General features: G+C 43.0%; 1 long non-coding RNA gene and 1 pseudogene across 1 annotated transcript; both read right to left on the bottom strand.

The window, feature by feature from the left end:
• Positions 1 to 39,690: 39,690 nt before the first annotated feature.
• Positions 39,691 to 144,630, bottom strand: LOC141164058 (DNA-directed RNA polymerase III subunit RPC2-like; annotated as a pseudogene).
• Positions 144,631 to 145,248: 618 nt separating this feature from the next.
• LOC141164170 (uncharacterized) lies at positions 145,249 to 149,162 on the bottom strand. The gene is made up of 3 exons (XR_012250858.1): positions 149,082 to 149,162; positions 145,891 to 145,989; positions 145,249 to 145,665 (listed from the first exon to the last, which is right to left on the bottom strand). It is a non-coding gene; the product is annotated as an uncharacterized lncRNA (long non-coding RNA).
• Positions 149,163 to 234,502: the final 85,340 nt, after the last annotated feature.

The raw sequence follows: 234,502 nt of genomic DNA, 5'->3' as shown, positions 1-234,502 counted from the left end.
GCCAGGCCGCAAGTTGTTTATGCTACTGTGAGCAGCCAGTGTGGCCTATATGTGCTACCATGGGGTGCAGAGTCTCCATACTTGTTTCGAAAACAACTGGGACGTCATTGGTGGTTAATTGTAAAAGGAGCTGCCAGCAGCAGATCTTGATGATTTGCCCAAGTGCATTCAGCACGGCAGAACATACCTCAGACGACCATTAATAACCTCACTGATAGCACGTGAATAAATTGAGAGGTTCTGAATTTTTTTTTTCATTATTTGCAGATCATTAAGATGTCTATCCATCCTGGAGGTTTGCCAATTCTCCGGTGTTACGTCCATGTCTGAACCCTCTCTTACAACCACTGCTTTTGCCCCCAGGCAGTGCTACGCTTGCACTGCTGATGGCATTGGGGGATGCAGGTGCGGTTTTGTTTTAGATTAGGCTGGCTGGAACTTGTGGTCCCACCCAGGCAGGATGTCTATGTCTTGCTATTTAAACCCCCCCCGTCAGCCACTTCTTGGTGCCAGTTATAGTTTGTTACTACCTTGGTCTGGTGCTTTGCCTGGCCCTTGTATCATGAAACTTCTGGGCCTTGATTCTGGCGTACAACACCTTGAAATGGCATTAAATATTTGCTCAATTCTGAACTGGGCAAAAAAAAGTGCAACTTTTGCAATTTTTGACATGGTAGGTCAATCCTTCTTCCGGGGAAGCATACTGGTAATTTGTGTCTTGTATTGGTATCCTAAGTAGGGTGTGCAGCACTTTCAAACTCTTTTCTATAGAGCTTGCAAGCGCTGCTCTGAGACTTGCAAGATAGGAGAGCGCACAGTTCTGGCCCCTGCACAGGCCTTGGATAACTTGTCCCCATCTACATATGATGGTCACAACAATACACGTCCACCAGCTCACTTACATCCATCAGTGTCTGAGTCGCCCCTGGCCTATGGAGGTCTTTATCCCATACATAGTGACTCCGCTCAATGTTTCTATATTCATGACCTGTCTCCCTTAAAGGGGTTATGCACTATTATATTTTATTTTCCAAATAACCCGTCCATTCCTTTGCACCACTACCCATGTCTCCACCTAAGTCTCCTTTGCTTCCTTTTCTGGCAGTGATTGGCATGTGACCTCTGCAGCCAATCAGCGGCCACTGATTGGCTGCAGCAGTGAAATTCTGGGAGCGGCAGAGGTGGGGTATCTATTTTTAGGACCAAGTGCAGGCTGCATGTGCCGTCTGAGCTGGGAGGGAGCAGGAGTCTCATATGTAAATGTTTTTTTTTTTTTTTTATTTTATTTTAAAACTACCTTGGGCCCATTTTTTAAATAATTAAAAATAGTGGACAGCCCCTTTAAGTGAACAAGTGAACCATACACGAGCCCCTACAATTTTTTTTTTTAATTACGGTCCCTTTCATCTGAACTGCGTCCTGTTATTCTCTGGGGGTAGCTGAATTTACTGTAGAGGTTACTTAGCCCCACCGTGTATTATGCTGCTTAACCAGACCAGATTGTGTGCACACTGTGAGTCTACACATCCCTGCGGAGATTTGCTCCTGGGCATTCACAAATAATGTACCATAACTGGGACCGTCACCTCCTTCTCGGGGAGGTCATGCAAACTGCTGGGACATAAACAACGCTGCTCAGCGAGAGGGATCCCTATATATTACATCACTATTATGTCCGATAATAGCCCTAAAGTATAGATTAACAAAGCAAATATATTCTCTCACATGGATGGGATTAGCTTTTTTTTTAATATACATCTTCTTTAATACGACGTAGCATCTCTATTTACATATTAGGTTTGAGGGTCCATTTAATGGGAGATCAGGGGTCTTCAAGGCCTCTTTAGCAAATCAATGCAGTTGAAGTACAGGAGGCAATCAACTGATCATGCATGATCTCCTCCATTGGACGTTAAAGAAGCAGCCAAATACTCTCTTTCTTGGACTCACTCTGTATGAGACTGCCTTGGGTTGCTGAATCAAGGAAAAATCACAAATATGTTAAATTGCCTGGAGTCCAAGTAGTGTGGTTCATTTGTCAACACGTATTGAACTTTGAAACGTCTTCATCAGGACAAACCCAAGATCAATGCGTTTCGAAGATTGAACCGTCTTTATCAGGACAAACCCAAGATCAATGCGTATCGAAGTTTGAAACTTCTTCATCAGGACAAACCCAAGATCAATGCGTTTCGAAATTTGAAACGTCTTCATCAGGACAAACCCAAGATCAATGCGTTTCGAAATTTGAAACGTCTTCATCAGCACAAACCCAAGATCAATGCGTTTCGAAGTTTGAACCGTCTTCATGAGGACAAACCCAAGATCAATGCGTTTCGAAGTTTGAAACTTCTTCATCAGGACTAACCACGATCAAGTGTTTTCGAAGTTTGAAACGTCTTCATCAAGACAAACCACGATCAATGCGTTTCAAAAATTGAAACGTCTTCATAAGGACAAACCCATGATCAATGCGTTTCGAAGTTTGAAACGTTTTCAGCAGGACAAACCCACAATCAATTTATTTCAAAGTTTGAAACTTCTTCATCAGGACAAACGCACGATTAACGCGTTTCGAAGTTTGAAACTTCTTCACCAGGATAAACCAAGATTGAGGTTTTTCCTGATGAAGAAGTTTCAAACTTTGAAACGCGCTGACAAACTGCATTACTTGGATTCCTGTCTTCTCATCATCTTGCAACAGCAGTGCAGGTTAAACTATTTGTTTCCGATATTTCTTTGATTTCTCCTCTTCTCCTTGAAAGAGCCGTAAGCCTCTTCAATGGTTGTATGTACACAACTCGACCAGGTGAGCAAGATAGTGCAATTTTATTCATACATTTTACCCAGATAAGACCCTATTGCGCTTTTTGTCATTCTCTGTTTTTTTAATTGGGTTGCTGAAAGGTTCTGTTGTCCTGATAGGTGGCAATCTCAAAAGGTTATGTTATAGAGCATATCTTCCGACAAAAATTCTTTTTGGTCATCCGCACTCTTCCTGGCAGTCACTCGCACCTCCATGCAGACAGGCTTCTAAACTATGAAAAATGACCTGTTATCAGTAATCTAATGTTCACATCATTTTTAGTTTGTTTTTTTTAGCTTGTTTCCTACTCTTATACCAGACTTTGAAATGATAAAATTCTAGCTATATGTAACCACCACTAGGGAGAGCGGATTGAAAACACAAGTCCCATTGAACTAAGTGATAAATCTGTTTTCAGTGCGTGAAATATTGTCAGTTAAAGAGGACCTGTCGGCTCTTGTGACATGTCTTGGTAAATGCTTGTGTTCTCTACTAAATTTTGGAGCATTTTTCCCTTTTTTTCCAAATCTATGACTAAGTTGACAGATGTTCAATCAGCGCTCACAGTGGCAGACTGTAGAAAGTCACATCCCCTTTGAAGGCATGATTTTCTAGGAAGAGTAACAGAGGAACAAAGTTATAAGAAAAAGCCAATATGAGAAGGGACAGATAAGCTTCTGATAAGATTGGAGATTGGACCAGACTACATCAGACTCCCAACAGACAAGGTCACCAAGCTGGAGGCAAAACTCCAACCCCAGCACTCGTCTGATCTCCGATGGTCTTTGCTTCCTTCCCAGCAGCGATGACATGCTGTACATACCAATGACCGCAGGAGGCAATCACTAACCTCTCCGGTGATGCTAGCACGTTGGACAAGAGACCGCTGAAGCCAGTGATTGGCTGCAGTGGTTACATGGATGTACGTGATGTCATCACTTCAGGGAAGCACACAATGAACAGCAAGAACCACTGGAATGTGGGCAATTACATTTCACATGATTGAATAAAAAATTAATTTTACATTTTCCTATTTCATCAAATTTCACGCTTTTAGAAAATTTTTCTAAAAAAAAAAACCCAAATAATCACATCAATGTGCGGCTCCTATTTCAGGAGACTTCAGAATAAACAGTCATGTGTGTGGATAAGAAATAACACAATTTCTTCCGCTATATCCTAGATTTTCAGACGTTTTCTCCCCTGTAGGGTCTCCTTGTCTCTGAGCTAGTGGGTAGAGATGTGCTGCTAAGATGTCTTAGTTTTATAGCACACAAAGACGCGGGAGATTCTTACTCTCATATCTCTAAGCAGAGCATGTTCGGAAGCAGTAGCAGCAGCATGGAGGACATTTATACAGAAGTACTGAGCAGTGTAGCTGTGAACTCAGCTTTGGGTATACATTCCACTCCTATTAGAAAACTGCCACATGGTCTGTTTGTGTCCGTTCTTCTCGCTCCCAGTAAGAAGCTGCTAAGATGTCTTCCTTTGATAGCACACACAGACACAAGAAATTCCAGTTTCCTGTCTCTTAGTAGAACATGTTCAGAAGCAGCAGCAGCATGGAGGACATCATATCGCAGTACTGAGAAGTGTAGCTGTGAACTCAGCTTTGGGTTTACATACAACGCCTATAAGAAAACTGTCACATGATCTGTTTGTCTCTGCTTCTCAACCCCAGTGTGAAGCTATAATGTAATCCCTCAGTGAGCTATCAATAATAATAATAATCTTTTTATTTATATGGCGCCAACATATTCCGCAGCGCTTTACAATTCAGACAATTTACAGACATTATCGGTGCTGTCCTCATTGGGGCTCACAATCTAGATTCCCTATCAGTATGTCTTTGGAGTGTGGGAGGAAAACGGAGAACCCGGAGGAAACCCACACAAACACGGGGAGAACATACCAACTCCTTGCAGATGTTGTCCTTGGTGGGATTTGAAACCAGGACCCCAGTGCTGCAAGGCTGCAGGGCTAACCACTGAGCCACCGTGCTACCATCAATGTGGTTGACCAAACTTAATTTTAACTGTTTTTTCATAGAAGCAAGAAATGGCTCATAAATGGAGAAAGAAGCACAACACTCTGATAAGATATATTACAAACTTTCTTATATTGATTTGTACTATTGATTTGTGCAAAGTAGAGCATGCTCTCTAAAGTAGAGCAGGTTCAGAATTTGTAGCAGCATGGAGAACATTATACAGAAGTACTGAGCAGTGTAGCTGTGAAATCAGCTTTGGGTTTACATACAACTCCTACTAGAAAATTGCCACATGTCTGTTTGTGTCTGAGATTCTCATCCCCAGTAGGAAGCCGTAATCTGATCCCTCAGTGAGCTATCAATGCATTCTACTTTGACCAAACTTTATTTAAACTGTTTTTTTTCACAGAAGGAAGAAATGGCTCATAAGTAGAGAAAGAAGCACAATTCTCTAAGATGTATTACAAAGTTTCTTATATTGATTTATGCAAAGTTTGTTGAAACAACAGTGGCCAATGATCCTGTAATATGGAGGTCGAAAATCTTAAAAACTGGAAGTTTGTGGTTGAACTGTAACCCCAAAGCCGATCATGATAGAGCCATAGCGGCTGCCAACGTCCAATTGCAGGGTTATGGGGTCAGATCCAGCTGTCACAATATTGCAACAAGTCATTGCTGTTAATATTGAATAGCTCTAGGCTTCTCTTCTGAAATCCATCAGGCCGCTATTCATCAAAGGACAGAGATTTACTCCACAGGAGAATCACCGGCCGGGGACTCGCCTCCAACTCCCACTGAGACAATCTAGCAAGTTCAGAGGAATATGAAGAGCATGTTAGGCAAGTGCTGCAGACACGTATGGCCGACTGTGCACCGGTCCTGGGAAAAGTGATCACACAGTCGCTAGGGGGAGATGAGAAGACTCTGTGCCTATTGTTACACTTCATACTCCACCACCAAAGAGCGTGGGGGGGAAACACTACACGAGGGTCCGTGACATTGCCTTGTGTCCCTGATTGAGATCTTTAGAATATGATATTATACTGCTCTTATGGAGGAAGCAAATCTACAAGAAAAGGATCCCATCGTTTATGAAAAATTTTGGTCAGCGACAGTCTTTTGCATCTAGTGACCTCTACAGGTTATAAGGTGATATTGCATTCCATCCTTTTTAGTGGGTATTATAATTGCCACCCTAAAAAGATAATTATTGGGCACCGCAACAATGCAGACTTGGACGAGATGCACTATAAAATTGGAATTGTAAAATCAACGGGAATATAGAGCTACAGTAAAACCAGAATTACAGTTCCATGAAACGTCCACCTTACTCTTATCTTTATAGGGGTTCAGATCCTTCTATTTACATGAAGAGCTCCTGAGGAGATAATTTGCATATTCCCACTGCATTTTGGGGTAAGTGAAGAGTCTCCGCGAGCTCAAAGAACACTGGATTTTGGCTGTTGGAGCTGAAAAGAGGACATCGGTAAACCAGGGGAGGAGTCCTGAGGAGATAATTTGCATATTCCCACTGCATTTTGGGGTAAGTGAAGAGTCTCCGCGAGCTCAAAGAACACTGGAGTTTGGCTGTTGGAGCTGAAAAGAGGACATCGGTAAACCAGGGGAGGAGTCCTGAGGAGATAATTTGCATATTCCCACTGCATTTTGGGGTAAGTGAAGAGTCTCCGCGAGCTCAAAGAACACTGGAGTTTGGCTGTTGGAGCTGAAAAGAGGACATCGGTAAACCAGGGGAGGAGTCCTGAGGAGATAATTTGCATATTCCCACTGCATTTTGGGGTAAGTGAAGAGTCTCCGCGAGCTCAAAGAACACTGGAGTTTGGCTGTTGGAGCTGAAAAGAGGACATCGGTAAACCGCGCGCCGGTAGGCGCGCGCATTTTGAAGCTTTTTTCTTAAGCTTTTTTCACTGTTTTCAGAACATTAACAATAAGAACATGGAAGAGTCCAGGAGCCATTTGGTGAGCTGCATATCCTGCTACATGTTCACAGACTTGCCAGTGGAAAAGCCAAACTTCACATGCCAGAAATGCAAGCTTGTGTCCCTGTTGGAGGAAAAGTTGCGAAATCTAGAAGAGAGGTTAACTACCTTGAAAATCATTAAGGAAGGTGAAGAGTTCTTAGACAGAGCAGAATTATCTCTTCATGATTCAGAAAGAGAAGAAATTCGAACTGCACCTGACGAAACAGAGGAATGGAAGCATGTGACCCACAGAAGCAGGAGGATCGAGAGGCAGTCAGCACCCATACTGCTCAGGAACCAGTACCAGGCTCTCACGCAGGAGAACCATGAAGAAATACAGCAAAATAAGACTTTGCCAGCAATGAATAACCTTGTAAGCCCTCAGAATCCTCCTGGATGGAGAAAGAAGAATGTTGTGAAGAAAAAACGGAGAGTGGTGGTCATGGGGGATTCCCTGTTAAGAGGAACAGAGGCCGCTATCTGCAGACCAGACATAACCTCAAGAGAAATGTGCTGTCTTCCAGGAGCAAAAATTAAAGATGTGTCTGACAGGATATCAAGACTCTTCAGACCTACAGATCACTACCCATTCCTGCTAATACATGTGGGGACAAATGACAGTGCAAGAAAGGACCTGGAAACCATCTGCAGTGACTTTGAAGACTTAGGCAAGAAAGTGAAAGAATTGGGAGCGCAGGTGGTCTTCTCATCCATCCTCCCAGTGGATGGCCATGGAACAATGAGGTGGAATAAGATTCTACAGGTGAACAACTGGCTACGTCGATGGTGCCGTCAACAAGGATTTGGATTTCTGGATCACGGAATTAATTACCTATACGATGGACTACTTGCTAGAGATGGGGTGCACCTTACGAAGACTGGAAAACATGTATTTGGAAGTCGCCTTGCTACACTCATCAGAAGAGCTTTAAACTAGAACAATGTGGGAAGGGAAGCAAAAGGCCAGAAAAAGCCATACAGCTGACAAATACTATTGAGATCTCTGCTACTGGAAGTGGAAAGGAAGAACAAAGACAAAACAATTTAAATAATAAAAATATGGGAGGAAGAGAAACCAATCACAAACTAAAATGTTTTTATACAAATGCACAAAGCATGGGCAACAAACAAGGAGAATTGGAACTACTAATGCAGGAAAAGGAATATGATGTCATTGGAATCACTGAAACTTGGTGGGACGATACACATGATTGGAATAAAAGGCTAAAAGGATACAACTTATTTGCAAGAAACAGACTTGATAAACGAGGAGGAGGTGTTGCATTGTATGTTAGAAAAGCGTATATCTGCACAGAGATTGAAGCTTCAGAGACTGGGAGTTCTGTGGAAACTGTTTGGGTAAGAATACAAGGAGAGAACAACGGAAAGGACACCATTGTAGGCATTTACTACAGGCCACCTGGGCAAGCTGAAGATATGGATGAACTCTTTATGTATCAAATGACCAAGTTCTCCAAAAAATATGACGTAGTGGTCATGGGAGATTTCAACTATCCAGACATTTGTTGGGAATCTCTCTCAAGTAAAACTAACAGGTCAAGCAAATTCTTATCCTCTCTTGCTGACAACTTTATCTTCCAAAAGGTAGGGGAGAAAACAAGGGGATCTGCTACTTTGGATCTAATCCTTATAAACAGGGAGGAAATGGTTGAGGAGGTAAAGGTGGCTGGGACCCTAGGAGGCAGCGATCATGCTATTATAGAATTTTGGATAACTAGAGGAGGAAGACATGTGAAGACTCAGACTTCAAGGTTAGATTTTAGAAAGGCAGATTTTAAGAGACTCAGAAAGAGAATAGGAGGGATCCAATGGCTGGATGTCCTTAAGGACAAAAATGTCCAGGAAGGATGGGAAATATTTAAAAATGAGATTCTCAAAGCACAATCGTTAACAATCCCGAAAAGTAGGAAGAATGGGAAGCATTTAAGGAAACCAGGATGGATGAACACAGAACTTAAACACATGCTAAAAAGAAAGAAAGAAATGTTTATTAAATGGAAAGAGGGAGGCATATCTAAAGAAGATTATAATGCAGTCTGCAGATCCTGCAGGGCACGTATCAGGTTAGCTAAAGCTGACAATGAATTAAGGCTTGCAAGAGATGTCAAAAGCAATAAAAAAGGATTTTGGGGGTATGTCAAAAGTAAAAGAAAAGTCAAAGATGCTATAGGATTTTTACAGGATGAAAATGGAGAAATGGTAAGAGAGGATGTTGAGAAGGCCGAACTTTTTAATTCCTATTTTGCATCTGTTTTCTCTCAGAAAGAAAATGTAACATCAACTGATCTTCACTGTCCTTTTAAAGGAATAGAGGAATCCAAGTTATCTGTAAACAGAAAGATTGTGAGGGAATATTTAGCTAACATAAATGAGTTCAAGTCTCCAGGTCCAGATGAATTACACCCCAGAGTACTGAAGGAGATCGTAGAAGAAATTTTAGAACCACTCTCCATAATCTTTGAAAATTCTTGGAGAACAGGAGAAGTCCCAGAAGACTGGAGAAGAGCAAATGTTGTTCCTATCTTCAAAAAGGGGAAGAAGGTGGACCCAGGGAACTATAGGCCGGTGAGTCTGACTTCTATACCAGGAAAGATATTTGAACAAATTATTAAACAACATGTATGTAAGTACATGGATAAGAATGAAGTGATTAACCAGAGTCAGCATGGGTTTGTAACTAACAAGTCATGTCAAACTAACTTAATTTCCTTCTATGACAGAATCACTGACTGGGTGGATCAGGGAAATGCTGTAGATATAGTATATCTTGACTTCAGCAAAGCATTTGACAAAGTATCTCACACCATCCTTATTGAAAAAATGACCAAGTATGCAATGGACCAGGCAACTGTTAGGTGGATTCATAACTGGCTTAGTGATCGGACTCAAAGGGTGGTTGTAAATGGCTTCACATCCAGCTGGATGAATGTCTCAAGTGGGATACCACAGGGCTCTGTCCTGGGACCTGTATTGTTCAACATCTTCATCAATGATTTAGATGAAGGAATTGAGGGTAAACTGATTAAATTTGCTGATGACACAAAGCTAGGAGGGATAGCTAATACTAGAGAAGAGAGAGAGAGGATTCAAAAAGACCTAAATAAACTGGAGCAGTGGGCAGCAACCAACAGAATGGTTTTTAACAGGGAAAAATGCAAAGTACTACATCTGGGCAATAAAAATGAAAAAAGCATATACAGAATGGGAGGAATAGAGCTAAGCAACAGTACATGTGAAAAAGACTTAGGTATACTAATAGATCATAGACTGAACATGAGTCAACAGTGTGATGCAGCAGCAAAAAAGGCAAATACAATTCTGGGATGTATTAACAGAAGCATACAGTCTAGATCACGTGAAGTCATTATCGGTCTTTACTCCTCTTTGGTCAGACCTCATCTGGAATACTGTGTACAGTTTTGGGCACCACATTTTAAAAAAGACATAGACAAACTGGAGCAAGTTCAGAGAAGAGCGACCAGAATGGTGACTGGTCTGCAAACCATGTCCTATGAGGAACGGTTGCAGGATTTGGGAATGTTTAGCTTGCAAAAAAGAAGACTGAGAGGAGACTTAATAGCTGTCTACAAATATGTCAAGGGCTGTCACATTGTAGAAGGATCATCTTTATTCTCATTTGCACAAGGAAAGACTAGAAGCAATGGGATGAAACTAAATGGGAGGAGACACAGATTAGATATTAGAAAAAACTTTTTGACAGTTAGGGTGATTAATGAGTGGAACAGGCTGCCACGAGAGGTGGTGAGTTCCCCTTCAATGGACGTCTTCAAACAGAGGCTGGACAGACATCTGTCTGAGATGATCTAGTGAATCCTGCTTTGAGCAGGGGGTTGGACCAGATGACCCAGGAGGTCCCTTCCAACTCTACCATTCTATGATTCTATGATTCTATGATTCTAATTCTCTTTCAGAGTTGAAAGTGATAAAAGTGTGGCTCCTGCCGTCACCACTAGATGGAGCTAAATGCATATGCTTACTTTAGTGGTGGCTGCAGGCAATCACTTTGATTGTGTGATGGGAAGCAGCTCAGCGCAGGGGCTATCGCACCTTAGTCCTCAATAGTTGTACTACTGGGTTGAGACTTGACGTCTCTATGCAGAGGTCGCATCTTTGGATACACTTTCAGCTGAAGTGTATTGCGGAGCAGAGACCCGTCAGGTCCGTGCGCTGCAGTACACGCTGCCGGCCAATCAGAGGCCAGCAGCTGACGTCGGCGTGCATGCAATTGGGGGTGCATGGCAGTGACGTCATGCGCTCCCATTGCTTGTATGTTGAAGTCAGCTGCCGGCCTCCGAAGAGAACACCGCATGGCGGAGGAGAGAGGGAAGGGGAGCAGAATTGTTCATTTTTTTCTATGCATTAAAGAACAGTGGCAGAATAGGGGAACATGTATACCAGAATGGAGGATATATATACCAGGATGGGGCAGGGAAGGAAACATATATACCAGGATAGAGGATATATACAGTACAGACCAAAAGTTTGGACACACCTTCTCATTTAAAGATTTTTCTGTATTTTCATGACTATGAAAATTGTACATTCACACTGAAGGCATCAAAACTATGAATTAACACATGTGGAATTATATACTTAACAAAAAAAGTGTGAAACAACTGAAAATATGTCTTATATTCTAGGTTCTTCAAAGTAGCCACCTTTTGCTTTGATGACTGCTTTGCACACTCTTGGCATTCTCTTGATGAGCTTCAAGAGGTAGTCACCGGAAATGGTTTTCACTTCACAGGTGTGCCCTGTCAGGTTTAATAAGTGGGAGTTCTTGCCTTATAAATGGGGTTCGGATCATCAGCTGTGTTGTGCAGAAGTCTGGTGGATACACAGCTGATAGTCCTACTAAATAGACTGTTAGAATTTGTATTATGGCAAGAAAAAAGCAGCTAAGTAAAGAAAAATGAGTGGCCATCATTACTTTAAGAAATGAAGGTCAGTCAATGCAAAAAATTGGTAAAACTTTGAAAGTGTCCCCAAGTGCAGATGCAAAAACCATCAAGCGCTGCAAGAAACTGGCTCACATGAGGACTGCCCCAGGAAAGGAAGACCAAGAGTCACCTCTGCTTCTGAGGATAAGTTTATCCGAGTCACCAGCCTCAGAAATCGCAGGTTAACAGCAGCTCAGATTAGAGACCAGGTCAATGCCACACAGAGTTCTAGCAGCAGACACATCTCTTCAACAACTGTTAAGAGGAGACTTTGTGCAGCAGGCCTTCATGGTAAAATAGCTGCTAGGAAACCACTGCTAAGGACAGGCAACAAGCAGAAGAGACTTATTTGGGCTAAAGAACACAAGGAATGGACATTAGACCAGTGGAAATCTGTGCTTTGGTCTGATGAGTCTAAATTTGAGATCTTTGGTTCCAACCACCGTGTCTTTGTGCGATGCAGAAAAGGTGAACGGATGGACTCTACATGTCTGGTTCCCACCGAGAAGCATGGAGGAGGAGGTGTGATGGTGTGGGGGTGCTTTGCTGGTGACACTGTTGGGGATTTATTCAAAATTGAAGGCATACTGAACCAGCATGGCTACAACAGCATCTTGCAGCGGCATGCTATTCCATCCGGTTTGCGTTTAGTTGGACCATCATTTATTTTTCAACAGGACAATGACCCCAAACACACCTCCAGGCTGTGTAAGGGCTATTTGACCAAGAAGGAGAATGATGGGGTGCTACGCCAGATGACCTGGCCTCCACAGTCACCAGACCTGAACCCAATCGAGATGATTTGGGGTGAGCTGGACCGCAGAGTGAAGGCAAAAGGGCCAACAAGTGCTAAGCATCTCTGGGAACTCCTTCAAGATTGTTGGAAGACCATTTCCATTGACAACCTCTTGAAGCTCATCAAGAGAATGCCAAGAGTGTGCAAAGCAGTCATCAAAGCAAAAGGTGGCTACTTTGAAGAACCTAGAATATAAGACATATTTTCAGTTGTTTCACACTTTTTTGTTAAGTATATAATTCCACATGTGTTAATTCATAGTTTTGATGCCTTCAGTGTGAATGTACAATTTTCATAGTCATGAAAATACAGAAAAATCTTGAAATGAGAAGGTGTGTCCAAACTTTTGGTCTGTACTGTATATATATATATACACACCTGGATGGGGCCTGGATGAGGGGCATACTTACCAGGAAGGAGAGCATATACACACATTATATATATTTATACATTATACACACAGTGATGAGCAAAAAGGGTAACAATGTTCTGAACTTTTGCCTTTCGGGCTCCATATCTCACCATTCATTACGGCTTGGAACGTTAGACTACCATCATTTTAAAGACAATCATCTTGGCTATCTCATACATAAATTTGACTTGCAACTATTTAGCATATGATTAGTTATGCAGATTCTTGTCATGTCACTGCAATGTTACGGTTTTGCACCTAAAAATCTAAATTGTAATTTTTATTAGCATTTTGTAAATCCACCTTTGGCTTTCAGCACTGGCTAAATCCTTCTGGGCATGCTGTCCATCGGATTCAAGCATGACTGATCCCAGGTCTCTTCTACACGTTCCCAAACTTGGTCTGTACTGGTTGACTCACTTGGGTATGTATACAGCTTTTTCTTCAACTCTACCCACAAGTGTTCGATTGGGTTGAGGTCTGGGGACTGTGTGGCCAATCCAGCACCTCTACTTCATTGTCATTGAACCATTTCTTCACCAATCTCGACTTATGCTTCGGGTCGTTGGAACACGGTCGTCCTTTTCATACCCATAGTACTTGTAGCTTGTCTTGTAGGATACTCACATATAGCTCAGCATTGAGACCACCATCGATCCTGGTCAAGTATCCAACGCATTTGACTGTGAAACAAACCCATATCATCGGGCTTCCTCCACCGAACTTGACCGTTCCTTCAGTTTCTCGGACCCTTAGCCCCTATTTTTCTTGTTTCTTCCAGACCCATTTGCCCCCATCAGAGCCGAGTCTCTTGACTTTCATCTCATCGCTCCAAATCACCCATTTCCAATCTTCTACTGTTCTCCTTTCGTACTTTTTTTTCATACTCAAGCTGGCACTTCTTATGACGATATTGAAGTCTAGGCTTCTTTACTTTTTCTCGGGACACCATTCCAGACTTATGTAACATGCGTTGCATGGTGGTTGTATGGACGTCTATGATCTCACTATTACGAAGCATACGAGTCACTTCCATTGCCATGTTTGTGGCGCCAGAACTGATAGACCTTGTGATGAGCCGACTTGTTGACTCCGATATTTTGCCTGGACGTCCACCTCTTGGCTTTTGAATGGATAGACGGACTTCAGTTCTTATTCTTCTATCTGTCATGACTTTCACATGATGCAGTTTGGCGATTTTCTTGGTCGAGAGATCGCTATCGATGAGCTGGATGTTGAGGTTTCTCTTTTCTTGAGAAATCTTCATGGATGCTCCTCAATTCGAACCAGTGACCTTGGGAATCAACCTGATAACACACTGCACTATTAGGGAATGTGAGAACAGGTTGTAATTTGTAGAATACAGGAAGAAAGAGATTTTTCCACCTCCAGGAGCAAAACAGTAACAATGCAGTGACATGACAAGAATCTGCATAACTAATCATATGCTAAATAGTTGTAAGTCAAATTTATGTATGAGATAGCCAAGAGGATTGTCTATAAAATGATGGTAGTCTCACGTTGGAAGCCGTAGTGGATGGTGAGATATGGAGCCTGAAAGGAAAAAGTTCAGAACATTGTTACCCTTTTGCTCGTCACTGTGTATCAGTATGGGGGACTTATATAACAGGATGAGGGATATATATATACCAGGATGGAGGGGGAGGGCGCTCCAAATCTTACATTGGGGCCCATCGTACTCTAGTTATGCCACTGCGAATCACTGTACTTTAGTAAAAGTGGATGGGGCTGAGCTGTAGAGGGCATGGACACGCGGGGTCCGACAGATTCATTGCTCATAGCTGGAGTAGAATTCAGATTGTGGCACACGGGCAACCCAAAAAATAGGGCAGAATAATTATCCCTCCTCTCGACATGCAGCGTAAATGTACAGCAGATGTCGGGTGTGCATGTACGGGAGCCGGCTACTAAATAAAAATAATAAAAATGATAGCTATGCATGCAAAGAAAGATGAAAAACAAGCCCTCAAATGGCCCCATCAATTAAAATAATAAATACATTTATTATAAAATAAAAAAATGACACAAATCAATTATGTTGGGTGTGCATGTATGGAGCTGGCTAATAAAAGTGACAACTATCAATGCCAAAAAAAAAAGACCTTCATTTTTTTTTTCAATTGATGTAGGCGTTTGATTAGAAAAAGGCAATATATATTTTTTTTTTTACAAAGTTCAGATTTTTTTTGCTGTGATCACACTGGTCATTTTTTTATTGTACATCTATTTCAAAATCGATTTTTTTATTGCTTGAATCAGGGTGTCCTGCAATACCAAAAATGCCCATGAACAAAAGGTGGCACTATTTCTAGGTAGAAAAAACCCCCAAACTTTGTATTGTGTCGAGAGGAGAGAGCCGGTGTATGAGCTGCCATCTCTCCACTCACTGGCCCGAAACGGGAGATAGGGGACCACTGTTTTGGAGACAGGGTGACATTTTTGGCATATCCTTTGGATCTCTTTTGAGGCATTCCCTTTAACTGAGTGCAAGATACTTCCTGTATACAAATGTGAAGTGTCGCAACTGGCACAGAAACATGGCTAAAAAAAGAGCGCCACACCTGTCTGCTGGTTGTGTGAGGTATTGCACCTATTCTTTTATTGGAGCTGCAATACAGACACAAACTTACAGCAGGCGTGGCGCCATTTCTTGAATATGGCAGCAATTTTTTTCTAATTTAAAATTTCAAGTAAATCCCACGCATTTTAGGAGGAGCCATTGTTCCTGGCGGTAAAGCAGTCATTGCTCATTTTCTCCCATTTAACCAGTAAAGTGCACATATCGGGCATTCTTCGCTGTTTGATCACAAACTTCCACTTTGACGGATCCTAATTAAACTTGAAACGCTGCAATAAATCTCTTTAATGATCGCTGCCTTTCCCAGGAATCGTCCCAAAACCCTCCTGAGAGGGAGAAGCTGCAGCTTTAAATTGGGCGACTGATTTAGGGTTTTGTTTTCAGAGCCTTGTAAAGTGAACTGCGAGCCACATGTGGTACAACCTGATAAGTCCGCTGTGCGGGGGGATAAGGGGGCAATCGCGGCTGTAAAGAACTTTCTACATTTACAACTAATGCATGGATGCGGCTTTAATAAATCCCCCCATTATAGACACATTCTCGCCCGACACCTGGAGACGTTACGTTCCTTTCACCACTAATGTATATTCTTGGTCTATAGGGAGTCATTATTATTATTCTGTGTCCCAAAGGGAGCCATTTGTGTCTCAAAAATGGGCAATTGCTTAACTAGCAATTTCCTGATCTCAAGGCTACGTTCACACGTTGCGTTTTTTTTCTTTCTGCAGGCAAAACCTGCTCTCTTAGCAGTAAAGAAGATGCTTATAAAAATCTGCGTTTTTCAGGATCCCAAAGATCAGCTTTGCCTCCAACCACAGAAGCATGAACACAGGTCACCAATGCAAGACATATGTGAAACCATTAAAGCATTTTTGGAAAAAGGGCAATTAGATCAAATTAGTAGAAAAAGATTTTTATGTCTGAAAAAATAGTGACTATTCTGAACAAAAAAAATTCATGAAAAAATACACAATTATAAATGTATCAGCGGAGAAAGGTGAACTGGTCTGGAATAGTTTACCTAAGACACTGGCAAAGAATTGAGTTTGTAGGACAAGGTTTACTTTCCACTTTCGTCAGCCACAGGCATTGTTCAATTTCACACCTTGGTTGGCCAATGTTTAGTTCGCTCACATCACTAATTTAAATAAACTGTACTAATCCTAACTGCCATGAACACCAAGACATTATGGTTTAAACTTGGGAAAATCACAAAAATAAATTGGTTTCACAGCTGTACCTGCATTTTTTCAATAAAAATGCAGCAAAACCTGATACCTGCGCTTTTTTCAATTACCCATTGCTTTCTATGGGTGATAAAACGCTGCAGAAACGCTGAAAGAGAGATGCTGAAGTTTGCACTGTAAAATGCAGCTTACAATTTGCATAAAAAACGCAACGTGTGGACATAGCATAATGACTCCTATAGCAACTGGAGCTATCCATTAATATAGCAGGCGAGATTCCGAAATGCTTTTCAGAGTGTCCTTTTTACAGAAAACAGGCTGCACTTGATCCATATCTGGGAGCTTCGGGAAACATCATCTGCTTAGGAAAAGCATTTTTGCACACAACTCGATAAAGCCACATGCTAATTAGCCAAAAAGTGCATTGGGGCGTGTCAAAACATTCCGAATGCACTGGCACAAACCCCCAGTGTGTGGCACCCCAAAGGGTCTGGTTGCCACAGTGTTAGTAATACCATGTCTGAGAGCAAAACAGGAGTTTCCTGGTCCGGAGCACTTTACATGCAACACCTCCTGCCCCAGACCAGAAAGGGGAGGATCCTGCCCTATATAACTGGATCTGGAGGCGGGGTAAGTCAGTCTAAGTCGCAGTCTAGTGTGTGGAGTCAAGTAGGACACGAAGGAGTAAAGAACCAGGGACTGGAGTTGGAGTTAGCTCGTCCTGGATAGTATCCACAGAGGACCGGACGCCGGAGTCCGAGGCTGTGGGGATTGCATACCCAGAAGCAGATACCGCAGGGCAGGAGATTGCAGGTCTCCTGGCCCATCAGAAGCCCGGAGGCTCAGCCACACGAAAGTACCCATACCGCCACAGAGGAGCGAGGAATACACAAGGTCCGAGTCGCCAGCCATACGGGTGAGCGCAGCACGTTACACTCAGGGACGTGGGCTACAACATGACTATAAGCGGGATAGCCAAAGAGTATAGTCAGAACGGCAGGCCTACAACTCCACCTGGCCAGGAGGACTCTAGGATTGTTCCCAGACTGATCAGGCCCTCATCACTAGCCGGTACTCCCGTTGGGGCCCATATAATTGCCAACAGTAAAGACCCTGGGACTGCACTGCAAAGACTCCGTGTTGTCATTACTGATACCTTGCACTACTACCACCATCATCCATACGCGCTGCCCTGAAGCTCCACTCTTCCTGTGGGGAGTTACATCACCTTGCTGCACATACCACCAGCTTCAGTGGACTGCTCCGCAGCGGAGGTTCCCAATAACCACATTCCACAGATGGCGTAGTCGGACTATACATAACAGATATACATAAACTACCCTTAGATTGACCACCTGGGTCACGGACCGGGTCAACGCCACGGTGACTACAACCCCCAGCATCTACAGGCCCGGCTCCGGGTATCCCACGGCCCAGGGGGCACGTCAACTTTGGCATAGTCGGCAGGATTGCGTGCCTGCTACCACCAGGTACTGCGCACCTTCACAGACTGTGTCGCATACCGTGGTGAAGATTTCCCGCCATTTGTCGCCGTTTTCCCGCCATTGTCCGCCATTTTCGAGTCTCCGCGCGGTAAGAAGAGGGGCGTGATCGCTGGAAAAGCGCGAAGTCCAAAGCCCCGCCTCATGCACGGACACAGCGCCAGGTCCCGGAAGGAGCCACAGCGAACGCTGACGTCAGACGCGTGCGACGCCAGGTCCTCGACAGAGACCATCGCATGCGGAACTGCGGCCTACGGAAGAAAAGAGAAGGAAGGTAGGCCACGGTTCACTAGGGGGGAGGAAGGCACCCGATATGGAGGGAACTTCAACCACCGGCGCGGCCGCTGCCGCTGTAATGCCATTCTCCATGCCATATATACCGGGGGCGGCGTGGTTGCCCCAGTACTCAGGAGAGTCGCACACCCTGAGTGACTTCAAGGAGAGACTAAGCAGTTTATTTAAAGTATACCCCCTGTCCGAGGAGCAGAAAGTGAGCATCCTCATAGGCCAGTTGATTGGTGCAGCCCAGAGAGAAGTAAAATCCTGGTCAGCCAGAGAAAAGGGGACTGTAAAAGAGATACTGGCCCGCCTAAAGGACACTTTTGACACCCATACTACGGCAGAGATAAAGATGAAGTTTTATGGGTGCAAACAACGGGCACAGGACAGTGTACGGGACTATGCTTTAAACTTGCAGGAGGCGCTGAGGGCCATCAAACAGGTAGACCCCGACAGTGTGCGTGATGAAAACAGACTGTTAAAGGAACAATTTATTGAGGGTTTACTGTCCTGTGCCCACCGAACCCAGCTGCGCATAATGGCTCTGCAAAACCCTGACTTGGACTTTGCTCAGTTTAAGGACAGGGCCATCCGGGTGCTACGAGAACCAGCACCAGGTGGCACTACAGCTCACCGGCGCCCAGCTATCACCTACCACCAGGAGGTGGCACCCTTTTCCCCGGAGCCTGTAGGAGCTGATGCACAGACTCTGGACAATGCCCCGTCTACAGACCTGCACCATCAGGTCCAAGAGTTAACTAAAAGTGTAGCTGCGCTAACCAAAACTGTGCAGTCCTTGCAGGTGTATCCCAAAGGAAAGATCCAGCTGGCTTCCAGTCCGGAGGACGTCCTGTGGCGCCAACAGAAGAGGATTCCACCATCCAAAGGGAGGAACAGCGACCGCTACGACCAGGACGGACAACCCATCTGCCGTAGCTGCAACCAGCCAGGACATTATGCAAGGTACTGTCATTTAAACGAGCAAAACCTGGGGCAGAGGGCCAACCCCCAGGTGTAAGACCACCAGGCACATCAAGCTGGCGAGACAAATTTGTGGGAGGACGACCGGTTCTACCTGTCGTGCTGGACGGCTTTCCAATGAGCGCGTTGCTGGACATTGGATCCCAGGTGACCACCATCCCCTACATTCTTTTCAACCGGTACTGGACTGATTCGGACATTACCCGCCGTCCAGACAAACATTTGAGTATTTATGCTAGTAATGGTCAACCCGTACCTCAGGTGGGGTTCAAAGAAGTGACCATAAAGGTTAGCAAAGTCGAACTGCCAGCACAAGGACTGATTATTGTCGACATTGATCGCCGAGAAAGTCATCCCATGATAACCCTAGGCACAAATGTCATTGAAAATTGTCTTGCAGAAATAATTGTCTTGTTACAGCAGGTTGCGGAGACCGCCAGTTCCAGCCAGCAGTGGGTTCTACAAAGAGAGATCAGAGCCCTGATGAAAAGACAACAGGTAGAACTGTCTGGTGGTGAAATTGGCAGTGTCAGAATGAGTGACCCGTTCCCTATTTCCATGCCCCCAAGAAGTGAAATGCTGATATGGTGCCGGGCAGCAATCGGTCTCAGGGGTAGAGATTACCAGGCCCTGGTAGAGCCCGTCTACTCCGACAGTAGGCCCACCATTTTGACAGCCAGGGGGGTGGTTGATGTTCGCCAAGGGAGGGTGCCCGTCCGCATCCTGAAAATTGGGGAAAAAGAAGTCCATTTGCCCCGGTATGCTACCCTGGCCAAACTATTCACCGTCAGTCACAATTCTATAAAGACAGTGGAACCCTTGCCTCCATCCAAACAGGCGGAGGATAATGGCTCCAAGGGACAGATGGAGGACTGGTGTCAGAAGCTGCATGTGGGCACTGATTCCACCCCTCAACACCAAAAACAAGGAGTATACCGGGTGGCCCAAGAGTATGAAAGGGTCTTCAGTAAGCACCCACTCGACTTCGGGCAGGTAAAGGGGTTTCAACACCATATCCCCATGAGAGACCATCCACCCATTAAAGAAAGGTACCGGCCTGTACCGCCAGCACACTACCAAAATGCCAAAGGGATGTTGCGAGAGATGAAGGAGGCTGGGGTAATAAGAGACAGTTGTAGCCCCTGGGCAGCTCCATTAGTTCTTGTAAAGAAAAAGGATGGCACAATGAGAATGTGTGTAGACTACAGGCAAATTAACAGCATAACACATAAAGATGCATACCCATTACCCAGGATTGAGGAGTCACTAGCTGCATTAAGATCTGCTAATTATTTCTCTACTTTGGATCTTACTAGTGGGTATTGGTAGGTTCTTGTAGCAGAGGCGGATAAGGAAAAGACCGCATTCACAACCCCGATGGGCCTCAGCGAGTTCAACTGCATGCCATTCGGGCTCTGCAACGCCCCAGGAACCTTCCAGTGGTTGATGGAGTGCTGTCTAGGGCATTAGAATTTCGAGACAGTCCTGCTGTACCTGGATGACGTCATAGTATACTCCAAGGCATATGAGGATCATCTGAAGCACCTGGCGGAAGTGTTTGAAGCCCTGGCTGGCTTTGGCCTGAAGGTGAAGCCGTCTAAGTGCCACCTGCTGAAGCCCAAAGTACAGTACTTAGGACATGTGGTAAGCGCTGACAGTGTAGCACCAGACCCCGATAAGATCACCGTAATTAAGGACTGGCCGAGACCTTCCACCATCAAAGAAGTGCGGCAGTTCCTCGGGTTGGTAGGCTACTACCGAAGGTTTATACCTTGCTTCACCAAGATGGCGGCACCCATGCAGGACCTCCTGATAGGCCAGTCCAGGAAGGCCAAGAACCAGAAACCACCATTCAAATGGGGCAAGCTGGAAGATGAGTCCGTCACCAGGTTGAAGATGACCCTAACAGGAGACAAAGTCCTGGCCTACCCTGATTATGGCCAACCCTTCATCCTTCACATGGACGCGAGCAACGTGGGACTAGGAGCGGTGCTGTCCCAGATCCAGCAAGGCAGAGAAAGGGTGATAGCCTATGCCAGCAGGAAGCTCCAGCCCACAGAAAGAAACCCAGAGAACTACAGCTCCTTCAAGTTGGAGTTCCTTGCCATCGTCTGGGCTGTGACTGAGTGCTTCAAACATTATCTCGCCTCTTCCAAATTCACTGTGTACACGGATTATAACCCGCTGACACACCTGGACACTGCAAAGCTTGGTGCCCTGGAACAAAGATGGATGGCCCGACTGTCTAATTACGAATTCACCATCAAGTACCGGGCTGGGCACAAGAATGCAAACGCAGATGCGCTGTCCAGAATGCCTAACTTGCCAGATGGGGGAAAAGACCCAGAGGAGCTGGAAGAGCTAGAAATCCCCGCGTTCCACCCCTATGGGATAAAGCAGTGCTCCCATTGTGTGAAGAACAAGTGCTCTGCCAACAGAGAAGCCACGTTCAATCCATTGCCCCACCATGGATGGGCAGAAACACAAGACAGTGACCTGGCTGTTCGCCTAGTCAAAGAGTTGCTGACACAAGCTGACTCATACCCTGATTCAGATGCTCCAGAAGAGACCAAACAGCTGTGGAAAGAAAAGAGCAAGCAGTTCATCTATGAAGAGAAGCAGTGTCGAAGAACTGGCAACTCCCGGACACATGAGCTGGTCTGGCAGGTGGTAGTCCCGAGACGAGATGCGTCTATGGTCTTGGAAGCGTACCACGATGGAGCGGGACATTTTGGTTGGAAGAAGCTGGAAGTCCTGCTACGTAAACGGTTCTATTGGGTTGGCATGAGGAAAGCAGTCGAGAGGTGGTGTCGAGAATACGGACCGTGCAACCTGAGAAGAAAAGACCGTGACAGCCAGAGGGCTCCCCTGCAGCCCATCATCACCAAGCAGCCACTGGAACTGGTAGCCCTGGACCATGTGAAGCTATCCCCGAGCAGGTCAGGCTATGTCTACGCTCCCACCATCGTAGACCACTACTCCCGGTTCCTGGTAGTAGTGCCAGTCAAGGACCAAACGGCTCAGACAGCAGCCAGAGCTTTCCAACAGCACTTCTGCCGCCCGCATGGTTACCCAGAGCGTGTGCTAACTGACCAAGGTCCGGCCTTTGAGGCAGAAGTATTCCAGGAATTCTGCAACCTGCACGGCTGCAAGAAGATCCGTACAACGCCTTATCATCCCCAGACCAACGGGATGTGTGAAAAGATCAGGTGGTGATAGACCTACTGAAGACGTTACCCCTGGAGGAACGCAGCCTGTGGCCAGAAAAGTTGCCGGACCTGGTGGATCTCTACAATCACATCCCAGTGAATTCCACCAACTGCACACCTGCTTACCTGATGAGAGCGAGACCTGGTAAGCTGCCCATCGATCTGGATATGGAAGTTCTGACACCAGAGGACGCCTCACCGGATGCGGATTGGGACACTGAGTGGCAACAGCAATACGGTAAGGTACAGGAAAGTGTTGAAAGTAGTCTGTCCCAAGCAAGAAAAAGGCAAGAAAGGACTTACAATCAACATGCACCTGCTGCCCCCTTGTCACCGGGACAGCAAGTCCTAAAGAGAAAAAGGCGGCTCCATAAATTGGATGACCAGTGGGAAAAAGAGCCGTACACCATTCTACCATCAAGTCATGATAACACCAAGGTGTACCTCATAAGTAAGGATGGAGGAGAAATGACAGCAACAGTTTCCAGAGACCACCTGAAGAAATGTCCCGAGCAGCTACAGCATGCTGAAGAATGCCAAGATATCCCTCAACCCGCAGAGGAAGTGGAAGAAATGGTCAGCACAGTACTCGGAGAATTTCCCCAGTCATGGACGCAAGTGAATAATGCCATTGTTGTGCCAGTTCTTACATTTCTCCAACCAGCCCCTCAGGGAGCTGTAGAAGTCCCAGTAGAGTTGGAAGAACCATTTGCCCCGGAGACAGAAGATTCCACATCAGCAGACCAGGAGAATCTACCCTCTGCTAGTAGCGAACCTGTCGTACCCACGGTAAGCCAACGGATCCATAGGAAGCTGCCCAACCTACCAGAGACACCTCCAAACACCTATAGGGTGGTGAACATTGAACCCACCACACCAGGGATAGACACAAAGGACCAGGGTAGAGCACTGACAGATAGTGTACTCCGTAGATCCACCAGAAGTACAAGAGGTCAGCCCCCTGCCCGTTGGAGAATTTAAAAATGTAAAGTTTAAAGTAAGTGTATGCTGTATATAGTTAACCGTAAGGGTATGCCAGAGACAATGCTATTTTGAAATGTTTTATATGAGTGCATTTAACCTGTTTATCCAGTTACCCGAAAAGGGTCCAAAGACTTTTAGGTTATGGACAGTGAATAAGAACTTTCACTTATAAATAGTTACACCTGTAAAAGTGCCCCTTATTGAAAGACCACTGTACAAAAACCCGTTGGAGGTGGCCAAAGACGTGGTCCAACACCTGGATCATCTATGTCCTGCAGCCACCCCAGGGCCTCCGTGGAGGGTTTGGGAAGGGTCCCTCAAGAAGTGCACCTTGTTTCAGTGAAATGGACACCTGGTTGCAGACTATGCTGTTACCTATAAGGACTGTAATGCTTGTAAATATTCTAATGTATTGTTATTGCTATTGTATATTGTTATCTGTTACATTTTTGCAAAATATGCTCAGTCCCGGAGTACTGAAATTTACTAGGGGGGAATGTGGCACCCCAGAGGGTCTGGTTGCCACATTGGTAGTAATACCATGTCTGGGAGCAAAGCAGGAGTTTCCTGGTCAGGAACACATTACAAGCAACAACTCCTGCCCCAGACCAGAAAGGGGAGGATCCTGCCCTTTATAACTGGATCTGGAGGCAAGGTTAGGTAGTCTGAGTCTAGAGTTCAGTGTGTGGAGTCAAGTAGGACACTAAGGAGTAAAGAGCCAGGGACTGGAGCTGGAGATAGCTCGTCCTGGATAGTATGCACAGAGGACCGGACGCCGGAGTCCGAGGCTGTGGGGATTGCATACCCAGCAGCAGATACCGCAGGGCAGGAGATTGCAGGTCTCCTGGCCCAACAGAAGCCCGGAGGCTCAGCCACACGAAAGGACCAGTACCGCCACAGAGGAGCGAGGAATACACAAGGTCCGAGTCGCCAGCCATACGAGTGAGCGCAGCACGTTACACTCAGGGACGTGGGCTACAACACGACTATAAACAGGATAGTCAAAGAGTACAGTCAGAACGGCAGGCCTACAACTCCACCTGGCCAGGAGGACTCTAGGATTGTTCCCAGACTGATCAGGCCCTCATCACTAGCCGGTACTCCCATTGGGGCCCATATAATTGCCAACAGTAAAGACCCTGGGACTGCACTGCAAAGACTCCGTGTTGTCATTACTGATACCTTGCACTACTACCACCATCATCCATACGTGCTGCCCTGAAGCTCCACTCTTCCTGTGGGGAGTTACATCACCTTGCTGCACATACCACCAGCTTCAGTGGACTGCTCCGCAGCGGCGGTTCCCAATAACTGCATTCCACAGGTGGCGTAGTCGGACTATACATAACAGATATACATAAACTACCCTTAGATTGACCACCTGGGTCACGGACCGGGTCACCGCCACGTTGACTACAACCTCCAGCATCTACAGGCCCGGCTCCAGGTATCCCACGGCCCAGGGGGCACGTCAAGTGCACTTTCAGGCTAATTTACATGTGACTTTAAAACTTGATTGGTCAGCGCTGGCACATCGTCTCACTACCAAACAGGTTTAATTTTTATTGTTGCACTAGCACCTGTACGGCCATTGACGACTCATCTGATATAGAGGACATGAGCTACTGGCAGCAGTAGTAACACATGCTGTAGTTTTGATGAGAGACGGCGCTGGACCCCGGGAAGAAATTGATTGTAAGTGGTTTTCCCCAGTCTATTTTCCTTCAGCCGCACTGATATCAGAACGTACTCCATTGGAGTACAGATGATGGCAGTGATGGGTCAGCTTAGCCCTCATCTAACTAACTCTGCAGATAACTTGCTGCAGATTGTTCTGAAAAGCAAAATATGCAGAAGAGGACACAAGTGATAACACCTTCACTGCCATCATCTGTACTCCAGATTCCCGGATTTAAATAGTCTGATATTAATGCAGCTGAATGCTGGCAAACACACCGGGGTAAAGCAGGTATTTGGAAGCCACTTTAATGCTTGTTTTTTTTTTTCTACGGGGATGAAAATAAATCACCTACAAGTTTACAAAGTTTCATAACTTTCCGTGTTTGACAAAATTATATTTTTTAATATATATATATATATATATATATATATATATATATACTGTATATATCAATTATAGCAGATAATCAGGTTTAATATACATGTAAGAATGATATGAAAAAAGCAAGAGCGAGAAAAAAAACAAAACAAAAACATTTACTTGCACTGGGTGCCACACTATTGAAAATTCTGAGCTGCAATACCAGATGCCGCCCATGGAGATTTTTTCCGATCTCCTTCTGGCAGATGGATTGTAATCAGGTTTTAATGCAAGCAACGTAGAAGTGCAACATGCAATAAAATTTGCCCTATAGTCCAAGTCTTAAAATAAGCCATTTTTGGAATAAAGCTCGTTCTTGGTTCCTACGAGTCCAGATTCTCGCTGATGTGGACAGTATGACATACAAATGCCCAACACTGCCCCCTCGTGGAAACAAATGGCATTTTTATTCGAAAAGCAGCGAAAAACTTGACATCTATTTGTTCCCATTTCCCTTTCTTTAGGCGTTTCCTACCCACGCTGACAGTCCAAGCGATGCGGACAATGGAAGGCCATTTTGATAGGAGTCCAATTCGGATGCATGCAATTTTTCAGTCCGACAGCAGGTTAACGCCATACGATGGCTTCATAAATCACTATGACCCATGAGTAGGATTATCTGGGAATATTCTGACAGTCTGAATCTGACTTGACGTTGATATTTGTAACACTGTTTATTCAATTTAGGCTGGGGCTACTCGGCGACTTGGGGCATGACAGACATTACACTAAGTTCGCTCGGTGCCGCAGATACAAGTCAGCGCTATACAAGTGAATGGGGTCACAATGCTCGGCCTATACAAGTCGTAAAAAGTCCAATGGAGTGATTATTTTTGTGGCTTGCTTGTTGCAGTCGCGGATGTATAGGTTTCACAATGAGACCCCATTCACTCGTATAGCGCACCGATGTAGTAGTGGCACCGAGTGAACCTAGACTGTGTAATAATTATAGCGGCCAAAGTCGCCATGTAGCGCTATCCTTCATACATTGCCAGGGGGAATACATAAAATGTCACAGGGTAGAGTACTAAGAAAATATATATCATAATTGTTATCAACTAAGCAGACATGTTAGGAGAGCTGACAGGTCCGCATAATATATTCCAGGAGGAATAACTGAGGAATGGTGCAGAGCAGATGCTGTGCAATGGTTACTTCATAGCCTTTCATATATACAGTGCTGGCCAAAAGTATTGGCACCCCTGCAATTCTGTCAGATAATACTCAGTTTCTTCCTGAAAATGATTGCGATCACAAATACTTTGCTATTATTATCTTCATTTAATTTGTCTTCAATGAAAAAAATGCAAAAAGAATTGTCCTAAAGCCAAATTGGATATAATTCCACACCAAACCTAAAAAAGGGGGTGGACAAAAGTATTGGCACCCTTTGAAAAATCATGTGATGCTTCTCTAATTCGTGTAATTAACAGCACCTGTAACTTACCTGTGGCACCTAACAGGTGTTGGCAATAACTAAATCACACTTGCAGCCAGTTATCATGGATTAAAGTTGACTCAACCTCTGTCCTGTGTCCTTGTGTGTACCACATTGAGCATGGAGAAAAGAAAGAAGACCAAAGAGCTGTCTGAGAACTTGAGAAACCAAATTGTGAGGAAGCATGAGCAATCTCAAGGCTACAAGTCCATCTCCAAAGACCTGAATGTTCCTGTGTCTTCCGTGCGCAGTGTCATCAAGAAGTTTAAAGCCCATGGCACTGTGGCTAACCTCCCTAGATGTGGACGGAAAAGAAAAATTGACGAGAGATTTCAACGCAAGATTGTGCGGATGGTGGATAAAGAACCTCGACTAACATCCAAACAAGTTCAAGCTGCCCTGCAGTCCGAGGGTACAACAGTGTCAACCCGTACTATCCGTCGGCGTCTGAATGAAAAGGGACTGTATTGTAGGATACCCAAGAAGACCCCACTTCTTACCCGGAGACATAAAAAAGCCAGGCTGAAGTTTGCCAAAACTTACCTGAGAAAGCCTAAAACGTTTTGGAAGAATGTTCTCTGGTCAGATGAGACAAAAGTAGAGCTTTTTGGGAAAAAGCATCAACATTGAGTGTACAGGAAAAAAAAAGAGGCATTCAAAGAAAAGAACACGGTCCCTACAGTCAAACATGGCGGAGGTTCCCTGATGTTTTGGGGTTGCTTTGCTGCCTCTGGCACTGGACTGCTTGACCATGTGCATGGCATTATGAAGACTGAAGACCAACAAATTTTGCAGCATAATGTAGGGCCCAGTGTGAGAAAGCTGGGTCTCCCTCAGAGGTCATGGGTCTTCCAGCAGGACAATGACCCAAAACACACTTCCAAAAGCACTATAAAATGGTTTGAGAGAAAGCACTGGAGACTTCTAAGGTGGCCAGCAATGAGTCCAGACCTGAATCCCATAGAACACCTGTGGAGAGATCTCAAAATGGCAGTTTGGAGAAGGCACCCTTCAAATATCAGGGACCTGGAGCAGTTTGCCAAAGAAGAATGGTCTACAATTCCAGCAGAGCATTGTAAGAAACTCATTGATGGTTACCGGAAGCGGTTGTTCGCAGTTATTTTGGCTAAAGGTTGTGCAACCAAGTATTAGGCTGAGGGTGCCAATACTTTTGTCCGGCCCTTTTTTGGAGTTTTGTGTGAAATGATCAATGATTTGATTTTTGCTTCATTCTCTTTTGTGTTTTTTCCTTGCAAGCAAATTAAATGAAGAGAATAATGTTATGTTCTGCTACCAAAGCTAAGGAAAGAGAGGAGATCTGTCCCTACTATAAGACTCAGCTGAATCCCTACGATGTAACAGGGAACCTGATCCTGCGATCAGACCTGCTAAAGTCCTAATCTAGTCTGTACGGAGACCTATAGATTTGGGGAGGGAATCCCTACAAGTACTAAGGACTGGGAGGAATATGGGACACCTCCTAACAGAAATAGCAGCAGACAGACGAACAAACAAAATAGATAGAACCTAGAGGTCCGTAGACCAAGCAAACTAACAGAGTTAGATACAGAGCACAGGCTAGCTAGAAAGTAGATATACAATGAAGTCCAGCAAAGCCAGAAGGGCGGAGCAGGATTAAATAGGCCAACAAGGTCATGTGACCAGCAAAGGAAAAAAAACCTAACAGCAAGGTTCTAACAGTACCCCCCCTTCTAAGAGGATCCTCCGGATCCCCTAGGACCAGGCTTATCAGGAAATCTCCTGTGAAACGCTCTGATAAGTCTGGACGCGGAAACATCATCTGACCTCACCCAAGAGTTATCCTCGGGTCCGAAACCTTTCCAGGCCACAAGATACTGCAAACTACCTCTATACCGTCTAGAGTCAAGGATGCGAGAAATTTCATATTCCCCGTCCTCCACCACCGGAGGAACAGAGGCAGAGGCGTCACCATCCGACACAACAGCTTTTTTTAACAGAGAGACATGAAAGACCGGATTAATTCTCCAGGAGGTAGGAACCTCCAACCTAACAGCAGATTGGTTGACAACCTGAAGCACCTTAAAGGGCCCTACAAACTTGGGACCCAATTTCTTAGAAGGAATCCTCAACCGCAGATTCCTAGAGGACAACCAAACCATGTCACCAACAGCGAACAAAACCTCCTGTCGTTTCCTATCAAAGTAGTCTTTAGATTTTCTGTTGGCCTCCTGAAGATTACCACGCACATCCGTCCAAACTCTTTCCAAATCACCGGAAAAATTCTCCTCCTCAGGCACGGCAGATCCCAACTTGGAGAACGACCCAAACGACGGATGTCTCCCAGAACAACAAAAAAAAGGCGAACAACCAGCAGAAGAAGATGTATGATTGTTCAGAGCAAATTCGGCAAGTGGCAGAAACTCAGACCACCCCTCTTGATTGTCTGCCACAAAACAACGCAAGAACTGCTCAACATCCTGGTTTTTCCTTTCTGTCTGGCCATTAGATTCAGGATGATATCCGGACGAAAACGACAAATGAATTCCCAACCTGTCACAAAAGGCACGCCAAAAACGAGCCACGAACTGAGGACCCCTATCAGAAACAATGTCAGTAGGAACGCCATGAAGTCTGACAATTTCCTTGACAAAGGCCTTAGCGAGAGTTTTAGCGCAGGGCAGTTTGACGAAGGGAACCAAGTGACACATCTTGCTAAAACGGTCCACGACCACCCAGATGACAGTAAAACCCTCAGAGGGGGGAAGGTCAGTTATAAAGTCCATAGCCAAATGTGTCCAAGGAGCACTGGGGACCTCCAAAGGACAAAGCAACCCCGCAGCAGGAGTATGTGAGGACTTAGATCTAGCACATATAGTACATTGGCGCACCCACTTAATGACTTCCTTCTGCCATCCAGGCCACCAAAAACTGCGACCCACCAGTCTCTTGGTCTCAGAGATTCCGGGATGACCTGCCAACCGAGATTCGTGACACTCAACAAACAAATCTCTCCTAAAGGTCCCAGGCACAAACAACCTCCCATGAGGAGTGTTAGATGGGGCATTCTCCTGAGCTTTAAGAATCTCATCTTCCAAAACGGAGTCTAAAGCAGCTATCACAACACCTTCTTGTAAAATGTTTTCCTCTTTCTCAGCACCGACTATGGGAGAAAAACTGCGAGACAAGGCATCCGCCTTAACATTCTTAGTACCAGGGATGTAAGTAACGGAGAAATTAAACCGCGAGAAAAACAGTGCCCACCTAGCCTGACGGGCATTCAGGCGCTTGGCAGCGTCAAGATATATCAGATTTTTATGATCCGTAAGAACCTGAACGGGAAATTCCGCACCTTCCAAGAAGTGGCGCCAGTGTTCAAATGCGAGTTTAATAGCCAATAATTCCCGATTACCAATATCGTAATTCAATTCAGTCTCCGAAAATTTTTTTGAAAAAAAATGCACAGGGATGTAATCCATCCCCGTTATCCTGAGACAATACTGCGCCAACCCCCACAGAGGAAGCATCAACCTCAACCAAAAACGGCCTAGTAACATCAGGCTGCATAAGGATGGGAGCAGAGGTGAACCTCTCCTTGAGATACACAAAAGCTTCAATGGCCTCAGAAGACCACTGAACCGCATCAGCACCTTTCCTGGTGAGATCAGTCAGAGGTTTGACAATACTAGAAAAATTTTTTATGAATTTTCTATAGTAATTGGCGAAACCCAAAAACCTCTGTATTGATTTCAAACCAATAGGCCTAGGCCATTCCTGCACAGCCTGAACCTTAACCGGATCCATCTCAAAACCTTTGCTGGAGATAATGTAGCCCAAAAAACTAATTCTCTGTACAGCGAACTCACATTTCTCCAGCTTAGCAAAAAGCGAATTGTCCATTAATAACTGTAATACCTCACGCACGCTCCGCCAATGAGACTCCAGATCTGGCGAATAAATCAAAATGTCATCCAAATACACAACCACATTTTTACCGATCAAAGGTCTAAGGATGTCATTAATCAGATTCTGAAAAAATGCAGGAGCATTAGTAAGACCAAAAGGCATAACCAGATTCTCAAAATGACCCACAGGAGTGTTAAAAGCAGTCTTCCATTCATCACCCTCCTTCATGCGCAACAGATTGTATGCCCCCTTAAGGTCAATTTTAGAGAACCACTTGGCCCCCAATAACTGGTTAAACAGATCAGGAATCAATGGCAGTGGGTAAGGATTGCGTACCGTAATTTTGTTAATCTCACGAAAATCCAGACAAGGACGTAAACCGCCGTCCTTTTTTTTTACAAAAAAAAATCCAACCGCCACAGGAGACTTAGAGGGCCTAATGTGACCGGCGGCCAAACTTGTCTGTATGTATTCCTCCAAAGCCTTCCTCTCAGGAATAGTAAGGTTAAATAAACGACTTTTAGGAAGAGTCGCTCCAGGGACAAATTCAATAGAACAATCATAGTCTCTATGGGGAGGCAAAACCTGCGATTCTTTCTCAGAAAAAACTCTCCAAAAATCCTGAATAGGAACAGGCAATTCTCCCCTATCCAAAGCTGCAATACGCCCGTTACAACACTTGTCATAACATTTATGGCTCCAGGATTTAATTTCACTGGTAGACCAATCCAGTACAGGATTGTGAAATTTTAACCAGGGCAAACCCAATATTACTGGAGAAGGCAAGTTATTCAACACTACCAAATCCAATTTCTCATGGTGAACACCATTAATAGTGAGAGGAAATTCACTGACCTTGAGAGTAATATTCTTCAAAGGGGAGCCATCCACAGAAACCACAGCAATGGGGGATGATAAAGGTTCAGGTTTTAAATTGAGTTTTTCCACGAATCCCCCATCAATAACATTCAGTGTAGACCCGCAATCAACAAACACCCGAAATTCCATTAATTTTTCCTGAGCAATCGTGGAAGCAGCTAAAAATATACCCTTGGAATTTAAACAGGCAATACGGGCGTGACTGACCATTTTTTTTTCTTTCTTCATACGAAGCTCACAGCCTTTAATCAAATGACCAGATTTTCCACAATAGAAACACAAGCCTTCTGAAAAACGACGGTGTTTTTCTTGAGAGCGAGGTGCCACCGATCCAATCTCCATCGGTTCACCACTGTTAGTACACACATTATCATAACCAGAAACTGACATAGCAGAGGATTTGCTCTCATTAACCCTAGCACGCAGTCTTCTGTCCACCCGTATAGCTAATTGCATAGCCTGTTGCAAATCCTCAGGTGTAGGATAAGCAATTAGCAGGTCTTTAACCTTTTCACTGAGCCCAGCAAGAAATAGACTTTTCAGAGCAGAATCGTTCCACCCTGTTTGAGTGGACCAACGACGAAAATGTGTACAATATTTTTCCATATTACCTGATCCTTGTTTTAAACGTCTCAACTCAGTCTCAGCTGATGCCACACGGTCAGGATCATCATATAATAGTCCTAAAGCAGAAAAAAAACTATCCACTGATCTGAAGCATGTATCACTAGGTTGCAAAGAAAAGGCCCACTCCTGAGGCTCTTTGCGCAAAAGTGACATTATGAACCCTACGCGCTGGGATTCATCCCCAGAGGACTTGGGTCTCAAACGAAAATACAATAAGCAAGCATTTTTAAATGAAAAAAATTCTCGATGTTCACCAAAAAATAAATCCGGCAAACATACCTTAGGCTCCAAGAAATATGCTCCAGGACAGTTACTCACGTGCTGACGGAGCTCGGCCACTTCCAGAGAGAGTCCCTGCAGGTGTTTAGCCAAATCCTGAACCGACACCATGATGGAACAAAAAAAAATCTTTCCTTAGAGAATTTACAGGCTGGACTTACTGTTATGTTCTGCTACCAAAGCTAAGGAAAGAGAGGAGATCTGTCCCTACTATAAGACTCAGCTGAATCCCTACGATGTAACAGGGAACCTGATCCTGCGATCAGACCTGCTAAAGTCCTAATCTAGTCTGTACGGAGACCTATAGATTTGGGGAGGGAATCCCTACAAGTACTAAGGACTGGGAGGAATATGGGACACCTCCTAACAGAAATAGCAGCAGACAGACGAACAAACAAAATAGATAGAACCTAGAGGTCCGTAGACCAAGCAAACTAACAGAGTTAGATACAGAGCACAGGCTAGCTAGAAAGTAGATATACAATGAAGTCCAGCAAAGCCAGAAGGGCGGAGCAGGATTAAATAGGCCAACAAGGTCATGTGACCAGCAAAGGAAAAAAAACCTAACAGCAAGGTTCTAACAAATAATACCAAAGAATTTGTAATTGCAATCATTTTCAGGAAGAAACTGAGTATTATCTGACAGAATTGCAGGGGTGCCAATACTTTTGGCCAGCACTGTACATACACATAATTATATACACATATATACACTGCTCAAAAAAATAAAGGGAACACTCCAATAACACATCCTAGATCTGAATGAGTGAAATATTCTCATTGAATACTTTGTTCTGTACAAAGATGAATGTGCTGACACCAAAATCACACAAAAATCATCAATAGAAATCAAATTAATTAACCAATGGAGGCCTGGATTTGGAGTCATCCCCAAAATTAAAGTGGAAAAACACACTACCGGCTGATCCAACTTTGATGTAATGTCCTTAAAACAAGTCAAAATGAGGCTCAGTATTGTGTGTGGCCTCCACGTGCCTGTATGACCTCCCTACAACGCCTGGGCATGCTCCTGATTAGGTTGCGGATGGTCTCCTGTGGGATCTCCTCCCAGACCTGGAATAAAGCATCCGCCCACTCCTGGACAGTCTGTGGTGCAACGTGACGTTGGTGGATGGAGCGAGACATGATGTCCCAGATGTGCTCCATCGGATTCAGGTGTGGGGAACGGGCGGGCCAGTCCATAGCTTCAATGCCTTCTTCTTGCAGGAACTGCTGACACACTCCAGCCACATGAGGTCTGGCATTGTTCTGCATTAGGAGGAACCCAGGGCCAACCGCACCAGCATATGGTCTCACAAGGGGTCTGAGGATATCATCTCGGTACCTAATGGCAGTCAGATTACCTCTGGGGAGCACATGGAGGGCTGTGCGGCCCTTCAAAGAAATGCCACCCCACACCATTACTGACCCACTGCCAAACCGGTCAGGCTGAAGGATGTTGCAGGCAGCAGATCGCTCTCCACGGCATCTCTAGACTCTATCACTTCTGTCACATGTGCTCAGTGTGAACCTGCTTTCATCTGTGAAGAGCACAGGGCGCCAGTGGCGACTTTGCCAATCCTGGTGCTCTGTGGCAAATGTCAAGCGTCCTGCACGGTGTTGGGCTGTGAGCACAACCCCCATCTGTGGACGTCGGGCCCTCATACTACCCTCATGGAGTCGGTTTCTAACCGTTTGTGCAGACATGCACATTTGTGGCCTGCTGGAGGTCATTTTGCAGGGCTCTGGCAGTGCTCCTCCTGTTCCTCCTTGCACAAAGGCGGAGGTAGCGGTCCTGCTGCTGGTTTATTGCCCTCCTATGGCCCCCCCCACGTCTACTGGTGTACTGGCCTGTCTCCTGGTAGCGCCTCCAGCCTCTGGACACTACACTGACAGACACAGCAAACCTTCTTGCCACAGCTCGCACTGATGTGCCATCCTGGATGAGCTGCACTACCTGAGCAACTTCTGTGGGTTGTAGAGTCCGTCTCATGCTACCACGAGTGTGAAAGCACAACCAACATTCAAAAGTGACCAAAACATCAGCCAGAAAACATTGGTACTGAGATGTGGTCTGTGGTCCCCACCTGCAGAACCACTTCTTTACTGAGGGTGTCTTGATAATTGCCAATAATTTCCATCTACTGTCTATTCCATTTGCACAACAGCATGCGAAATTGATTGTCAATCAGTGTTGCTTCCTAAGTGGACAGTTTGATTTCACAGAAGTTTGATTTACTTGGAGTTAAATTCTGTTGTTTAAGTGTTCCCTTTATTTTTTTGAGCAGTGTGTGTATATATATATATCCACACAAACATATACACACACATATATACACACACACATATATATATATATATATATGTATATATATATATATATATATATATACACATATACACACACACACATACAGTACAGACCAAAAGTTTGGACACACCTTCTCATTTAAAGATTTTTCTGTATTTTCATGACTTTGAAAATTGTACATTCACACTGAAGGCGTCAAAACTATGAATTAACACATGTGAAATTATATACTTAACAAAAAAGTGTGAAACAACTGAAAATATGTCTTATATTCTAGGTTCTTCAAAGTAGCCACCTTTTGCTTTGATGACTGCTTTGCACACTCTTGGCATTCTCTTGATGAGCTTCAAGACGTAGTCACCGGAAATGGTCTTCCAACAATCTTGAAGGAGTTACCAGAGATGATTAGCACTTGTTGGCCCTTTTGCCTTCACTCTGCGGTCTAGCTCACCCCAAACCATCTTGATTGGGTTCAGGTCTGGTGACTGTGGAGGCCAGGTCATCTGGCGTAGCACCCCATCACTCTCCTTCTTGGTCAAATAGCCCTTACACAGCCTGGAGGTGTGTTTGGGGTCATTGTCCTGTTGAAAAATAAATGATGGTCCAAATAAACGCAAACCGGATGGAATAGCATGCCGCTGCAAGATGCTGTGGTAGCCATGCTGGTTCAGTATACCTTCAATTTTGAATAAATCTCCAACAGTGTCACCAGCAAAGCACCCCCACACCATCACACCTCCTCCTCCATGCTTCACGGTGGGAACCAGGCATGTAGAGTCCATCCGTTCACCTTTTCTGAGTCGCACAAAGACACGGTGGTTGGAACCAAAGATCTCAAATTTGGACTCATTAGACCAGTGGAAATCTGTGCTTTGGTCTGATGTCCATTCCTTGTGTTCTTTAGCCCAAACAAGTCTCTTCTGCTTGTTGCCTGTCCTTAGCAGTGGTTTCCTAGCAGCTATTTTACCATGAAGGCCTGCTGCAAAAAGTCTCCTCTTAACAGTTGTTGAAGAGATGTGTCTGCAGCTAGAACTCTGTGTGGCATTGACCTGGTCTCTAATCTGAGCTGCTGTTAACCTGCGATCTCTGAGGCTGGTGACTCAGATAAACTTATCCTCAGAAGCAGAGGTGACTCTTGGTCTTCCTTTCCTGGGGCGGTCCTCATGTGAGCCAGTTTCTTTGTAGCACTTAATGGTTTTTGCAACTGCACTTGGAGACACTTTCAAAGTTTTCCCAATTTTTCGGACTGACTGACCTTCATTTCTTAAAGTAATGATGGCCACTCGTTTTTCTTTACTTAGCTGCTTTTTTCTTGCCATAATACAAATTCTAACAGTCTATTCTGTAGGACTATCAGCTGTGTATCCACCAGACTTCTGCACAACACAACTGATGGTCCCAACCCCATTTATAAGGCAAGAAATCCCACTTATTAAACCTGACAGGGCACACCTGTGAAGTGAAAACCACTTCCGGTGACTACCTCTTGAAGCTCATCAAGAGAATGCCAAGAGTGTGCAAAGCAGTCATCAAAGCAAAAGGTGGCCACTTTGAAGAACCTAGAATATAAGACATATTTTCAGTTGTTTCACACTTTTTTGTTAAGTATATAATTCCACATGTGTTAATTCATAGTTTTGATGCCTTCAGTGTGAATGTACAATTTTCATAGTCATGAAAATACAGAAAAATCTTTAAATGAGAAGGTGTGTCCAAACTTTTGGTCTGTACTGCACATATTATCTACTACATAATTGTCTTATCCCGTCTGTCTCTCTGTCTTGGAAATCCCGCGTCAGTCATTGGTCTGGCAGCGGCCAATCAGCGCCGCGGGATTTCTGAAAAAAGACAGCGCCCGTTAGCGGCTCATCTGCGGGACGGAGATGCAGCCGGGAGATGACCGGCGCGAGGCACTCATCTCCCGGCCGGTAGCAGCAGAAGGACCCCGACCGCCGGACCCATCTGCGGGACGGAGATGCAGCCGGGAGATGAGCGGCGCGAGGCACTCATCTCCCGGCCGGTAGCAGCGGAAGGACCGCCGGCGTCGCTGACCTCCATGCGGAAGGGAGGACCGGGGAGCGGCGCTGCCGGTCGGGATACTTCTGCTGCGAGCGCCCGCTCATGTCCCGGGTTCTCGCTGCGGAAGTACCCGCACAGGCTGCGCCGCTCCCCGGTCCTCACCAAGACGATTCGATGATTGGTCGCGGTCTTCGGACCCGACCAATCACTGATCTTACCGCAAAAGTTAAACACTACTGCGCTGATTGGTCGCGGACCCTGCCCGCGACCAACCACCGATTTGGGCGCTAAATTTAAATATCGGCCGCGACCAATCACCGATCTTGGCTCCACATTTAAACAACGCTGTGCTGATTGGTCGCCGACGCTGGGCACGACCAATCACCGATTTTGGCGCCACATTTAAATAGCGTCCGCGAGCAATCAGCACAGCTGTGTTTAAATGTGGAGCCAAGATCGGTGATTGGTCGCGGCCGATATTTAAATTTGGCGCCCAAATCGGTGATTGGTCGCGGGCAGGGTCCGCGACCAATCAGCGCAGTAGTGTTTAACTTTTGCGGTAAGATCAGTGATTGGTCGCGGGCCAAGACCGCGACCAATCACCGATTTGTGCGGCACATTTAAATAGCGGCCGCGACCAATTGGTTGTCAGCGCCGCTCCCCGGTCCTCCCTTCACACCCTAGCCGCATGGATGTCAGCGGCGCTGCCTGTGCGGATACTTCCGCTGCCAGAACCTGGGACATGAGAGGGCGCTCGCAGCAGAAGTATTCCGACCCGCAGCTCCGCTCCCCGGTCCTCCCTTCACACCCTAGCCGCATGGATGTCAGCGGCGCCGCCTGTGCGGATACTTCTGCTGCGAGAACCCGGGACATGAGCGGGCGCTCGCAGCAGAAGTATCCAGACCTGCAGCGCCGCTCCCCGGTCCTCCCTTGACACGCTAGCCGCAGATGTCCCCACAGTATCCGCATGGTGTTACAAAGGTCCGGACATTTGTGTTAAAAATCGCTGATTGGTCGCCGACGCTATTTAAATGTGGCGCCAAAATCGGTGATTGGTCGTGCCCAGCGTCGGCGACCAATCAGCGATTTTTAACACAAATGTCCGGACCTTTGTAACACCATGCGGATACTGTGGGGACATCAGCGGCTAGGGTCTGAAGGGAGGACAGGAGAGCGGCGCTGCGGGTCGGGATACTTCTGCTGCGAGCGCCCGCTCATGTCCCGGGTTCTCGCAGTGGAACTATCCGCACAGGCAGCGGCGCTGACATACATGCGGCTAGGGTGTGAAGGGAGGACCGGGGAGCGGCGCTGACATCCAATTGGTCGCGGCCGCTATTTAAATGTGCCGCACAAATCGGTGATTGGTCGCGGTCTTGGCCCGCGACCAATCACTGATCTTGCCGCAAAAGTTAAACACTACTGTGCTGATTGGTCGCGGACGCTATTTAAATGTGGCGCCAAAATCGGTGATTGGTCGCGCCCAGCGTCGGCGACCAATCAGCACAGCGGTGTTTAAATGTGGAGCCAAGATCGGTGATTGGTCGCGGCCGATATTTAAATTTGGTGCCCAAATCGGTGATTGGTCGCGGGCAGCGCCAGCTACCAATCAGCGATTTTTAACACAAATGTCCGGACCTTTGTAACACCATGCGGATACTGTGGGGACATCAGCGGCTAGGGTGTGAAGTGAGGACCGGGGAGCGGCGCTGCGGGTCGGGGTACTTCTGCTGCTAGCAGTCGCTCATCTCCCGGCTTCTCGCATCGGAAGTAGCCGCACAGGCAGCGGCGCTCCCCGGTCCTCACTAATACGATTCCGCTCCCCGCTCCTCACCAATACGATTCGCTGATTGGTCACGCTCTCCGCCCGCGACCAATCAGTGATCTTGGCGCCAAATTTAAACACCGCTCTGCTGATTGGTCGCGGCCACCAGACGCGACCAATCAGCGATTTTGGCGCCAAATTTAAACGCCGCTCTGCTAATTGGTCGCAGATGCCGGCCGCGACTAATCAGCAGTATTGGCGCCAAATTTAAACCCCGCTCTGCTGATTAGTTGCGGTTGCCGGCCGCGACCAATCAGCAGTATTGGCGCCAAATTTAAACACCGCTCTGCTGATCGGCTGGCCACCGCGACCAATCAGCGATTTTGGCGCCAAATTTAAACACCGCTCTGCTGGTCGCGGTTGCCGGCCGCGAGTAATCAGCATTGTTGGCGCCAAATTGCCAGCCGCGACTAATCAGCATTATTGCCGCCAAATTTAAACACCGCTCTGCTGAATGGTCACGTTCTCTGGCCGCGACCAATCAGCATTATTGGGGCAAAATTTAAACCCCGCTCTGCTGATTGGTCACGGCCGGCGGTCGGGACTAATCAGCGATATAGTTGCTAAATTTCAAGACCGCTTTGCTGATTGGTCACGGTTGCCGGCCAAAACCAATCGGCCCGAGGTCTGTAGGATAATGGTCACTCGTTGTATCTTGACAGCTTTAGCCTGGGTATGATATTCATCGACTGTAGTTCTTGGAACAAGAGTTTGCAGGCATAGGGGATCCTTAGAGAAGATACGTGGCAGGAGGACTTACAGTAATGGCACCTGATGAGATATATACACAGTGATCAGGAAACAAGTCACAAAAATCAGTGATGAGGAATGTGTGATTGAGGTTGGAGGGGGATAACGATGGCGGAGTCGGGTAACAGTAATTGGCATGGCTCGCTTGTGTTGACCGCACACTGACACATATTTGGCCGCCCTCACAGACTGCCGACACCAGACTATCCCTCCAGGACATCACCATAATTATTAAATTGGTGGCAATAGTGATATTGATATGAGTGGTGAGAGTGACTGGTGAGTAATTTGCACACTAATGCCCCCTTGGACCGACAGCTCTCTCCCGATTCCCCATACACAGGAACGCAAGCTGGCCGAGCGCTCCTGTGCTCTCTGAGAGAGCCGCCACCAGACATCTCAGGCGACGGCTTCTCTCTTCAATAACAAAAGGATTGGCAGTCCCAAATCAGACATGCCAGATCCTTCTGTCCCCCCAACTTCAATCGGGGGACAGTCAGGAGGCCTCTATACTCAATAGTCTAATGTGTATCGAGTACTTTAGTGATCACTGGCGTGTGTGATTGTTACGGTGGCCGGAGCCTACGGCGGCGGCGGCCAGAGCACCCGGCGGCAGCTGCGGCCAAAACTATGGTGGCTGCAGTGGTGCCTAGAGTATCAATAGCTGTAGTAGTAGAGGGCACTTGGGGGTGAGAATAACAATGGGGGGGATAATTAGAATTATGATGGGCATGACAATGATAATAATAATAGCAGAAGACATATTTACGCTCTGTATTCACAAGTTCCAACTTGGTCACCGACCACTTTCCTTAAGTTCGTAGAAATTTAACAGGACCCACTTTTTATATGTGAACTGTACAGGAAAATAAACTCTAGATCTCCTGCATCATCTGTAGGGGTTGATAGACTGGAGTCCTCCACAACCCTCAAACTGATGACTAGGAGGAAGGGGCTTGTGCCTAAAACATGGTCCAAAAGTGTAAATACTTTCTTGCAGGACAATCTTTTTAGATACAGACACTTACCAGCCGGAATAACCAAGTAATCCACACTGTCCGCAAACATCGACCTCAAAGGCATCGCTGGAAATCATCAGCCTCTCCAGTAGCAGCATACTGGCCCCGTAACCGATTAAGCAGTCACGTTCCATTTCTGCAAGGCGCAATCCACCATCACGGGATCGCCCTTCAGTAGGCTGCCTGGGGAAACGGCAGAAAACTGTAATCAGAGGTGTACTTTACAGAGACATTGCATAGTGTGAGTATATGCGAATTCTATATCTGTGCAATTAATGTGCTACACTATTCACTGATATCACTCACGCTCGTACTGACGACAATCGTGTTCTCCCCAATGTCACTAGCAACACTCACACTGATGTAGCAAACACTGATAACACACTCATGACACTCCTTTCCACATCACTCACAATGACGTGACGCGGTCTGACAAACGTCACATAACTCGCACCCACTCCAGTAACTCCTGCTGACACGGATGTCATGCTCATGATAATATATTGGAATAGCTATTTGCACTTAGGACCCCCCGCGCACAAAAAAAACCTTCAGATGCAAAAGAACTTTGCACAAATATCACTAACATAATTCATACTGTGACAACATATACATATAGTACCGACAAGATTGAGTAACGTCCCTAAGAGTATGTGCACAAAGCCTCTTTTTCAGGCGGATTCCGCCTGACAAAGGGCTCAATAAATGTTAAAAATTGTGAACAAAAGCACAGCAATGTCAAAATAACTTGCTGTACATACTTAGAAAACCATGAAGCAATATATAGATACACATACACACATACTGTATTTTTAGGACTTTAAGGCGCACTTTTTAGCAAGAAAAAAATCTTGCTAAAAAGTGTGCGGCTCATACTCCTATGATTGAGGAGAATATAAAACTGAGGGCACGTTCACACAAAGTTTTAGTATTCCACTCCAAAATGTAAAAAATGCTTTTTACATTCACTTCACAGTGATTTTAAATAGGAACACATTATTATGCACATTTTTTTCCACGTTTTAAAAAAAATAAAAAGATTTCGGTGTAAAATTAAAAAAAGTCACAATTTTTAGGTATTGTTTGGTAAAACAAAAAAACAAATCTGTGATGGTATTTGCTTTGGAATACCTCCACTGTCATAGCCGACAGCAGCACACAGGAGACATGGTCACAGCTTTCATTGACAGCGGCTCTGTCCGGAGCCTTTTCTGCACATGTCTGGAACAGATGCTGTCAGGTCACCTCTCCCGACACGGAGGACCGTGCACTCAAATCAAGGCTGAGGGATTGGATTTCAATAAACACGCCTGTCTAGTAGAATCTGGGCAGGATCCCAAGATCAGCTATAGCAGTAATCCACTTACAAGATATGTAGCCTAATCAGTGTACAATTAATAGTCATGTCTTTTTTTTTCTTTAATATACTTTGTGTAGTATTTTTCAGACAAATTGTAATTTTTTCTCTCACTGTTTTGAGGTACATATAAATTCTTTTGTTTTAGTGACGCAAATATTGAAAAAAATGATTTTTGGTTTAGGTTGTTTGTTTTTTTCTTACATGTACAGTATATAATAAAATATATTTTATGTGAAAAAAAATCTGATTTTTTCTTGTTGTGGAGACTTTTTACTTTATTACTTTTTTTTGCGAGTATATATATTTTTTGATAAGCTTGTTCCCCAAAAGATCAAAGATGTGTGGAGAATTTTTTTTTTCCACTGTAACTGGGGCATTCATAGGAGAAACAGTTACAGAGGAAAAAAAGCCCCGTCCCGCCCCCTGAAGTTCCAAATGTCACGGACACAGCTGATCTGTGTCTGTAAGGACCCAGGAGCTCTGATACACCTGCATACACCTAGCGATCATGTGATCACCAAGCCATAAACTAAGTAATGTTCATTGAGTGCTAAGAAGCTGGTAAAATAGAAGACAGAAGTGGTAGTAAACTGCTTCTGTCTACTTGCCAGGGTCCCCAGCTGCGTCTAACAGCCAGACACTCAACATGCTCCTGCTAGATTACAGGAGATTTAATCCTCTGCCAGAAATCTACAATATTGTGGATTTGAGCCCAGGGCCAGCACTTGGTCAGTAGGAGGATACCAACATGGCCGTTGGACCAGGGTCCTGCAAATCTTTTTGCTACCTTACCTTGTGAGAACAGCTCTGGGTCCTCTTGCTCGGGCATGCATCTTATCCAACACCATGTGCTTCAGCTTCTGGTAGTACACAGGGCCAAAGTAAATATAAGCCTCTAGAGGTTCTCTACAAAAGGAGTACAAATACATACAGCAAAGTCTTAATTACAATGTAACAAAGAAAATGACGGCACTTCCACTACAAGAAATAGGTGTGAACAGGTGCCTACTAAGAGGAGCTACCTCCATGTACAATAAACAAACAAAGTACCACACTGTAACGCTGAGTATGTAAATATGAAGTATGAAATATGAATAGCATTACTGCTATAGAAAATTGAAATAAATAAGAAATTTTAGCGCATGTAAATATGAAGTATGAATAGCATTACTGCTGTAGAATATAGAAATAAATAAGAAATCTTAGCACATAAATTTGCCAATTCATGTGTACCTGACAGCCGCGGTAAGGCGTTACCGCGGCTGTCAGGTACACATGAATTGGCCAATTTATGCGCTAAGATTTCTTATTTATTTCTATATTCTACAGCAGTAATGCTGTTCATACTTCATACTTCATATTTACATGCGCTAAAATTTCTTATTTATTTCAATTTTCTATAGCAGTAATGCTATTCATATTTACATACTCAGCGTTACAGTATGCTACTTTGTTTATTTTTCATTACAATGTAAAACATCCACCAACATTTTGAAGCCTCTATAAAAATATATTTTTTTCAATTCCTCTGTTATTCCTCCTGGAAATTTATGGCAACTGGGTGTTACGATTTGCCTTGTCAATAGAGTGTTTGTCTATATAATCTGAAATTTTTCAATCATCGGTTCACAGTGTATAGGGAGTATTTGTGTCTAGTGGTCAATTTATTAATCATTTCCAGGAGGAACAAAAGAGGAACAGCACAAATAATAGTTTAATCGCAACCAGAATCTATGGAGAAGAGGAGATGGGTATATCAGAATCTTGCCTAGCGAAGCAAATGGCAAAACTTTTGTCAAGTCTTTGGCATCTTTAAGAAACCAGTTATTGCAAGTTCTTACCCAGTTATCCCAGATGTTACAAAATCCTTTCCCAGGTAATTATAACCATATCGAATGAGAACTTCACATACATCCTTTACTTTGCTGCCCCCAAAAGCTGTTCCATACTGAAATCTTCCATCGAGGACCCCGGCCTTTTCGGCTAATAGTTCAATCAATTTCCCGACCTGGGTAGAGACATGCAGAGAAATGTTTCAGGGAATTCTGGGTAATAGAAATTGCCATTAACAAAAAAGTGACATCCTTCAGCTTCAGGTCCACAGCCATGTGTATCCATGCCTACACCACGTTCTCTACCCTACTAAGAAGAAAAGGTTGGCAAATGGAAAAAAAAAAGTAACATAGAATTGCCGATTCAGACTACACAGAGGGTTTGGTTGTAGTCTGTTGCCATGGATACTCATAGAACTCTACATCAGAAGTATAAACAAAACGATAGAAGATATTTAACCAAGACCAATTACAAAGTTTCTTCATTTTTTAATTTAGACGCACTCGAGCAGTAAACAGAAATATAACCTTTACATATCCCTTATAAAAGAGAAATATAAAAAGTAATAGAGGGACAGTTGACAGATGCAGTTTAGTAGATGCACCAATTACATTTTTAATTATTTTATTTTATCATTTTATAGAAGTCTTAAAATCCTAAGGGTTAAAGATCACAGCTGTGTAATAAGCACACTAATTGACATTTCTTCAGTCTGACGGTTATCTCCTAATAATTGCGATCCAGAGACCCCCGCAATCTTATACACCGTGACAAATAACATTGCTCTGGATTACTGCTCATACTTCTTACAGGGACTTGATGTCACTCCCTGATCACAAAGTCTCCAAAGTCAACGGTACTAACAGCCGGGGGTTTATTAGTTTCACGTTAACAGGATTCTGCCCCCAATAAGCAGCCTCATGGGCTAGGAAACTACCCATTGCCTGCCAGACTCCGTAGAACATTCCTGAAAAAAATTTGGGACTTTAAAGGGGTTGTCCCATCTGTTACATTTATGGTACGGACATGTCAGAAATATCCGATAGATGCTTGGCCCTATTCGATCTTCTGTTAGAACAGTCATAAAGTTAAAAAATAATGATAAAATTCAGACAAAATGCAGTCACCAATCAGGAGAGTTTAATGAAGACACACCCACTAAATATGTTTTCATAGGGCTCCCTCTTGTGGTGGAAATATATAAAGAAAATATACAACGTCCCAATCTCTAGGTTTTGTTTTTTTTCTCAGTTGCCAGTGTCATCTGTGGTGTGTGTGAGGGGAGTCTGGGTACGGATTCATTTCAAAAGCTAGGCCAGCCCCCCCTCTCTCACAGATGCACAGACAAAGAAGGGGGCTGGCTAAGCTATTGCAATAAGTAGTCAACCAGCCATGAATAATGCATTTTCTGATGCTGGTGCATGAGCAGCTGAAAAATGCGCCAAGTTTATTGGCCTATTAGTAGAGTTGGCGCATCTTACTCCAAACTGAGATCAAAATTGGCATACCACTCACGTATTTCATATTAACTAGTTCAGGTCCAGGCCATTTCCCCACATTTGTGACCAAGCACATTTTCGAATTTTATCGTTCATGCGGTTTTAGTGGCACTAAAAAATTCTCTCTTTTGGATATTCAAATAGTTTTTGCCTTTTTTTCACAATATAGGGCTTAATTTTTGTCATTTTTTTCGGCTAACAAGGGAAAATGCAAAGAGAAATAGGAAATGTGTGTTTTTTTTTTTTTTACAACATAAGACCAATAAAAAACCCTTTAAATTGCATTCCTTGTCTCATAGAAATTATTGTTATATATTGGACCTTTTTTTTTTTTTAGCTGGGGGCAGGGATTTTAGCAGCGATTCGGATAGGCAGTGTCTTTTTTTTGGGGATATTTATACATCGGGTGAAATAAGTCTTGAACCCTAAACCAATTTTCTAAGTAAATATATTTCTAAAGGTGCTATTGACAGGAAATTCTCACCAGATGTTGGTAAACTATCCAATCCACACAGGCAAATAAATCAAATCATAGATGTCCATAAATTAAGGTATGTGTCATAATGAGAAATGACACAGGGAAAAAGTATTGAACACACTTACTGAAATTTATTACTTTGTACAAAATCCTTTGTTGGTGATGATAGATTCAAGACGCCTCCTGTATGGAGAAACTAGTCGCAGGTATTGCTCAGGTGTGATTTTGGCCCATTCTTCCACACAAACACTCTTCAAATCCTGAAGGTCCCATGGGCTCTTTCTATAAACTCTGAGCTTTAGTTCCTTCCATAAATTTTCTATTGGATTCAGGTCCGGTGATCGGCTCGGCCATTGTAGCAGCTTTATTTTCTTTGAAACCAATTGAGAGTTTCCTTGGCTGTATGTTTGGGATCATTGTCTTGCTGAATTGTCCACCCTCGTTTTCATCATCCTGGTAGATGGCAGCAGATTTTTAGCAAGAATGTCTCAGTACATTCGTCCATTTATCTTTCCTGAAATCATATGAAGTTTGCCAGTGACATATGCTGAAAACAGCCCCACACCATGAGGTTCCCACCTCAAAACTTCACTGTTGGTAAGGTGTTTTTGGGGTGATATGCAGTGCCTTTTGGCTTCCAAACATGGTTTGCAGTAAGGCATCCAAAAAATTCAATTTTGGTCTCATCTGACCAGACTATATTTTCCCAGTATTTCATAAGCTTGTATAAATTGTGTTGAGCAAACTTTAAACACACTTGAACATGCTTTTTGTACAGCAATTGAGTCTTGCAAGGTGAGCGTGCATACAGGCCATGGAGGTTGAGGGCATTACTTATTGTTTTCTTTGAAACAATAATACCTTCTGATTCAAGGTCCTTCTGTAGCTCTCCATAGGTGATCCTTGTCTCCTGGACAATTCTTCTGATAATTATTTTCACTCCTATGTTTAAAATCTTGCGTGAAGCTCCTTGTCGTGGCTGGTTTATGGTGAAATGATGTTCTTTCAACTTTCAGATTATGGCCTCAACAGTTCTCACTGCAACCTTCAGAAATTCTTCTGTACCAATGCCATCAGTATGTTTTCCAGCAATAAGGTTGCGAAGATCTTGAGACAGCTCACTGGTTTTACCCATCGTAAGAGGTTTCTTGTGTGGCACCTTGGTAATGAAACACCTATTTATAAGCCATCTGTTGAACCAGCTGATATGTTTCACTGAGTGGTAGGTTAGCTTTCTAATTACTGATAGATTTCAGCAGGTGTCATGAATTTCCATGGCTTATTGCACCTCTCTCCATGTGTTCAATAATTGATACCCTGTGTCATTTCTCATTATTACACATAACTCAATTTATGGACATCTATGATTTGATTTCTTTGCCTGTGTGGATTGGATGGGTTGTTACCAATAGCGGGTGAGAATTTCATGTCAGCAGCGCCTTTATAAATATATTTATTTAGAAAAATGGTGACATGTTCAATACTTATTTCACCAGCTTCATGTTTCTTGTTTTATTGATTTTCATTAAATTTACAAACTGTGTCCCCCATGAAGTCTTTAAAGACCGCTAGGGAGCATTTTAATGTATTAAAATACCGCATTTTTAAAAAATGTTACCAGAGGGTAAGGTATTAGTTGTGACTATCCTGTTTACTCCAGTGTTTTTTGTGTGGACCAGAAGTAACTTCTCAATGTAAGCCTGTGAGACTTAGAACGAGGCTCTCAAAGACTTATATTAGGAGCTAAATTAACAGTTTGTCAGTGATTTCCCAAAAGTCTGACCTGCGGTCACAAAATGGCGGAGAAAGACCGGAGCAGCACTAGAAACAATAGAAGACGGTGAAGATTATTTTACGCCACACACGGAATATGTATTACTGATACCCAAGTTGTGGTGAAATTTAAAAAAAACGCTGGAATGGAACTTTCATACATTCTGTTGATTGCCGATTTCCCCTGTAACTGGGGCTGGTATATTAGACCCAGTAAATGGAAAATTCAGTCACCTGCCTTTCTTTTTAGGACCCAGCAGCTCCTGTTTTCTTCTCATACTCAGCAATCACATGATACCTGGGTCCGGAGGAGGAAGCACTGTCAGTGGTTACAAATCTGTATACACCAGCGCTCGTTCAGCATTGAGGGCAGACATGGTAATAAACCTTGTTTGCCTTTTGTTTGGGGGGTTGTATCAAACAACAAGCTCATTGCCCCCACAGCTTCATAATGTCTTGCAAGCTACTTACTCTACCTTGACATTTTAGAATGTCAGTGCAGAGTAAAGTATGGACTGTTCAGACATTTATAGTCTATGGGAGGGTCAAACGTAGTTAAAAAAAAAAAAATCTGAATTACCTGAAGAAACAGCAGCACAATTCACATGTACACCAATTTGTACAAACTAATTTCTGCACCATTATATAAAACTCCAAGGAAAAAAAAGTCCATAAGAAATATCAATACGGTAACACTTATGGTCATACGAGATGGGAAGCCATGAGGATTCATGATGATATCAGGGCAGCTACCCGTTTCGCAAAATGGCATATCTTCCTGCTGAACTATTAATCCACATACACCTGCAGAAAAAAAATATTATAAAAATGAAAAAAATACATGTTACAATAAGCCCCTTTGTAACACCACTAGGCCTGATCTTTTAAACACCTATGCCTGCAATGATGACAAGAGGGCATCCTCTACGTCTAGCAGAAGAAAAGCTTTAATCATCACAGTTGAAGATTCTTTACTGTGCAAGCAGAGAGGCAAAGGATGCTTTACTGTACGAGTAGTGAGATTCCCTACCACATGATATTGTAATGGTTGATTCATTAAAAAAGTTGAGGGAGGGCCTGGATGATAAAACATTACAGGTTATGGGTACTAAATTCTGTGATGGGGAGTTGATCAAGAGAACTAGTGTGATTGTCGTATGTGGAGTCAGAAAGGAATTTCCCCCCTAATATGGGGCAATTGGCATTTGCCTCATGGAGTGTCTGCCTTCCTATGGACCAACATGGTAGGGTATAGGGTGAACTCGATCGACTTTTGTCTTGTTTTAACTTTAAAACTATGAAACTATGGTAATTGAAGTTTGATTGTACAACTAGAGCCTTAAAAAGGTGTTGTCCACTACTTGGAAAACCCTTTCTCAATCAATATGTTTACCCCAAGTAAAATAGCAGCTATGCTCCTCTCCGATGCCAGTGGTGTTGGAACTGGCTTCCTCTGAATGTCAGTTATGTCTGAAGGAGGGGAGAGTGAAGCAGCCACTTATTGGCTGCAGGGATCTCATGACAATGTCACGGAAGCCTCGGGAGATCCAATGCCGACACTGCTGGAACAGCTATTATTTTACATACAGATTGAGAAGGGGTTGTCCGAATAATGGACAACCCCTTAAAAGGGTACAGATGGATGAAGCCATGATATAGACACTAAATTGTGGGTCATTTTACAAGTTTAAGCGCACAGATAAATCTCTCTATTTAGAGCTTTTTGAGTATATTTCAAAGTTGCACCAAAACCTCTGCCCCATAAAATGATTCCAACGATTTTACCAATACAGTGCAAGAGTATAATAGACTAGATGGTGGCCCGATTCTAATGCATCGGGTATTCTAGAATATGCATGCGGCCGACCGGGCGCGACTAAGCAGTGAAGCAGTGTTTAAATGGGTTGTGCACTACTTTTAATTAACTTCACAATGTATCCCCTCGGTGCCCCTAATGAATTTTGTCATTACGTCATGTTGTCAATCCAGCTTGTGACAACATCGCTGACGACGCACAGCCAGTACGTAATTCTCCCGCCTGCAGCCGGATCTTGCTTCCGTTTACATCACGACTATTTGCGGCTGCAGCCAGGGATCTGCTGTTCCGCGCACCACAGTGAATGACGAGCTGTGGGCGGGGTTATCCCTCATCGTGTCACATCCAGCATCCACAGCGCGGTCTGTCAATGTGGTTTGTATGGCTCCGTCATTCCTCTAATCCTGGTTTGTACGGCTTTCTCATCTTAGCTTGTATAGCCCCCTTATCCTGGTTTTGTATGACCTACTCATTCCCCCATCTCTACAGCACAGTTAAAAAACTAAACGCTAATCCTCCCCTTGTTTCCTTTCTCTGCTCCAGCGCTGTCTGTCCTGTTTTCAGCAGCTCTTCGCAGGATCGGAGGCGCAGCACGCGCTCTCAGATACTGCTGTGATTAGCTGCTGTCTGTAGATTCGCTGCTTTCCACACCGGGACTAAGTGCGTGGAGAGGCACAAATCTGCATTCACTTTAGTAGCACATGCTGCAGATGTCGCTATGAAGATATAACAATAATACAATGAATACACAGAATTTTCGGTGTAAAATAATACTTTATTATTAACTATTATTGGTTATAGAACTTAATACAACTGAACAAAATTATTAAACAGATGATCGAAATATATAAACTATTCCATGAATATCTAACAATATTTTAAAATAAATCATCGGACAAAAGAAGTACGACCCTTGAACATATTTCTTAACAATATCAATCCTAAAATATTTTTGTACACGACATTTTTGGTGAATACTTTTGGACTATCTGTAAGCAACTTTCCTTGTAAATGGGTATCCAAAACATGCACCTTGACATTGGATCTCATTTTAACTCTTGAAAATGCAACATAGAGTTGTCCATGACCAAAAACGGGCTCCCGTAAATATATGCCAACACGGTGTAGAGTTTGACCTTGTGACTTGTTTATTGTCATGGCAAATGCTGGTTTTACTGGAAACTGTCGACGTCAAAGCCTAAATGGAAGACCGGTGTCTGAAGGACATAAATCAATGCGTGGAATGAACACTTCATCTCCTTTTGCAGATCCAGTGATCACTGTTGCTTGAATTATGTGGGAATGGAGTCCAGTAACAATAAGGCGAGTTCCATTACATAGACCATTTCTTGTATTTAGATTCCGCAGCAACATGACGATTGCGCCAACTTTAAGTTGTAGTCTGTGGGATGGCATTCCTGATGGCGTAACACTATTTAAAAATTCAACTGGATAATGCTCTCGTTCATCTTCATTGTCTACATCCACCAAATCATCACTTTTGTACAATTTATACTCTCCAGGCATTCTATCCATCACACGGGAATTTAGCAGAGCTACGTCATCATTCTTGGGACAGAGAATTGCATAGGAAGAGGCCCTCTCAACACTGCTTTGGTCGTTCACATCTATTTCAACGCGTTGTCCAAAAACATCACTTACGATGCAGTCAGTGCACAACATGTCTTCTGGTATTTCAATAATGTCTTCTGCAAGGTTATATTCATTGCTAAGTTCACCATTACCAAGTTTAAGAAGCCAGTTGCTGTACTCTGGGTCAGAAGATCGCATGTTGTTAATTAGTTGGCGTTTATTAAACTCTTTCCAAAGGTCAGACATTTTTATGGTGGACTCGATAATATTTGTTCTTGTTCCATTTGGTACAACTGGAAGGCATTGCCTAAAATCTCCGCCAAGGACAAAAACTTTACCTCCAAAAGTAATTTCATTTTTTTCTGCAATATTTGTAGTCATAACTTCACGCAGAAGTCTGTCAATTAAGCTCAAAGCATATTTGGGCACCATGGTGCACTCATCAAGTATCAAAAGATTTGCACTGTTTAACTGTTTTCCTGCAAATGTGTCTTGTTTGATTCTGGAAACGGAGATTTCATTGACTGGAACTGGTATCCCAAAGAGTGAATGCATAGTGCGACCTCCTCGTAAAAGGTTTGCTGCAATACCTGTTGTAGCCATGGCAATACGACTTTTCCCAACCCTCTAACGTGATGCATTAAATTTTCATAGAGGTATGTTTTACCGCTGCCTCCAGGACCATCAATAAAGAAACATTTTGGCGTTGGATCGGCTTGGTTTTCTACAGCGCTCACAATAGTGTCATATGCAATCCGTTGTTGTTGATTTAAGGAGTTTTTCTTCTCTGTTGCCAACAATAATTCAGAAGCTTCGTCATACTCTTGAATTTGTGGAACTTGACTTACCGGCTGTGGCAAATTAAAGTGTGAAAACGTTTTTCCATGCAGTAGGAGGACATTTTGGACATATTGCATGGCATAAGATTCGCAATTTTGACAATTTCCACTTTTGTTGTGAAGACGTAAGCAGTAATCTTCAATTATATGTTCTTTGAAATTTGTCCAAAGTTGAGCCGGATTTGTAGGCGGTCCAAAGACACAAATGTAGGCAAACAATTCACGAAGTTTCTTAGGCATATGTAGGGTAACTGCGTCTTCTAAAGTAAGTGTCCACATAGTATCATCCAATAGAAGTCCTAAAGCCAAAGCTGCAGCTTTAAATGTATCGTGCAATACTCCATTAACTGTTTTCAAATCTTCGTAACTTCTAGCTCCTTTGACATGCAGTAGTAACAGCCGAAGGCAATATCTTTCTTGATCCTTGACACTAACAGTATACATGCGTCCAATTATTCTGCTAAGTCCTCGTTGTCTTGGCTTCCAAGTTTTATTCCAAACGTAATGCTCTGGAATCTCTCGATACAAGTACTGCCTTGCGTTTTCGTCACGTTGGTTCAGAAAAAACCATTCCATTAATGTTGACGTTGTGCTTAAATTTTTTGAGACATTTTCGACTTAAGCATTTTCAAAGAAATAAAGCTGCTGTTGATTTGGTAAATGAATAGCTAAACGTATAATGGCATGGGACTGTGAATGCATTGGAAACGCAAATATTCTCCAAGCAGCTTCTGGAGCACTGACATATCTTGAGTCAACAAACCGTGATGATTCATCGTGATTTACTGTTTTCTGTTGTATTTCGACGTTAGCTTTGTCATGCCCCTTGTAGATGTACTTGAAAAGATATTTAACACTTTTTATTGAAGCACAGATTTCAACATTGATGTGACAGTTGTAGCGTTTTAATAAGTACGGGTTGTATGGAACTATCCTTGAGTTATTTATAATCTTTTTGTTGTGTACAATGTTATCAATCAGTTGTCGCCGGTAGGATGGGTAGCCATCCAAATCTTTAACAGTGTGCTGTTTCAACTGCTTTGGAAACCCTTTCGCACACTTTCCATTTTCCATGCATGGACTTTTTGGATTTGCTACACCGCATGGGCCATGAACCATATTACAGATTACAATATTATACAATTCAGGATACTTTTCTTGGTTAGGAATTTCAGCCCACACTATGTTGTCAATTTCGTCCTCCTTGCGAAACTTGGAATCCGCGTCTAAAATAATTAGTATATGCGCATGTGGGAGACCTTGTTTCTGAAACTCTATGATGTGTACCATTGCTACGACTGTTCCAAAAAGCCCATTTTTGATGTCTTCAAAAAGGCTGTTGAGTTTTAGTCGAAATACGCGTGCAACTAAGTCTGGCCTGTGTTCAACTTGCTGCCAGGGTTGTAGATTTTCGGTAATTTCCGGCCATTTAGGATTACAGGTCATTGTTAAAAAAATGTCAGGTCTTCCATACTTTGTTACTATTGCCATTGCATCTTGATAACGCTGTTGCATGTTGCGGGGGCTACCTTCAAACGACGACGGGAGAATTACTGTTTTTCCAATTGGAATTCCTTTTTGAATGGATTGTTTTTGCAAATGTTCTTGAAGAACGCAGTAGTCTTCAACTTTAAGTTGTTTTTGGTTCATTCGTATGAAATTGAGCCGATTAGCTTCAATTTTAACGTATGCGTCGACTAAGTACTGTTGTGTCAGTTTCCCACCGTTTAAAATAGGATTGAAGTAATTTCGCACAGACAGAAGAAAACTGTAGTACTGTAGTTGTGAAATTCTTCTTGAAGTTCCTTGCTGGTGTAGGTTTTCATGCCACCCTTGATCACCGCTTGGAAAGAATAGCGGATACAGAAGAGCATCAAGGTTGCTGTGCAAAATGCTAATTCGTTGTGTTTCAGGAACAAAAGGGTTGGTTTGGTCTGGCTTAAGATGGACTAATATATCCCATTGAAAAGGAGGCTCTCCATCATCGTTTTGAAAAACAACTGCGACCTCACTTACACGTGGTTTGTTGTAGCATCGGGGATCTTGTTGACGTTCTTGTTTAATGGCCATGATAATAGAAGGCATTTCCGTCCCATTTTGTATAGCTCTCTGTTCCTCCTCAGCTTCGACGTCTTTTAGCATGCGATATGCGGCAGCAAATGGGCTGATTGTTTGTAAATGTACGGCAATTAGGTTCATCAGTTCTGCATTACACTTTTCATTTTCTTTTAGGTTCATCCTTTGTTCTGTAGCCTCATTTGGATCAAAGATGTATAAGGCTGAGTTCACACGATGCGTTTTTCATGCGTTTCCGCGGCGTTTTTGCAGCTGCGTAAACGCCGCGGAAACGCATGAAAAACGCATGGTAGAAGGGCAGCAATGTTCCCCAATGGAAATCCGCATGTGCTGTGCCCATGATGCGGATTTTTCCGCAGCGTAAACGCTGCGGTCAAAAATCCGCAGCATGTCAATTAATTTTGCGGAAACGCTGCTCTTTTGCCGCCATTGACTTGCATTAGACCACATGGAATCCGCATCACTGTATATGTTGATGCGCTTTTCATGCGGTCTAATGTGCGGATGGTACCCGGGTGTGGATGAGAGGACTCTCATCCAGACCCAGGTACCATTAAAAAAAAAAAGAATAAAATAAAAAATATATATATTCTCACCTTCTGACGGCCCGCGCTGCGTCCTGCCGGCTTCCCGCGCACTTCGCGGTTGAATGAAGGACCTTCGCTGACGTCAGAGTCATGTGACGGGTCACGTGACGCTGACGTCGGAAGGTCCTACAGTCTTCACTGCCGGCAGCCGGGACCAATGAAGCAGGACACCGGGGGCCATCAGAGGGTAACGTATAGATTTATTTTTTATTTTTTGACATCACACACTATATAAATCCATGCCGGCTGCATGGATTTATATAGTGTGAAGTTGACAAGCACTTTCCAAGTGATGCTAAAATCGCTTGGGAAGCACTTGTCAACCCGCAGGCGGAAATGAAAGTGAAGACCGCTTCATTTCCGCATGTCCCTGGCAGGAAACCGCATGTACAATCCGCATGCGTTTTTTCCTGCCAGAGAGATGCAGAAACGCTCAGGAAAAAATCCTGAGCATTTCTGCATCGTGTGCACATACCCTAATTGTGCAAATGTTGGTGGTTGTCCTAGTTCTGGGTGAAGTGTTCCAGTGCGGTGGTAGATCTGGCCATGAATTTTAAAACAATACGGTCCGAATCCAGGGGGCTGTGCAATGTTAGCACCAAATGAAGCAAACGCATGAGAACTGTTGATACTTCTGATATTTTCCATAAAATTTCTACTGTGTTCATGCGTTCCTTTCATCAACTGCTCAAGCAAATCTGAGTAGTGATATCTTGGTAGCATAACTTTTCCTTTTTGGCAGCATTGAGTAAACTGATTGTCAGATGGTTTTTCCTCAATGAAATTCAGAGAGTCGCTCTTAGAACAAACTACATTCATATTCCCATAGTAGTGTTGAATAATTATAGTTTCATTGTCTGGTGCAAGTTGTTGAATGTTCTGCTGGGTTTGCCTTAGTTGCTAGAGCATTCGTTTTTGATAAATTTGGCGATCGTGTTGTTCTCGGTTTGTCCTGGATTCTGGAGATTCACTCAGCCGACATTGTCTATGGGATTCCGCATCGTGTTCCTGTCTAGCCGCAATGTGTTGTGGTGTTTCCCGTTCCCGACGTTGTCTGTGAGATTCCGCATCCTGGGCTTGTCTGGCGGCAGTGTGTTGTGGTGTCTTCTGTTTCTGACGTTGTCTGTGAGATTCCGTATCCTGGGCTTGTCTGGCGCCAGTGTGTTGTGGTGTCTCTTGTTCCCGACGTTGTCTGTGAGATTCCGCATCCTGGGCTTGTCTGGCGACAGTGTGTTGTGGTGTCTCCTGTTCCCGACGTTTTCTGTGAGATTCCGCATCCTGGGCTTGTCTGCCGGCAGTGTGTTTTGGTGTCTCCTGGTCCCGAAGTTTTCTGTGAGCTTCCGCATCCTGGGCTTGTCTAGCGGCAGTGTGTCGTGGTGTCTCCTGTTGCCGAATGTTTCTGTGAGCTTCCGCATCCTGGGCTTGTCTGGCAGCAGTGTGTTGCGGTGTCTCCTGTTCTCGGCGTTTTTTTTTGAGATTCCGCATCCTGGGCTTGTCTGGCGGCAGTGTGTTGAGGTGTCTCCTGTTCACGGCGTTTTTGGTGAGCTTCCGTATCCTTGGCTTGTCTGGCGGCAGTGTGTTGCGGTGTCTCCCGTTTCCGACATTTTCTGTGAGATTCCGCATCCTAGGCTTGTCTGGCGGCAGTATGTTGTGGTGTCTGTTGCTCTCGACGTTGTCGTTTTCTTGCTGCTTCTGCTGCTTTTCTGTCTTCCTCCATGGCGTATTTTCGCTTACGACCCTTTATAAAACAGGAAGCGTAAAGAAGTATCTCTTCAGCGCGCTGACACTGGCAGAACGTGTTCAGTAACCCTGACTGAAGTCCCTCGCACAGTGTGACAGAAGTCCCTCGCACAGTGTGACTGAAGTAAGTCCCTCGCACAGTGTGACAGAAGTCCCTCGCACAGTGTGACAGAAGTCCCTCGCACAGTGTGACAGAAGTCCCTCGCACAGTGTGACTGAAGTCCCTCGCACAGTGTGACAGAAGTCCCTCGCACAGTGTGACAGAAGTCCCTCACACAGTGTGACAGAAGTCCCTCGCACAGTGTGACAGAAGTCCCTGGCACAGTCTGACTGAAGTCCCTCGAACAGTGTGACTGAGAAAACCTGCTCAGTACGTTATGAGCAGTTTGTGAGTCACATGACCACATGGGCGGAGTTAGCCCTGCTATCTCCCGAAGGTGGAGTAGCTATTTGAACTCTTGCGGTAATTGGCGGAAGAGCGTGTTTAAATTTGGCGCGAAAATCTGTGATTGCTCGTGGGCGGCGTCCGCGACCAATCATAGAAGCGGGTTTTAAATGTCGCACGCCGTGTTACTAAGGAGCGGACAGCGTGTTTGAATTTAGCGTTAAAATCTCTGATTGGTCGCGGCAGGAGAGCGCGACCAATCAGCGAATTGTATTAGTGAGGACCGGGGAGCGGCTGCCTGTGCGGCTACTTCCGCTGCGAGAAGCCGGGAGATGATCCGCTCCCCGGTCCTCCCTTGGCACCCTAGCCGCTGATCTCCCGACAGTAGCCGCATGGTGTTACTAAGGACCGCACATTTGTGTCCAAAATCACTGATTGGTCGCGGGCAGAGTCCTCGACCAATCAGCACAGCAGTGTATAAATGTGGCGCCAAGATCACTGATTGGTCGCGTGCAGCGTCCGCGACCAATCAGCACAACAGTGTTTAAATGAGGCACCAAAATGGCTGATTGGTCGCAGGCAGCGTCTGCGACCAATCAGCACAGCAGTGTTTAAATGTGTCGGCAAGATCGGTGATTGGTCGCGGCCGCTATTTAAATGTGGCGCCCAAATCGGTGATTGGTCGCGGGCAGCGTCAGCAACCAATCAGCACAGCGGTGTTTATATGTGGCGCCAAGATCGCTGATTGGTGGCGGGCAGCGTCAGCGACCAATCAGCACAGCAGTGTTTAAATGTGGCGCCCAAATCGGTGATTGGTCGCGGGCAGTGTCTGCGACCAATCAGCACAGCAGTGCTTAAATGTGGCGCCAAGATCGGTGATTGGTCACGGGCAGTGTCAGCGACCAATCAGCACAGCAGTGTTTAAATGTGCCGGCAAGATCGGTGATTGGTCGCGGCCGCTATTTAAATGTGGCGCCCAAATCGGTGATTGGTCGCAGCCAGCGTCTGCTACCAATCAGCACAGCAGTGTTTAAATTTGTCGGCAAGATCGCTGATTGGTCGCAGACGCTGCCCGCGACCAATCACCGATTTGGGTGCCACATTTAAATAGCGGCCGCGAACAATCAGCACAGCGGTGTTTAAATGTGGCGCCAAGATCGCTGATTGGTGGCGGGCAGAGTCCGCAACCAATCAGCACAGCAGTGTTTAAATGTGTCGGCAAGATCGCTGATTGGTCGCGGCCGCTATTTAAATGTGGCGCCCAAATCGGTGATTGGTCGCGGGCAGCGTCAGCGACCAAGCAGCACAGCAGTGTTTAAATTTGTCGGCAAGATTGCTGATTGGTCGCGGGCAGCGTCTGCAACCAATCAGCACAAAGGTGTTTAAATGTGGTGCCAATATGGCTGATTGGTGGCGGGCAGCGTCTGCGACCAATCAGCACAGCAGTGTTTAAATGTGTCGGCAAGATCGGTGATTGGTTGCGGCCGCTATTTAAATGTGGCGCTCAAATCGGTGATTGGTCGCGGGCAGCGTCTGTGACCAATCAGCACAGCAGTGTTTAAATTTGTCGGCAAGATCGCTGATTGGTCACGGGCAGCGTCCGCGACCAATCAGCACAGCAGTGTTTAAATGTGGCGCCAAGATCGGTGATTGGTTGCGGGCAGCATCAGCGACCAATCAGCACAGCGGTGTTTAACTTTTGCGCCAAGATCACTGACTGGTCGCGGCCGGAGATGGCGACCAATCATCGAATCGTATTGGTGAGGACCGGGGAGCGGAATCGTATTGGTGAGGACCGGGGAGCGCCGCTGCCTGTGCGGCTACTTCTGCTGTGAGAAGCCGGGAGATGAGCGACTGCTCGCAGCAGAAGTATCCCGACCCGCAGCGCCGCTCCCCAGTCCTCCCTTGACACCCTAGCCGCTGATGTCCCCACAGTATTCGCATGGTGTTACTAAGGTCCGGACATTTGTGTTAAAAATCGCTGAATGGTCACTGGCGCTGCCCGCGACAAATCCCCGATTTGGGCGCCAAATTTAAATATCGGCCGTGACCAATCACCGATCTTGGCTTCACATTTAAACACCGCTGTGCTGATTGGTCACCGACGCTGGGCGCGACCAATCACCGATTTTGGCGCCACATTTAAATAGCGTCCGCGACCAATCAGCACAGTAGTGTTTAACTTTTGCGGCAAGATCAGTGATTGGTCGCGGGCCAAGACCGCGACCAATCACCGATTTGTGCGGCACATTTAAATAGCGGCTGCGACCAATTGGATGTCAGCGCCGTTCCCCGGTCCTCCCTTCACACCCTAGCCGCATGAATGTCAGCGCCGCTCCCCGGTCCTCCCTTGACACCCTAGCCGCTGATGTCCCCACAGTATCCGCATGGTGTTACAAAGGTCCGGACATTTGTGTTAAAAATCGCTGATTGGTCGCCGACGCTGGGCGCGACCAATCACCGATTTTGGCGCCACATTTAAATAGCGTCGGCGACCAATCAGCGGTTTTTAACACAAATGTCCGGACCTTTGTAACACCATGCGGATACTGTGGGGACATCAGCGGCTAGGGTGTGAAGGGAGGACCGGGGAGCGGCGCTGCGGTTCGGGATACTTCTGCTGCGAGCACCCACTCATGTCCCGGGTTCTCGCAGCGGAAGTATCCGCACAGGCAGCGCCGCTGACATCCATGCGGCCAGGGTGTGAAGGGAGGACCGGGCAGCGGCGCTGACATCCAATCTTGGCCCGCGACCAATCACTGATCTTGCCGCAAAAGTTAAACACTACTGTGCTGATTGGTTGTGGACGCTGCCCGTGACCAATCAGCACAGCGGTGTTTAAATGTGGAGCCAAGATCGGTGATTGGTCGCGGCCGATATTTAAATTTGGCGCCCAAATTGGTGATTGGTCGCGGACCCAGCACAGTAGTGTTTAACTTTTGCAGTAAGATCAGTGATTGGTCGGGTCCGAAGACCGCGACCAATCATCGAATCGTCTTGGTGAGGACCGGGGAGCGGCGCTGCCTGTGCGGGTACTTCCGCTGCGAGAACCCGGGACATGAGCGGGCGCTCGCAGCAGAAGTATCCCGACCCGCAGCGCCGCTCCCCGGTCCTCCCTTCCGCATGGAGGTCAGCGACGCCGGCGGTCCTTCCGCTGCTGCCGGCCGGGAGATGAGCGCCTCGCGCCGGTCATCTCCCGGCTGCATCTCCGTCCCGCAGATGGGTCCGGCGGTCGAGGTCCTTCTGCTGTTACCGGCCGGGAGATGAGCGCCTTGCGGCGCTCATCTCCCGACTGCATCGCTGCTGAGCTCCGTCCCGCAGATGAGCCACTAACGGCCACCATCTTTTTTCAGAAATCTCGCGGCGCTGATTGGCCGCTGCCGGACCAATGAGCGACGCGGGATTTCCAGGACAGACAGAAAGACAGACAGATAGACAGACAGACAGATAGACAGACAGACGGACAGACAGACGGGATAAGACGATTATATATATAGATATGGCAAACACCTATAACATTTTAGGACCCTCTTATACTTCGTTAACAACCATCCTATGCTTTATTTTTAACTTTTTTTTATAGCACTCTGATTTTTGACATTATTTTATTTTCTTAAGATGTTGGGGATTTATTCAAAACTAGATGGTGGCCCAATTCTAACGCATTGGGTATTCTAGAATATGTATGCGGCCGACAGGGCGCAATCAGCAAAACGGTGTTTAAATTTGGCGGCAATATCGGTGATTGGTCACGGGTGGCGGCCGCGACCAATAAGCGAACTGTGTTAGTGAGGACCGGAGAGCTTGTTTAAATTTGGCGATAAAATCGTCCAATCAGCAGAGCGTTGTTTAAATTTGGCGGCAATCTCGCTGATTGGTCTCGGCCGGCGGCCGGGACCAATGAGCAGAGCGGTGTTTAAATTTGGCGCCAAAATCACTGATTGGTAGCGGTCGCTGGTGGCCGCGACCAATCAGCACAGCGGTGTTTACATTTGGCGACAATCTCGCTGATTGGTCGCGGTCGACCGGCGGCCGCGACCAATCAGCAGAGCGGCGTTTAAATTTGCAGTCTATATCGCTGATTGGTCGCGGCCGGCCACCGCGACCAATCAGCAGAGCGGCGTTTAAATTTGCCGCCCTTCTCGCTGATTGGTCGCGGCCGGCCACCGCGACCAATCAGCAGAGCGGCGTTTAAATTTGCCGCCCATCTCGCTGATTGGTCGCGGCCGGCCACCGCGACCAATCAGCAGAGCGGCGTTTAAATTTGCCGCCCATCTCGCTGATTGGTCGCGGTCAGCCACTGCGACCAATCAGCAGAGCGCTGTTTAAATTTTCCGCCAATCTCGCTGATTGGTCGCGGTGGCCGGCCGCGATTAATCAGCAGAGCGGCGTTTAAATTTGCCGCCCATCTCGCTCATTGGTCGCGGCCGGCCACCGCGACCAATCAGCAGAGCGGCGTTTAAATTTGCCGGCCATCTCGCTGATTGGTCGCGGTGACCGGCTGCGACCAATCAGCAGAGCGGCGTTTAAATTTGCCGGTCATCTCGCTGATTGGTCGCGGTAGCCGGCCGCGACCAATCAGCACAGCGGCGTTTAAATTTGCCGCCCATCTCGTTCATTGGTCGCGGCCGGCCACCGCGACCAATCAGCAGAGTGGCGTTTAAATTTGCCGGCGATATCGCTGATTGGTCGCGGTGGCCGGCCGCGATTGATCAGCAGAGCGCCATTTAAATTTGCCAGACATCTCACTGATTGGTCGCGGTGGCCAGCCACGATTAATCAGCAGAGCGGCGTTTAAATTTGTCGCCCATCTCGCTGATTGGTCGTGGTGGCCGGCCGCGATTAATCAGCAGAGCGGCATTTAAATTTGCCGGACATCTCGCTGATTGGTCGCGGCCGGCCACCGCGACCAATTAGCAGAGCAGCATTTAAATTTCCCGGACATCTCGCTGATTGGTCGCGGCCGGCCACCGCGACCAATCAGCAGAGCGGCGTTTAAATTTGCCGCCCTTCTCGCTGATTGGTCGCGGCCGGCCACCGCGACCAATCAGCAGAGCGGCGTTTAAATTTGCCGCCCATCTCGCTGATTGGTCGCGGCCGGCCACCGCGACCAATCAGCAGAGCGGCGTTTAAATTTGCCGCCCATCTCGCTGATTGGTCGCGGTCAGCCACTGCGACCAATCAGCAGAGCGCTGTTTAAATTTTCCGCCAATCTCGCTGATTGGTCGCGGTGGCCGGCCGCGATTAATCAGCAGAGCGGCGTTTAAATTTGCCGCCCATCTCGCTCATTGGTCGCGGCCGGCCACCGCGACCAATCAGCAGAGCGGCGTTTAAATTTGCCGGCCATCTCGCTGATTGGTCGCGGTGACCGGCTGCGACCAATCAGCAGAGCGGCGTTTAAATTTGCCGGTCATCTCGCTGATTGGTCGCGGTAGCCGGCCGCGACCAATCAGCACAGCGGCGTTTAAATTTGCCGCCCATCTCGTTCATTGGTCGCGGCCGGCCACCGCGACCAATCAGCAGAGTGGCGTTTAAATTTGCCGGCGATATCGCTGATTGGTCGCGGTGGCCGGCCGCGATTGATCAGCAGAGCGCCATTTAAATTTGCCAGACATCTCACTGATTGGTCGCGGTGGCCAGCCACGATTAATCAGCAGAGCGGCGTTTAAATTTGTCGCCCATCTCGCTGATTGGTCGTGGTGGCCGGCCGCGATTAATCAGCAGAGCGGCATTTAAATTTGCCGGACATCTCGCTGATTGGTCGCGGCCGGCCACCGCGACCAATTAGCAGAGCGGCATTTAAATTTGCCGGACATCTCGCTGATTGGTCGCGGCCGGCCACCGCGACCAATCAGCAGAGCGGCGTTTAAATTTGCCGCCCTTCTCGCTGATTGGTCGCGGCCGGCCACCGCGACCAATCAGCAGAGCGGCGTTTAAATTTGCCGCCCATCTCGCTGATTGGTCGCGGCCGGCCACCGCGACCAATCAGCAGAGCGGCGTTTAAATTTGCCGCCCATCTCGCTGATTGGTCGCGGTCAGCCACTGCGACCAATCAGCAGAGCGCTGTTTAAATTTTCCGCCAATCTCGCTGATTGGTCGCGGCCGGCCGCGATTAATCAGCAGAGCGGCGTTTAAATTTGCCGGCCATCTCGCTGATTGGTCGCGGTGACCGGCTGCGACCAATCAGCAGAGCGGCGTTTAAATTTGCCGGTCATCTCGCTGATTGGTCGCGGTAGCCGGCCGCGACCAATCAGCACAGCGGCGTTTAAATTTGCCGCCCATCTCGTTCATTGGTCGCGGCCGGCCACCGCGACCAATCAGCAGAGCGCTGTTTAAATTTGGCGCCAATCTCGCAGATTGGACGCGTCTGGCGTCCGTGACCAATCAGCACAGCAGTGTTTAAATGTGCCATCAAAATTGGTGATTGGTCGCGGCCGCTATTTAAATGTGGCGCCCAAATCAGTGATTGGTCGCGGGCAGCAGCCACGACCAATCAGCAGAGCGGTGTTTAACTTTAGCGCCAAGATCACTGATTGGTCGCGTGCGGAGAGCGCAACCAATCAGCGAATCGTATTGGTGAGGAGCGGGGAGCGGAATCGTATTAGTGAGGACCGGGGAGTGCCGCTGCCTGTACCGCTTCTTCCGCTGCGAGAAGCCGGGACATGAGCGACTGCTCGCAGCAGAAGTATCCCGACCCGCAGCGCCGCTCCCCGGTCCTCCCTTCACACCCTAGCCGCTGATGTCCCCACAGTATCTGCATGGTGTTACAAAGATATATACAACACTGAATGTAGCAGTATAAGACACTGACCATATTCAGACCCGCAAATCAGCAGGCCGATCAATAATCGTGTACTTATTATATGGACCAATGTGGAATGGCAGACCATTCGGTAAGACACATGAATAAAGAGAACCACCGAATGATAGGTCCAATCGAACAAAAGTAATTAATTAAATACCTTTATTAGAGTTATGGTTAAAGTGAAACTACATGCACAAGGAAAGCCGCATTACAGTGACCATACAATGTTGTTATATTGCAATGTGTGCTGGACTATAGAATATGCTGGTGAATACCAGGGTAGGTAAATACAAAACAGATGATCAGTTATACTATAGATGGAAAAAAGAGGAGCAAAATAGGCTTGGATCACCAAATAAACAACTCCAGGTAGCATATGAATGGCCAAATCATGTATACATATTTAACAATATGGAGAGGAAAATTCCTATGTACTCCATATCAATGACCATTCATGTGCCCCATACACATCTATGTAATAATCAAGGTAATCAAAATACTGACTCAGATCATAAAAGAGTTAAGAGTATATACCTGCACACTAGTCCAGCGTATGTAAATGGCACCAAGCGGCGTAACCCCGACGCGCGTTTCGGACACACGTCCTTCGTCAGGGGGTAGCGTCCATATGAACCAGCGTGTATAAGAATACTGATATGACCAATCAACAAGCACCGGATAGCCTACGTAATCAAGGCCACCCGCAATCATTATCTAAATCGGGGCGGGCGCGTGCAGCTGTGTGTCAGCCGATGTATACAAGCAGCGTTCTACATTCACGCATGCGCCGGCCGGAGGGACCGGAAGTCGCGGGCATCGCGTCATGCATCAGCCGACGTCGGGAACACACATGACCCGGGTCACCTGATGCATAGAGACACGTGACCGCAGCCCCACGGAGCACAGACAGCGCATGCGTGTAACGCCTACCCGTAGCCATGGGCACCAATCTGTCCTCCATATTGTATCTGCAACGGGAGATCAAGAAGGCAGGACGAAGAAAGGAGCGAGAGGAGAGTGGAAGCACCACAAAAGTAGAATTCACACCAGGGGAATAAAGGTTAATATGTGAAAATGTATAATGTGGATAAGTGCAATACTAAATAAAGTGAACCATGCATATTCATATAAATATAATATTATATTGAATCCATATGTAGGCAATATTTGAAGAAATGTGTATAAAAAAGAGAAAATTATAAATACATATTATTATTAGTATAGTGAACATATGGTGTGCAATTATATAAGAGACCTGAAGTGGCCATATAAAAATTATTATGATGTGTATATAAAAGGTACTACAAAGTATATATATACATATATATATATATATATATATATATCTACATATACATATATACCCATATCGTAAAGTGCACTCGTGCAGTGATGTAAATAAAGAGGATAAAAAACGGATAAAAGACAGTCGTATGTTTAGAGATAATATTCAGGGGAGATGGTATAACCCCATAAGGAGAGCATAGGTTTGACCAGATATATACAGAAGAGAGCATTTTATAGATTGTATAGATAGATAAGAGAGCCCATACAGAACTCGCATATATTAATATATGCACCAATATGCCATATCACTATGCATATATGTATGTATACAGAATATAAAATATGTATACAGAATATAAAGGGAAAAACGGAAAAGGAAAATAAATCATACTGATATATGTCATCTATGAACCTATATATATGTATACAGATTATATGTGTTTCCCTGGCCATATAGTATATTGGTTAAAGCAGGTCAGTAGTAAATGAATATAGAATATATATAAAATGCTCTCTTCTGTATATATCTGGTCCAACCTATGCTCTCCTTATGGGGTTATACCATCTCCCCTGAATATTATTTCTAAACATACGACTGTCTTTTATCCGTTTTTCATCCTTTTTATCCGCTTTATTTACATCACTGCACGAGTGCACTTTACGATATGGGTATATATGTATATGTAGATATATATATATATATGTATATATATACTTTGTAGTACCTTTTATATACACATCATAATAATTTTTATATGGCCACTTCAGGTCTCTTATATAATTGCACACCATATGTTCACTATACTAATAATAATATGTATTTATAATTTTCTCTTTTTTATACACATTTCTTCAAATATTGCCTACATATGGATTCAATATAATATTATATTTATATGAATATGCATGGTTCACTTTATTTAGTATTGCACTTATCCACATTATACATTTTCACATATTAACCTTTATTCCCCTGGTGTGTATTCTCCTTTTCTGGTGCTTTCACTCTCCTCTCGCTCCTTTCTTCGTCCTGCCTTCTTGATCTCCCGTTGCAGATACGATATGGAGGACAGATTGGTGCCCATGGCTACGGGTAGGCGTTACATGCATGCGCTGTCTGTGCTCCGTGGGGCTGCGGTCACGTGTCTCTATGCATCAGGTGACCCGGGTCATGTGTGTTCCCGACGTCGGCTGATGCATGACGCGATGCCCGCGACTTCCGGTCCCTCCGGCCGGCACATGCGTGAATGTAGAACGCTGCTTGTATACATCGGCTGACACACAGCTGCACGCGCCCGCCCCGATTTAGATAATGATTGCGGGTGGCCTTGATTACGTAGGCTATCCGGTGCTTGTTGATTGGTCATATCAGTATTCTTATACACGCTGGTTCATATGGACGCTACCCCCTGACGAAGGACGTGTGTCCGAAACACGCGTCGGGGTTACGCCGCTTGGTGCCGTTTACATACGCTGGACTAGTGTGCAGGTATATACTCTTAACTCTTTTATGATCTGAGTCAGTATTTTGATTACCTTGATTATTACATAGATGTGTATGGGGCACATGAATGGTCATTGATATGGAGTACATAGGAATTTTCCTCTCCATATTGTTAAATATGTATACATGATTTGGCCATTCATATGCTACCTGGAGTTGTTTATTTGGTGATCCAAGCCTATTTTGCTCCTCTTTTTTCCATCTATAGTATAACTGATCATCTGTTTTGTATTTACCTACCCTGGTATTCACCAGCATATTCTATAGTCCAGCACACATTGCAATATAACAACATTGTATGGTCACTGTAATGCGGCTTTCCTTGTGCATGTAGTTTCACTTTAACCATAACTCTAATAAAGGTATTTAATTAATTACTTTTGTTCGATTGGACCTATCATTCGGTGGTTCTCTTTATTCATGGTGTTACAAAGGTCCGGACATTTGTGTTAAAAATCGCTGATTGGTCGCGGGCGCTGCCCGCGACCAATCACCGATTTGGGCGCCAAATTTAAATATCGGCCGCGACCAATCACCGATCTTGGCCGCTCATCTCCTGGCTGCATCTCCGTCCCGCAGATGAGTCCGGCGGTCGAGGTCCTTCTGCTGGTACCGGCCGGGAGATGAGCGCCTCGCGGCGCCCATCTCCCGGCTGCATCGCTGCTGAGCTCCATCCCGCAGTTGAGCCGCTAACGGCCGCCATCTTTTTTCAGAAATCCCGCGGCGCTGATTGGCCGCTGCCGGACCAATGAGCGACGCGGGATTTCCTGGACAGACAGACAGACAGACAGAGAGACAGACAGACAGATGGGATAAGACGATTATATAGATAGATTGAAGGCATACTGAACCAGCATGGCTACCACAGCATCTTGCAGCGGCATGCTATTCCATCCGGTTTGCGTTTAGTTGGACCATCATTTATTTTTCAACAGGACAATGACCCCAAACACACCTCCAGGCTGTGTAAGGGCTATTTGACCAAGAAGGAGAGTGATTGGGTGCTACGCCAGATGACCTGGCCTCCACAGTCACCAGACCTGAACCCAATCGAGATGGTTTGGGGTGAGCTGGACCGCAGAGTGAAGGCAAAAGGGCCAACAAATGCTAAGCATCTCTGGGAACTCCTTCAAGATTTCCAGTGACTGCCTCTTGAAGCTCATCAAGACAATGCCAAGAGTGTGCAAAGCAGTCATCAAAGCAAAAGGTGGCTACTTTGAAGAACCTAGAATATAAGACATATTTTCAGTTGTTTGTTAAGTATATAATTCCACATGTGTTAATTCATAGTTTTGATGCCTTCAGTGTGAATGTACAATTTTCATAGTCATCAAAATACAGAAAAATCTTTAAATGAGAAGGTGTGTCCAAACTTTTGGTCTGTACTGCATATATGCGCAAATAGAATATCTCTCCCTCTCTCTATATAGAGTTATATATATATATATATATATATATATATATATATATATATATATATATCTTAGTATGGATGTTGATTATATATAATAAACACAGACACATACCTATACATTTTCTAAAATAAAATTATATACCAAGTCAGCAATATATAATTAAATCTGTGTATTGCATCCAATATGTTATTTTACTTCTATTTACATTAGTTTGAACACAATATAAAAAAAAACCAACAACGTTAAATCATGTTTTCAGGATACACCAGAAATGGACCAAGGATAATTTTTATTAAAATTTGCTATCAATATTAATAATTGATATTTATTTATAACTCGCTTTAAATTGTAAAATATTATAATGTATATTTCTTTTTAATTAAAGGGTAATAATATAATTCGATATAAGCTATTATTCACCAATATATTTCATTAACCTGCCACAAAAATAGCTAAAGAGACACCATGTAGTGTAAAATAAGTGGAGAAAAAAAAAACCCACAAACACTTTTTTTCCGCTTCCTAGTTAAACAGAGAAGTGAACTGATCTTCGGCTTCTACTTAAAACTTATGAAGGAGACAATACATCTGCAGCGCAGCGTTCCCAGAAGCCCCTGAGAGGCGCGGAGTAATACATTTGCATAGCGGTAAGAACACAAAGGAGCTGATTAATTGAAATCCTCACAATGCTCCGGCCCTGTTATAAAGCAACCGCAGGAACTTGACAAAACACACATACTGCACAAATAAAAATAATGCTATGCTTAGTGGAGAACTGTAATTTTATTCTGTGCCATAAATGGGGAGGGAGAGAAAGTCAGCAGCGCTCGCTGAACAATGTGCTGGGAGGTCGGGGGGTCACTCATTGAGCGCGAGGAAGGAAGGAGAGGGGGGATCTAAATATTTGCTTACCTCCAAATGAGCATTTAATACGGAATTCATAGATGGGACGGGGGACACGGACTAAGACCCTAGAGGATGAAAAGGAGCCTCATTTGCGGCTACTACTTGCCAATTAGTTGGTCATTTTAAATGGGAATGTACTTACAGGAGGGACGACTTCTTTATGAGAGAACTCGCCCAACACTGTGCGCTTTCATCGCTATTGTGCAAGAGGCAGACACTTGTCCGGGGGGGAAGAACACAAGCGCCATTGTTTATCCCCCTTGTATTTCCTCACAAACTACTTTTATATCATCCTTTTATTGTGATTGCAAAATGAGCTGGCAACCTGAAGCACTTCAGCTGATGCAAAACTACAAATCCCAGCATGCCCTGACAGCCACAGGTTGTTCACGCCCTGCATTATAATGACTAGCAGCTTGTTAGAAACAATAATAGTGATCAACCTGCGGCACTACAGCTGTTACTCGACCCTGCATTCTTATGACCAGCATAGACTCAATAAAGTAGGGGTGAGCAACCTGCGCCACTACAGCTGTTACTCAACCCTGCATTATAATGACCAGCATAGACTCAATAAAGTAGGGGTGAGCAACCTGCGGCACTACAGCTGTTACTCACCCCTGAATTATAATGACCAGCAGCAGGTTAGATACAATAATAGTGATCAACCTGCGGCACTACAGCTGTTACTCACCCCTGAATTATAATGACCAGCAGCAGATTAGATACAAAAATAGTGATCAACCTGCAGCACTACAGTGCTTACTCACCCCTGCATTATAATGAGCAGCATAGACTCAAAGTGGGGGTGAGCAACCTGCGCCACTACAGCTGGTGTGAACAACCACAGTTTCTCATGAGCTTAAAGAGCTCCTGTCACTTTCAAGAAAAATTGAGTCACATACCTTGTAAAAATCCTTGATCTCCCCTGATTCTGCGGCTTTTTTCCATTTTGCGCTGTCGCTCCATTGCAGAGATATTCACACTAGTTTCTCCACTAGAGCAGTATGTGAAATCTCAGCTTTCAGTCCAACTGGGCGTTTCTTCCGAGTCTTTTCTGGGGGCGTGTGCTTTCACCTCCCAGTCTGACAGGGAGTGACAAAAGTGCTTGCCCCCAAAGAAAACTCCCAGTTGGACTGAAAGCTGAGATTTCACATAGTGCGCTCCAGAACAAACAAATGTGAATATCTCTGCAATGGAGTGACACAGCACAAAACGGATGAAAGCGACAGAATGAGGGGAGCTCAGGGATTCTTACAAGGTTTTTAACTTTTTTTGCTCAAGTGACAGGTCCTCTTTTAAATGCCACAGGTTGCTTGCTCCTATATTATAGCTAACAAGCTGCTGATCTAGATAATACAGAGGAGATCAACTTCTCACTGTCAGGGCATGCTGAGAGTTGTAGTTTCACAACAACTGTAGTGCTGCAGGTTGCTCACTCCTGCATTACCTATCTAACCATTTGCTGGTTGCTATAAATCAGGGTTGAGCAACCTGCGGTACTACAGCTGTTGGAGAGCAAACACCCAGCAGGTAGGCTCACCCCTGCATTACACTGATCAGTGGTGGGGTTTATACAAGATAGCATTGGTGGGACTTTTAGTCCAAAGACAGATGAGGCCCTTGTGTATTGTTCAAGTGTGATTTACATATTTAAAGAAATATTCCAGTTTTCTGAGAGTAACGTTATAACGTTAAAAATGTATCTTTATTGGTCAGTTTATTTAGCTTCTGTAGTAATTTGGTTTTCAAGATCCCCTTGCACAATATTTTCAGTGTTCACTTGCTTACAATATGAAACGTTAGCCAACTTTCTAAATTATCTTCATTAAAAACTTTCTATCATTTTACTTTTGCAGAGTATTCAAGTTCTTTATCTAGCTGAGTGCTCTGGAAAAATGTTACTAATCAGTCAAGAGATCCTGTTCCTGGTTCTGACGGCTCTTTTTGCTTTTCCGCCCCTTCTCTCAGTGTTAAGAGATTAGTGTTGAGCGAATTTGTTCGGTATTTCAAATTCGGGTTCCTGTTTGGGGTTCCAGCTTGTTCGCGCCAAAAAAATAGGCTCCGCCCACGAACATCCCTGATTTGCCAGATAACTCTGCCTAACAAATTAGCTCAACACTATTAGAGATAACAACAGGGAGTGAAGGGGGAGTCTATAGAGATCTGAATAGTATGGAAAGGAGGAAAGTACCTCAAGAAGGCCAAAAGAAAAGATGCTAAATAGAAGGTAACATGAAGAGGGAATTGCAGGATAGAAGCTGTGATGAGCGCAAGTGCTCGCTACTCAAGTTTGCATCGGGTGCTCGGGTACGCACAGAGGTTAGCAGGTGCTCGAGCGACATATTCGAGTCCCTGCCCAGCATGTTTTGCGGCTGTTAGAAAGCCAAAAAACACGCGATGACTGCCCGTGTATGTCAAGCAATCCCCGCATATTTTTTGGCTGTCTAATAGCAGCGAAACATGCGGGGTGGGGACTCGAACATGTCACGCAAGCTCCAGTGAACCTCGGTGCATACCCGATGAAAACTGGAGTAGCGAGCACTTCCGCTCATCACTAGTCAAGATACATGAGCTATTTCAGCACCTTGGATACACGCAGTTGACACATCCAGCCTACATTACTGGGAAACGCACTCCTACAAAATAAAAGTCAGAAACAGCACAATGCATAGCAGGCACCCGAAAGTGAATCAAAAAACAAAGATTGTAGATTTAAACTTAGTGCAATGGTATTAACTAAAGACAGCTACTAACATAAGTGAAAATAATTTTTTCAATTTCAAAAGGTGCCCATAGTTTTTAACACCTTCACCACACTAGACTACCAGGGAATGAAAAATGAACCCCTCACTAATGTAGTTACTGGGGATTTTAGCAATAACCACTTTCATGTCATAGGCCACCAGGGATAATTTCATTAAATCCAGCACTTCTCTAGACCACCAGGGAAGTTGATATTCATATATTTAGCACTCTAGACTTCAGGGATATTCATATATTTAGCACTCTAGACTTCAGGGATATTCATATATTTAGCACTCTAGACTTCAGGGATATTCATATATTTAGCACTCTAGACTTCAGGGATATTCGATAAAGTATTTGCATGAAGTCACTCTACTCTTTTTTTTTTTTTCTTTTGTTTTCAGTTGGTATTTTTGGGTGAAATGGTGACAACCTTAAACATACCATGTCCAGAAAGGAAAAAACAGGTAGTATGTAATAACTCTCTTCCAATTCTGGTTCAGAATTACAGCTTCAAGGGGTCATCCACTACTTAAATATGGATGGCCTATCCTTAGGATGGGTTATTAATGTCAGATCCTTGGGGATCTGACACCTGCCACCCCCACCAATCAGCCACTTGCAGTTTGGAACAGCCAGGGCCGGTAAAGTAAACACCCGGGCAAGTGTCGGGGCCCTGAGCAGACAGGGGGGCCCACTCACTGTCGGGCACCCCGCAGCACTATGGGACCCGTGAGTGGAGGAGAGCGGTGTCAGCGCCCGCTCCCCCCCCAGGGCCCCAGCAGCCAGCACAATACTTACCCCTCCCCGTGCCTCCGCAGCAGCTCCGGTGTCTTCCGTGACGTCACAGGTCAGAGGGAGCGGTGACGTCTTTACACCGCGCTGTCTCCTGAGCCGTCACAGCGCAGAGCGGGAAGATGCCGGCGACGCTAGAGTCCAGAACAGCAGCAGCAGGTGAGGAGAAGTGGTGAGTATTTGATTATTTTTATTTTTTTTAATGTATAGAGGCATGGGGCATTATAAGAGAGGGGAGAGGTGACAACCTGCATGGGGCATTATATGGGGAGGGGGGTGTGACATCCTGCATAGGGCATTAATAGGGAGGGGGGGTGACATCCTGCATGGGGCATTATAAGGGGGGTGACATCCTGCATGGGGCATTATAAGGGGTGTGTGACATCTTGCAAGGTACATTGTAAGGGAGGGGGGGTGACATCCTGCATGGGGCATTATGTGGGGGGAACAGCCTGAATGAGGCATTATGTGGGGGCACAGCCTGCATGGAGCGTTATATGGGGGCCAGTATTCTGTATGGAGCATTATATGGGGGTCAGTATCCTGTATGGAGCGTTATATGGAGGTCAGTATCCTGTGTGGAGCGTTATATGGGGGTCAGTATCCTGTAAGGAGCGTTATATGGGGACCAGTATCCTGTATGGAGCGTTATATGGGGGGCCAGTATCCTGTGTGGAGCGTTATATGGGGGACCAGTATCCTGTATGGAGCGTTATATGGGGGGACAGTATCCTGAATGGAGCATTTTATGGGGGCCAGTATTCTGTATGCATCATTTTATGGGGTCCATTATTCTGTATGGAGCGTTATATGGTGCTCATTATTCTGTATGGAGCATTATATGGGGGCCAGTATTCTGTATGGAGCGATTCGCCGGTGTCTGAGCTATTGTGGAATTTACAATAGATATCGCTCATGTAATGTAAGAAGTGAAATATTCGGCATTGTAATAGATAGATATTATCTATATCTACCTATCTATCTCTGCGGTATATGTGCATCATGAATTGTGGTATGTGTTAAAAGGGCCCACTGAGACTCTTTCACCCAGGGCCCACAAAAACCTGGAGCCGGCCCTGGGAACAGCATAACTCTGTACACTGCCTAGTGGCTGCTCTCAGGTACTGCAGCTCAGCTCCTATTTAAGTAAATGGAACAAGAGACCAGTGGGTGGGCCTGGTGTTGGAGACCCTCAGATCTAAAAATTGACTTATCCTAAAGGTACAGTCAGATGGGCGTATTAATTGGACAGAGATCGGACCGCAATGCATGAACTGGCCATGGATTTCGTGACCCGAGCAGGACCGCTGCATAGAAATATATGATGTCAAGCTCGGGTTGGTAGAGTCACCGACCGCTCAGAGCATTCTGGTCTGATCTCAGTCCGATTTATATGGTCGTCTGGCTGCACCCAAAGCATAGGCCACCCAAAGTAGTGGACAGCCCCATTATTGTATACCAGCCCCATAGGCCTCATTTATTAAACCTTTTCAAAATATAACTAGGTAAGGTCTGTTTCACTGCACATTTTTATTAATTTCTAGCAGCTACACATTTTTATTTGTGAAAAATAATAAAATATTCTGCTGTAACACTGATGAATTTTTAAGCAAGTACAGTCATGGCCGAAAGTGTTGGCACCCTTAAGATTGTTCCAGAAAATAAAGGATTTCTCCCAGAAAATTATTGCAATTACACATATTTTGTTATAGGCACGTTTATTTCCTTTGTGTGTATTGGAACAATACAAAAAAAAAAAGAGGGAAAAAAAGCAAATTGGACATACTTTCACCCAAAACCCCAAAAATGGGCCAGACAAAATTGTTGCCACCTTTCCAAAGTTGTGGGTAAACAACTTTGTTTCAAGCATGTGCTGCTAATTCAAACTCACCTGTGGCAAGTAACAGGTGTGAGCAATATGAAAATCACACCTGAAACCAGATACAAGAGGGGAGAAGTTGACTCAATTTTTGCATTGCGTGTCTGTGCGTGCCACACTAAGCATGGAGAACAGAAAGAGGAGAAGAGAACTGTCTGAGGACTTGAGAACAAAAATTGTTGAACAATATCAGGGTTACAAGTCCACCTCCAGAGATCTTGATGTTCCTTTGTCCATGGTGCGCAACATAAGTCAAGAAGTTTACAACCCATGGCACTGTAGCTAATCTCCCTGGACGTGGACGGCAAAGAAAAATTGATGAAAGGTTGCAATGCAGGATAGTCCGGATGGTGGATAAGCAGCTCCAATCAAGTTCCAAAGAAATTCAAGCTGTCCTGCAGGCTCAGGATGCATCAGTGTCAGTGTGAACTATCCGTCAGTATCCGAATGAAATTAAACAATATGGCAGGAGATCCAAAAGGACCCCACTGCTGACAGAGACATAAAAAAATCTAGCCTGCAGTTTGCCAAAATGTACATGAATAAGCCAAAATCCTTCTGGGAAAGGTGTATTGTGGACAGATGAGACCAAGAGAGAGCTTTATTGGTAAAGCACATCATTCTACTGTTTACCGAAAACAGAATGAGGCCTAGAAAGAAAAAAACACAGTACCTACAGTCAAATATGATGGAGGTTCAAAGATGTTTGGGGTTCTTTTGCTCTCTGTTGCACTGGGTGCATTGACTGTGTGCAAGGCATCATGAGATCTGAAGATTACCACAGTATTTTGGGTTGCAATGTAGTGCTCAGTGTCAGAAAGCTGGGTTTGCACCCCATGTCATGGGTCTTCCAGCAGGACAATGACCCAAAACATACTTAAAGAAGCCCCAAGAAATAGATGGAAACAAAGCGCTGGAGAGTTCTGAAGTGACAGCAATGAGTCCGGATCTAAATCCCATTGATCACCTGTGGAGAGATCTTAAAATTGTTGTTGAGAGAAGACGCCTTCACATATGAGAGACTTGGAGCAGTTTGCAAAAGAAGAGTCGATGTAAGAAGCTGATGGTTATAGGAAGCGATTGATTGCAGTTATTTATTCCAAAGGGTGTGCAACCAAATATTAAGTTGAGGGTGTCAACACTTTTGTCCGGCCCAATTTTGGGGTTTTGTGTGAAATTATGTCCAATTTGCCTTTTTCTCTGTTTTTTGTGTTGTTCTGATAAACACAAAGGAAATAAACATGTGTATAACAAAACATCTGTAATTGTAATAATTTTCTGGGAGAAACACTTCATTTTCTGGAACAATTTCAAGGGTGCCAACACTTTTGGCCATGACTGTATATGTGGTTTTTTTTAACATATGTTGCATCCAATTTTTTCTTCTTGTGTTTTTTTTAAGGATTAAATTAAAAACAAAACAAAACAAAACAAGCCATGATATAAAAAACAAAGATGAAAAAAAAAAACAATGAATGGAGACAATTTGACACTTGATAAATAAAGCTTATGGGTGTTGTATATCTTAAGAGAGTTTTTTTTTTCTTACTTAGGTCCATGTGTTTGAGGGAAAAAAAAAACCTTCTACCCAGTTTGGCTTTTACAGGCTTGTTTGTTTTCTGGCGCATTCAACTTTGTAGTAAAAAATCAGCTCAGAGATGAGAAAAGAGTTCCAAACCATTAGAAGGAGCTCACTGATAGATTCTCAGTTAACTCATTCTGCAGCCAGCAAAAGAAAGTGCACAGAGGCTATAGAAGGAAAGAAGTGCAAAATTTTAGACATAAAAAAAAAAAAGTCCTCAAAGTTTACCAAACCTTTCTAAAGGGGACATACATCAAAATCCCTTGAACACGACTCCAGCAATACTATATTTACTTTGCTGTTCTATGTTGGATTTGTAAAACTGATCGTTACAAATCCAATCTACATTGTGAATACATTTTACTACAAAGCAGAAGAGATAGAAGGAGAATTAAAACACAATGGAGCACAAAGTATCAGCTTTAAGCAGGCGAGGCTTACAACAAAGTATTACTGCAAGGAGAAAAGGGATAAAGGGGGGCGCTGATGCCTTCAAATCAACACCTCGACGGTCTTACAAAAAGGAGAAATCTTCGCACTTGGAAAACCCGACAAGGAATCTGTTTCTTCAACACTAAAAATTTCTTTCTTTGATATTTTCTCTATCGTAGAAGCCCGGAGAAGGGTAAAAAAAAATATATAGAAAAGGGCTGGTTCTTTGATGTTAAGAAATCAATATATGATCGGTCTTTAAGAGCATTTCTCAGTCTATCATGTGAAAACGGATGAGCACCTCCAACAAAAAGGGTTTGCAGATCAGAGGACTAAAGCAGTGATGCCGGGGAGTATTAGATGGGTGGGGAGGGCGAGGAGAGAGCGCAGGGACGGCGGGAGGAAAAGTTTTCCAAAAAGTGTTTTTCTAATGGTTACATGTTAAGATAGTGGTTGTCCATCATCCCATTTACCATGTTGTAATATTGGTTATAAATATTTATATATATACTAGATGGTGGCCCGATTCTAACGCATCAGGTATTCTAGAATATGTATGCGGCCGACCGGGTGCAATCAGCAGAGCGTTGTTTAAATTTGGCGCCAATCTCACTGATTGGTCGCGGCTGGTGTCCGCGACCAATCAGCACAGCAGTGTTTAAATTTGGCGCCAATGTCGCTGATTGTTCGCGGCTGGAGTCTGCGACCAATCAGCAGAACGTTGTTTAAATTTGGCGCCAAGCTCGCTGATTGGTCGCGGCTGGCGTCCGCGACCAATCAGCACAGCAGTGTTTAAATGTGGCGCCAAGATCGGTGATTGGTCGTGGCCGCTATTTAAATGTGCCGCCCAAATCGGTGATTGGTCGCCGACGCTGCCTGCGACCAATCACCGATTTGGGCACCACATTTAAATAGCGTCCGCGACCAATCAGCACAGCGGTGTTTAAATGTGTCTGCAAGATCGGTGATTGGTCACAGGTGCTATTTAAATGTGGCGCCCAAATCGGTGATTGGTCACGGGCAGCGTCCGCGACCAATCATCACAGCAGTGCTTAAATGTGGCGCCCAAATCGTTGATTGGTCGCGAGCAGCAGCCGCGACCAATCAGCACAGCGGTGTTTAACTTTTGGGCCAAGATCAGTGATTGGTCGCGGCGAGAGATCGCGACCAATCATCGAATCGTATTGGTGAGGACCGGGGAGCGGAATAGTATTGGTGAGGACCGGGGAGCGCCGCTGCCTGTGCGGCTACTTCCGCTGCGAGAACCTGGGACATGAGCGGGCGTTCGCAGCAGAAGTATCCCGCCCCGCAGCGCTGCTCCCCGGTCCTCCCTTAACACCCTAGCCGTATGGATGTCAGCGCCGCTGCCTGTGCGGCTACTTCCGCTGCGAGAACCTGGGACATGAGCGGGCGCTCGCAGCAGAAGTATCCCGACCCACAGCGCCGCTCCCCGGTCCTCCCTTGACACCCTAGCCGCATGGAGGTCAGCGTCGCCGGCGGTCAGGAGATGAGTGCCTCGCGCCGGTCATCTCCAGGCTGCATCGCCGCTGAGCTCCGTCCCGCAGATGAGCCGCTAACGGCCGCCATCTTTTCTCAGAAATCCCGCGGCGCTGATTGGCCGCTGCCGGACCAATGAGCGACACGGGATTTCCAGGACAGACAGACAGAAAGACAGACGAGATAAGATGATTATATGTATATATATATATATATATATATATATATATATATTAGAAATATATTTTTACAAACATACGCAGTCATCTGTTTATCTATCCACTTAAAAGGGGCTGTCCGGAACTATTATTCTTTTTTAAGATGGACTTAAGTACTAAGAGGCAGGTAGTTGCCATCTACCTGCCTGCTGTGCCTGGCGCCAATCTTCACCAGCACAGACCGCACCTGCTGGGGATTAAGAGGCTTCCACTGACGTCACGTTGACAGAGCAGCGTCTTCTCTTCCGCTCTGCTGTGTTGACAGGGCGTGATTGCCGACGTCATACTGATTGACAGCCGGCTCCCCATTGCCTAACTGCGGGGAGCCCACTGTCAATCAGCACGACGTCGACAGTCACGCCCCAGCGACAGAGCAGCTCTGTTGACATGGAGCGGCTGAATTTCTGGCAGGAGCAGTTGGTGACCACTCTGTACCACCGCCGAGTAGAATGGGCAGGTAGTTAGCTAGTACCTGCCTGTTAGTTTTTAGGCCCATATTAAAATGTAAATAAAAAAAATAGTCTTGGATAAACCTTTTAACACAGTATGCTCATTGCCTATAAGAGTAGGAGGTTGGGGTGCAGAGATATTTGGACCTTTGCTCTTGGGGTCCAAATATTCGTCTGCCAAATAAAAGATGACACGACCATGAGCTGCACATGATGGTTGGAGGGTCCCAGCACCATTCCTGCTTTGAATTCTAGGAAAATCGAGCTAAACCTATATTATAAATATATAACACGTCACCAATTTTCTAAGTAAAACTAGTTCTAAAGGTGCTATTGACATGAAATTCTCACCAGATCTCGGTAACAACCCATCCAATCCACACAGGCAAAGAAATCAACACATAGTTGTCCATAAATTGTTATGTGTAATAATGAGAAATGACACAGGGAAAAAGTATTGAACACGCTTACTGAAATTTATTGGATATTTTGTACAAAAGTGATGACAGCTTCAAGACGCCTCCTGTATGGAGAAACTAGTCGCATGCATTGCTCAGGTGTGATTTTGGCCCATTCTTCCACACAAACCCTCTTCACATCGTGAAGGTCTCGTGGGTTCCTTCTATGAACTCTGAGCTTTAGTTCCTTCCATAAATTTTCTATTGGATTCAGGTCCAGTGATCGGCTCGGCCATTCTAGCAGCTTTAATTTTCTCTGTCTGAAACCAGTTGAAAGTTTCCTTGGCTGTGTGTTTGGGATCATTGTCTTGTGGAAATGTCCACCCTCGTTTCATCTTCAACATCCTGGTAGATGATAGCAGATTTTTATCAAGAATGTCTCAGTATATTTGTCCATTCATCCTTCCTTCAAATCATATGAAGTTTGCCAGTGTCGTATGCTGAAAAACAGCCCCACACCATACTGTTGGTATGGTGTTTTTGGGGTGATATGCAGTGCCTTTTTGACCTCTAAACATGGTGTATTATGGCATCCCAAGAGTTTCAGTTTTGGTCTCATCTGACCAGACAATATTCTCCCAGTATTTCACAGGGTTCACTAAATGTTGTTGAGCAAACTTTAAACGCGCTTGAACATGCTTTTTATTCAGGACTGGAGTCTTGCGCAGTGACGTGCATACAGGCCATGGAGGTTGAGTGCATTACTTTTTTATTAAACAATTGTACCTACTTATTCCAGGCCTTTCTGTAGCTCTCCACAGGTGGTCCTTGGCTCTTGGACAATACTTCTAGTAATTTTCCACTCCTTTGTCTGAAATCTTGCGAGGAGCACCTGGTCATGGCCGGTTTATGGTAAAATTATGTTCTTTCCACTTCCGGATTAAGGCCCAACAGTGCTCACTGGAGCCTTCAGTAGTTTAGAAATTCTTCTGTAACCTATGCAATCAGTATGTTTTGCAACAATAAGGTTGCGAAGGTCTTGAGACAGCTCCCTGGTTTTACCCATCCTGAGAGGTTTCTTGTGTGGCATCTTTTTATAGGCCATCAGTTGAACCAGCTGATATTATTGTTCACCAACTGACAGGATTGCTTTCTAATTATTGATACGTTTCAGCTAATGTCATGACTTTCCATGGTTTATTGCGCCTCTCTTTCTTCATGTGTTTAATACTTTTTCCCTGCATCATTTCTCATTATAACTAGAGATGAGCGTTGTTCTACTCGAACTGTTCGCCAATCTCAAATTCGAGCTGTTTTGGGCGGTGTTCGAGCCGGTCGGCGAACACGAACAATTTGAGAAAAATTCGGCTGTTCGAGGTTATGTTCGATAACTGTTCGTGCACCAAAATCATAACTGGATTTTTTCTCAGTAATGATGAAAATTAATGTTAATACGCAGTTTGAGTGTACAGCGGGGCGGGGGGAGGGGCAGGGGATGGATCTCTGCAGGAACAATGAAGATCTCCATTTTTTTTTCTCTTTCCCGCATTTGCAGTGGGGAGGTGCAATCTGTCAGCCTATCAGCAGCGCACACACGGAGCGAAGTGCTTTTTTTCACACAAGCAAGGGCATGTGTGATTGGCAGTGTATGTCACATGTCCTTGCCCTATAAGACCAAGCCATTTTCCCCGTCGCCACCATTTTCTCACTGCTGCAGCTGCGTGCTAGACGGCACCGCTGTTGCTGTGTGCGCTATACCTTGTTAATTTCAAGCCAATTTTCGCACAAATATACAGATAGCTTGGGAGTAGGGAATAGTTGTGATTGCAGTCCTTTTAAGGACTAGGTTACAGCATTTCCTACGACTTTTATCAGGCAGGTCTGTGCTCTTAAATAGATAGATTGTGGGAGTAAAGACTAATTGTAATTGGAGTCCTTTTCAGGACTAGGTTACATCAGTTCCTATCAGTTTTTGCCAGGCAGGTCTGTGCCAGTGCTGTGCAAGTTTTTTTCACAGCATTTGGCTGAATCTAGCAAAGCTAATCCTTTTTGGCCTATTGCAGAGTGTGTTAGTCAGTGGAGTAGCCTATCTGTGTTGCAAGATATACCACCTGTGTATAGAATACCAATTTTTTTACTGCACCTAGTGAAGTAAAATCTTTTGGGCATAGCATCATTCTATTAGTCCATCTATACTGACCTCCATCAGGTTGCAAACTGAATATAATTTTTTTCTGCATCTAGCTCTGAAAAAATATTTGGGCTTCTAGCAGTGTGTGGGACTTGGTCTATTAGTCCATCTATACTGACCTCCATCAGGTTGCAAATTAAAAATAATTTTTTTCTTCATTTAGCTCTGAAAAAATATTTGGGCTTCTAGCAGTGTGTGGGACTTGTTCTATTAGTCCTTCTATACTGACCTCCAGCAGGTTGCAAATTGAATATAATTTTTTTCTGCATCTAGCTCTGAAAAAATATTTGGGCTTCTAGCGGTGTGTGGGACTTGGTCTATTAGTCCATCTATACTGACCTCCATCAGGTTGTAAATTAAAAATAATTTTTTTCTTCATTTATCTCTGAAAAAATATTTGGGCTTCTAGCAGCGTGTGGGACTTGTTCTATTAGTCCATCTATACTGACCTCCAACAGGTTGCAAATTAAAAATAATTTTTTTCTGCATCTAGCTCTGAAAAAATATTTGGGCTTCTAGCAGTGTGTGGGACTTGGTCTATTAGTCCATCTATACTGACCTCCATCAGGTTGCAAATTAAAAATAATTTTTTTCTGCATCTAGCTCTGAAAAAATATTTGGGCTTCTAGCAGTGTGTGGGACTTGGTCTATTAGTCCATCTATACTGACCTCCATCAGGTTGCAAATTGAATAAAAAAAATTTCTGCATCTAGCTCTGAAAAAATATTTGGGCTTCTAGCGGTGTGTGGGACTTGGTCTATTAGTCCATCTATACTGACCTCCATCAGGTTGCAAATTAAAAATAATTTTTTTCTGCATCTAGCTCTGAAAAAATATTTGGGCTTCTAGCAGTGTGTGGGACTTGGTCTATTAGTCCATCTATACTGACCTCCATCAGGTTGCAAATTAAAAATAATTTTTTTCTTCATTTAGCTCTGAAAAAATATTTGGGCTTCTAGCAGTGTGTGGGACTTGTTCTATTAGTCCTTCTATACTGACCTCCAGCAGGGTGCAAATTGAATATAATTTTTTTCTGCATCTAGCTCTGAAAAAATATTTGGGCTTCTAGCGGTGTGTGGGACTTGGTCTATTAGTCCATCTATACTGACCTCCATCAGGTTGCAAATTAAAAATAATTTTTTTCTGCATCTAGCTCTGAAAAAATATTTGGGCTTCTAGCAGTGTGTGGGACTTGTTCTATTAGTCCTTCTATACTGACCTCCAGCAGGGTGCAAATTGAATATAATTTTTTTCTGCATCTAGCTCTGAAAAAATATTTGGGCTTCTAGCGGTGTGTGGGACTTGGTCTATTAGTCGATCTATACTGACCTCCATCAGGTTGCAAATTCAAAATAATTTTTATCTGCATTTAGCTCTGAAAAAATATTTGGCCTTCTAGCGGTGTGTGGGACTTGGTCTATTAGTCCATCTATACTGACCTCCATCAGGTTGCAAATTAAAAATAATTTTTTTCTGCATCTAACCCAGCCAATAGTTTTGGCCTAATACCACAGTTTGGCCACTCAGCTCTGCTCGGTTACCATCCATTGTTTTTTTGTGCAAACAACTCCAGAGTTGTGAATTAGTTAACCACCAAAATGAGTGGAAAAAGGCCTGCTGCTGGTGGAAAGGGGAATAGGCGTGTTGGGAAGGGGAAAAAAGGTTGTGTCCGTGGGGTAGGTGCAGAAGAAAGACCATCTTCCAGCCAAACTAAAATGTCTACTTCTTTTAGCGGACAATGTGATAAGATCCCTTTCTTACGGCCACGCCAATCGCTACAAATTCCAGATGAGGCACAAAAACAGCAGGTGCTTCAACGGATATCAAGTGCTCCTTTAAGTGGGCTCTCCTCCACATCAACTTCAACATCACAAATACTCCAGTCCTCAAAGGTGTCACCCAAATCGCACTTGCTTCCTCACAGCTCCCAAATCTCCAGCTGCCCGTCTGAGTATGAGGTAGAACAGATGGTTGAGTCTGCAGAGCTGTTTACTCATACTATAGCCTGGGAATCAGAGGTCGACTCCAGCGCTTCTGTGAATCCAGACGAGGAAATGATCTGCACTGATGCCCAGAATCTTTATGAGTCGGATCCAGGACCAGACGCAGAAGGTTCTGACCATAATGTAGACCCTCATTCCCAAACTGTAACTCCTGTTGGTGGAGACAATGAGGAAGACGATGATAAGACTCAAATACCTGATTGGAGCGACAACTTTAGTTTTTTGTCAGGGCAGGAACAGGTTGGCTCTGAGGACGACGGGTGTGATAACGCACAGGGTGATGATGATGAGGTCGGAGATCCCACTTACTGTCAACCCACAGTCAGCCAAGAGATGAGGTCAGCAGAGGAGGTGGAGGAAGATGCTAGTGACGACGAGGTCAGGTTGCGCCTTCCTGGACAGAGACGTAGTACTGGAAGCACGTCAACAACTGCATCCTCAAACACAACTCTGCCTCTCACCACAAGTCGTGGTGGCTCTTCAGGTCGCATGGGTGCTAAGCCTTGCATAGCCTGGGCATTTTTTCAGATCGATAAAGATGACCCAACTCGTGTTATCTGTAACATTTGTCAGCAAAAGCTAAGTAGAGGCCAAAAAATACATAGTTTGAGTACTTCATGCATGAACCGGCACATGGACATGAAGCATAAGTTGCAGTTGGAAGCTCAGTGTGCTACAATGCGGTCTAGCCGGCCGGGCCAACCACCGTCTGCCATATCTTGTGCATCCGCGGCCTCTTCATCCTCTGTGACTGGGGGGACAGCAGTCACACCTGTTTTGGGGCGCAGACCTGCCACCTCTTTACCCGCAACAGCCAGCGTGATTGGCAGGTCATCATTTTCTTTGGAGGTGGTAACACCAGCTGGTCTTGAGCGCTGTCCGACATCGATAGCACCACCTTTGGATCAAGGCAACCTAACATGTCCGCCTGCATCTTCCTCACAGACCGGCAGTTTGCCGGGGACACCCTTATCAACCCCGTCTAAGCACAATAGCCAGCCCTCGGTCCCTCAGATGTGGACAAGTAAAAGACCATTTCCTCCTAGCCATGAGAAAGCTAAGAGGTTGAATTTCACCATCTGCAAGCTCTTGGCTACAGAAATGCTGCCTTTCCGCCTGGTGGACACAGAGGATTTTCGAGACCTTATGTCCGTCGCAGTGCCCCAGTACCAGATGCCCAGTCGGCACTACTTCTCAAAGAAAGGTGTGCCTGCGCTCCACCAGCATGTCGCACACAACATCACCGCTTCTTTGAGAAACTCTGTGTGTGACAGGGTGCATTTCACCACAGACACTTGGACGAGTAGGCATGGACAGGGGCGTTACATGTCGCTGACTGGGCACTGGGTAACTATGGTGACAGCAGGACAAGGGGCTGCTGTCCAAGTCTTGCCGTCCCCACGAGTTGTGCGTCAATCCTCTTTATGTCATTTTTCCTCCACTGCTTCTGCCTCCTCAACCTCCTCTCGGTCTTCCACCTGCACCCAAAGCCTGTCTGGTCATGCCACAAGCTTTCTAACTGCGCAGAAGGGATCCTGCACACCTCCTTACTATGCTGGCAGTAGGGCTCAACGTCATCAGGCGGTTTTTACATTGAAATGTCTGGGAAATGTGAGTCACACAGCTGAGGAGTTGTGGTCAGCTCTGGAGAACCAATTTCATGAATGGTTGTCTCCACTGGACCTGAAACCAGGGAAGGCCGTGTGCGACAATGCTGCAAACCTGGGTGCGGCCCTTCGCCGGGGCAATGTCACACACGTGCCTTGTATGGCTCACGTGTTGAACCTGGTTGTCCAGCAATTTTTAGCCCACTATCCCAGACTAGATGGCCTTCTGCAGAGGGCACGGTCGCTGTGTGCTCACTTCCGCCGTTCGCATCCCGCAGCTCAGCGACTTACATCTCTACAGAAGTCGTTGGGCCTGCCACTTCACCGGCTAAAATGCGATGTGCCTACCCGGTGGAATTCAACTCTGCACATGTTGCAGCGACTGTGGCAGCACCGACAAGCCCTGGTGCAATACGTTCTGACGTATAGCCTGGGCCAACGAGATTCAGAGGTGGGGCAAATCACGCTGGAGGAGTGGTCTCAGATCAGGGACCTATGCACCCTTCTGCACAGTTTTGAAATGGCGACGAAGATGTTTAGTGCTGACGATGCCATTATCAGCATGACTATTCCGGTGATTTACATGCTGGAGCACATGTTAAACAGAATTCGGAGTCAGGTGGTGGCACAAGAGGAGGTGGAGGAAGTAGAGGAGGAGGAGTTGTATGCGGAAGGGCTAACATCTGCAAGGTCCAGATGGTCGGCAGCACCAAGGCGGCAGGCATGTGAGGGTGGGGGAGATGATTTTACCAGGGCGCATGGTAGCAGCCAAACTAGTGAGGAAGGTGCAGGAGCCCAGGAAGAAGTGGAGGACGAACTGATGGAAGACTCATCAGATGAGGGAGACCTTGATCACATTTCTGTTGTGCGAGGTTGGGGGGAGAGGACAGAGGAAGGAAGCATGATTGCTACCTCGCCACCAACACAACAGGGACTTGGTGCTCCTGGATGCGCAACACACATGAGTGCCTTCTTGCTGCACTACCTGCAACATGACCCTCGAATTGTGAGAATTAGAAATAATCCTGACTACTGGGTTGCCACACTGTTAGATCCCCGGTACAAAAGTAAATTTGCAGAAATTATTCCTGCCATAGAAAGGGATGCACGCATGCAGGAGTATCAGCAGAGACTGTTGCAGAATCTTACATGTGCTTTTCCACAAAATACCAGTGGTGCACGTAGTGAATCTCACAGTTCCAACTTGCCAACCGTGGGACCGTCAAGTGTTCAGCACTCAAACCGTAACAGAACCACAGTATCTGCTGGTAACATAAATTTTGCGGAATCATTTCACCACTTTTTTAGCCCATCCTTTGCAAGGCCACAGGAGACAAGAAGTCTGACACATAGTCAACGCCTAGAGACGATGGTACAGGAGTATCTCCAAGTAAACATTGAAGCCACGACTGTGTCACTGGACCCTTGCTCTTTTTGGGCTTCCAATCTGGATAAATGGCCGGAGCTAGCCACTTACGCCTTGGAGATCTTGTCATGCCCCGCAGCCAGCGTTCTGTCTGAACGTGTGTTCAGCGCTGCTGGTGGTGTGCTGACAGATAAGCGCACGCGGCTCTCCACTGATAATGTAGACAGACTCACGTTCATAAAGATGAACAAATCATGGATCCGAAACGACTTTTCTACCCCTGTGTCATCCTGGGGAGAGTAAAAGCTTGATGATTGGTTAAAATCACCCTACCAACCGTTTTAAGCTTTCAAATTACTAATCATGTTTATCTGTATCTTGACTGGAAAATAATTTGGGCTTTGTAGCAGTGTGCAGCACTGATCCTATTAGGCCATCTATAATAAGCTTCACCAGATTTAAAATTAAAAATAATTTTTAGCTGCATCTAGCCCGGAAAATAATTTTGGGGCTCCGAGATGCGCAAGACACATAAGTGCCTTCTTGCTGCACTACCTGCAGCATGACCCTCATATTGTCAGAATTCGAAGTAATCATGACTACTGGGTTGCCACACTCTTAGATCCCCCAAACTTTTCGATCAACCTTTTCATTTTAATAAAGACCAAAAAAATGGTCATTTTTGAAATTATAAGCATTAGCAGGTTGTTAGAAACTGAAATCAAACAGTTTTCAACTCAAAACTTTATTCTAGGTGATGTTACATTTTCACATAGGACCCCTTGTTCGAAAGGAGCTTCTGAACTCTCTCGTCCATTGAATTTGTCAGGTTTTGGATGGTTTCTGCTTCAATTGTTTTGCATGAGGACAGAATACCCTCCCAGAGCTGTTGCTTAGATGTGAACTGCCTCCCGCCATCATAGACACTCCTTTTAATGATGCTCCAAAGGTTCTGAATGGGGTAGAGGTCAGGGGAGCATGGGGGTCACACCATAAGTTTGTCCCCTTTTATGCCCATATCAGCCAGAGATGCAGATGTTTTATGTGCAGCATGAGATGGTGCATTATCATGCAGAAAAATGATCTTGCTGTGAAATACACGGTTCTTCTTCTTGAACCATGGCAGGAAGTGCTGTTTGAGAAAATCCACATACATTATGTTCATCTTTAGCGCCTTCAGGGATCCTAAAGGGGCCGACAATCTCTCTCCCCATGATTCCAGCCCAAAACATTACTCCACCTCCTCCTTGTTGGCGCTGTAGCCGTGTTTGCGTGGGGTGTCCATCAACCAGCCATCCTCCACTCCATTCATCTGGACCATCGAGCGCTGCACGGCACTCATCCGTGAACAAAACAGTTTTGAAATCAGTCTTCATGTAATGTTTGGCCCACTGGAGCCGTTTCTGCTTGTGTGAAGTGGATAGAGGAGGTCGACAGGATGGCATATGCACAGCTGCAAACCTCTGAAGGACCCTGCATCTTGTTGTTCGGGGGACGTTGGAGGCACAAGCAGCTTCAAAAACTTGTCTGCTGCTATGACAAGGCTTTTTTGCCGCTGCTGTTTCAACCTGACGTAATTGCCTGTAGGAAAGAGTCCTCAATTTGCCCTTATCAGCACGCACACGTGTGTACTGTGAATCAGCTACATACTTCTTGATTGCCAAGACACTTCATCCTGATCATCGCACAATGTTGATTGTAGTCATGCCTTGACCTAAACACTCCACAATTTGTTGCTTCTCAGCAGCCGACACATCCTTTTTCTTTCCCATTTTGGCAGAAAATGTAGGCTGCTTAATAATGTGAGAGAGCCTTCTTAAGTAGTCTTGCCTTTCATTGGACACACCTGCCAAACTAATTAGCACAGGTGTCTGCAATTGCTTACAGTGATATAAAGAGCCCTGACACACATCACCATCAATGAGTTTAACTGACAAACAAACAAATTCTTCCCTTATCACTCCTAAACACTTTTTGCATAATAATTTGGAACGCGGTGTACATGTGCTTTTCCACAAAACACCAGTGGTTCACGTAGTGAATCTTACAGTTCTAACTTGCCAACCGTGGTCTGTATGGAATTGTTCAATAAAGGGCCCAAAATTAAGATAACATAGATGGGAGAGGTCTCTATGAATAGGAATTCCTAAGTATTTGATACCCTGTGAGGGCCAGGCAAAGGGAAAGTTGGACTGGATGGAATCCTATATGGATTTAGGGAGGGAGACATCGAGGGCCTCAGACTTCGCTGCATTGATTTTAAAATTTTACCATGTAACAAAGTGATCTATTTCAGCCATAACAGCAGGGATGGATATATGTGATTGAGTGATATATACTAGGACATCATCAGCAAATAGAGAGCACTTGTACTCGGTGCCTCCCACCTCAATCCACCTAATATTGGGGTTATGGCGAATTGATGAGAGCAGGTGCTCCGTCACTAGGATGTATAAGAGAGGGGACAGAGGACATCCCTGCCTTGTCCCATTGGTGATTGTGAAAGGTGATGAAAATGTTCTGACGCACCCCCTGGGCCTTGGGACACCCGGAGCCGGACCCTTTTTGGTGGATGCTGGTGGTTGTAGTCTTCGTGGCGGCGATCCGGTTCCGTGGCTCAGGGCGGTCAAACCAGTGGCGGAACTATTTATGTGGTTTTGATGTTTAAATGTCCGACTACGCCACCCGTGGATTGCGGTCAGAGTGAACCGCCGCTACAGGGCAGACCGCTAAGGCTGGTGTTGTGGGTGCAGCAGAGCGTAGCATAACTCCCCACGGGAGGAGTATAGCCTCAGGGCAGTGTATGCGGAGGATGGGGGTGATGGTGCAGGGCAGCAGCAGTAACGACACGGAGTCAGTGATGCAGTTCAGGGCCTTTACTCACAGTTCTTATTATCCAGACCACGTCTGCAGGTAACGGCTGCCCACGTCGTACTGTGCTCACCAGGTGAGGGGCTCAGACAACTCCCAGATAACTTTGGAGCGCTTCACAGGATCCCCTTTGTGTGTCCTTTGTCTGGCCTTTCTTACCAACACTTCTGTCCGGCTGCCTCGGGCCTCCTCTTGGTAAACTTGGCGCCAGTTTCCCTGACCCTATGTGGTGCCTTCCTAGCGGGTGGAGCAAGGGGTTGCGCCACATAAAATGTCAGAGCCTCCGGTTTCTAGCTGAGGGTCGTTTCCTGCCTCCACTAGTTCGGGGACCGGTCTCCCCCTTTGGCCTGACCCCTCCACGCAGGTGGATTCGGGCGTGCGGTGGCGACTCGCCCGTCCGCACCCCTGGGATCCCTTCATTCCTCGTTCCTGGAGCCTTCTCCGCTCCTCTTCCTTCCTTCTCCCTCTTGCAGGCCTGGGCCTCTGTTACTAGGCCCGCCTCCGGAGCAGAGCTCATGCAGAGCCCCTGCTCCCTGCCACTTCTGCTCAGACTTCTCTGCACTGAACTAAGATGGTGCCCACCTTTTATACTCCCTTCTCAATGCACCCAGGAACTGCTTCCTCCCTGCTCCTGCACTGCAGGGTTCCCCTTCCTCAGTGTTCCCTCCCCCCACTCCAGCCAGGGACAGGGACTGTCGTGCCCATCTCAGGGGCATATTGGTCGCCCTGCCCCACGGCAATGTGGTGTAATGCATGCAGGTGTCGGGTCCTGATCCACACTCCATCCTTATCTGAGAGTGAGATATCACACCTCTGGGTGAGGTGCAATACGTCTGTAGCAACCGAGCCCTCGGTGCTACAGTTCCATTTATCTTCAGCCTAGGTGACGTATTGTGATACAGGGCCGTGATTTTGGCTATAAAAGGGTCCCCTAGACCCCTACCCCAAGCTTTTTAAGAGAATCATATATGGCGTGCCAGGAGACTCTATGGAATGCTTTCTCAGCATCCAACGAGAGTATCTACTTACAAATTTTTAACTGCATCTAGCCCAGGAAATACTTTGTGCCTAGTAGCAGTGTCTGCTAGTCAGCGGATTATCCCGGCTGTTAAGCAAGCTACACCACCTGTAGTTTGGACACTTAATTTTTTCAAAGGAAATGCTTCGGGACCACGGGATACTTAGTGAAGAGCATCAGGAGGCACCCCAAGGCATAGGGGCTGGGACTGGCACTAGGATGCCTTGCGGTGGACAGCCGAGCTCGATCCTTATAAAAGCTTTTTAACTGCAGCAGCTTTAGTGGACGCTACTGGAGCTGGAATTACGCGGCTGCTGGCATGAGACTTGCCCTCCAATAGATCCTTGTAAATGGATTTAAAGTGTATTCATTCAAATTAGAGGGACAATTTAAATTAAAAAGCTTAGAGCTGCCTCCACCACAGGGGGGCTCTCTCGACCCACCAGCGGACAGGCACCAGTATTGGGAGAGGGGGGCTGGCCGTCAGGGTTCACCGCGGCTCTGGCACAAACCCGGTGACACGGAGGTGGCACGGGCAGGAGCGGACTGGCCGTCTCGGCTTCTCACTTTTTGGATTTTAGAAGGGCATGACATGCCTATATCTGTGTCTCCCCCTCCTTTTACTCCTCCACCTCTTTTCTTTTCGCATGACTATATGTACTTGTCACTTTTCCATGTGTTAGTTGTGTCTTCTGAGCAGTTTGTCAGCTTTTGGACACCTTTGAAGGTGTTTTCTATGTGTTTCTATGTGTTTTTGTTTGCCTGCCATTGGTTTTAACGGTGTTCGAAGGTGTTCGACGAACAGTTCGGCGAACACACGGGTGTTCGACGAACCGAACCGAACTCGAACACTACGGGGGTGGCTCAACACTAATTATAACACAAATTAATTTATGGACATCTATGGTTTGATTTCTCTGCCTGTGTGGATTGGATGGGTTGTTACCGACATCTGGTGAGAATTTCATGTCGATAGCACCTTTTAGAAATAGATTTACTTTGGAAATCATGACTTTTTCGATATAAGACTCAGTGGAGCCTTTGTAGCTACAAAGGAAATATAAAAAGTTTAGAAGGATTTATATCTCGGATAGCTTTTCAGTTCATGATCTTGCCACCAGAAGACACAATTGAGCTTCTATAATTTCCTGAGAATATAGAGAGCTACTGAAATGGAGATACATAAAAGTGGATCTTGGGGAAAGTACGGCTTCTCCATGAGGTCTTCAAAAGAGATTAACTTGGGACCGCACCATTCCTCGGGACCACTGTCCAATCTCCAGCTAGTCTTATTTGTCTGGCATGGGATGTCGCGTGACCGCTGCAGTCGATCAGCAGACACTAAAAGGCTGCAGCAGTGATCTCCGACTGAACAGGAAGAAGCAGTCTTCAAGCTCTCTCCTGCATCACCACTGCCACTGATTGGCTGCAGTGGTCTTGTGATAGTGGAGGAGATGGATAAATACAGAGGAGACCAGCGAGGAACACGGGGGGGGGGGGGTGAGTATTAATTTTATTTTACAAGTGGGCCCATTGTAGTCTAACAGGCAGGTTATAATGGGGAATAATCAACCAGAGGACATAGTAAGATAAAGTCATACTATATAAAACTTAATAATGTTGTAACTTCAGCTCCGAAAAAAACACTTGAATTCCCCGTGTTCACTTACATCACAGGCACATCTTTAAACTGCGGTTGCTGAGGCACACTACTGCCCTCTGGAGAGGTTTGGGTGACGGTCGGCATGGACTTGTTGACCAGCACTTGTTTGTTTTCCACTTTTTCCCCTAGTGAAAAAAAATTTCAGGGGTAAAAAAAAAAAAAAATACCCTTCAGTTCAGATGCAGCGGTTCAAATAAAAAGACCCCGAATGCTACATACTATGGGGTAATCTCCAGAATAATACTGCCGCCACTGACTAGACTCACACCGGATCACAGGCGCAATTTTCTTGAAATGAAAACATTTAGCTCATTTTACAAATAGGGGAAAAAAATTAAATTCAATCAAAATAAGTAAATAATTCTCAGAAGTCCCAATTTAGAGGATACAGCAAAGACCTGGATGATCTGCGCGGAAGCGTCTTATGTGAATGTAATGAACACCGTTATTTGCTTCTCAGGGTAAATGAAGAATTTTAATGTATTTGATCTTTAGCTAAAATTTAACGATTGTTAAAATAACAGAATTTTTTTTTTTTACTTAACAGAACCTACGTAGGCAGTGGCGTAACAAGAGTCCGATGGACCCTAGTGCAAGATATCTACTTGGACCTGCCCCCCCCATGTTGGTCAGATGTATCTGCCCTCATAGCGTTCTAAGTCCTATAAGGACATACAAGTTCCACCTTCTACTCCATTATGTAGTAATGTCACCCTTATTGGGCTCCTTCCTGGTATATACATCCCCCATCCTGGTATATAGGTCCCCCATCCTGGTGTATATATACAGGTGCTTCTCACAAAATGAAATTAACTTTTTGATGATATTCTATTTCAGTTCTTCAATACAAAACGTGAAACTCATATTATATAGAGTCATTATAGACAGAGTGATCTATTTCATGTGTTTATTTCTGTTAATGTTGATGATTATGGCTTACAGCCAATGAAAACACAAAAGTCATTATCTCAGTAAATTAGAATACTTTATAACAACAGCTTGAAAAATTATCTTAACATTCGAAATGTTATGGCCTACTGAGATGTATGTTCAGTAAATGCCCTCAATACTTGGTCGGGGATCCTTTTGCATCAATTACTGCATCAATGCGGCAATGTGGCATGGAGGGATCAGCCTGGGGCATGTAGGCGATCAGCCTGTGGCACTGCTGAGGTGTTATGGAAGCCCATGTGGCTTTGATAACAGCCTTCAGCTCGTCTGCATTGTTGGGTCTGGTGTCTCTCATCTTCCTCTTGACAATACCCCATAGATTCTCTATAATAGATTCTCTATGGGGTTAAGGTCAGGCGAGTTTGCTGCCAATCAAGTACAGTGATACTGTTGTTTTTACACCAGGTATTGGTACTTTTGGCAGTGTGGACAGGGGCCAAGTCCTGCTTGAGAATGACATTTCCATCTCCAAAAAGCTTGTCGGCAGAGGGAAGCATGAAGTGCTGTAAAATGTTCTGGTAGACAGCTGCGCTGACTTTGGTCTTGATAAAACACAGTGAACCTACACCAGCAGATGACATGGCTCCCCAAAACATCACTGGTTGTGGAAACTTCACCCTAGACCTCAAGCAGCTTGGATTGTGGCCACTCCACTCTTCCTCCAGACTCTGGGACCTTGATTTCCAAATGAAATGCAAAATTTACTTTCATCTGAAAACACCTTGGACACTGAGCATCAGTCCAGGTCTTTTTCTCCTTGGCTCAGGTAAGACTCTTCTGGAGTTGTCTATTGGTCATGAGTGGCTTGACACAAGGAATGCGACACTTGTAGCCCATGTCCTGGATACGTCTGTGTGTGGTGGCTCTTGAAGCAATGACTCCGGCAGCAGTCCACTCCTTGTGAATCTCCCTCAAATTTTTGAATGGACTTTTCTTAACAATCCTTTCAAGTCTGCGGTTATCCCATAGATAATCAAGGTCCCAGAGTCTTGAGGAAGAGTGGAGAGGCCACAATCCAAGCAGCTTGAGGTCTAGGGTGAAGTTTCCACAACCAGTGATGGTTTGGGGAGCCATGTCATCTGCTGGTGTAGGTTCACTGTGTTTTATCAAGACCAAAGTCAGCGCAGCCGTCTACCAGGACATTTTACAACACTTCATGCTTCCCACTGCCAACAAGCTTTTTGGAGATGGAAATGTCATTCTCCAGCAGGACTTGGCACCTGTCCACACTGCCAAAAGTACCAATACCTGGTGTAAAAACAACAGTATCACTGTGCTTGATTGGCAGCAAACTCGCCTGACCTTAACCCCATAGAGAATCTATTATAGAGAATCTATGGGGTATTGTCAAGAGGAAGATAAGAGACACCAGACCCAACAATGCAGACGAGCTGAAGGCTGCTATCAAAGCCTCCTGGGCTTCCATAACACCTCAGCAGTGCCACAGGCTGATCGCCTCCATGCCACGCCGCATTGATGCAGTAATTGATGCAAAAGGAGCCCCGACCAAGTATTGAGGGCATTTACTGAACATACATTTCAGTAGACCATAACAATTCAGATTTTAAAAATATTTTTCAAGCTGTTGTTATAAAATATTCTAATTTACTGAGATAATGACTTTAGTGTTTTCATTGGCTGTAAGCCATAATCATCAACATTAACAGAAATAAACACGTGAAATAGATCACGCTGTCTGTAATGACTCTATATAATATATGAGTTTCATGTTTTGTATTGAAGAACTGAAATAAATTAACTTTTTGATGATATTCTAATTTAGTGAGAAGTACTTGTATATTTCTCCCATCCTGGTATATATATCCTCATATTCCCCGTTCTGCCAATATTCTTCAATGCATAGAAAAAAAAATGAAATGATTCTATTCACCTTCCCTCAGCGCGGCGTCCTCTTCTAAAGCCGACAGCTGACTGTCAGCATGCAAGCGATGGGAGCGCATGATGTCACTGCCCTGCTCCCCCAGTCACATGCACACTGACGTCAGCTGCTAGTCTCTGATTGGCCGGCAGCATGTACATTATACTCACCTTCTGATGGCCCGTGGTCTTCTCTCCAGTGCGTTCGGTCTCTCGAATGGCTCACGGTGGTGTAAAAGGACCTTCCATGATGACAGTTAGTCATGTGACAGGTCACGCGACCGCCGACGTCAGCGGTCGCGTGACCTGTCACATGACTAAATAACGTCATGGAAGGTCCTTTTACACCTCCGCGAGCCACCAGGGAGCCAGGATGCACCAGAGGAGACCGAGGGCCATCAGAAGGTGAGTATAATGTATATTTTTTGTTTTAAATTTTTCTTTTTTAACAGGTACTATGGTACCTGGGTCTGGAGGAGAGTCTCCTCTTCTCCAGACCCAGGTACCATCTGCACATTTGAATCGCTTAATATGCACATGTCTACATGTGCACATGCGGATATTAAGCGATTCAATGCAAGTCAATGGCGGCAATTACGCTGCGTGTCCGCAAAATTAATGGACATGCTGTGGATTTTTACACAATGATAATCCGCAGCGGAAATTTCCACAGCATGTGCGGATTATCATTGGGGACCATGGGGAAAGTATTACCAAGCGTTTTTGCTGCGGAAATTCCGTGGCAAAAACGCTTGAAAAACGCATCGTGGGCATGCAGCCTTAAACTTACATTTTTTTATTTTTTTTTTACTTTATTTTAGTCCCATTCGGGGACTTAAAGAGGTATTCCCATCTCCAAGATCCTATCCCAATATGTAGCAGGTGTAATAATATTAGCAAATACCTTCAATTAGAAATGCAGTATAGTTCTTCTGATTCGCCATGTCTCATTTCTCATGCGCGGGCATTGCAGGACCTTAGGTATCCAGGGTTACGACCACTTATATGGTGACAGTTAGCCAGTTGCTAGTGGTCATAACCATTGATACCTAACGTCCAGCAATGCCTGCACATTAGGAAAGAGACATAGTCAATCAGAAAAATTATATTACATTTCTAATTGTAGGTATTTGCTAATATGATCATTATTACACCTACTACATATTGGGATAGGATCTTGGAGATGGGAATACTCCTTTAAACCTTCAATGATGTCGCAGCAGGAGTCAATGGGAGCTGATGTGTGAGCACACTGGCAATCGGTCCATTTAAATGCTGCCGTTGGTAACTGCAGAATCTACATGGTTAACAGCAGCTATCTGCGCTTGCTCCAACCACCGCAATTACAGGCAGATGTTGGCTACGTAACACAGCCAGGAAATGCCGCCTATAATGTGGGCTCCGCTCCTCAGCCAGTGTCTTCTATCTCTCAGGGCCGAAAATCTACATCAAAAGGTTCTTGAAGGGCTTAGAGAAATTTAGTGGATCTCTGGGCTGTCCGTGCTCCAAAACATGATATTTAAGGCAGCTTTGAGCTGCCGTGGATTTTAGCTACAAAAGTACTGGCATACGCAAGACTGTCCTTTAGCAACCAAGACAGTCTTACCATTAGACAGTTTTGATCAGTGAGACCCAGTGTCTCCAATTATTGACAGCAGAGTTCTTGAAAGTGGCAAGGAATGGAAACTCAACGTATACTTGATAACTATGGAACTTTTCATTATAGGATGATCAGGCTTTATTGTCGTAAAAATGGAAAATCCCTTGAAGAGCTTAATATAGACAGCATTAAGATGATGCATATATGGTATCACCGAACTGATCGGGTGAACAGATGCCATCAGCGTCTAAGATTTCATGTCTCCAGATTGGCTTGCGTGTGGTGGCGTCCAGCATGGGTCCCATCACCTTGTCGAATGTCTGGTTGCTGTAGCGTTTCAGCGTGCACTTGGCGTTTTTGTAAACGAGACAACGTCCAAAGCCTGAGATGAAAGCAGCAACAGGTTAACCCAAGGGTTCACATAATTAAGAGAGTCCTAATACTGTGTGGAGGCCGTGTAACCGATTACCCCCAAATACATTAGCACGCACTAGCCCACCTGGCTAAATCTCACTTGAAACCCCGCTCCCCTCAACAAGGCCATAATTAATGGAAATGACCCACTTCCATTAATTATAGTAGATAACACCTCTGTGTACAGTAGATAACACCGGTGGTGTTCTCAATGATTGTACAGGAGGAGGAAGTGAGCTGTGACATCTCCTATTGTGAATGGTGGATCCCGTGTTATCTACTGTATATAGAGGTGTTATTAGTCATTGTACAAGAGGCGGAGGTGAGCTGTAATATCTCCTATTGTGAATGGTGGATCCTGTGCTATCAGTCATTGTACCGGAGGAGGTGAGATGTGACATCACCTATTGTGAATGGTGGATCCTGTGTTATCTACTGTATATAGAGGTGTTATTAGTCATTGTTAGTGTTGAGCATTCCGATACTGAAATATCGGGTATCGGCCGATATTTGCAGTATCGGAATTCCGATACTTAATTCCGATACTTTTGCAATATCGTATACCGGAATCGGAAGTTCCCATAATGCAATGAGCCATTTTCATTTTATTCAGCCAATGAGGATCCTAAGAAGTGTGGGCACATCCTGTTAGGCATGTAGGCATCTTAACTAATGGCATGGCTGTGATTGGCTGCTGAAATGATGTCATGATGCACTATAAAAGCCGCCGCCGCCATTTTGAGCTCACTCTGCTGTGAATTCAGTTAGGGATAGGACGCTGTTGTTCTGAGGGACAGTTTTAGCTACCTATTTGGTCTATTCTGCTTTACCCAAGCTACTTTATAAATCGCTGTGCCTTGCAGTGCTAGTGCACAGTTCTCTGTGCTGTTCACCGCTTTCTGCAAGGTCTCTGTGTGTGAGTGCAGCTCACCCTGTAGTGTGTGCTTCAACCACGTCTGGTTGTAGTGCACTCAGTGTGTGTCACTGCCTCATACATTGTTCTTTTTTGCCAATTCATAATTTTTCCTGATATCTCCTATTAGTGTGGTGGTTCCATCCGTATTCAGCTAAATTGGTTCCAAACACACTATATAGGAGTAGATAGAGAAATTTTTTTGGTCTTGCAGGGCTAGTGCACAGTGCTCTGCATCTGTACTGTTCACCGCTGTCTGCAAGGTCTGGTGTGTGAGTGCAGCTCACCCTGTAGTGTGTGCTTCAACCCCGTCTGGTTGTAGTGCACTCAGTGTGTGTCACTGCCTCATACATTGTCCTTTATTGCCAATTCATAATTTTTCCTGATATCTCCTATTAGTGTGGTGGTTCCATCCGTATTCAGCTAAATTGGTTCCAAACACACTATATAGGAGTAGATAGAGGAGCCTTTCTGCAGCATTGGGCCCTGCAGCCCCAGCCAGATTAGTATTAGCCTATTTTTTGCAGCCTCATCTATTGCATTGTAGGTTACCTTGCTACATTGTAATAGCTACAAAAAGTTTGTGATACTATCGTTATTACATCTTTAGGCACATCCAGTGTCTTTTTGTGACAAAAAAAACCCAAATAAAGTTCACCAAACACTCCACTTTACAGTTGTGTAGGCCACATTAGCTCATATTAAAGTCTAGTCCACACTTTATAAAATTAGTGTTTCTTATACCTGTTAGCAGCTGTTCAGGAATAAGCACACTAAGCCCTTAGTACTTTTCTGCCTATCTTTATCAGTCTACCAAGATGAAGAAGGCAGGGAGTAAGGCATGTGGTCGTGGGCGTGGAGTTTCTGCAGGGAGAGGACGTGAGGATTCTGTGCCTGCAGGGAGAGGACGTGGGGATTCTGTGCCTGCTGCGGGCACCAGTGACTCAGCATCCCCCAGTTTTACCAGGGAACAGTCCTTTATGCGCAGCTTTGTAGGAGCTAGCCGTACCCCACTGCTGCGCGAGGACCAAATTGAAGCCGTTGTCGGATGGATGGCAGCTAATGCATCGACTTCAATTAGTTCCAGATCCTCTCAGGTCCTGAGCACTGAAGAGCACCCATCTGTCTCTTCACCACCTGCCAAATTGCCCAGGCAGTCAGAGAGCTCTGGACAGGAGCCATCTCTACTTCTGTTCTCTGAATCTCTTGGCTTGGAAAGAGGGGGCCAGCCAAGCAGAATTCTAGAATTTGAAGAAGAGGTAGTATGCAGTGATGCGCAACCGTTTTGTCTCTCTGAATCTGAAGAGGCGGGTGGGCCAGTGCCTATGGTCAGCAGCACACCTCAGTACGCATCTGATGATGAGACTCAGGTGCCACTTTCTGGTGCGTACTGTGCTGTCGAGACTACCCAGGAGAAGCAGTTGTTTGAAGAGGGTGGTGTAGATGATGAGGTCCTTGACCCATCATGGCGTGAGGGACAGGAAGGTGGTGGGAGCAGCTCTGAGGAAGAGACTCCCCGAACGGCCCAAAAAGGAGGGAGAGGGAGGGGGCAGACTTGGTTGCCTGTAGCCTCCACTTTGGCACCCATTAGGAGCATGGCTCTTCCAAAATCCAAAGCGGGCGCTCCCAAGACTTGCAGTGCCTGGTCCTTTTTTGACACAGTTGCAGATGACATTTGCTTTGTCAAATGCAAGCTGTGTAATCAGAAGGTGAAAAGAGGGAAAAGTGTCAGCAACCTCAATACCACAAATATGTGGAAACATGTGCGGACCAAGCACGTGGTGGAGTTACAAAAACACACTGAAGACCTAGGCCAACCTACAGCGCCACCTACCACCTCTTCAGCTCGTGTTGTAGCCTCTTCCTCCAGCTCACACACAGCTGGTTCGGCTTCCTCACAGGATCGCCATGGAAGAATCTCTGGCACTGTTGTACAGAGACACAGTGTAATTCCACCCACAGCACCACTTTCCCAGTCATCCTCACACTCCCAGGCCAGTCTACAGCCATCGTTAGCACAGGCATGGGAGAAAAGGCGCCCATACTCGGCAAACCACCCCCGAGCACAGGCTCTGAATGCTGGCATTGCTAAACTACTGGCCCTTGAAATGCTATCATTCAGGCTGGTGGAGACTGACACATTCCGTAACTTTATGGCATTGGCAGTCCCACAATACAACGTGCCCAGCCGCTTTTATTTCAGCAGGCAAGCCGTCCCTGCCCTGCAACATCATGTGGAGGGAAAAATTAAACATGCGCTACAAAACGCCGTCAGTAGCAAGGTCCACCTGACCACCGATGCGTGGACCAGTAAGCATTGGGTAAATGTTGTGGAGCCGGGTACAAATCTTGAGAGTGGCGCTGTACGTGTTCTGCCAACTCCAAGGATTGCAGGAATCCAGTCTGTACACATTGACTCCTCCTCATACTCCAGTTCCTCTGAATCAGAGCTGCAGGAGCCGTCACGGTCTACCTCCACATCGACCCGTGAACGGTTACCTGTTATGATGACCGATATGAGCACAGCCGTGGCCAAACGTCAACAGGCCGTATTAAAATTAATTTCTTTGGGGAATCGAAGCCACACAGCGCAGGAGCTCTGGAATGCCATCAAGCAGCAGAGCAACGTGTGGTTTGTGCCAGCGAATCTCCAGCCAGGCATGGTAGTGTGTGACAATGGCCGAAATCTGGTGGCAGCTCTGGGCCTAGGCAACCTCACTCACATCCCATGTCTGGCACATGTGCTCAACTTGGTCGTGCAGAGTTTTTTGAGGGACTATCCGGATCTTGATGCACTGCTTCACAAGGTCCGCATAGAGTGCGCTCACTTGCGGCGTTCCAGCAATGCAAGATCACGCATTGCAGCTCTGCAGCGCCGATTACGTCTTCCGGAACATCGCATCATATGTGACCTACCCACCAGGTGGAATTCAACGTTACATATGTTGGAGAGGTTGTGTGAGCAGCAGGCAGCAGTAATGGAGTACCAGCTGCAGCAGGCGCAAACAAGTCGCAGTGCGCGCCGTTCACACTTCACCACCACTGAGTGGGCCTCTATGAAGGACATTTGCCACGTTTTGCGTGCCTTCGATTATTCCACGCGGATGGCGAGTGCAGATGATGCACTAGTCAGCATGACTATCCCCCTTATCTGCCTGCTTGAAAAAACACTGCAAGCACTAAGGGACGAGGTTTTGGAAGAGGTGGAGGATGAGGAGTCACAAATGCCATCTGCTTCTCTACAGTCTGCGCAACGTGGTTCCTCACAAAGGCCTATGCAGGGGACACTTTGTGAAGAGGATGAGGAGGAGTCAATGGATGAGGAAGACATCTGTCCAGAGGAGGGAGGTACACAATGCTCTAGTAGTCAGTATCTAGAGCGAGGGTGGGGTGATGCAGAGCAGGCAGAGATCACGCCTCAAGCAGGGGACAGTGTTTCTTGGCCAGTTGGCAGTCTGCAGCACATGGTTGATTTCATGCTGCAGTGCCTGAGAAACGACCGCCGCATCGCCCACATTCTCAACACGGCTGATTATTGGGTGTCCACCCTCCTAGATCCTCGCTACCGGGACAACTTACAAAGCCTCATAACACCGTTGAACCGGGAGCGTAAAATGCGGGAGTACCAAGACGCACTGGTGCATTCCATCATGTTCTCCATTCCAACCGAGAGCAGTGCTGCTAGTGCTTTACAAAGCAGCTCAGTGCGTCGAGGCAGTGGAGGAAGCTCTGCACAAAGAGGGAGCAGAAGCAGCGCCTCAGCACAAGGCAAGACCAGTATGGCCGAAATGTGGCAAAGTTTTGTGTCCCCGCCGCCACAAATGTCTACACCATCACAGACGGCTCCAGTCAGCAGGAGGCAACGTTTCCGTCAGATGGTGACAGACTACATGTCTTGCCCTCTTAGTGTACTCCCAGACGGCTCTTCTCCCTTCAAGTTTTGGGTCTGTAAGCTGGATACATGGCCAGAGCTTAGTCAGTATGCATTGGAGGTGCTAGCTTGCCCTGCTGCTAGTGTATTATCGGAACGTGTCTTTAGTGCCGCAGGTGGTGTACTAACAGACCGTCGCATGTGACTATCCTCCGATAACGTTGACCGGCTTACTTTTCTCAAAATGAACAAGGCCTGGATCTCTCATGAATTTGCCAGTCCTCTTCCAGAATAAATAATTGGTTGGCAACAGTATCCAGGTCTCCTGTTCTGTTCATGTTTCTACCACCTGAACTGTAATCCCTGAGCTCCAACACCGCCAGTTGGCGCTCAGAAGTGCCGTCTGCACAGTCAACACATGCTGCCGTGTTATTGGGGTTCAGTAACGTCAGCTGTTCCCCTGCTGTGCGGACGGCAATTTCTCCTGCTCTGTCCACATTCTCACTACTACAGATTTGAAAGTTTCTCCAATTACACCTCTGGCTCCTCTGTTTTCAGTATTATCCCTGAGCTCCAACACCGCCAGTTGGCGCTCGGAAGTGCCGTCTGCACAGTCAACACTTGCTGCCGTGTTATTGGGGTTCAGTAACGTCAGCTGTTCCCCTGCTGTGCGGACGGCAATTTCTCCTGCTCTGTCCACATTCTCACTACTACAGATTTGAAAGTTTCTCCAATTACACCTCTGGCTCCTCTGTTTTCAGTATTATCCCTGAGCTCCAACACTGCCAGTTGGCGCTCGGAAGTGCCGTCTGCACAGTCAACACTTGCTGCCGTGTTATTGGGGTTCAGTAACGTCAGCTGTTCCCTGCTGTGCGGACGGCAATTTCTCCTGCTCTGTCCACATTCTCACTACTACAGATTTGAAAGTTTCTCCAATTACACCTCTGGCTCCTCTGTTTTCAGTATTATCCCTGAGCTACAACACCGCCAGTTGGCGCTCGGAAGTGCCGTCTGCACAGTCAACACTTGCTGCCGTGTTATTGGGGTTCAGTAACGTCAGCTGTTCCCCTGCTGTGCGGACGGCAATTTCTCCTGCTCTGTCCACATTCTCACTACTACAGATTTGAAAGTTTCTCCAATTACACCTCTGGCTCCTCTGTTTTCAGTATTATCCCTGAGCTCCAACACCGCCAGTTGGCGCTCGGAAGTGCCGTCTGCACAGTCAAAACTTGCTGCCGTGTTATTGGGGTTCAGTAACGTCAGCCGTTCCCCTGCTGTGCGGACGGCAATTTCTCCTGCTCTGTCCACATCCACTGTACTACGGATTTAAAACCTCCTCCAAATACACCTCTGGCTCCTTCGTTTTTAGTATTTACCCTGGGCTCCAATACCACTAGTTGCTGCTCAGAAGTGCCGTCTGCACAGTCAACGCTTGCTCCACTGTTATTGGGGTTCAGTAACGTCAGCTGATCCCCAGCTGTGTGTCCGGCAAATTCTCCTGCTTTGTCCACATCCACTGTACTACGGATTTAAAACTTGCTCCAATTACACCTCTGGCTCCACTCTGTTTTTAGTATTTACCCTGGGTTCCAGCACCGCCAGCTGGTTCTCGGCAGTTCCATTGGCTCTTGTACCTTCTGCTACCCATCCGGGTTCCAGTACCGTCAGCTGGTTCTCGGCAGTGACTTTGGCACGGGTACTCCCTCCTGCCCAGCCTGGTTCCAGCACGCCAGCTGTTTCCGGGTAGTGTCAACGTTACTTTGCCTCCAATGCGTTGTCCTGTCGTGTTGCGGTCGGGTTAGCCGACTCTATGGTGCCTGCAGTTTAGGTGACTCCTATGTGGGCTGCGGGATCTGGCAATGAAGGCTGGTTCCATAGTGCCAATAGGACAAGCACCCCCTGTAGGACTGTGGGTTTTGGTAACTGCGGCCGGCTCGCGGCCTTGAACTTTTTTTTACATGGGTACCTTCTGCTACCCATCCGAGTTCCAGTACCGTCAGCTGGTTCTCGGCAGTGCCTTTGGATTAGGTGCCTCCTTCTCGGTATCCAAGTTCCACCAACGTCTGCTGGTCCTTGGTAGTGCTTTCTGGCACAGGTACCTCCTGCTTAGTAACCGAGTTCCAGTACCGTCAGCTGGTCTTCGGCAGTTCCATTGGCTCTTGTACCTTCTGCTACCCATCCGGGTTCCAGTACCGTCAGCTGGTTCTCGGCAGTGACTTTGGCACGGGTACTCCCTCCTGCCCAGCCTGGTTCCAGCACGCCAGCTGTTTCCGGGTAGTGTCAACGTCACTTTGCCTCCAATGCGTTTTCCTGTCGTGTTGCGGTCGGGTTAGCCGACTCTATGGTGCCTGCAGTTTAGGTGACTCCTATGTGGGCTGCGGGATCTGGCAATGAAGGCTGGTTCCATAGTGCCAATAGGACAAGCACCCCCTGTAGGACTGTGGGTTTTGGTAACTGCGGCCAGCTCGCGGCCTTGAACTTTTTTTTACATGGGTACCTTCTGCTACCCATCCGAGTTCCAGTACCGTCAGCTGGTTCTCGGCAGTGCCTTTGGATTAGGTGCCTCCTTCTCGGTATCCAAGTTCCACCAACGTCTGCTGGTCCTTGGTAGTGCTTTCTGGCACAGGTACCTCCTGCTTAGTAACCGAGTTCCAGCACCGTCAGCTGGTCTTCGGCAGTTCCATTGGCTCTTGTACCTTCTGCTACCCATCCGGGTTCCAGTACCGTCAGCTGGTTCTCGGCAGTGACTTTGGCACGGGTACTCCCTCCTGCCCAGCCTGGTTCCAGCACGCCAGCTGTTTCCGCGTAGTGTCAACGTCACTTTGCCTCCAATGCATTGTCCTGTCGTGTTGCGGTCGGGTTAGCCGACTCTATGGTGCCTGCAGTTTAGGTGACTCCTATGTGGGCTGCGGGATCTGGCAATGAAGGCTGGTTCCATAGTGCCAATAGGACAAGCACCCCCTGTAGGACTGTGGGTTTTGGTAACTGCGGCCGGCTCGCGGCCTTGAACTTTTTTTTACATGGGTACTGTCACGCTGTCTCTGTATACTGGAGGTAGGGGGCCTAAGCTGACCCTAAGCTGGGGCCCTGACTAATCCCTCAACCTGGAGGTACTGTTAAAGGTACAGAGGTCCAGGCCGCCAGCGTAACCCCTACCTCCTGAAGATCCCTGCACCTCAGTAATCTAGTCCTGAGAAGGACCCCGATCACAACCAAAGGGAACAAGAAATAATATGCCCAAACACAGTATTTAGACGAACGAGACAGTACAAGGGAAAAACCAAAACCGCCTTGCATACAAACAACTTCTCAACTACAACAGAGGGAAAACCAAAGGGAAAGGAGATAAATGATAAAGCGAGGAAAGGGAAAAAACACTTCCAAGTACACTTATCTCAGCAACTCCAAACACCACGATCCGCTCTGTCAGTCTGAATGAAATGCTTTCACCGACACCTCCCAGACAGACCAGCAGGTATATGAAGGAGTCTCACTACAGAAGTATTGATTGCAGCTGGGCGAGGCTGGACCTCATCTAGCCCTGAGAGAGAGAGAGAATTAACTCCCTCACTGCCGAGAAACACAAAGCACCAACAAGTCAGCTGCGAGAAGTCAGGCTGTGTACTCGTGACGATCTTCGTGGTAACACACCCGTGACAGTACCCCCCCTTCTACGAGGGGCCTCCGGACCCTCAGGGCCAGGTTTATCCGGGTGAGTCGTGTGGAAGGCCCGAACAAATCGGTCTGCGTTAATATCCGACGCAGGAACCCACATCCTCTCCTCAGGACCATACCCCTTCCAATGAACCAAGTACTGAAGGGACCGGCGATTAAAGCGTGAATCAATGACCCTCGATACCTGGAACTCCAAGTTACCATTGACAACCACTGGAGGGGGAGGTAAAAGTGACGGTACCACCGGCGCCACATACCTCTTAAGCAATGATCTGTGAAACACGTTGTGAATTTTAAACGTAGGGGGGAGGTCAAGACGGAATGCCACCGGATTAATAATAGAACTGATTCTGTACGGCCCGATGAACCTGGGACCCAGTTTCCAGGAGGGAACCTTAAGTTTTATATTCCTGGTAGACAACCATACCCGATCGTTCACACTTAGGTCCGGACCAGACACTCTCCTCCTATCAGCCATACGTTTGTATCGGTTCCCCATAGTATTCAGATTCTTCAGCACCCCTCTCCATACTGAAGCGAGTGATGAGGAAAATCGTTCCTCCTCAGGAACCCCCGAAGAGCCCCCCCCACTGAAAGTACAAAACTGGGGGTGAAAACCATATGCCCCAAAAAACGGGGACTTACCAGTGGACTCGCTCCGCCTATTATTAAGAGCAAACTCTGCCAGAGGTAAGAAAGAAGCCCAGTCCTCCTGGTTCTCTGACACAAAACACCGGAGATATGTCTCCAAGCTCTGGTTCATACGTTCCGTCTGACCATTGGTCTGAGGATGAAAAGCCGATGAGAATGACAACTGCATCCCCCGCCGTGCACAAAACGCCTTCCAGAACTTAGACACAAACTGAGACCCCCGATCAGACACCACCTCGGAGGGTACCCCGTGAAGCCTCACAATCTCCCCAATGAACACCTGCGCAAGAGTTTTAGCATTAGGGAGAGCCGGAAGAGCGATAAAATGTGCCATCTTGCTGAACCTGTCCACTACAACGAGTATGACCGTTTTACCCGAAGACGGAGGGAGGTCCGTAATAAAGTCCATAGACAGATGAGTCCAAGGACGCTCCGGGATCTTCAAAGGTAAGAGGGCCCCAGACGGACGGGTATGTGAGGTCTTAGAGCGCGCACAAACCCCACAGGACGCGACAAAAGTTACCACCTCCTTATGTAAATTAGGCCACCAAAACCGACGCGAGAGGAGATCCACAGTTGCTTTACTCCCCGGGTGTCCTGCAAAAACTGAGTTATGGTGTGCCTCGATCACCTTTTGTCGCAACTGATCTGGAACAAACAATCTCCCTGGAGGTCCAACAGGGGCGTCCCCCTGAGCCTCCAATACCTCCTCCTCCAGCTCAGAGCATACTGCCGAAACCACCACCCCCTCCTGAAGGATAGGAATCGGGTCGTCCGTATTCCCGGCCCCCGGGAAACTACGAGATAAGGCATCCGCCTTTACATTTTTTGACCCAGGACGATATGTAACGACAAAATTAAACCTGGTAAAAAACAATGACCACCTAGCTTGTCTGGGATTCAGACGTTTCGCGGACTCCAGATATAGCAGGTTCTTGTGATCGGTGATGACGGTGACCGGATGAACTGCCCCCTCCAGAAAATGGCGCCACTCCTCAAAAGCTAACTTAATGGCCAAGAGTTCCCTATTGCCGACATCGTAATTCCTCTCAGCGGACGACAATTTTTTAGAGAAAAAGGCGCACGGATGCCACTTACCAGGGGACGAACCTTGTGACAATACTGCTCCCACCCCTACCTCGGAAGCGTCTACCTCTACAATGAATGGCTGAGACGCATCAGGTTGAATGAGTATGGGCGCCGAGGCAAAGCATTTTTTCAAAGAGGAGAATGCTTGACAAGCCTTGTCAGACCATCTAGAAAAATCCGTCCCCTTTTTAGTCATGTCAGTGAGAGGCTTAACCATGGACGAGAAATTACGAATGAACTTCCGGTAATAATTAGCAAACCCCAGGAAACGTTGTAGTGCCTTAAGATTCTCTGGCCGATCCCACTCAAGAACTGCCCGCACTTTCCCAGGGTCCATACGAAAACCGGACGCTGAAACCAGGAAGCCTAAAAACTGGAGTTCCTGTACGGCGAACACACACTTTTCCCACTTGGCATACAGTTTATTATCCCGCAAGATCTGTAACACCTGCCTAACGTGCTCCTGATGAGACACCAGATCTGGCGAGTAAATTAGGATATCATCCAGATATATGACAACAAACTGTCCCACCAAGCGGCGAAAAATGTCATTAACAAAGTGTTGGAACACCGCCGGGGCATTAGTCAGACCGAATGGCATGACAAGGTTCTCATAATGCCCCTCCGGAGTGTTAAACGCCGTCTTCCACTCATCCCCCTCCTTCATCCTAATCAGATTGTACGCCCCCCTGAGATCCAACTTAGAAAACCATTTGGCACCCACGATCTGATTAAAGAGATCGGGAATAAGTGGGAGCGGATACGAATCTCGGACCGTAATCCGATTAAGTTCACGGAAATCCAGGCAAGGGCGTAGGCCTCCATCTTTCTTCTTAACAAAGAAGAACCCCGCAGCCACCGGTGAAGATGAAGGTCTAATATGCCCCTTAGCCAGACTTTCTGAGATATAATCCTTCATGGCCTGCCTCTCAGGACCAGAAAGGTTATACAACCTAGCTTTAGGTAACTTGGCCTCTGGGAGCAGTTTTACAGAACAGTCATACACGCGATGAGGAGGTAGTTCCTGACACCCTTTCTCCGAGAATACATCCTCAAAGTCCGCCAGAAATGGAGGTAAGACCCAAGGAGTAACCGCACCAATGACCGTGTTCATGCAGTTTTTATTACAGAATTTACTCCATTGGCTTATCTCCCTGGTTTGCCAATTAATAACCGGGTTATGCTTAGCTAACCAAGGAAGGCCCAACACAATAGGAGTGGGAAGACCCTCCAACACGTAGCAAGACAACAGTTCTTTATGTATTGCCCCCACTTGAAGTTTTACGTCATGCACAACTTGCAAAAAACTTCCCTGCCCGAGAGGCCTGGCATCGATCGAGAATATGGGGATGGGTTTAGCCAACTCACTCAACCGCATACCTTGAACCCGGGCAAACCGAGCATCAACCAGATTAGCCCCGGCCCCACTATCCAGAAGAACAGATATCTTCTCAGTTCTCGTACCCACCACCACCTCCGCCGGTACGAGAAACTGAGACGAACCTAGGGACGAAATACCTACTCCCAGATTGCCGTCCACCACACAACCTGGGATCAACAGTTTTCCGACGACTCTTCACTCTGCAAGGGACGGGATGGACACCCCCCAATAAAATGTCCCTTTCTCCCGCAGAAGAAACACCTTCCTGCCTTATGGCGCACCACCGGTCCCCTCCCCCGAAATGATGTCCCTCCTAATTGCATAGGCTCCTCTGGACTGACCAGGGGAACCACCATATGAGGGGACCTTGTAGGAGGTGGAGTCATCACAGGGGGTAGAGTTATCCCGCACCTCTCCCGAAGCCGTCTGTCCACGCGAATAGCGAGGGCCATAGCAGCTTCCAGAGACACGGGAGAGTCATACTGTGCCAACACATCCTGTAATTTGTCGGATAAACCATGACAAAACTGGCTCCTAAGAGCCGGGTCATTCCACTGGGTGTCCGTGGCCCACCTACGGAACTCCGAACAGAATTCCTCCGCCGGACGATCTCCCTGCTGGATCCTACGTAACTTAGACTCAGCAAGGGAGATCCGATCTGGGTCATCATATACGAGTCCCAGGGCAGCGAAAAACCTATCCACTGTCTGGAGAGCCGGGGAACCCGGGGGAAGAGAGAACGCCCAAGATTGTGGGTCCCCTTGTAGGAGCGAGATGACAATTCCCACCCTTTGTTCTTCACTCCCCGATGACCGAGGCCGCAGCCGAAAGTACAATTTACATGCCTCCCGGAAAACAAAAAACTTGTCCCGCCCCCCAGTGAACCTATCAGGGAGAGCTACTTTAGGTTCTGGTCCGGCTTGCTCCTGAGGATGCCAAACCTTGGACCTAACGTCCGCCAGCTCCATGGACAAACTCTGCAATTGCCGAGCTAGACCGGCTACTGGATCCATAGTAGCTGGAGAAAAACTAAGTGGGTCGGTGAAAATGTCACGCTGTCTCTGTATACTGGAGGTAGGGGGCCTAAGCTGACCCTAAGCTGGGGCCCTGACTAATCCCTCAACCTGGAGGTACTGTTAAAGGTACAGAGGTCCAGGCCGCCAGCGTAACCCCTACCTCCTGAAGATCCCTGCACCTCAGTAATCTAGTCCTGAGAAGGACCCCGATCACAACCAAAGGGAACAAGAAATAATATGCCCAAACACAGTATTTAGACGAACGAGACAGTACAAGGGAAAAACCAAAACCACCTTGCATACAAACAACTTCTCAACTACAACAGAGGGAAAACCAAAGGGAAAGGAGATAAATGATAAAGCGAGGAAAGGGAAAAAACACTTCCAAGTACACTTATCTCAGCAACTGCAAACACCACGATCCGCTCTGTCAGTCTGAATGAAATGCTTTCACCGACACCTCCCAGACAGACCAGCAGGTATATGAAGGAGTCTCACTACAGAAGTATTGATTGCAGCTGGGCGAGGCTGGACCTCATCTAGCCCTGAGAGAGAGAGAGAATTAACTCCCTCACTGCCGAGAAACACAAAGCACCAACAAGTCAGCTGCGAGAAGTCAGGCTGTGTACTCGTGACGATCTTCGTGGTAACACACCCGTGACAGGTACCTTCTGCTACCCATCCGGGTTCCAGTACCGTCAGCTGGTTCTCGGCAGTGCCTTTGGATTAGGTGCCTCCTTCTCGGTATCCAAGTTCCACCAATGTCTGCTGGTCCTTGGTAGTGCTTTCTGGCACAGGTACCTCCTGCTTAGTAACCGAGTTCCAGTACCGTCAGCTGGTCTTCGGCAGTTCCATTGGCTCTTGTACCTTCTGCTACCCATCCGGGTTCCAATACCGTCAGCTGGTCCTCGGTAGTTCCTCAGCTTTCTTGTACCTTCTGCTACATTTCCAAGTTCAAGCTTTTTGAAATGGTTCTTGGTAATCACTCTAGATCTCCCTGACGAGGACCCTGAAGACGAGGACCCTGAAGACCAACCCTAAGAAGACGAGGACCCCGAAGACGGCGACCCTGAAGACGAGGACCCTGAAGACCACCCCGAAGAAGACGAGGACCCTGAAGACCACCCTGAAGAAGACGAGGACCCTGAAGACCACCCCGAAGAAGACGAGGACCCCGAAGACGAGGACCCAGAAGACCAACCCGAAGAAGACGAGGACCCCGAAGACAAGGACCCCCGAAGACGACGACCCTGAAGACCACCCCGAAGAAGACCAAGAAGATGACCCTGAAGAAGTTGACCAAGAGGACAAAGAAGAGAAGACAAGCACCAAGATGCAGAAGAACAAGAGACAGAAAACCAAGAAGCAGAAATACAAGAAGCTGCAGAACAAAAAGCGGAAAAACATTAAGCATAAGACTAAAAATCAGAGCAAAAGATAATATCTAAATTATAAGCAGAAGATGACTAAGCAGTGTATGGGGGTGAGTCCGTTCCTCCTCGTGGTGCCCCTGGAAAAGACCTGCTGCTGCAGGCCAAACTGAAAGCGGACAAATCCTGTTGTAAATCTTTTGTGACGGGCAGAACGAAAGGTGTAATGTCCAACCTTTTATAGATAACAACTACAGGAATGCCTGCCACAAATAAGAATATGATGAAGAAGAAGAAGATGAAGAAGAAGAAGATGAAGAAGGTGAAGAAGAAGAGGATGAAAAAGATGCTGAGGATGATGAAGGAGAAAGTGTGGGAGAAGTAAAAAAGAAGGTGAAGAGCATGGAAGTAGTGAAACATAAATATCTGACAAAATCTAAAAATACTTAACATAGTCAATATTTCCGTAACTCAGAACGTCTTAAAAAAAATATGAATTCCTGCTATTCCATTTGATTGGGCTAAACCTCTATGCCTTTATTGTTTCCCCCACCTCCCCCAATACATTCTACATTATTCTTAGTTGTTTTCCTTCATGTAGAATTAACCTACAAGGAAAGAAAGGGTTTATTTTCATTCCGATATTTCTGTCCCATTGACTTGCATTGGTTTCCGGTATCGGAATCGGCGATATCCGATACTTTTTCGGTATCGGTCCGATCCAATCCGATCCGATATTTCCCGATATCGGAAGGTATCGCTCAACACTAGTCATTGTACAAGATGAGGAGGTGAGCTGTGATATCACCTATTGTGAATGGTGGATCCCGTGTTATCTACTGTATATAGAGGTGTTATCAATGATTGTACAGGAGGAGGAAGTGAGCAGTGACATCACCTATTGTGAATGGTGGATCCCGTGTTATCTACTGTATATAGAGGTGTTATTAGTCATTGCACAAGACGAGGAGGTGAGCTGTGATATCACCTATTGTGAATGGTGGATTCCGTGTTATCTACTGTATATAGAGGTGTTATCAGTCATTGTACAGGAGGAGGAGGTGAGCTGTGACATCACCTATTGTGAATGGTTGATCCCGTGTTATCTATTGTATAAAGAGGTGTTATCAGTCATTGTACAAGAGGAGGAGGTGAGCTGTGACATCACCTATTGTGAATGGTGGATCCGTTGTTCTCTACTGCATATAGAGGTGTTATCAGTCATTGTACATGAGGAGGTGAGCTGTGACATCACCTATTGTGAATGGTGGATCCCGTGTTATCAGTCATTGTACAGGAGGAGGAGGTGAGCTGTGACATCATCTATTGTGAATTGTGGATCCTCTGTTATCTACTGTATATAGAGGTGTTATCAGTCATTGTACCGGAGGAGGTGAGATGTGACATCAATTGTGCATGGTGGATTCTGTGTTCTCTGCTGTATATAGATGATATGATAACTGCAACTTAGCCATGACTGTCGCTGTGGAGCCAAAAAGACACCAAAGAACCATAACTAGTACATCGCTCTATCAGCAGTGATGCCGCATGTAACTTCCGCACCGGTCACCATTGGAAGGTCTTGATTAAATTCTCATTAATAGCCTGCATGTGCCAGTTAGAGACCCTCAGAGATGACATGCACACAACACCAAGCTTCAGTACCCCCTAACAAAAGAATGGCACCTCTAATTAACATCACTCGCTGGACGGACGCCTCGTGCCATTGTTTCATAAGGCAAAGTTTGGAGTCCCAGAACCAAAATAAAAGGACTTTTTATCCCTCCTTGCACTCTTCTGCTTAATGGTGCGCTCAGTAATGGGCATCGGGGCACCCCGGGTTTGCAATCCAGGCTTAATATTAGGCCACTTCTGCAGAGGGAGCGCGCTACCGAATGACGACCGTGAAAGTGGCACAAACTTTTTTTTTTTCTTATAGATTCCATTTTACAGAAAAAAAAATGGAATTCCTATTTAGTTCCACTTGTACCGACATGGGCGCAAAAGAAGCAAAAGCAGATGTTAATGTCAGAGATAAATGTCTGGGAATCATTTCATAGGAGCCTAGCAACCGTTGCTGGCCATCTTGTCTATTAGCGGGATGAAAATACTGGCGTGTGCGGCGTGCATGGAAGGAAAGGTGATCCAAGTCCTTCTGACTGCAGAGACTCATTTATTTCTCGCTAATGACCACCCCCCTTAAATCTCAGTCCAATTAGCCCGAGAGAAAAGAAAGAAAAGGACGGAATTTGGTTTGCAAACAGAAGGTGGGAATGAATAGACGCCGGCAGCGGGGATCACACGAATGCTCATCATATATGTACAGAAGAGTAGGAAGAGCGGGGTAAGCCGAATGTAGGCATCCAAAAGAGGGGAGGGTAGCACGTGTGCAACAAGGAAACAAAAGCTGACCAGCAAGACGTCCGTGCAAGTCATTCTGATCTCCTCAACAGAGCGTGACAGCTTCATATATGTCTGAGGCTGTCACACCCTCAGGTCAGGAGAACGGCGGCCGGTCCGTGCACTGCGGTCTGTGTTTGGACCGATTAGCACGGACATCCGAATGAGCCCTAAGGCTGAGTTCACATGTTCAGTAATCGTTAGAAACGGATCCAGCAGCAATAAATTGCGCAGATGCAACTTTTCTGTCCAAAACAAAGACTGGTAGCTTGGGCGGCCATTTTCCTGTAGATCACGGCTTCAGGAAGATGGCCGGGGCCACCGGAAAGCAGCACACGCCGCTCTGCCTCACCGCCAACAGACAGACACCGGCACCGCAGCATCTCACTTCTTCTGCTGCTGCCGCTGGGTTCCTGAGGGAGGGAGGGAACGGAGGGCCCTGCGATCCTGCTCCACCACCACCGCAACTCCCCACTGCTGGAGCACCCGCCTTCTCGCACCCAGGGTCCTCAGCATTCCTCCACTTCTCCCGACTTCCTTAAGGACCCTGCCTCCTGTGGGGCTCCATCGCCCCCCAGGTAAGATACCGTACCTATTCAGACTATAAGACGGACCCTCATCTTATAAAAAATTTTTTTTTTTTATTTTCCAACCCAAAATTTGGGGTGCGTCTCACAATCCGAAAAATACGGTACGTAAAATAAAAAGGAAAATGAAAGAATTACTAAACCTGATGTTGCAGGAATAGCTCTCATCTTTATGTAAGGAAGAGCTCCAATTAGGAAAATGTAACACTCTCACAGCGAACTATGTCTTCCAGAAATTAACAATGACAGACACATAAACTCTGATTTTTATTAGCTCACGGTTAAGCCCTCATACCTTCCCTTGGTGAGCTCATGTGGGATTGGTTGTGGGATGTGCTAGGTCTGTTAGAATTTTATGAGATCCCTAACTTTCAGGATATCCTCACCCCTGAAGGTCCCAGGCGGGAGATAATGTCATCATGATGCGATTTTACCTGTCTATAAAGATGAAACATGGCATGGGTAGCATCATCCATTGGTCCGATATGAAGTTGGAGGGGTTAGAATGGTCCTACGGTGATGTGAGTGAATACGTTATGTTCGTCTCTTCACTACGACGCCGAAAATATATCTCCAATAAATATTGGATTGATGCAAGCCCCAATATTCATCACTGACCACTAGGTCCAGAGAGTCTGAGCTAATTCCTTTGAACAAAAAAAGCCCCTGTACTTCTGCCTGTGAGTATACAAATCCTAGACTTGCTGGCTGGTTCTCAGAAGATCCCTTCACTGTACACACAGGTATTGGTACCCGCCTGAACCTCACTTACCTCTATCTAACGAGGCTTTATTTAACACAAGGGCGTCTTCAATGTCATAACCACTGTAACTCATCACGGCCACGGTGGCGTTCTGTCCAGCTGGAAGCTTTTCGAAATCTATAAGTTCAATAGTCTTTGTTTTCACCATTGGCCTCTGTGGATATGCCAGCAAGTACATCAACGTATCAATCCTGTTCCTCTGGTTGTAACCAATCGTCCCTGAAGACAAAGAAAAGACATCATTAAAATCATATTCAACATTTCTTTGGGTAAATGTTCAAAACTCAAAGCAAGCACAGGCTAATAAAAGCCTTGGAAATTCTGCACAAGCGTAAAGACTAAGAGTACCTAAACTTTTATTTTCTATCATTTTGTCCAGCATGGAAAGTTATGAAACTTAGCAAATCACTTTATTAGCAGATTTGTCTTCATTCCTGTAAACAAAATGCCTGTAAGTGGCTTCCAACCCCTCACTCTATTTTCCTGCCTTCAGCTGTATTGATATCAGAACATTCTCATTTGGAGTACAGATGATGGCAGTGATGGGTCAGCTCAGCAACTATGTCAATAAGGCTATGTGCCCACGATGCCGAAATGCTGCATATTTTTTACGCTTCTCCCTGGCAGGAAAAACGCATGCGAATTTTACATGTGTTTTTCCCGCCAGGTAGAAGCGTTTGTCAAGCGTCTTTCCATGCATTTCTGCATGTGGGTTATCAAGCGCTTTTCCAGGCGATTTTAGCATCACTTGGAAAAGTGCTTGACAACTTGTTCACACTATATAAATCCATGGTAAAAAATAAAAAAATAAAGTTTATACTTACCTTCCGATGTCCTCCCGGTGTTATCTCTGCCACGTCCGGTCTCTTGGGCGGCTTGCGCTGTTGTGAAGGACCTGCGGTGACGTCATTGAGTCATGTGTCAGGTCACATGACTCAATGACGTCATGGCAGGTCCTTCACAACAGCGCGAGCATTGCAAGAGACCGGACGCGGCAGAGATAACACCGGGAGGACATCGGAAGGCAAGTATAAACTATATTTTTTATTAAAAATTCTTTTTTTTACAGTTTCTATGGTACCCAGGTCTGGATGAGAGTCTCCTCTCCTCCAGACTTGGGTACCATCCGCACATTGAAACGCATATAATCCGTGTGTACAAATGTACTGACACGGATTATATGCGTCTCAATGCAAGTCAATGGCGGCGATTACGCTGCGTGTCCGCAAAATTAATGGACATGCTGCAGATTTTTGAGCGCAGCATAAACACTGCGGAAAAATCCGCAGCATGGGCATTGACAGTGCGGCTTGTCATTGAGGACCATGGGGGGCGGATTACCAAGTGTTTTTGAAGCGTTTACGCTGCGGAAATTCCTCAGCATAAGCGCTTGAAAGACGCATAGTGGGCACACAGCCTAACTCTGGGCATAAGCTGCTGCAGGAAATTGTTCTCATAAGCAGAACATTCAGAGGAGGAAACAGGAGCTGACCCATCACAGCCATCATCTGTACTCCAAATGAATATGTTCTGATATCGATTCAGCTGAAGGCAGGGAAACAGACTGGGGAAAAGCATGGGGTTTGAAAGTCACTTGCATTCAATATTTTTAAGTGGCTTCCAAACCCCTGCTTTTCCCCAGAATATTTTCCTTCCTTTAGCTGTGTTGATATCAGAACTCATTTGAAGTACAGATGATGGCAGTGATGGGTCAGTCCCTGTCTCCTCCCTCTGTGTTTTCTGCTTTTCAGGACAATCTCCTACAGTAGCTTATAACCAGAGTTAGTGACACAGGTGCTGACCCCATCACTGCCATCATCTGTACTCCCAATACATCATATTTGCAGCAGGTCATAACAGCCAGAGACTGAGGCTCTACTCTACTTAGTACTAAAGACTCTTGTCATGATGAGGTGGATAATTCTGAGACTGAAATTAGGATTTTATGTGATATACCCACACAAGGTATCAAGTATTTGTGAAGTGTACAGGGAGTGATACATAAAAATCTGAAAAATGTGACGCGCATTTGTACTCAGTGACATTGTAGGTCACCTTTTACTGCTTCAAGTCTTTTGGGGTCTGTCTCTATCACTTTGCACTTTTAGAGGTGACATTTTTGCCCATTCTTCTTTCCAAACTAGCTCTAGCTTAGAGATGTTGGATGCAGGTGTCTGATCAGCAATTTTCAAGTCATGACACAGATTATCACCCTGGTTTACTCTTCTCCACAACTTTATCCCTGACCTGTCTGGTGTGTTCCTTGGTTTTCATGATGCTATTTGCTCCCTAATGTTCTCAAACAAACATCTCTTCAGTAAAGTTACAGCCTGCAATGGCCATGCTGCCACCGGAGCTACCACATAGAATCATAGAATCATAGTATGGTAGAGTTGGAGGGGACCTCTTGGGTCATCTGGTCCAACCCCCTGCTCAAAGCAGGATTCACTAAATCATCTCAGACAGATGTCTGTCCAGCCTCTGTTTGAAGACGTCCATTGAAGGGGAACTCACCACCTCTCGTGGCAGCCTGTTCCACTCATTAATCACCCTAACTGTCAAAAAGTTTTTTCTAATATCTAATCTGTGTCTCCTCCCATTTAGTTTCATCCCATTGCTTCTAGTCTTTCCTTATGCAAATGAGAATAAAGATGATCCTTCTACAATGTGACAGCCCTTGACATATTTGTAGACAGCTATTAAGTCTCCTCTCAGTCTTCTTTTTTGCAAGCTAAACATTCCCAAATCCTGCAACCGTTCCTCATAGGACATGGTTTGCAGACCAGTCACCATTCTGGTCGCTCTTCTCTGAACTTGCTCCAGTTTGTCTATGTCTTTTTTAAAATGTGGTGCACAAAACTGTACACAGTATTCCAGATGAGGTCTGACCAAAGAGGAGTAAAGACCGATAATGACTTCACGTGATCTAGACTGTATGCTTCTGTTAATACATCCCAGAATTGTATTTGCCTTTTTTGCTGCTGCATCACACTGTTGACTCATGTTCAGTCTATGATCTATTAGTATACCTAAGTCTTTTTCACATGTACTGTTGCTTAGCTCTATTCCTCCCATTCTGTATATGCTTTTTTCATTTTTATTGCCCAGATGTAGTACTTTGCATTTTTCCCTGTTAAAAAACATTCTGTTGGTTGCTGCCCACTGCTCCAGTTTATTTAGGTCTTTTTGAATCCTCTCTCTCTCTTCTCTAGTATTAGCTATCCCTCCTAGCTTTGTGTCATCAGCAAATTTAATCAGTTTACCCTCAATTCCTTCATCTAAATCATTGATAAAGATGTTGAACAATACAGGTCCCAGGACGGAGCCCTGTGGTACCCCACTTGAGACATTCATCCAGCTGGATGTGAAGCCATTTACAACCACCCTTTGAGTCCGATCACTAAGCCAGTTATGAATCCACCTAACAGTTGCCTGGTCCATTGCATACTTGGTCATTTTTTCAATAAGGATGGTGTGAGATACTTTGTCAAATGCTTTGCTGAAGTCAAGATATACTATATCTACAGCATTTCCCTGATCCACCCAGTCAGTGATTCTGTCATAGAAGGAAATTAAGTTAGTCTGACATGACTTGTTAGTTACAAACCCATGCTGACTCTGGTTAATCACTTCATTCTTATCCATGTACTTACATACATGTTGTTTAATAATTTGTTCAAAGATCTTTCCTGGTATAGAAGTCAGACTCACCGGCCTATAGTTCCCTGGGTCCACCTTCTTCCCCTTTTTGAAGATAGGAACAACATTTGCTCTTCTCCAGTCTTCTGGGACTTCTCCTGTTCTCCAAGAATTTTCAAAGATTATGGAGAGTGGTTTTAAAATTTCTTCTACGATCTCCTTCAGTACTCTGGGGTGTAATTCATCTGGACCTGGAGACTTGAACTCATTTATGTTAGCTAAATATTCCCTCACCATCTTTCTGTTTACAGATAACTTGGATTCCTCTATTCCTTTAAAAGGACAGTGAAGATCAGTTGATGTTACATTTTTTTTCTGAGAGAAAACAGATGCAAAATAGGAATTAAAAAGTTCGGCCTTCTCAACATCCTCTCTTACCATTTCTCCATTTTCATCCTGTAAAAATCCTATAGCATCTTTGACTTTTCTTTTACTTTTGACATACCCCCAAAATCCTTTTTTATTGCTTTTGACATCTCTTGCAAGCCTTAATTCATTGTCAGCTTTAGCTATCCTGATACGTGCCCTGCAGGATCTGCAGACTGCATTATAATCTTCTTTAGATATGCCTCCCTCTTTCCATTTAATAAGCATTTCTTTCTTTCTTTTTAGCATGTGTTTAAGTTCTGTGTTCATCCATCCTGGTTTCCTTAAATGCTTCCCATTCTTCCTACTTTTCGGGATTGTTAACGATTGTGCTTTGAGAATCTCATTTTTAAAAATTTCCCATCCTTCCTGGACATTTTTGTCCTTAAGGACATCTAGCCATTGGATCCCTCCTATTGGATCCCTCCTATTGGATCCCTCCACCTTACCCCCCCACCACGGGAGCTACCACCCCAAACCCCACCCCCACCACCGTAGCTACCACCTCACCCCCACCACCGGAGCGGTCACCTCACCACCACCACCGGAGCTTCCGCAACTCCTCCCCCTATCCCCACCCCCAAGTCTACGGTCTCCTTCCCCAGTATCCAGTAGACTGTAAGCCCGTAAGGTCAGGGTCCTCACCTTTCTGTACCAGTCTATCATTGTTTGTTTGCCCCCCGTGTTTTATATTTGTATCCTGTATGTAACCCCTCCTCATGTACAGCACCATGGAAGTAATGGTGCTTGAAAAATAAATAATCATACTTTTTGTTGGTATATAACACAAAATTCCAATAAAATACATTTAAGTTTGTGGGTGAAATGGTAAATTTTTCTCGTAAAGTTTACTCTGTATGAATACTTTTTCAAGGCATTGCCACTGAATATGTATATATATATATATATATATATATATATATATATATATATATATATATATATATATATATATACATATATATATATACACATATATATATACACATACTGTACATACATACATACACACCTGCACATATGGATATATATATTTGTGATATATATATATATATATATGAAGTAAAAATCCATATACTGTATGCATACATTAAATGTATTCCATATTTGACATAGTTCAGAGTTTGCCTATGGCTGTAAAATGCCGAGCCTCGGCATACTGATGTGATTAGCCCACCGCAGAACAAAACCATGGTTTCTAGCCGATTTCAGATTAGGTTTCAGGTCATAACATGTCAGATGTTTTGTATTGTTAGCTTGAAAATTCCTCCAAAACATTTTATTGCCATTCAAAATTACGGAGATTATTATGCAGGTGATTTCCAAAACAACAAAAGGTCCCCGGCACAAAGCGCTTTATCCCGAGCAGTGAATGCAACGCGTTCTCCTGGTTTAATAACACATAAAGACACTAAAGAGTGATAAAGGTCGAGTGGAATGAAACCAAAACGGAGCCGAATGTAAAAGACATATTACATTATACAGCGGTCGGCAAAGCTGGGGCACTCCAGATGTGCTGAAACTACAGCTCGCAGCGGGCACGGACAGCCACAGGGCAATCAGATCTGTGTTAGCAATCTTACACCAATAATACTATCTAAATGAATATGTACATACACACAAAGGAAGGCAAATGTTTTAGGCAAGGTTTGAAAAAATGCTATAAAAAATAGAAGTGTTAATAGTACATTTTTATCAATTTAAATGCAACGAAACACAAGTCTAAATCATACTAATATTTGGTGACCTCCCTTTGCCTTTATCAGAACTTCTAGATACACTTGTACGTGCACACAGCTTTTGAAAGAACTTGGCAAGAGATTGTTCCAAACATCTTGGAGAACTAACCACAGATCTGTGGATGTCGCTTGTACCAAATTCTAATGTGTCTTCATGTAATACTAGAAAAAAGAGAGGGGTCGCTCACTGGTCTATTCGGGTGCTCTGAAGAAAAAAGTAATCTCAATTGCAAAAAGAACTTCGGCACTCCATACATGAAAATATAAGAAATATTGTATCTGGACTAATGTCACTTTGAAAAATGAAGGTTTTTTGCGCATAATTTGGCCAATTTATGTGTGCCCATCAACCACGACAAGGTCACCTTCGTATGATGGGAAACTACGCTACACTACCACTGGATATGCCACTCTTGGGCTGTAAGCCTGTATGGACAATATGTCTCTGCTTGGGCTTTTAACCTACAATGTATGGGCTGGTAGAGCTAGTTAAAACCACCTGTGACTGAATGGGAGGGACACATGGTCAGAAAAAAGGCTGTCAAACTTCTAATAGTGTGAACACGTACCTGCTGCAATGCTCCAGGAGCGGGATCCCAAAAATGATTAATAGAAAAAAGAGAGGGGTCGCTCACTGGTCTATTCGGGTGCTCTGAAGAAAAAAGTAATCTCAATTGCAAAAAGAACTTCGGCACTCCATACATGAAAATATAAGAAATATTGTATCTGGACTAATGTCACTTTGAAAAATGAAGGTTTTTTGCGCATAATTTGGCCAATTTATGTGTGCCCATCAACCACGACAAGGTCACCTTCGTATGATGGGAAACTACACTACACTACCACTGGATATGCCACTCTTGGGCTGTAAGCCTGTATGGACAATATGTCTCTGCTTGGGCTTTTAACCTACAATGTATGGGCTGGTAGAGCTAGTTAAAACCACCTGTGACTGAATGGGAGGGACACATGGTCAGAAAAAAGGCTGTCAAACTTCTAATAGTGTGAACACGTACCTGCTGCAATGCTCCAGGAGCGGGATCCCAAAAATGATTAATAGAAAAAAGAGAGGGGTCGCTCACTGGTCTATTCGGGTGCTCTGAAGAAAAAAGTAATCTCAATTGCAAAAAGAACTTCGGCACTCCATACATGAAAATATAAGAAATATTGTATCTGGACTAATGTCACTTTGAAAAATGAAGGTTTTTTGCGCATAATTTGGCCAATTTATGTGTGCCCATCAACCACGACAAGGTCACCTTCGTATGATGGGAAACTACGCTACACTACCACTGGATATGCCACTCTTGGGCTGTAAGCCTGTATGGACAATATGTCTCTGCTTGGGCTTTTAACCTACAATGTATGGGCTGGTAGAGCTAGTTAAAACCACCTGTGACTGAATGGGAGGGACACATGGTCAGAAAAAAGGCTGTCAAACTTCTAATAGTGTGAACACGTACCTGCTGCAATGCTCCAGGAGCGGGATCCCAAAAATGATTAATAGAAAAAAGAGAGGGGTCGCTCACTGGTCTATTCGGGTGCTCTGAAGAAAAAAGTAATCTCAATTGCAAAAAGAACTTCGGCACTCCATACATGAAAATATAAGAAATATTGTATCTGGACTAATGTCACTTTGAAAAATGAAGGTTTTTTGCGCATAATTTGGCCAATTTATGTGTGCCCATCAACCACGACAAGGTCACCTTCGTATGATGGGAAACTACGCTACACTACCACTGGATATGCCACTCTTGGGCTGTAAGCCTGTATGGACAATATGTCTCTGCTTGGGCTTTTAACCTACAATGTATGGGCTGGTAGAGCTAGTTAAAACCACCTGTGACTGAATGGGAGGGACACATGGTCAGAAAAAAGGCTGTCAAACTTCTAATAGTGTGAACACGTACCTGCTGCAATGCTCCAGGAGCGGGATCCCAAAAATGATTAATAGAAAAAAGAGAGGGGTCGCTCACTGGTCTATTCGGGTGCTCTGAAGAAAAAAGTAATCTCAATTGCAAAAAGAACTTCGGCACTCCATACATGAAAATATAAGAAATATTGTATCTGGACTAATGTCACTTTGAAAAATGAAGGTTTTTTGCGCATAATTTGGCCAATTTATGTGTGCCCATCAACCACGACAAGGTCACCTTCGTATGATGGGAAACTACGCTACACTACCACTGGATATGCCACTCTTGGGCTGTAAGCCTGTATGGACAATATGTCTCTGCTTGGGCTTTTAACCTACAATGTATGGGCTGGTAGAGCTAGTTAAAACCACCTGTGACTGAATGGGAGGGACACATGGTCAGAAAAAAGGCTGTCAAACTTCTAATAGTGTGAACACGTACCTGCTGCAATGCTCCAGGAGCGGGATCCCAAAAATGATTAATAGAAAAAAGAGAGGGGTCGCTCACTGGTCTATTCGGGTGCTCTGAAGAAAAAAGTAATCTCAATTGCAAAAAGAACTTCGGCACTCCATACATGAAAATATAAGAAATATTGTATCTGGACTAATGTCACTTTGAAAAATGAAGGTTTTTTGCGCATAATTTGGCCAATTTATGTGTGCCCATCAACCACGACAAGGTCACCTTCGTATGATGGGAAACTACGCTACACTACCACTGGATATGCCACTCTTGGGCTGTAAGCCTGTATGGACAATATGTCTCTGCTTGGGCTTTTAACCTACAATGTATGGGCTGGTAGAGCTAGTTAAAACCACCTGTGACTGAATGGGAGGGACACATGGTCAGAAAAAAGGCTGTCAAACTTCTAATAGTGTGAACACGTACCTGCTGCAATGCTCCAGGAGCGGGATCCCAAAAATGATTAATAGAAAAAAGAGAGGGGTCGCTCACTGGTCTATTCGGGTGCTCTGAAGAAAAAAGTAATCTCAATTGCAAAAAGAACTTCGGCACTCCATACATGAAAATATAAGAAATATTGTATCTGGACTAATGTCACTTTGAAAAATGAAGGTTTTTTGCGCATAATTTGGCCAATTTATGTGTGCCCATCAACCACGACAAGGTCACCTTCGTATGATGGGAAACTACGCTACACTACCACTGGATATGCCACTCTTGGGCTGTAAGCCTGTATGGACAATATGTCTCTGCTTGGGCTTTTAACCTACAATGTATGGGCTGGTAGAGCTAGTTAAAACCACCTGTGACTGAATGGGAGGGACACATGGTCAGAAAAAAGGCTGTCAAACTTCTAATAGTGTGAACATGTATGGAGTGCCGAAGTTCTTTTTGCAATTGAGATTACTCCATACAGGCTTACAGCCCAAGAGTGGCATATCCAGTGGTAGTGTAGCGTAGTTTCCCATCATACGAAGGTGACCTTGTCGTGGTTGATGGGCACACATAAATTGGCCAAATTATGCGCAAAAAACCTTCATTTTTCAAAGTGACATTAGTCCAGATACAATATTTCTTATATTTTCATGTATGGAGTGCCGAAGTTCTTTTTGCAATTGAGATTACTTTTTTCTTCAGAGCACCCGAATAGACCAGTGAGCGACCCCTCTCTTTTTTCTATTAATCATTTTTGGGATCCCGCTCCTGGAGCATTGCAGCAGGTACGTGTTCACACTATTAGAAGTTTGACAGCCTTTTTTCTGACCATGTGTCCCTCCCATTCAGTCACAGGTGGTTTTAACTAGCTCTACCAGCCCATACATTGTAGGTTAAAAGCCCAAGCAGAGACATATTGTCCATACAGGCTTACAGCCCAAGAGTGGCATATCCAGTGGTAGTGTAGCGTAGTTTCCCATCATACGAAGGTGACCTTGTCGTGGTTGATGGGCACACATAAATTGGCCAAATTATGCGCAAAAAACCTTCATTTTTCAAAGTGACATTAGTCCAGATACAATATTTCTTATATTTTCATGTATGGAGTGCCGAAGTTCTTTTTGCAATTCATGTAATACTAGACTGATTGGATGATATTGAGATCAGTACTCTATGAGGTCCATACCATCTGCTATGATTGTGTAGCTACTCACTCGGGAAAAAAGCTAACAAACTAAAAAATTGCAACTGACCCTGCTGGTTCCTGTACAGACGAGAGATCCTGACCCGCAGTCCCTAATGGTTCCTGAGTGAGGAGAGATAGCCCTAACCACAGACTAGAAAGATGGCAACTCGGACCTATACTGCCTATTAGGCCGTCGAGCGCACTAAGTTCCTCCCAAAGAACCGGAGGGCAGAGAAGAGTGTGAATTACCTACAAAAGGGTAAGTGTGGTGAAAAAAGGAAAGATCCCAGAGTGAGTAAAATAAACCATGAAATACAAAATAATAGTATAAAGTACGTACCGTTAGAAAATATGCCACCTACTTCCTAAAAAGAAACAGAAGGTAGATGCAAAGCACAGAACAGAAACAGCAAAGAGATAAACCCTAGCTGGAATTTCACTAACTGGTTTTAAACTACAGCAGAATGGCTGGACATCCAAATGAGAATATCATCAGCAGGGGGAAAGAATATAAAGCCGCACCCGAAAGGTGATAGGACAGACAAATGAAAACACCTGTGTTATGCCTAGCAGACTGCAGCCAGAATAGCATAACCTAAACACCTGGAAAAAGTTGTCTGCTGTGGCTTAGAGGACCGAGAAGCCGACCACAAAATACAGGCTCAAGGGTTGGAACCCAGGAGAATGATACCTTCACTTCCAGGACGCCATCCTGCTTTTGTTTTGGACAAAATTCTAGCCAGAGATTGGTCTGGAGACCACATGGGCCAAGCCATTAAAAGGCCTTCACGAGTGAACATGAAAGTGTGAGAGGAGCAGTTTTTAAACATGGCAACTTCAGGCCACATGTTGCTGGTGCTACTGTAAGCATCCTGTGTGGCCTAAATATGCTACCCTGACCTGAAGTGTATACTGGATATTATCTCCCTTTGAGCACATCTGAGACGTTGCTGGTCGACAATTACCCAGAAGCGGATCTTGATGATTTCCACAACTGCATTCAGCGCGACAGAACATTCCTCATATAGCCATTATTAAACCACACAGAAATGACAGCCTTGACTGCTTTCAATCTATATATAATATATATCTATATGCATACCGTGTTTCTGATGGGGATAAGATTATTATACGCTTTCTTTTTGGCGCAGAATTTGAGTGGCGTGATAAAGATGAATATGTATATTAGGGATTTGAGGGTTTATTGAATATATGGCTAACACACAAAAGAGGAAAAGCCAATACACAAGTGATGAGCACATCTAATCATGAATAATAAAAATATGTCTTTATTAAACACCATAGAAAACAGAGTAAAAACATATTAAAAACCAAACATTAAGATAAGTGATCAAATGCATCTGGGTCTAAAGCAGACAAGGAAAACCCTGAAAATACTCTGTATGATTATTTAGTAATATACACCAGAGATAAATATCCCAACAGGGCCTCCTCCTACAGAGTCACAAAATACAGGTACAAATACAAAAACTGGGTGAACCAGGGACCCCTTAATAGTCCAAGAACAATGGTGACCACAATCGGAAACAACAGGGTATGTGGAGCCACGGATATATACAGAGCCTAGGGAGGTCAGGAAATGGTGGTATATAAGAAGAAAAAAATGCATGGTATATGTGCCAAGGAAAAGGAGGAGGAAGGCTATAAAGCAGAAAGGGGGTCTACAAGGGCTCCCAAGATCCCAACGCAATTGTGAGGTCCAGTGCAGACCATCACTAATGCCAAGTCACATGAGTCCATGAGAATGGAAAGAAACCATGGTAAGGTGTTGCAACAGCAATACGCGTTCTTGACAACAGCTTCATGAGGGGAGGCAAGCATACCTGATGAAGCTGTTATAACAGCAATATGCATGGGGTATTGTTACACGCACGCCGCTAGGTTCAGATAGGGGCGAGACAGGTTACATGAATTATTTGGAATCCTGAGGGAACCGTTACTCAGGGTGACCATAGACCATGTGCTGCAGCTTCTCTCAGACACACAGGGGTATTGACCCTCAGGCACAAACACGTAGGTTGTTTCACTTGCTGACCAGCCACACTTGACAGGAGTCCTCATAAACGGTAGAACAGTAGCATTTAATAAGAAGCCGCACAGCCAGTGCAAGTTAAGTCTTATGAGCAACCGGCTCCAGTGACAAACAGTACAGTTTCCTTAGCAGCACAGCAGTTCACAGTCTTCCCAGTAGTACAGGACAGCACAGTTCTAATGCAAAGGCACATTAATGAACACAGCATTCTTTACAGCACAGTGAGATGGAGGAGGGGGGGAGGGTTTGCTGAGGGAGATGATCCCTGTGACACCATTTCTTCCAGTCCTTATCTATCTGCCTGACAATACTCCGCACTGCTAGTTCAGGAACTCTACCTGACCTGTGCTTAGCCTCACTCCTGACTTGAATCCTTTTCACTGCAGGGATGCTTATGTGAGATACAGAACACACACACCACCTTTCTCTTGGGCTCCAGCCAGACAGTAAACAACTTCCCCACAATCCCTCTGGGGCTCTGCTAAAACACTCCCCTTCTCCTGTGACTGTGTTAACCCCTCTAGTTGCTGGATGCTTCTGGAGCACAACACTTCCTGTCTCCTGTGCTTGTGTTACTTCTAATAGTTGCTGAATGCTTTTAAAGCAACAGCACTACTTCTGCATGTCCCATTATCTCCTTACATCCTTGTTGTTCTTGACAACACCTTATGTTTTTTTTCCCATTTTCATGGACTCATGCGAGTTGGCCTTAGTGATGGTCTGCACAGAACTAGAGATGAGCGTTGTTCTACTCGAACTGTTCGCCAATCTCAAATTCGAGCTGTTTTGGGCGGTGTTCGAGCCGGTCGGCGAACACGAACAATTTGAGAAAAATTCGGCTGTTCGAGGTTATGTTCGATAACTGTTCGTGCACCAAAATCATAACTGGATTTTTTCTCAGTAATGATGAAAATTAATGTTAATACGCAGTTTGAGTGTACAGCGGGGTGGGGGGAGGGGCAGGGGATGGATCTCTGCAGGAACAATGAAGATCTCCATTTTTTTTTCTCTTTCCCGCATTTGCAGTGGGGAGGTGCAATCTGTCAGCCTATCAGCAGCGCACACACGAGCGAAGTGCTTTTTTTCACACAAGCAAGGGCATGTGTGATTGGCAGTGTATGTCACATGTCCTTGCCCTATAAGACCAAGCCATTTTCCCCGTCGCCACCATTTTCTCACTGCTGCAGCTGCGTGTTAGACGGCACCGCTGTTGCTGTGTGTGCTATACCTTGTTAATTTCAAGCCAATTTTCGCACAAATATACAGATAGCTTGGGGGTAGGGAATAGTTGTGATTGCAGTCCTTTTAAGGACTAGGTTACAGCATTTCCTACGACTTTTATCAGGCAGGTCTGTGCTCTTAAATAGATAGATTGTGGGAGTAAAGACTAATTGTAATTGGAGTCCTTTTCAGGACTAGGTTACATGAGTTCCTATCAGTTTTTGCCAGGCAGGTCTGTGCCAGTGCTGTGCAAGTTTTTTTCACAGCATTTGGCTGAATCTAGCAAAGCTAATCCTTTTTGGCCTATTGCAGAGTGTGTTAGTCAGTGGAGTAGCCTATCTGTGTTGCAAGATATACCACCTGTGTATAGAATACCAATTTTTTTACTGCACCTAGTGAAGTAAAATCTTTTGGGCATAGCATCATTCTATTAGTCCATCTATACTGACCTCCATCAGGTTGCAAACTGAATATATTTTTTTTCTGCATCTAGCTCTGAAAAAATATTTGGGCTTCTAGCAGTGTGTGGGACTTGGTCTATTAGTCCATCTATACTGACCTCCATCAGGTTGCAAATTAAAAATAATTTTTTTCTTCATTTAGCTCTGAAAAAATATTTGGGCTTCTAGCAGTGTGTGGGACTTGTTCTATTAGTCCTTCTATACTGACCTCCAGCAGGTTGCAAATTGAATATAATTTTTTTCTGCATCTAGCTCTGAAAAAATATTTGGGCTTCTAGCGGTGTGTGGGACTTGGTCTATTAGTCCATCTATACTGACCTCCATCAGGTTGCAAATTAAAAATAATTTTTTTCTGCATCTAGCTCTGAAAAAATATTTGGGCTTCTAGCAGTGTGTGGGACTTGGTCTATTAGTCCATCTATACTGACCTCCATCAGGTTGCAAATTAAAAATAATTTTTTTCTTCATTTATCTCTGAAAAAATATTTGGGCTTCTAGCAGCGTGTGGGACTTGGTCTATTAGTCCATCTATACTGACCTCCATCAGGTTGCAAATTAAAAATAATTTTTTTCTGCATCTAGCTCTGAAAAAATATTTGGGCTTCTAGCAGTGTGTGGGACTTGGTCTATTAGTCCATCTATACTGACCTCCATCAGGTTGTAAATTAAAAATAATTTTTTTCTGCATCTAGCTCTGAAAAAATATTTGGGCTTCTAGCAGTGTGTGGGACTTGGTCTATTAGTCCATCTATACTGACCTCCATCAGGTTGCAAATTAAAAATAATTTTTTTCTTCATTTATCTCTGAAAAAATATTTGGGCTTCTAGCAGCGTGTGGGACTTGTTCTATTAGTCCATCTATACTGACCTCCATCAGGTTGCAAATTAAAAATAATTTTTTTCTGCATCTAGCTCTGAAAAAATATTTGGGCTTCTAGCAGTGTGTGGGACTTGGTCTATTAGTCCATCTATACTGACCTCCATCAGGTTGCAAATTAAAAATAATTTTTTTCTGCATCTAGCTCTGAAAAAATATTTGGGCTTCTAGCAGTGTGTGGGACTTGGTCTATTAGTCCATCTATACTGACCTCCATCAGGTTGCAAATTGAATAAAAAAAATTTCTGCATCTAGCTCTGAAAAAATATTTGGGCTTCTAGCGGTGTGTGGGACTTGGTCTATTAGTCCATCTATACTGACCTCCATCAGGTTGCAAATTAAAAATAATTTTTTTCTGCATCTAACCCAGCCAATAGTTTTGGCCTAATACCACAGTTTGGCCACTCAGCTCTGCTCGGTTACCATCCATTGTTTTTTTGTGCAAACAACTCCAGAGTTGTGAATTAGTTAACCACCAAAATGAGTGGAAAAAGGCCTGCTGCTGGTGGAAAGGGGAATAGGCGTGTTGGGAAGGGGAAAAAAGGTTGTGTCCGTGGGGTAGGTGCAGAAGAAAGACCATCTTCCAGCCAAACTAAAATGTCTACTTCTTTTAGCGGACAATGTGATAAGATCCCTTTCTTACGGCCGCGCCAATCGCTACAAATTCCAGATGAGGCACAAAAACAGCAGGTGCTTCAACGGATATCAAGTGCTCCTTTAAGTGGGCTCTCCTTCACATCAACTTCAACATCACAAATACTCCAGTCCTCAAAGGTGTCACCCAAATCGCACTTGCTTCCTCACAGCTCCCAAATCTCCAGCTGCCCGTCTGAGTATGAGGTAGAACAGATGGTTGAGTCTGCAGAGCTGTTTACTCATACTATAGCCTGGGAATCAGAGGTCGACTCCAGCGCTTCTGTGAATCCAGACGAGGAAATGATCTGCACTGATGCCCAGAATCTTTATGAGTCGGATCCAGGACCAGACGCAGAAGGTTCTGACCATAATGTAGACCCTCATTCCCAAACTGTAACTCCTGTTGGTGGAGACAATGAGGAAGACGATGATAAGACTCAAATACCTGATTGGAGCGACAAGTTTAGTTTTTTGTCAGGGCAGGAACAGGTTGGCTCTGAGGACGACGGGTGTGATAACGCACAGGGTGATGATGATGAGGTCGGAGATCCCACTTACTGTCAACCCACAGTCAGCCAAGAGATGAGGTCAGCAGAGGAGGTGGAGGAAGATGCTAGTGACGATGAGGTCAGGTTGCGCCTTCCTGGACAGAGACGTAGTACTGGAAGCACGTCAACAACTGCATCCTCAAACACAACTCTGCCTTTCACCACAAGTCGTGGTGGCTCTTCAGGTCGCATGGGTGCTAAGCCTTGCATAGCCTGGGCATTTTTTCAGATCGATAAAGATGACCCAACTCGTGTTATCTGTAACATTTGTCAGCAAAAGCTAAGTAGAGGCCAAAAAATACATAGTTTGAGTACTTCATGCATGAACCGGCACATGGACATGAAGCATAAGTTACAGTGGGAAGCTCAGTGTGCTACAATGCGGTCTAGCCGGCCGGGCCAACCACCGTCTGCCATATCTTGTGCATCCGCGGCCTCTTCATCCTCTGTGACTGGGGGGACAGCAGTCACACCTGTTTTGGGGCGCAGACCTGCCACCTCTTTACCCGCAACAGCCAGCGTGATTGGCAGGTCATCATTTTCTTTGGAGGTGGTAACACCAGCTGGTCTTGAGCGCTGTCCGACATCGATAGCACCACCTTTGGATCAAGGCAACCTAACATGTCCGCCTGCATCTTCCTCACAGACCGGCAGTTTGCCGGGGACACCCTTATCAACCCCGTCTAAGCACAATAGCCAGCCCTCGGTCCCTCAGATGTGGACAAGTAAAAGACCATTTCCTCCTAGCCATGAGAAAGCTAAGAGGTTGAATTTCACCATCAGCAAGCTCTTGGCTACAGAAATGCTGCCTTTCCGCCTGGTGGACACAGAGGATTTTCGAGACCTTATGTCCGTCGCAGTGCCCCAGTACCAGATGCCCAGTCGGCACTACTTCTCAAAGAAAGGTGTGCCTGCGCTCCACCAGCATGTCGCACACAACATCACCGCTTCTTTGAGAAACTCTGTGTGTGACAGGGTGCATTTCACCACAGACACTTGGACGAGTAGGCATGGACAGGGGCGTTACATGTCGCTGACTGGGCACTGGGTAACTATGGTGACAGCAGGACAAGGGGCTGCTGTCCAAGTCTTGCCGTCCCCACGAGTTGTGCGTCAATCCTCTTTATGTCAAAGTTCCACCACTGCTTCTGCCTCCTCAACCTCCTCTCGGTCTTCCACCTGCACCCAAAGCCTGTCTGGTCATGCCACAAGCTTTCTAACTGCGCAGAAGGGATCCTGCACACCTCCTTACTATGCTGGCAGTAGGGCTCAACGTCATCAGGCGGTTTTTACATTGAAATGTCTGGGAAATGTGAGTCACACAGCTGAGGAGTTGTGGTCAGCTCTGGAGAACCAATTTCATGAATGGTTGTCTCCACTGGACCTGAAACCAGGGAAGGCCGTGTGCGACAATGCTGCAAACCTGGGTGCGGCCCTTCGCCGGGGCAATGTCACACACGTGCCTTGTATGGCTCACGTGTTGAACCTGGTTGTCCAGCAATTTTTAGCCCACTATCCCAGACTAGATGGCCTTCTGCAGAGGGCACGGTCGCTGTGTGCTCACTTCCGCCGTTCGCATCCCGCAGCTCAGCGACTTACATCTCTACAGAAGTCGTTGGGCCTGCCACTTCACCGGCTAAAATGCGATGTGCCTACCCGGTGGAATTCAACTCTGCACATGTTGCAGCGACTGTGGCAGCACCGACAAGCCCTGGTGCAATACGTTCTGACGTATAGCCTGGGCCAACGAGATTCAGAGGTGGGGCAAATCACGCTGGAGGAGTGGTCTCAGATCAGGGACCTATGCACCCTTCTGCACAGTTTTGAAATGGCGACGAAGATGTTTAGTGCTGACGATGCCATTATCAGCATGACTATTCCGGTGATTTACATGCTGGAGCACATGTTAAACAGAATTCGGAGTCAGGTGGTGGCACAAGAGGAGGTGGAGGAAGTAGAGGAGGAGGAGTTGTATGCGGAAGGGCTAACATCTGCAAGGTCCAGACGGTCGGCAGCACCAAGGCGGCAGGCATGTGAGGGTGGGGGAGATGGTTTTACCAGGGCGCATGGTAGCAGCCAAACTAGTGAGGAAGGTGCAGGAGCCCAGGAAGAAGTGGAGGACGAACTGATGGAAGACTCATCAGATGAGGGAGACCTTGATCACATTTCTGTTGTGCGAGGTTGGGGGGAGAGGACAGAGGAAGGAAGCATGATTGTTACCTCGCCACCAACACAACAGGGACTTGGTGCTCCTGGATGCGCAACACACATGAGTGCCTTCTTGCTGCACTACCTGCAACATGACCCTCGAATTGTGAGAATTAGAAATAATCCTGACTACTGGGTTGCCACACTGTTAGATCCCCAGTACAAAAGTAAATTTGCAGAAATTATTCCTGCCATAGAAAGGGATGCACGCATGCAGGAGTATCAGCAGAGACTGTTGCAGAATCTTACATGTGCTTTTCCACAAAATACCAGTGGTGCACGTAGTGAATCTCACAGTTCCAACTTGCCAACCGTGGGACCGTCAAGTGTTCAGCACTCAAACCGTAACAGAACCACAGTATCTGCTGGTAACATCAATTTTGCGGAATCATTTCACCACTTTTTAAGCCCATCCTTTGCAAGGCCACAGGAGACAAGAAGTCTGACACATAGTCAACGCCTAGAGACGATGGTACAGGAGTATCTCCAAGTAAACATTGAAGCCACGACTGTGTCACTGGACCCTTGCTCTTTTTGGGCTTCCAATTTGGATAAATGGCCGGAGCTAGCCACTTACGCCTTGGAGATCTTGTCATGCCCCGCAGCCAGCGTTCTGTCTGAACGTGTGTTCAGCGCTGCTGGTGGTGTGCTGACAGATAAGCGCACGCGGCTCTCCACTGATAATGTAGACAGACTCACGTTCATAAAGATGAACAAATCATGGATCCGAAACGACTTTTCTACCCCTGTGTCATCCTGGGGAGAGTAAAAGCTTGATGATTGGTTAAAATCACCCTACCAACCGTTTTAAGCTTTCAAATTACTAATCATGTTTATCTGTATCTTGACTGGAAAATAATTTGGGCTTTGTAGCAGTGTGCAGCACTGATCCTATTAGGACATCTATACTAAAGCTTCACCAGATTTAAAATTAAAAATAATTTTTAGCTGCATCTAGCCCGGAAAATAATTTTGGGGCTCCGAGATGCGCAAGGCACATAAGTGCCTTCTTGCTGCACTACCTGCAGCATGACCCTCATATTTTCAGAATTCGAAGTAATCATGACTACTGGGTTGCCACACTATTAGATCTCCCAAACTTTTCGATCAACCTTTTCATTTTAATAAAGACCAAAAAAATGGTCATTTTTGAAATTATAAGCATTAGCAGGTTGTTAGAAACTGAAATCAAACAGTTTTCAACTCAAAACTTTATTCTAGGTGATGTTACATTTTCACATAGGACCCCTTGTTCGAAAGGAGCTTCTGAACTCTCTCGTCCATTGAATTTGTCAGGTTTTGGATGGTTTCTGCTTCAATTGTTTTGCATGAGGACAGAATACCCTCCCAGAGCTGTTGCTTAGATGTGAACTGCCTCCCGCCATCATAGACACTCCTTTTAATGATGCTCCAAAGGTTCTGAATGGGGTAGAGGTCAGGGGAGCATGGGGGTCACACCATAAGTTTGTCCCCTTTTATGCCCATATCAGCCAGAGATGCAGATGTTTTATGTGCAGCATGAGATGGTGCATTATCATGCAGAAAAATGATCTTGCTGTGAAATACACGGTTCTTCTTCTTGAACCATGGCAGGAAGTGCTGTTTGAGAAAATCCACATACATTATGGAGTTCATCTTTAGCGCCTTCAGGGATCCTAAAGGGGCCGACAATCTCTCTCCCCATGATTCCAGCCCAAAACATTACTCCACCTCCTCCTTGTTGGCGCTGTAGCCGTGTTTGCGTGGGGTGTCCATCAACCAGCCATCCTCCACTCCATCCATCTGGACCATCGAGCGCTGCACGGCACTCATCCGTGAACAAAACAGTTTTGAAATCAGTCTTCATGTAATGTTTGGCCCACTGGAGCCGTTTCTGCTTGTGTGAAGTGGATAGAGGAGGTCGACAGGATGGCGCATGCACAGCTGCAAACCTCTGAAGGACCCTGCATCTTGTTGTTCGGGGGACGTTGGAGGCACAAGCAGCTTCAAAAACTTGTCTGCTGCTATGACAAGGCTTTTTTGCCGCTGCTGTTTCAACCTGACGTAATTGCCTGTAGGAAAGAGTCCTCAATTTGCCCTTATCAGCACGCACACGTGTGTACTGTGAATCAGCTACATACTTCTTGATTGCCAAGACACTTCATCCTGATCATCGCACAATGTTGATTGTAGTCATGCCTTGACCTAAACACTCCACAATTTGTTGCTTCTCAGCAGCCGACACATCCTTTTTCTTTCCCATTTTGGCAGAAAATGTAGGCTGCTTAATAATGTGAGAGAGCCTTCTTAAGTAGTCTTGCCTTTCATTGGACACACCTGCCAAACTAATTAGCACAGGTGTCTGCAATTGCTTACAGTGATATAAAGAGCCCTGACACACATCACCATCAATGAGTTTAACTGACAAACAAACAAATTCTTCCCTTATCACTCCTAAACACTTTTTGTATAATAATTTGGAACGCAGTGTACATGTGCTTTTCCACAAAACACCAGTGGTTCACGTAGTGAATCTTACAGTTCTAACTTGCCAACCGTGGTCTGTATGGAGTTGTTCAATAAAGGGCCCAAAATTAAGATAACATAGATGGGAGAGGTCTCTATGAATAGGAATTCCTAAGAATTTGATACCCTGTGAGGGCCAGGCAAAGGGAAAGTTGGACTGGATGGAATCCTATATGGATTTGGGGAGGGAGACATCGAGGGCCTCAGACTTCGCTGCATTGATTTTAAAATTTTACCATGTAACAAAGTGATCTATTTCAGCCATAACAGCATGGATGGATATATGTGATTGAGTGATATATACTAGGCAGGGGCGGAACTACCGCCCGTGCAGCCGGTTCATTGAACGGGGGCCCCGAGGGAGAGGGGGCCCCTCCAGCCTCCAGCAGGGCCGCCATCAGGGCATGACTGCCCTGACTCCAGTATGGGGCCCGGCCGGTAGGGGCCCCCTCGGGGGCCCCCCTCTTGTGCGTCTCTCTCCGGGGCCCCATGCTATGCGCCGGGTCCGGGACATTTCAGCGCTGAGCTGCGCTGTTGCAGCAGCGCCTTGATGATTCCCCTGACTTCCGGTCATGTGACGGTGCCGTCACATGGCCGGAAGTCAGGAGAACCTGCTGTCAGCGATTTGGACGAGCGCCAGGATTCTGCAGGGATCGCATGGGGGTAAGTATAACAAGTTTTATTTTTTTTAAAATACAATTAACTAGGAGTGGAGAGATGGGAGAAGCACATGTGTGTGTGTATGTGTGTGTGGGGGGGGAGATGGGAGATGCACATGTGTGTGTGTGTGTGTGGGGGGGGGGAGATGGGAGATGCACATGTGTGTGTGTGTGTGGGGGGGAGATGGGAGATGCACATGTGTGTGTGTGGGGGGGGGAGATGGGAGATGCACATGTGTGTGTGTGGTGGGGGGGAGATGGGAGATGCACATGTGTGTGGTGGGGGGGAGATGGGAGATGCACATGTGTGTGGGGGGGGGGGAGATGGGAGATGCACATGTGGTGGAGGGGGATGAGATGGGAGATGCACATGTGGTGGAGGGGGATGAGAGAGGGGCACATGTGGGGGAGGGGGATGAGAGAGGGGCACATGTGGGGGAGGGGGATGAGAGAGGGGCACATGTGGGGGAGGGGGATGAGAGAGGGGCACATGTGGGGGAGGGGGATGAGAGAGGGGCACATGTGGGGGAGGGGGATGAGAGAGGGGCACATGTGGGGGAGGGGGATGAGAGAGGGGCACATGTGGGGGAGGGGGATGAGAGAGGGGCACATGTGGGGGAGGGGGATGAGAGAGGGGCACATAACGAATGTGGGGTGGGGGAGAGTAAATGATAAATGATGATGGGGTGGGGAGAGCACGGACATGATATAATGAATTGGGGCAGGGGGTGCATGTAAATATTGAATGCGGGGAGCAGGAAGTATAGAGTAGGGGGCGTTGCGGATGCAGGAGTGTGACTGGTAACAAATTGGCGGAAAGAGTAGAGGTTCTAATTAAATTATATATTAAGTGCCTATTTACAGTTAATGGGGGCACAGTGGTGGATTACAATTTATATTTGGAATGGTAGGTTGCCTAATAACTAACCATATATTGATGGTGGATGCACGTCTGTATTCAGCTGCGTAATGTAGAAGTTGGGGAATGTGCTCTAGATAACTGTGTTATTTTATGCAGAGACGAGTGATGGCGGTCTGTGCTGGATGAAGGAGAAAAGCGAAGATGACTAGGACTTCACCTAGAGACGTCACCGGTGAGTCAGTCTATTACATGTACACTGTGTATAATGTCACTGGTGATCACTGTATTACCTGTACACTGACACTATATACAGAGCTCCTGTGTATAATGTCACTGGTGATCACTGTATTACCTGTACACTGACACTATATACAGAGCTCCTGTGTATAATTTCACTGGTGATCACTGTATTACCTGTACACTGACACTATATACAGAGCTCCTGTGTATAATGTCACTGGTGATCCCTGTATTACCTGTACACTGACACTATATACAGAGCTCCTGTGTATAATGTCACTGATGATCACTGTATTACCTGTACACTATATACAGAGCTCCTGTGTATAATGTCACTGTATTACCTGTACACTGACACTATATACAGAGCTCCTGTGTATAATTTCACTGGTGATCACTAGATTACCTGGACACTTACGTTATACATACCATGTATAGAGCTCCCGTGTATAATGACACTTATGGTAATATTAGTAATGTGGTGGTAATATTAGTAATGTAGTGGTAATATGTGGTCTGGTCATGGTGTGGCAGTTTTTCTCCCTTCTGTGTGGTATTATTCGGTCACTATGTTGTGGTAATATGTGGTCTGGTCATGGTGTGGCGGTATTCCCTGTATGTGGTATTATTGGTCATTTAAAAAAAAAATGTATATGACACATTCCCTTAAAGAAAACTAAATAAAAATATATCTAAAAAGAGTATTGGATATTTTAAGAAAATTTTAATAGGTTAGAGTAGGGCCCGCCCAGAAGAGTCTACCTTATCGTGGTGGCGGCTTTAAAAATCTTTTGGCCAAAACAAAAGCTGATGGCTATGTATGTGGCGCCGTCACATGGCCGAACGTCAGGAGAACCTGGTGGCAGCGACGTGGACGAGCGCCAGGATTCTGCAGGGATTGCATGGGGGTAAGTATAACAAGTTTTATTTTTTTTAAATACAATTAATTAACTAGGAGTGGGGGGAATCAGAGATGCACATGGGGGGGGATGAGAGATGCACATGGGGGGGGTGAGAGATGCACATGGGGGGGGGATGAGAGATGCACTGGGGGGGGGATGAGAGATGCACATGGGGGGGATGAGAGATGCACATGGGGGGGATGAGAGATGCACATGGGGGGGGATGAGAGATGCACATGGGGGGGATGAGAGATGCACATGGGGGGGATGAGAGATGCACGGAGGGGGATGAGAGATGCACATGGGGGGGATGAGAGATGCACATGGGGGGGATGAGAGATGCACATGGGGGGGATGAGAGATGCACGGGGGGTGAGAGCTGCACATGGGTGGGATGAGAGCTGCACATGGGGGGGTGAGAGATGCACATGGGGGGTTATGTTTACATAACTTTGTTGCCTTATGAAGGGCAGGGGGGGCCCCCCAAAATTTCTTGCACAGGGGCCCACTACAGTCTGTGTCCGCCCCTGATACTAGGACATCATCAGCAAATAGAGAGCACTTGTACTCGGTGCCTCCCACCTCAATCCACCTAATATTGGGGTTATGGCGAATTGATGAGAGCAGGTGCTCCGTCACTAGGATGTATAAGAGAGGGGACAGAGGACATCACTGCCTTGTCCCATTGGTGATTGTGAAAGGTGATGAAAATGTTCTGACGCACCCCCTGGGCCTTGGGACACCCGGAGCCGGACCCTTTTTGGTGGATGCTGGTGGTTGTAGTCTTCGTGGCGGCGACCCAGTTCCGTGGCTCAGGGCGGTCAAACCAGTGGCGGAACTATTTATGTGGTTTTCATGTTTAAATGTCCGACTACGCCACCCGTGGATTGCGGTCAGAGTGAACCGCCGCTACAGGGCAGACCACTTAGGCTGGTGTTGTGGGTGCAGCAGAGCGTAGCATAACTCCCCACGGGAGGAGTATAGCCTCAGGGCAGTGTATGCGGAGGATGGGGGTGATGGTGCAGGGCAGCAGCAGTAACGACACGGAGTCAGTGATGCAGTTCAGGGCCTTTACTCACAGTTCTTATTATCCAGACCACGTCTGCAGGTAACGGCTGCCCACGTCGTACTGTGCTCACCAGGTGAGGGGCTCAGACAACTCCCAGATAACTTTGGAGCACTTCACAGGACCCCCTTTGTGTGTCCTTTGTCTGGCCTTTCTTACCAACACTTCTGTCCGGCTGCCTCGGGCCTCCTCTTGGTAAACTTGGCGCCAGTTTCCCTGACCCTATGTGGTGCCTTCCTAGTGGGTGTAGCGAGGGGCTGCGCCACATAAAATGTCAGAGCCTCCGGTTTCTAGCTGAGGGTCGTTTCCTGCCTCCACTAGTTCGGGGACCGGTCTCCCCCTTTGGCCTGACCCCTCCACGCAGGTGGATTCGGGCGTGCGGTGGCGACTCGCCCGTCCGCACCCCTGGGATCCCTTCATTCCTCGTTCCTGGAGCCTTCTCCGCTCCTCTTCCTTCCTTCTCCCTCTTCCAGGCCTGGGCCTCTGTTACTAGGCCCGCCTCCGGAGCAGAGCTCATGCAGAGCCCCTGCTCCCTGCCACTTCTGCTCAGACTTCTCTGCACTGAACTAAGATGGTGCCCACCTTTTATACTCCCTTCTCAATGCACCCAGGAACTGCTTCCTCCCTGCTCCTGCACTACAGGGTTCCCCTTCCTCAGTGTTCCCTCCCCCCACTCCAGCCAGGGACAGGGACTGTCGTGCCCATCTCAGGGGCATATTGGTCGCCCTGCCCCACGGCAATGTGGTGTAATGCATGCAGGTGTCGGGTCCTGATCCACACTCCATCCTTACCTGAGAGTGAGATATCACACCTCTGGGTGAGGTGCAATACGTCTTTAGCAACCGAGCCCTCAGGGTGCTACAGTTCCATTTATCTTCAGCCTAGGTGACGTATTGCGATACAGGGCCGTGATTTTGGCTATAAAAGGGTCCCCTAGACCCCTACCCCAAGCTTTTTAAGAGAATCATATATGGCGTGCCAGGAGACTCTATGGAATGCTTTCTCAGCATCCAACGAGAGTATCTAATTACAAATTTTTAACTGCATCTAGCCCAGGAAATACTTTGTGCCTAGTAGCAGTGTCTGCTAGTAAGCGGATTATCCCGGCTGTTAAGCAAGCTGCACCACCTGTAGTTTAGACACTTAATTTTTTCAAAGGAAATGCTTCGGGACCATGGGATACTTAGTGAAGAGCATCAGGAGGCACCCCAAGGCATAGGGGCTGGGACTGGCAGTAGGATGCCTTGCGGTGGACAGCCGAGCTCGATCCTTATAAAAGCTTTTTAACTGCAGCAGCTTTAGTGGACGCTACTGGAGCTGGACTTACCGCGGCTGCTGGCATGAGACTTGCCCTCCAATAGATCCTTGTAAATGGATTTAAAGTGTATTCATTCAAATTAGAGAGACAATTTAAATTAAAAAGCTTAGAGCTGCCTCCACCACAGGGGGGCTCGCTCGACCCACCAGCGGACAGGCACCAGTATTGGGAGAGGGGGGCTGGCCGTCAGGGTTCACCGCGGCTCTGGCACAAACCCGGCGACACGGAGGTGGCACGGGCAGGAGCGGACTGGCCGTGTCGGCTTCTCACTTTTTGGATTTTAGAAGGGCATGACATGCCTATATCTGTGTCTCCCCCTCCTTTTACTCCTCCACCTCTTTTATTTTCGCATGACTATATGTACTTGTCACTTTTCCATGTGTTAGTTATGTCTTCTGAGCAGTTTGTCAGCTTTTGGACACCTTTGAAGGTGTTTTCTATGTGTTTCTATGTGTTTTTGTTTGCCTGCCATTGGTTTTAACGGTGTTCGAAGGTGTTCGACGAACAGTTCGACGAACAGTTCGGCGAACACACGGGTGTTCGACGAACCGAACCGAACTCGAACACTACGGGGGTGGCTCAACACTACACAGAACCTCACAATTGATTTGGGATCTTGGGAGCTCTTGATAGCCTCCCTCCTCCTTTTTCTTGACACATATACCACGCACCTTTTCTTCTTATATTCCACCATTTCCTGACCAGACTAGGCCCTGTATATATCCTCGGCTACACAGACCCTATTGTTTCCAATTGTAACTATTGTGATTATACTTTTAAGGGGACCCTGGTTCACCAGGATTCTGTATTTTCGTGACTCAGTAAGAGTCCTGTTGGCATATTTATCCCCGATGTATATTACCAAACTAGATGGTGGTCCGATTCTAACGCATCGGGTATTCTAGAATATGTATGCGGCCGACTGGGTGCAATCAGCAGAGCGGTGTTTAAATTTGGCGCCAAAATCGCTGATTGGTCGTGGCCGGCAACCGCGACCAATCAGCAAAGCGGTGTTTAAATTTGGCGACAATATCGGTGATTGGTCGCGGGCGGCGGCCGCGACCAATCAGCGAGCCGTGTTAGTGAGGACCGGGGAGCGTGTTTAAATTTGGCGCCAAAATCGCTGATTGGTCGCGGCCGGCGGTCGCGACTAATCAGCAGAGCGGGGTTTAAGTTTGGCGCCAATAATGCTGATTGGTCGCGGCCGGCGGTCGCGACCAATCAGCAGAGCGGGGTTTAAGTTTGGCCCCAATATCGCTGATTGGTCGCGGCCGGCGGTCGTGACCAATCAGCAGAGCGGTGTTTAAATTTGGCGCCAATAATGTTGATTGGCCGCGACCAATCAGCAGAGCGGGGTTTAAATTTGGCGCCAATACTTCTGATTAGTCGCGGCCGGCCAGCGCCGCTCATCTCCCGGCTGCATTGCCGCTGACCACCGTGCGGCAGATGAGCCGCTAACGGCCGCCATCTTTTTCAGAAATCCTGCGTCGCTGATTGGCCGTGGCCGGACTAATCAGCGATGTGGGATTTCCTGGACAGACGGACAGACAGACGGGATAAGACGATTATATATATTAGATAATCATACAGAGTATTTTCAGTGTTTTTCTTGTCTACTGTAGACCCAGGGGTGCTTGATCACGTTTCTTGATGTTTGGTTTTTAATATGTTTTTACTGTGTTTTCTATGGTGTTTAATAAAGATATGTTTTCATTATTCATGATTAGGTGTGCTCATCACTTATATATTGGCTTTTCCCTCTTTTGTGTATATGGTTTTCCCTATTTTGTGTATGAATTTATTCCATACATGATGTAGCATCCTCTACTTGAATTTTTGCATTATTTTGTTTGTGGTGCACTCTGCTCTGCATACGTTTATGGCATTAAAGCTCCCTTTTTTTTTTTTTTTATATAAGTGTGTAATCATCCCTTTACACCATTTTTATTGGTGGTATACTCTCCCAAAAGTCCACACCTTTATCTGTGATAGTTCCTGTATCTAGGAAACTGTCTCCCACTCACAACCTGCCGCTTAGCAGTAATTTAATTGGTGTTTTTCACTTGTTGATTTGGTGTCAAGCTCATATATAGGGTGTTATAGGGATATGAAGGGTTAGTCCACGGTAAGCGGGGGTGCCATATCGCTAATCCTAGGGTGCCAACCTCCACGGGCAGGCAGGGTGATTTATAGCTTTAGACCCCCGTCGATTTCTTGTCCCCATCCTTCTCTGGACACCCTAGACACATTTTTTTACCATTTTTTTGCTTTGTGTTCTTTTCCCCCAGTATTTTTAAGACCTAGTTAAATAAAGTTATATTTTATAAGGTTTTTTTTTTTAGTTGGTTGTTTATTAATAGGGAAGTAACCATTATGATACATTACAAGTGCCATCTTGTTATACTGTTACATACACAGGGTGGACAGCAGTGTGAGCAGCTTCTTCTTACCTCAGCACCCCTAGCATCTCCAGTATTAGATCAGATAGACATGGTGGACAGCAGTGTGAGCAGCCTCTCATTACCTCAGCTACACTGGTATCCCCAGTATTGGATCAGATAGACATGGTGGACAGCAGTGTGAGCAGCTTCTTCTTACCTCAGCACCCCTGGTATCTCCAGTATTAGATCTGATAGACATGGTGGACAATAGCGTGATCAGCCTCTTCTTACTACAGAACCCTTGATATCTCCAGTATTAGATCAGATAGACAAGGTGGGCAGCAGTGTGAGAAGCCTCTTCATACCTCAGGACCCCTGGTATCTCCAATATTAGATAAGATTTTCCACTAGGAGCAGTTTCCTATACATAAAAGGAGGGGCAGGGCTTCCTACTGCACATGCTCACAGGCTCCTGTCATTAACATTCCAGGACAGGTTTCGATCAGTTTAGCAAGGTGGCATTCGTTTTAATCCTATGCTGATTACCTCTCTAAACAAATTAATAGTGATTTGCTAATTAAAAAAGTATATAGAAACATTATAATGACCTTTTATTTTCTTCCTAGTGAACCCCTTCAATAAACAATTCTTCTATAACTTTTCTTCCTAGATGCATCGGAGCAGCTCCATATCCATTCGCTTATGACATTCGTACTCGTTGGACGTCTGGTGCCAATTTTCCCCCTTTTTTGTGGGTTTTTATCTGACTCCTTCTTTATTCAGGTGTTTGGTAATAACAGAAACAAAGGGCTTTTTTTATGGCTTAGGATATCTTGCAGCCTTTGTATCCTGAGCATCGACAGTAACGTCAGCGCATTGTATCCAAGGAGCTAAATGTGCAAGACCCGGGGTCACGGCAGCTGAATACACCGACCTCAGAAAACAGAGACAATGAATTGCAAATGACACTCCGAACAAAAAAAAAAAAAGGGAAAAAGAAAAAAAAAGGAGGGGAAAAAAAAGCCCCTCATTCAGGGAGAAGATGACAAAAGGCCTGTGCGAGGCTGAATTGGCTTTTTGTACACACTGATCCAGTCTGACTGTGTGTGGCAAGGAACGAATGTGTTCCAGCAAAGGAAGCCAAATCCAGTAAAGCCCTCACGTTTTTTTTTTTCTTACCCCCGGAAATCTGTCTATGAGACATCACTCCTGGTCTCCGGCTGTACGAGCAGCGCCGGCCATGGTCTTACACGTCAATCAAAATTCCCTTTATTGTGAAATTATTATGTCATTAGTAAAAATGTCTCAATGACAGGTCTGTAAATAATACTGGCAAAAATAATGTCATTTTCATATTGGAAATTCCCTAGAATGAAGATAAGCACACAATACGCACCTCGGCCGCTGCAGAACATCACAATACGCACATCGGCCGCTGCAGAACCTCACAATATGCACATCGGCCGCTGCAGAATCTCACAATATGCACCTCGGCCGCTGCAGAACCTCACAATATGCACCTCGGCCGCTGCAGAACATCACAATACGCACATCGGCCGCTGCAGAACCTCACAATATGCACCTCGGCCGCTGCAGAACCTCACAATACGCACCTCGGCCGCTGCAGAACCTCACAATGCGCACCTCGGCTGCTGCAGAATCTCACAATACACACCTCGGCTGCTGCAGAACCTCACAATACACACCTCGGCTTCTGCAGAACCTCACAATACACACCTCGGTTGCTGCAGAACCTCACAATACACACCTCGGCTTCTGCAGAACCTCACAATACACACTTCGGCTTCTGCAGAACCTCATAATAAACACCTCAGATGCTGCATCCCCTGAAAAAGCTGCTATCACGGTAAATCTGTTTGTGGTTTGGAGGACACTTCTAATGTGTGCTTCATTTGTAAGCTCGCACTGTTGAAGTGTCCCCTCAAACAGGTTTCACTGCAACAGCGACTTCATCAGGGGATGGAACAAAATGTGACTGTCCGATCCTCTGATGAAGCCGCTATTGTGGTGAAACGTGTTGTGGTGGGATACTACTAATGTGCGCTTCAGTTTTAATCACACACTGATGGTTACGTAACAAATATTGATAGGACAGAACTCCGAAATATTGTCCTGGATCAATTTAAGCACTCAATGTGCTATATGTTCATATTATTGATAGAGATCTACAAAAAGTGTTTGGATTTTACATTATCCCTAAAATCACACAATGGTTTAACACCCAAATAAAAGTTGAGTAGTAGAGGCTAGCAGACAAGTGGGGCTTATGCTTTTTTGGTAATGATTTTTTCACATTTATTGATCCTCTCCAGGATCTGCCATTCCCTTTCCTGGTTATTTTTGTTTCCCACAATGCACTTCTCTTGGGAAGTCCTAGTTTCATAATTGTTGGAAAGCCACTGGGTGGAGGCTATATTCCCTGATGGATCAGAGCAGGGTGAAGACCTGTCGATGAACGTTAGTTGGAAATGAGCGTTGTTATAAATCGGCCTAAGTAAATATTTCGGCGCTGGTTCCACGAGCGATCAGATCGGTCGTGCCAGCATCAAAATCATTGTTGTCGACAGAACGATCATTTTCAAAAATTTTGGTTGGCCCTTTTAAATGGATCAGTAAACAACTGATTTGTGTATAGACAATTGGCGCTCATTAAAGAGCCAAAATTGTCCAGCGTAAATGGGGCCATAGCCAAGACATGACAAAAAATGGTTTCCTTACCCATGGCTTGCTTTCCCATAGCACACTGGTAAGTGTTTCTTGGGGACTGGTTGTGATGTGGGTACGGGATAAGTCCAGCACAAACCCCGTTCAATTTTCAAATGGGTGGTTTGCCTAAAATACAAATCACAGACAACAGCCATTACTATAAAGTGCGAGGCATCGGAACAAAGACAAGTCTTACAAAAATAATGTAATAATTATATTAGCAAATACCTCCAATTAGAAATGTAGTATAGTTCTTCTGATCGCTATCGATTTCTTCATGTGCAGGGCACATGGTTACGACCACTAAAAGCTAAAGTCACTATATGAGTGGTCGTAACCATGGATACCCAAGCTACTGCAATGCCCTTCACATGGGGTAAGCGACATAGCGAATCTGAAGAACTATACTACATATCTAATTGGAGGTATTTGCTAATATTATTATTATTACACCTACTACATATTGGGACAGGATGTTGGAGATGGGAATACTGTATCACTTTAAAAATATTCAAAACTTTGTAAAAATTTCACTTTACCACATCATCCAGGAGACTAACAGCATTTTTCGGGGGAAAAAATAAAATTACGCTTGTAGTAGTGGCTTTTACTGTATGTTTTTTTTTTTTAAATGGACATTTTATGGGGCTTTTCTCACGTGTTCGTATGATCAAATCCGTTCTAGTCCGTTTTTGACAATCAGACTTGACTATTTTAGTCAATAGGAATGAGAAAATAAATTAATTCATATAAGTCATCCATGAGCTACACGATTTTCAAGGATTCAGATGCAAAACTGGACACAGTGGTGTGATTTTTCAGAATAAGCTGTACATAAAGAATAACACTTCTGCTCATTATATGACTTCCATCCGGCATTAGTCACCAGTTTCCCATCTGCAGAATCTTTCTTGAAGCTACAGCCTAGCTGCTATGATGTCTCAATACGCCGTACACAGACACCAGCACACGTAGGAGGATATTATACAACAGTACTGAGCAGTGTAACTGTGAATCCAGAGCTGAAAAAAAAAAACACTCATTAGAACCCTGCAGCACTGCTTTTACGTGTCTGTTCTTCTCTCTTCACTCTGCTTCTCTCCCACTCTCCATAAACGTCAATAAACATCTGTAATCTGATCCCTCGGTGAGCTGGTAGTTTTTGTTTAGACCAAGATGGATTTTAGCAGCTGTTCAGTGTGACACAGAAGTTCAGGATATAAGGGTAGAGAAAAAGTGGCTCATAAGTGGAGAAAGAATCAGATCTCTAAGACAAATTCCAAAGTTACTTGTACTGTAGATTTATACAAAGTTTGTTGAAAGTGACCTTTTAATTTAGTTTTTGGTGTAACATTTAGAAGAAAAAAAAAAATGAAATACAACTAGTATGAACTTTTGAGAAAGCGGTCACTTACTTGGATATGGAGTGTTCGTACAGAGAGATGTAACAATCGTTCTCTTCATTCACATCCAAATATTCCACCAGACTTTCATGGAGGAAATCCTCAAAGCTCCTGTAAACGGTCAGTGAAATAATGAGGAGGGAGTCCCAGCACTCACATAATTACAGCAGTGTATAGAAATCCTCAGCCCCAGGAGCGGTCGCTCGCTCGAGTCGTCTGCCAGGCATGAGGAGTCAGACGCGTTCCTCGGGAGAATCATCTTTATTCCTTCTTATCACACTCTAAGACTCTCTATACTCCTGCTCATATTACTATCCCCTGGTGCTATTCTATTTAACAAGTAATTAGCATTGCCGGTTATAGCAATGATGTAACAAGAGAGAAATAGGATAAAAACTGAATGCAAAGTAGAAAAAATAATCAATTCAAACACTATAAAAAGTATATGACGACTACTGAAAATAGACTACTAATATTAGTGTCCATGTATAAGTCATACTACTACAAATGTAAAGGGCTTGTCCATTTAGGCTATATTCACACTGTGTTCGCGGTAAAGTTCCCAACGCATGCGTCAAAATTAGCCCTCTATTAACCCAACAGTGACTAGGTATCCAATTCCCACATTTTTTTTTTCCTCTTTGCAATGTAAATCTATAGGATACGTTTTGGTTGGAGGCATATGTCTAGAAACCATTCTGAAAGACATTGCAAAATGCAGTGTGAACACGCCAGATTACTCTTTCGAACCCGGCTCATTAAAGCGAATCTGTCAGCAGCATGACGTAGTGGCAGAGAGCCTGATTCTAGGGATGTGTCACTTACTAGGCTGTGTTTTGCAGTTTCAATAAAATCAGTGTTTTATCAGCAGGAGATTATCACTCCAGGACTAGGTGTCTCATGCCTCCTAGTCCTCCTGCTCTGTGTAACTCCGCCTCCACCACTGATTGGCAGATAATGTACAGTGTACACAGAAAGCTGCCAATCAGTGGTGTGGGTGGGGTTATACACAGTTCAGAATTCTGAGCTCTGCTAGATCTGCAGGAGAGAACATATCAAAATCATGCAGAACAGCAAGTGACAGATCGCAGGAATCAGGCTCTCAGCCCCTACATCATGCTGCTCTCAGATTATATAGCAGGAACCTACTGACAGATTCCCTTCAATATACCGCATGAGCTGACAATCATTAGAATGGTCGCTGTGGGGTAAGTAAAGCACTGGTTTCGCCAAGCACTAATAACTGATCATCATTAGGCCTCCATTGATAGAAGATACGGTGAGGTTGAGACAACCCCATTATGCGTATGTTGACGTTGACAAGCGCTGATCAACGATTTATATATGGACCAACGCTAACTATACTGGATCATTATCGCGATTGTTCCTTCCCCGTACTGTTTGCATATTGTCGGCAGCACGTTGCAGGAAGATGTTCTGCAGACAGTGATCATTTTTCGGGCTGCATAAAAGAGGAGATTAGCTGAGCGTTTGATCACTGCCATATTTACAAGGGCCAATGGTAGATCAGCCTGTGTAAAAGGGCCAATACAGGTGTAAGGCCGGTTTTACCTGTTGAGAAAACATGGACCGTGCTTGTATCGGAATACGAGGCTGAACAGCAGGGTCTGGTGACCGGAGGTAACTGGTGGTGGAGCGGGGTCTGCAGAGCATGGTCAGCCTGAACGGCCGGTTCTGATGACGTGGGCTAACTGGTGGTGGAGCAGACTTCTCCACATGAGATCATGGTCAACCTGAACGGCCGGTTCTGAGGACCTGGGGTAACTGGTGTTGGAGCGTGTTCTCCAGATCAGTTAATGGTCAGCCTGAAGGGTTAGGTCTGATGACCTGGGTTAACTGGTGGTGGAGCAGAGTTCTCCAGATGAGAGAATGGTCAACCTGAATAGGCAGGTCTGATGACCTGGGCTAACTGGTGGAGGAGCAGGGTCTCCAGATCAAAGCACGGTCAGCCTGAACGGTCGGGTCTGATGTCCTGGGCTAACTGGTGTTGGAGCATGGTCTCCAGATCAGTTAATGGTCAGCCTGAAGGGTTGGGTCTGATGACCTGGGTTAACTGGTGGTGGAGCAGAGTTCTCCAGCTGAGAGCACGGTCAACCTGAAAGAGTGGGTCTGATGACCTGGGCTAACTGGAGGAGGAGCAGGGTCTCCAGATCAAAGAACGGTCAGCCTGAACGGCCGGGTCTGATGACCTGGGTTAACTGGTGGTGAAGCAGAGTTCTCCAGCTGAGAGCACAGTCAACCTGAAAGAGCGAGTCTGATGACCTGGGTTAACTGGAGGAGGAGCAGGGTCTCCAGATCAAAGAACGGTCAGCCTGAACGGCCGGGTCTGATGACCTGGGTTAACTGGTGGTGAAGCAGAGTTCTCCAGCTGAGAGCACAGTCAACCTGAAAGAGCGAGTCTGATGACCTGGCCTAACTGGAGGAGGAGCAGGGTCTCCAGATCAAAGAACGGTCAGCCTGAACGGCCGGGTCTGATGACCTGGGTTAACTGGTGGTGAAGCAGAGTTCTCCAGCTGAGAGCACAGTCAACCTGAATGGGCGGGTCTGATGTCCTGGGCTAACTGGTGTTGGAGCGTGTTCTCCAGATCAGTTAACGGTCAGCCTGAAGGGTTGGGTCTGATGACCTGGGTTAACTGGTGGTGGAGCAGAGTTCTCCAGATGAGAGCATGGTCAACCTGAATGGGCAGGTCTGATGACCTGGGCTAACTGATGGTGGCGCGCGGTCTCCAGATCAAAGCATGGTCAGCTTGAACGGCCGGGTCTGATGATCTGGGCTAACTGGTGGTGGAGCAGGGTCTCCAGATCAGAGCATGGTCAGCCTGAACCGCCGGGTCTGATGATCTGGGCTAACTGGTGGTGGAGCAGGGTCTCCAGATCAGAGCATGGTCAGCCTGAACGGCCGGGTCTGATGATCTGGGCTAACTGGTGGTGGAGCAGGGTCTCCAGATCAGAGCATGGTCAGCCTGAACCGCCGGGTCTGAGGACCTGGGGTAACTGGTGGTGGAGTGGGGTTCTCCAGATCAGAGCACGGTCAGGGTTTTAAGGACCTGTTAAACTGGTATTAGAGTCCGGTCGGTTCTGATCTATGGATTAACAGCAGCGTATCATGGTCTCCATTCTTCAAAAGTAAAAGGCATAGATGACATTAGTAAGGGGCAGTGATCTTGTGATATCAAACTAACCTGTAACCCTGAGACAGTTCCAGGATGTGCTTGTTGGTCACCATCGGTCTCTGTTTTTTGACAATAATGTAAGGTCTGCAAAAAAACAATAAAAACAAACGGATATTAAAGAACGAGTCAGCGAAATTTAATTTAGTTGATTTACATTTTACTCTAGTGATCATACACTCATCAACGCTCTCCGTTGTAAAGTCTGAGACAGCGGAGGCCATTTTTCAATGCAGAGAACAAAGGAACGACTACAGGAGGAGGCGCCGTAGATGTGTATAGTCATGGCATTATACATTATTCTATCATCCCTTATCTAAACAGCACAAAGACAAAAGTACTCAACAACATTGACTAGATAGATAACAATATTTGGGCACGGCCTTTATTTAATTATTAAAACCATAACCTTTAAACAACCATATTGCGGCGCTGCAGCCCTTTTATCACCCCGCTCACCCCCCTCCACTAATGTCCGTGCCAATCAGGGGGCCGTCAGCAAAGCAGAAAAACCTACCTGCCCTACAACGGACCCCTGAATGGCCGGACAAAACCTCCAATCCCATACTTTATCATTTACCCTGGATACGTGACCCAGGCAAAAAAAAGTGGGAAAGCTATTTTCCCACCATTTAACTCTTTCAGTAAGAGGAGGAACACACAGCATCAGATAATGCCATGTGTTCCCTTCCTAATGGTCCGGGAAACTATGACTGGAGGGTGCAGAAGACCCGGAAGGAGGTTCTGCTCAGTATAGGACACCATTAAAGCTGCTCAACAGAGAGCATACAAAAAACTTACTATCCCTAATGGAGTACGACTGGTCCCAAACCCAAAGCCGGAATCTGCGTTGCCCTTTTCCCATAATACAGTTTTGAGTGGATTTTATAGTTTTGTACCACAAAAAGGCAACAAAAACGAAAAATTACTCTCCAGCAACAATCTACATGTAGAAAAAAAAATAATTGAATCTGGCAAAAAGAAATATGAGGCCTTCAGGGAAGTCAGCGGCCAACTACAGACTGGCAGCTCCTATTCCCAGATGTCTACGGGCCACCGGCACCAGATCCGTTCTGTAGAAGACTCCGGGGACCTCAGCTGTCAGACAGTACTGAGGCTATCAGGACTCCCGGCAATTCAGGGTCGGCCATATTGTGGAGGGCTGGCAAGTAACATGCGTTGTGCGTGTAGTTTGGCTTGTAGCCGATGACTGCTCCTATTGATAGAAAACCTCTCTATTTAGCGTAATATACTTGTCTCTGCTGTCAATGAGGCGCCCGTCATGGTACGGGACCGATAGACCTCTGCCAGGTGCCCCCTGCTACTATAGGACCCTTCATTTTCCCAATACAGCAGCGTTACATCTTCCAATCGAGCGATCCCTCTAAGGGAACGAACTGCTCCAAAGAAATCTTCATTAGCGTTTGTAAGATTCCGAAAACTTTCTGTAGTTAGAAATTACATTTGGGAAAATCGACCATTCATCATTGGCATAGTTACCAAATTTAGGTACCATATTATCTTAATGACTTTTCTGGGGTTTCCCACCATGTCACTGTTAATTGGACTGTTCATCCAGAGCTACCTGGTTCTTAAGATACAATGCCAGAGCTACAGTTAAAACTGAAATCAATTTAGGGGATATTTAATTGTGAAGTGGGGTCCGTGTTACGACCCGTGGGCACTACCAGGGTTGTGGCGTCGGTATGCCAAACCTCCGACTACTCAATTTCCATGACACCGACTCCACGACTCCGACATACATGGCTCATGTTTAAGTGATAAATTTACTGTAGCACAGATTCATCTCAGCTAAAAGTCTAGACCCTTAGATCAGGAATAGGACAGACATTTATTGGACATTTCATAACTTTCCCAAATTCTTATGAAAAAATATTCCCCACAAACTGCATTGAACTACTGTCCCCAATTTATTATATATTTTAGGAGTCGGTCCATTTTATACCAACTCCACGACTCCGACTCCACAGCCCTGGGCACTACAATGCCTATCATTAGTGGTCGAGACCCTCTGTGAGGTCATTCAAGAATGGATGAACAAATTAAAAGGGGGTTTCCACTGAATTTTTTTTTTCTTAAAGGGCTCAGACTGGCTTCTAGAAAAAAAAAGAAAGAAAAAGTAGTAATACTCAACTCTCATCCGTTCTCCCTCCCAGGTCCCATCCTGATCCTTATTAGATCCTACTTTCCTCTACTTCTTGGTCCCAAAAAAAAAGAACAGGAAGTGCAGGCTCAGCCAATCACAGGCACAGCAGGGACCCGCCTCAGTCTGTGATTGGCTGAGCAGCCATTTCCTGTCTTTTTCAGTGGGTCAAGGACAGGGCCAAGAAGTAAAGATCAGTAAGGACTGGATAAGGAATAAGGCTGCGTTCGCACATTGCGTATTTCCCTGCATTTTTTTACGCTGCGTATTTTCCTGCTTTTTTTACCTGCGTTTTTTAAAGCAGGTAAAAAAAGCACCTCCATTCACACACTGCGTAAAAAAGCACAGCAAAAAACGCAGTGTGAAAATGAAGGGTGACATGTGTAATGTCTGTGTCTGTGTGTCGTGTGTGTACTGTCTGTGTCTATGTGTCCTGTGTGTCTATGTGTCGTGTGTGTGTCCCTAGCAGTGTATGTACAGACTAAGGATACTCACCTACCCGATGGATGAGAGACGCGTCTGTTCCGTCCCGCACTTGCAGCATCTGCCGTGAAGCGATCAGCAGTCTGTCAGCTGACCGGCTTGTAATCAGCTGACCGGCCGGTTAGAAGCCGGTTAGCTAACAGCTGATCGGCTCACCAGCAGATGCTGGAAGCGCGGGATTGGAGCGGACCGGACGCCTCTCCCCTGACATCGGGTAGGTGAGTATCCATCCTGCGCCTCCGTAAAAAAGCGATGGAATTACGCAGTGTGTGAACACTGCTGCGTAATTCCATCGCTTATAATGGGCACAATAGAGAGAAAGCACAGGACGCAGCTGCGTAAATTATTGACATGCCAATTCTTTCCGCAGCTGCTTTTTCCCGCTGCGTAAAATTACACAGTGTCTGAACGGCAATTTCCCATTCACTTTGCTGGCAGACACAAAGCACATTGCGTATTTTCAAAAAGCGCGCGCAAAAAAGTGCGCGAAAATACGCAATGTGTGAACGCCGCCTAAGAGCGACAGGAGATTGCTGGGAGTGAGTAATGTTTGATTTATCAGGGTTCCAATTGCGGTTCTTCCATTTATTGGAAGGACGAGGGTCCTAAGAGGGGTGTCAATACTGTTCCTTCCATAGAAGTGAATGGATTTAGGCATAAGTTTAGCCTCCTTTCCATTCTTCGCCTAGTTGCCGTGGCCACTTTGCATTGATTTGCCATAAATGCCCATGGTGGGGATAACTAAGTAAAATTTACATATGACCATCCGATAGTATGGCATTGATCAGACAAACTCTAGACTAACTCCCTCATCCCCAGGCGATATTCCATTTTCGTTTCTTGCTCCCCTTCTTGCCAGAGCCATAACTTTTTTAATTTTTCCCTAAATATGGCCGTATGAAGGCTTGTTTTTTGCGGGACGAGTTGTACTTTTGAATGACACCATTGATTTTTACATATTGTGTTAAAAAAGTGCAATTCCACAATTGTTTTTTTTTATTTATCATGTTCACTAAATGCAAAACCTGACCTGCTATTAGGATTCTCCAGGTCATTACGAATACATAGATATCAAACATGTATAGGTTCTTTTTTATTTAAGTGGTGAAAAAAAATCCAAAGTTTTCCTAGATCCGTAGCGTCTCCATTTTTCGAGAGCTGGGGCTTATTTTTTGCGCCCTGAGGTGACATTTTTATTGAGAACATTTTGGGATAGATAAGATGTTTTGATCGCCCGTTATTGCATTTTATTGCAATGTGGAGGCGGCACAAAAAAAAGTAATTCTGGAGTTTCAATTTTTTTCTTCTCGTTACAGCGTTTACCGATCAGATTAATCTATTTCATATTTTGATAGAATGGACATTTATGAATGCAGCTATACAAAATGTGTTTTTTTTATTGTTTTATTTTGAATGGGTGAAAAGGGGGAGATTTGAATTTTTTTTTTTTTTTTACTGTCCTCAAAAGTCCCCTTAGCAGACTTGAAGCTGTACTACACATAGCAGGGCTTTATGTAGGATAAATCATGTTTTCCTATGAACGCCAGCCACAGGCCGGCATTCATAGGAGATGTACAATGACCACGATCAAGTGACAGGGGCGCCGATGATGATGCGCTTCCGGCCAGCGCGTGTTAAATGCCGCTGTCAGAGATGGCACATTCACCCGTGGCTGTTAGAGCCACATTACAGCTGATCAGATCAGCCGTCATGGGCAGGGAAAAATGCGGGCCTGCATCAAATGTAGGGACACGACCAATGATGTATAATGCACCACAATGAGAAAACTTATTTTTATGTATATCAGCCTTTTTTTTTTTTTTTAAACAAATCAACTTTTTCCTGAGGTTGTAAATTTGAAATAACAGTGACAGCTATTATGACATCACAGGGCACATGACATCATAGGTGTCATATGACATCACAACTGGTGTAGAATGTGTGAAGTTCCGCACGGGAGCCATCTTGTGTCACTAGGATCTGACAGCTGGAAGGGGAACCACATCAAAGACCTCACATGACATAATTGGAGTAGAATGTATCAAGTTCGACACCGGAGCCATCTTTTGTGTCAATAGGACCGGACAGCTGGATGGGGACAAATCCAGGTAGGCTACTCTTTTAAGCTTTGGTATACTTTTAGCATATCCAACGGATTTATCATAGATTGCTAGGACCACTCGGTAATAAGACATTTTCAGTACTACCCTTTCCCTAAATTAGGAGACGCTGACGATCAGTTGATACTAACGGGTATGGCAGCTAGCTAAAACCCCGAGCAATTATCTGCTGTATTCCCAGGGAAGTAACGACCCCTACAGGACACAGTTTTACATGCCCCTATAGTAGGAGGATGACAATATTTCTTGGGAGTCTTCCAGCTCTTTACACTGGTTCCCCACTATGGAAGTTTTCAATGGCACTCGCCCTCTATAACATCCATATGCTCCAGCAAACCATAGAAATAAAGGGGAGGATCAAGTTGGGACATTTTCATGTGTCTATTTTTGGGGAGTTTTGCCATTTAGGTGGCGAAATAGCATTTTGTAAAAGAAATCTAGTTATTATTCTCTGTTGTCAGCTCTTATGTTCCTGTTGAATTAGGGGGGTGACATTGGAGTTGTAGTTTTTTGCGGTCTGGAATTACAGTATGGAGTCCTGGGTTTTCTTTTAGTACATAGAGCAGTAGGTAATGTAGATAAAATAAAAGGGTCCCTTTAAATGTGCGTCTTACAATTACAAGATGAGGCAGGGGATTTTGTTTTTTTTATTAAATCAGTTTTTTGCTGATGTTGTAAACAGGATCCATAAAAAGCAGTGACGGTTCTGATGACATCATCGACACTCCGTGACAACACAGTTGGAATAGAACACACATCAAACTCTGGAGCGAGGGCCGGATCTGTCCAGCTGGGTGAGTACATTTGGCCAGCGATGCAAAATGCAGACCATGACGCCAGGCAGGCTCCGGCCCGGCATCGCATTCTCAACTGTAATCTGCTGCCTCACCATCAATCTCCCTCTGCCTGGACGTCTCAGCGCAGCGGGCCCAATGACATCATTACAATGCTCCCGCTGTATGGAGGACTATATGGGGCCATTACACTATATGGAGCACTATGTGGGGCCATTATACTGTATGGAGGACTATGTGGGGCCCATTATACTGTATGGAGGACTATGTGAGGCCCATTATACTGTATAGAGGACTATGTGAGGCCCATTATACTGTATGGAGGACTATGTGAGGCCCATTATACTGTATGGAGGACTATGTGAGGCCCATTATACTGTATAGAGGACTATGTGAGGCCCATTATACTGTATGGAGGACTATGTGAGACCCATTATTCTGTATGGAGGAATATGTGAGGCCCATTATTCTGTATGGAGGACTATGTGGGCCCATTATTCTGTATGGAGGACTACAGTAGGATTACTGCATGTAGAACTATGTAGGGCCATTAAACTGTATGGAGGACTATGTGGGGTCATTATACTGTATGGAGGACTATGGGGGGCCATTATGCTGTATGGAGGACTATGTGGGGCCATTATACTGTATGGAGCACTATGTGCTTCCAATTATACTGTACGGATTACTATGTGGGGCCATTATACTGTATTGAGGACTATGTGGGGCCATTATTCTGTATGGAGCACTATGAGGGGCCCATTATACTGTATGCAGGACTATATGGCGCCATTATACTGTATGGAAAGCAATGCAAGGCCCATTATACTGTATGGAGCACTATGTGGGGCCCATTATACGGTATGGAGCACTATGTGAGGCCATTATGCAGCATGGAGCACTATGTGAGGCCGTTATACTGCATGGAGCACTATGTGAGGCTGTTATACTGCATGGAGTACTATGTGAGGCCGTTATACTGCATGGAAGGCAATGAAGTGCCCATTATACTGTATCGAGCAATATGAAGGGCCATTATACTGTATGGAGTACTATGTGGGCATATTATACTGTATAGAGCAATATTTGGATGACTATCTGGGTCCCATTATTCTGTATGGAGGGCTATGCGGGTCCCATTATTCTGTATGGAGGGCTATGCGGGTCCCATTATTCTGTATGGAGGGCTATGCGGGTCCTATTATTCTCTAAGGAGGGCTATGCGGGTCCCATTATTCTGTATGGAGGGCTATGCGGGTCCCATTATTCTGTATGGAGGGCTATGCGGGTCCCATTAGTCTGTATGGAGGGCTATGCGGGTCCCATTAGTCTGTATGGAGGGCTTTGCGGGTCCCATTAGTCTGTATGGAGGGCTATGCGGGTCCCATTAGTCTGTATGGAGGGCTATGCGGGTCCCATTAGTCTGTATGGAGGGCTATGCGGGTCCCATTAGTCTGTATGGAGGGCTATGCGGGTCCCATTAGTCTGTATGGAGGGCTATGCGGGTCCCATTAGTCTGTATGGAGGGCTATGCGGGTCCCATTATTCTGTATGGAGGGCTATGTGGGGCCCATTATACTGTATGGAGCACTATGTGGGTCCCATTATACTGTATGGAGCACTATGTGAGGCCGTTATACTGCATGGAAGGCAATGAAGTGCCCATTATACTGTATCGAGCAATATGAAGGGACATTATACTGTATGGAGTACTATGTGGGCATATTATACTGTATAGAGCAATATTTGGACTAATATATGGGTCCCATTATTCTGTATGGAGGGCTATGCGGGTCCCATTATTCTGTATGGAGGGCTATGCGGGTCCCATTATTCTGTATGGAGGGCTATGCGGGTCCGATTATTCTGTATGGAGGGCTATGCGGGTCCGATTATTCAGTATGGAGGGCTATGCGGGTCCGATTATTCTGTATGGAGGGCTATGCGGGTCCTATTAGTCTGTATGGAGGGCTATGCGGGTCCCATTAGTTTGTATGGAGGGCTATGTGGGTCTCATTAGTCTGTATGGAGGGCTATGTAGGTCCCATTAGTCTGTATGGAGGGCTATGCGGGTCCCATTAGTTTGTATGGAGGGTTATGCTGGTCCCATTAGTCTGTATGGAGGGCTATGCTGGTCCCATTAGTCTGTATGGAGGGCTATGCGGGTCCCATTAGTCTGTATGGAGGGCTATACGGGTCCCATTAGTCTGTATGGAGGGCTATGCGGGTCCCATTATTCTGTATGGAGGGCTATGCGGGTCCCATTATTCTGTATGGAGGGCTATGCGGGTCCCATTATTCTGTATGGAGGGCTATGCGGGTCCCATTATTCTGTATGGAGGGCTATGCGGGTCCGATTATTCTGTATGGAGGGCTATGCGGGTCCGATTATTCTGTATGGAGGGCTATGCGGGTCCCATTAGTCTGTATGGAGGGCTATGCGGGTCCCATTAGTTTGTATGGAGGGCTATGTGGGTCCCATTAGTCTGTATGGAGGGCTATGTAGGTCCCATTAGTCTGTATGGAGGGCTATGCGGGTCCCATTAGTTTGTATGGAGGGTTATGCTGGTCCCATTAGTCTGTATGGAGGGCTATGCTGGTCCCATTAGTCTGTATGGAGGGCTATGCGGGTCCCATTAGTCTGTATGGAGGGCTATGCGGGTCCCATTAGTCTGTATGGAGGGCTATGCGGGTCCCATTAGTCTGTATGGAGGGCTATGAGGGTCCCATTAGTCTGTATGGAGGGCTTTGCGGGTCCCATTAGTCTGTATGGAGGGCTATGCGGGTCCCATTAGTCTGTATGGAGGGCTATGCGGGTCCCATTAGTCTGTATGGAGGGCTATGCGGGTCCCATTAGTCTGTATGGAGGGCTATGCGGGTCCCATTAGTCTGTATGGAGGGCTATGCGGGTCCCATTAGTCTGTATGGATGGCTATGCGGGTCCCATTATTCTGTATGGAGGGCTATGTGGGGCCCATTATACTGTATGGAGCACTATGTGGGTCCCATTATACTGTATGGAGCACTATGTGAGGCCGTTATACTGCATGGAAGGCAATGAAGTGCCCATTATACTGTATCGAGCAATATGAAGGGACATTATACTGTATGGAGTACTATGTGGGCATATTATACTGTATAGAGCAATATTTGGACTACTATATGGGTCCCATTATTCTGTATGGAGGGCTATGCGGGTCCCATTATTCTGTATGGAGGGCTATGCGGGTCCCATTATTCTGTATGGAGGGCTATGCGGGTCCGATTATTCTGTATGGAGGGCTATGCGGTTCCGATTATTCTGTATGGAGGGCTATGCGGGTCCCATTAGTCTGTATGGAGGGCTATGCGGGTCCCATTAGTTTGTATGGAGGGCTATGTGGGTCCCATTAGTCTGTATGGAGGGCTATGCGGGTCCCATTAGTTTGTATGGAGGGTTATGCTGGTCCCATTAGTCTGTATGGAGGGCTATGCTGGTCCCATTAGTCTGTATGGAGGGCTATGCGGGTCCCATTAGTCTGTATGGAGGGCTATGCGGGTCCCATTAGTTTGTATGGAGGGTTATGCTGGTCCCATTAGTCTGTATGGAGGGCTATGCTGGTCCCATTAGTCTGTATGGAGGGCTATGCGGGTCCCATTAGTCTGTATGGAGGGCTATACGGGTCCCATTAGTCTGTATGGAGGGCTATGCGGGTCCCATTATTCTGTATGGAGGGCTATGCGGGTCCCATTATTCTGTATGGAGGGCTATGCGGGTCCCATTATTCTGTATGGAGGGTTATGCGGGTCCCATTATTCTGTATGGAGGGCTATGCGGGTCCCACTATTCTGTATGGAGGGCTATGCGGGTCCCACTATTCTGTATGGAGGGCTATGTGGGTCCCATTATTCTGTATGGAGGGCTATGCGGGTCCCATTATTCTGTATGGAGGGCTATGCGGGTCCCATTATTCTGTATGGAGGGCTATGCGGGTCCCATTATTCTGTATGGAGGGCTATGCGGGTCCCATTATTCTGTATAGAGGGCTATGCGGGTCCCATTATTCTGTATGGAGGGCTATGCGGGTCCCATTATTCTGTATGGAGGGCTATGCGGGTCCCATTATTCTGTATGGAGGAATATGTGGGTCCCATTATTCTGTATGGAGGGCTATGCGGGTCCCATTATTCTGTATGGAGGGCTATGCGGGTCCCATTATTCTGTATGGAGGGCTATGCGGGTACCATTATTCTGTATGGAGGGCTATGCGGGTCCCATTATTCTGTATGGAGGGCTATGCGGGTCCCATTAGTCTGTATGGAGGGCTATGCGAGTCCCATTATTCTGTATGGAGCACTATGTGGGGCCCATTATACGGTATGGAGCACTATGTGAGACCATTATACTGCATGGAGCACTATGTGAGGCTGTTATACTGCATGGAGCATTATGTGAGGCCGTTATACTGCATGGAAGGCAATGAAGTGCCCATTATACTGTATCGAGCAATATGAAGGGCCATTATACTGTATGGAGGACTATGTGGGCATATTATACTGTACCGAGCAATATTTGGACCACTATGTGGGGCCATTGCACTGTATAGAGCAATATTTGGACCACTATGTGGGGCCATTATTCTGAATGCAGGACTATGTGGCACCATTATACGGTATGGAAGGCAATGCAAGGCCCATTATACTGTATGGAGAACTATGTGAGGCCGTTATACTGTATGGAAGGCAATGAAGTGCCCATTATACTGTATCGAGCAATATGAAGGGCCATTATACTGTATGGAGTACTATGTGGGCATATTATACTGAATAGAGCAATATTTGGACGACTATGTGGGTCCCATTATTCTGTATGGAGGGCTATGCGGGTCCCAATATTCTGTATGGAGGGCTATGCGGGTCCCATTATTCTGTATGGAGGGCTATGCGGGTCCCATTATTCTGTATGGAGGGCTATGCGGGTCCCATTATTCTGTATGGAGGGCTATGCGGGTCCCATTATTCTGTATGGAGGGCTATGCGGGTCCCATTATTCTGTATGGAGGGCTATGCGGGTACCATTATTCTGTATGGAGGGCTATTTGGGTCCCATTATTCTGTATGGAGGGCTATGCGGGTCCCATTATTATGTATGTAGGGCTATGCGGGTCCCATTATTCTGTATGGAGGGCTATGCGGGTACCATTATTCTGTATAGAGGGCTATGCGGGTCCCATTATTCTGTATGGAGGGCTATGCGGGTCCCATTAGTCTGTATGGAGGGCTATGCGAGTCCCATTAGTCTGTATGGAGCACTATGCGGGTCCCATTAGTCTGTATGGAGGGCTATGCGAGTCCCATTAGTCTGTATGGAGCACTATGTGGGACCCATTATACGGTATGGAGCACTATGTGAGACCATTATACTGCATGGAGCACTATGTGAGGCTGTTATACTGCATGGAGCATTATGTGAGGCCGTTATACTGCATGGAAGGCAATGAAGTGCCCATTATACTGTATCGAGCAATATGAAGGGCCATTATACTGTATGGAGGACTATGTGGGCATATTATACTGTACCGAGCAATATTTGGACCACTATGTGGGGCCATTGCACTGTATAGAGCAATATTTGGACCACTATGTGGGGCCATTATTCTGCATGCAGGACTATGTGGCACCATTATACTGTATAGAAGGCAATGCAAGGCCCATTATACTGTATGGAGAACTATGTGAGGCCGTTATACTGTATGGAAGGCAATGAAGTGCCCATTATACTGTATCGAGCAATATGAAGGGCCATTATACTGTATGGAGTACTATGTGGGCATATTATACTGTATAGAGCAATATTTGGACGAATATGTGGGTCCCATTATTCTGTATGGAGGGCTATGCGGGTCCCAATATTCTGTATGGAGGGCTATGCGGGTCCCAATATTCTGTATGGAGGGCTATGCGGGTCCCATTATTCTGTATGGAGGGCTATGCGGGTCCCATTATTCTGTATGGAGGGCTATGCGGGTCCCATTATTCTGTATGGAGGGCTATGCGGGTCCCATTATTCTGTATGGAGGGCTATGCGGGTCCCATTATTCTGTATGGAGGGCTATGCGGGTCCCATTATTCTGTATGGAGGGCTATGCGGGTCCCAATATTCTGTATGGAGGGCTATGCGGGTCCCATTATTATGTATGTAGGGCTATGCGGGTCCCATTATTCTGTATGGAGGGCTATGCGGGTCCCATTATTCTGTATGGAGGGCTATGCGGGTCCCATTATTCTGTATGGAGGGCTATGCGGGTCCCATTATTCTGTATGGAGGGCTATGCGAGTTCCATTATTCTGTATGGAGGGCTATGCGGGTCCCATTATTCTGTATGGAGGGCTATGCGGGTCCCTTTATTCTGTATGGAGGGCTATGCGGGTCCCATTATTCTGTATGGAGGGCTATTCGGGTCCCATTATTCTGTATGGAGGGCTATGCGGGTCCCATTATTATGTATGGATGGCTATGCGGGTCCCATTATTCTGTATGGAGGGCTATGCGGGTCCCATTATTCTGTATGGAGGGCTATGTGGGTCCCATTATTCTGTATGGAGGGCTATGCGGGTCCCATTATTCTGTATGCAGGGCTATGCGGGTCCCATTATTCTGTATGGAGGGCTATGCGGGTCCCATTATTCTGTATGGAGGGCTATGCGGGTCCCATTATTCTGTATGGAGGGCTATGCGGGTCCCATTATTCTGTATGGAGGAATATGTGGGTCCATTATACTGTATGGAAGGCAATGCAAGGCCCATTTCACTGTATGGATGACTCTACAGGGGCCATTACACTGTGTGGAGCACTACGTGGGGCCATTACACTGTGTGAAGCAGTATGTGGGGCCATTACACTGTGTGGAGCACTATGTGGGGCCATTGCACTGTGTGGAGCACTATGTGGGGCCATTACACTGTGTGGAGCACTATGTGGGGCCATTACACTGTGTGGAGCACTATGGGGGGCCATTACACTATGTGGAGCACTATGTGGGGCCATTACACTGTGTGGAGCACTATGTGGGCCATTACACTGTGTGGAGCACTATGTGGGGCCATTACACTGTGTGGAGCACTATGTGGGGCCATTACACTGTATTAAGGACTATTTTGTGCCCACTATTCTATATGGAGGACTATTTGGGGCCCATTATTCTGTATAGAGGACTATGTGGGCCCATTATACTGTATAGAGGACTATGTGGGCCTTTTATACTGTATAGAGGACTATGTGGGCCCATTATACTGTATGGAGGACTATGTGGCCCCATTATACTGTATGGAGGACTATGTGGGCCCATTATTCTGTATGGAGGACTATGTCGGGCCATTACACTGTATGGAGCACTATGTCGGGCCATTACACTGTATGGAGCACGATGTCGGGCCATTACACTGTATGGAGCACTGTGTGGAGCCATTAAACGGGTTGTCCACTACTTTATATGATCCCCCAATGTATTCCCCCAGGGCCCATAAGTGTTTCTCCAAATACCTTATAGTGCCTTTTCTGCTGTAAATGGCGCTATCACTGGCCGCTCACAGGCATCACGTGACCCCCGGCTGCAGCCGGCTCTGACATCCGCTGATGTCACGTCAAGTTCCGGCTGCAGCTGGGGGTCTCTCTCTTCTGTGTTCCACAGTTAGTGATGGGCTGTGGGCGGGGTTACCCAGCACCTCATACGCGGCATCCACCACGCGCTCTCCCTTTCCTCATTCACTGGGAACGCACGCGGTGTGACGCACAGGGTAACCCCGCCCACAACCCAGCATCCACCGCGGGGAGCGCGTCACTGATGTCACACCTCACTTGACGTGACATCAGTGACGGGTCACGTGATGCCTGTGAGTGGCCAGCGATAGCGCCGCTCAGAGGCAGAAAAGGCACCGCAAGGTATTTTAAAAAACACTTCTGGGCAACGGGATTATACATTGAGGGGTTCATATAAAGTAGTGGACAACTTCTTTAAACTGTATGAAGCCCTATGTGGAGCCATTATATTGTGTGCGGCCATTTTACTGTATGGAAATTAATGCAGGGTCCATCACACTGTATGTAGGACTATGTGGTGCCATTATACTGTATGGAAGAAAATGAAGTACCCATTATACTGTATGGAGCACTATGAGGGGCCATTTTACTGTAAAGAGCAATATGTAGACCACTATGTGGGGCCATTATACTGTATGGAGGACTCTGTGGGGCCATTATACTGTATGGAAGGAAATGAAGTACCCATTATACTGTATGGAGCACTATGAGGGGCCATTATACTGTAAAGAGCAATATGTAGACCACTATGTGGGGCCATTATACTGTATGGAGCACTATGCTGGGCCATTATACTGTTTGAAGGACTATGTGGGGCTATTACACTATATGGAGCAGTATGTGAGGCCAATATACTATATGGAGCGCTATGTTGGGCCATTAAACTGTACGCAAAGTAAACGCAGGGCACATTATTCTGTGTGGAGGACTATGTGAGGCCATTATATATATAGAGGACTATGTGGGGCCATTATACTGTATGGAGGACTATGTGAGGCCATTATATATATGGAGGACTATGTAGGGCCATTATACTGTATGGAGGACTATGTGAGGCCATTATATATATGGAGTACTATGTGGGGCCATTATACTGTATGGGGGACTATGTGGGGCCATTATACTGTATGGAGGTCTATGTGAGGCCATTATATATATGGAGGACTATGTGGGGCCATTATACTGTATGGAGGACTATGTGGGGCCATTATACTGTATGGAGGACTATGTGGGGCCATTATTCTGTATGGAGGACTATGTGGGGCCATTATTCTGTATGGAGGACTAAGTGGGGCCATTATTCTGTATGGAGGACTATGTGGGGCCATTATTTTGCATGGAGGACTAGGTGTCATCCATTATACTGTTTGGGGAATCATACTGTGATGGGATCACCATACTTTGCAGGGGGGTTATAGCAAGGTCCTCATACCATGTATGTGAAGGGTACTGTGGAGGAATTCACTGTGGGTGTGTCTTACTGTGTTTGGGGGCACTTTTATTAGCATCATAGTTTATTATCTGCATTATTCAAGTTTTTTTTATCCTCTGCTATTACTAATTTAAATTAGGCCATATGCTTTCCATTGCTCTTACATAACATAATATATTATTCAAATAGGCTAAGATCTACTAATAAAATGTACTTTGTTCATGAGAATACCCCTTTTAAATTTGTTTCCATATGAAAACGTTCATTATTTTTGATAAGGATAAACTTCCTCAACAATAGCCATTTTTTTAATACATTTCAAGGTTGGCCCATGACTTTGTCCAAGCTTTTAATTTTGGACCTGTGTGTATTTGAGTCGGACATCCCTGGAATAGACTGTTCAAAGTTCTAACCCCGAATCATTTTATTTCTCTAGACCCTGACAGCTTGAAGGTGATCGGCCCAGGTAAGAATCTCTTCACACAATCTTGGGGGCCTGTTCACGCATCATGTAGCTGGGGGGTGGTGAAGTTCAGAATTACACTATTTATCCCCCAAAAAAGCTGAGCCAACACCTCTGTGTGAGGTGTTCATCGCGATGATTGTCAAGGTGATGCCTTTACAGAAAGACATTTCTAAGAAATGTCTCCTTAAGCCTCATTTAGAAGTACAGGTTTGTTTTTTTGTGTCCGAGAAAAAAAATCGCAACGTACTGGGTCCGATTTTCAACCAATTTTGGTTGAAATCTCTATCCATATCATCAGTGGAAAGTTTTTACTCGTATGCAAAAAAAACTAAAACTCTTGACAGCACCTGAGACTGATGAATCCACCCCTATTACTGGACAGGAAGCAAAGAGCTCAAAATAAAGACAACTCACGCTTCCTCCTTCAATGTGGTTTCCTTCAAGCAGGAATCACTCAATTTATTATCATTATTCTCATTATTTTACATTCACTCAATCCCATTCTTCATTGTCAGAAGAGAAGATTGAGAACCACCACCAACCCTAAGCCAGAGGGAGGGAAGAAATAGGGGTGCTGTCATGGGTTTCAGGAAAATCAAATTACGGTTAAGTAGTTATAATTTATCCCCTCATCCGTGACCAAGGAATCATCTGATAGGCAGGGAGCACCCCAGTAAGAGCTTACACATTAAGAAAGATCCCAAGAATATCCTAGTTCAATGGATAGTGCTTAATGAAAGTAGATTGGATTATATCTAAAACTTTCACAATCAAGATAATGTTTCTATCGATTTAGAGCACCAACAAAATAGCACCAACAAGAGTAAAAAAACAAATTAGTTTACTGGTTCTAAAAGCTTTTTTCCAGCGAGGGTCTATATTTATAGACTTCACTTATATGTATGGTTGGTTATCCTCCTAGGATTTTACTAGATATTCAGTACTTGTCAAATCACCTAACCAACAACTGAAATATATAGTTACTGATACTAAGACTTAGCATGTTAATGGAAGCAAACGTCAAGTGATTGAAAGAACCTTGGTCTAAGGGGTAACATTTCTCCTTGTGGAGAGTAACAAACTGGTTCTGGCATGTTAAGGTAAGGAGGCTTATTTGCTGTGCAATGATCCTCTGGGAAATTTAATATGCAAATTGCCTCTTCAGAGAAAAAGAGGACTAGAACTCTATAACGCCACTTATTGGAAGCAGCAATCCTACTAGGGTTGCTTGTGACTAGGGTTGATGTTGACTAGTAGGATTGCTGCTTCCAATAGGAGGCGCTATAGAGTTCAAGTACTCTTTTTCTCTGAAGAGGCAATATGCATATTAAAAGAACCTTATAATCCATTGATTCCTCCCCTTATGTGTTTATTGAAGAGTAATCGTTTTATCACTCCAAAAGCACATTGACTGGATATTTAAGTAACTCACCACTTAGTTCTATCTACCAGGGCAATCCCGAAATACTAGTAGGGTATATTGGCTCCACCGACTTAATTTCCAATATGTTCATTTTCTGACTTCAACCAAGAGGATACGCTGGTCTTGGAATATTTTCACCAGATCCGATATAAGCATGTCTGTCATGCAAGTCCAATAAGGAGGATAGACTGAGATATTTACGGTTTATCAGCCCCATACCTGCACACTGGTATAGTGCCGTCTGACTTGGCACAATCAAATAAATTTCATCACTTAACGTCCACAAGACCATCTAGTGATTCCAACTAGGAGCCTTAACTGGACGTACAAACTTTTATTCAGCTTAGTGCAGCCATGTCCATCTTGCACCTCCAACTAGGAAGGTAAACTGAAATGTAGATGTTTATCAACATAGATGCTAAGCAGTCCATCTTATGACATCAAACTAGGCGTATCACTTGTTTTGTTCAGCTCAGCCATGTCAAACTTACAAATCCCACTACAAGGTTAACCTGAAAACTAAATGATTAACCAACCTAAAAGCCAACCAGTCCAATTTATAACTCCAGAACCCAAAGCTTAACTGGACTTACAGTGATCTCAAGTGACTTATCATAACCAAGACCAACTTCAACAAGAAAATGTAGCTGCGACTTAGATATTTTACTAAGTAAAAAGTCAACCTGCCCATTTGGAGACACCCGACACGGGACTTACAATGGCTTCAGTCTGATTAGAGCAACAAGGGCTGTGGAGTTAGAGCTAATTTTGGTGGAGTCGGTATAAAATGGACCGACTGACTCCTAAAACATATAAAATTGGGTACAGTAATTCAATGCAGTTTGTGGGGAATAGTTTTTCATAAGAATTTGGGAAAGTTCTGAATCTAAGGGTCTAGACTTTTAGCTGAGATTAATCTGTGCTGCAGTAAATGTATCACCTAAACATGAGCCATGAATATTGAGGAGTCGGAAGTTTGGTTTACCGACTCCACAGCCCTGAGAGCAACCATTTAAACCTCCTAATAAGAGAACAAACTGGGACATAGCATATTGAACTGGTCCGCATTTAAAATCTAAGTACGAGAGAAGGACTAAAAATTTATAGGACACACACACCAACACACCAGACACGAGGCAGCTCCCGAGGGGGGCGACCCAAGACACGAGGCCATTGCCGAGGCGGTCGGCCCAAGACACGAGGCCATTGCCGAGGAGGTCGGCCCAAGACACGAGGCCATTGTCGAGGCGGTCGGCCCAAGACACGAGGCCATTGCCGAGGCGGTCGGCCCAAGACATGATGCCATTGCCGAGGCGGTCGGCCCAAGACACGAGGCCATTGCCGAGGCAGTCGGCCCAAGACACGAGGCCATTGCCGAGGCGGTCGGCCCAAGACATCTGGCCATTGCCGAGGCGGTCGGCCCAAGACACGACGCCAATCCTGAGGCGGGCGACCCAAGACACGTGGCCAATCCCGAGGCGGGCGGCCCAAGACACGTGGCCAAACCCGAGGCGGGCGGCCCAAGACACGAGGCCAAACCCGAGGCGGGCGGCTCAAGACACGAGTCCAAACCCGAGGCGGGCGGCCCAAGACACGAGGCCAATCCCGAGGCCGGCGGCCCAAGACACGAGGCCAATCCCGAGGCGGGCGGCCCAAGACACGAGGCCAATCCCGAGGCGGGCGGCCCAAGACACGAGGCCAATCCCGAGGCGGGCGGCCCAAGACACGAGGCCAATCCCGAGGCGGGCGGCCCAAGACACGAGGCCAATCCCGAGGCGGGCGGCCCAAGACACGAGGCCAATCCCGAGGCGGGCGGCCCAAGACACGAGGCCGTTCCCGAGGTGGGCGGCCAAAGGCCCGAGGTCATTCCCGAGGCAGGCGGCCAAGGGGTCCGAGGCCATTCCCGAGGCGGGCAGGCAAGCTTGACCGAGGGGCCCGAGGCCAAAGCCCGGCCGTGGGGCCCGAAACCAGAAAGCCCGAGGCCATTCCCGAGGCGGGCAGCCAAGAGGCCCGAGGCCATTCCCAAGGCGGGCGGCCAAGGGGATCGAGACGGGCAGGCAAGCTCGACTGAGGGGCCCAAGGCCAAAGCCCGGCCAAGGGGCCCGAAACCAGGGGTCAGAGGCCATTCTCGAGGTGGGCGGCCAAGGGGCCCGAGGCGGGCGGCCAAGGGGCCCGAGCCGGGCAGGTAAGCTCGGCCGAGGTTCCCGAGGCCAAAGCCCGGCCAAGGGGCCAGAGGCCTTTCCCGAGGTGGGCGGCCAAGGGGCCCGAGACCATTCCCAAGGCAGGCGGGCCAAGGGGCCCAAGCCGGGAAGGTAAGATCGGCAGAGGGGCCCGAGGCCAAAGCCCGGACAAGGGGACAGAGGCCATTTGTGAGGCGGGCGGCCAAGGGGCCCCGAGGCTATTCCCGAGGCGGGCGGCCAAGGGTTCCGACGCCATTCCTGAGGCGGGCAGCCAAGGGGCCCGAGGCGGGCAGGCAAGCTTGACCGAGGGACCCGAGGCCAAAGCCCGGCAAAGGGGCCCGAAAACAGGAGGCCAGAGGCCATTCCCGAGGCGGGCGGCAAAGGGGCCCGAGGCCATTCCCGAGGCGGGCGGACAAAAGGCCCGAGGCGGGCAGGTAAGCTCGGCTGAGGGGCCCGAGGCCAAAGCCCGGCCAAGGGGCCCGAAACCAGGGGGCCCGGAGCCATTCCCGAGGCGAGCGGCCAAGGGGCCCGAGGCCATTCCCGATGCGGGCGGCCAAGGGGCCCAGGGCTATTCCCGGGGTGGGCGGCCAAGGGGCCCGAAGCCAAAGCCCGGCCAAGGGGCCCAAAACCAGGGGGCCAGAGGCCATTTCCGAGGCGAGCGGCCAAGGGGCCCGAGGCCATTCCCGATGCGGGCGGCCAAGGGGCCCAGGGCTATTCCCGGGGTGGGCGGCCAAGGGGCCCGAAGCCAAAGCCCGGCCAAGGGGCCCAAAACCAGGATGCCCGAGGCCATTCCCGAGGCGGGCTGCCAAGGGACCCGAGGCCATTTCCGAGGTGGGAGGCCAAGGGGCCAAGGGGCCTGAGGCCATTCCCGAGGCGGGCAGCCAAGGGGCCCGAGCTGGGCGGCCTAGGGGCCCGAGTCTTGCAGGCAAGCTCGACCGAGGGGCCAGAGACCAAAGTCCGGCCAAGGGGCCCGAAACCAGGGGGTCAGAGGCCATTCCCGAGGCGGGCGGCCAAGGGGCCCAAGGCCATTCCCAAGGCGGGCGGCCGAGGGGCCTGAGGTGGGCAGGTAAGCTCGGCCGATTCCAAAGCCCGGCCAAGGGGCCCGAAACCAGGGGGCCAGAAGCAATTCCCGAGGCGGGCGGCCAAGGGAAAGAGGCCATTCCCGAGGTGGGCGGCCAAGGGGCCCGAGGTGGGCAGGTAAGGTCGGCCGAAGCCCGGCCAAAGCCCAGCCAAGGGGACCGAAACCAGGGGGCCCGAGGCCATTCCCGAGGCGGGCGGCCAAGGGGCCCGAGGACATTTCCGTGGAGGGCGGCCAAGGGGCCCGAGGCGATTTCCGAGGCGGGCGGCCAAGGGGCCCGAGGCTATTCTCGAAGCGGGCGGCCAAGGGGCCCAAGGCCATTCCCAAGGCGGGCGGCCAAGAGGCCCGAGGCCATTCCTAAGGTGGGCCGCCAAGGGGCCCGAGGCGGGCAGGCAAGCTCGACCGATGGGCCCGAGGCCAAAGCCCGGCCAAGGTGCCCGAAACCAGGGGGCCAGAGGCCATTGCCGAGGCGAACGGCCAAGGGCCCGAGGCGGGCAGGCAAGCTTGACCGAGGGGCCCTAGGCCAAAGTCCGGCCAAGGGGCCCGAAACCAGGGGGCCCGAGGCCATTCCCAAGACGGGCGGCCAAGGGGCCCAAAGCGGGCAGGTAAGCTCGGCGAAGGGGCCAGGGGCCAAAGCCCGGCCAAGGGGCCCGAAACCAGGGGGCACGAGGCCATTCCCAAGGCGGGCGGCCAAGGGGCCCGAGGCCATTTCCGAGGCGGGCGGCCAAGGGGCCTGAGGCAATTTCCGAGGCGGCGGCCAAGTAGCCCGAGGCCATTCCCAAAGAGGGCGGCCAAGGGGACCGAGGCCATTCACGAGGCGGGCGGCCAAGGGGCCCGAGGCCATTCCCGAGGTGGGCGGCCAAAGGGCCCGAGGCCAAAGCCCGGCCAAGAGGCCCGAAACCAGGAGGACCGAGGCCATTCCCGAGGTGGGCGGCCAAGGGGCCCCGAGGCCATTCCAAAGGTGGGCGGCCAAAGGGCCTGAGGCAAAAGCCCAGCCAAGGGGCCCAAAACCAGGAGGACTGAGGCCATTCCTGAGGAGGGCGGCCAAGGGGCCTGAGGCCATTCCCAAGGCGGGCTCCTAAGGGGCCCGAGGCCATTCCCAAGGCGGGCGGCCAAGGGGCACGAGGCCATTCCCAAGGCGGGCGACCAAGGGGCCCGAGGCGGGCAGGCAAGCTCGACCGAGGGGCCCTAGGCCAAAGTCCGGCCAAGGGGCCCGAAACCAGGGGGCCAGAGTCCATTCCCGAGGCGGGCGGCCAAGGGGCACTAGGCCATTCCCAAGGCGGGCGGCCAATGGGCCCAAGGCGGGCAGGTAATCTTGGCCGAGGGGCCAAGGGCCAAAGCCCGGTCAAGGGGCCTGAAACCAGGGGGCCCGAGGCCATTCCCGAGGCGGGCGGCCAAGGGGCCCGAGGCCATTTCCGAGGCGGAGGCCAAGGGGCCCGAGGCCATTCCCGAAGCGGTCGGCCAAGGGGACCTAGGCCATTCCCGAGGTGGGAGGCCAAGGGGCCCGAGGCCATTCCCGAGGTGGGCGGCCAAAGGGCCTTAGGCCAAAGCCCGGCCAAGGGGCCCGAAACCAGGAGGACCGAGGCCATTCCCGTGGCGGGCGGCCAAGGGGCCCGAGGCCATTCCCAAGGTGGGCGGCCAAGGGGCCCGAGGCCATTCCCGAGGTGGGCGGCCAAAGGGCCTTAGGCCAAAGCCCGGCCAAGGGGCCCGAAACGAGGAGGACCGAGGCCATTCCCGAGGCGGGCGGCCAAGGGGCCCGAGGCCATTCCCAAGGTGGGCGGACAAGGGGCCCGAGGCCATTCCCAAGGTAGGCGGCCAAGGGGCCCGAGGCCATTCCCAAGGCGGGCGGCCAAGGGGCCCAAGGTTGGCAGGCAAGATCGAACGATGGGCCCAAGGTCAAAGTCCGGACAAGCGGCCCGAAACCAGGGGGCCAGAGGCCATTCCCGAGGCAGGCGGCCAAGGGGCCTGAGGCGGGCAGGCAAACTCGAACGAGGGGCCCGAGGCCAATGCCCAGCCAAGGGGTCCGTAACCAGGGAGCCCGAGGCCATTCCCGAGGCTGGCGGCCAAGGGGCCCGAGGCCATTCCCGAGGCGGGCGGCCAAGGGAACCGACACCGGCAGGGAAGCTCGGCCGAGGGGCCCGAGGCCAATGCCTATCCAAGGGGTCCGTAACCAGGGGGCCAGAGGCCATTCCCGAGGCGGGCGGCCAAGGGGCCTGAGGCCATTCCCGAGGCGGGCGGCCAAGGGGCACGAGGCCATTCCCGAGGCGGGTGGCCAAGGGGCCCGAGGCCAAAGCCCGGCCCGAAACCAGGAAGCCCGAGGTCATTCCCGAGGCGGGCGGCCAAGGGGCCCGAGGCCATTCCCGAGACGGGCGGCCAAGGGGCCCGAGGCGGGCAGGCAAGCTCGACCGAGGGGCCCGAGGCCAAATCCCGGCCAAGGGGCCAGAAACCAGGGGGCCAGAGGCCATTCCCAATGCGGGCGGCCAAGGGGCCCCGAGTCCATTCCCGAGGTGGGCGGCCCAGGGGCCCAACGCCATTCCCGAGGCGGGCGGCCGAGTTGCTCGAGCCGGGCAGGCAAGCTCAACCAAGAGGCCCAAGGCCAAAGCCCGGCCAAGGGGCCCGAAACCAGGGGGCCAGAGGCCATGAGGCTTTGAGGGATTATGGAGGAGGCCTATGTTTTTTAACTTTATTTTTAGGTGTGCAATAATCTGTTTGCTGCCAATTTTGGAAAAGTAGTTACAAATCAATGAAACTGTCATAATTGTTAATTTTAAAGATGTGGAATGTGTGAAAATATGTTTTTTTTTGTCTGTAATATGCTTTATACACAATAGAAGAAATTTTGCCGATTCTGTAAATGTAGATAAGATCCGACTACACTGTAATGTGCATTATGTATTTCTCCGACCTTTTACGTCTAAGTGGTCTAAAAGATTACTTTCAAAGATACATATGCTAGACAGATGTTTTAAGTAGACATTGCAGAGCTGTGTACAACATTCTTCTACTTTTCCTAAATTACTACCAAATTGCTGTTTTTTTTTCTACCAAAATGGTAGAAAACACACCTATATTGGCGATGGAAAGAAAGCTTTGAGGGGATATGGAGGAGGCCTATGTTTTTTAACTTTATTTTTAGGTGTGCTATAATCTGTTTGCTGGCAATTTGGGAAAAGTAGTTACAAATCAATGAAACTATCATAATTGTTAATTTTAAGGATGTGGAATGTGTGAAAATATGTTTTTTTTTGTCTGTAATATGCTTTTTACACAATAGAAGAAATTTTGCCGATTCTGTAAATGTGGATGAGATCCGACGACACTGTAATTTGCATTATGTATTTCTCCGACCTTTTACGTCTAATTGGTCTAAAAGATTACTTTCAAAGACACATATGCTAGAAAAATGTCTGAAGTAGACATTGCAGAGTTGTGTACAACATTCTTCTACTTTTCCTAAATTACTATCAAATCGCTGTTTTTTTCTACCAAAATGGTAGAAAAAACACCTATATTGGCGATGGAAAGGAGGCTTGAGGGGATATGGAGAAGGCCTATGTTTTTTAAATTTATTCTTAGGTGTGTAATAATATGTTTGCTGGCAATATTGGAAAAGTAGTTACAAATCAATGAAACTATCATAATTGTTAATTTTAAGGATGTGGAATGTGTGAAAATATGTTTTTTTTGTCTCTAATATGCTTTATACACAATAGAAAAAAATTTGCCGATTCTGTGAATGTGGATGAGGTCCGACTATACTGTAATTTGCATTATGTATTTCTCCAACCTTTTACGTCTAAGTGGTCTAAAAGATTACTTTCAAAGATACATATGCTAGACAGATGTCTGAAGTAGACATTGCAGTGCTGTGTACAACATTCTTCTAATTTTCCTAAATTACTACAAAATTGCTGTTTTTTTCTACCAAAATGGTAGAAAATACACCTATATTGGCGATGGAAAAGAAGCATTGAGGGGATATGGAGGAGGCCTAAGTTTTTTTTAACTTTATTTTTAGGTGTGCAATAGTTTGTTTGCTGATAACTTTGGAAAAGTAGCTACAAATCAATGAAACTATCATAACTGTTAATTTTAAAGATGTGGAATGTGTGAAAATAAGTTTTTTTGTCTGTAATATGCTTTATACACAATTGAAGAAATTTTGCCGATTCTGTAAATGTGGATAAGATCTGACTACACTGTAATGTGCATTATGTATTTCTCCGACCTTTTACGTCTAAGTGGTTTAAAAGATTACTTTCAAAGATACATATGCTAGACAGATGTCTGAGTTAGACATTGCAGAGCTGTATACAGCATTCTTCTATTTTTCTTAAATTACTACCAAATTGCTATTTTTTTTTCTACCAAAATGGTAGAAAACACACCTATATTGGCGATGGAAAGGAGGCTTTGAGGGGATATGGAGGAGGCCTATGTTTTTTAACTTTATTTTTAGGTGTGCCATAATCTGTTTGCTGGCAATTTGAGAAAAGTAGTTACAAATCAATGAAACTATCATAATTGTTAATTTTATGGATGTGGAATGTGTGAAAATATGTTTTTTTTTGTCTGCAATATGCTTTTTACACAATAGAAGAAATTTTGCCGATTCTGTAAATGTGGATGAGATCCGACGACACTGTAATTTGCATTATGTATTTCTCCGACCTTTTACGTCTAAGTGGTCTAAAAGATTACTTTCAAAGACACATATGCTAGAAAAATGTCTGAATTAGACATTGCAGAGCTGTATACAACATTCTTCTACTTTTCCTAAATTACTACCAAATTGCTGTTTTTTTCTACCAAAATGGTAGAAAACACACCTATATTGGCGATGGAAAGGAGGCTTGAGGGGATATGGAGGAGGCCTATGTTTTTTAAATTTATTGTTAGGTGTGCAATAATCTGTTTGCTGGCAATTTTGGAAAAGTAGTTACAAATCAATGAAACTATCATATTTGTTAATTTTAAGGATGTGGAATGTGTGAAAATATGTTTTTTTTTGTCTGTAATATGCTTTATACACAATAGAAAAAATTTTGCCAATTCTGTAAATGTGGATGAGCTCCGACTACACTGTAATTTGCATTATGTATTTCTCCGACCTTTTACGTCTAAGTGGTCTAAAAGATTACTTTCAAAGATACATATGCTAGACTGATGTCTGAAGTAGACATTGCAGTGCTGTGTACAACATTCTTCTAATTTTCCTAAATTACTACAAAATTGCTGTTTTTTTCTACCAAAATGGTAGAAAATACACCTATATTGGCGATGGAAAAGAAGCTTTGAGGGGATATGGAGGAGGCCTAAGTTTTTTTTAACTTTATTTTTAGGTGTGCAATAGCTTATTTGCTGATAACTTTGGAAAAGTAGCTACAAATCAATGAAACTGTCATAATTGTTAATTTTAAAGATGTGGAATGTGTGAAAATATGTTTTTTTTGTCTGTAATATGCTTTATACACAATAGAAGAAATTTTGCCGATTATGTAAATGTGAATGAGATCCGACTACACTGTAATTTGCATTATGTTTTTCTCCGACCTTTTTCGTCTAAGTGGTCTAAAAGATTACTATCAAAGATACATATGCTAGACAGATGTCTGAAGTAAACATTGCAGAGCTGTGTACAACATTCTTCTACTTTTCCTAAATTACTACCAAATCGCTGATTTTTTTTCTACCAAAATTTTAGAAAACACACCTATATCGGCGATGGAAAGGAGGCTTTGAGGGGAGATGGAGGAGGCCTATGTTTTTTAACTTTATTTTTAGGTGTGCAATAGTTTGTTTGCTGATGACTTTGGAAAAGTAGCTACAAATCCATGAAACTATCCTAATTTAATTTTAAAGATGTGGAATGTGTGAAAATATGTTTTTTTTGTCTGTAATATGCTTTATAATTTTAAAGATGTGGAATGTGTGAAAATATGTTTTTTTTGTCTGTAATATGCTTTATACACAATTGAAGAAATTTTGCTGATTCTGTAAATGTGGATAAGATCCGACTACACTGTAATTTGCATTATGTATTTCTCCGACATTTTTATTATAAGTGGTCTAAAAGATTACTTTCAAAGATACATATGCCAGACAGATGTCTGAAGTAGACATTGCAGAGCTGTGTACAACATTCTTCTACTTTTCCTAAATTACTACCAAATCGCTGATTTTTTTCTACCAAAATGGTAGAAAACACACCTATATTGGCGCATGGAAAGGAGGCTTTGAGGGGATATGGAGGAGGCCTATGTTTTTTAACTTTATTTTTAGGTGTGCAATAGTTTGTTTGCTGATAACTTTGGAAAAGTAGTTACAAATCAATGAAACTATCATAATTGTTAATTTTAAAGATGTGGAACGTGTGAAAATATGTTTTTTTGTCTGTAATATGTTTTATACACAATAGAAGAAATTTTGCCGATTCTGTAAATGTGGATAAGATGCGACTACACTGTAATTTGCATTATGTATTTCTCCGACCTTTTTCGTCTAAGTGGTCTAAAAGATTACTTTCAAAGATACATATGCTAGACAGATGTCTGAAGTAGACATTGCAGAGCTGTGTACAACATTCTTCTACTTTTCCTAAATTACTATCAAATCGCTGTTTTTTTACTACCAAAATGGTAGAAAACACACCTATATTGGCGATGGAAAGGAGGCTTTGAGGGGATATGGAGGAGGCCTATGTTTTTAACTTTATTTTTAGGTGTGCAATAGTTTATTTGCTGATAACTTTGGAAAAGTAGCTACAAATCAATGAAACTATCATAATTGTGAATTTTAAAGATGTGGAATGTGTGAAAATATGTTTTTTTTGTCTGTAATATGCTTTATACACAATAGAAGAAATTTTGCCGATTCTGTAAATGTGGATAAGATCCGACTACACTGTAATGTGCATTATGCATTTCTCCGACCTTTTACGTCTAAGTCGTTTAAAAGATTACTTTCAAAGATACATATGCTAGACAGAAGTTTTACGTAGACATTGCAGAGCTGTATACAACATTCTTCTACTTTTCCTAAATTACTACCAAATTGCTGTTTTTTTTCTACCAAAATGGTAGAAAACACACCTATATTGGCGATGGAAAGGAGGCTTTGAGGGGATATGGAGGAGGCCTATGTTTTTTAACTTTATTTTTAGGTGTGCAATAATCTGTTTGCTGGCAATTTTGGAAAAGTAGTTATAAATAGAGATGAGCGGTGTTCGACTAGAACTGTTCGCCAATCTCAAATTCGAGCTGTTTTGGGCGGTGTTCGAGTTGTTCGACGAACCCGAACGATTTGCAAAAAATTCGGCTGTTCGAGGTTATGTTCGATAACTGTTCGTGCACCAAAAGCGTGTCCTGCATGTCTGGCGCTATTTAGAGCACCAATCATGCAGGGATTGTCTGCCACTCACTGTAATGCCACAGCCATGGTGGTTGTGGCATTACAGTGATTGCCCAAATCGATGGGAACAGTGCTCACAGTGAAACATGAAAAGCCGGCAATTCAGCAGCGGCATACACCGGTACCCGACAATTTAGAACAGAAAGAATAGAGAATCACACATAGATTAGATAGATAGAAACATGTCAGTCACACATATAAGAAGCACAGTGACAGTGTTGCTTACTGTACTTGTCATTTAGTGTAAAGGATTTATCAAAAAAAATAATAGTGTTTTCATGCACCGTCTCTTTAAAAAAGTCGGCCGGCAATTCAGCATCTGTACCCGACAATTTAGAATAGAAGGAATAGAGAATCACACATAGATTAGATAGATAGAAACATGTCAGCCACATATATACGAAGTACAGTGACAGTGTTGCTTACTGTACTTGTCATTTAGTGTAAAGGATTTATTAAAAAATATAATAGTGTTTTCGTGCACCGTCTCTTTAAAAAAGCCGGCCGGCAATTCAGCAGCGGTACCCGACAATTTATAACAGACAGAATAGAGCTTCACACATAGATTAGATAGATAGAAACATGTCAGTCACATATATATGAAGTACTGTGACAGTGTTGCTTACTGTACTTGTCATTTACTGCAAAGGATTTATTAAAAAAAATAATAGTGTTTTCATGCACCGTCTCTTTAAAAAAGCCGGCCGGCAATTCAGCATCTGTACCCGACAATTTATAACAGACAGAATAGAGCTTCACACATAGATTAGATAGATAGAAACATGTCAGTCACATATATAATAAGTACAGTGACAGTGTTGGTTACTGTACTTGTCATTTAGTATTAAAATAAAGGATTTATTATTAAAAAAAATTGGCGTGGGGTTCCCCGTAATTTTAGTCTCTAGCGGAGGTTAAGCAGACAGCTGGGGCAGATGTTTGAAGCCTGGGAAGGGGGTAATACCCACGGAGCTTCCCAGACTACTAATATCAGCCCCCAGCTGAATACCTAGCCTTTACTAGCTATTAAAATGGGGGACCCCCCAAAAAAATGACGTGAGGCCCCCCCTAATTTAATAGCTAGCAAAGGCTAGGCAGACAGCTGGGGGCTGATATTAATAGCCCAGGAAGGGAACCATGAATATTGGCCCCCTCCCAGGCTAGAAACACCAGCCGACAGCCGCCCCAGAAATGGCGCATCCATAGGATGCGCCAATTCTGGCACTTAGCCTCGCTCTTCCACGCTGCCCTGGTGCGGTGGCAGGGGGTAAGAGGGTTGGGGTTGATGTCAGCTTATAATGCCAGCTGACATCAAGCCCAGGTTAGTAATGGAGAGGCGTCTATAAGACACCCCCATTACTAACCCCATAGTCAAAGTTAAAAGAAAACACAAACACCCAGAATAAAGTCCTTTAATTGAAATAAAGACACATTCCTTTATTGTTCTAAATTAAACCATACTTACCGTCACGCCCATTCCAGCTGAAGCCAACGATCTCCTGCAATAAAAGAAAAATAATAAAGCAACCTCATCCTTACCTTTCCATGGTTCCCACGACAGCTTCAGCTCTGCTACATCGAGATAACAGGCTGGACCGCAGCAGAACGCTGCCATCCAGCCTGTCATCCCGCAGACACTGAGAAGCGCAGGCATGCTTGCGCTCTGCAGTGTCTAGCTCTGACGGCATAAAGATGAGACGAGTTCATGTCCAATGAACTCGGCGCACCTCATGCACGTCACTGACAGCGTGGGAGAATTCTCCTGCACTCAGCACTTCAGCGTGAGAATTCTCCCACGCTGTCAGTGACGTGCATGAGGTCAGCTGAGTTCATTGGACATGAATGAGCTCACCTCATGCACGTCACTGACAGCGTGGGAGAATTCTCACGCTGTAGCGCTGAGTGCAGGAGAATTTTCCCACGCTGTCAGTGACGTGCATGAGGTGAGCTGAGATCATTGGACATGAATGAGCTCACCTCATGCACGTCACTGACAGCGTGGGAAAATTCTCCTGCACTCAGCGCTTCAGCGTGAGAATTTTCCCACGCTGTCAGTGACGTGCATGAGGTGAGCTTATTCATGTCCAATGAACTCAGCTGACCTCATGTACGTCACTGACAGCGTGGGAGAATTTTCACGCTGAAGTGCTGAGTGCAGGAGAATTCTCCCACGCTGTCAGTGACGTGCATGAGGTGCGCCGAGTTCATTGGACATGAGCTTGTCTCATCTTTATGCCGTCACAGCGAGACACTGAGGAGCGCAAGCATGCCTGCGCTTCTGAGTGTCCGCGGGATGACAGGCTGGATGGCAGCGTTCTGCTGCGGTCCAGCCTGTCATCTCGATGTAGCAGAGCTGAAGCTGTCGTGGGAACCATGGAAAGGTAAGGATGAGGTTGCTTTATTATTTTACTTTTATTGCAGAAGACATTGGCTTCAGCTGGAATGGGCGTGACGGTAAGTATGGTTTAATTTAGAACAATAAAGAATTGTGTGTTTATTTCAATTAAAGGACTTTATTCTGGGTGTTGTGTTTTTTTAAATACTTTACTAGAAATTCATGGTGGTCATGTCTAATATTGGCGTGACCCCATGAATTTCGGGCTTAGGGCCAGCTGATAATGCCAAGCTGGCCTTAACCCCTTTATTACCCAGTGAGCCACCGCACCAGGGCCCTGGATGAGTTGGGTACAGCGCCAGAAGATGGCGCTTCTATGAACGCGCCATTTTCCGGGGCGGCTGCGGACTGCAATATGCAGCGGGTGGGGTCCAGAAAGCTTGGGCCTCCCTGCGCTGCAGATTCCAGCCCCCAGCTGCCTAGTTGTACCTGGCTGGGCACAAAAATAGGGCGAAGCCCCACGCATTTTTTTTTTAAATTATTTCATGAAATTCATGGAATAATTAAGAAAAAAAGGGCTTCCCTATATTGTTGTGTCCAACCAGGTACAAATAGGCAGCTGGTGGTTGGGGGCAGCCCGTCCCTGCCTGCTGTACCTGGCTGGACACAAATATAGTGCGAAGCCCCACGTCAATTTTTTTTTAATTATTTCATGAAATAATTTTTTTAAAAAAGGGCTTCCCTATATTGTCGTGTCTGGCCAGGTACAAATAGGCAGCTGGTGGTTGGGGGCAGCCCGTTCCTGCCTGCTGTACCTGACTGGACACAAATATAGGGCGAAGCCCCACGTCAATTTTTTTTAAATTATTTCAGGAAATTCATGAAATAATGAAAAAAAAATTGATGTGGGGCTTCGCCCTATATTTGTCTCCAGTCAGGTACAGCAGGCAGGAACGGACTGCTCCCAACCACCAGCTGCCTATTTGTACCTAGCCGGACACAACAATATAGGGAAGCCCTTTTTTTCTTAATTATTCCATGAATTTCATGAATTTAAAAAAAAAATACGTGGAGCTTCGCCCTATTTTTGTGTCCAGCCAGGTACAACTAGGCAGCTGGGGGCTGGAATCTGCAGCGCAGGGAGGCCCAAGCTTTCTGGGCCCCACCCGCTGCAAATTGCAGTCCGCAGCCGCCCCGGAAAATGGCGCGTTCATAGAAGCGCCATCTTCTGGCGCTGTACCCAACTCATCCAGGGCCCTGGTGCGGTGGCTCACTGGGTAATAAAGGGGTTAAGGCCAGCTTGGCATTATCAGCTGGCCCTAAGCCCGAAATTCATGGGGTCACGCCAATATTAGACATGACCACCATGAATTTCTAGTAAAGTATTTAAAAAAAACACAAACACCCAGAAAAAAGTCCTTTAATTGAAATAAACACACAATTCTTTATTGTTCTAAATTAAACCATACTTACCGCCACGCCCATTCCAGCTGAAGCCAATGATCTCCTGCAATAAAAGTAAAATAATAAAGCAACATCATCCTTACCTTTCCATGGCTCCCACGACAGCTTCAGCTCTGCTACATCGAGATGACAGGCTGGACCGCAGCAGAACGCTGCCATCCAGCCTGTCATCCCGCAGACACTGAGAAGCGCAGGCATGCTTGCGCTACTCAGTGTCTGGTTGTGACGGTATCCAGATGAGCCGAGGTCATGTCCAATGAACTCGGCTCACCTCATGCACGTCACTGACAGCGTGGGAAAATTCTCACGCTGAAGCGCTGAGTGCAGGAAAATTTTCCCACGCTGTCAGTGACGTACATGAGGTGAGCCGAGTTCATTGTCGGCTCATCTGGATGCCGTCACAGTCAGACACTGAGGAGCGCAAGCATGCCTGCGCTTCTCAGTGTGTGCGGCATGGCAAGCTGGATGGCAGCGTTCTGCTGCGGTCCAGCCTATCATCTCGATGTAGCAGAGCTGGAGCTGTCCTGGGAACCATGGAAAGGTAAGGATGAGGTTGCTTTATTATTTTTCTTTTATTGCAGGAGATCGTTGGCTTCAGCTGGAATGGGCGTGATGGTAAGTATGGTTTAATTTAGAACAATAAAGAATTGTGTCTTTATTTCAATTAAAGGACTTTATTCTGGGTGTTTGTGTTTTTTTTTTAACTTTGACTATGGGGTTAGTAATGGGGGTGTCTTATAGACGCCTCTCCATTACTAACCTGGGCTTGATGTCAGCTGGCATTATAAGCTGACATCAACCCCAACCCTATTACCCCCTGCCACCGCACCAGGGCAGCGTGGAAGAGCGAGGCTAAGTGCCAGAATTGGCGCATCCTATGGATGCGCCATTTCTGGGGCGGCTGAGGGCTGGTGTTTCTAGCCTGGGAGGGGGCCAATATTCATGGCTCCCTTCCTGGGCTATTAATATCAGCCCCCAGCTGTCTGCCTAGCCTTTGCTAGCTATTAAATTAGGGGGGACCCCACGTCATTTTTTTGGGGGGGTCCTCCATTTTAATAGCTAGTAAAGGCTAGGTATTCAGCTGGGGGCTGATATTAGTAGCCTGGGAAGCTCCGTGGGTATTACCCCCTTCCCAGGCTTCAAACATCTGCCCCAGCTGTCTGCTTAACCTCCGCTAGAGACTAAAATTACGGGGAACCCCACGCCAATTTTTTTTAATAATAAATCCTTTATTTTAATACTAAATGACAAGTACAGTAACCAACACTGTCACTGTACTTATTATATATGTGACTGACATGTTTCTATCTATCTAATCTATGTGTGAAGCTCTATTCTGTCTGTTATAAATTGTCGGGTACAGATGCTGAATTGCCGGCCGGCTTTTTTAAAGAGACGGTGCATGAAAACACTATTATTTTTTTTAATAAATCCTTTGCAGTAAATGACAAGTACAGTAATCAACACTGTCACAGTACTTCATATATATGTGACTGACATATTTCTATCTATCTAATCTATGTGTGAAGCTCTATTCTGTCTGTTATAAATTGTCGGGTACCGCTGCTGAATTGCCGGCCGGCTTTTTTAAAGAGACGGTGCACGAAAACACTATTATATTTTTTAATAAATCCTTTACACTAAATGACAAGTACAGTAAGCAACACTGTCACTGTACTTCGTATATATGTGGCTGACATGTTTCTATCTATCTAATCTATGTGTGATTCTCTATTCCTTCTATTCTAAATTGTCGGGTACAGATGCTGAATTGCCAGCCGGCTTTTTTAAAGAGACAGTGCATGAAAACACTATTATTTTTTTAAATAAATTCTTTGCAGTAAATGACAAGTACAGTAAGCAACACTGTCACAGTACTTCATATATATGTGACTGACATGTTTCTATCTATCTAATCTATGTGTGAAGCTCTATTCTGTCTGTTATAAATTGTCGGGTACCGCTGCTGAATTGCCGGCCGGCTTTTTTAAAGAGGCGGTGCACGAAAACACTATTATATTTTTTAATAAATCATTTACACTAAATGACAAGTACAGTAAGCAACACTGTCACTGTACTTCATATATATGTGACTGACATGTTTCTATCTATCTAATCTATGTGTGATGCTCTATTCCTTCATGTCTAAATTGTCGGGTACCGGTGTATGCCGCTGCTGAATTGCCGGCCGGCTTTTTTAAAGAAAGCGTCTTCTGAGCAGTTTGTCAGCTTTTGGACACCTTTGAAGGTGTTTTCTATGTGTTCCTATGTGTTTTTGTTTGCCTGCCATTGGTTTTAACGGTGTTCGACGGTGTTCTAACGTGTTCGACGAACAGTTCGACGAACAGTTCCTCGAACATCCCGGTGTTCGACGAACCGAACCGAACCCGAACACTACGGGGGTGGCTCAACACTAGTTATAAATCAATGAAACTATCATAATTGTTAATTTTAAGGACGTGGAATGTGTGAAAATTTGTTTTCTTTTGTCTGTAATATGCTTTATACACAATTAAAGAAATTTTGCCGATTCTGTAAATATGGATGAGATCCGGCTACACTGTAATTTGCATTATGTATTTCTCCGACCTTTTACGTCTAAGTGGTCTAGAACATTACTTTCAAAGATACATATGCTAGAGAGATGTCTGAAGTAGACATTGCAGAGCTGTGTACAACATTCTTCTACTTTTCCTAAATAACTAACAAATCGCTGATTTTTTTCTACCAAAATGGTAGAAAACACACCTATATTGGCGATGGAAAGGAGGCTTTGAGGCGATATGGAGGAGGCCTATGTTTTTTAACTTTATTTTTAGGTTTGCAATAGCTTATTTGCTGATAACTTTGGAAAAGTAGCTGCAAATCAATGAAACTGTCATAATTGTTAATTTTAAAGATGTGGAATGTGTGAAAATATGTTTTTTTTTGGTAATATGCTTTATACACAATTGAAGAATTTTTTCAGATTCTGTAAATGTGGATAAGATCCGAATACACTGTAATTTGCATTATGTATTTCTCCGACCTTTTTCGTCTAAGTGGTCTAAAAGATTACTTTCAAAGATACATATGCTAGACAGATGTCTGAAGTAGACATTGCAGAGCTGTGTACAACATTCTTCTACTTTTCCTAAATTACTACCAAATCGCTGATTTTTTTCTACCAAAATGGTAGAAAACACACCTATGTTGGCGATGGAAAGGAGGCTTTGAGGGAATATGGAGGAGGCCTATGTTTTTTAACTTTATTTTTAGGTGTGCAATAGTTTGTTTGCTGATAACTTTGGAAAAGTAGCTACAAATCAATGAAACTATCATAATTGTTAATTTTAAAGATATGGAATGTGTGAAAATATGTTTTTTTTTTGTCTGTAATATGCTTTATACACAATAGAAGAAATTATGCCGATTTTGTAAATGTGGATGAGATCCGACTACACTGTAGTTTGCATTATGTATTTCTCCGACCTTTTACGTCTAAGTGGTCTAAAAGATTACTTTCAAAGATACATATGCTAGACAGATGTCTGAAGTAGACATTGCAGAGCTGTGTACAACATTCTTCTACTTTTCCTAAATTACTACCAAATTGCTGTTTTTTTTCTACCAAAATGGTAGAAAACATACCTATATTGGTGATAGAAAGGAGACTTTGAGGGGATATGGAGGAGGCCTATGTTTTTTAACTTTATTTTTAGGTGTGCAATAATCTGTTTGCTGGCAATTTTGGAAAAGCAGTTATATATCAATGAAACTATCATAATTGTTAATTTTAAGGATGTGGAATGTGTGAAAATATGTTTTGTTTTGTCTGTAATATGCTTTATACACAATTAAACAAATTTTGCCGATTCTATAAATATGGATGAGATCCGACTACACTGTAATTTGCATTATGTATTTCTCTGACCTCTTACGTCTAAGTGGTCTAAAAGATTACTTTCAAAGATACATATGCTAGACAGATGTCTGAAGTAGACATTGCAGAGCTGTGTACAGCATTCTTCTACTTTTCCTAAATTACTAGCAAATCGCAGATTTTTTTCTACCAAAATGGTAGAAAACACACCTATATTGTCGATGGAAAGGAGGCTTTGAGGCGATATGGAGGAGGCCTATGTTTTTTAACTTTATTTTTAGGTATGCAATAGCTTATTTGCTGATAACTTTGGAAAAGTAGCTACAAATCAATGAAACTGTCATAATTGTTAATTTTAAAGATGTGGAATGTGTGAAAATGTTTTTTTTGTCTGTAATATGCTTTATACACAATTAAAGAAATTTTGCCGATTATGTAAATGTGAATGAGATCCGACTACACTGTAATTTGCATTATGTTTTTCTCTGACCTTTTATGTCTAAGTGGTCTAAAAGATTACTATCAAAGATACATATGCTAGACAGATGTCTGAAGTAGACATTGCAGAGCTGTGTACAACATTCTTCTACTTTTCCTAAATTACTACCAAATCGCTGTTTTTTTTTCTACCAAAATGGTAGAAAACACACCTATATTGGCGATGGAAATGAGGCTTTGAGGGGATATGGAGGAGGCCTATGTTTTTTAACTTTATTTTTAGGTGTGCAATAGTTTGTTTGCTGATGACTTTGGAAAAGTAGCTACAAATCCATGAAACTATCACAATTGTTAATTTTAAAGATGTGGAATGTGTGAAAATATGTTTTTTTTGTCTGTAATATGCTTTATACACAATTGAAGAAATTTTGCTGATTCTGTAAATGTGAATGAGATCCGACTACACTGTAATTTGCATTATGTATTTCTCCGACCTTTTACGTCTAAGTGGTTTAAAAGATTACTTTCAAAGATACATATGCTAGACAGATGTTTTAAGTAGACATTGCAGAGCTGTATACAACATTGTTCTACTTTTCCTAAATTAGTACCAAATCGCTGATTTTTTTCTACCAAAATGGTAGAAAACACACCTATATTGGCGATGGAAAGGAGGCTTTGAGGGGATATGGAGGAGGCCTATGTTTTTTAACTTTATTTTTAGGTGTGCAATAGTTTGTTTGCTGATAACTTTGGAAAAGTAGTTACAAATCAATGAAACTATCATAATTGTTAATTTTAAAGATGTGGAACGTGTGAAAATATGTTTTTTTGTCTGTAATATGTTTTATACACAATAGAAGAAATTTTGCCGATTCTGTAAATGTGGATAAGATGCGACTACACTGTAATGTGCATTATGTATTTCTCCGACCTTTTTCGTCTAAGTGGTCTAAAAGATTACTTTCAAAGATACATATGCTAGACAGATGTCTGAAGTAGACATTGCAGAGCTGTGTACAACATTCTTCTACTTTTCCTAAATTACTATCAAATCGCTGTTTTTTTTCTACCAAAATGGTAGAAAACACACCTATATTGGCGATGGAAAGGAGGCTTTGAGGGGATATGGAGGAGGCCTATGTTTTTAACTTTATTTTTAGGTGTGCAATAGTTTATTTGCTGATAACTTTGGAAAAGTAGCTACAAATCAATGAAACTATCATAATTGTTAATTTTAAAGATGTGGAATGTGTGAAAATATGTTTTTTTTGTCTGTAATATGCTTTATACACAATAGAAGAAATTTGGCCGATTCTGTAAATGTGGATAAGATCCGACTACACTGTAATGTGCATTATGCATTTCTCCGACCTTTTACGTCTAAGTGGTTTAAAAGATTACTTTCAAAGATACATATGCTAGACAGATGTTTTACGTAGACATTGCAGAGCTGTATACAACATTCTTCTACTTTTCCTAAATTACTACCAAATTGCTGTTTTTTTTCTACCAAAATGGTAGAAAACACACCTATATTGGCGATGGAAATGAGGCTTTGAGGGGATATGGAGGAGGCCTATGTTTTTTAGCTTTATTTTTAGGTGTGCAATAATCTGTTTGCTGGCAATTTTGGAAAAGTAGTTATAAATCAATGAAACTATCATAATTGTTAATTTTAAGGACGTGGAATGTGTGAAAATATGTTTTGTTTTGCCTGTAATATGCTTTATACACAATAGAAGAAATTATGCCGATTCTGTAAATGTGGATGAGATCCAACTACACTGTAATTTGCATTATGTATTTCTCCGACCTTTTACGTCTAAGTGGTCTAAAAGATTACTTTCAAAGATACATATACTAGACAGATGTCTGAAGTAGACATTGCAGAGCTGTGTACAACATTCTTCTACTTTTCCTAAATTACTATCAAATCGCTGTTTTTTTTCTACCAAAATGGTAGAAAACACACCTATATTGGCGATGGAAAGGAGGCTTTGAGGGGATATGGAGGAGGCCTATGTTTTTAACTTTATTTTTAGGTGTGCAATAGTTTATTTGCTGATATCTTTGGAAAAGTAGCTACAAATCAATGAAACTATCATAATTGTTAATTTTAAAGATGTGGAATGTGTGAAAATATGTTTTTTTTGTCTGTAATATGCTTTATACACAATAGAAGAAATTTTGCCGATTCTGTAAATGTGGATAAGATCCGACTACACTGTAATGTGCATTATGTATTTCTCCGACCTTTTACGTCTAAGTGGTTTAAAAGATTACTTTCAAAGATACATATGCTAGACAGATGTTTTACGTAGACATTGCAGAGCTGTATACAACATTCTTCTACTTTTCCTAAATTACTACCAAATTGCTGTTTTTTTTCTTCCAAAATGGTAGAAAACACACCTATATTGGAGATGGAAAGGAGTCTTTGAGGGGATATGGAGGAGGCCTATGTTTTTTAACTTTATTTTTAGGTGTGCAATAATCTGTTTGCTGTCAATTTTGGAAAAGTTGTTATAAATCAATGAAACTATCATAATTGTTAATTTTAAGTATGTGGAATGTGTGAAAATATGATTTGTTTTGTCTGTAATATGCTTTATACACAATAGAAGAAATTTTGCCGATTCTGTAAATATGGATGAGATCCGACTACACTGTAATTTGCATTATGTATTTCTCCGACCTTTTACGTCTAAGTGGTTTAAAAGATTACTTTCAAAGATACATATGCTAGACGGATGTTTTAAGTAGACATTGCAGAGCTGTATACAACATTCTTCTACTTTTCCTAAATTACTACCAAATTGCTGGTTTTTTTCTACCAAAATGGTAGAAAACACACCTATATTGGCGATGGAAAGGAGCCTTTGAGGGGATATGGAGGAGGCCTATGTTTTTTAACTTTATTTTTAGGTGTGCAATAATCTGTTTGCTGGCAATTTTGGAAAAGTAGTTATAAATCAATGAAACTATCATAATTGTTAATTTTAAGGACGTGGAATGTGTGAAAATATGTTTTGTTTTGTCTGTAATATGCTTTATACACAATTGAAGAAATTTGCCGATTCTGTAAATGTGGATGAGATCCGACTACACTGTAATTTGCATTATGTATTTCTCCAACCTTTTACGTCTAAGTGGTCTAAAAGATTACTTTCAAAGATACATATGCTAGACAGATGTCTGAAGTAGACATTGCAGAGCTCTGTACAACATTCTTCTACTTTTCCTAAATTACTACCAAATCGCTGATTTTTTTCTACCAAAATGGTAGAAAACACACCTATATTGGCGATGGAAAGGAGGCTTTGAGGCGATATGGAGGAGGCCTATGTTTTTTAACTTTATTTTTATTTGTGTAATAGTTTGTTTCCTGATAAGTTTGGAAAAGTAGTTACAAATCAATGAAACTATCATAATTGTTAATTTCAAAGGTGTGGAATGTGTGAAAATATGTTTTTTTTGTCTGTAATATGCTTTATACACAATAGAAGAAATTTTGCCGATTCTGTAAATGTGGATAAGATCCGACTACACTGTAATGTGCATTATGTATTTCTCCGACCTTTTACGTCTAAGTGGTTTAAAAGATTACTTTCAAAGATACATATGCTAGACAGATGTTTTAAGTTGACATTGCAGAGCTGTATACAACATTCTTCTACTTTTCCTAAATTACTACCAAATTGCTGTTTTTTTTCTACCAAAATGGTAGAAAACACACCTATATTGGCGATGGAAAGGAGGCTTTGAGGGGATATGGAGGAGGCCTATGTTTTTTAACTCTATTTTTAGGTGTGCAATAGTTTATTTGCTGATAACTTTGGAAAAGTAGCTACAAATTATTGAACTATCATAATTGTTAATTTTAAAGATGTGGAATGTGTGAAAATATGTTTTTTTTGTTTGTAATATGCTTTATAAACAATAGAAGAAATTTTGCCGATTCTGTAAATGTGGATGAGATCCGACTACACTGTAATTTGCATTATGTGTTTCTCTGACCTTTTACGTCTAAGTGGTCTAAAAGATTACTTTCAAAGATACATATGCTAGACAGATGTCTGAAGTAGACATTGCATAGCTGTGTACAACATTCTTCTACCTTTCCTAAATTACTATCAAATCGCTGTTTTTTTTCTACCAAAATGGTAGAAAACACACCTACATTGGCGATGGAAAGGAGGCTTTGAGGGGATATGGAGGAGGCCTATGTTTTTTAACTCTATTTTTAGGTGTGCAATAGTTTATTTGCTGATACCTTTGGAAAAGTAGCTACAAATAAATGAAACTGTCATAATTGTTAATTTTAAAGATGTGGAATATGTGAGAAAATGTTTTTTTTGTCTGTAATATGCTTTATACACAATTGAAGAAATTTTGCCGATTCTGTAAATGTGGATAAGATCCGACTACACTGTAATTTGCATTATGTATTTCTCCGACCTTTTTTGTCTAAGTGGTCTAAAAGATTACTTTCAAAGATACATATGCTAGACACATGTCTGAAGTAGACATTGCAGAGGTGTGTACAACATTCTTCTACTTTTCCTAAATTACTACCAAATTGCTGTTTTTTTCTTCCAAAATGGTAGAAAACACACCTATATTGGCGATGGAAAGGAGGCTTTGAGGGGATATGGAGGAGGCCTATATTTTTTAACTTTATTTTTAGGTGTGCCATAATGTGTTTGCTGGCAATTTTGGAAAAGTAGCTACAAATCAATGACACTATCATAATTGTTAACCTTAAAGATGTGGAATGTGTGAAAATATGTTTTTTTTATCTGTAATATGCTTTATACACAATAGAAGAATTTTTGCCGATTCTGTAAATGTGGATGAGATTCGACTACACTGTAATTTGCATTATGTATTTCTCCGACCTTTTACGTCTAAGTGGTCTAAAAGATTACTTTCAAAGATACATATGCTAGACAGATGTCTGAAGTAGTCATTGCAGAGCTGTGTACAACATTCTTCTACTTTTCCTAAATTACTATCAAATCGCTGCTTTTTGTCTACCAAAATGGTAGAAAACACACCTATATTGGCGATGGAAAGGAGGTTTTGAGGGGATATGGAGGAGGCCTATGTTTTTTAACTTTATTTTAAGGTGTGCAATAGTTTATTTGCTGATAACTTTGGAAAAGTAGCTACAAATCAATGAAACTGTCATAATTGTTAATTTTAAAGATGTGGAATGTGTGAGAAAATGTTTTTTTTTGTCTTTAATATGCTTTATACACAATTGAAGAAATTTTGCTGATTGTGTAAATGTGGATAAGATCCGACTACACTGTAATTTGCATTATGTAGTTCTCCGACCTTTTTTGTCTAAGTGGTCTAAAAGATTACTTTCAAAGATACATATGGTAGACACATGTCTGAAGTAGACATTGCAGAGGTGTGTACAACATTCTTCTACTTTTCTTAAATTACTACCAAATTGCTGTTTTTTTTCTTCCAAAATGGTAGAAAACACACCTATATTGGCGATGGAAAGGAGGCTTTGAGGGGATATGGAGGAGGCCTATATTTTTTAACTTTATTTTTAGGTGTGCCATAATGTGTTTGCTGGCAATTTTGGAAAAGTAGCTACAAATCAATGACACTGTCATAATTGTTTATTTTAAAGATGTGGAATGTGTGAAAATATGTTTTTTTTATCTGTAATATGCTTTATACACAATAGAAGAATTTTTGCCGATTCTGTAAATGTGGATGAGATCCGACTACACTGTAATTTGCATTATGTATTTCTCCAACCTTTTTCGTCTAAGTGGTCTAAAAGATTACTTTCAAAGATAGATATGCTAGACAGATGTCTGAAGTAGACATTGCAGAGCTGTGTACAACATTCTTCTACTTTTCCTAAATTACTACCAAATCGCTGATTTTTTTCTACCAAAGTGGTAGAAAACACACCTATATTGGCGATGGAAAGGAGGCTTTGAGGGGATATGGAGGAGGCCTATGTTTTTTAACTTTATTTTTAGGTGTGCAATAGTTTGTTTACTGATAACTTTGGAAAAGTAGCTACAAATTAATGAACTATCATAATTGTTAATTTTAAAGATGTGGAATGTGTGAAAATATGTTTTTTTTGTCTGTAATATGCTTTATACACAATAGAAGAAATTTTGCCGATTCTGTAAATGTGGATAAGATCCGACTACACTGTAATGTGCATTATGTATTTCTCCGACCTTTTATGTCTAAGTGGTGTAAAAGATTACTTTCAAAGATACATATGCTAGACAGATGTTTTAAGTAGACATTGCAGAGCTGTATACAACATTCTTCTACTTTTCCTAAATTACTACCAAATTGCTGTTTTTTTTCTAACAAAATGGTAGAAAACACACCTATATTGGCGATGGAAAGGAGGCTTTGAGGGGATATGGAGGAGGCCTATATTTTTTAACTTTATTTTTAGGTGTGCCATAATGTGTTTGCTGGCAATTTTGGAAAAGTAGCTACAAATCAATGACACTATCATAATTGTTAATTTTAAGGATGTGGAATGTGTGAAAATATGTTTTTTTTGTTTGTAATATGCTTTATACACAATAGAAGAATTTTTGCCGATTCTGTAAATGTGGATGAGATTCGACTACATTGTAATTTGCATTATGTATTTCTCCGACCTTTTTCGTCTAAGTGGTCTAAAAGATTACTTTCAAAGATAGATATGCTAGACAGATGTCTGAAGTAGACATTGCAGAGCTGTGTACAACATTCTTCTACTTTTCCTAAATTACTACCAAATCGCTGATTTTTTTCTACCAAAATGGTAGAAAACACACCTATATTGGCGATGGAAAGGAGGCTTTGAGGGGATATGGAGGAGGCCTATGTTTTTTAAATCTATTTTTAGGTGTGCAATAGTTTGTTTGCTGAGAACTTTGGAAAAGTAGCTACAAATTAATGAACTATCATAATTGTTAATTTTAAAGATGTGGAATGTGTTAAAATATATTTTTTTTGTCTGTAATATGCTTTATACACAATAGAAGAAATTTTGTCGATTCTGTAAATGTGGATAAGCTCCGACTACACTGTAATGTGCATTATGTATTTCTCCGACCTTTTACGTCTAAGTGGTGTAAAAGATTACTTTCAAAGATACATATGCTAGACAGATGTTTTAAGTAGACATTGCAGAGCTGTATACAACATTCTTCTACTTTTCCTAAATTACTACCAAATTGCTGTTTTTTTTCTACCAAAATGGTAGAAAACACACCTATATTGGCGATGGAAAGGAGGCTTTGAGGGGATATGGAGGAGGCCTATATTTTTTAAGTTTATTTTTAGGTGTGCCATAATGTGTTTGCTGGCAATTTTGGAAAAGTAGCTACAAATCAATGACACTATCATAATTGTTAATTTTAAAGATGTGGAATGTGTGAAAATATGTTTTTTTTGTCTGTAATATGCTTTATACACAATAGAAGAATTTTTCCCGATTCTGTAAATGTGGATGAGATCCGACTACACTGTAATTTGCATTATGTATTTCTCCGACCTTTTACGTCTAAGTGGTCTAAAAGATTACTTTCAATGATACATATGCTAGACAGATGTCTGAAGTAGACATTGCAGAGCTGTGTACAACATTCTTCTACTTTTCCTAAATTACTATCAAATCGCTGTTTTTTTTCTACCAAAATGGTAGAAAACACACCTATATTGGCGATGGAAAGGAGGCTTTGAGGGGATATGGAGGAGGCCTATGTTTTTTAACTTTATTTTTAGGTGTGCAATAGCTTATTTGCTGATAACTTTGGAAAAGTAGCTACAAATCAATGAAACTATCATAATTGTTAATTTTAAAGATGTGGAATGTTTGAAAATATGTTTTTTTTGTCTGTAATATGCTTTATACACAATAGAAGAAATTTTGCCAATTCTGTAAATGTGGATGAGATCCGACTACACTGTAATTTGCATTATGTGTTTGTCCGACCTTTTACGTCTAAGTGGTCTAAAAGATTACTTTCAAAGATACATATGCTAGACAGATGTCTGAAGTAGACATTGCATAGCTGTGTACAACATTCTTCTACTTCTCCTAAATTACTATCAAATCGCTGTTTTTTTTCTACCAAAATGGTAGAAAACACACCTACATTGGCGATGGAAAGGAGGCTTTGAGGGGATATGGAGGAGGCCTATGTTTTTTAACTCTATTTTTAGGTGTGCAATAGTTTATTTGCTGATAACTTTGGAAAAGTAGCTACAAATCAATGAAACTGTCATAATTGTTAATTTTAAAGATGTGGAATGTGTGAGAAAATGTTTTTTTTTGTCTTTAATATGATTTATACACAATTGAAGAAATTTTGCTGATTGTGTAAATGTGGATAAGATCCGACTACACTGTAATTTGCATTATGTAGTTCTCCGACCTTTTTTGTCTAAGTGGTCTAAAAGATTACTTTCAAAGATACATATGGTAGACACATGTCTGAAGTAGACATTGCAGAGGTGTGTACAACATTCTTCTACTTTTCTTAAATTACTACCAAATTGCTGTTTTTTTTCTTCCAAAATGGTAGAAAACACACCTATATTGGCGATGGAAAGGAGGCTTTGAGGGGATATGGAGGAGGCCTATATTTTTTAACTTTATTTTTAGGTGTGCCATAATGTGTTTGCTGGCAATTTTGGAAAAGTAGCTACAAATCAATGACACTGTCATAATTGTTAATTTTAAAGATGTGGAATGTGTGAAAATATGTTTTTTTTATCTGTAATATGCTTTATACACAATAGAAGAATTTTTGCCGATTCTGTAAATGTGGATGAGATCCGACTACACTGTAATTTGCATTATGTATTTCTCCAACCTTTTTCGTCTAAGTGGTCTAAAAGATTACTTTCAAAGATAGATATGCTAGACAGATGTCTGAAGTAGACATTGCAGAGCTGTGTACAACATTCTTCTACTTTTCCTAAATTACTACCAAATCGCTGATTTTTTTCTACCAAAGTGGTAGAAAACACACCTATATTGGCGATGGAAAGGAGGCTTTGAGGGGATATGGAGGAGGCCTATGTTTTTTAACTTTATTTTTAGGTGTGCAATAGTTTGTTTACTGATAACTTTGGAAAAGTAGCTACAAATTAATGAACTATCATAATTGTTAATTTTAAAGATGTGGAATGTGTGAAAATATGTTTTTTTTGTCTGTAATATGCTTTATACACAATAGAAGAAATTTTGCCGATTCTGTAAATGTGGATAAGATCCGACTACACTGTAATGTGCATTATGTATTTCTCCGACCTTTTATGTCTAAGTGGTGTAAAAGATTACTTTCAAAGATACATATGCTAGACAGATGTTTTAAGTAGACATTGCAGAGCTGTATACAACATTCTTCTACTTTTCCTAAATTACTACCAAATTGCTGTTTTTTTTCTAACAAAATGGTAGAAAACACACCTATATTGGCGATGGAAAGGAGGCTTTGAGGGGATATGGAGGAGGCCTATATTTTTTAACTTTATTTTTAGGTGTGCCATAATGTGTTTGCTGGCAATTTTGGAAAAGTAGCTACAAATCAATGACACTATCATAATTGTTAATTTTAAGGATGTGGAATGTGTGAAAATATGTTTTTTTTGTTTGTAATATGCTTTATACACAATAGAAGAATTTTTGCCGATTCTGTAAATGTGGATGAGATTCGACTACATTGTAATTTGCATTATGTATTTCTCCGACCTTTTTCGTCTAAGTGGTCTAAAAGATTACTTTCAAAGATAGATATGCTAGACAGATGTCTGAAGTAGACATTGCAGAGCTGTGTACAACATTCTTCTACTTTTCCTAAATTACTACCAAATCGCTGATTTTTTTCTACCAAAATGGTAGAAAACACACCTATATTGGCGATGGAAAGGAGGCTTTGAGGGGATATGGAGGAGGCCTATGTTTTTTAAATCTATTTTTAGGTGTGCAATAGTTTGTTTGCTGAGAACTTTGGAAAAGTAGCTACAAATTAATGAACTATCATAATTGTTAATTTTAAAGATGTGGAATGTGTTAAAATATATTTTTTTTGTCTGTAATATGCTTTATACACAATAGAAGAAATTTTGTCGATTCTGTAAATGTGGATAAGCTCCGACTACACTGTAATGTGCATTATGTATTTCTCCGACCTTTTACGTCTAAGTGGTGTAAAAGATTACTTTCAAAGATACATATGCTAGACAGATGTTTTAAGTAGACATTGCAGAGCTGTATACAACATTCTTCTACTTTTCCTAAATTACTACCAAATTGCTGTTTTTTTTCTACCAAAATGGTAGAAAACACACCTATATTGGCGATGGAAAGGAGGCTTTGAGGGGATATGGAGGAGGCCTATATTTTTTAAGTTTATTTTTAGGTGTGCCATAATGTGTTTGCTGGCAATTTTGGAAAAGTAGCTACAAATCAATGACACTATCATAATTGTTAATTTTAAAGATGTGGAATGTGTGAAAATATGTTTTTTTTGTCTGTAATATGCTTTATACACAATAGAAGAATTTTTCCCGATTCTGTAAATGTGGATGAGATCCGACTACACTGTAATTTGCATTATGTATTTCTCCGACCTTTTACGTCTAAGTGGTCTAAAAGATTACTTTCAATGATACATATGCTAGACAGATGTCTGAAGTAGACATTGCAGAGCTGTGTACAACATTCTTCTACTTTTCCTAAATTACTATCAAATCGCTGTTTTTTTTCTACCAAAATGGTAGAAAACACACCTATATTGGCGATGGAAAGGAGGCTTTGAGGGGATATGGAGGAGGCCTATGTTTTTTAACTTTATTTTTAGGTGTGCAATAGCTTATTTGCTGATAACTTTGGAAAAGTAGCTACAAATCAATGAAACTATCATAATTGTTAATTTTAAAGATGTGGAATGTTTGAAAATATGTTTTTTTTGTCTGTAATATGCTTTATACACAATAGAAGAAATTTTGCCAATTCTGTAAATGTGGATGAGATCCGACTACACTGTAATTTGCATTATGTGTTTGTCCGACCTTTTACGTCTAAGTGGTCTAAAAGATTACTTTCAAAGATACATATGCTAGACAGATGTCTGAAGTAGACATTGCATAGCTGTGTACAACATTCTTCTACTTCTCCTAAATTACTATCAAATCGCTGTTTTTTTTCTACCAAAATGGTAGAAAACACACCTACATTGGCGATGGAAAGGAGGCTTTGAGGGGATATGGAGGAGGCCTATGTTTTTTAACTCTATTTTTAGGTGTGCAATAGTTTATTTGCTGATAACTTTGGAAAAGTAGCTACAAATCAATGAAACTGTTATAATTGTTAATTTTAAAGATGTGGAATGTGTGAGAAAATGTTTTTTTTTGTCTTTAATATGATTTATACACAATTGAAGAAATTTTGCTGATTGTGTAAATGTGGATAAGATCCGACTACACTGTAATTTGCATTATGTAGTTCTCCGACCTTTTTTGTCTAAGTGGTCTAAAAGATTACTTTCAAAGATACATATGGTAGACACATGTCTGAAGTAGACATTGCAGAGGTGTGTACAACATTCTTCTACTTTTCTTAAATTACTACCAAATTGCTGTTTTTTTTCTTCCAAAATGGTAGAAAACACACCTATATTGGCGATGGAAAGGAGGCTTTGAGGGGATATGGAGGAGGCCTATATTTTTTAACTTTATTTTTAGGTGTGCCATAATGTGTTTGCTGGCAATTTTGGAAAAGTAGCTACAAATCAATGACACTGTCATAATTGTTAATTTTAAAGATGTGGAATGTGTGAAAATATGTTTTTTTTATCTGTAATATGCTTTATACACAATAGAAGAATTTTTGCCGATTCTGTAAATGTGGATGAGATCCGACTACACTGTAATTTGCATTATGTATTTCTCCAACCTTTTTCGTCTAAGTGGTCTAAAAGATTACTTTCAAAGATAGATATGCTAGACAGATGTCTGAAGTAGACATTGCAGAGCTGTGTACAACATTCTTCTACTTTTCCTAAATTACTACCAAATCGCTGATTTTTTTCTACCAAAGTGGTAGAAAACACACCTATATTGGCGATGGAAAGGAGGCTTTGAGGGGATATGGAGGAGGCCTATGTTTTTTAACTTTATTTTTAGGTGTGCAATAGTTTGTTTACTGATAACTTTGGAAAAGTAGCTACAAATTAATGAACTATCATAATTGTTAATTTTAAAGATGTGGAATGTGTGAAAATATGTTTTTTTTGTCTGTAATATGCTTTATACACAATAGAAGAAATTTTGCCGATTCTGTAAATGTGGATAAGATCCGACTACACTGTAATGTGCATTATGTATTTCTCCGACCTTTTACGTCTAAGTGGTCTAAAAGATTACTTTCAAAGATACATATGCTAGACAGATGTTTTAAGTAGACATTGCAGAGCTGTATACAACATTCTTCTACTTTTCCTAAATTACTACCAAATTGCTGTTTTTTTTCTACCAAAATGGTAGAAAACACACCTATATTGGCGATGGAAAGGAGGCTTTGAGGGGATATGGAGGAGGCCTATATTTTTTAACTTTATTTTTAGGTGTGCCATAATGTGTTTGCTGGCAATTTTGGAAAAGTAGCTACAAATCAATGACACTATCATAATTGTTAATTTTAAAGATGTGGAATGTGTGAAAATATGTTTTTTTTGTCTGTAATATGCTTTACACACAATAGAAGAATTTTTGCCGATTCTGTAAATGTGGATGAGATCCGACTACACTGTAATTTGCATTATGTATTTCTCCGACCTTTTACGTCTAAGTGGACTAAAAGATTACTTTCAAAGATACATATGCTAGACAGATGTCTGAAGTAGACATTGCAGAGCTGTGTACAACATTCTTCTACTTTTCCTAAATTACTATCAAATCGCTGATTTTTTTCTACCAAAATGGTAGAAAACACACCTATATTGGCGATGGAAAGGAGGCATTGAGGGAATATGGAGGAGGCCTATGTTTTTTAACTCTATTTTTAGGTGTGCAATAGTTTATTTGCTGATTACTTTGGAAAAGTAGCTACAAATCAATGAAACTATCATAATTGTTAATTTTAAAGATGTGGAATGTGTGAAAATATGTTTTTTTTGTCTGTAATATGCTTTATACACAATAGAAGAAATTTTGCCGATTCTGTAAATGTGGATGAGATCCGACTACACTGTAATTTGCATTATGTGTTTCTCCGACCTTTTACGTCTAAGTGGTCTAAAAGATTACTTTCAAAGATACATATGCTAGACAGATGTCTGAAGTAGACATTGCATAGCTGTGTACAACATTCTTCTACTTTTCCTAAATTACTATCAAATCGCTGTTTTTTTTCTACCAAAATGGTAGAAAACACACCTACATTGGCGATGGAAAGGAGGCTTTGAGGGGATATGGAGGAGGCCTATGTTTTTTAACTCTATTTTTACGTGTGCAATAGTTTATTTGCTGATAACTTTGGAAAAGTAGCTACAAATCAATGAAACTGTCATAATTGTTAATTTTAAAGATGTGGAATGTGTGAGAAAATGTTTTTTTTTGTCTGTAATATGCTTTATACACAATTGAAGAAATTTTGCTGATTGTGTAAATGTGGATAAGATCCGACTACACTGTAATTTGCATTATGTATTTCTCCAAACTTTTTTGTCTAAGTGGTCTAAAAGATTACTTTCAAAGATACATATGGTAGACACATGTCTGAAGTTGACATTGCAGAGGTGTGTACAACATTCTTCTACTTTTCCTAAATTACTACAAAATTGCTGTTTTTTTTCTTCCAAAATGGTAGAAAACACACCTATATTGGCGATGGAAAGGAGACTTTGAGGGGATATGGAGGAGGCCTATATTTTTTAACTTTATTTTTAGGTGTGCCATAATGTGTTTGCTGGCAATTTTGGAAAAGTAGCTACAAATCAATGACACTGTCATAATTGTTAATTTTAAAGATGTGGAATGTGTGAAAATATGTTTTTTTTATCTGTAATATGCTTTATACACAATAGAAGAATTTTTGCCGATTCTGTAAATGTGGATGAGATCCGACTACACTGTAATTTGCATTATGTATTTCTCCGACCTTTTTCGTCTAAGTGGTCTAAAAGATTACTTTCAAAGATAGATATGCTAGACAGATGTCTGAGTAGACATTGCAGAGCTGTGTACAACATTCTTCTACTTTTCCTAAATTACTACCAAATCGCTGATTTTTTTCTACCAAAATGGTAGAAAACACACCTATATTGGCGATGGAAAGGAGGCTTTGAGGGGATATGGAGGAGGCCTATGTTTTTTAACTTTATTTTTAGGTGTGCAATAGTTTGTTTGCTGATAACTTTGGAAAAGTAGCTACAAATTAATGAACTATCATAATTGTTAATTTTAAAGATGTGGAATGTGTGAAAATATGTTTTTTTTGTCTGTAATATGCTTTATACACAATAGAAGAAATTTTGCCGATTCTGTAAATGTGGATAAGATCCGACTACACTGTAATGTGCATTATGTATTTCTCCGACCTTTTACGTCTAAGTGGTGTAAAAGATTACTTTCAAAGATACATATGCTAGACAGATGTTTTAAGTAGACATTGCAGAGCTGTATACAACATTCTTCTACTTTTCCTAAATTACTACCAAATTGCTGTTTTTTTTCTACCAAAATGGTAGAAAACACACCTATATTGGCGATGGAAAGGAGGCTTTGAGGGGATATGGAGGAGGCCTATATTTTTTAACTTTATTTTTAGGTGTGCCATAATGTGTTTGCTGGCAATTTTGGAAAAGTAGCTACAAATCAATGACACTATCATAATTGTTAATTTTAAAGATGTGGAATGTGTGAAAATATGTTTTTTTTGTCTGTAATATGCTTTATACACAATAGAAGAATTTTTGCCGATTCTGTAAATGTGGATGAGATCCGACTACACTGTAATTTGCATTATGTATTTCTCCGACCTTTTACGTCTAAGTGGTCTAAAACATTACTTTCAAAGATACATATGCTAGACAGATGTCTGAAGTAGACATTGCAGAGCTGTGTACAACATTCTTCTACTTTTCCTAAATTACTATCAAATCGCTGTTTTTTTTCTACCAAAATGGTAGAAAACACACCTATATTGGCGATGGAAAGGAGGCTTTGAGGGAATATGGAGGAGGCCTATGTTTTTTAACTTTATTTTTAGGTGTGCAATAGTTTATTTGCTGATAACTTTGGAAAAGTAGCTACAAATCAATGAAACTATCATAATTGTTAATTTTAAAGATGTGGAATGTGTGAAAATATGTGTTTTTAGTCTGTAATATGCTTTATACACAATAGAAGAAATTTTGCCGATTCTGTAAATGTGGATGAGATCCGACTACACTGTAATTTGCATTATGTGTTTCTCCGACCTTTTACGTCTAAGTGGTCTAAAAGATTACTTTCAAAGATACATATGCTAGACAGATGTCTGAAGTAGACATTGCATAGCTGTGTACAACATTCTTCTACTTTTCCTAAATTACTATCAAATCGCTGTTTTTTTTCTACCAAAATGGTAGAAAACACACCTACATTGGCGATGGAAAGGAGGCTTTGAGGGGATATGGAGGAGGCCTATGTTTTTTAACTCTATTTTTAGGTGTGCAATAGTTTATTTGCTGATAACTTTGGAAAAGTAGCTACAAATCAATGAAACTGTGATAATTGTTAATTTTAAAGATGTGGAATGTGTGAGAAAATGTTTTTTTTTGTCTGTAATATGCTTTATACACAATTGAAGAAATTTTGCTGATTGTGTAAATGTGGATAAGATCCGACTACACTGTAATTTGCATTATGTATTTTTCCGACCTTTTACGTCTAAGTGGTCTAATAGATTACTTTCAAAGATACATATCCTATACAGATGTCTGAAGTAGACATTGCAGAGCTGTGTACAACATTCTTCTACTTTTCCTAAATTACTATCAAATCGCTGTTTTTTTTCTACCAAAATGGTAGAAAACACACCTATATTGGCGATGGAAAGGAGGCTTTGAGGGGATATGGAGGAGGCCTATGTTTTTTAACTTTATTTTTAGGTGTGCAATAGCTTATTTGCTGATAACTTTGGAAAAGTAGCTACAAATCAATGAAACTATCATAATTGTTAATTTTAAAGATGTGGAATGTGTGAAAATATGTTTTTCTTGTCTGTAATATGCTTTATACACAATAGAAGAAATTTTGCCGATTCTGTAAATGTGGATGAGATCCGACTACACTGTAATTTGCATTATGTGTTTCTCCGACCTTTTACGTCTAAGTGGTCTAAAAGATTACTTTCAAAGATACATATGCTAGACAGATGTCTGAAGTAGACATTGCATAGCTGTGTACAACATTCTTCTACTTTTCCTAAATTACTATCAAATCGCTGTTTTTTTTCTACCAAAATGGTAGAAAACACACCTACATTGGCGATGGAAAGGAGACTTTGAGGGGATATGGAGGAGGCCTATGTTTTTTAACTCTATTTTTAGGTGTGCAATAGTTTATTTGCTGATAACTTTGGAAAAGTAGCTACAAATCAATGAAACTGTCACAATTGTTAATTTTAAAGATGTGGAATGTGTGAGAAAATGTTTTTTTTTTGTCTGTAATATGCTTTATACACAATTTAAGAAATTTTGCTGATTCTCTAAATGTGGATAAGATCCGACTACACTGTAATTTGCATTATGTATTTCTCCGACCTTTTTTGTCTAAGTGATCTAAAAGATTACTTTCAAAGATACATATGGTAGACACATGTCTGAAGTAGACATTGCAGAGGTGTGTACAACATTCTTCTACTTTTCCTAAATTACTACCAAATTGCTGTTTTTTTTCTTCCAAAATGGTAGAAAACACACCTATATTGGCGATGGAAAGGAGGCTTTGAGGGGATATGGAGGAGGCCTATATTTTTTAACTTTATTTTTAGGTGTGCCATAATGTGTTTGCTGGCAATTTTGGAAAAGTAGCTACAAATCAATGACACTATCATAATTGTTAATTTTAAAGATGTGGAATGTGTGAAAATATGTTTTTTTTATCTGTAATATGCTTTATACACAATAGAAGAATTTTTGCCGATTCTGTAAATGTGGATGAGATCCGACTACACTGTAATTTGCATTATGTATTTCTCCGACCTTTTTCGTCTAAGTGGTCTAAAAGATTATTTTCAAAGATACATATCCTATACATATGTCTGAAGTAGACATTGCAGAGCTGTGTACAACATTCTTCTACTTTTCCTAAATTACTATCAAATCGCTGTTTTTTTCTACCAAAATGGTAGAAAACACGCCTATATTGGCGATGGAAAGGAGGCTTTGAGGGGATATGGAGGAGGCCTATGTTTTTTAACTTTATTTTTAGGTGTGCAATAGCTTATTTGCTGATAACTTTGGAAAAGTAGCTACAAATCAATGAAACTATCATAATTGTTAATTTTAAAGATGTGGAATGTGTGAAAATATGTTTTTCTTGTCTGTAATATGCTTTATACACAATAGAAGAAATTTTGCCGATTCTGTAAATGTGGATGAGATCCGACTACACTGTAATTTGCATTATGTGTTTCTCCGACCTTTTACGTCTAAGTGGTCTAAAAGATTACTTTCAAAGATAGATATGCTAGACAGATGTCTGAAGTAGACATTGCAGAGCTGTGTACAACATTCTTCTACTTTTCCTAAATTACTACCAAATCGCTGATTTTTTCTAACAAAGTGGTAGAAAACACACCTATATTGGCGATGGAAAGGAGGCTTTGAGGGGATATGGAGGAGGCCTATGTTTTTTAACTCTATTTTTAGGTGTGCAATAGTTTATTTGCTGATAACTTTGGAAAAGTAGCTACAAATCAATGAAACTCATAATTGTTAATTTTAAAGATGTGGAATGTGTGAGAAAATGTTTTTTTTTGTCTGTAATATGCTTTATACACAATTGAAGAAATTTTGCTGATTCTGTAAATGTGGATAAGATCCGACTACACTGTAATTTGCATTATGTATTTCTCCGACCTTTTTTGTCTAAGTGGTCTAAAAGATTACTTTCAAAGATACATATGGTAGACACATGTCTGAAGTAGACATTGCAGAGGTGTGTACAACATTCTTCTACTTTTCCTAAATTACTACCAAATTGCTGTTTTTTTTCTTCCAAAATGGTAGAAAACACACCTATATTGGCGATGGAAAGGAGGCTTTGAGGGGATATGGAGGAGGCCTATATTTTTTAACTTTATTTTTAGGTGTGCCATAATGTGTTTGCTGGCAATTTTGGAAAAGTAGCTACAAATCAATGACACTGTCATAATTGTTAATTTTAAAGATGTGGAATGTGTGAAAATATGTTTTTTTTATCTGTAATATGCTTTATACACAATAGAAGAATTTTTGCCGATTCTGTAAATGTGGATGAGATCCGACTACACTGTAATTTGCATTATGTGTTTCTCCGACCTTTTACGTCTAAGTGGTCTAAAAGATTACTTTCAAAGATACATATGCTAGACACATGTCTGAAGTAGACATTGCATAGCTGTGTACAACATTCTTCTACTTTTCCTAAATTACTATCAAATCGCTGTTTTTTTTCTACCAAAATGGTAGAAAACACACCTACATTGGCGATGGAAAGGAGGCTTTGAGGGGATATGGAGGAGGCCTATGTTTTTTAACTCTATTTTTACGTGTGCAATAGTTTATTTGCTGATAACTTTGGAAAAGTAGCTACAAATCAATGAAACTGTCATAATTGTTAATTTTAAAGATGTGGAATGTGTGAGAAAATGTTTTTTTTTGTCTGTAATATGCTTTATACACAATTGAAGAAATTTTGCTGATTGTGTAAATGTGGATAAGATCCGACTACACTGTAATTTGCATTATGTATTTCTCCGACCTTTTTCGTCTAAGTGGTCTAAAAGATTACTTTCAAAGATAGATATGCTAGACAGATGTCTGAAGTAGACATTGCAGAGCTGTGTACAACATTCTTCTACTTTTCCTAAATTACTACCAAATCGCTGATTTTTTTCTACCAAAATGGTAGAAAACACACCTATATTGGCGATGGAAAGGAGGCTTTGAGGGGATATGGAGGAGGCCTATGTTTTTTAACTTTATTTTTAGGTGTGCAATAGTTTGTTTGCTGATAACTTTGGAAAAGTAGCTACAAATTAATGAACTATCATAATTGTTAATTTTAAAGATGTGAAATGTGTGAAAATATGTTTTTTTTGTCTGTAATATGCTTTATACACAATAGAAGAAATTTTGCCGATTCTGTAAATGTGGATAAGATCCGACTACACCGTAATGTGCATTATGTATTTCTCCGACCTTTTACGTCTAAGTGGTGTAAAAGATTACTTTCAAAGATACATATGCTAGACAGATGTTTTAAGTAGACATTGCAGAGCTGTATACAACATTCTTCTACTTTTCCTAAATTACTACCAAATTGCTGTTTTTTTTCTACCAAAATGGTAGAAAACACACCTATATTGGCGATGGAAAGGAGGCTTTGAGGGGATATGGAGGAGGACTATGTTTTTTAACTTTATTTTTAGGTGTGCAATAATCTGTTTACTGGCAATTTTGGAAAAAGTAGTTACAAATCAATGAAACTATCATAATTGTTAATTTTAAGGATGTGGAATGTGTGAAAATATGTTTTGTTTTGTCTGTAATATGCTTTTTACACAATAGAAGAAATTTTGCCGATTCTGTAAATGTGGATGAGATCCGACTACACTGTAATTTGCATTATGTGTTTCTCCGACCTTTTACGTCTAAGTGGTCTAAAAGATTACTTTCAAAGATACATATGCTAGACAGATGTCTGAAGTAGACATTGCATAGCTGTGTACAACATTCTTCTTCTTTTCCTAAATTACTATCAAATCGCTGTTTTTTTACTACCAAAATGGTAGAAAACACACCTACATTGGCGATGGAAAGGAGGCTTTGAGGGGATATGGAGGAGGCCTATGTTTTTTAACTCTATTTTTAGGTGTGCAATAGTTTATTTGCTGATAACTTTGAAAAAGTAGCTACAAATCAATGAAACTGTCATAATTGTTAATTTTAAAGATGTGGAATGTGTGAGAAAATGTTTTTTTTTGTCTGTAATATGCTTTATACACAATTGAAGAAATTTTGCCGATTCTGTAAATGTGGATAAGATCCGACTACACTGTAATTTGCATTATGTATTTCTCCAACCTTTTTTGTCTAAGTGGTCTAAAAGATTACTTTCAAAGATACATATGCTAGACAGATGTCTGAAGTAGACATTGCAAAGCTGTGTACAACATTCTTCTACTTTTCCTAAATTACTACCAAATCGCTGATTTTTTTCTACCAAAATGGTAGAAAACACACCTGTATTGGCGATGGAAAGGAGGCTTTGATGGGATATGGAGGAGGCCTATGTTTTTTAACTTTATTTTTAGGTGTGCCATAATCTGTTTGCTGGCAATTATGGAAAAGTAGTTACAAATCAATGAAACTATCATAATTGTTAATTTTAAGGATGTGGAATGTGTGAAAATATGTTTTTTTTTGTCTGTAATATGCTTTATACACAATAGAAGAAATTTTGCCGATTCTGTAAATGTGGATGAGATCCGACTACACTGTAATTTGCATTATGTATTTCTCCGACCTTTTACGTCTAAGTGGTCTAAAACATTACTTTCAAAGATACATATGCTAGACAGATGTCTGAAGTAGACATTGCAGAGCTGTGTACAACATTCTTCTATTTTTCCTAAATTACTATCAAATCGCTGATTTTTTTCTAACAAAATGGTAGAAAACACACCTATATTGGCGATGGAAAGGAGGCTTTGAGGGAATATGGAGGAGGCCTATGTTTTTTAACTTTATTTTTAGGTGTGCAATAGTTTATTTGCTGATTACTTTGGAAAAGTAGCTACAAATCAATGAAACTATCATAATTGTTAATTTTAAAGATGTGGAATGTGTGAAAATATGTTTTTTTTGTCTGTAATATGCTTTATACAGAATAGAAGAAATTTTGCCGATTCTGTAAATGTGGATGAGATCCGACTACACTGTAATTTGCATTATGTGTTTCTCCGACCTTTTACGTCTAAGTGGTCTAAAAGATTACTTTCAAAGATACATATGCTAGACAGATGTCTGAAGTAGACATTGCATAGCTGTGTACAACATTCTTCTACTTTTCCTAAATTACTATCAAATCGCTGTTTTTTTTCTACCAAAATGGTAGAAAACACACCTACATTGGCGATGGAAAGGAGGCTTTGAGGGGATATGGAGGAGGCCTATGTTTTTTAACTCTATTTTTACGTGTGCAATAGTTTATTTGCTGATAACTTTGGAAAAGTAGCTACAAATCAATGAAACTGTCATAATTGTTAATTTTAAAGATGTGGAATGTGTGAGAAAATGTTTTTTTTTGTCTGTAATATGCTTTATACACAATTGAAGAAATTTTGCTGATTCTGAAATTTGTGAATAAGATCCGACTACACTGTAATTTGCATTATGTATTTCTCCGACCTTTTTTGTCTAAGTGGTCTAAAAGATTACTTTCAAAGATACATATGGTAGACACATGTCTGAAGTAGACATTGCAGAGGTGTGTACAACATTCTTCTACTTTTCCTAAATTACTACCAAATTGCTGTTTTTTTTCTTCCAAAATGGTAGAAAACACACCTATATTGGCGATGGAAAGGAGGCTTTGAGGGGATATGGAGGAGGCCTATGTTTTTTAACTTTATTTTTAGGTGTGCCATAATGTGTTTGCTGGCAATTTTGGAAAAGTAGCTACAAATCAATGACACTATCATAATTGTTAATTTTAAAGATGTGGAATGTGTGAAAATATGTTTTTTTTGTCTGTAATATGCTTTATACACAATAGAAGAATTTTTGCCGATTCTGTAAATGTGGATGAGATCCGACTACACTGTAATTTGCATTATGTATTTCTCCGACCTTTTACGTCTAAGTGGTCTAAAAGATTACTTTCAAAGATACATATCCTAGACAGATGTCTGAAGTAGACATTGCAGAGCTGTGTACAACATTCTTCTACTTTTCCTAAATTACTATCAAATCGCTGTTTTTTTTCTACCAAAATGGTAGAAAACACACCTATATTGGCGATGGAAAGGAGGCTTTGAGGGGATATGGAGGAGGCCTATGTTTTTTAACTTTATTTTTAGGTGTGCAATAGCTTATTTGCTGATAACTTTGGAAATGTAGCTACAAATCAATGAAACTATCAGAATTGTTAATTTTAAAGATGTGGAATGTGTGAAAATATGTTTTTTTTGTCTGTAATATGCTTTATACACAATAGAAGAAATTTTGCCGGTTCTGTAAATGTGGATGAGATCCGACTACACTGTAATTTGCATTATGTGTTTCTCCAACCGTTTACGTCTAAGTGGTCTAAAAGATTACTTTCAAAGATACATATGCTAGACAGATGTCTGAAGTAGACATTGCATAGCTGTGTACAACATTCTTCTACTTTTCCTAAACTACTATCAAATCGCTGTTTTTTTCTACCAAAATGATAGAAAACACACCTACATTGGTGATGGAAAGGAGGCTTTGAGGGGATATGCAGGAGGCCTATGTTTTTTAACTCTATTTTTAGGTGTGCCATAATGTGTTTGCTAGCAATTTTGGAAAAGTAGCTACAAATCAATGACACTATCATAATTGTTAATTTTAAAGATGTGGAATGTGTGAAAATATGTTTTTTTGTCTGTAATATGCTTTATACACAATTGAAGAAGTTTTGCCGATTCTGTAAATGTGGATAAGATCCGACTACACTGTAATTTGCATTATGTATTTCTCCGACCTTTTTCGTCTAAGTGGTCTAAAAGATTACTTTCAAAGATACATATGCTAGACAGATGTCTGAAGTAGACATTGCAGAACCGTGTACAACATTCTTCTACTTTTCCTAAATTACTACCAAATCGCTGATTTTTTTCTACCAAAATGGTAGAAAACACACCTGTATTGGCGATGGAAAGGAGGCTTTGAGGGGATATGGAGGAGGCCTATGTTTTTTAACTTTATTTTTAGGTGTGCCATAATCTGTTTGCTGGCAATTTTGGAAAACTAGTTACAAATCAATGAAACTATCATAATTGTTAATTTTAAGGATGTGGAATGTGTGAAAATATGTTTTTTTTGTTTGTAATATGCTTTATACACAATAGAAGAAATTTTGCCGATTCTGTAAATGTGGATGAGATCCGACTACACTGTAGTTTGCATTATGTATTTCTCCGACCTTTTTCGTCTAAGTGGTCTAAAAGATTACTTTCAAAGATAGATATGCTAGACAGATGTCTGAAGTAGACATTGCAGAGCTGTGTACAACATTCTTCTACTTTTCCTAAATTACTACCAAATCGCTGATTTTTTCCTACCAAAATGGTAGAAAACACACCTATATTGGCGATGGAAAGGAGGCTTTGAGGGGATATGGAGGAGGCCTATGTTTTTTAACTTTATTTTTAGGTGTGCAATAGTTTGTTTGCTGATAACTTTGGAAAAGTAGTTACAAATCAATGAAACTATCATAATTGTTAATTTTAAGGATGTGGAATGTGTGAAAATATGTTTTGTTTTGTCTGTAATATGCTTTTTACACAATAGAAGAAATTTTGCCGATTCTGTAGATGTGGATGAGATCCGACTACACTGTAATTTGCATTATGTATTTCTCCGACCTTTTACGTCTAAGTGGTCTAAAAGATTACTTTCAAAGATACATAAGCTAGACAGATGTCTGAAGTAGACATTGCAGAGCTGTGTACAACATTCTTCTACTTTTCCTAAATTACTATCAAATCGCTGTTTTTTTTCTACCAAAATGGTAGAAAACACACCTACATTGGCGATGGAAAGGAGGCTTTGAGGGGATATGGAGGAGGCCTATGTTTTTTAACTCTATTTTTAGGTGTGCAATAGTTTATTTGCTGATAACTTTGGAAAAGTAGCTACAAATCAATGAAACTGTCATAATTGTTAATTTTAAAGATGTGGAATGTATGAGAAAATGTTTTTTTTTGTCTATAATATGCTCTATACACAATTGAAGAAATTTTGCCGATTCTGTAAATGTGGATAAGATCCGACTACACTGTAATTTGCATTATGTATTTCTCCAACCTTTTTCGTCTAAGTGGTCTAAAAGATTACTTTCAAAGATATATATGCTAGACACATGTCTGAAGTAGACATTGCAGAGCTGTGTACAACATTCTTCTACTTTTCCTAAATTACTACCAAATTGCTGTTTTTTTTCTACCAAAATGGTAGAAAACACACCTATATTGGCTATGGAAAGGAGACTTTGAGGTGATATGGAGGAGGCCTATATTTTTTAACTTTATTTTTAGGTGTGCCATAATGTGTTTGCTAGCAATTTTGGATAAGTAGCTACAAATCAATGACACTATCATAATTGTTAATTTTAAAGATGTGGAATGTGTGAAAATATGTTTTTTTTGTCTGTAATATGCTTTATACACAATTGAAGAAGTTTTGCCGATTCTGTAAATGTGGATAAGATCCGACTACACTGTAATTTGCATTATGTATTTCTCCGACCTTTTTCGTCTAAGTGGTCTAAAAGATTACTTTCAAAGATACATATGCTAGACAGATGTTTTAAGTAGACATTGCAGAGCTGTATACAACATTCTTCTACTTTTCCTAAATTACTACCAAATTGCTGTTTTTTTTCAACCAAAATGGTAGAAAACACATCTATATTGGCAATGGAAAGGAGGCTTTGAGGGGATATGGAGGAGGCCTATGTTTTTTAACTTTATTTTTAGGTGTGCAATAGTTTGTTTGCTGATAAGTTTGGAAAAGTAGCTACAAATTAATGAACTATCATAATTGTTAATTTTAAAGATGTGGAATGTGTGAAAATATGTTTTTTTGTCTGTAATATGCTTTAAACACAATAGAAGAAATTTTGCAGATTCTGTAAATGTGGATAAGATCCGTCTACACTGTAATGTGCATTATGTATTTCTCCGACCTTTTACGTCTAAGTGGTTTAAAAGATTACTTTCAAAGATACATATGCTAGACAGATGTTTTAAGTAGACATTGCAGAGCTGTATACAACATTCTTCTACTTTTCCTAAATTACTACCAAATTGCTGTTTTTTTTCTACCAAAATGGTAGAAAACACACCTATATTGGCGATGGAAAGGAGGCTTTGAGGGGATATGGAGGAGGCCTATGTTTTTTAACTTTATTTTTAGGTGTGCAATAATCTGTTTGCTGGCAATTTTGGAAAAGTAGTTACAAATCAATGAAGCTATCATAATTGTTAATTTTAAAGATGTGGAATGTGTGAAAATATGTTTTTTTTGTCTGTAATATGCTTTATACACAATAGAAGAATTTTTGCCGATTCTGTAAATGTGGATGAGATCCGACTACACTGTAATTTGCATTATGTATTTCTCCGACCTTTTACGTCTAAGTGGTCTAAAAGATTACTTTCAAAGATACATATGCTAGACAGATGTCTGAAGTAGACATTGCAGAGCTGTGTACAACATTCTTCTACTTTTCCTAAATTACTATCAAATCGCTGTTTTTTTTCTACCAAAATGGTAGAAAACACACCTATATTGGCGATGGAAAGGAGGCTTTGAGGGGATATGGAGGAGGCCTATGTTTTTTAACTTTATTTTTAGGTGTGCAATAGCTTATTTGCTGATAACTTTGGAAAAGTAGCTACAAATCAATGAAACTATCATAATTGTTAATTTTAAACATGTGGAATGTGTGAAAATATGTTTTTTTTGTCTGTAATATGCTTTATACACAATAGAAGAAATTTTGCCGATTCTGTAAATGTGGATGAGATCCGACTACACTGTAATTTGCATTAGGTGTTTCTCCGACCTTTTACGTCTAAGTGGTCTAAAAGATTACTTTCAAAGATACATATGCTAGACAGATGTCTGAAGTAGACATTGCATAGCTGTGTACAACATTCTTCTACTTTTCCTAAATTACTATCAAATCGCTGTTTTTTTTCTGCCAAAATGGTAGAAAACACACCTACATTGGCGATGGAAAGGAGGCTTTGAGGGGATATGGAGGAGGCCTATGTTTTTTAACTCTATTTTTAGGTGTGCAATAGTTTGTTTGCTGATAACTTTGGAAAAGTAGCTACAAATCAATGAAACTGTCATAATTGTTAATTTTAAAGATGTGGAATGTGTGAGAAAATGTTTTTTTTTGTCTGTAATATGCTTTATACACAATTGAAGAAATTTTGCCGATTCTGTAAATGTGGATAAGATCCGACTACACTGTAATTTGCATTATGTATTTCTCCGACCTTTTTCGTCTAAGTGGTCTTAAAGATTACTTTCAAAGATATGTATGCTAGACACATGTCTGAAGTAGACATTGCAGAGCTGTGTACAACATTCTTCTACTTTTCCTAAATTACCACCAAATTGCTGTTTTTTTTCTACCAAAATGGTAGAAAACACACCTATATTGGCGATTGAAAGGAGGCTTTGAGGGGATATGGAGGAGGCCTATGTTTTTTAACTTTATTTTTAGGTGTGCAATAGCTTATTTGCTGATAACTTTGGAAAAGTAGCTACAAATCAATGAAACTGTCATAATTGTTAATTTTAAAGATGTGGAATGGGTGAAAATATGTTTTTTTTGTCTGTAATATGCTTTATACACAATAGAAGAAATTTTGCCGATTCTGTAAATGTGGATAAGATCCGACTACACTTTAATGTGCATTATGTATTTCTCCGACATTTTACGTCTAAGTGGTTTAAAAGATTACTTTCAAAGATACATATGCTAGACAGATGTTTTAAGTAGACATTGCAGAGCTGTATACAACATTCTTCAACTTTTCCTACATTACTGCCAAATTGCTGCTTTTTTTTCTACCAAAATGGTAGAAAACACACCTATATTGGCGACGGAAAGGAGGCTTTGAGGGGATATGGAGGAGGACTATGTTTTTTAACTTTATTTTTAGGTGTGCAATAATCTGTTTACTGGCAATTTTGGAAAAGTAGTTACAAATCAATGAAACTATCATAATTGTTAATTTTAAGGATGTGGAATGTGTGAAAATATGTTTTGTTTTGTCTGTAATATGCTTTTTACACAATAGAAGAAATTTTGCCGATTCTGTAAATGTGGATGAGATCCGACTACACTGTAATTTGCATTATGTGTTTCTCCGACCTTTTACGTCTAAGTGGTCTAAAAGATTACTTTCAAAGATACATATGCTAGACAGATGTCTGAAGTAGACATTGCATAGCTGTGTACAACATTCTTCTTCTTTTCCTAAATTACTATCAAATCGCTGTTTTTTTACTACCAAAATGGTAGAAAACACACCTACATTGGCGATGGAAAGGAGGCTTTGAGGGGATATGGAGGAGGCCTATGTTTTTTAACTCTATTTTTAGGTGTGCAATAGTTTATTTGCTGATAACTTTGAAAAAGTAGCTACAAATCAATGAAACTGTCATAATTGTTAATTTTAAAGATGTGGAATGTGTGAGAAAATGTTTTTTTTTGTCTGTAATATGCTTTATACACAATTGAAGAAATTTTGCCGATTCTGTAAATGTGGATAAGATCCGACTACACTGTAATTTGCATTATGTATTTCTCCAACCTTTTTTGTCTAAGTGGTCTAAAAGATTACTTTCAAAGATACATATGCTAGACAGATGTCTGAAGTAGACATTGCAAAGCTGTGTACAACATTCTTCTACTTTTCCTAAATTACTACCAAATTGCTGTTTTTTTTCTACCAAAATGGTAGAAAACACACCTATATTGGCGATGGAAAGGAGGCTTTGAGGGGATATGGAGGAGGCCTATGTTTTTTAACTTTATTTTTAGGTGTGCAATAATCTGTTTGCTGGCAATTTTGGAAAAGTAGTTACAAATCAATGAAGCTATCATAATTGTTAATTTTAAAGATGTGGAATGTGTGAAAATATGTTTTTTTTGTCTGTAATATGCTTTATACACAATAGAAGAATTTTTGCCGATTCTGTAAATGTGGATGAGATCCGACTACACTGTAATTTGCATTATGTATTTCTCCGACCTTTTACGTCTAAGTGGTCTATAAGATTACTTTCAAAGATACATATGCTAGACAGATGTCTGAAGTAGACATTGCAGAGCTGTGTACAACATTCTTCTACTTTTCCTAAATTACTATCAAATCGCTGTTTTTTTTCTACCAAAATGGTAGAAAACACACCTATATTGGCGATGGAAAGGAGGCTTTGAGGGGATATGGAGGAGGCCTATGTTTTTTAACTTTATTTTTAGGTGTGCAATAGCTTATTTGCTGATAACTTTGGAAAAGTAGCTACAAATCAATGAAACTATCATAATTGTTAATTTTAAAGATGTGGAATGTGTGAAAATATGTTTTTTTTGTCTGTAATATGCTTTATACACAATAGAAGAAATTTTGCCGATTCTGTAAATGTGGATGAGATCCGACTACACTGTAATTTGCATTAGGTGTTTCTCCGACCTTTTACGTCTAAGTGGTCTAAAAGATTACTTTCAAAGATACATATGCTAGACAGATGTCTGAAGTAGACATTGCATAGCTGTGTACAACATTCTTCTACTTTTCCTAAATTACTATCAAATCGCTGTTTTTTTTCTGCCAAAATGGTAGAAAACACACCTACATTGGCGATGGAAAGGAGGCTTTGAGGGGATATGGAGGAGGCCTATGTTTTTTAACTCTATTTTTAGGTGTGCAATAGTTTGTTTGCTGATAACTTTGGAAAAGTAGCTACAAATCAATGAAACTGTCATAATTGTTAATTTTAAAGATGTGGAATGTGTGAGAAAATGTTTTTTTTTGTCTGTAATATGCTTTATACACAATTGAAGAAATTTTGCCGATTCTGTAAATGTGGATAAGATCCGACTACACTGTAATTTGCATTATGTATTTCTCCGACCTTTTTCGTCTAAGTGGTCTAAAAGATTACTTTCAAAGATATATATTCTAGACACATGTCTGAAGTAGACATTGCAGAGCTGTGTACAACATTCTTCTACTTTTCCTAAATTACCACCAAATTGCTGTTTTTTTTCTACCAAAATGGTAGAAAACACACCTATATTGGCGATGGAAAGGAGGCTTTGAGGGGATATGGAGGAGGCCTATGTTTTTTAACTTTATTTTTAGGTGTGCAATAGCTTATTTGCTGATAACTTTGGAAAAGTAGCTACAAATCAATGAAACTGTCATAATTGTTAATTTTAAAGATGTGGAATGGGTGAAAATATGTTTTTTTTGTCTGTAATATGCTTTATACACAATAGAAGAAATTTTGCCGATTCTGTAAATGTGGATAAGAACCGACTACACTTTAATGTGCATTATGTATTTCTCCGACATTTTACGTCTAAGTGGTTTAAAAGATTACTTTCAAAGATACATATGCTAGACAGATGTTTTAAGTAGACATTGCATAGCTGTGTACAACATTCTTCTTCTTTTCCTAAATTACTATCAAATCGCTGTTTTTTTACTACCAAAATGGTAGAAAACACACCTACATTGGCGATGGAAAGGAGGCTTTGAGGGGATATGGAGGAGGCCTATGTTTTTTAACTCTATTTTTAGGTGTGCAATAGTTTATTTGCTGATAACTTTGAAAAAGTAGCTACAAATCAATGAAACTGTCATAATTGTTAATTTTAAAGATGTGGAATGTGTGAGAAAATGTTTTTTTTTGTCTGTAATATGCTTTATACACAATTGAAGAAATTTTGCCGATTCTGTAAATGTGGATAAGATCCGACTACACTGTAATTTGCATTATGTATTTCTCCAACCTTTTTTGTCTAAGTGGTCTAAAAGATTACTTTCAAAGATACATATGCTAGACAGATGTCTGAAGTAGACATTGCAAAGCTGTGTACAACATTCTTCTACTTTTCCTAAATTACTACCAAATCGCTGATTTTTTTCTACCAAAATGGTAGAAAACACACCTGTATTGGCGATGGAAAGGAGGCTTTGATGGGATATGGAGGAGGCCTATGTTTTTTAACTTTATTTTTAGGTGTGCCATAATCTGTTTGCTGGCAATTTTGGAAAAGTAGTTACAAATCAATGAAACTATCATAATTGTTAATTTTAAGGATGTGGAATGTGTGAAAATATGTTTTTTTTTGTCTGTAATATGCTTTATACACAATAGAAGAAATTTTGCCGATTCTGTAAATGTGGATGAGATCCGACTACACTGTAATTTGCATTATGTCTTTCTCCGACCTTTTATGTCTAAGTGGTCTAAAAGATTACTTTCAAAGATACATATGCTAGACAGATGTCTGAAGTAGACATTGCAGAGCTGTGTACAACATTCTTCTACTTTTCCTAAATTACTATCAAATCGTTGTTTTTTTTCTACCAAAATGCTAGAAAACACACCTGTATTGGCGATGGAAAGGAGGCTTTTAGGGAATATAGATGAGGCCTATGTTTTTTAACTTTATTTTTAGGTGTGCAATAGCTTATTTGCTGATAACTTTGGAAAAGTAGCTACAAATCAATGAAACTGTCATAATTGTTAATTTTAAAGTTGTGGAATGGGTGAAAATATGTTTTTTTTGTCTGTAATATGCTTTATACACAATAGAAGAAATTTTGCAGATTCTGTAAATGTGGATAAGATCCGACTACACTTTAATGTGCATTATGTATTTCTCCGACATTTTACGTCTGAGTGGTTTAAAAGATTACTTTCAAAGATACATATGCTAGACAGATGTTTTAAGTAGACATTGCAGAGCTGTATACAACATTCTTCAACTTTTCCTACATTACTGCCAAATTGCTGCTTTTTTTCTACCAAAATGGTAGAAAACATACCTATATAGGCGATGGAAAGGAGGCTTTGAGGGGATATGGAGGAGGACTATGTTTTTTAACTTTATTTTTAGGTGTGCAATAATCTGTTTACTGGCAATTTTGGAAAAGTAGTTACAAATCAATGAAACTATCATAATTGTTAATTTTAAGGATGTGGAATGTGTGAAAATATGTTTTGTTTTGTCTGTAATATGCTTTTTACACAATAGAAGAAATTTTGCCGATTCTGTAGATGTGGATGAGATCCGACTACACTGTAATTTGCATTATGTATTTCTCCGACCTTTTACGTCTAAGTGGTCTAAAAGATTACTTTCAAAGATACATATGCTAGACAGATGTCTGAAGTAGACATTGCAGAGCTGTGTACAACATTCTTCTACTTTTCCTAAATTACTATCAAATCGCTGTTTTTTTTCTACCAAAATGGTAGAAAACACATCTATATTGGCGATGGAAAGGAGGCTTTGAGGGGATATGGAGGAGGCCTATGTTTTTTAACTTTATTTTTAGGTGTGCAATAGCTTATTTGCTGATAACTTTGGAAAAGTAGCTACAAATCAATGAAACTATCATAATTGTTAATTTTAAAGATGTGGAATGTGTGAAAATATGTTTTTTTTGTCTGTAATATGCTTTATACACAATAGAAGAAATTTTGCCGATTCTGTAAATGTGGATGAGATCCGACTACACTGTAATTTGCATTATGTGTTTCTCCGACCTTTTACGTCTAAGTGGTCTAAAAGATTACTTTCAAAGATACATATGCAGACAGATGTCTGAAGTAGACATTGCATAGCTGTGTACAACATTCTTCTACTTTTCCTAAATTACTATCAAATCGTTGTTTTTTTTCTACCAAAATGGTAGAAAACACACCTATATTGGCGATGGAAAGGAGGCTTTGAGGGAATATGGAGGAGGCCTATGTTTTTTAACTCTATTTTTAGGTGTGCAATAGTTTATTTGCTGATAACTTTGGAAAAGTAGCTACAAATCAATGAAACTGTCATAATTGTTAATTTTAAAGATGTGGAATGTGTGAGAAAATGTTTTTTTTTGTCTGTAATATGCTTTATACACAATTCAAGAAATTTTGCCGATTCTGTAAATGTGGATAAGATCCGACTACACTGTAATTTGCATTATGTATTTCTCCGACCTTTTTCGTCTAAGTGGTCTAAAAGATTACTTTCAAAGATATATATGCTAGACACATGTCTGAAGTAGACATTGCAGAGCTGTGTACAACATTCTTCTACTTTTCCTAAATTACTACCAAATTGCTGTTTTTTTTCTACCAAAATGGTAGAAGACACACCTATATTGGCGATAGAAAGGAGGCTTTGAGGGGATATGGAGGAGGCCTATGTTTTTTAACTTTATTTTTAGGTGTGCCATAATGTGTTTGCTAGCAATTTTGGAAAAGTAGCTACAAATCAATGACACTATCATAATTGTTAATTTTAAAGATGTGGAATGTGTGAAAATATGGTTTTTTTTGTCTATAATATTCTTTATACACAATAGAAGAAATTTTGCCGATTCTGTAAATGTGGATGAGATCCGACTACACTGTAATTTGCATTATGTATTTCTCCGACCTTTTATGTCTAAGTGGTCTAAAAGATTACTTTCAAAGATACATATGCTAGACAGATGTCTGAAGTAGACATTGCAGAGCTGTGTACAACATTCTTCTACTTTTCTTAATTTACTATCAAATCGCTGTTTTTTTTCTACCAAAATGGTAGAAAACACACCTACATTGGCGATGGAAAGGAGGCTTTGAGGGAATATGGAGGAGGCCTATGTTTTTTAACTTTATTTTTAGGTGTGCAATAGTTTATTTGCTGATAACTTTGGAAAAGTAGCTACAAATCAATGAAACTGTCATAATTGTTAATTTTAAAGATGTGGAATGTGTGAGAAAATGTTTTTTTTTGTCTTTAATATGCTTTATACACAATTGAAGAAATTTTGCCGATTCTGTAAATGTGGATAAGATCCGACTACACTGTAATTTGCATTATGTATTTCTCCGACCTTTTTCGTCTAAGTGGTCTAAAAGATTACTTTCAAAGATATATATGCTAGACACATGTCTGAAGTAGACATTGCAGAGCTGTGCACAACATTCTTCTACTTTTCCTAAATTACTACCAAATTGCTGTTTTTTTTCTACCAAAATGGTAGAAAACACACCTATATTGGCGATGGAAAGGAGGCTTTGAGGGGATATGGAGGAGGCCTATATTTTTTAACTTTATTTTTAGGTGTGCCATAATGTGTTTGCTAGCAATTTTGGAAAAGTAGCTACAAATCAATGACACTATCAAAATTGTTAATTTTAAAGATGTGGAATGTGTGAAAATATGTTTTTTTTGTCTGTAATATGCTTTATACACAATAGAAGAATTTTTGCCGATTCTGTAAATGTGGATGAGATCCGACTACACTGTAATTTGCATTATGTATTTCTCCGACCTTTTACGTCTAAGTGGTCTAAAAGATTACTTTCAAAGATACATATGCTAGACAGATGTCTGAAGTAGACATTGCAGAGCTGTGTACAACATTCTTCTACTTTTCCTAAATTACTATCAAATCGCTGTTTTTTTTCTACCAAAATGGTCGAAAACACACCTATATTGGCGATGGAAAGGAGGCTTTGAGGGGAAATGGAGGAGGCCTATGTTTTTTAACTTTATTTTTAGGTGTGCAATAGCTTATTTGCTGATAACTTTGGAAAAGTAGCTACAAATTAATGAAACTATCATAATTGTTAATTTTAAAGATGTGGAATGTGTGAAAATATGTTTTTTTTGTCTGTAATATGCTTTATACACAATAGAAGAAATTTTGCCGATTCTGTAAATGTGGATGAGATCCGACTACACTGTAATTTGCATTATGTGTTTCTCTGACCTATTACGTCTAAGTGGTCTAAAAGATTACTTTCAAAGATACATATGCAGACAGATGTCTGAAGTAGACATTGCAAAGCTGTGTACAACATTCTTCTACTTTTCCTAAATTACTATCAAATCGCTGTTTTTTTTCTACCAAAATGGTAGAAAACACACCTACATTGGCGATGGAAAGGAGGCTTTGAGGGGATATGGAGGAGGCCTATGTTTTTTAACTCTATTTTTAGGTGTGCAATAGTTTATTTGCTGATAACTTTGGAAAAGTAGCTACAAATCAATGAAACTGTCATAATTGTTAATTTTAAAGATGTGGAATGTGTGAAAATATGTTTTTTTTTGTCTGTAATATGCTTTATACACAATTGAAGAAATTTTGCCGATTCTGTAAATGTGGATAAGATCCGACTACACTGTAATTTGCATTATGTATTTCTCCGACCTTTTTCGTCTAAGTGGTCTAAAAGATTACTTTCAATGATATATATGCTAGACACATGTCTGAAGTAGACATTGCAGAGCTGTATACAACATTCTTCTACTTTTCCTAAATTACTACCAAATTGCTGTTTTTTTTCTACCAAAATGGTAGAAAACACACCTGTATTGGCGATGGAAAGGAGGCTTTGAGGGGATATGGAGGAGGCCTATGTTTTTTAACTTTATTTTTAGGTGTGCAATAATCTGTTTGCTGGCAATTTTGGAAAAGTAGTTACAAATCAATGAAGCTATCATAATTGTTAATTTTAAAGATGTGAAATGTGTGAAAATATGTTTTTTTTGTCTGTAATATGCTTTATACACAATAGAAGAATTTTTGCCGATTCTGTAAATGTGGATGAGATCCGACTACACTGTAATTTGCATTATGTATTTCTCCGACCTTTTACGTCTAAGTGGTCTAAAAGATTACTTTCAAAGATACATATGCTAGACAGATGTCTGAAGTAGACATTGCAGAGCTGTGTACAACATTCTTCTACTTTTCCTAAATTACTATCAAATCGCTGTTTTTTTACTACCAAAATGGTAGAAAACACACCTACATTGGCGATGGAAAGGAGGCTTTGAGGGGATATGGAGGAGGCCTATGTTTTTTAACTCTATTTTTAGGTGTGCAATAGTTTATTTGCTGATAACTTTGAAAAAGTAGCTACAAATCAATGAAACTGTCATAATTGTTAATTTTAAAGATGTGGAATGTGTGAGAAAATGTTTTTTTTTGTCTGTAATATGCTTTATACACAATTGAAGAAATTTTGCCGATTCTGTAAATGTGGATAAGATCCGACTACACTGTAATTTGCATTATGTATTTCTCCAACGTTTTTTGTCTAAGTGGTCTAAAAGATTACTTTCAAAGATACATATGCTAGACAGATGTCTGAAGTAGACATTGCAAAGCTGTGTACAACATTCTTCTACTTTTCCTAAATTACTACCAAATCGCTGATTTTTTTCTACCAAAATGGTAGAAAACACACCTGTATTGGCGATGGAACGGAGGCTTTGATGGGATATGGAGGAGGCCTATGTTTTTTAACTTTATTTTTAGGTGTGCCATAATCTGTTTGCTGGCAATTTTGGAAAAGTAGTTACAAATCAATGAAACTATCATAATTGTTAATTTTAAGGATGTGGAATGTGTGAAAATATGTTTTTTTTTGTCTGTAATATGCTTTATACACAATAGAAGAAATTTTGCCGATTCTGTAAATGTGGATGAGATCCGACTACACTGTAATTTGCATTATGTATTTCTCCGACCTTTTATGTCTAAGTGGTCTAAAAGATTACTTTCAAAGATACATATGCTAGACAGATGTCTGAAGTAGACATTGCAGAGCTGTGTACAACATTCTTCTACTTTTCCTAAATTACTATCAAATCGTTGTTTTTTTTCTACCAAAATGCTAGAAAACACACCTGTATTGGCGATGGAAAGGAGGCTTTTAGGGAATATAGATGAGGCCTATGTTTTTTAACTTTATTTTTAGGTGTGCAATAGCTTATTTGCTGATAACTTTGGAAAAGTAGCTACAAATCAATAAAACTGTCATAATTGTTAATTTTAAAGTTGTGGAATGGGTGAAAATATGTTTTTTTTGTCTGTAATATGCTTTATACACAATAGAAGAAATTTTGCAGATTCTGTAAATGTGGATAAGATCCGACTACACTTTAATGTGCATTATGTATTTCTCCGACATTTTACGTCTGAGTGGTTTAAAAGATTACTTTCAAAGATACATATGCTAGACTGATGTTTTAAGTAGACATTGCAGAGCTGTATACAACATTCTTCAACTTTTCCTACATTACTGCCAAATTGCTGCTTTTTTTCTACCAAAATGGTAGAAAACATACCTATATAGGCGATGGAAAGGAGGCTTTGAGGGGATATGGAGGAGGACTATGTTTTTTAACTTTATTTTTAGGTGTGCAATAATCTGTTTACTGGCAATTTTGGAAAAGTAGTTACAAATCAATGAAACTATCATAATTGTTAATTTTAAGGATGTGGAATGTGTGAAAATATGTTTTGTTTTGTCTGTAATATGCTTTTTACACAATAGAAGAAATTTTGCCGATTCTGTAGATGTGGATGAGATCCGACTACACTGTAATTTGCATTATGTATTTCTCCGACCTTTTACGTCTAAGTGGTCTAAAAGATTACTTTCAAAGATACATATGCTAGACAGATGTCTGAAGTAGACATTGCAGAGCTGTGTACAACATTCTTCTACTTTTCCTAAATTACTATCAAATCGCTGTTTTTTTTCTACCAAAATGGTAGAAAACACATCTATATTGGCGATGGAAAGGAGGCTTTGAGGGGATATGGAGGAGGCCTATGTTTTTTAACTTTATTTTTAGGTGTGCAATAGCTTATTTGCTGATAACTTTGGAAAAGTAGCTACAAATCAATGAAACTATCATAATTGTTAATTTTAAAGATGTGGAATGTGTGAAAATATGTTTTTTTTGTCTGTAATATGCTTTATACACAATAGAAGAAATTTTGCCGATTCTGTAAATGTGGATGAGATCCGACTACACTGTAATTTGCATTATGTGTTTCTCCGACCTTTTACGTCTAAGTGGTCTAAAAGATTACTTTCAAAGATACATATGCAGACAGATGTCTGAAGTAGACATTGCATAGCTGTGTACAACATTCTTCTACTTTTCCTAAATTACTATCAAATCGTTGTTTTTTTTCTACCAAAATGGTAGAAAACACACCTACATTGGCGATGGAAAGGAGGCTTTGAGGGAATATGGATGAGGCCTATGTTTTTTAACTCTATTTTTAGGTGTGCAATAGTTTATTTGCTGATAACTTTGGAAAAGTAGCTACAAATCAATGAAACTGTCATAATTGTTAATTTTAAAGATGTGGAATGTGTGAGAAAATGTTTTTTTTTGTCTGTAATATGCTTTATACACAATTCAAGAAATTTTGCCGATTCTGTAAATGTGGATAAGATCCGACTACACTGTAATTTGCATTATGTATTTCTCCGACCTTTTTCGTCTAAGTGGTCTAAAAGATTACTTTCAAAGATATATATGCTAGACACATGTCTGAAGTAGACATTGCAGAGCTGTGTACAACATTCTTCTACTTTTCCTAAATTACTACCAAATTGCTGTTTTTTTTCTACCAAAATGGTAGAAGACACACCTATATTGGCGATGGAAAGGAGGCTTTGAGGGGATATGGAGGAGGCCTATGTTTTTTAACTTTATTTTTAGGTGTGCCATAATGTGTTTGCTAGCAATTTTGGAAAAGTAGCTACAAATCAATGACACTATCATAATTGTTAATTTTAAAGATGTGGAATGTGTGAAAATATGTTTTTTTTTGTCTATAATATTCTTTATACACAATAGAAAAAATTTTGCCGATTCTGTAAATGTGGATGAGATCCGACTACACTGTAATTTGCATTATGTCTTTCTCCGACCTTTTATGTCTAAGTGGTCTAAAAGATTACTTTCAAAGATACATATGCTAGACAGATGTCTGAAGTAGACATTGCAGAGCTGTGTACAACATTCTTCTACTTTTCCTAAATTACTATCAAATCGTTGTTTTTTTTCTACCAAAATGCTAGAAAACACACCTGTATTGGCGATGGAAAGGAGGCTTTTAGGGAATATAGATGAGACCTATGTTTTTTAACTTTATTTTTAGGTGTGCAATAGCTTATTTGCTGATAACTTTGGAAAAGTAGCTACAAATCAATGAAACTGTCATAATTGTTAATTTTAAAGTTGTGGAATGGGTGAAAATATGTTTTTTTTGTCTGTAATATGCTTTATACACAATAGAAGAAATTTTGCAGATTCTGTAAATGTGGATAAGATCCGACTACACTTTAATGTGCATTATGTATTTCTCCGACATTTTACGTCTGAGTGGTTTAAAAGATTACTTTCAAAGATACATATGCTAGACAGATGTTTTAAGTAGACATTGCAGAGCTGTATACAACATTCTTCAACTTTTCCTACATTACTGCCAAATTGCTGCTTTTTTTCTACTAAAATGGTAGAAAACATACCTATATAGGCGATGGAAAGGAGGCTTTGAGGGGATATGGAGGAGGACTATGTTTTTTAACTTTATTTTTAGGTGTGCAATAATCTGTTTACTGGCAATTTTGGAAAAGTAGTTACAAATCAATGAAACTATCATAATTGTTAATTTTAAGGATGTGGAATGTGTGAAAATATGTTTTGTTTTGTCTGTAATATGCTTTTTACACAATAGAAGAAATTTTGCCGATTCTGTAGATGTGGATGAGATCCGACTACACTGTAATTTGCATTATGTATTTCTCCGACCTTTTACGTCTAAGTGGTCTAAAAGATTACTTTCAAAGATACATATGCTAGACAGATGTCTGAAGTAGACATTGCAGAGCTGTGTACAACATTCTTCTACTTTTCCTAAATTACTATCAAATCGCTGTTTTTTTTCTACCAAAATGGTAGAAAACACATCTATATTGGCGATGGAAAGGAGGCTTTGAGGGGATATGGAGGAGGCCTATGTTTTTTAACTTTATTTTTAGGTGTGCAATAGCTTATTTGCTGATAACTTTGGAAAAGTAGCTACAAATCAATGAAACTATCATAATTGTTAATTTTAAAGATGTGGAATGTGTGAAAATATGTTTTTTTTGTCTGTAATATGCTTTATACACAATAGAAGAAATTTTGCCGATTCTGTAAATGTGGATGAGATCCGACTACACTGTAATTTGCATTATGTGTTTCTCCGACCTTTTACGTCTAAGTGGTCTAAAAGATTACTTTCAAAGATACATATGCAGACAGATGTCTGAAGTAGACATTGCATAGCTGTGTACAACATTCTTCTACTTTTCCTAAATTACTATCAAATCGTTGTTTTTTTTCTACCAAAATGGTAGAAAACACACCTATATTGGCGATGGAAAGGAGGCTTTGAGGGAATATGGAGGAGGCCTATGTTTTTTAACTCTATTTTTAGGTGTGCAATAGTTTATTTGCTGATAACTTTGGAAAAGTAGCTAAAAATCAATGAAACTGTCATAATTGTTAATTTTAAAGATGTGGAATGTGTGAGAAAATGTTTTTTTTTGTCTGTAATATGCTTTATACACAATTCAAGAAATTTTGCCGATTCTGTAAATGTGGATAAGATCCGACTACACTGTAATTTGCATTATGTATTTCTCCGACCTTTTTCGTCTAAGTGGTCTAAAAGATTACTTTCAAAGATATATATGCTAGACACATGTCTGAAGTAGACATTGCAGAGCTGTGTACAACATTCTTCTACTTTTCCTAAATTACTACCAAATTGCTGTTTTTTTTCTACCAAAATGGTAGAAGACACACCTATATTGGCGATAGAAAGGAGGCTTTGAGGGGATATGGAGGAGGCCTATGTTTTTTAACTTTATTTTTAGGTGTGCCATAATGTGTTTGCTAGCAATTTTGGAAAAGTAGCTACAAATCAATGACACTATCATAATTGTTAATTTTAAAGATGTGGAATGTGTGAAAATATGGTTTTTTTTGTCTATAATATTCTTTATACACAATAGAAGAAATTTTGCCGATTCTATAAATGTGGATGAGATCCGACTACACTGTAATTTGCATTATGTATTTCTCCGACCTTTTATGTCTAAGTGGTCTAAAAGATTACTTTCAAAGATACATATGCTAGACAGATGTCTGAAGTAGACATTGCAGAGCTGTGTACAACATTCTTCTACTTTTCTTAAATTACTATCAAATCGCTGTTTTTTTTCTACCAAAATGGTAGAAAACACACCTACATTGGCGATGGAAAGGAGGCTTTGAGGGAATATGGAGGAGGCCTATGTTTTTTAACTTTATTTTTAGGTGTGCAATAGTTTATTTGCTGATAACTTTGGAAAAGTAGCTACAAATCAATGAAACTGTCATAATTGTTAATTTTAAAGATGTGGAATGTGTGAGAAAATGTTTTTTTTTGTCTTTAATATGCTTTATACACAATTGAAGAAATTTTGCCGATTCTGTAAATGTGGATAAGATCCGACTACACTGTAATTTGCATTATGTATTTCTCCGACCTTTTTCGTCTAAGTGGTCTAAAAGATTACTTTCAAAGATATATATGCTAGACACATGTCTGAAGTAGACATTGCAGAGCTGTGCACAACATTCTTCTACTTTTCCTAAATTACTACCAAATTGCTGTTTTTTTTCTACCAAAATGGTAGAAAACACACCTATATTGGCGATGGAAAGGAGGCTTTGAGGGGATATGGAGGAGGCCTATATTTTTTAACTTTATTTTTAGGTGTGCCATAATGTGTTTGCTAGCAATTTTGGAAAAGTAGCTACAAATCAATGACACTATCAAAATTGTTAATTTTAAAGATGTGGAATGTGTGAAAATATGTTTTTTTTGTCTGTAATATGCTTTATACACAATAGAAGAATTTTTGCCGATTCTGTAAATGTGGATGAGATCCGACTACACTGTAATTTGCATTATGTATTTCTCCGACCTTTTACGTCTAAGTGGTCTAAAAGATTACTTTCAAAGATACATATGCTAGACAGATGTCTGAAGTAGACATTGCAGAGCTGTGTACAACATTCTTCTACTTTTCCTAAATTACTATCAAATCGCTGTTTTTTTTCTACCAAAATGGTCGAAAACACACCTATATTGGCGATGGAAAGGAGGCTTTGAGGGGAAATGGAGGAGGCCTATGTTTTTTAACTTTATTTTTAGGTGTGCAATAGCTTATTTGCTGATAACTTTGGAAAAGTAGCTACAAATTAATGAAACTATCATAATTGTTAATTTTAAAGATGTGGAATGTGTGAAAATATGTTTTTTTTGTCTGTAATATGCTTTATACACAATAGAAGAAATTTTGCCGATTCTGTAAATGTGGATGAGATCCGACTACACTGTAATTTGCATTATGTGTTTCTCTGACCTATTACGTCTAAGTGGTCTAAAAGATTACTTTCAAAGATACATATGCAGACAGATGTCTGAAGTAGACATTGCAAAGCTGTGTACAACATTCTTCTACTTTTCCTAAATTACTATCAAATCGCTGTTTTTTTTCTACCAAAATGGTAGAAAACACACCTACATTGGCGATGGAAAGGAGGCTTTGAGGGGATATGGAGGAGGCCTATGTTTTTTAACTCTATTTTTAGGTGTGCAATAGTTTATTTGCTGATAACTTTGGAAAAGTAGCTACAAATCAATGAAACTGTCATAATTGTTAATTTTAAAGATGTGGAATGTGTGAAAATATGTTTTTTTTTTGTCTGTAATATGCTTTATACACAATTGAAGAAATTTTGCCGATTCTGTAAATGTGGATAAGATCCGACTACACTGTAATTTGCATTATGTATTTCTCCGACCTTTTTCGTCTAAGTGGTCTAAAAGATTACTTTCAATGATATATATGCTAGACACATGTCTGAAGTAGACATTGCAGAGCTGTATACAACATTCTTCTACTTTTCCTAAATTACTACCAAATTGCTGTTTTTTTTCTACCAAAATGGTAGAAAACACACCTGTATTGGCGATGGAAAGGAGGCTTTGAGGGGATATGGAGGAGGCCTATGTTTTTTAACTTTATTTTTAGGTGTGCAATAATCTGTTTGCTGGCAATTTTGGAAAAGTAGTTAAAAATCAATGAAGCTATCATAATTGTTAATTTTAAAGATGTGAAATGTGTGAAAATATGTTTTTTTTGTCTGTAATATGCTTTATACACAATAGAAGAATTTTTGCCGATTCTGTAAATGTGGATGAGATCCGACTACACTGTAATTTGCATTATGTATTTCTCCGACCTTTTACGTCTAAGTGGTCTAAAAGATTACTTTCAAAGATACATATGCTAGACAGATGTCTGAAGTAGACATTGCAGAGCTGTGTACAACATTCTTCTACTTTTCCTAAATTACTATCAAATCGCTGTTTTTTTACTACAAAATGGTAGAAAACACACCTACATTGGCGATGGAAAGGAGGCTTTGAGGGGATATGGAGGAGGCCTATGTTTTTTAACTCTATTTTTAGGTGTGCAATAGTTTATTTGCTGATAACTTTGAAAAAGTAGCTACAAATCAATGAAACTGTCATAATTGTTAATTTTAAAGATGTGGAATGTGTGAGAAAATGTTTTTTTTTGTCTGTAATATGCTTTATACACAATTGAAGAAATTTTGCCGATTCTGTAAATGTGGATAAGATCCGACTACACTGTAATTTGCATTATGTATTTCTCCAACCTTTTTTGTCTAAGTGGTCTAAAAGATTACTTTCAAAGATACATATGCTAGACAGATGTCTGAAGTAGACATTGCAAAGCTGTGTACAACATTCTTCTACTTTTCCTAAATTACTACCAAATCGCTGATTTTTTTCTACCAAAATGGTAGAAAACACACCTGTATTGGCGATGGAACGGAGGCTTTGATGGGATATGGAGGAGGCCTATGTTTTTTAACTTTATTTTTAGGTGTGCCATAATCTGTTTGCTGGCAATTTTGGAAAAGTAGTTACAAATCAATGAAACTATCATAATTGTTAATTTTAAGGATGTGGAATGTGTGAAAATATGTTTTTTTTTGTCTGTAATATGCTTTATACACAATAGAAGAAATTTTGCCGATTCTGTAAATGTGGATGAGATCCGACTACACTGTAATTTGCATTATGTATTTCTCCGACCTTTTATGTCTAAGTGGTCTAAAAGATTACTTTCAAAGATACATATGCTAGACAGATGTCTGAAGTAGACATTGCAGAGCTGTGTACAACATTCTTCTACTTTTCCTAAATTACTATCAAATCGTTGTTTTTTTTCTACCAAAATGCTAGAAAACACACCTGTATTGGCGATGGAAAGGAGGCTTTTAGGGAATATAGATGAGGCCTATGTTTTTTAACTTTATTTTTAGGTGTGCAATAGCTTATTTGCTGATAACTTTGGAAAAGTAGCTACAAATCAATAAAACTGTCATAATTGTTAATTTTAAAGTTGTGGAATGGGTGAAAATATGTTTTTTTTGTCTGTAATATGCTTTATACACAATAGAAGAAATTTTGCAGATTCTGTAAATGTGGATAAGATCCGACTACACTTTAATGTGCATTATGTATTTCTCCGACATTTTACGTCTGAGTGGTTTAAAAGATTACTTTCAAAGATACATATGCTAGACAGATGTTTTAAGTAGACATTGCAGAGCTGTATACAACATTCTTCAACTTTTCCTACATTACTGCCAAATTGCTGCTTTTTTTCTACCAAAATGGTAGAAAACATACCTATATAGGCGATGGAAAGGAGGCTTTGAGGGGATATGGAGGAGGACTATGTTTTTTAACTTTATTTTTAGGTGTGCAATAATCTGTTTACTGGCAATTTTGGAAAAGTAGTTACAAATCAATGAAACTATCATAATTGTTAATTTTAAGGATGTGGAATGTGTGAAAATATGTTTTGTTTTGTCTGTAATATGCTTTTTACACAATAGAAGAAATTTTGCCGATTCTGTAGATGTGGATGAGATCCGACTACACTGTAATTTGCATTATGTATTTCTCCGACCTTTTACGTCTAAGTGGTCTAAAAGATTACTTTCAAAGATACATATGCTAGACAGATGTCTGAAGTAGACATTGCAGAGCTGTGTACAACATTCTTCTACTTTTCCTAAATTACTATCAAATCGCTGTTTTTTTTCTACCAAAATGGTAGAAAACACATCTATATTGGCGATGGAAAGGAGGCTTTGAGGGGATATGGAGGAGGCCTATGTTTTTTAACTTTATTTTTAGGTGTGCAATAGCTTATTTGCTGATAACTTTGGAAAAGTAGCTACAAATCAATGAAACTATCATAATTGTTAATTTTAAAGATGTGGAATGTGTGAAAATATGTTTTTTTTGTCTGTAATATGCTTTATACACAATAGAAGAAATTTTGCCGATTCTGTAAATGTGGATGAGATCCGACTACACTGTAATTTGCATTATGTGTTTCTCCGACCTTTTACGTCTAAGTGGTCTAAAAGATTACTTTCAAAGATACATATGCAGACAGATGTCTGAAGTAGACATTGCATAGCTGTGTACAACATTCTTCTACTTTTCCTAAATTACTATCAAATCGTTGTTTTTTTTCTACCAAAATGGTAGAAAACACACCTACATTGGCGATGGAAAGGAGGCTTTGAGGGAATATGGATGAGGCCTATGTTTTTTAACTCTATTTTTAGGTGTGCAATAGTTTATTTGCTGATAACTTTGGAAAAGTAGCTACAAATCAATGAAACTGTCATAATTGTTAATTTTAAAGATGTGGAATGTGTGAGAAAATGTTTTTTTTTGTCTGTAATATGCTTTATACACAATTCAAGAAATTTTGCCGATTCTGTAAATGTGGATAAGATCCGACTACACTGTAATTTGCATTATGTATTTCTCCGACCTTTTTCGTCTAAGTGGTCTAAAAGATTACTTTCAAAGATATATATGCTAGACACATGTCTGAAGTAGACATTGCAGAGCTGTGTACAACATTCTTCTACTTTTCCTAAATTACTACCAAATTGCTGTTTTTTTTCTACCAAAATGGTAGAAGACACACCTATATTGGCGATGGAAAGGAGGCTTTGAGGGGATATGGAGGAGGCCTATGTTTTTTAACTTTATTTTTAGGTGTGCCATAATGTGTTTGCTAGCAATTTTGGAAAAGTAGCTACAAATCAATGACACTATCATAATTGTTAATTTTAAAGATGTGGAATGTGTGAAAATATGTTTTTTTTTGTCTATAATATTCTTTATACACAATAGAAAAAATTTTGCCGATTCTGTAAATGTGGATGAGATCCGACTACACTGTAATTTGCATTATGTATTTCTCCGACCTTTTATGTCTAAGTGGTCTAAAAGATTACTTTCAAAGATACATATGCTAGACAGATGTCTGAAGTAGACATTGCAGAGCTGTGTACAACATTCTTCTACTTTTCTTAAATTACTATCAAATCGCTGTTTTTTTTCTACCAAAATTGTAGAAAACACACCTATATTGGCGATGGAAAGGAGGCTTTGAGGGGATATGGAGGAGGCCTATATTTTTTAACTTTATTTTTAGGTGTGCCATAATGTGTTTGCTAGCAATTTTGGAAAAGTAGCTACAAATCAATGACACTATCAAAATTGTTAATTTTAAAGATGTGGAATGTGTGAAAATATGTTTTTTTTGTCTGTAATATGCTTTATACACAATAGAAGAATTTTTGCCGATTCTGTAAATGTGGATGAGATCCGACTACACTGTAATTTGCATTATGTATTTCTCCGACCTTTTACGTCTAAGTGGTCTAAAAGATTACTTTCAAAGATACATATGCTAGACAGATGTCTGAAGTAGACATTGCAGAGCTGTGTACAACATTCTTCTACTTTTCCTAAATTACTATCAAATCGCTGTTTTTTTTCTACCAAAATGGTCGAAAACACACCTATATTGGCGATGGAAAGGAGGCTTTGAGGGGAAATGGAGGAGGCCTATGTTTTTTAACTTTATTTTTAGGTGTGCAATAGCTTATTTGCTGATAACTTTGGAAAAGTAGCTACAAATTAATGAAACTATCATAATTGTTAATTTTAAAGATGTGGAATGTGTGAAAATATGTTTTTTTTGTCTGTAATATGCTTTATACACAATAGAAGAAATTTTGCCGATTCTGTAAATGTGGATGAGATCCGACTACACTGTAATTTGCATTATGTGTTTCTCTGACCTATTACGTCTAAGTGGTCTAAAAGATTACTTTCAAAGATACATATGCAGACAGATGTCTGAAGTAGACATTGCAAAGCTGTGTACAACATTCTTCTACTTTTCCTAAATTACTATCAAATCGCTGTTTTTTTTCTACCAAAATGGTAGAAAACACACCTACATTGGCGATGGAAAGGAGGCTTTGAGGGGATATGGAGGAGGCCTATGTTTTTTAACTCTATTTTTAGGTGTGCAATAGTTTATTTGCTGATAACTTTGGAAAAGTAGCTACAAATCAATGAAACTGTCATAATTGTTAATTTTAAAGATGTGGAATGTGTGAGAAAATGTTTTTTTTTGTCTGTAATATGCTTTATACACAATTGAAGAAATTTTGCCGATTCTGTAAATGTGGATAAGATCCGACTACACTGTAATTTGCATTATGTATTTCTCCGACCTTTTTCGTCTAAGTGGTCTAAAAGATTACTTTCAATGATATATATGCTAGACACATGTCTGAAGTAGACATTGCAGAGCTGTATACAACATTCTTCTACTTTTCCTAAATTACTACCAAATTGCTGTTTTTTTTCTACCAAAATGGTAGAAAACACACCTGTATTGGCGATGGAAAGGAGGCTTTGAGGGGATATGGAGGAGGCCTATGTTTTTTAACTTTATTTTTAGGTGTGCAATAATCTGTTTGCTGGCAATTTTGGAAAAGTAGTTACAAATCAATGAAGCTATCATAATTGTTAATTTTAAAGATGTGAAATGTGTGAAAATATGTTTTTTTTGTCTGTAATATGCTTTATACACAATAGAAGAATTTTTGCCGATTCTGTAAATGTGGATGAGATCCGACTACACTGTAATTTGCATTATGTATTTCTCCGATCTTTTACGTCTAAGTGGTCTAAAAGATTACTTTCAAAGATACACATGCTAGACAGATGTCTGAAGTAGACATTGCAGAGCTGTGTACAACATTCTTCTACTTTTCCTAAATTACTATCAAATCGCTGTTTTTTTTCTACCAAAATGGTCGAAAACACACCTATATTGGCGATGGAAAGGAGGCTTTGAGGGGAAATGGAGGAGGCCTATGTTTTTTAACTTTATTTTTAGGTGTGCAATAGCTTATTTGCTGATAACTTTGGAAAAGTAGCTACAAATCAATGAAACTATCATAATTGTTAATTTTAAAGATGTGGAATGTGTGAAAATATGTTTTTTTTGTCTGTAATATGCTTTATACACAATAGAAGAAATTTTGCCGATTCTGTAAATGTGGATGAGATCCGACTACACTGTAATTTGCATTATGTGTTTCTCTGACCTTTTACGTCTAAGTGGTCTAAAAGATTACTTTCAAAGATACATATGCAGACAGATGTCTGAAGTAGACATTGCATAGCTGTGTACAACATTCTTCTACTTTTCCTAAATTACTATCAAATCACTGTTTTTTTTCTACCAAAATGGTAGAAAACACACCTACATTGGCGATGGAAAGGAGGCTTTGAGGGGATATGGAGGAGGCCTATGTTTTTTAACTCTATTTTTAGGTGTGCAATAGTTTATTTGCTGATAACTTTGGAAAAGTAGCTACAAATCAATGAAACTGTCATAATTGTTAATTTTAAAGATGTGGAATGTGTGAGAAAATGTTTTTTTTTGTCTTTAATATGCTTTATACACTATTGAAGAAATTTTGCCGATTCTGTAAATGTGGATAAGATCCGACTACACTGTAATTTGCATTATGTATTTCTCCGACCTTTTTCGTCTAAGTGGTCTAAAAGATTACTTTCAAAGATATATATGCTAGACACATGTCTGAAGTAGACATTGCAGAGCTGTGTACAACATTCTTCTACTTTTCCTAAATTACTACCAAATTGCTGTTTTTTTTCTACCAAAATGGTAGAAAACACACCTATATTGGCGATGGAAAGGAGGCTTTGAGGGGATATGGAGGAGGCCTATATTTTTTAACTTTATTTTTAGGTGTGCCATAATGTGTTTGCTAGCAATTTTGGAAAAGTAGCTACAAATCAATGACACTATCAAAATTGTTAATTTTAAAGATGTGGAATGTGTGAAAATATGTTTTTTTTGTCTGTAATATGCTTTATACACAATAGAAGAAATTTTGCCGATTCTGTAAATGTGGAAGAGATCCGACTACACTGTAATTTGCATTATGTATTTCTCTGACCTTTTATGTCTAAGTGGTCTAAAAGATTACTTTCAAAGATACATATGCTAGACAGATGTCTGAAGTAGACATTGCAGAGCTGTGTACAACATTCTTCTACTTTTCCTAAATTACTATCAAATCGCTGTTTTTTTTCTACCAAAATGGTAGAAAACACACCTATATTGGCGATGGAAAGGAGGCTTTGAGGGGATATGGAGGAGGACTATGTTTTTTTACTTTATTTTTAGGTGTGCAATAATCTGTTTACTGGCAATTTTGGAAAAGTAGTTACAAATCAATGAAACTATCATAATTGTTAATTTTAAGGATGTGGAATGTGTGAAAATATGTTTTGTTTTGTCTGTAATATGCTTTTTACACAATAGAAGAAATTTTGCCGATTCTGTAGATGTGGATGAGATCCGACTACACTGTAATTTGCATTATGTATTTCTCCGACCTTTTACGTCTAAGTGGTCTAAAAGATTACTTTCAAAGATACATAAGCTAGACAGATGTCTGAAGTAGACATTGCAGAGCTGTGTACAACATTCTTCTACTTTTCCTAAATTACTATCAAATCGCTGTTTTTTTTCTACCAAAACGGTAGAAAACACACCTATATTGGCGATGGAAAGGAGGCTTTGAGGGGAAATGGAGGAGGCCTATGTTTTTTAACTTTATATTTAGGTGTGCAATAGCTTATTTGCTGATAAATTTGGAAAAGTAGCTACAAATCAATGAAACTATCATAATTGTTAATTTTAAAGATGTGGAATGTGTGAAAATATGTTTTTTTTGTCTGTAATATGCTTTATACACAATAGAAGAAATTTTGCCGATTCTGTAAATGTGGATGAGATCCGACTACACTGTAATTTGCATTATGTGTTTCTCTGACCTTTTACGTCTAAGTGGTCTAAAAGATTACTTTCAAAGATACATATGCAGACAGATGTCTGAAGTAGACATTGCATAGCTGTGTACAACATTCTTCTACTTTTCCTAAATTACTATCAAATCGCTGTTTTTTTTCTACCAAAATGGTAGAAAACACACCTACATTGGCGATGGAAAGGAGGCTTTGAGGGGATATGGAGGAGGCCTATGTTTTTTAACTCTATTTTTAGGTGTGCAATTGTTTATTTGCTGACAACTTTGGAAAAGTAGCTACAAATTAATGAAACTGTCATAATTGTTAATTTTAAAGATGTGGAATGTGTGAGAAAATGTTTTTTTTTGTCTGTAATATGCTTTATACACAATTGAAGAAATTTTGCCGATTCTGTAAATGTGGATAAGATCCGACTACACTGTAATTTGCATTATGTATTTCTCCGACCTTTTTCGTCTAAGTGGTCTAAAAGATTACTTTCAAAGATACATATGCAGACAGATGTCTGAACTAGACATTGCATAGCTGTGTACAACATTCTTCTACTTTTCCTAAATTACTATCAAATCGCTGTTTTTTTTCTACCAAAATGGTAGAAAACACACCTACATTGGCGATGGAAAGGAGGCTTTGAGGGGATATGGAGGAGGCCTATGTTTTTTAACTCTATTTTTAGGTGTGCAATTGTTTATTTGCTGACAACTTTGGAAAAGTAGCTACAAATTAATGAAACTGTCATAATTGT

The sequence above is a fragment of the Phyllobates terribilis genome, unplaced genomic scaffold (assembly GCF_046119375.1).
Source record: "Phyllobates terribilis strain yellow unplaced genomic scaffold, ASM4611937v1 Scaffold_10__3_contigs__length_209671492, whole genome shotgun sequence".
Taxonomy (NCBI): Eukaryota; Metazoa; Chordata; class Amphibia; order Anura; family Dendrobatidae; genus Phyllobates; species Phyllobates terribilis.
The sequence above is the reverse complement of the archived record's forward strand: the minus strand, read 5'-3'. Positions and strand labels throughout refer to the sequence as shown.